The 276,428-nt window shown below is 44.2% G+C and overlaps 1 protein-coding gene across 1 annotated transcript; it reads left to right on the plus strand.

Annotated features, from left to right (window-relative positions):
* Nucleotides 1-39,576: 39,576 nt before the first annotated feature.
* VAT1L (vesicle amine transport 1 like) lies at nt 39,577-234,913 on the plus strand. Its single transcript, XM_055299635.2, has 9 exons — nt 39,577-39,960; nt 68,208-68,337; nt 76,554-76,769; nt 114,372-114,514; nt 128,010-128,113; nt 131,116-131,171; nt 136,581-136,775; nt 226,695-226,778; nt 232,407-234,913. The coding sequence occupies exons 1-9, from the start codon at nt 39,728-39,730 to the stop codon at nt 232,503-232,505; spliced, it is 1,260 nt and encodes a 419-aa protein (XP_055155610.1). The 5' UTR covers nt 39,577-39,727; the 3' UTR covers nt 232,506-234,913.
* Nucleotides 234,914-276,428: the final 41,515 nt, after the last annotated feature.

Genomic DNA, 276,428 nt, shown 5'->3' on the forward strand with positions numbered 1-276,428 from the left:
TCTGTATGGACTAACATCAGGCTAAATGATAAGCTGAAGATAGTGGAAACATTTTGCTAGAACTCTCAACCTGTTATAAACATATACTAACCCATCTTAGCCCCCTGTAGTGAAGTGAATAGGGGTCCCAAAAAGATATGTCCAAATCCTAACCCCAATGCCTGTGAATGTGACCTTATTTGGAAATAAAATCTTTGCAGAGGTAGTTAAGTTAAAGACATTGAAATGAGTTCATCCTAGATCTAGGGTAGTCCCTAAATCCAATGACTGGTGTCTTTATAAATAAAAAAAGAGGGAAATTTGAGACACACAGTTGCAAGAGACACAGGCAAGAAGCCATGTGAAGACAGAGGCAGAGATTAGAGTTATGTTGCCATGAGCCAAGGAACACCAGGAGCCACCGGAAGTTGGAAGAGGAAAGGCAAGGTCCTCCCCACAGTCTTTGGAGGGAGGGTGACCCTGCCAATGCCTTGATTTCAGATTTCTGGCCTTCAGAACTGTGAGATAACAAATTTCTGTTGTTTTAAGCCACCAAGTTTGTGGCAAATTGTTAGAACAGCCCTAGGAAACTACACAGCCCCCTTCTGAAACATCTCTCTTCATTATGAGAAACAGCTCTCCCCTCTGTCTTGGGATTACCATGGAAACAGGACATTGTTGACCTCCCAGCATAAACTCAGTTAATCAGATTTAGTCCTTCACTAATTGCCTTGCGATTAGTACCAAGCAACACCAGAGTCTATCTGCCTGCCCTCTGGAAGAGAGCGTATCTGAGTGTTTGTGTTCCACCATTTGCCCGGGGAAGCAGAAAAATCTTGTCTGCAACAAGAGAGGAGAACAAAGTCAATGACCAGAATGGAAGAGCAATGAAAGTCAGTCGTGTGTTGTGAAGGCATTAGAATCCCAGGGTGTTTGTTCTTGAGACCCGGATGTTTCCATGGTTTCCATGAAATGCTCCCACCCTTCGTAGTTAAATTCTCTAACATGCTTGAGCAAGCTTAGAAGGAGTTCTATAACTTTCACCAGAAAATGTCCTAACATCACAAACACACGTCTTTATATCCTTCTCTTTTCTCTTTTCTCACACCCTTTTACACTATGGGGACTTTTGGTTCTATTCTTTCTTAACTTAGAATGGACCTGTCCACATGCAGAGTCTTCTGGAAGTGCAATATGGTATGGTAGGCAAGACTGAAGACAGAAAACCCAGTCTGCTCCCATCACTAGCTATATGACCCATTGGACAGATTAAGCCCATATGCTAATTGCAAGAAAAATTAGGAAAATAGGCATCTGGCATTTTCTCCTCCACTGTGAGAGGCAGACCCAGCTAACAAGGAAGAGAAGGATGATGGGAAACTCATTGTCTGCCACATATGTTTATTATATTTTATTTTATAAATAGAAACAAGGTCCTGCTATGTTGCCAAGGCTGGTTCCAAACTCCTGGCTCCAAGCAATCCTCCCACCTGAGCCTTCCAAGGTGCTAGCATTACAAGCATAAGCCACCGTGCCTGGCCTGCCTGCCACATATAGAAGTGAAACTGCTCTGACAGTTAAGGGTGTGAGGGGGACAGGTTCCTGCTTGCTTGGCTCTTGTCACCTCTCTCCCACCACAGTTGCCCACGTGACTCCTCTATAGACTGCCTTTAGGTTCTATAAGGAAAAAACAGGGACAATGGAATGGAGACCCAAATCAACTCACTTATGTCTTTGATAACATATGTGTCCTTTGCGTCTCTACTTTGTTGGTTCAGTAAACAGAAGCTCAAGCAAATATATCAAAGTCTGAATCAACATTCCTGGAGCAGCCTTTGGGTCTGGGCTAGCCCATGAGATAACTGTGAAGCTGTCACAAGACACCTTGGGCTACAGAGCACCTGTAATGTGGCTAGTCCAAATTGAGACGCTGTAGGAGTCAAATACACACTGGATTTCAAAGACTTACTATTGGCTACATAGTGAAATGATAATGTTTTAGAGATGTTGTGTTAAATATAGGGTGAAAATTAATTTCTCTTGTTTCTTAGTACTTTTTTGAATGTGGCTACTAGAAAATTTAAATTTACGTACATGGCTTGCAGTATATTTCTACTAGACAGAGTGGCACTAGATGACTCATGTGTGGCCAGGACACTAGGACACTGGACAAGTAATGATCACCACATGTACAGATACAGTCTGTGTCCTACCCACATCCCTAGGACCCTACGATTGCAGTGAGCTCCAGATCAATTCGAACAGCCAACATTTGCATCTCTGTTCCTGCACCCTTCTTCCAAAGCCACAGCAGGCCAGCTGGAAGTGTCAGGGAATTAATGTCCCCCACATTAGCCCTCAACCAATGACTGATGGGATTTTCCATATCAGTAGCTCAGGTTCTTTGCCCCTTGGGTGGGATAATTCTGAGACAGGTGTTCTGTACTTGCTTCCAAACTGAACTAAGCTCTGGGTGCCCGCTGTGGTGGCAGGTTTCGCACCTCTTTTCGTTGGCTGCCTTCCCTTCTTTGTCTCATTTCTCCACTCCCATAACAATGTGCCCTGTAGATTCCAAATAAACAACTTCAATCTTTGTCTCTAGGTTTCTAGGTAAACCAAATTAAGACACAGTTATGTCTAATCTGTCGCCAAATCATACTGAATTTATCTTCTGAATATCTATCAAATCTAGTTCTTCTCATCTTTACCAACATCAACTTAAAGCTGTCATAAACGTCTGAAAACTTTTGCATCTATCTGGTAACTATTACCCTGCACCATCTCTCTTCTATAGCCAGAGTTATTTTTCAGTATAAATATCATCATATTTTCTTCAGGCACTCAAATGGCTTCCCATTGTTTTTTATGAAAAAGATGGATGGCTCTTACAAGGCCTGTGTCCCGGCTCCTGTCTACCTCTCTGGTTATGTGTAGTACAATGGGCCTCCTCCCTGCTCATCCACTCCTACAGCACTGGTCTGTAGAGGCTCAGTTTCAGTTCATGGGTGCCTCAGGACCCTTGCACAAGCTGATCCCTCAATCATTTCCCTTTGCCTGGTTACCTCATACCTATTGTTGAAGGATGCCTTCTCTGGCACCTTAGCTAGGTTAGTTCTCCTTGTTATAAGCTCTCTTGGTGCCATGTACCTCTCCTTCACAACTCCGTCATAGTTACAGTATGATGTCCCCTGGATTCTTTGATTGACGTCCCCTCATCCTCTGGACTTCAAGCTCCATAATGGCACAGTCATGTCTCAATTTTGGTCCATACACAAGTGTACTCTTAGCACTTGGCACAGCACTGGGCAAAGAGTAGATGCTCAATGGATATTTGTTAAATAAAAGAGTACAATTGAATGAGAAGTAGCTATTTCTATTCAAATAGCTAATTCAGTGGGCTAAGGAAAATACAGTCTCTTCCCAACAGACTACTTGACAAAGGTCAACCTAAGGTGGTCCAGCATTGTTGTAAATCACTCCCTCCTGCATTTACTGTATAAGGTATATAAAGTGCTCTACCAGAGTGGACATGAGTGAGTGGCTCCTATCTTTAACCATTTTTTGCCTTGTCTCTTAGTTATTTCCATACCTAGCTGTCTTGATGTACTATGAACTACCAGAGAAGCAAAATTAGCTCTTCTTTACCCTTCTAGCCTCAATGCTAGCCATATGTTTAGGTCCCATGCCCCTTCATATCTACAAAAACTTGCCTTAAATCCCCATTGTAATTCCAGTGCAAAGCTCGATATTCTCCCCAAGATTTATGCAAATCCTTCAGAGAGTACCTTTCTTCTAATCATCTTAGGTTCAATTTCCAGCTTCAGTGAATGTTAGTTCTGCATTCTGCATCTTGAGGTCTTTTTCCTTAGTGCTAACCCAAATCCAGGACAGAGCCTGCTTCTCCTTGTTCTTCCTAAAGTAACTTGTATGTATATCATTGAGTGGCTTTAGTTGGAGACATAGGGATATCAGCCCGGTAAACTTTGATTGCAACATAAGGGAGCCAAACTTAAATTTGAATATTATGTTTTTCTTGTATTCTTTAAAAGTCCTGTCCATTTCTACCAAGTTGGGTATCAGGCTGATGCTGTATTCCTCCATATGCTTGTTCTTCCCTTTTGCTTTTCTATTTGCTCCCACCGCCAAAGTGGCATTCATTTCCTTTTCAGAGGATGGTGTCTATTTGGCTCCATGCATCTCATGCCCACTAGGACCCACCTTCTACATTCAATAAGCTTAGCAGTGAATTTTCCTAAATAAGAAGAGTTTATTTGTGGTACATCGGTTTCAATTACACTTCTTTCTCACTCCACTGGATATTTTTTAATGAAATGACAAGGGTCAAATGAGGACAGCCTTCTAGCAAAAGCCATGGGCACTGAATTGAAAAAAACATGCTGTGCAAAACACATTTGGTGGGTGAATTCATTGATCCTGTAACGAGCTCAATGAGCCTGAGCCTGAATTGCAGTGAGGGGGGTGAATGATAAGATCAGGAGTGGGACTTGGAGGAATAAGTTGGATTTAGGAAATGAGCAGAAGAAAGGTAGAGCTAAGGCCATGAGGGCCAGAAGGGATGACTGGGGAGCAAAGGATGTAGGTGAGGGAGGAGGAAATGAAGAATTTATACTGAAGAACAGTAAGGATGACTTTTAGGAGGAGGGTGGTGAAAGGAAGAACCCTAAGACAAAGGAAGACATCATCAGCCAGGGGAGGTAGGCATTGCCCCTAGTACTGTCCATAAATATGCTCTGTAACCTTGCAGACAGAAATCACAATCTTGCTGAACCTCAGGTTCCTTATGTGTAAAGCGGATTGGAACTAGTTAATCTCTTAATTCCTTTTGCTTTTGAAATCTCCAATTCTGGGTTTTCTCCAGCCTCATTTAAGCACATCCAAGTATTGAAGCCATACTGCTTAATGTATTACAAAGGAAAAATCTGACTGAGGAAAAGAAAAGAATCACTTTTTGTCTACTGTTCGAAGTTAGAAGCATGCATAGAGTTTATTATGTGAAAATGCCATTTGGGGAGGTTAATTAAAAATTCTGACATTCAGATCAGGGATTTGGTGCAGGAATGTACAAGTCCAGGGCTCTGGGTAGAATTAGGCATCTAAATGTTGAACCTTATTAAGTATATAGTTAGGCCTTAGGAGGGGGACATTTGGAAGCTAATATTCCAAACCCAAGTACTAGGTGGCTTTGCGCATTTTGTTTGAATTATGACATATTTAACAGGATTTAGCTGCAGAGCCTGTGCTTAACAATCTGTTTCCTTGGCAATGCAATCCTCAAATGGGCAAAGGCCATATGGAAAACATGGGTTATTTGGTAATTTAATAAGTGAGAGAAATAGTATTTAATTCAACGTACATATTTTTATCCCCTCTACATACAATAAGAAAAAAAGAGATCAGCATTAAGTACATAGCAGGTATTTAAATGGAAAGTACAATTATTATTATCAGAAACAACTGTTATACTATGCTTTATAATAGGTGCCCAAACATATTATGCTATTTGTCCAAAAACACTCACCAGACAAAATAATTATTCTTCTTAGTAGCCCCAGAGGCGTTATGCTTCAGTTTGTTTTTCTCCCTCTTTGCTCCCTGCACTTCATCAGCAAGTTTGTTCATTCTGCTTCTGATTCACACCCTAAATGCATCCTGTCCCTCTTTCCACCTGTAGCACTTGGTCCCAGCCTCATCAACCCCCTCAACCCCTTACCTCCCCTGCACCTATTCTTGCTCCTTACATGCTCTTCTTCACCCAACATCCAGAGTGATCTTTTGAAGTCATGAATAAAGTCATGCCATTTCTTGGCCTAAAACCTTCTAGTGTCGTCCAACTGTGCCTAACTTTATTTTCTTTTCTTTATTTTTCATTTTTGATAGAGACAAGGTCTTGCTATGTTGCCCAGGCAGCCCTCAAATGATCCTCTTTCATCTGGCTCCCCAAGTGCTGGGATTTCAGGGGTGAGCTAGTGCACCCACCCACCTGTGCCTGTAATAAAGTCCAACCTTTGTCTTTGGCTGACAAAACTGGCACATTGTGGACTCTGCCTACTTCTGACCTTTCTTGATCTTGGCCACTGAACTTCCTTCAGCTTGTGCTTCTTTCTCCTGTTGGAAACGCTATGCTTGCCCCTACCATAGTGCTCTTGCACTAGATGCCCCCCTCCCAGCAATTGTCTTCACCCTGGTTTTTGCATGGATGGCACTTGTTTTATCATCAGTTCTCACCTGTCCTTTCCTGGAAGAGCCTAACCCTGATGTCATTCTCTCTCATGCACCCATATTTTACTCTGCTTCCATGGATCTGGTATTTTTTGTGTACATACTTGGTTTTTTTTCCTATCTCTCACACTAAAACACAAGCTCTGTGAGTGTGGGGACTTTTAATTATATTTTATTTTCCATTAGGAATTCAATAAATAAGTACTGAGTGGATGAATGAATTAATTTGGCTGAAAACTAAATGGTCAAGGTCATTTTATTGCCAAGAATTAGGTCAATACAAGAATGAAATCACAGTAATGATTAGGTAAAAATAAAATTCCCAAGCACTGCTACTTTAATTTATATTATTTTTTAATATGATAATTTGTTTCACCATGGGCTAATTTTAGTAGTATTCATGCATATTTAATTATGTTTTAGAATTATTCATTTTTTTCTGTTTTAAAGATTGTCTAATTTATTCTCAGCTAATTAGTCCAGCTTTATGTTTGTATACATTAGGAAAAATTGAATGCAACCTAGACACCAAACAAGTTGTGAACGGTTAAATACATTATGGTAAATTACAGAAAGATATATATGATTTCATTTTTGTCAGTTTTATCCACACTTCTCTATTTGTAAGGATATTCATGGAGGTGTTAAAAATTGTCTTCTCAGGGAGGAGGTTGGGATTATAATTATCACTTACATTCTTTGTTTTTTGGCAGTTTTTATTTTTGGAGGGCTTTTTTCCTAATTGTTCTACAATGTGTACACACTGCTTTAATAATCCATAAAAGTAATTTTAAAAACAAAGCTTTGAAAGGATATAAAATATAAGGACTTGGAATGTCTGAGTATGAGGAGTTTTTTTTTAAACTTAAAAACACAAAATCCCCTCAAAACAAAAAACCTAATCCCTAAATTAAAAAAGATAGAAAGCAAAAATTCAAATTCTGAAACTAGAATTTTCAGCGACTGAATTCAGCTAAGTTGATCAGAGGGAGACCATCCTTGGCACATCTTTGGCATACATCAGTTTAGCTGCCAAGGCAACACTTTAGTAGAATATTCATGGCTGCGAGACCATCTTCCTTCCCCTTTGTTCTCCCTCCAAGTCCATGCTAGTGTGCGCCATAACATCACCCCTCTAACCCCAGTTTATTATATTCACACCTGCAGTAAAAATTGGCCACATATTAAACACTCTGAGAAGTTTGAGAAAGTTTTCTAAATGTAAGGAAGATATGTGAGGCTGTGGCTGCTCCCTCTCTTGGGTATCTATTTTCATCAACCGATTCACATGGGGGCTGAGCCACGTCCCAGGAAGAACATTGCAACTTGCCAGCATTGGAGTCCAGCAATGTGCAGGCATGTTGGAGCTTGGTAGGGTATCCCACTATAAACAAGATGCCAGAAGCACAAGTCCTCTTGGATAAAATCAACCTGAAAGAAATAAAGCCTGGGATAACAAGCTGAGTCTGGGCAGAAGAACCTGAGACTGAAAGGGAAATCATGATGTAAGATAGACTGCAGTGGCTGGTATTTCTCGTACTGCTTTAGCAGTTCCTATGTGCAGCCTCAGGGGAAAAAACAGACATCTTCACACAGATAAACGTAGGAAGCCTCTGTAGGGCTCTGAGGTTCTTACCAGGCACTTGTATTAAACAATTTTGATGTATCTCCCCAGACAATCCCCTATGACTTGCTTACCAAGACAGGAAAAAATCATTCATCATTGTGCAAAATTTCAGGTCCACTAAACGATCACAAGCATCCTGACCTGAAGATATGGATTTAAATTACAGCCAAATATGAGAAATTATTTGGGAAAATATTATAACTAAGAAATAGTCTGACCCATCATATCCAGAAGACACATGTCTCTCATTTTGCAGATTTTCAGTACAACACTAAGAGTGGGTCATTTCACGAGACTTGTCAATTTTGAAAACCTTCACTCTCTGCCCACATTGAGTAGGTAACTCTTTCTCCATGGCTTCCTCTTCCACCCACTCCTACTAGAAACAGTTGGGTGTAAAAGGACCCAAAGAACAAATGAAATGGACAATTACGTATATTCATAGAGTTCTGTCACTTGGCTTCTTGTTTACTTGTCCTTATAATCCTGTGTGCCAGACTAGAATGCCAAGCTCTGTTGTACAGTGAAAGGAGATTTGGTGAATTTCAATATTTGCCCAAGAACACAAGGCTACTTAAGTGAGGATTGCTATTACAGAACCTATATTCCAGCCCCACCAATGTTACATTTCCCATGAAAGACCAAAAGAAGAGAAATCAGATGTGTTATTTTAGGGCTTGGTGGTAGCTGTGTTTTTCATCTATACAGCGTGTTTTCATGTTGCCTTTGGCTATTGATCATCAGTGAATTTCCCAGTTATGTGTGTGGATAACATGATTTGTTAAGCATGTCTGAATTGGATCTCTGTCTCTTGCAACCAAAGGAACCCGAATATCAAATACATTTACAGCAGTGGAGAAATATAACGCAATTTAGCCATTGTGCCCTGAGATTTCCAGGCCATATTAAGTTCAGAAGACCCTTATAAGTGACATTTATTTAAAAAACAAACAAACAAACAAAAAAAAAAAAAAACAGGCCAGGCGCGGTGGCTCACGCCTGTAATCCCAGCACTTTGGGAGGCCAAGGGGGGTGGATCATGAGGTCAGGAGATCCAGACCATTCTGGCTAACATGGTGAAACCCTGACTCTACTAAAAATACAAAAAATTAGCCGGGCATGGTGGCGGGTACCTGTAGTCCCAGCTACTCGGGAGACTGAGGCAGGAGAATGGCGTGAACCCAGGAGGCAGAGCTTGCAGTGAGCCAAGATTGCACCACTGCACTCCAGAGCCTGGACAACAGAGCAAGACTCCTCAAAAAAAAAAAAAAACTAAGCAGATGACAGAATAGAAATCGACTGCTGAAGAATTCTATCGTTCCCTATCACTACTTGAGGCAATCCGACAAAATTCATTAATTTCAGCTTCCAGTTAATAACATATCACGAGAGAAGCTCACTAATGAACTTTTTCATTTGGAACATGATGCCACCGATGTTTGTAGGGCATGTAGCACTGTTAAATTGGCACTTATGTTCAGCTAGAGGTGGGAAAATAAAGTTTTGTTTCTAGGACTAAACTCATCAGATAAATTCTCTTGGCTGTAAGTATTTAGATCTCAGGGTTAGCTAAAAGTAAACAGTCAGATTATCTTGAGCTACTCGCATTTTTCAGATAATTGTTCCAATGTAAAATTTCCCTCCTCCTCCTCTGCAGTTGATCTTGGATGAGCTAATGAGAAATGAACCTTGCAATATGTTATTAATTTCTTGGGTTATCCTCCATTACCCTAAAGTTGATCAATAAAAATTAAATCATTAAGGAGCCAATGTATTTTTAGAAACAATACCCAAAACACTTGGATTATAGAATTCTGTTCACAAGCTTAAAGTCCAAAGGAAAGAATCCATCCCATCCCTACCAGCACTTCCATAAAAACAATCCTCCAGCCTGGCATGGTGGCTCACGCCTGTAATCCCAGCTGAGGCGGGCGGATCACAAGGTCAGGAGATCGAGACCATCCTGGCTAACATGGTGAAACCCTGTCTCCACTAAAAATACAAAAAATTAGCCGGGCGTGGTGGCGGGCGCCTGTAGTCCCAGCTACCCGGGAGGCTGAGGCAGGAGAATGGCGTGAACCTGGGAGCTGGAGGTTGCAGCGAGCCAAGACCACACCACTGCACTCCAGCCTGGGCGACAGAGCAAGACTCTGTCTCAAAAAAAAAAAAAAAAAAAAAAGATTAAAACTTGCTATCCAAAGTTTACTTTTCCTTTCTCCTCCTAACCTCTGATGATCTTCAATAATTTTTAAAAAATGCAAAGATTTCTCTATATCTTCTATGCCATAAAACTATAACCCAAACAATACCAAGAAAAAGCTTGCTAATACAGGGCTTGTTCATTCAGAAGCTGCAGGAACTCTGCGGCAAACTCGTATGTCAGGTCACCTTGTTCCAGCTGGGACCTTAAGTGCACTAACTCATAAAGAACAATAGCAGACACTGCGGTTCTAAGAGAATTGGTCATTTTCATCACAGCTTAGAATGACAGGAGCTTTATGTAGATTCGTTCCATTCTTCACTGCCACTCAGCATCAGTGTAACCATTCCCAGGCAGCAGATGAAGAGACGTGCCAAGGCTGCAGAACTGGCGACGGATAAAGGATGTGGCTCCCTTTGTGGCTGATGTTTGGCTCTTGATACCATTGCTGTCCCTCTGTAGTTATAGATCTGTATCTAGTCTCTGGATCTAGATCTAGTCCTGGATTTGGATCTAGATCTAGTCCTGGATTTGGATCTAGTCTCTGGATCTGGATCTAGTCCCCATTCTGGATCCAGTCCTGGATTTGGATCTAGTCCTGGTGTTGGATCTAGTCCTGGATCTGGAACTAGTCTTAATTTCTCCTCCTATTTTTGCCTTTTCCTTGCTCCTTGGATTTGCTAACTGCCCTTAGCTTCTCTGTTCTGACCCCGTGGGGACTCTTACAGGGCTGATTTATCCTCATGCACCTTCCTCCACATCCTCTCTACCACCAACAGGGAGGCAAGGCCTTTTCCTTCTCCACCCTCTCAGCCCTCATGTCTGCGCAGGGCTCACTCTGCCTTCTGAGCATTTGGGCTGTCACTTTCCCTAAGAAGATGCCCTGATAAAAACTCTGGTTCCTTCTCAGCCTAGGTTTGGCAAGTCCAATTTCTGTCCCTGGTAATATGAGCATGTTTCATTGGAGGATGAAAATCTCCATTTAGCTGGGATCACTAATCTTTCTGCAAAGCCCCGTAGCACATGTATATTATCCATGATTTTGAAAAGGTAGTAAAGTTAAAAAAAAAAAAGTAACCCACGTATGTTGGAGTTACACAATTCTAGTCCCATGTGGGTGTGGCCAAAGCCATTAATCCTCTAGGCCTCCATGTCCTTATCTGTCAAACAAGCATTAGGATGCCTACTCTGCAGGGTTGCTAGGAGTAATGGACATAATAAAAATGAGAGGCCTCTGGACACCAGACCAGGAGGGGCACTGAGTCATCGGTGGTACGCACATAGGTCCATCCTGGGCACATAACTCATGCCCATCTGATTTGTGTCTTTAAAATTCTGCGCACACTGAAAATCAACAAGGAAAACAGTAGAGTTAAACTACACACTCCACCTAGTAGGCCTAACTGACATTTACAGAACATTGTACTCAACTGCGGCAGAATACACATTCTTTTCACCTGTACATGGAACATTCTCTAGAATAGACCATATCTTAGGCCACAAAACAAGCGTGTACAAATTAAAAAAAAAACAAACAGAAATTATATCAAGAATCACAGCTGCCTCTCCAAAACTCTTTGTTTTGATCTAGCTCATCTACCTTTGGCCATTGCTATATTATTGCTACTCAAAGTGATGTCCCTGGACAAGTAGCAACGTCCTCACCTGGGAGCTTGCACGGAAATGCGGAGCTTCAGATTCTTCCCTGGACCTAGTGACTCAGCATCTGACTTTCACCAGATCCCCAGTGATTCCTGTGCATACTGAAGTTCGAGAAGCACTGCTCGATTTCACACTTCCTCTATAATTACCATCTGTCTTTCCTGCCCTATTATATCTGTTATCTGATGTATTAGGTTCCTATTGCTGCTGTAACAGATTTCTGTAAACTTAGCAGCTTAAAACAATACAAATGTATTCTCTTGAACTTGTGGCAGCCAGAAATCTGAAATCGGTTTCTTGGAATGAACCCAAAGTGTTGGCAGGACCATGCTTCCTCCGGAGGCTCTGGGGGAGAATTTGTTCCTCTGCCTTCCAGCTTCTAGCGCTTCATTTCTTGGCTCATGCCTCCTTTCCCCATCTTTGAGCCAGCAGTATAGCATCTTGCTTCAGTATTCACACTGCCATGTGGTCCCTCCTCCTACCATCCATTAAAAGGACAGTTGGGATTACACTTAGGGCCCACCTGCATATTCCAGGATAATCTTCCTATCCGAAGATGCTTAACTTAATCACATCTGCAATGTTCCTTTTAAGGAAATATTCACAGGTTCTAGGGGTTAGAATGTGGGTGTTCTGGGGGCCTATTATACAGCCTCTTATACCTGGGTCTCTAATTTGGCACTTAGTAGGTCTTTAATAAAAGTTGAAATTTGTATTCATTTAGTGGCTGTCACAATTAGTATATGCTCACCTGGAGATGCCTTCATGGAGAAAGGCAAGTAAATAAATTGACTATAACCTATCGTATGAATGAATGTATCCCTTAGGTTTATGTTTCCAATGGCAGGAAGTAGTTAACCTTGAAGTCTTTACAAAAGTGGTGAGCTAAGTCCGGAAAAATGATTAGAAATGCAGCAGGTGACCAAGACAGGAAGAGACATTCTAAACGGCAGAAACAGCATTTGAAAGTGCATAAAAGAAGACATGAAACAGCAAAGCCCATCCAGGGAGCTGTAGCGATTAGGTAAACTAGAGTGTATGTATGAAGCCAGGGAGATCAGAAGATGAAGCAAAGAAGTCAGTAAGAATCACATTAGGAAATGCTTTGAATGACTCACCAAGGACACTAATGTTCATCTTGTAGATTGGAGGCTATCATTAAAGGGTTAAAATCAGGTCATTGACAAGGTCAGAGCTACACTGAAGAAGGGTCATTCTGGTAACAGTACGGAGGCTATTTCAAAAGCTCAGAGCAATTAAATTAACTTTTCAGTTTATGGTAGGTGTTTGAATAAATATCTGCTTAATATCTCCCATATGCACCATCACGCTTGAACTGCTGGAGAAAAAGGCACACAGAATAACAAAATGTTCTGTTCCAAGCAGATGCCTCTCCAATCTGAGCTGCGGGTACAGCTGTTTGGTGGTAATCTACATGCCAGTTGCTGTTTCAATCCTTTTTAACTAGAGAGGGGACACCAGGTATTAAGTGGCAAGAGCGCTCTTAGCGCAGCAGGCCTGGAAGGCACCTGGATTCCTTCAAGAGAAACTCAGCCTGCTGCCTGCTTGGTGTTTCTCACATTCAGGTTTGTGTTGGTCTTGGTTGCTTTCACCTCTTGGCCATGGTGAATAATGCTGCAATTAACGTGGGGATACTAATATCTCTTCGAGATCTTGATTCCAATTCTTTTGGGTAAATACCTCGAAGTAGAATTGCTGGATCATTTGGTAGTTCTATTTTTTATTTTTTTTTTTTTTGAGATGAAATATCACTTGTTACCCAGGCTGGAGTGCAATGGTGCTATCTTGCCTCGCTGCAACCTCCGCCTACCAGGTTCAAGCGATTCTCTTTCTTCAGCCTCCTGAGTAGCTGGGATGACAGGCATGTGCCACCCCACCCAGCTAATTTTTTCTATTTTTAGTAGAGACAGGGTTTCACTATGTTGGCCAGGCTGGTCTCAAACTCCCAACCTTGTGATCCGCCTGCCTGGGCCTCCCAAAATGCTGGGATTACAGGAGAGAGCTACCGCGCCCAGCCTGGTGGATCTATTTTTAAATTTACGAGTAACCTCCATATTCTTTTCCGCAGTGGCTTCACCATTTTGCATTTCGACCAGTAGTGTACGAGGGCTCCGATTTCTCCATATCCTTGTCAACACTTGTTGTCTTGTGTAGCTAACACTTTTTAAACGCTTATTACATTTGAAATGTGCTAAGTGGAAGTCTAATGTGCTACCAAATTTAAATGATGGAGAAACAGCACCTGAGAGATATCATCATGCAATGACACATATACTGAACCAAGCACTGGCAGTTTTGCATTTGCTGGACTCTTGTCCCTGATTTCTACAAAGTAATTCCAGCCTCAGTTTAGTCAACTGTCTGTACAGATCAATGACTCTTTGGACACTAACACCCGTTTTTCCTAATAGTTATATTAAGGATCAAAAGTGCTAAAGCCCTTTGCAAACTGGACAGATATCAGTTACTTACTTGTTTACAATTCTGGAAAGGCACACTTTGCAAAGAGGTTGGAAAAATACAAAGCTCTCAGCTTCGTTCTTCCATCAAAGAAGGTAAATATGAAAGTCATCATGTTCCTTGCTTCAGAAAAAAGGACCCCAGGCCGGGCGCGGTGGCTCACGCTTGTAATCCCAGCACTTTGGGAGGCCGAGGCGGGCGGATCACGAGGTCAGGAGATCGAGACCACGGTGAAACCCCGTCTCTACTAAAAAAAATACAAAAAATTAGCCGGGCGCTGTGGCGGGCGCCTGTAGTCCCAGCTACTCGGAGAGGCTGAGGCAGGAGAATGGCGTGAACCCGGGAGGCGGAGCTTGCAGTGAGCCGAGATTGCGCCACTGCACTCCAGCCTGGGCGACAGAGCGAGACTCCATCTCAAAAAAAAAAAAAAAAAAAAAAGAAAAAGAAAAAAGAAAAAAGGACCCCACACAACAAGGCTTTGTGCCAAAAAACAAACTAACTAACTTATTTCTTTCCAAAGAAGCCAACATATGTAGCTGTCTGGCCACCTAAGAGACATGCATCTTTAAGCAGAGGTTTGTCCCTTCCAGAGGCACTTGAGACATCAGTGCCAAGCCTGAGAAGCCCATTACTACGACCACCTACCCAGGAAAGATAGGAATGTTTGATAGAAAGTGCTCTTGGCTGAGAAAGTTTGAGTCTCTATTCATGCCAGTTCTGCCTGCTCTTAGCTTTCCTGGCAAATACTTGGCTCATGAAAACTTAAGGACAAAATGGCAGAAGATTCATGTGGTTGGTGCCTATGAGTGAGAAATCTGGAGTCCAATATCGGAAGGAAGACCTCTACAGAATGGATCCCAATGAACATGCATCAGAAACTTTGCCTACAGAGACAGCCAATATGGGCATGCACCAAAGACGCAGACAGTCTAGATAATTCTTCAGTCGTGTCCCCACATTGTCCTTACCTCCAAACTTTATTCACACTGTCCATTCCCAGTTAATATCCAGCCCATCTCATCAAATCCAGGCCATCCTTCAATGCTGACTTCTGTATAAACTCCTATGATGCCAACCTGCCATCTTTCTTTTTCTTTCCTCCTTCCCTCTCCCATCCCAATTTTGGTCCCACAGCACTTTTATGGTACTTCAACCCAATTCAATAGAAATGTGGATTCCAAGATTACAACACAATAAATCCCTTGAGATGTATAATTATATAGAGGAAAGTGCATGGGCTCAAATCCTGCTTTGCTTCTCACCAGCTGTGTGAGCAAATTCCTTAACCACATGCCACGCAGAATCTGACATGAAGAGGCTGGGGTTTGGGGCTGCAGTGCCAGGTTCTAATCCCGGCTCTAACACGTAGCATCTGTGTGATTTTGGACAAGTCACTAACCTCTCTAAGCCTCCACATTCATACCTGTAAGTTGAGGCAATAACAGTGTCTTCTGGCCAGGTGCAGTGGCTCACGCCTGTAATCCCAGTACTTTGGGAGGCCGGGGTGGGCGAATTACAAGGTCAGGAGATCGAGACCATCCTGGCTAACACGGTGAAACCCCATCTCTACTAAAAAAAAAAGAAAAAAAATACAAAAAAAATTAGCCGGGCGTGGTGGCGGGCACCTGTAGTCCCAGCTACTTGGGAGGCTGAGGCAGGAGAATGGCGTGAACCCGGGAGGCAGAGCTTGCAGTGAGCCGAGATAGCACCACTGCACTCCAGCCTGGGTGACAGAGCAAGACTCCGTCTCAAAAAAATAACAAATAAAATAATAATAACAACAGTGTCTTCTTTCAGGAGCAGCTGTAAGGATGAGTGAGTTAACAGGATGGGCACACTGGATGGTAACACCACTGGTATCCGAGGTGCAGTTTCCCCATCTCAGGACTGTCATGAGGACTGAGGGAAAGGCTATGTGTGAGGTTTCTAGGACTGTCCATGGCAGCATGAATGGCTCCATAAATGTGATTCCTCTCCTTGACTAGAGATCACATTTATGGATCCTCAATCCTTCTTGCTCATTCTTGCGCACCATCTCTGTGCTTTGCACATAGTAGATTCTTAGTTAGATCAGATCATAACACCACTTCAGAAGCAGGTTAACCAACATTCCAGAGAGCTGAGGGGCCCAGGCCAGACCTAATTTCCTGAAGTGGGTCCCAGAAGGGGAGCAGATGCCACACGAAGTCAACTTGCAGCTGATGGGGAGTATACAGGAGGCATGGGGATAGGGCACTGCAGCCAGGGTTTGGCAGGTTGAGATTCATCTCACACCTCCCTGAATTTATTTATTTATCCATGCATCCATTCACTCTTGAAGCAAGACCTCTTCTTTTCTTCTCTGAGCTTACTAAGCCCAATGAAAAATTTTTGTCTTCGACAACTCCCTCTGAAACACCAACTTGGCAAGACTCAAACGCCTTGACTCTAGCCTTCCAAAACACCAAGTCATGGGTACTGACCACTCTCTCCAGACAAGCTGCAGGGCAAGGAGCAGGGCCAGCAGACGCGGAAGTTCCCTGGCACACCAGCCAACGGGGCCTGTAGTCTTATGGAAAAACACTGGGCTCAGGGCCAAGTTCCCGCACTCCAGCCTCAGTCTTCAGATTTGCTGTGTGTCCTTGGGTGAAAAACTCTACTGTTTGGGGTGGGTGATGGCGCGCGCGCGCGTGTGTGTGTGTGTGTGTGTGTGTGTGCGTGTGGAGTATTTACTTAAACACAGCCCTGCTAGGATCCCAGTCCCAACACCCTGAGGGCCTTGCATTCAGGATCTCCTTCCATCTTTGCAATAGCCCTATGTAATGGAGCTGGGATTTGAACCAGTGTCAGTCTGCCTCCAGAGGTCATGGTTTTTGTCTCTGAGTATTTCTCAAAAGCAAGTCCACGTGTAAACCTTCTCCATGAATTTTGCCATAGTGATGTTCTATCTCTACTGTTATTTTCAAACTTTTTTTTTTTTAAGAGGGAGTCTTGCTCTGCCATCCAGGCTGAAGTGCAGTGTTACAATCTCTGCTTAGTGCAGCCTCTGCCTCCTGGCTCAAGCAAATCCCAGCTACTCAGTAGCTGGGATTACAGGCACACACCAGCATGCCTAGCTAATTTTTTTTTTTTTTTTTTTGTATTTTAATAGAGACATGGTTCCGCCATATTGACCAGCCTGCTCTCAAACTCCTGGCCTCAAGTGATCCACCCGCCTTGGCCTCCCAAAGTGCTGGGACTAAAGGCATGAGCCACCATGCCCAGCCAATTATTTTTAAAAGAAAATGTATTTCATTACCATGAAAGGAAAACAAATATCACTTGCCATAAAGAGAAGGTAAACTAAAAATGAGAAACAAAACAACGTTATAAAATTCTAGCCAGATACAGTATTGATGCCTACTAATAGAAGTGTGATGAGTCTAAGGCGCATCAGAAAATAGATGACATCATCAAATGGGGAATTGGAGGAGAGTTTAATGGAGAAACTATTAACAATGATGTGGGCAAAGTTAAGGAAAATAAAAAAAAAAGAGCTGGTAACATTAGAGGGCAATTATCCATGAGGCCAGGTTTGCCAGATTTAGTAAATAAAGACACAGGATGTACAGTGACATTCGAATTTCAGAAAACAATAAAGAATTTTTTTAGTATAATTATGTCCCTTGCAATATATGGTACCTATTTATACTAAAAGTGATTTGTCATTGATCTAAAATTCAAATTTTACCGGATGTTCTATATTTTTCTGGCAACACTACCCTAGGCATGAGAGTATAGGAATGAGGGTGGTTATTGGAACACACAGGGTCGGGGATATTTGGAAAGGAAGGGCGGCCTAGTGGGAGTTACAGCCTCCCTTATAGGAACAAAGCCAAATGGGACAGGGAATGAGCTGGACAAATAAGGATTCTGAGCTTGCTCTCCTCTTCCTGTCTTCCAATTGTCTGCTGGTATGTCTGATTATCAGGACAATCCAGAAACTAGAGGCTAGATCAGCCTGTTGACCCACTCCAATGGTTTCCATGGAGATAGGTCTCCCAGGGCATTGAGGAGGGCATGGAAAAAGGAAAAGCATGCATCTAGAGGGCAAACAGAAAGATACCTAGGATGCCTCCTGGGGATTTGAACCTGAAGTCCAATCTCTTACTGTTCAAAGAGTAGATTAGCAAATGTCAGAAAAGTGTCAGAATATTTGCTAGCAGTCAACTTGAGACTTTTTCACTTGGCGCGAAGGTGAAAAAGAATGGGGAAAGAAAAAGGAAAAATAACTTTCTCATGAAGTGCCCTGTGTTACATAACATCATGGCAAGGTAGCACCTAAATTATGTGTGCACTACTAATTGTATGTGTCCCAAACTTTGGGAAACCTGCTAAGATAAAAGGCTCAAGGGGCAAGAGTAGGGTCAAGAGAGTAGGGCATTCACCTCAGATGCAAAATTTCAGAGGGCATCAAAAACCTTAGTAATCAAGATAAGTAATGGTCTAAATGTGTTATTTCTAAAACATCAAAATTGATGCAAAAAATCCATGATGAATGAAATATCAATATTTTCAATCAAGACAGGCTCCATCCCTGCATTGCACAACCCAGCCTCACTTGTCTTCTGAATCTGGGTTCTGCTACTGTAGGTGTGTCTGGCGCTTGGTGGGTCTGTCGGTAACAAACTTGTCACATATGATAGGTACTCCTTAATTCCCAAGGTATTACTAGCAGCTATTTACCTTATTTGAAGTTCCCAACAACCCATGAGGGAGTCAGGAATAGGAAAGTAACTCCTGTCGTACAGTCCTAGTGTAATGGTTTTAAATCAGAGACAGCTGGTTTCAAACCCTGTATCTGCTTCTTAGAAGAGCACAACCTAATGTTTTGTTTTTGTATTTTTAGTAGAGACAGGGTTCTGCCATAATGACCAGCCTGGTCTGAAACTCCTGGCCTCAAGTGATCCACCTGCCTTGGCCTCCCTGAACTTCCAGGCCTCTATCTGCCCCATTGCCTCCTGAACTCCCCTCCACTGAAAAGCCAGCTCTGCACCGAATGAAAGGTCATTTAGAACTTGGAGGAGAAAGTCTCTTTTAGATTCTTCATTTTCTACTAAGCTCTTTTGCTCTCATTCACGATGGTTGACTTACTTCCTGTCTTGTCCATGAAAGAAGCCAAGAGGAGACATGCTGAAGGCCAAAACAATACTTTTCCAACATATGCACAGAGAAGCAAAGAAAAAAGGGAAGAGAAAAGCAAATTTTCAGAGACAAGCAAAGACAAAACACCGCATTGTCCCAGAGAAACTGAAAAAATTGCAGTCTGGGTTTCAGACGTCTTCCCTGTTCTGCTCTCCTGTCTGCCCTTGGCTTCCTTCCAAACACCACCTCACTTTTCCCTTAAGCTCATTGTGAAAGGTTTTCTTTTACTTTTAATCAAAGACAGTAACAAAAAAGAGGTTGGACACAGTGGCTCATGCCTATAATCCCAGCACTTTGGGAAGCCAAGGCACATAGATTACTTGAGGTCAGGAGTTCAAGACCAGCCTGGCCAACATGATAAAACCCATCTCTACTAAAAATATAAAAATACAACAATTAGCCAGGTGTGTTGGTGGGTGCCTGTAATCCCAGCTACTCAGGAGGCTGATGCAAGAGAATTGCTTGAACTCAGGAGGCAGAGGTTGTAGTGAGCTGAGATCCTGCCACTGCACTTCAGCCTGGGTGAGAGAGAAAGACTGTCTTAAAAAAAAAAAAAAAAAAAAAAAAAGAAAAGAGAAGAAAGAAAGAAAGAAGAAGGAAAGAAAAAGCTAATCTGATAGTCAATTGAATTGATTTACCTTATATCTCTTCTTGAAGTTCTCATTGCTGCTTCTCCTATTTAGAGTGAATTTCCCCCTCTACCAAGCAAAAAGTGAAACTGAATTGTGTCATTCACAAAACATGACAAACAAATATCCATGACTGCTTCATCCGATTGTTCAAAAATACTCCTGGACACTTGCAGATTTCCTTATACAGACTTTAAAGCACATAATACTTTGTACTTCTGTGTACTTCCTAAGTTTCCTGAGTTTGAATGGAAGGAACAAAACATGCCAGAGTATATTTTTTAACACTCTAAAGGAGTGTGATTTCTTTGACCATGAACTCATTATGGGTTCCATTACTTTGAGAAGCACTACTCTTTGGAAAAGATGAATTGGGGAGTTTGGAGTCGGACATAGGGTACAAACTCCAGTGCAGCCACTTATATGCTGTGTGGTCTTTGACAAGAAGCTTAGTCTCTGAGGATCTTAGAGTCAAAACTTATAAAGTTGGAATAATACATTCTCAGCAGTAGTTTTGTAAGAATCAAATAAGATAGCACATAGGAAGGAGGAATGAATCTAACATCAATACACAGGATATAAGAAATGTCACATTTATTTCCCTGAATAAAATTTAATCTGCTAACAGTCTTCTGCATCTCAGCTATAAACAAATACACAAATATATAAAGGAATAGTCTATGCTGATCTTCCCAATTCCATTCGGATGGCAGGAAATATAATAATGGATCTCCCTCCAATTTGTGAGGGCACTAGAGGTCTTCCCAAGAGCAAAACTTTTGTTTAGGGGGCTCCTGGTTCTTACTGATGTGCTCCTTGAAGGAGGATTTCTCTGTTGCTTCCATGCACAGCTTCAGTGCAGGTGCTTTGTGAGGCTGAGGGTCCTGGTACCTGGGGCTCTGCCTCCTTATGAGTATCCTCTGCACAGCCACTTTCCTCTGATATCTGTCTCCTCCCTGGTGCACTGTGAAAGAGTGAGAAGTGTGTCCCAACCATTCATGTACCTGTGATCCTTTCTCAGTCTTGGGAAATGTTCTCAACACCCACCAGGAACTGGTTGCTTCTACATCCCAATATCCCAACCCCAGAGCCCTCTCCTTCCCTTGGGGACATGTTCAACTCTATGCAAATGTGCAGGCTGGCGATGACAATCTCACAGGCCATCGATGTGTTTTATTCTATTTTTTAAAAAGAATTTTCAATAGTTGTCAAGAGTTAAAAACTGGGTAGAAATAAACGGGTACATACACACAATGGATTACTAGGCAGCTGTTAAAGAAATAAGGAAGATTTGGCCGGGTATGGTGGCTCACGTCTGTAGTCCCAGCATTTTGAGAGGCTGAGGCAGGTGGATCACCTGAGCTCAGGGGTTTGAGACCAGCCTGGCCAACATGTGAAACCTCATCTCTACTAAAAATACAAAAATTAGCTGGGTGTGGTGGCGGGTGCCTGTAATCCCAGCCATGCGGGAAGCCGAGGCAGGAGAATCACTTGAACCTAGGAGGTGGAGGTTGGAGTGAGCCGAAATCACACCACTGCACTCCAGCCTGGGTGACAAAAGCAAGACTCTGTCTAAAAAAAAAAAAAAAAAAAAAGAAAAAGGAAAAAAGAAAGAAATAAGGAAGATTTGTATAAAATGATTATAGAGTGATTTCTAGGAGATAGTGCCAGGTTAAAAATAAAGCAAAGTGCAAAAAGGAATATATAGAATGCTACCTTTCACATTAGAAGAGGAAAAAAAGACAAAATGTATATACATGCACTCATCTTTCCAAAAAGAAACACAAAGGAAAAGCCAGAAAACTATGAAGTTGGCTACCTTCAAGAGCTGGCTAGGAGGAACAAGATGGAGTGGGTACAGAAGGCAGGAATACTTCTCGGAGTATATCCTTTATATAGTTTTGACTTCTGGAAGCATGTTAATGCCCCACCTGTTCAGAAAATAAAATAAAATAAACCAGGATGAGAAGAGACGAGTGGTAAAATCTCTTGGTAACTTAGCATCAGTCAGTCACTTACAGACTGGGGATCAATGTGAAACAAGACTTGACAAGTGTCAAACAATCCTATACTTTGGGTTTGAGTTGTACATTCCAACTCAGATCAAGCCCAGAGCCAATGGCTCCCCTATTTCTTTAGTTTAGCATCAAGTCTCCCAGCAACTGAATACAGATAGGCCCTTTCATCTAAGTGTTTAACGTTATGCCTTAGCATTGCCTATTTTGCAGTTAGAAAGTTAAAAGCTATTTTCTCCCTTCGGACATTCTCTCTATTCCCTCCTCCACTGCCCTTGGTACCTTTAATCCTTTAGATTACCCCACTCTTGGAGGAAGGTTGACCCACTTCTCATTTATTTGTTAATTCATTGAATTTCTTCTGGGTGGGCCATTGGGAATGGGGATGCAGGTTCACCTTGGACTCTGCCAGTGAAGCATTTACAAGGCGGCCGGATTCTCCAGAGCCAAGTATAACGTTCCTTCTGTGCTGTCCCAGAAGAGCCTGCCTCTTTCTTCACCCTGTGTCCTATTACTAGATACTATTATCCTAGGCTCAGTACAGTCTCTGTCCCAGGAAGAGAAGCAAGGGCAGAAATAATCCTTCTCCAAGGGTTAATATGTGTTGGGTATTTAAAATCAGATAGACTATATACTCTTCTGAGTTTTTTTCCTCCTAAAAGGCAGCCTTGGCTTCTCAAACCCAATTAGAAGCAAGAACTCCGGGAAATCAAAAGCAGGGGTAAAGGGGGCTCTCTGGAAGATCATTTGGGAACTGGATGACAGCTGGTGTGGTGAAAATAATATGGGTTTTGGAATCAGCCCACCTGGGTTGAATTCAGCTTTTCTATTCTCAAGCAGTACATAATCCCTTTACCTCTCAGCTTCTTATAAATAAGGGTAAAATTAAGATAAAAGGATTTTATACTTCACAGGATATTGTATCCATTCATGAGACGTATATTAAACATCACAAACCACACAGCTATTCACTTATTAAAAATTATGTCTTGCTTCTCTCATTGATAAAGCTGGAAAGGAAGAACTATGCTGGATTTTTTTCCCCTTGAAACATGGTCATTAAAAAATGTCTAATTATAAAGGCAATGTATGTTAATTGTAGAAAAATTAGAAAACACAGAAATGCAAAAAAAAAATTTCAGGACACCTATAAAAACATCAACCAGAGATAATCACCATGAAGACGTTGATTTTCCAAATATTCATACTCGATACAAATGTATATGTACATACCTCAAAGGTAAGATATATTATTTTACTTATAGAATTTTTATCATATTATTTGGGATGCTTTTTAAACCTGATCAAAATAGTCTCCCATGAATAATATTTTCAAAGATCCCACAGTTTTCAATTATATGGATATAAAAAAATAAATCTGTTATCTTGACTCCCGCTATCAGAAGTTTAGATTTCCAGGTTTGGAGTATTTTAATTAATACTGCAATGGAAATACTTAGAGCTGAAATATTTGCACATATATTTAATCATTTACTAAGAATAGCTTTACTAAAAAGGGTCCAAAGTTTTATCTTGTTAAGGCTTTTGTCTCATACCCTAATCACTCTCTCACACGTTTGTACCACTTTACACTTCCAAAAATACTCCACGCAGGTCCTTTATCCCATAAATAGAACCAAACTGAATTGTAGCATTCAAAGACACACAAACAGACCCTCACACAATTTTGCAATCTGCTGGGCAACAGCAGAAAGGTCAGCACTTAAAGTTTCATTTATTGAAGCTTATTTTTTCAGACACTTCTTGCTCACCAGCTGGAACATTCTTAAATTGCTGCCCTGTCTTGGGCCTTTTCTAGGAATGATGATGGTCTTCTCAACTGAGCTGTGTCTATCTCAAAATGGCTTTCACTTCTGAGCATATGCTTTCCCGTGAAATCCCAAGTTAATACCCAGATGCCCAAAAATACAGATGGGAAAAAATTTCCAATAGATTATGGAGCCCACCTGTTCCTATATTCTTCTTACGGGAATAATTTTATTTTTTGTATAATTAGAGAAAAATTGGTAAGATGGATTTACCTGGGACCCCATAATTTTTTTTATTAAAAATAATAAAATCTTCATCTCCCCCCAAGAAGCTCTAGTGTGTTAACCAAGGTCAGAAGAGCAGCTGCTTAGGAGGTCGTGGTTAACTTCCTTTGAGTTTTATTTCCAGAGCAGGGGTCATAGAAAGCCAGATTGTCTTTGAATATTCCTTTAGTACCTTTTCTTCTGTAGACTCTTTGGTATTCTTTTAAATATCTTAGACTTTCTTAGTTTTATACCCATGTGTTCTTTCTTCATAGCAGAAGTTCCCAGGGCTTCAATACACCTTTCACTGATTTCCTTTCTCCTACCAAGTAGAATTATTTTCTGTTCTATTCCAAAAATTGCTTTCTCTTCTGGTTCCTGTTAACTCAATGCCCCCAATCTATTCATGTTTGGGAATTGAGACTCAATATAAACTCTTTCCTTCCCTTTCTTGCCAGCTCATTCCCCTTCTTTACACATACACATTCAATACCTATTCTTATCCATTAAGAAACGTGTAGGCATAGGCTGGGCAAGGTGCTCACACCTGTAATCCCAGCACTTTGAGAGGCCAAAGAGGGAGGATTGCTTGAGACCAGCCTGGACAACATAGTGAGACCCTGTCTCTACATTTTTTTTTTTTTTGAGAGGGAGTCTTGCTCTGTCGCCCAGGCTGGAGCGCAGTGACGCAATCTTGGCTCACTGCAAGCTCTGCCTCCCAGGTTCACGCCATTCTCCTACCTCAGCCTCCTAAGCAGCTGGGGCTACAGGTGCCCACCACCACGCCTGGCTATTTTTTTAATATATATATATATTTTTAATTATACTTTAAGTTCTAGGGTACATGTGCACAACCATGCACATGTATGTTTATTGCGGCAGTACTCACAATAGCAAAGACTTGGAACCAACCCAAATGTCCAACAATGATAGACTGGATTAAGAAAATGTGGCACACATACACCATGGAATACTATGCAGCCATAAAAAATGATGAGTTCGTGTCCTTTTTTTTTTTTTTTTTTGTATTTTTAGTAGAGACGGGGTTTCAACATATTAGCCAGGATGGTCTCGATCTCCTGACCTCGTGATCCACCCGCCTTGGCCTCCCAAAGTGCTGGGATTACAGACATGAGCCACTGCGCCTGGCCAATTTTTTTTTTTTTTTTAATTAGCCAGGTGTGGTGGTGTATGCCTATAGTCCCAGCTCCTCAGGAGGCTGAGGTGGGAGGATCGCTTGAGCCTTGGAGATCCAGGCTCCAGTGAGCTGAGATCACACCACTGCACTCCATCCTAGATGACAGAGCAAGACCCTGTCTCTAAAGAAAAAAAAAAAAATGTATAGACATAACTTCTGCCTTCTAGGACAAGACATGGTCACAGGCACACAGAGACAAGATTCTACTGTCCTTATGTACTTAGCACTTCTCATTTCCCTATATTTGAAATGTTAAAAATTTTTTATTTGAATATTTCAGTAATCTTTTAGGACCTGTCCACCAAGCTTTTCCTTTGCCTCTCTAATTGTGCACACTAACAAGAAAGACACTTTAGTAGACGTTAGTCACATTTTTTGGCTGCCTAGCAATGGAACCTCTTTACTATGTCTGAGGTATGCCATACCTTGAGTCCCAGAGGTAGGAAGGCCCACATCCCATTCTAATATAGATGACATGAGGCATTGGCTTTGCCAGCCTCTCCCAAGTTTGGATACAGGCTTATGTTTCAAGTTCTACTGCAGATTCACACCCAACCTCATGGTTGAGATTTTAGTAGCAACATGGCAATGAAGCAGCAATGGTACCCTATGTTTGGTGGTGGCGGTGGTTGCACAAACAGAAGTGTCTCCTGTTAGCAGAAATGGTGAAAGCAAAGTCCTTACCAGACAGACATGATTTCAGCTGGGGTCCTAGCTGTTTCTCAACCTCCATTGTTCCAGCAGGCATCCAAAGCAGACTTCCCAGTCATCTGTGAGCTACCCAACATTCTTTCAGTTGATCCCTTTCCTTAATATGTTAAATAAGTTTCAAGTAAGAACCTTCACTGATACAAAAAAAAAAATTAATACCAAAGGAAGCACTTATGTCAAGTGAAGACCAAATGAGCTCCAGGATTGAGTTTTTGTAGCAGCTGAAACAAAAGTGGGAGGGAGTGTAGTTATACAGAATATTACAGGCAGGGTAGAGTCAAAAGAACCTGCCCCCTAGTAGTCGGTACTGTATTTGTGTTGCAAACCTTGATTTTGTTTGACCAAACACCACCACGCCTCACATTGCGTTATTGTTATTTTCACCTGTATTGCTTTTTACTGCTTTACAAATGTAGTGTGTAAGCACGCCTTTCCTTTTAAGAGTTATTTATAAGAGCCAAAAGCATGACGATATCACAGCTGGCTTACATTCATACAAGTTGTATGATGATAATTACAATTTAAATCAACGTGTTACAAACAGCAGGTGCCATCACTTCTCCACCCATAGCCCCGACTCTCAACTCTCTACTGCTAAAGATGCTCACTGTGAATATCTGCTACTCTTGCCTGAGGGCTTTTGCTATGGGAGCCTGAAAGTAGAGAAAGCCAGAGGTTCTGAAAAGTCAATTCCCCTGAAAGCAGCCCTCAACCCATGATAGAAGGGGAATTATTGGTGCATAAATATCCCCTGAAATTCCCCTGAAAGCAGCCTTCAACCCATGATAGAAGGGGAATTATTGGTGCATAAATATCCCAGCTTCACCAGTGGCTATGTAAAATAACTCAAAAAACACATTTTCACACCATCTTCCAGAATTCCCCAGTGGGGATGAGCCCCAGATGCCTAGTTGCTTGAAAATGCACCCTTTTCCTGTTTCTTTTCATTCCCTGTCTAACTTTTTTACTCCACTACCAGGGGCTCCTGACATCCTCTTCTACTTGTCCTCAAATCCAAGTTGCAGGGTTCCTAAACTTGGTTTATCCTAAACTAAGACACCTGCACATCAGGCATCATTGCACCTTCACTGGTAAAGTGAATCTTTACATGTTGCATTGCAAGTGTGTTAGGGGATTGGCAGAATTGCCTGAATTTGCTCTTAGACCTACCATACAAGTGAATTGATTTCGCAGCCTAATAAACTGAGGGTATAAGAGCAATTGCTACCCAGAAAAGGGGCGGATATAGCATGGTTTGGTGCAGTTCCTCTGGGCCCCAAAGCCCCTAACAGGAGCATAGATGCAGATGGCCCTCTCCATATAGGGTTTCAGTTTTCTGCAGCTGTTATATCCTCAAGCTTGTATCACCATCCCAGAAGAACTTACCCTAACAATTGACATGCTGCTATTAAAGTAAATGTTGCAAACACCTTGTTTTGTGGTTGTTGAATGAAATGCAGCATCATTAAAGGCCATACCTCCTCTTGGAGAGGGCTAGGGGGATAGGGCCAGCACCCAAAAATCACTAAACAACACTTTTGTCTCTGCCTCTCCAGGATCACAGAAAGCAAGCCCTGTCGCCCTAGAAATGTACCTGCTTGAGAAGCTCTGCAGTGTGTTGAGGAAAGAAGCAATGATACCATGGGAGGGAAGTGCAATAGACTAAATGTTGTGTCCCGCTCTCGAAATTTATATGTTGAAATCTTCATTCCCAAGGTGATGGTATCCGGAGGTGGTGCCTTTGGGAGATGATTAGGTCAAGAGGGCAGAGCTCTCCTGAGTGGGATTAGTGCTCTTATAAAAGAGACCTGAAGGCCGGGCGTGGTGGCTCATGCCTGTAATCTCAGCACTCTGGGAGGCCGAGGCAGACGGATCATCTGAGGTCGGGAGTTCGAGACCACCCTGGCCAACATGGTGAAAACCCGTCTCTACTAAAAATACAAAAATTTGCTGGATGTGGTGGCATGCGCCTGTAATCCCAGCTACTCAGGAGGCTGAGGCAGGAGAATCGCCTGAATTCCGGAGGCGGAGGTTTCAGTGAGCCTAAATCGCACCACTGCACTCCAACCTGGGTGACAGAGTGATACACCGTCTCAAAAAAATAAACTAAAATAAATAAATAAGAGGCCTGAGGGAGACTCCCTCGCCCCCTCCACCATGTAAGGACACAGCTGGAAGGCACCATTCTATGAACCAGGTAACAGATCCTCACCAGACATCAAAACTACTGGTACCTGGATCTTGGACTTCAGCCTCCAGAACTGTGAGAAGTAAATCTCAGTTGTTTATAAGCCACTCTGCTCATGGTGTTTTGTGATAGCAGCCCACACGGAGTGAGCGAGCAGCCTGGGTGACTCACACTGCCTGGGGATGGGCACTAGCAGTAACGTCCTGGGTGTATGTTTTGGAGACTCCAGTCTTTAGTACCTGCATGTACAGGTACTCTGTGTCCCCCCCCATTATTGATTCTCCTGATCTAAGTATCACTCCGTCCCCCCATGCACCTCATCTTCCCGCCTGCTCATTTCTACTGTGGAAATGATTGAGTTAATCCCTTAAGATAAAAAATATACTTTGTTCACAATGACCAACTACATAAACAGGCACATGCAATGCCAAAACTCAAAATCAATATCTGGGAGACTGTCTCTATTTGGAAAAGGAGAGGTGTATTAAATTAAAGTGTTTCCTTTCATTTTTCCCTCAACAAAATACGGCAGTCTCTAAAACAAAATTGCCCAGAATGATTTAGTAGCCTTCTAACATCAGCTTCAAATGTATTCAAGTGTCTGCAATGAGACCTGCATGAAACAGACCTCTGAGCTCATCCAAAGGACAAACAGTGTTCCAGGTTGGGAACATTCCCCTGGTGTGTATTGTCACATCAATAGCTATCATTTCCGATCAATGTCGCTTCTGCAAAGAGAGCCCTTGTGTGCCAGGCCACTGCCAATAGAGAGAACTAATGTGACCTCAGCCTCTGGGCTGGAAAGTCCCTTGAGCATCAATTAGTCCAAGGACCTTCTTTTACCAGCCAAAACAAGGACATTTCCAAAGTCACACAGGCAGCAAGTCAAAACCACACGCTACCTTGCTCCCAGAAGCCAAGGATCCATGGCTTAGAACAGGGTGGTTCAGCCGGGGGCAGTGGCTCACGCCTGTAATCCCAGCTCTTTGGGAGGCTGAGGTGGGTGGATCATTTGAGGTCAGGAGTTTGCAACTAGCCTGGCCAGCATGGTGAAACCCCGTCTCTACTAAAAATACAAAAATTAGCCACGTGTGGTGGTGGACGCCTGTAATCCCAGCTACTTGGGAGAATGGGGCAGGAAAATTGCTTGAGCCCAGAAGGCGGAGGTTGCAATGAGCAGAGATCGCACCACTGCACTCCAGCCTGGGCAACAGAACAAGACTCCATCTCAAAAAAATAAATAAATAAAAATAAATAAATAAGTAAAAATAAAATAAATTTTTTAAAAAGGCCAGGCACGGTGGCTCACGCCTGTAATCCCAGCACTTTGGGAGGCTGAGGTGGGCAGATAACGAGGTCAGAAGTTTAAGACCAGCCTGGCCAATATAGTGTAACCCCGTCTCTAGTGCACCTTTAGTCCCAGCTACTCGGGAGGCTGAGGCAGGAGAATCGCTTGAACCTGGGAGGCAGAGGTTGCAGCAAGCCAAGATCATGCCACTGCACACCAGCCTGGGCGACAGTGCGAGATTCTGTCTCAAAAAGAAAAGAACAGGGTGGTTCAACTTTGGCACTATTAACATTTTAGGCTGGATCATTCTTTGTTGTAGGGCTGTCATGTGCCTTGCAGGATGTTTAGCAGCATCCCTGGCCTGTACCCGTCAGATGCCCGTAGCACTACTGGTAACAACCAAAAATGTCCTCAGACATTGCCAATGTCCCCCAAGGCGTAAAATCACCTCTGACTTAGAGAAAAGATTGCACATTGGAGCCATATAGGCTAAATTTGGCTCACAGACATGTTTTGTTTAGCCTATGTAATATTTGTCAAAATTTTATAAATTTGTTATATTTCACATAAAAATTCAGACTTTTGGCTTCTCAGAAACACGTGGAAGCCCCAGCAACCCTGAGCTCATATTTTCACATTACAATGATGGATCAAATTTTTTGAGACAAAGTCTTGCTCTGTCGCCCAGGCTGGAGTACGGTGGTGTGATCATGGTTCACCATAGCCTCAATGTCCCAGGTTCAAGCAATTCTCCTGCTGCAGCCTCCCCTCCTAAGTAGCTGGGACTACAGGCACGTGCCACCATGCCCAGCTAATGCTTGCATTTTTTTGTAGAGACAGGGTCTCACTATGTTGCCCAGGCTGGTCTCAAACACCTGAGCTCAGGTGATCCACCTGTCTTGGCCTCCCAAAGTGCTGGGATTACAGGCTTAAGCCACCATGCCCAGTCACTATCCCTTTTAGAATGCCCTCTGTACCCTGGTTTGTCACAGTCCCCACCACTCTCTATTATGTCCCACAACAGGCCCACTTCATTTGCCTCATAATATTCTCGGGCCTGGATTTAAAGTTTTCTTAAAACAATTTGTGGTATATTTTATCTTAAGTAAGCCCCTCAGTTCCTTGAGGTCAGAGTCATGTTATTTTTTCTTTTGTTCCTTCTACAGTGCCTAACCTTGAGCAGACACTTAGAAATAGTTATGCATTTATTTATCTATAACAGTTTTCCCCAAAAGATATCCTGCAGCATGCTAATCTTGTTAACTTCAAGGGCAAAGGGCTGGAAGTCAAATAAGTCTGGGTAAAGCTGTATTCTGCATCCCTATGTAGAGAGATTCAAGAGTTGTGCTAAGACTCTAAATCTACATTAAAGAAAGCTGCTTAACTGTATTTGACCCCGATTGTCTCAAGCTAATTTGACCACAGACCCTCCTTTTACCCTGGCATCCATCAACATTTAGGAAACCACTGTTCCGTCGAATAGACTTGGAAAACGCTGAACAAAACTCTAACCATTTCAAATTAGACACAGGTGTTTAATTTTAAACGATATGACAAAGGCAGTTACAAAGTACTAACATGTAAAGAGTTTTTTTCTAAGCATAGACATTTATTTCAATCGGCTCTTTTAAATTTCCCCACACATTTGTGAAGACAATGTGATCAATGTCTACACCTCATGGATTAGAAAATTAAGCAATAGGCCGGGCGCAGTGGCTCACATCCATAATCCTAACAGTTTGTGGCGCCGAGGAGGGTGGATCACAAGGTCAGGAGTTCGAGATCAGCCTGGCCAAGATGGTGAAACCCGGTCTCTACCAAAAATACAAAAATTAGCCAGGCGCAGTGGTGGGTGCCTGTAATCCCAGCTACTTGGGAGGCTGAGGCAGGAGAATCCACTGGACCTGGGAGGCAGAGGTTGCAGTGAGCCAGTATCTCACCATGGCACTCCAGCCTGGGCGACAGAGAAAGACTCCATCTCAGGCCAGGTGCGGTGGCTCACGCTTGTAATCCCAGCACTTTGGGAGGCCGAGGTGGGCGGATCACGAGGTCAGGATATCGAGACCACGGTGAAACCCCGTCTCTACTAAAAATACAAAAAATTAGCCGGGCGTGGTGGCGGGCGCCTGTAGTCCCAGCTACTCAGAGAGGCTGAGAAACGAGAATGGCGTGAACCCAGGAGGCGGAGCTTGCAGTGAGCCAAGATTGCGCCACTGCACTCCAGCCTGGGCGACAGAGCGAGACTCCGTCTCAAAAAAAAAAAAAAAAGACTCCATCTCAAAAAAAAAAAAAAATGAAGCAACAGAAAGATTAAGAAGCTTGTTCATAGTTACATAGCTAGGAAGAGGTCAAGCCAGGAACAAAGCCTGTCCCATCCCAAGGCATATGCACGTAGCCTCTATTTACATTGTCTTGCCTCCCTGAAACGTTGCACCATGTTCTCTATGTGTCTGCCTCCCCCTCAAGACAGGTGCCAGGCCTTATTCATGAAGGAAGCAGACAGGAAATTATTGTCCATTGATCAATTGTTAGGCATGGGAAATAATACTTGGAAGAGTTTGGCATGGCATCTCATGTAGAATTAGATATTCTAATACTCATTTATTGGGCAGTTCTCTTAACCTTTCAGAGCCTAAAATTCACATAGGTAGGAAATGGGAAAACTGGGTTCTGAACAAGTCCTGGAAACAAGGTATGTGTTCCTTCTACCTTCCTTAGTGCATATCAAGAATGTAGAATTGGGCCAGGCATGGTGGCTCACGCCTGTAATCCCAGCACTTTGGGAGGCCAAGGTGGGCAGATCACCTGAAGTTAGGAATTCGATACCAGCCTGACCAACATGATGAAACACTGTCTCTACTAAAAATACAAAAATCAGCTGGGCGTGGTGGCAGGCGCTGGTAATCCCAGCTACTCAAGAGGCTGAGGCAGGGGAATCACTTGAACCTGGGAGGCAGAGGTTGCAGTGAGCTAAGATCGTGCCACTGAACTCCAGCCTGGGTGACAGAGCAAGACTCTGTCTCAAAAAACAAACCAACAAACAAAAAAACAAAACAAAACAAAAACAAAAAAGAATGTAGAATTGGATGAATGAGTGGACAGATGGATGATTGGATGATTGGGTGATGGATGGACTTCTTCCCATTTGCTTTCCAGAAAGCACCCCATTAGGTTCTGTGAAGAGGAGGGGCATACTAAAAGGAATAGGACAGGATTTCTGAAGAACATTTCCCCATTTCCTGGGATTTAAGCATGCTACCCTCAGAACAGGAAAGTCAAATTGTGCCCTTTTCACAGTGTGCATTTTCAGTTACATTGAGGTCTTGCAGCTTCACAGTCTTTACTCCAAGGAAGCCCCAACCAACTGGATATAGGCCAATCCAACAATAAAAGCAACAAAACTTTCAGGGATGTCAGCTCTTAGCCTCAACCAGAGACATCAGGGAAACAAGAAAGTGAATTAGCTGGAGGGCTAGTTCATCCTGATTTGTAGTATGATGATCTCAGCTTGTAAGGTGCGAAAAACGGTACAGGGGAGGAATTCGCCCACTTTCTGGTTTCTGTTGGACCCTATTTGAGGAGTAAATGCTTTGTTTACTTCTGAACCTGAATTTTATGTCCCCATCCCATTACCATTACTCATCATGATCAATAGAAAAGTACTTCAGGGAAAACACAGCTCTCTGCAGTGCTTGGAAGAAGCAGGCAGTATTATTGTGTGGTGATTCATGCAAGAGAACATACAGGGGCCGGACACAGTGGCTCGCGCCTGTAATCCCAGCACTTTGGGAGGCCAAGGTGGGCGGATCACCTGAAGTCAGGAGTTCAAGACCAACCTGGCCAACATGGTGAAACAACATTTCCACTAACAATACAAAAATTAGCCAGGTGTGGTGGTGCACTCCTGTAGGCCCAGCTACTCAGGAGGCTGATTTAGGAGAATCACTTGAACCTGGGAAGTGGAGGCTGCAGTGACTTGAGATTCTGCCACTGCACTGCAGCCTGGGGTGACAGAGCCAGACTCCATCTCAAAAAGAAGAGGGAGAGGGTGAGGGAAAGGGAAAGGGACGAGGGAGGGGGAGGGGAAAGGGGAGGGGGAGAGGAAGAAGAAGAAGGAGGAGGAGAAGAAATGGAAGAGGAAGAGGAAGAAAAGAAGAAGAAGAGAAAAAAATCATACAGCCTCACACTAGAGGGAATACCCTAGATAATATTCAAGGGGAGGGGTACAAGAAATCACTCAGAAATTATCTTTCAGCGTGAGTGAGATTTCAAAAACAAACTACATGATTTAAATTCCTTAGTCCTATGTTGTATATTTTCCTCTTTACTTGACCAACCATGTTTACCAAATGATACTAAACAACTGATAAGATTATCTCCACATGGATAACAGCTGCTTATGGAGATGAGTAAGAGCAGGTGAAATGTTTCTAATTCTATTCATACAAGAGCAGATTAATAGAGAGCTAAAATGGTGTTCAACGTCTTGTGAGTAGCACTTTTGGTTAGGGTTTTCCTGTTAACGTCCATTATAAAATTGCAGCTGGATCCCTGTGGAGAGAAAACTCCAACAGGGTGAAAATGTATCTTACAGAGGAGTTGTGAGAGGGAAGCATTGAATCCCAGGGACTGGGATCCTTGCATAATGTTGTGTTGCAGGGAGGCCATGGGGACTTCTCAGTACTCCACACAGTCTACCATTCATTTATTTAAAGCCCTTCAGTGGCATCTGTGGAAGATACTGCTATACCTCCTAATATTATTGTCCCTTTCCTCATTAATTGTAGAACCTTAACTTTTACTTGGACATTGTTACTTAGCTGAGAAAAAACTAGCTTTCTCAGCATCTTTTGCAGTGGGATGTGGCCATGTGACTAGGCTCTGGCTAATACGAGGTAAGTACATGTATTATGGTGGAGTCCTGAAGTGCCCTTAAGATGAAAGCTGTGGGTCTTTCTTCCCCTCTCACGCATCTCTGTCCTGTCACCCAGCATATAAATGAGATGGCTATGTCTTAAACTATGAGAATGGAGGCCAGGGGTTCATGACCTGGAGTACAGAGCAGGAAGCAACATTGATCCTTGATGATAATGTATAGCCTCCATCCCATCCTAATGTATTGTATATTCTTTAAGCCAATTTTTATTTTATTATTATATTTTGTTGTCTGTAGCTGAACCTAATACATTACCATCGCTTTCGTAGAGAAGCTTTTACTGACCGTGCAGATAGCCCCTTGTATTTCTCCTTTACAGCACTTATTGAACTGGTAAATGACCAATTACTTACAAGATTTTTTTTTTTGGTTTAGTATATGTAGCAGAGATGGTGAGTGCCCAACCTACACCCTCTTGGAGCTCACCATTGCCATGCACAACGACCCGATGGCTTCCAAGTACAAACACCTGCAACTCTTTCAGGACAGCTTTGTCTGGCTGCCTATTCCCAAACAGCCCATTTGCATGGCAGGCTAGAAGTGGCAGATGGTTAGTGTCCCACAGAAACAGTCCTCAACTAAAGACTAATAGGAGCTGGTGGATTCTCCATTTTCTTTGCCTCTTGATGGGGATACATCTGAGGTGTGCTCTACACTGTCTCCTAGAGTTCCCCAGCAGGATTTAATCTGAGTTATAGCAGTGATAACCTGCTAAGTAATACACCTCATATTGGCTTCTTTTCCTACCCTGTCTCACTTTCACAGACCTCTTCCAGTGCTTCCTGGGATCACTTCTCAAGCCATTTGTATGCAAATCTTCAAATTAAGAAAGGTTTGCTTCTGGCCAACCCAATCTAAACCAATATATACCTCCTCAACAGGGCTGATAACTCCATTGACACTGAGAATATACTTGTCTTATTCACCATGTTATCTCCAGCATTTAGCAATAGCACAAGGTCACCACTGAAAAGGTGATAAGTATCAGTGCACTTTTTTCCCCTCAGACCCAACTGGAGTTTACCATGTAAGGCCAGTCCTACAAAGTGTAGACTGGAGGTGTATCCTGCCACCATCAGGATGGGCTGCACACTTCTCTAGCACTTCTCTGAAAAATAATTTTGTGCTCACGGGCAATTAAACACCAACTGTAAGAAATTATGGCACATATCCTCTCATATAACTCCCTGGATTTTGTTATGATATTTCAATGGCGAGAATCTTCTACCTGTCTCCATTATTGACCTCTTAAATTTGTCTCCTTTTTCTTGACCTATTTGATGGCATTTTTGTGAGTAAAAGATAGAGCTACAAATAAAACCATAAACATTGAAGTGTGGTGGTTAAGAACATGCATTTCAAAGTCAAATAGCTTCCATTTCAAATATCAACTCTGCAATTTGTTTAGTAGGCAATCTTGGGAAACTTACTCAGTTTATATTAAATGTTCTCCTCTGTAAAGTAGGGCTAATAGTGCTATAGCATAGGATTATTTTAAAGCTGAAATAATATAATGTATACAACAAATGATTCTAATTCTACTGAAGAGAATACAATGCAACAAATATTACTAAAGCATATAGTTGAAGACATTGACCATCTTCCTTAAATAACATTTCTCTGGGAAGTTACTGAACCATTCCAAATTATTTGGAAAACCATTTCTAAAATTGTACTAAGATTGTTTCCCATATTTCCTTACTCAAAGACTTTACCTCTATTAGGGGTTCCTATATCTGGCCTTCTACATCCCCTCCACCCCCCACACACACCCCCACGTGCACATACCCTGCTCCAGGCTATTTGCAAGTTAACAGAGCTGAGCTGTAATACTATGTTTTACCATCAGTGGCCACTGTTTGACATTGTTCTACAATAATGTAAGAAATTTCACAATGGAGGCTCTGAGTGAATGTCCAAGGAATCAATTTTACAAATTAAAAACTGATTTATTGTGTTTATTTGGAGATATGCCATGCACTGTGGCTCTTTCCACGTTCCACCAGGGAGGACCAGAGTTGGGAATACTTAACAATAGTGGTATATAGGACTCAGAGGAGGGTATCTCCCCCCGCCAAAAGCAGCACAGACTGTGGTGGGTTCTCTCTGGGTTGTTGTGATAATCAGCTGCCTACCAATTATAATCTGGGGTTTGTAAACAGCCAGAAGATTCCCTTGGAGGGAGTAATTATATTCCCTTTAACACGCTGTAAGACAAACACTTTCTCTTAAACATGCTGTGTGCTGACTACAAAGTAGATTTACATTACTAATGCCAAAGGAAAACAAACACTCAGAACCAAGGCAAGGGACCTTGGTGGTACAGAGATAGTAGGCGGTGAAAAAAAGAGCAGGGAACATTAAAAAATGCCATGGAGTATTGTCAATCAGGGGCAGAACGGGTTTGGCCTGTCCATATAAACATGCATGATGAGATGTTAAGAGAACAGATTTGGAGTTAGTCTTCTATCTCATTATAACCAGCATGTTCCTTTGAGCACAATAATTCATCACCTTAAGATTCATTTTCATTTTCCTCTCCCATAAAGTGGGAATAGGAATTCCTACTCATGAGATTATTTTCAGAATCAAATTAAGAAATACACCAACAGTGTCTAGAACAGTAGACACCTCCAAAACAATAACATATATTGCAGATATTATTGGTGCCAAAGCTATGTCTCCTTGGAATTCATCATTCCATGTATAAAATGATAGCTTCCTGCAAAGAGCATCCACAATTCTCTGTCTGGGGATTCTCTCAGCCCAAGTACATGGGACAGGATGGAAATGTCAAGGAGTTAACAATTCCAGGAACGGTTCTCAGCCAATCAAGCATAGACTTCAGTGAATAAATACCTATGTCCTCACTCCTTGGGTGAGACAACTCTGAGACTTGTTCTACACTGTCTCTCAAATGTCCCCTGCGGGTTTGAGCTCCAATTGTCCACTGCGGTAATCTGCTTATTAATACATCCCATATTGGGTACTATCAATTTTCTGTCTCACTTTCCTACTTCCCAGCCAGAGCTTCCTGGGATTACTTCCAAAATAAACCACGGGTGTTCAAATTCTTGTTTAAGGATAGAAGCCAGCCTAAACACTATATCTCACAATGTAAACAAGACAAATGATTTGGACAATTGGATTCACAATATAATGTTCAATTCACTAACCAAGCCGTATTCAGGCTTCTTTTAGCCCTCTTCCTTCCATCCCACAGCCATTGCCTCAGTTAGGACCATTCTCATTTATTTTGTTTCTTTTTGGGAATTTTTTTTTTTTGCCTGTGCTTAGTCTCTAACTGATCTCGATGCTTCCAGTAACTCTATCATCTAATCCATCACCCATTTACTGTCAAAGTTGTTATCCTAAAATGCAGCTCTGGTAATGCTCTTCCCATGTTTTTGTTTTTCAAGCCTTTATGTCACCAATTGCCTCTGTGATTATGTCTTAAATTTTATAACCTGGTATGTGAGAACTTTCAAAAGCTGGTCCCAATCAACCCTTCAGCCTCATCTCCAATGAATGCTAAATACAGCCAGTGTTCTGCCTACATAGAACAAACCAGCATCTCAAAAGCCCTTTTACCTGTTACCTTTCTATGTATTTGAACGAGCTTGTGACCTTTTCTGCCAGAAGAGCCTGCCTCATCCTTCAAGGTCTAGCTCAAATGTTCCCTCCTCCATGAGAACTTCTCCAACTCTCTGGACCAGTTTTTCAACAGGCTGTCTCTGTGCATATTCTACTATGTACCAAACATGTATTAAGCCCTGGGAAAACCATGCTGGATAAAAGTAGAAACAGCTCATGCTCACATGAAGTTCACAGTTGGATAAAGCAAACAGATATTATCAGGTAAACATATAAAAGTTAGCTACAAAGGGACATAAGTGTCTATAGTCAGGGAGGATACCAATCTGGAGGTTGCAGTGCCTCCCAAAAGGAGTGGGCCCTTGAGGTGAGAATGAAGTAGGAGTTAACACCAGATAAAGGAGATGGAACACATACCCCAGGCCAAGGGGACAGCAGGTGCAGAACCCTGTGGAAGGAGGGAAAATGGCAATCGTCTTTCTTTCTTTTTTCTTTTTTTTTTTTTTTAAGAAATAGAACACCAGGGCATTTAAAGCAGTGAGGCATAAGAAGAATGGGGGGAGAGAAGAGGTAGCACTTAGATCATTCATTGCACCACATTTGTTGACTGTGCCCTTCCTGCCTCATACTCTGAAATTGACCTTTTCCAATATAAGGACCATGTCTCACTGAAATCATATCCACCCCAGGACTTCACACAATACAGAAAAAAAAAATCAATGTACCCAATGTATAGATGAGGGTGTTGAGGCCCAGGAAGGTTGAATGAGTTGCCCAAGATCTCAAGTCTGGCAATGGCATAGCAACTATAATACAATATAGACCTACTTCCTCAACTGCATCTCTTTCTTTAAACTGCCCCTAGGAAAAGCACCTCCTCCTCCATTATTTTATTTCAGCAAATCCAAGTTTTTCTATGAGCTCTTTTTCTCAAAGAGCCTGATAACAAAACAAAACGGCAGTTACTACTCTGTGTATGTGCGTGCATGTTGGGGAGCGGGTACACATTGGTTTTCTGGGGATCAGAACACGAACAGGATCCTTTTTGGTACAAGATTCTTGTCTGAAGCCTCTTTAATAGCCCGAAATGGTGTGGGTGGTGAGAATTCGCCGTCGTAAGGAAGCCCCTGGTGATACCCAGCAAAGAGCATCCCAGCTGACCCTGCAGGTCTGGAGTGAAAAGACCCCGGACTGGACTCTTCAGGTCAGTGAGCGGGATCTCCAGTTCCCTGCTTCCCAAACCTCTCCGCCCTTCCACCCAGACCTGGCTGTTTGAGAAACGACCCAGTTTCCCGACTATCCCGCCCAGCCTCGCAGATGGGAGGGAGAGAGGGCAACCTTGTCGCGGGAAGGCATCCTCCAGGCCCAGACATTCGTCTCAGTCCATTTCAAGGCACCCGAGCCTGTGCCGTATATAACCAAGTACTGGGCCCACAGGGAGGGGTATGACAAGGTGGTCTCTCTAGGCTCGTTTTAGTCACAGATCTTCGGCAAATCTGCGTTTGGGGCCGCGATCCCGAGCCTAATTTGGGACTATTTCAGGAAATGGAGTTGAGGCTTCGTTGGGACAGGAAAGAAGGGTGGGGCGGGGGTGGAGCGCTTAGGGGCACGGCTCTTGTGAGGATTACGGCGGAGACTGTGGACCGCTGCGGCGCTCGCAGAGGCTGCAGCCATTGCACAGCCGAGCATCCCACATTCAACAGGAGGAACCCGCGGGAGAGGAGCCCCAATCCCCCAGCGCCGCAGCCACCGCAGCCCCGCGCGCCCCGCGCCCTCGAGCGCCATGGCCAAGGAAGGCGTGGAGAAGGCGGAGGAGACGGAGCAAATGATCGAGAAGGAGGCAGGCAAGGAGCCGGCGGAGGGCGGCAGCGGCGACGGCTCGCACCGCCTCGGGGACGCCCAGGAGATGCGCGCGGTGGTGCTGGCCGGCTTCGGGGGGCTCAACAAGCTGCGGCTCTCCAGGAAGGCCATGCCCGAGCCTCAGGACGGCGAGCTCAAGATCCGCGTCAAAGCCTGGTCCAGTATCCGCGCCTTTCTCGCTTTCTCTCTTTTTGCGCGCTGGGCGCTGGGGAGGGGGTGGGAAAGCTGCGGCTGGGATGCTGCCCGGGTAGAACCGCCGCGCGCACCCCCTCCGCGCCCTCACCCGGGTCTCAGAGCCTCCCCGGGCCAAAGCTGGGGAGGATGCAAAGGGGTGGCCTCCCCAAGCCAGATCTAGGGGTGACGGGAGGAGAATGTGAGCTCCTGGGCGCGGGGAGAATGCTGGCGTCCAAGCACCCCGGGTCTGGAAGATAGCGCTACGGGAGTTCTCCACCTGAAAGGACCACTCAGCTTCCGCACAGGGTGGTTGATGCTTAACAGAATTAAAAATATATGTATTAAGAACCGCAAGCCCACTGTGTGCCAGCCGCCGTTGGTAGTTTTACACTTGCGATCTTATTTAATACTTCCTGGGACATAATGAGTCTGGTGCCATCATGATCCCTTTACAGGTAAGAAAGCCGCGCTCAGAGAGAATGAGTGATTTGCCCAAGATTAGTCAGCTGCCACTAAGTGGCTTGGCCGGGAATTTGATACATGATCTTTTTTCCCCTCTATGCTGTTGTCCTGAAGGGCCCTGGGACAGGGTGCAGGGCTGGATCCCGCCTCCTGCACACTTTCTTCCCCGTAGCCTGATGGGGAAAGGAACTAGGAAGGAAGAGGGTCGGTACCTTGCACCCAAACTTGGTGAGGGTGGAGACCAGCGCTGCAGCGCAACCCCCTCCATGCCCCTCTCCATCCTCTGTTTCTCCGAGAGGGAAAAAAAACCCTGATCAATCTCCCCGGAATTCCTGCTCCCATCTCAGAAGGAGCTCAGCTCTCTAAGCTGCCCTCTATTCCCCATTCCCCCTGGGGGAACTTCTTCAGGCCCTCATGCTCAGCTGAGATTCACGGGGAGAGTTTAAGCCTCTCTGTGTGCGGCCACTGTAATTTCCCTGAAGTTATGGGAAGGGCTTACCCAGCAGAGGCGGACTGGACCCAACGCTAGGTTTGCATGTTAAACTTGTAAGGGGAACTTGCTATTATCACGGTGAGACGAGCCTATTCCTTCCCATCTGTTTTTTAGAGCACCCCAGTACATGCTGCTCTCCAAAGCAGCAGCCAGCTCACAAGCTCCTAGGTTAGATCAAAAACCCAATATCTGGACCTCATCTAGAGGCACGAGAAATGCAAAGGAGAGTCCCCTCCCGTTCACCACCTTGAGAACAGACGCAGGTTTCATCGGCCAGATTAGAAAGCAGCTAGTGGGAGAAGCAGCCGCTGATCCCTGCCTTGCTGCTCATATATGCAGCTGGTCAGGTTTGACTCTGAACACGACTCGTGGGTCTCTGTGGGGAATTCTGGGTAAGGGAAGAGGCTTTTGCAAACCAGGGGATCCTGTACAATGAACTCTTATTGAACCAAGTTGTTTGATCCCAGAAGGAGAGCTTATATCTGCCCTTTCGCAGCTAAATCCCCAAAGACCAGCCCACTCCCCCACCCCACACTGTTTGGCACACTGCACATGCTAAATAAGTTATCGCTGAATGAATGGATTGAGGAAAGAGCTCGGAGGAGGATTGTTGGGTCATTATTTTTCTTGCTGATGGAAGAGCTTTTGCTTAGTACAATTAAAACCATGCATTTAGAACTCTCCTTCCTTAACCACTTCATCAAAAAAAAATTACCTGTATACACACACCTATGCATATATGTGCATATTCTTATATACAATTATATATACAGTTGCATATGTATGTGTACGTTATTTATGACCCTTCATCCAAATTGAGGATGGGATTCTAGGATTCTGTGTCAGAGTACATATTCAGAGAGTGAAAATGATAAAATTACTTTTTAAAGGAAAGAGCATCATTTGCAGTACACATAGTTCTGTGTTTTCCAGTCTTATGCTAACTGCATAATTGCTGATAAGAACTGAAGCATTTTGAAATAATAAATGTCAAGATGAAGGCCAAGAGATTGATTTTCAAAGCCAGATGTGCAAGCCTGTTCTTCAGTGGAGCTTAACACACACACACACACACACACACACACACACACACACACACAGAAATCACTGCACTTCCCCCACCCTAGTTGTTTAGAAAGCCAACCAGGCTGCAGGTACATTTGGAATACAGTGTTGCAAACAGCCCAGATTGATTTTCCTTTCACCAAGCTGGAAGCAGAGTTAATGGTTTTACAAGGAAGGATTGTAACAGGCTTGTAAAGATGACCCACTGGGCAGCTCCTTCTCCTCTGGGCTGGGATTGGCTGGCCAGACATGACCATTGATTATAAGTTTTAGCCTTGGGATCCAGGATGTCTCATTCTGTATTTTTATGAATCAGCCGATGGCTTCCTGGATGATGGTCTCCCATTTATCTGCTCTCTATTTTTAATAGAAACCTTTTTGTCATAATAGGATATGCTTTTTGCTTGGATTAAAGCATAGTCCATTTGAACCAGTATTAGTTAGACCTGGAATGACGTTCCAAGTTGGCTATAAATTTTAAGAAAATGGAAGAGATGAGGCAGGAAGAAATATCTATTTTATATCATTGACTCTTTTTCATTAATGGACCAATGAGATGGGTATTTTTCCTACAGAACAGAAGAGCAAATTGAGGCTTGGAAACATTGAGTAATTTGCCAAAAACATCACACAATAGTAGAGTTAGGATTTGAATCTGCTTCTCCTTAAATTTTTGCTGTTTTCCTTTTATTCCATTTTGTCTCCCTTGGTGGAAAAGCATTAGCACATGTGATTCCCCTCTTAGCATGTAGTCTCACTTTCTTTCCTTTCTCCACCGAAGATGGTTCCTTTGCTCTTTTTGTGTCTGGCTTAGGAGAATATTCTCTAGCTATTCCCAAAGTAGTATGGCTTTCTCCAGAAAGTAGAGACATTTTGGTCAAATGCAGCTCAAAAAGAACTGTTGCTGGGGTCAAGGTTGGAGTGATAGCAGTCTTCTGTCTAAATTGTTTTTTAAAATGTCAGTTTTGATGGCAGATCGATTTCACAAATTATTCATGGAATATTTTATGCAACAAAAGGTTTAAGTGACCAGGTGGAAATAGCATGTGGTCCTTGAAAAAAGATGGACTTGGATATAAGCTTCAGCCTCATCTCTTCCTATCCATATGCCCTTGGGGGATGTGTCTCAATGTCTCCAAACTTCCCATACATTATCTGTAAAGTGGGGATAATAAAATGAACCTCATGGTATTGTTGAGAGGATCAGATGCAAGAAAGACACTGGTGTGCTGTCAGCATTCAATAAGTAGGATTCGTTTTGACTGTCGTTGCCATATCTAGACCAATGTGATATATGCTGCTTGGTGACCTGACAACTTGGAGGCCATAATTTTAATCATGTATACAATATAGGCAATATCATGTCACATCTGCTTGGTGATTAAGAGAGCCTCCTAGACATGAGTCCCAGCTCTGATACTTGCTAACTGGATGTCTTAGGTCTGGCTCCTTGGAGGCAGAGCCTGACACAGGGATCCTTTTTCAGGTGGTTTATTGAAAGCGTGCTTTTAGAACTATGGGAGCAAGAGAAGCAGGCTAGGGAAGAGGAAGGAGTTGAGCAAGCATGTGGTCTTAGCTGGATCCCACTGCAGAGTCAGTCCCACCTTGAAGCAAGGAACAGAGGGAGCCTTCTGTGTCATTGGCTGTGGGCTACTTCCTAAGTGGGGACATTGAGCCTCTCAAGCAGAAGTGGCTTCTATTTGACTGAGCAAAATTCTCTAGGGAAAGGGATGACTCTGAGGCTCAAGCATCCAACACGTCCAGCAGTTTGGGTATGGGCGTGCTGCCCATAGACGGGATCTGGGTGAGGTACAAACCACGCCTTCTGGTTGGCTTTGGCCATGTTGTTGTTAAAAACATGTTAACAAACTTCTGTTTCCTGGACTATGAAATGGACCGGATGGTCCATCCCTCTTCATAGTGTTGTAATGAAGCTTAAATGACATGCCATATACAAAGACCTTTATAAGAATGCCTGGTGCTTAGCAAGTAGTCAAAAAATGATAACCACTATTATCTAAACTTTTACTTTTGGTTGCCATAGATACTTTATACAGTTTATTATTCAAGCTGGAACTCTTGTATTTTGAGACAGGCATAGCAAGTAGTCAAAAAATGATAACCATTATTATCTAAACTTTTACTTTTGGTTGCCACAGATACTTATATAGTTTACTATTCAAACTGGAACTCTTATATTTTGAGACAGGGTCTTGCTCTGTCACCCAAGCTGAAGTGCAGTGGCGTGATCATGGTTCACTGCCACCTTGATCTCCCTGGCTCAAGTGATCCTCCTGCCTTGGCTTCCTGCGTAGCTGGGACCACAGGCATGTGCCACCGTGCCCAGCTAATTTTTGTAGAGACAGAGTCTCACTATGTTGCTCAGGCTGGTCTCAAACAAACAACCTCTTCTGAAAGCAAAAGGGGCACTATTTATAATTACTCCTATGTAGGAGAAGCTACAATCATAAACTGGAACTGTCTTAGGCAAACCAAGATGTATGGTTCGCCCCTAACTGATGCAAGTCAGAACTGTGCCTTTGCTGGTATCAGTCTTGTCACAGTTGAGTGTCTCTTAGACAGGGGCTGCTAGGATTTTAGGCTGGCAGAGGGTCTCCAGGTTGGGCTGCAGGAATGTATTTAAGTGGCCATTAACAAACCTTGTCTGGTTTGTGGTTGAAATTGGCTTGCAGTAGAAGGGCACTAATGGATTAGGGATATTTATTTTCCCAGAGTGATTTACAGCAAGAGGCTACATGAAACTGCTGGAAAGAGACCAACTGGATGAAAAATGGTTCCAGCCAGTCATGGTTCCATTGGCTGATCTGAAAATGGGCTGAGGGCAGGCCACATCAGAAGAAAGCTACCAGATTGGTAGAATTCTAATATGTCACGAGGGTATAGTAAATTAGAGATAGGGAAGGAACAAACATGTATTGACCGCTTGTTATGAGCCAGGAACTGAGTTGGCTGCAATACACTATTTGTTTCATTTCATCCTAATGACAACTCAACAAAATCAGTATTGCCATCTTCAGTTAAAGATGAGGAAAATGACATTCACAGACACATCAGGATCACAGACTGGTAAGTGGAAGAGCCATGTGAAAACCCAAGTGTGCCTAAAACCCAAATGGCTCTTTATATTTTGGAGAATCAGAGCGACACAGTGACAAAGACATAAAAGAGAGAGAGACACACACAAATCATGAGAGATCAAGAGACACAGAGAGGCAGATAGGCACAGAGACAGGAATACAGAGAAAGAGCCATGAATGTATTTGACTGATTTGAAATACAACTGCCAAGATTCAAAATTGCACAGTACTATCCTGCCTCCCACCCCAAAACGGCCATTACGTTTATGCACTACATCCATTTTGTCTACACTTGTGAGATACAGTATGTGGGATGCTTTGGGGGATCCATCTAGATGGAGTTACTATGACTGTTGACCCAGAACACCCATGCTGATTAAACACAGCCACAATCACCACTCCTTGAACCACTCAAGATATTGGAGCTCCTCCCTCTGCCTCCTTTACGTTGATCAGGCCATTGCTACATTGGCAAACTAAGTATAAGTTATCCCCAAACAACAGAGCATTAAACTGTCACTAGTAAGGTTGATGCAATGAACGGTGGCCAACATGATATTCCCTGTGTTTATTCAAATAAACAAGTGGTGTCCATGAGGTTAAATGACACAGATGTTTGTAAAACTAAGAAGTTGCTCAGAGGGTTTCTAATGCCAAGCCAGGAGCCACTCTGACATGGAGATTGGAATAATGTGTTCTGAATCACTGTATTGGATGGAAGCGTCAGGATTTGACAGGAAGGGGTGACTCCATGCTGGGTCATATTTAAGCCTCATCTGATGATGAGAACATGGAAGTGCTAGCTCAGGGGTCATTTTTATTTAATGAAATTTGCATTCTCTCATCAACTGAGTCCTTGCTGATGAGGACTGGCGATGGTGACAATATCCACTCTTTATCCAATAATGAAATAGGCTTCTTGCTTTTCTGGCAATTTGAAGAGGAAAGGAAACCTAGAATCAGTGATTCTTCTATCTCATGAGAACAAAGAAATATGTTTTGACCCCATCATTTGAACCCACTGTTTATACTTAGCCATCTTGCCCCCTGAGAATATTTTGATCTATCAATAGAGAAGCATTTGTCTTTTCTCTCCGTTTTGTGTCCCCTCTCCCTCAATCCGTATCTTCATATACTCCTGTCTTCCAATTTTTCCATTCTGCTGCTAAAAAAATAATAGCCATCAAAGAATAATCTCACTAATGGAAGCAATAATTGGTAGAATTTACAGTGGAGGGGGGAAAAGATTGAGAAGTTAAGATTTGTTATAATAATATTTTACATGAAATAGGATTCATCCAAGTAGAAATAATTTCAGGAAATAAAAGTGAAGTAAATGGCAAATAGCTTAACAGCTTATTAACAGCTTAATAACAAATAGCTAAAATGTGCCATTTAGAACATTTTAATTTGCTAAAAATCAACGCTTGTCATAATTCTGATGACTTGTTTGTAGTAGGTATTTCCTCAGGATTAAACCTTTTGTGGGGTCAAAAGTATGGAATTAAAAATAACCTGGGATCAAAAGGAAGAGCCTGAAGGAAGAGCAGGAATGAAGGTGGACGGGTCCATTCAGAAAAGATTCATTCACTCCACCTAGTTGGTTAATTAGCATTGGTAGGGAATCAGTGCAGATGGGGAAGAAGCTGCCTATCCTTTGGAAAATGCTGGGGCTCTGGTTTCAGGCAGACATTGGCTAAAATTTTGCTTTGCCCTTTATCAACCATTCGTGTTTGAGCAAGTCACTTAGCTCCCTTTTTTCCCTTTTTTTTTTTTTTTTAAATTTGAGACAGAGTTTTGCACTGTCACCCAGGCTGGAGTGCAGTGGCCCAATTTTGGCTCACTGCAACCTCCGCCTACCAAATTCAAGCGATTCTCCTTCCTCAGCCTCCCAAGTAGCTGGGATTACAGGTGCCTGCCACCACGCCCAGCTAATTTTTATATTTTTAGTAGAGACAGGGTTTCGCCATGTTGGCCAGGCTGGTCTCAAATTCCTGACCTCGGCCTCCCAAAGTGCTGGGATTTACAGGCATGAGACACCACGCCTGGCCAGTTGCTTAGCTCTCTAAGTCTTATTTGCTTTACTTACAAAATGGAGATACAACCTTATAGAACATCCGACGTATACTACGTTTCCATGAATAGCAGCCAGATCTCAACTATATAGGGACTAGTGAGAAACCAACGGCAGGTGGCTGATGATGGGCAAAGGGAATGGCAACTGATCATTGCACCCACCCTACCGTCCATCTGCAGCATCTTTGCAGTGACAAAGCCTACTATGTACCTCAGCTTTTCATCTGATCTTCACCACCCCATGGGGTAGGTGTCACTGAAATTATCATCCATGTTTTCTAGGAGAGAAAGCTGGGACTCGGGGATGGAGTGGAAATAGTGAGAAGCTACAATAGATTTGGGTTCAGATCCTAAGTCTACCTCACTGTGGCTGTGTGATCTTAAGCAAATATCACTTTCAACGTATCTACTTCCTCACTTTGTTAATGATACGCACTTTTACTTACTGTTACAAAGACTAGCTGAGTGTCTGTAGAAGTCTTGACGGTGCCTTGCAAAGGGTGGGTACTCAATAAAGGTTGTGTTTCTTCCTAAATGACTTGGGCTTTTACATACAGAACTGGGACATGAATTGCCATCTCTTGTTTTCTTGCCTAGCGGTTCTCACACTAAACTACATTGCCAACAGAGAGTAGGATGCTGGCTTTTCCACAAAATGGAATGAAATCATGTCTTTTGCAGCCACGTAGATGGAGATGAAGGCTGTTATACGAAGAGAAATAACTCAGAAACAGAAAGTCCAATCTGGCACGTTCTCACTCAGAAGTGGGTACCCATGGACATGGTACACACTGAGTAGAATAATAGACATTGGAGGCTCTAAAAGGTGTGAGGGTGGAGGAAGATGAGGGTTGAAAATTGCCTAATGGTACAGTGGTCACTTTTGGGGCAGTGGGTGCACTAAAAGCCTGGATTTCACCATTACACAGTATATCCACGCAACAAAACTGCACTTGTACCCTTACATTTATTTATTTTTTTTTTTTTTGAGATGGAGTCTCGCTCTGTCACCCAGGCTGGAGTGCAATGGCGGTATCTTGGCTCACTGCAACCTGCGCCTCCCAGGTTCAAGTGATTCTCCTGCCTCAGCCTCCTGAGTAGCTGGGATTACAGGCATGCACCACTGCACCCGGCTAATTTTTGTATTTTTAGCAGAGACAGATTTCACCATGTTGGTCAGGCTGGTCTCAAACTCCGGACCTCAGGTGATCCGCCTGCCTCAGCCTCCCAAAGTGCTTGGATTAACAGGCATGAGCCACCGCACCCAGCAATTTTTCTTTTTCCTTTTTTTAGGATGCTGGCTTTCAAAGCCACCCAACTTCCAGGGTTGGGAATGGATTTGGACTGATCTATTGCTGCCCTCCCACAAGCCCCCTGCATCCCCACCCATGGGTTGCTGCAGGGATTTCTTTGCTAGCTGGGTGTATATAGACAATCCAGCCTCTGGAGCTTGGTTCACTCTCATTCAAAGGAGTCAAATCCCACACTTTGGACACATCACTGACACTCAGCACTCACAGCAGAGCTCACCCAGGCATGAAGAAATAGTGCCCCAATGACCCCCAAGCTCCTGGGACTTCCTTTTCCTAAGAGAGAGCATTTTGGACATCTTGGCATTTGTCACAGAAGAAAAAGTGTAATTAGAAAGAAGAGACTCTTCACAGGAAAGGGCGGCGAGCATGTAATCTCAAATTAGTTTGATTCCTCTGTGTGTGATCTCATACAGAAAATCGGTTGGAGCCATGGTATGAAAATGAGTGAATTTTATGTCTGAAGGCCCAGGAGACAAAATAGATGTTCCAGTTAAAGAAGCTGTTTTATTTTTGAACGTGATATTTTCTCGATGAGAGCATGCAGTCAGCATCTGTCCTCAGTCTCCTGTCAATGATCCCTGAGGTCTCATCCCCAGAATTTTCCTGGAGCCAGGGACATGCTAAACAATGTTTCACCAAACAGAACCCGAAGCCAAAGCATTGGGTCCTCTCACTCCTAACTTCTCTAAATAACTGTGGTCCCCAGAACCTAATGCAGGATAATTATCTTCCGAGCAAGGGATGACAATGATTCCTTTCTTAACCTGGCACTAGCCATACACCCAAGCCAGATGAGAGGCAGTATGCTTCTTGGTTTTAAAATAGTTAATGTGTGAAGTAAAACAAGCTTGAATTCAAATCCAGGCTCTAACAATTTTAGCAACCTGTATAACCTTGGAAAAATAATTAAGTCTTTTGAAACCTCAGTTTGCTCATCTGTAATATGGATATAATAATAGCATGTATGGGGTAAAAGATTTTGTGTCGGGAAAGAAAAAGACAATGCAGCTAAAGTGCCTAGCAAGGATGTTGATACATTTCATATTTGTTGAATGAATGAATAAATGAAGTGTGTGTGTCATATAAGATGTGTTTGATAGATATTAATGGTGGGGAGGAGGTAGAAAGAAATAGGACATTAAAAAGTCCCTCCATACATCATAAAGTTTTCTGAATGGAGTCCCTCATTCAGACTTCACCTGTATCCTCCAAAGACCACAAAACCCGACATCAAAAGTAGCTCAAGCGGGATGTGCCACTGTGACAGCACATATACAAGAAGACCAAGATGAATTCCTGAAGGGACAGGCGAGGAAATGGAACCAAAATACACCATGCTCCTACTGTGTGCTAGAAACTGGACCAAGCTTAGAGATCTTCAGAGGGCAGGAAGGCCACCCCCTTACTCCCTCCCCTCTCTCGTTATGTCAGCCCTGCTGGCCATCATGATGAATTTGGCCGTGGGATTCTGGGCTTTCTCCTCTCCTTCCCCTTCCATCTTTTATCCTCTCTCCTCATAAGTTAGCTTCATGTGCTCCTGCTGCAATGAGCTTCCTTCCCGAGGCTGGAAAAGGTAGTGGTCATTAGCTGCAGCTGCCGTGTAAAAATGTAGCAAGCCCCAGTGCAAACAGAACTTTTTTTCTCCCAGTTTTCATGTATTGAGGAAGGAATTTGATTGGTCCTTTGCAAATCACGTACCAGCCCCTGGAGATCTCTTTCCCTCTCTTCCTCTCCTGGTCCTCCTCCTCCTCTCCTTGTCTCTCCCTCTGTCTCTCCCTCCCTCCCCCTCCCTCCTTCTCTCTCTCTCTCTGTCTCTGTCTCTCTCCCTCCCTTCTTTTCCCTCCATCTTTCCCCCTTTCTCCCTCCCACTTTCTCCATCTCTTTCCCTCTCCACTGCCTCCCTCTCTCTCTGGCTTAAGAAAATGAGGAGCTGTGATTGACCACACCTATGCCTCATGCTGTCTTACCTTGGTCTAAAAGAATGTGAGCATCATGTCTGACAGCCCCACTGGAATACATGGTGTGTGTGTGTGTGTGTGTGTGTGTGTGTGTGTGTGTGTGTGTGTGTATTGGGGGAAAAGGAGAGGGTAAATACCCCAAAAGGAATGGAGAGCAATTACCAGAAAGTGGGGGATAAGAAGCACATGGGACTAATTTAAATGGTAGCCATCATGAGTGGATGTAAGACTCTTCTTCATCCAGTAAAAAGTGAAGAATCCAAGGGGAACTGGAGAAGTCAGGTCCATTCCCTCTCCTGTGATTGTACCTTTCTCAGCACAGTTATTAAGTCACATTAAATAACATATATTTTCAACTATGAGGCCCATCGTCTTGTAAATCTTTTTGGTAATCTCGGAAATTCTAGGAATTTTCTCTGTGATCAGTTAACATGAATGCCAAACATGGTGCTTGGTTCACAGTAGGCACTCAATAAGTCTGGAGAACGAGTAAATATATTTCTGACTTTCTAGTAAACATGACCTTCCTAATACAAACAGTGGCCATTCCTGGTGAGTGGGACTCAAGCTTCCCTTCCTCATCTCAGCTTTCTCCTACAAGAACCTAAATCTCTCCTAAGGCCTCTCGCATGCAGATCTTCGAGTGAGAACCTGGGAGGACACCAAACTATGTTTTCACAGGACTATGTTTTCAGGAATTTTACTTCTCCTTAACACAGTCTATTCTCTTAGAAGCAGAAATGAGTAACTACTTTCCCTAGCCTGGGAAATGTGGGTCTCTGACTTCTCAAGATGCTCTGTAATTTTGTCCTCGTTGACATCTGGCTCCATCGAGTGCCACAGACCAAAGCTCTTAGACAGAACCTGCCATGTAGCCCCAAAGACTGTTATTCCATGAGCAAAACCATTCAAGCATCCCTGCAATACATGGGATTATCATGTATACCTGGGGACTCTAAGGCCGACCAACATGGATGTTAAAATCATAAACCCTATTTCCACGACTTTGTCCCTACCCTTAATAGGTATCAGGCCCCCCAAACTGCACCCTTCAATACCCACAGAGAGTTTCAAGGGTTGCCTAGGAGGTGTTGCACAGGTACTCAGAAACACAGTTCTCCTGGTTCCCCAAATGATCCTGTACCTTTCCTATTGCCTTGTTCTTTTCCCACTGCCATACACTAAGGCCAACCAGAATATGTCCCCATTTTCTCCCTGTTCCAGATAGAAAGTCAGCCTCCCTGCTTGCGCTGTGGCACACTTTCCGCCCAGTGCAGGTTACAAAGCAGCACATGCTACCTTGTATATTTAATGCTCCCACTGTTTGGAGTTAATAGGAAAGATACATTAATTATATTTCACTATTATCATAATAGCCTTTTGTTTTTGGTTTGTTTTTTTTTTTTGAGACAGAGTCTCAGTCTGTTGCCTAGGCTGGAGCGCAGTGGTGCGATCTCCGTTCACTGCAAACTCAGCCTCCTAGGTTCAAGCGATTCTACTGCCTCAGCCTCCCGAATAGCTGGGATTACAGGCATATGCCACCACACCTGGCTAATTTTGTATTTTTAGTAGAGATGGGGTTTTGCCACATTGGCCAGGCTGGTCTCAAACTCCTGACCTCAGCTGATCTGCCCACCCTGACCTACCAAATTGCCGGGGTTACAGGCGTGAACCACTGCCCCTGGCCCCATAATAGCCTTTATTGGGTACCGCAAGCGCTATACTGTTTTATAGTGATCTCTATGATACCAAGCATCTTACCTGTGAAGAAGCAGAACCAAGAAAACGAAAGAACTTGCTAAGCATCACACAAATAAGCTACAGAGACGGTGGTTTCAAACCAGGGTTTGTTTCATTTCTAAAGCTCATGCTTCTCACCGCTCTCTACACAAGAGGCCCTGAAACTGAAAAACTCCTTCAATGCTGAAAAATAAACCATACTCAGAAGGCAACCTTTCAGTGTTGCATGCTAATCTGCTTCATCCAGACCTATATAATCCAACTCACTTTCCCTTAGGATGAGGTTTGTTATTGTTCCCAGAATACATAGCTGCCCTTCATGCAAATGAACACATTGTGGGGCAGCCCCACTGGCCCAGATACCCTGAGCCATATGATTCAAAGGAGCTCTGATGAGACTTTCAAACTGCACTCTTCATACTCCTACCCCTCCTCCCAACACAGGCACACTTGTACCTTTGAGCAGACTATCCATCAAAGTACACTCTTTCATATAAAAAAAAAAGCATCCCTCATCTAGGATCAGAAAGAAATGCCTTTCCTTTATCTATGCTACACCTAGTTCAATCAGCTAATGGGGAGCTAGTAAACCTACCATACCTATGATTGGTCTGAATGATTTTCTAATTGGTTTCCCTTTATCCGCTCAGTTAAACTCACTAAAATTGTTCCGACTGGGGACCTCATAATAAACTCTGACTCAACGTTTTGCAGCTGGAATCGAGGATGCATGACGCAGCCATCGATGCGCCCACCTTCCTGAAACAGTCCTTTCAGATTTGAAGGCCTTCTCTGTCTGACCCCGGAGGAGAGACAGACAGTCCATGTCTCTGGGACTACTACTTCATAGGAAATGAATGGCAAAGGCAATTTTCACCCTCCCACCGCTTTGAGCCTCAGCATCTCTGTCCTCAGCCAGCAGCACATGTGGGAAACTCCACATCTTCCTTTTGCATTTTTAGCAGTTTTCTTTCCTTTTGTCATTTTTAGCAGTCATCTTTTTTCCTTTTGTATCCTTAAGATAGCCGGGCCTGTTTGCTCCTGAATGGACACCCAGCTTCCAAAATAATTGAAAAGCACTGTGAAAGTCTTGAGTCCCTTAGAAAACACTAAAGTTGCCCGGGCACAGTGGCCCATGCCTGTAATCCCAGCACTTTGGGAGGCCAAGGGGGGGTGCAGCACGAGGTCAGGAGTTCAAGACCAGCCTGGCCAAGATAGTAAAACCCAGTATCTACTAAAAATACAAAAATTAGCCAGGCATGGTGGTAGGCGCCTGTAATCCCAGCTACTCGGGAGGCTGAGGCAGGGAACTGCTTGAACCCAGGAGGCAGAGTTTGCAGTAAGCCGAGATCACGCCACTGCACTCCAGTCTGGGCAATAGACCGAGACCCCATCTGAAACACACACACACACACACACACACACGTGCGCACACACACACACTAAAGTTGCATCCATCATGGCACACACACACACACGCGCGCACACACACACACACACACACACACACTCCAAAGTTGCATCCATTCATGGCACGGACAAAACTTCTCAAACATTTTCTTTTCCTGTGTACATCCCATAAGTGCTGCTGCTCCCTCCAAACTCTCCCCTGCTCTGTTCAAACTATTCCAGACTTTGAAACCTTGCTCTTGCCATTTCTTGGCAATCTTTATTCACCCTTCATATCTAGTCTTTAATCTTCCAGGAGTAAATCCTTGCTTTTTTAAGAGGTGCATCAATCAAGCAGGCCTTTGATCTTCTCAGTTTTCTTCTCACCATCACAGCAGCGGACACAGCAGGGCCGGCAGCCAAGCAAAGATTTCTTTCGCGAGAAGAAAGAAGAGGGCTCAAATCATTCCTAGGTATTTTCCTACTTACACCTTTAGTGGAGAAATTATTGTTTGCCAGCCTTTAATGTGCCCTGTGCTAAGCACTGAACATTGAAAGGTGGATTTTCAGACAAGCCCTGTGCCCTAAAGTTGCTCATAGTCTACAGGGAAGATAATAGGGTATAGATGCTACTACTGTCTCCTTCTTAGCATCCATTAGACTTAAATATTACTTAACTAAAAGCTCAGTTCCTTAGTCACACTAGTTACATTTCAAGTGTTCAATACCACATTTGGCCAAGTGGCTACCATATTGGAGGGCAGCAGGGACAGAACATTTCCATCATTCCAGAAGGTTCTATTGGATGTGTCTGTTCAACTCTTCACCTCCTTTTTTGTTCCTATTGAAACAACCATTTTACTAGACATTCTTTTTTTTCTTTTTTCTTTTTTTTTTGACAGAGTCTTGCTGTGCTGCCCAGGCTGGAGTGCAGTGGTGCGATCTCGGCTCACTGCAAGCTGTGCCTCCTGGGTTCAGGCCATTCTCCTGCCTCAGTCTCCCGAGTAGCTGGGACTACAGGCGCCCGCTACCACGCCCGGCTAATTTTTTGTATTTTTAGTAGAGACGGGGTTTCACTGTGTTAGCCAGGATGGTCTCGATCTCCTGACCTCGCAATCCGCCTGCCTCGGCCTCCCAAAGAGCTGGGATTACAGGCGTGAGCCACCATGCCAGGCTACACATTCTTTTTATCAGCAGTAATGTCTTAGGAAATAGCTGTAATGTTGTAGGAAAAATGGACTATTTCTCTATGGGGACTCTGTTCGTCTTTGGCTCTGAGGAGAAATCAAACCGTCATTACTCTGTCTTCTCCCCTTTGTGAAGAGGTGAGATGGGGCTGGAGACGCTGAGAGAACAGGAGCAAGGGGCACACCCATTCAGTGATACTTTCTGTGAGAAGAACCTGATCCCAGTCACGTGATTTAAGAACTACCCTCTCTATGCTAGCTGTGACTCTTGTACAGCCTCCTCTTATGGAACTGTCATGCTATGTAGTCATTCCTTTGTTGATCTCTGAGTCCTGGAAGGCAGAGATGTCATTGTCACTGTTGTGACATTAGTGCCTAGCCAAGCCCCAAAACACAGATGGGTCTGTTGAATTTAAATTGGATGACATTAAATGTTCTATGCAACCAGTCACTGCCGAGCACCAGATTGAAGTGAATGCCTTGGTCAACATCAAACATGGAGCATAAAGATGTTAACCTTTACAGGAACCTTAGGAATAAATACCTCCTGCTGTGTCCCGAGGAGGGGCTGAGAGTAAATAACTCCAGGTCTCAAAGTCAAAAGAGTTAGTCTCAGCATCTAGGAGTGCTTGTTTTGGATGCTTTCGGACCTGGTTTTTCTGTTTCTGCTGAAAACTGGCTCTAGACATTTAGATTCTCAATATGTCTCCTTGGCCGTTTCGTTCTGTGTTGGAAATACTACTGAGGTGTGTTTTGAATACTAATTTGGACATGTGATCTGAAGGTATTTCTTTTCCCAGACATGGTAGAAACAAAGAACTCATACAACAGTATCCCAAACTATATTACCCTCATCATCACTGCCAAGTAGCATCCTCCCTCCTCTCTGTCCTTATTTCAGCCATGCTGGCCATCACGATGAGTTTGTCCCTGGGATTCTACGCTTTCCCCTCTCCTTCCCCTTCCATCTTTTTTCCTCTCTGTCCTCATGAGTTGGCATCTTGTGCTCCTGCTACAATGAGCTTCCTTCTTGAGGCTGGAAAAGCTGGTGGTCTTTAGCTCCAGCAGCCATGTACAAATTTAGCAAGTCCCAGTGCAAAGAGAACTTTTTTCTCCCAGTTTTCCCCCAGCATATGTTATGGAGAAAGGGATCTCAGTGGGGCTACGACAGCACTACTAATGTAAAATGGTAGATTATGAATAAAATCAGATGGGTCGGAAAACTCTGTATGTTTCCTGTGGCTGAAGTGGCTTGTTTATCTTAAAATAGTGGTTAGAGAGGGTGGACAGGATTATGTGGAACTGCTCACCAAGGGGACCGGTGTCAAGAGCCATGGGCCAGCAGTGTGGGAAGGGAGTCTGAGCATCCCAACATAACCTTTCCAGCCTCTGATTGAACACAGGTGGATTCTTCAGGTGAATCCTAAGACCTCTTCGAGACAATTCTGGCTGTTCTCAAACAAGAGCTGCCATCTGAAATTTGCATAAACAGTGTCCTTGCTTTGGTCGCTGTGAGCTTTTTCTTCCCTAGCAAATTTGTGTCAGTCTGTTCTCACAGTCTTGAGATAATAAAACTGGCACTTGAGCAAATCAAAAAAGAAAAAAGAAGATTTATGCCCAAGATTTTCTGAGATCAATGCCTATTTTCCTAAGCATTTTCAAGTTTTCAATTGAGATTAAGAAACAAAAACAAAAGCTTCAGTTCTGGGGCAATGAGAAAATTAATCAAACATCTGCTTCTTTGACCCCGCATGGATTGGGAGTTAAGTGCTTTGATGAACATATTATCAGCAAGATGAGAACAGAATAAACAAAGAGCGCACCTTCCCTTATTGCGTCTGCTTGGCACAAAGCCTCGCACAAGGTCTACTTGGCTCTGCCCAGAGCTGGCAAAGGCTGCCACGAATGCAGGGCTGGTTAAAGTTCCCAGGCAGAGGTCTGGTAAAGCTTCCTATTGAGAATTTGATGGTGTTTTCCCTGATGCCTGCCTCTCTGCCAGGGTTGTGATCTCCGACTTCCCACAGACACATAGAAAGCCCTGAAGTGTGATTTTTCATAGATTTTCCCCAAGCAGTTTACCAATCCTGCATGTATTTATCTGCTTGTTACTTTTTGTGTTATTTTTTCCTTAGTCTCTGCCTTTTTTTTTTTTTTTTTTTGAGATGGAGTCTTGCCCTGTGGCCAAGGCTGGAGTGCAATGGTGAGATCTCAGCTCACTGCAACCGCCACCTCCCGGGTTCAAGCAATTCTTCTGCCTCACCCTCCTGAGCAGCTGGGATTACAGGCACCTGCCACTACACCCAGCAAAATTTTGTATTTTTAGTAGAGTTGGGGTTTCACCATGTTGGTTAAGCTGGTCTTGAACTCCTGACCTCAGGTGATCTGCCTGCCTTGGCCTCCCAAAGTGCTGGGATTACAGGTGTGAGCCACCGCACCCAGCCTCTGCCCCCCTTTTAAATTCCTTGATCTCTTTATTTTTCTTTTTCTATTTATTATTTATATATTTTGAGATGGAGTCTCGCTCTGTCACCCAGGCTGGAATGCAGTGGCAAGATCTCGGCTCACTGCAAGCTCTGCCTCCTGGGTTGACGCCATTCTCCTCCTCAGCCTCCCAAGTAGCTGGAACTGCAGGCGCCCGCCACCACACCCAGCCAAGTTTTTTGTATTTTTAGTAGAGACGGGGTTTCACCATGTTAGCCAGCATGGTCTCGATTTCCTGACCTCCTGGTCTGCCCACCTCGGCCTCCCAAAGTGTTGGGATTACAGGCGTGAGCCACCACGCCCGGCTTGATCTCTTTATTTTTCTAATCTTCACTTCCCTTTTTTCTATGGAAACAACTGTTTTTACTAAACGTTACTTTTATCAGCAGCCATGTCTTAGGAAACAGCTGTCATATCGTAGCAAAAATGGACTGTTTCTCCGTGGGATGCTGGTCTTTGGTGGCTCCAGGGAGAAATCAAGACACGGCCACTCTGTGCTGTCTTCTCCCTTCCGTGGAAAGGTGGGGTGAGGCCAGAGAGGCTGAGAGAATGGGAGCAAGAGGCACGCCCATTCCTAAGGGATACTTTCTGTGACAAGCATCTGATTGCAGCAGGTTCTTTGCCCTTCCTCTCATTCTTTCAGGTTTTTATTTAAAGATCTCATTCTCTTTCCTGCCTTTGCACCATTTGTTATAAGAACCACTAGATCTTTCCTCCTCAGGGACTGCCGTGCAAAGGACCCTCATAAAAATTCACCATCAGTGACAGCTGCTCTGTGATCACAAGGGAATAAATCCTGAAAGGGGAGATCACACTACTCTTTTTGTAGTGGGTGCTAGTGTGCACCTCCCCAAAGCATCCTTTTAGAATCTCAGTGCTCACTCCCCCAGCTACCAGGAATGATGGCAGCTGACAGCTCACAGCTGGTTTCTCCTGAGGAATTGTTCTCAGCCAAAGAAAGTCTCCTTCCCCAAGCCTGCACCCCCTCCCTGGGGGCAGCCCTCATTCCTGACTGGTTGATGCAGGGGTGCAAAGGCCCAGTCCCCATGCCTTGATTCAGAATTACTCAAGGAACCATGCTATGTCTGGAACTTTGCAAGGATGGACTGAGACCTCTTTACTTGTATAGCAGAGTTCAACTTCTCCTCGTCCCCAGTCCAGCTTCCCTCCTGCCTATCCAGGAGTTGTCTTCCAGAACACTCCCTATCAGACCTCTTGCTGCAAATCTCAGTCTCGGAGCCTGTTTCCCAGGGAACCTGACCTATGGCATTTTCTTTGTGTCATAGTGATGACAGTGATGCGGATAGCAGCTTATATTTGTTGAGCATTTACTGTGTACGAGGTACTCTGTTTTACATATACTGTCACATGCAATCCACACAACACCCCATAAGATGGGTGTGTTACCATCCCGTTGTTGAGATGGAAAAACTAAGGCCCATGGTCAAGCAACCCACTTGAGGAAGGAGCCAGAAAGCTAAAGCTAAAGATCTAAAGTTAGCTTTGGTGATTGCAGAGGACTATTTGGAACAATTCTTTGGGGAGAACTTTCTGGAGGTTGATGTTTTGACTTCATGGTTGTATTGTACATTAGCATGTGCCATGGTGGCTATATGAGCACTTTGCCTACACTCCAGAACAGGGGTCCATGGGCCACAGACCAGTACTGGTCTGTGGCCTGTTAGGAAATGGGCTACCAAGTAGGAGGTAATTGGTGGGCAAGGAAGCGAAGCTTCATCTCTATTTAGAGCCACTCCCCGTCACTCGCATTATCCCCTGCACTCTGCCTCCTGTCAGATCAGCGGCACCATTAGGTTCTCACAGGAGCATGAACCCTATTGTGAGCTGCACGTGTGAGGGATCTAAGTTGTGTACTTCTTATGAAAATCTAATGCCTGATGATCTGTCCCTGTCTCTTGTCACCCCCAGATGGGACCATCGAGTTGTAGGAAAACAAGCTCAGGGCTCCCACTTGATTCTACTTTATGCTGACTTGTATAATTATTTCATTATATATCGCAATGTAATAATAATAGAAATACAATGCACAGTAAATGTCATGTGCTTGAATCATCCCAAAACCATCTTCCCACCCCTGCTCCATGGAAAAAAAAAGTCTTCCATTAAACTGGTCCCTGGTGCCAAAAAGGTTTGGGACTGTTGCTCTGGAAGACCACTTGTCATCGTATTGTGATCAGCTTTTTTTTTTTTTTTTTTTTTTAAATCAGAGTTTCATTCTTGTTGCCCACACTGGAGTGCAATGGCGCAATCTTGGCTCACTGTAACCTCCACCTACCAGGTTCAAGCGATTCTCCTGCCTCAGCCTCCCACGTAGCTAGGATTACAGGCATGTGCCACCACACCCGGCTAATTTTTTGTATTTTTAGTAGAGATGATGTTTTCTCATGTTGGTCAGGCTGGTCTTGAACTCCTCACCTCAGGTGATCCACCCGCCTCAGCTTCCCAAAGTGCTGAGGTTACATGCGTGAGCCACCGTGCACGGCCGTGATCAGTTTTTATGATTCTGTTTCCCCATGAGAATCTGGAGCCCCTTGTTAACTTTGGGCACCCGCTACCTAGTATACAGTGAGTGCTCAGTGTGCTAGTTGAGTGGGGAGGTCTTGTCTTTGTAACTGGGAAAACTGAGCCATGATCTTTCTCTAGGAGAGCAAAGTACATTAGTGAAGAGCACAGGCCCTGGATTTACGTCACTTGCTTTTGCAAGCAATGTAAGCCAGGTAAAACCAACATTTTGTAAACCTTAATGTGCCTTGGTTTTGTTCTTTGCAAAATGGGGGTAATATTGTTGATCTCTTAGCATTGTTTATGGTTGTTGTAAAACTGAAATGACACTCAACACCATGCCTGATACATAGCAAGCGCCCCATAAAAGTTACCTATTAACAATTACTAGCCACAGATCAATTCTTTTCCTTCCCATCCTCCATCATCAGAGAAATTAGAATGGCCAGATTTCTGTTAGCTTCTTAGGGATGCCTCCAACAGTCACAAAGCCCTATAGGAGAGCCCTCTCAGAAAGAGTCCATTCTTTTTTGATCATTTTTTTTTCCATGGGAACAGCTGACATTGGGCTACTCAAGTGGTCCTTTGCAACCCTAACAGCACATGAGAGTGTGTGCTTTCACTAAAGAGCCTCTCAGAGCTGGGGCCAGGATATGCACTTTCAGAAAAAAATAAATGTCGTGAAGATCCTGACTTGCATTAAAAAAAGTGATTGTACTCAAGGCTCACCCCGTCTTTTCAGCAATTGCTACTGTGGGTGGAGGGAGGGGATCTACTGCCATTGCCCACAAAGAGAGAGGGTTCATAGTCTTTATCGAGTTTACTACACATGACTTCAAGGTGTCTTGGAACTATTTCATAGAATCATGAGAGCTCCAGATTTGAAGAAAGGATGTCAGCTAGTCTTGTGTTTTAAATTTCCTCCATGACATCCTTCATGGTCTTCACAAACATCCTTAGTAACCAGAAACGGGGCAGCCTGTCTGATATTTTTATCAGCAACTTGGATGTAGAAGCTCGTGTCATGATAACCACATTTTCACAGGATACAAATCCAGGAGGGAGAATTAATTTTTTTTGATGAAAGAATTAGGATTCAAGAAAGAGAGAGACAAATGAGAATGATGAACTTAATCTAATAGCACCAAATCTAGCAAGGATAACTATAATCCTCTGGACTAAGATCAAAAATTCAACTGCCCTAGAGGACAATGAGAACTTTTCATTTACTTTCTATTTAACCATTTAATTTGTACTCTGTCTCATTTAGAAAAAGACTTGAATTAGCTTTAAAAAATAAAACAATATCAGTGATTCTCTAAATGTGGTTCCCAGATCAGCAGCAGCAGCATTACTTAGAAACTTAGAAATGAAAAACTTAAGACCTCACCCCAGACCTGCTTGAGTCCAGAACTCAGAGGTGGGGCCCAACAATCTGTGTTTTAACCAGCCCTCCTGGAAATTCTGATGAATAATAAAGTTTGAGAACCACTCACAATACTACTAATACTGGTAATGGAGTGTAAGGATTTACAAAATGGAATCTCTAAAGTACTCAGAGGTTAAGATGAAGTCGAGTACTAAGATGATATAGAGGCTGGGCATGGTGGCCCAGCACTTCCCACACTTCCCAGCACTTTGGGAAGCCAAAGTGGGAGGATCACCTGAGCCCACAAGGTCAAGACTGCAGTGAGCCATGTTCACGCCACTGCACTCCAGCCTGGGTGACAGAGCTAGACTCTATCTCAAAAACAACAACAAAGATGATATAGAGAATGAGTGTGACAAATTTGGCTCAGAGCTTCCTAACAGCCAATGCAAAGAAATAAACATAACCAATGTATATACTGTACTGAACCTATAAGATCCAGAAAGCCAATCCTTGTGCTGAGATTTGAGGAAAGAGTACTGTCTTCATAAAGTCTTGAATATATATTGTAGCAAATTATATACTTAACAAAATCCCTACAGTAAGTATTAAAAGTAATGGCACAAACCACAATTACTTTTGCACCAACCTAATAAAACAATGGGTTTCTGAAGATTCTTTGGCAGTCTGTCTCTTAATTGAACTAATGACAGAACAAGACGTGGGATTTCTATTGAGTATAATAGGAAAATATAGGATGGGGCTCTGTAATCTGCATCAGTAGAGAAGTAGGTTTCGGAAGAGGGAGATTTGTTTAATCATCTGACACTGTTTGGATTTTCATGATTGATGCGGAGGATACCGACAACCTGAGGAAAGAACAGGATAGCAAGAGGCCTAAGATCTTTTCATATGAGCAACCCCTGCCTCCTTTTCACCAGGAGAGTAGAAGACAAGAGAGCATCTCCATGCTACATGTATCTTCTTTGCTAAACTCCTTCTTTTGAGTTTAGCCTCAAATTGGAAAATTAATAAACTATAGCTGGGCTGATTCTTTTGTCATCCACTTAGTGATGTCTTTTAAGAAATCAAATGTGTCTTCATTTGATATTGTTAGCATATCCAAAAAAGTATTCCAAATGAAAAGCTTTGGGGACAAGAAGACATAGCAGCCTACCATCGTTTATAGATCACACAATGACAGCCTGGTGGTCAGAACTCAAGCTTGGCAGTCATATAAAAGGGCTCATATTCCCAGTTCTGGTACGAACTATATAACCTTGTACAAGGTGCTTTATTCTCTCTTGGTCTCACCTCCCTTTTGCACAAAATGGAGATTAAAACACTCCATCCCTTAATACCTAACATGTAGCAGTATCATCACGGGAGCAATGTTTGTTGACTTTGGTAGGACAAAAATAAAGGCAGCTAAACATCTCTCAGGAGACTTTACAGGGTGATATTCCTCACTTACTGGGTAACAGAAAAGGAAGTGTAGAGGCCAAGGCTAGTTTTTAACCCCTATATAAAGTGTAAGCATACAAGTCAATGTCTTTTTCTCAAGACCACCAAGCGTCTCTCCCTCTCTACCTAAGCTTTGATTTTGATAATGTTTGAAACAGAGCCCACAGGATAAAGGACCATCAAACAAACAGAGGATCAGAGCTGGGGAAGGCTTCAGAGACTCAGCCAAACTCCACCGCGAATTGATGGCAGCACCGGGACTAAAACCCAAGCACCTGCATCTGTTTCCTTTTACTGTTTCCTTTCAGTCTTCTTGACCCTGAATCTTTTTTTTTTTTTTTTTTTTTTTTTGACAGAGTCTCGCTTTGCCACCCAGGCTGGAGTGCAGTGAAGTGATCTTGGCTCACTGCCTTCCAAGTTTAAGCGATTCTCCTGCCTCAGCCTCCTGAGTAGCTGAGACTATAGGCGTGCACCACCACGCCTGGTTAATTTTTTGTATTTTTAGTAGAGATACGGTTTCACCATGTTGGCCAGGCTGGTCTCGAACTCCTGACCTCGGGTAATCCACCCGTCTCGGCCTCCAAAGTGCTGGGATTACAGATGTGAGCCACCATGCCCCGCCATTCCTGAATCTTAAAATTCTTGATTTCAGTAACATTTGATTTACTTGAGATTTTATGGTGTTATGGGATACACAATAAGCAAGGAGTTGGAAGACCTTTACTCAAGTCTCAGCTCTGTCACTGTCATGTACTGTCAGTGTTGTTGTGCTGCCTTTAACAAGTCAGTTTTCTTAACTGAGGCTCAATGTTCACATCTATTTAATGGGATTAATGGTATCTGCACTTCTTGCTTTTCTCAGCTTGCGACAAAGTTTCATGAGATACGCATGAAAGCACCTGGTAAACTTTGCTGTACCCTACAAATATAACAAAGTGTTCCTATCTTAAGGAACTGTCCCCCAATTTTCCTATATCTTCCCCCACATGTCTTCAGATCCCTCATTCTATGTTTTGAGCTTTTCAGGGTCTCTTTTTTCAAACCTCTATCTTCATTCCTTCAAGATGCCATGTCTCAATAATAACTCTTTAAACCTAGCCTCTGACTAATAATTTAGTATGGGAAGAAAACTGAGACAGTCTTATATTATTTATTAAAATTATACCAATCTTTGAGAAAAATAGGATTACCTGGCAGAACTTTATGTCAGGTACTTTCCAACACTATTTCATTTTTTGCAATGATCTCAAATGTTTCAGAGCTGTATAAAATTTTTACTCCATTTGTGGGCCTGAGTCATCAGGCATAGTCATTGCCACCCCCCAAAAACATTCTAACTAAGAATCATATTGCCTTAGAGAATACTGGAAACTGTAATTGTGCAAAACAGGGGCATTGACATGCCCCTGTTTTTTTGCTTTGTTTTGTTTTTTTCTGTTGTGGTAGAAAAAGAAAAGGATTAGACTCAAGTTTTTAAGTTCATGGATTTCACTATTTACTATCTGTATGGCCTTGGGTAAATAACTTATTATCTCTAAGCAAACGAATTTATTTTTGTCTGAAGGAAAAAAAGTAGAGTCAGCAATGTCTGTCCCAGTGGGTGATTGGGAGTGATTGATTATGGTATTCGTTTGAGTTTGTATCTTTTGGTTTCATGTGACAGGGACCACATAGGTAATCCAAGCAAAGAGCTTCTGCTGTAAACACATTTGTGAAGTAATGAAGGAACTCATGGAAATCAGAGAGCAGGGGGTGTGATGGAGCTGGACCTCCCCAAGCCCAGAGACTGGACCTCTGCTCATTCTAGGGAACTCAGCAGTGGAAGTCTACAAAGCCACATCCTGGTGCAGAGAGTTGGATTGCCTCTGTTGCTCTTCATGTTTTTTCTTTTAATTCTGCCATCTATTGTCTTTTCCACATATGCTTCCCCAAAGCTCAGGTCAACTAGCTCTCTCTCACTCACTTCTGTCTTTTGACATGCTTTCTGTTGCTAAGTCATTCTCTTGATGTGTGTTTCCCAATTCATAGTTTTACAGAGAACACCCAGTTCTTGGACCAGCTCATTTATTCAGTTTAAGGAATGGGTTCCTGTCTAGATTATGAATGGCCACTCCTCCAATATTGGGCCCACACTGGTGCAATCAGATCTCTGCCAGGGGGAAGATATAAAGAGCTATAAACATGGCCCCTGTATGTGCAAGGGCGGGGCATAGAGAAGTTCCCCATAAAGAGGTAGAGTGTGTTGCCTAAGGGCTCAGGTTAGGCTTTGCATGAATTCAAATCCTGACTTTGACACTTTCAAAAGATGTGATGGCAAGCAAGTTACTTAAGCTCTCTGGGTCTCAATTGTCTGATCTGAAAACTTGGTATGATAGTTCATACCTCATAGGAGGAGTATTGATGAGTCTTAACTAACAAAAGTCAAGCACTTAGCACAGTTCTTGACACAAACTAAACCCTCAGCAAAAGCTAGCTATATCCGTATCAGGAGAAACAGATCTGATCCAACACTCGGGAGCACTCTGCTAACAATTATTTACATCCCCTTTGTGTGGAGATAAACAATACTGACCTGTCCTAGTCTCCGTCTCCAAAATACACCCGCGTCCTAAAAATAGACGGCATTCTCCATGACCTGACAGAATCGCCTAATGCCTCACTGAGGAAACAGGGTGCTACAGACTTTTGAAAAGTCAGTTTTAGCCTCTTCTCACTGGAATTTAAGTAGCTGGCTCTCAGTTTACCATCACTGGGCCCAGTTCATGCTGGATGGCGAATGCAGGCAGCCCAGTTGAGCAGTGTAATAAGTGTCAAAGATGAGGCCTTCTCCAGGGGGCTGCCATGTTTGCAGAAATGACAACTAATTTCTTCTAGCATTTTTCCAACAGGGCCTTGGGAAATCATTGGTTTTCATGCAAAGAAAAACACAGTAAGCTAAAATATACATGAAATGAGATGGAGTGCTTGATTCAGTTTGTGGAAATTTCCTTTACTGTTATACAGTGATGCTTTATTTATTTGGTTGTGTCAGAAAATCGGCCATTTTATACAAGTGAAGTTCAGAGATAGCTGAAGCTTTTCCATGTCAGCTGTGAAACCGTTTTTAACCCTTTTTTTATGAGTGTCTTCCTAAAATATGTCACATACTTCTGCCTTCTTAACGGAAGATGCAAATTTCAAGGCTAACATGTACTGAATACTGACGACGTACCTGGCACCACATGTCAGTGCTTTATGTGCATTAATTTTCCATGACAGCCCTGTGAAGTAAGTACTATCATAACTCCCACTTTACAGATGTGGAAACTGAGGCATGGAGAAGTTAAGTAACTTTTCACAGGTTATAGAGATAGAAGTGGTAGAATTGGGATTTGTACCACAGTCTCCCCAAGCTCTTAAGGAAGTGGCCATGTTATTGGATAACATTTCAGTTAATAAATAACCTGGATAACCACTAACCATTAAAGTAGGACCTTTGGGAGTCTACACATATCATTGAGAAATGTATCCATTACTCCAAATTCTTTGACGGCTTTTGAAAAGGAATTAGCACTCAAACTGGCAGCACGTATTTTTGAATATCCATGACCATTCCTTTATTCAGCAGATGTTACTTGAGTCCCTGCTATATTACTTCGGGTCTGATGCGTGCCAGGCAAACTGGAAGCAGAGAAATATGAGGCATGCAGATGCCTTCAAGGAGGGCGCACTTCAGAGAAACACCAGCCAGGTTCAGTATGTGAAACTTCTCTAATTTGTGCTTGGAAAAGCTTGGAGAAGGTGGTCAGTTTTGAGCCCATACTTCAAGGAAGTCACCTTACTCACCTTTATTCAGTCCCTGTGTATCAGACTCATAAGTGAGACCAGTGGGCATAGGTGGGGTTAGATGCTTTCTTGGGTCCAAAGAGACCAGGGAAGAAATAGGCAAGATGTGCTTAAGAACTAGCTCAAGTTGGCTGGGCACAGTGGCTCACGCCTATAATCCCAGCAATTTGGGAGGCCGAGGTGGGCGGATCATCTGAGGTTAGGAGTTTGAGACCAGCCTGGCCAACATGGCAAAACCCCATCTCTACTAAAAATACAAAAATTAGCCAGGCGTGTTGGTGTGCACCTGTAATCCCAGCTACTTGGGAGGCTGAGGCAGGAGAATCGCTTGAACCTGGGAGGTGGAGGTTGCAGTGAGCTGAGATCACACCATTGTACTCCAGCTGGGCGACAAGGGTGAAGCAAAACTCCATCTCAAAAAACAAGAACTAGTTCAAGTCATCTGGCTTGGAAAAGAAGCCGTGGTTGGATACTAATGGATGTTGGGTCAGACTGAAGAGTGTACTTTCTGTAGTCTGAGTCTTTCTTATATGGTGGCTTCTAAAAACAGAAAGTACAGGCTGGGTACAGTAGCTCACACCTGTAATCCCAGCACTTTGGGAGGCCGAGGTGGGCGGATCACCTAAGGTCAGGAGTTCAAGACCAGCCCGGCCAACATGGTGAAACCCCGTCTCTATTAAAAATACAAAAAATAGCCAGGTTTGGTGGCAGGCGCCTGTAATCCTAGCTACTCAGGAGGCTGAGGTAGGAGAATTGCTTGAACCTGGGAGGTGGAGGTTGCAGGGAGACGAGATTGAGCCATTGCACTCCAGCCTGGGCAGCAAGAGCAAAACTCTGTCTCAAAAAAAAAAAAAAAATTCATTAGAACCACATCTCTTGGGAAAAATGCATGTTTAATGGGATATGTTTTCCCATGTGATTAGCAAATGAGTGTTAAATGGAATTCCCAAGAGTAGTTCTGATAAAATAAAAAGAGTCCAGGAGCATTGCTAATAGCGTCATTGGAATCAAGTGTATGGTTTTCCATTATGATAACTTTGATATATTTTAATAATTTTCTTATTCCAAAAGTAATGTGTTAATCAAAAATATCTAATAATATCTCTCATCTGGAAATAACTTAGATTTTTGAAACACTCCAGTATTCCCATATCTATTGGGGCATTCATTCGATCTCTCTTCGAGTCCCCTCTCCTCCAGTGGAACATAATGTAATCTCCCGATGGCTTATATTCACATTTATGGGAGCCGTTTATGCATAGTGCTGGTGTAAGTGTGTGTGATGACTGAGGAGAGGTGATTGGTTGTTTTGAGACCTTAGGTCTTCTTTCTCTTCCTCAGGCACTGGCTGGTGGCCATTGGGTCTGGCCGCTTTCCATGTGTCTGTTTATAACCACTTCCTGGTAAATTTTTTACCTTTGATTAAGTACTAGGAACTCTAATAGCCAGGCTAGTCAATATGTTTTTAGAGTAAGCGTAAATAGGCTCTGAGAGAAGACAAAGGGGCCATCTCTTGAATCAGTGTAAACTCTGCAACTACTGTTTTCATTGCCACAAATGTATTACTTATCTGCATAGAGATAATTGAATTTTGCATTATTGGTGACATCTAGCTAAGTGGCATTACTATTAGGGGTACTTTGCCAGAAAGAAAAAAAGAAGACAGAAAGGAGTGAAGAAGGGAGGGAGGAAAGGAGGAAAAGAAAAGGAAGAAAAGAAAACCAGGTTGGTGCTTTCTTTTGGATCTCATTTTGAATTTCTCTCCTTTCACATTTGCTCTTCACAGTGGATTAAACTTCATTGACTTGATGGTGCGACAAGGGAATATTGACAACCCTCCCAAGACCCCCCTGGTGCCAGGATTTGAGTGTTCTGGGATTGTTGAAGCTCTGGGGGACAGCGTGAAAGGATATGAGGTAATGTTTCACTCTCATTTGAAGAGTAATATTCATTTGGAATCCATTGAGACAACAAAAGATGATGCAGAAAGAAATGTTTGAAATAACCTACAGCGTGCATTATTATTATTGTCTTCTTATTTGGACTGTTGACAATGTTTATAGTCATTAAGGTCTCATGCCTTCTTTATGGACTCTCTTGGTTGCTCCTGGCAGCATTCTGGTGCAGGGGGCAGGACAAATCTTGTCTCCCCCTTTATTCATGTCATGCATCTATTAAACAAAAGTATTTGGCATTTGGATTAACTAACTGTGCATAGCCCCTTCCCATATCTGGAACTCTCATTTTCTGATCATCTTCAACTCAAAATGCAACTACAAAACACAGAAGTTTGGAGGAAATGGACTCTCTATTTTATAACTTGGCTCTTTCAAATAGTCACTTAACTGGTACATTTAAGTGATCATTTATAAATCCCTAACTATTTCAGGAATTGGGAAGGTAGCATTTTGGATGAAGAAGATGTTAAAGTCAAAGAGTGGAGGTACCTGATAAGTAGAACAGAATTGGCCATGGATTGATGGCTTTGGAAGTAGGGAAATGGGCAAAAAGGTTTATTATATTATGCTGACCACTTCTGTACGTGTTCAAAATTCTCCATAATAAAACCTTTTTTAATTTGTAAAAAGATGTATGACCCTTCCTACTATTATAATGCAAATCAAATAGAAACCAGTCTATAAAAACTGAAAAACTGTCCACAAGTCAATTGCACAAAATTGCAGTAGTTTGGAGGCAGAAAAACCAATGCAAATCAGGTACAAGGGCTCTTACTCATAACTAAGTGCTCCCCTAGGGAGGAATGAACGTTTGAGAACCCGCTATAATCAGAACCAAGCAGAAGTTATCTTTTTTAAGCCTCCACCATAGCCCTGCAAAGCAAAGATTGTTATCCCCTTGCAGATGAGGTTCAGGAGGGCTCAGTAATTTTCTGTGAGGTCAGAAGGGTAGTTAGTACCAGGAGAACCCGGATTCAAATCACCAGAGCTTGTTTATCCTTCCTACAGTCCCATGATCTTCACTCCCTACTCCCAGCCCCCAAATACTGCAATAATAAATGCAGGACAGGAGAACTAAAGAAGAATCCTATAAAATGCAGTGTCAAAATGCCCTTGAAATTGAATTTGAGCCGGCTTCTCAGTCTCAGTGTGTCTGAGACTCAGTATCCTCTGAAAATATCAATATGTTCCAAATTCATTATGAAAAATGTCTGGAAATCTCATCCCACTTATCAGTATTTTTGCCAATGGTTTTCAGATAAGACAGCAGATAAATGTTGAGAAAGAGGCAGTAAATGAGCCTTTTCTTTTCTTTCATACGAATTTACATTCTTTCGTCCCCAGGTAAGCAGTGTAACCAGAGGCACACTATCTCACCCTGAAAGTGCTGCACATGAGAAATATTATCTTCTCTTCAATCCTCCACACGGTCCCCAAAGAAAAGATCATGTAGCTCACTCTGTTAACCCCGAGCATTGAATATATAACCAATTATTTTAGAATATAACAGGAAACAGGAACATCGTTTGACTTGGTTTAGAGGGAGAACTTACTATACTTGATTATGTATATTTTTCCTTTCAATATGACTTATCTTTTGCTAATTTGCCCTGGCTTGTTTACTATCAAGCCCACCCTTCAAACTCTCTCCCTTCTAACGACTTGTGGCTGCACAAAAAAATAAGTCACCTACTCCTTTCCAGTTAGGGTGTGATATGGGAGAAAACTGACACTAATATTCCGTCTATAATTTTGACTTAAGATCTTCAGTCATATCGGAGATGGAATCCCTTGCAGAAGCACACTGAATAGCTCTCTTGGTTTGATAGATTGCAAGCGATGATGAAAAGCTGTCACCGGAGGCCGAGTAATAAAGGAATAACTTGGGTGCATTCTGGCCAGGACTGATTTTTTTTTCTTAGCAGAATCAAATAATGAGATGAAGTGGATATGTTTTAAATGTGCCTGCCTCTGGACTCTGAGGCTGGAGCTGAACCTATGGCTTGGGCATATTTGCTATTTTTGATAATGAAATGGAAGTGATGGAGAAAAGTCAAAGGAGAGATGTGGGAGCAGCCAGCCCTGCAGTGATGGCCATGAGCACCACTGTCAAGGTGGTTGAAATATTCTGTTCAATACCCTCTGTACTGACCCTGGAGGCCATCACCTACTCTGTGGGACTGACGCTGTGTCTTTGGGTTTTCGTGATTCTGTGAAGAACAGGATGCTAGTATTAGACCCTAGTCATCTTCTGATGCACTGAAGATGGTATTCTTTTCTTTTTTTTTTTCTTTTTAGATGGAGTCTCACTCTGTCACCTAGGCTAGAGTGCAGTGCCACAATCTCAGCTCACTGCAACCTCTGCCTCCCGGGTTCAAGTGCTTCTCCTACCTCAGCTTCCTGAGTAGCTGGGATTACAGGTGCCTGCCACCACACCTGGCTAATTTTTTGTATTTTTAGTAGAGACGGGGTTTCACCATGTTGGCCAGGCTGGTCTCGAACTCCTGACCTCAGTTGATCCACCCACCTCAACCTCCCAAAGTGCTGGGATTACAGGCATGAGCCACCACGCCCAGCCTGAAGATGATAATCTTCACATTCATTAATTGGTCTTCACCCCTTCCAGGGATTGGGACACTCACTGATAGTGGGACAGTCTCTCTTTCCCCTCAGTTTCCTCCTCAGACAGCTGTTCCTCCTGCTTTCTGAAATATAATGAGTCAGTATTTAACTGCCGATTGCTAAACTGTGAATTCCATCAGGTCAGGAACCAGTCTGTTCTTTTAAAGAGCAAACATGTATTGCTCTTTCCTCATTTTCCATGCACCATGTTAAGTGCATTGTGTGTGTATCATGCCATTTAGTTTTCATAAGGACCCTTTACTAATATTATACCCATTTCAGAGCTGAGGAAACTGAGCCCTGAAAAGTTCAACTAACATTTCCACACTTTATAGGTTCCTCTGTTATGCACCCTTACATAACTTTATGTTTCCTTTGGAGCATTTTTCTCAAGTGCAATGAATTAATGATTTGTATCTGGAATCAGACTATCTGAGGTCATTTCTTTCATGGTTTCAAGAGGATTCAGGTGGACTCCCACACCTGGTCAGATTGAACTTTTACTTAACACTAGGAGGAGATGACAACAGTCACGGTGACTCCCAGAGTTCCCGTGATTCTCCCTCTACAAATATATTCCCACTAAGAAAACTCACCGTGGCCTTGGCTGAGGCTACTTCCAGCTAGATGAACAAGTGCTGCTTTAGAATCCCCCTAAAATCAGCAAAAACACACATTTAGCTGAAGACCAAACCCCTTGCCAAGAAAAGGAAAGCTCATCGACGCTCACATCCTCAAGCTCAAGCTCTGTAGGGCTGTTTCCCATTGTTTCTGTATCTTTTCCTGCAGAATAAGAGAAGGACCCTCAAACCAGCATGAGCCGCCAGTCAGGATAGCCTCCTTTTAGTAACAGCTTGTCCTAGCAACACCAAGAAGATGGAAACTGGCTAGAACAAGGAAGAGCTCTACAGAGAGACAGATCTGAACTGGAAGCCTTCTGCTTCTGCTCTTCAAAGGCTCCTTCACCTTCTAGCCTCAATTTTCCAATCTATATAATGGGCACAGTAATAGTTCATTATTAGTCATGAACTTCAAGAACTACATGGAGTTCTTGTGGGAATTATATAAGGTCACGTAAATAAAGGCACTTAGCGCAGATTCAGGAACATATTAGTTTTTGTTTTGGTAAATGCCATTGATTATTATCAATAACAATAGCTCCTAGCAGCCCCTTCCCCAGCAGAGTTTCCCTGCCCCAGCAGTCCCTGCCCTAGCAGGGCATTCTAGTCAATTGCAGGCACTGGTTTTCTCCCTTTAGACCTAGAGATGTTTCCTATGAGACTACTGAAAACTTCTCCAGGATTGAATTTCTTCCCTTATTCTCTCCCACTTCCCACCCATGGAGAAGTTAGACAAGGTTCAGTTACTTGTAATTATCCATCAACCCATCACTCACTATGCACCAAGCATTGGGTCATGCATTGAGAATCCATAAATCAATAAGACCCAACCTCTGCCCTCTGAGATCTCCGCATTTAGAGAGGGAGCAAGTCATGTAAAAGGATAAGCCAATATAATGGGATCTGCATAGTTATGAAGGATTATATAAGGAATTAGGTGGACTTTTGTTGAAATCTTGTCCTTTTTTTTTTTTTTTTTTTGAGATGGGAGTCTCACTCTGTTGCCCAGGCTGAAGTGCACTGGCATGATCTCAGCTCACCACAACCTCCATCTCACAGGTTCAAGTGATCCTCCTGCCTCAGCCTCCCAAGTAGCTGAGACTACAGCCACATCTGGCTAATTTTTTTGTATTTTTGGTAGAGAAGGAGTTTCACCATGTTGGCCAGTCTCATCTCAAACCCCTGACCTCAAGTAATCTATGTTCCTCAGCCTCCTAAAGTGCTGGGATTACAGGCGTGAGCCACGGTGCCCAGCCTGAAATCTTGACTTTACCACTTACAACTGTGTGGTCTTGGGCAAGTTAATTAACTGCTCTGAGGTTTACGTCCCAGTCCATAACATGGGAACAATAATAAAAGCTACCATATGGAGTTGTCATAAGAGTTAAATGCAGTAATTTAATTTGCTGTCTACTCAGTGCCAGCACACAAGCAGCACTCAATAAACACAGATACTAACAGCAATAAGAAGAGATGTCAGTTCTGCTTTTGTAGGGGAAGGTTGGTCGTCAGGGAAAGTTTTGGAGAAAAGAACATTTGAGCTGAGCTTTAAAGGAAAATCAAATATTTTCCCGAAAGAAAGAGAGCACCAAGTGCAGAAATAGCAGATACAAAAGCGTAAGGGTGTGAGCATGAAGCTTCCCGTGTTTCCTGCTGCTTTTCCAGCATGGCCATAAGGGAGACACAGGCGTCAATACTGAATAGACACAGGGGTTGATCCTTCCCTTCTCCTTTGCTCACATTGTCTGAGCTCCCACCCACTGCTGCCACTTTTTATTGTTAGCTGATGTTTTATTTTTATTTATTTATTTATTATTTATTTATTTATTTTGAGACAGAGTTTCGCTTTTGTTGCCCAGGCTGGAGTGCAATGGCGAGATCCTGGCTCACTGCAACCTCTGCCTCCCAGGTTCAAGTGATTCTCCTGCCTCAGCCTCCCGAGTAGCTGGGATTACAGACATGCGCCACCACGCCTGGCTAATTTTGTATTTTTAGTAGAGACGGGGTTTCTCCATATTGGTCAGGCTGGTCTTGAACTCCCAAGACCTCAGCATCCCAAAGTGCTGGGATTACAGGCATGAGCCACTGTGCCTGGCCTGGCTAATGTTTTATTCTTGATTGTACCCTCTCTGGGACAGACTGCTGTCACCACCAGTGTGGAGAGCCACCCTCTTCCAGTATCCAAGAAATCTGGGGTCATTTAGGGGCTTGGGGGAGGGGAGAGAAGAAGGCACGTGGGGGCTGAGCCACACATAACATACAGATAAGTCTAGGCATGGACCTCTCCCTCTCCAGCAGTCCTGGGAGGATTCAGAGAGGGGAAGACCTGCTTAGGTTTATGCCAGGCTACCCAAGCATAAGGAAAGTAGATGCAAGGAGGCAGTGAGAATGTCCTCCTCGCCCAGCTGTCGGATCGTCACATTGATTAATTACTTGCCTCTTTTCTCAAAGCGAGCAGACTAGACTTTGCCTTGCTCTTGTTGCTGTCACAAGAGCCCCAGAAGACACACTGGGGCAGAGCAATTTGATTCTGTGGTTCAGGTGTCTTTCCTGAATTAGGTAACCCAAACCCCCACCCCCGACAGAGCTGCCCTGGCAGCTGGAGCAGAGGTGGCCAGGCTCACTTAGAACATTGTTGATGCTGTCCCCAACTGTCTCATTCACCTGAACTTCTCATTACCCAGGTCTGAATGGTGCCAAGATCAGTCTGTTGTCTTTATACTATATCATTCTGTAGCCAAACGGACGATCAAGTCCTCTGGATCCCGTTCCAGATGCACACTGAGGCTGAAGCAGCTCTATTCCAAAATACACAGAACTGGCCAACCTGGAAAATCCCCAGGGTTTTGGGAGCGCTCACCTCCAGGCTACTCTGACATTCCTTGACCCCACCCACCATTCCCACACCCAAAAAATGAACTCTGTTCTCTTTGGACCAATATCTGAAACGTCGCCATCATAGTTTCATGCTTTTGGCTTAAGACTGAATTCTTTGCTGAAATATCCCTTCCAAGTAGATTTGCCTCTAAGCCCTATCACTCATAGCACTTGCCATATGAAAATATCAAGGAATATGAATAATTTAAAAGCATGAGCTATACCTCATTTACAGTTATATCTCCAGTGCCTAGAACCTAAGATCAAGAAGGGGCTTCATATGCAAGCACGGCGGGTGCTTATTATGATGTTATGGAAAAATACTTGGAATTAGACAGGCTTCACTCTGTATGTCATTAGGCAAGATATTCAACCATTCTTAGTCTCAGTTTCTTCATAATTATAATAAAAATAATATCCTATTAAGCTTTCATGTAGATTAAATAACTGACAAAACGAAGATTACAGTCTAGTACATTATGATTGTTTAGCAAATCATAGATTTTATAGTGATCAAATGTACATACAGAAAAACCTCTCGGCCGGGCACAGTGGCTCACGCCTGTAATCCCAGCACTTTGGGAGGCCAAGGCGGGTGGATCACTGAGGTCAGGAGTTCGCAACCAGCCTAACATGGTGAAACCCCGTCTCTACTAAAAATACAAAGATAAATAAATAACCAGGCATGGTGATGCGTGCCTGTAATCCGAGCTACTTGGGAGGCTGAGACAGGACAATAGCTTGTACCTGGGAGGCAGAGGTTGCAGTGAGCTGAGATCGCACCATTGCACTCCAGCCTGGGAAACAAGAGCGAAACTCCATCTCAGAAAAAAAAAAAAGAAAAGAAAAAGAAAAGCCTCGCGTGAGGAGAAATCCATTCTCCAACCAGGCTATAAGTTCCTCATGCTTGGCTATGGGGACTACATTTTTGAGAAGCCCTAAAGGAAGGACAGAAGTTTGCCAGGTGAAAGGATGGTTTCAAAAGAATGAAGGAAGGCTCTGCATTGTTTTGCTACCTTCCTTAGATGCACTGACACTTCCCACGACTTTTGCTACCACCTAAATAATGTTCAGAGTTTCAAGGAATGGGTTCTCAACTAACCAACTTAGCTGGTTCTGGAGAGGAGAGGGTAGTGGCTGAAGATGGGTAGACAAGAAACATAGAGCTGTCAATCGTTCATTAAATCAGTTGTATTACTTGTGAAATGTATGTATTAGCTTTTTTCACTGCAAATGTATTTTTAAAGTTATTCGTTTCATCAAAGTATTAAAAAATGATTCTGGGCCGGGCACAGTGGCTCACGCCTGTAATCCCAGCACTGTGGGAGGCTGAGGCAGGTGGATCACGAGGTCAGGAGATCAAGACCATCCTGGCTAACACAGTGAAACCCCGTCTCTACTAAAAATACAAAAAATCAGCCGGGCGTGGTGGCAGGCGCCTATAGTCCCAGCTACTCTGGAGGCTGAGGCAGGAGAATGGCGTGAACTCGGGAGGCGGAGCTTGCAGTGAGCTGAGATTACGCCACTGCACTCCAGCCTGGGTGACACAGCGAGACTCCGTCTCAAAAAAAATAAATAAATAAAAAATGATTGTGATACTCAAAAATTTGGATAGAGTTCTCAAGTGTATGAGTCAGGAGAAACCGTGCGTTTGTACCATGGATAGCTCCCAATAAGGCTTTTTTTTTTTTTTGGAGATGGAGTCTTGCTTTGTTGCCCAGGCTGGAGTGCAATGGCGTGATCTCAGCTCACTGCAACCTCCACCTCCTGGGTTCAAGTAGTTCTCCTGCCTCAGCCTCCTGAATAGCTGGGACTACAGGCATGTGCCATCATGCCTGGTGAATTTTTGTATTTTTACTAGAGACGGGGTTTCACCATGTCAGCCAGGCTGGTCTTGAACTCCTGACCTCGAGTGATTCACCCGCCTCAACCTCCAAAAGTGCTGGGATTATAGGCATGAGCCACAGCGCCTGGCCAGCTCCCAGTAATTCTGTTCTCTCCTTGAGCCTCTATCATTAGGTAGCCTCCACTAACTCTGTGTTTCCCCATGCCCAGATTGGAGACCGTGTCATGGCATTTGTCAATTACAATGCCTGGGCAGAGGTGGTCTGCACACCAGTGGAGTTTGTCTACAAGATCCCGGATGACATGAGCTTCTCCGAGGCTGCTGCATTCCCCATGAACTTCGTCACAGCCTACGTGATGCTGTTTGAAGTTGCCAACCTCCGGGAAGGGATGTCTGTGCTCGTGCACTCAGCTGGTGGTGGCGTGGTAAGTCAGCTGTTTGTAACTTCTCTTCTTTAAGATCATGATGGTGGAAGTGGAGTGACACCACCCTGAGGTCTTATGTGAGCTATGTCCTTTAGTAGGAATCATCACTGTGGTTCTGGTAGAGTTCACATGGACAGCAGAGCCCATATAGATGATTGCACTGGGGATAGGATAAGCCTGAGAGATGGTTTCTCTGGAGTTTTGGAAGGTCGCCAAAATGGCCTGTGAGGACACAATGGCTTTCAGAGATGGTTCCTGTTGAGAAGCATTCTCAACAGTCTTGGTATCATGATGAAAAGTTGTGTCAATCATTGTAAGATGTCTCACAAGTCATCTACTACTGCTATTATTTGAAATCACAAAATGGTCATTTTGTCAGTGACTTAGTTTTTTCAGTAAATTGCAGTGGACTTGAGATGGTTCCCATATTAATGACATTCTTACTAATTTGTATTCTGCTATATTTTCTTGAGTGGGAGAAAGGTGGGCACAGATCGTACCAGCACACTAGAAATCATACATAAACCTAAGTACATTCATGAAAGTGGTTGCACATGTCAATGTCATCTGTCAGGTGTGTCTCTGCCAAGGGAGAGAATGGTGGAAATCAAAATTTCTGTTCTGGATTTCAGGGATGGCAGAAGCTTCTCCCATGGTTTGTCTGTGTCTCAGTGCCAGTCATTCAGTGTATATTGCATGCCCACTACATGGCAAGCACTATGTCTGTCATTGGTCTACTGGGGTCTGGGTGGAACGTTAGTGTTTCTGAGAGTGGAAGGTACTACCCACTAGTTCAAAACATATTAGTTAAACACATAGCATGTTCTAGATTCTGTGGATATAGAGATTAATCCCCTATCTTAGAGGCTTTGAGAGGTTCTCAGAGTCACTGATTCTGTAGTTTGACGAACTCAGAAATAAACTTTTAAGATTTGGTGTATCTCAGAGATATTTCACTGGAGGTTTTGCTAGCATACCATTGATTTTAAAAAAGGAAAACTTGGCTTTCTGTAACTATCGAAACTCTATATAGTGTAGAGTACATTTCTGTTGTTTTTATCTAAGAAAACAAGCTCACATCCAGAACCATGAAGGCAAACATAGGAAACTTTAGGAATGCCTTAAGAAAAATATCTTCAATGACTTTAGCAAATTTGCTGATACTTTTCGACCACGAATAAAGACATACTAAAAGCTAAGAATCCCGTAGAAAAGAAATGGCTTTCAGTTCCAGCGAATCTGTTAACAGCAACCAAGCTATTTAGAATGCTGGCATTTATGATCTTAGTGTGCTCAGCATGCAAAGCACTAGAGACTTGTTTTCATACTATCAGCATAAGCTTCAGTCTTTACAATGATGCTGGACTCAGTTCTGCTGAGAATTAGTGTTTATACATTGACACCTATGACATTTCATTTCATGTTTTTATTTTTATTGTTTTGTTCTTGGAGCAAAGAAGAATGTATCAGGGGCATATGTCTTACAAAAGAGAAAATAATCTCGGAAAATAAAAAAGTTTTTATCATGCTCTATTCTGGGCTTACAGATGCTACCAACAATACTGACTAAAGTATAAAACAGGTGAAGGAACTGGGGAAAGTGGACATTGAGGGTTGGAAAATAAGTCAATGCACATAGCACAGGCTATGTTGTCCTAAAACTTTGCTGAAGATGAACAATTTTGTCTCTTAGCTTTCTAATAGTGAGTGAAAATAGGGGGACATGGTCATCCACGTGAACTAGTGTTCATTTGATTGAAATAAAGCAGTTACTAGGGGTAACCATAACTAACACTGGTTTTGGGGACCAGAGGACTCTTTCTTTCTCTGTGGTTTCTCATAAGAAATGTATGCTGAAATGCAATAAACATCCTCAACAAAGCTGTTACAGTAAATGCAACTATTTCCATGAAGTTTTTTCTTATGGTGCACTCCTAATGTAATCTAAGAGCATCAGTGTAAAGCAAAATTTAGTGAGAGCATATATTCTGGGGCCAAAAGGATGTGGTCTGGTTTAATCTTCAGACAGAGTTGAAAAACGCAGTTGGACCTATCTCTCAGATGGACTGATCTCTTTCAGTAGTGTTCTCTCAAACGAGATTTGATAGGTGGTGAGTGGCAGTTCAAGGTTACCATTAGAGAAGAGATTTTTGGCCAAGTGCAGATCCACATATGTGAACACTCCGCGGAGCTGGGATGAGTTGGGCACTGTCTTACAAAATCTAAGGAGTCCTGCAGAGAGCCCCCACCATCACACTCCCCTGCAGGGAGAGACCAGTGAGTCCATGGTATCTGTATGTTACCTTACCTGGCAAAAGGAACTTTACAGTTATGACTAAAGTAAGGACGTTGAGATAGGGAGGTTATCCTGCATTATTCAGGATGACCCAGTGTCGTCACAAGAGTCCTTAAAGGTGGGAGTGGGGGCCAGGCACGGTGGCTCACACCTATAATCCCAGCACTTTGGGAGGCCGAGGCGGGCGGATCACCTGAGGTCGGGAATTCGAGACCAGCCTGGCCAACATGGAGAAACCCCCATCTCTATAAAAATACAAAATTAGTTGGGCATGGTGGGGCATGCCTGTAATCCCAGCTACTTAGGAGGCTGAGGCAGGAGAATCGCTTGAACCCGGGGAGGCAGAGGTTGCAGTGAGCTGAGATCGTGCCATTGCACTCCAGCCTGGACAACAAGAGCAAAAGTCCATCTCAAAAAATAAAAAAATAAAAAATAAAACAGGCGGGAGTGGGAAGTAGAAGAATCAGAGAGAGATTGAGAGAAGCTACACTGCTGGCTCTGATGGAGGAGGAGGCTGTGAACCAAGGAAGCAGGTGGCCTCTAGATGCTGGAAGAGGCAGGAAACGGATCCACCTCTGGAGCTTTCAGAAGGAACACAACCCTGCTAAGACCTTCATTTTAGCCCAGTGAAACCCATTTTGCCCTTCAGACCTCTGGCACTTTAATATCCTAAATCTGTGTTTTGAGCCACTAAGTTTGTGCTAATTTGTTACCACTTATGAGAAACTGATACTACCACTTTCCCAGGGCTGCCTCTCTCCCTCCCTTTTCATTATGGCCCGCCAGCAGAGGCCTGAAGAAAATCAAAGTAGCGAATTGCAGAACTAGGATTCCTACCTCAATTTGGCTGATTCCAAAACCTCTTCTCTTTCCATTCAGCAACCCAAAATGTTGGGAGAGCCAGCCCAGATTCTTCAGTCCTTCATTTAACAAATATTTGTTCAACCTCTACCCAGGGCTCAGCATAGATGTCTTCAAGATCCAAAAGACAGGCCCAGGTACATATTTCCTAATTTGATGTTGATGAGATGACAAAGAAGATTAAACCTAGTAATAGCTGGGGCAAAGTTTCCTAAATAGGGTTATGTAAAGTGGGTAGCCCTAATGGCACCAAGACTTCTGTCCGAGTTTCATCAAAGGCTGAGATGGGGAATTTGCAGACAGCATATGAGGAATACCAAACTTGGCTATGGTTTTAAGGAAAACTGAATACAGCACGGAAAAATAATTCAATCTGGAGCAGGATACACTCTCATTGGAATTGCCCACTGCCTCCATGCTCTGTCATATCTTTGAGGACATTGCTTTCCTCTGACAATAGCATGACAAGATGGCCCCAAATGGCAGTGCTCTTAGTAAGATCTTTAGAAACTGGTTGAAAATTGGGTCACAATCCTTTAAAGGAAAAGTAACAAAACAAGTAACAGAATGACACTCATGTTGGGACCTCAAGAGTTTTGTTGCCAGTTCTGTTTAATAAGCCTTGCTGATGAAGCTGCAATGACTCTGAGCTTCTTGATCCAGGTGTGCTCAGTTTCTGGAGAGTGGCATTACTGTTCCTGTGAGGTTATTTGCATTTGTGTCTGATATCTGATGCTTTGTAGTTTTCAGAGTCCTCTTACCTTTATCATCATATCATCTGAGCGGAGATTACTATAGGCAGTGAGCAAGCATCATTCCCATTTTACAGAAGTGGAAGCTAATGGTTAGAGAAGATGAAGTGAGCCTAGGTGCCAGCATGTGCCCCGGCTTCCTGACCCCATTTGATGCTGTCACTGCTGCACCACCACCAGCCAGCCCCTAGAGGGACATGAGATGTGCCTCCATTCTGTGCCTTTTCAGAAACTGTCTCAGGGAAGATAAGGCAAGATCAGCACTCTCCCCTCCAGCCACCCTGACCTTCTCATTCTACTCTGAACACTCTTTATCTTATGGTGTACTCCTAATGTAATCTAATGGCATCAAAGTATGCAAAATTTGAAGCTCTGAACCTCTGTGCCTTTTCATATGCTGTTTTTTTCTCTCCAAAATGGTATTCTCTCCCAATTCAGATGTCAGCTCCTCTGGGAAGCCATACTGTCCTCTCTTGTCTGGGTAGCCTTAACCCTTTAATAAAAGCTATAGGAGAATCCTTGCAGCCTTTTATTTGGTTATGGTTTGATATGGTTTGGCTGTGTCCCCACCCAAATCTCATCTTGAACTATGGCTCCCATAATTCCCACATGTTGTGGGAGGGACCCAGTGGGAGGAGTCTTTCCCGTGCTGTTCTTGTGATACTGAGTAAGTCTCACAAGATCTGATGGTTTTATAAAGGGGAGTTCCCCTGCACAAGCTCTCTTCCCTGCCACCATGTAAGACATGACTTTGCTCCTCCTTTGCCTTCCACCATGATTATGAGGCCTCCCCAGCCGTGTGGAACTGCGAGTCCATTAAACCTCTTATTCTTTTTTTGTTGTTGTTGAGATGGAGTCTCAGTGTGTCTCTCAGGCTGGAGTGCTGTGGCGCAATCTCAGCTCACTGCAGCCTCCGCCTCCCAGGTTCAAGGGATTCTCATGCCTCAGCCTCCTGAGTAGCTGGGATTACAGGCCCGAGCCACCACGCCCAGCTAAGTTTTGTATTTTTAGTAGAGACGGGGTTTCACCATGTTGGCGAGGCTGTTCTCGAACTCCTGATCTCGGGTGATCCGCCCGCCTCGGCCTCCCAAAGTGCTGGGATTACAGGCATGAGCCACCACATCCGGCCAAACCTCTTATTCTTTATAAGTTACCCAGTCTTGGGTATTTCTTTATTAGCAATGTGAGAACACAATAATACATGGTTTCATCCTCCCAGCAACATTTCACGGGCAGAGTTATCATCTACTGAAGGCTGGGTTGTTTGGTAAGAAGAAGACAGGCAAACCTGAATCCAATCTTCAGCTCTGTCATTTAATAGGTGGTGGGGGGACACTAGGCAAAAAACTTAGTTTCTATAAAATGAAAATGGTAACATTTACCTCACGTAAGGATTAAGGGAGAAACAAAGGGCTTAGCAGAATACTTGACATATAGTCTATAAATGGTAAGAAGAGAGAGGATGAGGCAGAGAAGAAAGACAGCAGAAGGGAGGGAGAGGTTTCTTTATATTCATAGTACTGGGCACCCATCAGTGGCTGAATAAATGTTTATTGAATTACTCCTGGCCAAATATTTGATGTGGAAAAGGTGCTGCTTCCATGTGTGTGTCATACTCCCTGAGATGATGAGAATGACATTTTACCTTTCTGATATTCTTTCCCCAAACCCATAACCCCAATTTAATCATGATAAAACATAGTACAAGCCCAAAATGAGGGAAAGTCTATAAAATACCTGACCAGTACTCCTCAAACCTGTTACGGTAATGAAAACCATAGGAAGAGACTGAGAAACTATCACAGATGAGAAGAGACAAAGGAGCTATGAGAAATACATGCAAAATGTGGTTTCCTGGACTGAAAGGGGCCATTAATGGAAAAACTGATGGAATCGGAATAAAGTCTGCAGTTTAGTTAGCTGTTTGGTATCTGTGGTTTCTTTTGTGTTTTTTGTTTATTTGTTTGTTTTTTGTTTCTCTTTTTTTTGGAGACGGAGTCTTTCTCTGTCACCCAGGCTGGAGTGCAGTGGCTTGATCTCGGCTCACTGCAACTTCTGCCTCCTGGGTTCAATTGATTCTCCTCGCTCAGCCTCCTGAGTAGCTGGGACTACAGGCACCTGCCACCACGCCTGGCTAATTTTTTTTTTTTTTTTTTTTTTTTTTTTTTTTTTTTTTTTTTTTTTGGATTTTAGTAGAGACGGGGATTCACCTTGTTGCCCAGGCTGGTCTCGAACTCCTGAGCTTGGGCAATCTACTCACCTCGGCTTCTCAAAGTGCTAGAATTATAGGTGTGAGCCACCGTGCCCAGCCCCAGTGTTGTTTCTTTAGTTTTGATGTGTACCATAGCAATGTCAGGTGTTGGCATTAAGGAAGTATGGGAAAAGGGTATCTTGGAAATCTCTGTATTGTCTTTTCAATCTCTCGGTAAAACTAAAGTTATTCCAAGATAAAGAGTTGGAGAGAAACACGGAGAGACAGACTATTTTACCCAAAGGACTCCACGAAGGCAAATGACTTTTCAAATTCTTTCACCTCCAGCTCTACCATGATGTGGTCTTAGCTTTCCCTAACATGAGGACAGTTTAGACACAAGCTAAAGACAGCTGTAACTTCCTGTAGTCTGGTCCCAATTGAAGGTCACAGGAAGGGCTGGAAGAAGCATCCCTGGATCTCTACTGGGCTCAGTTGAGGTTTTCGCGACAGGCATCCAGCTAAGACATTTGGGGAAAATACTAAGCAGGCTGAGAGAAGCTTCTCTGATCCCCACAGCCTTGGCTGAACCATAGACCTTGGAAAGGAAAGCAGAACTTAACTTTCAGATGGAGTTAAATTTGGTAACTCAATGATTAAATTCTATTCGTTATGTATGAGGCATTTCCCAGTGTCATTCAAACTATTTAAAAGGATGAACCACACAAGGGAGGGGAAGAATCTATAAAGGGGGCATTATGAGGCCTTTCCACACCATCTGTGTGCCTGAGTACTTGTGGTCCTCCCTGAACCAACACCATCTTATCATTAAACCACAAGAGCATGGAGCAAGTAAGGATCTTCAGTGGCTGAAGGATTTGTACATGCAGGATACAGTCATACAGTTTTAGCAGAAAAGACAAAACCATCTATAGCATCACCACAGGAGTATATTTTGATGAAAAGAAAACCATCATTGACCCTAAAAGCCACCAATATCTACCCAGTTACTCAAGTTAGCAACCCAAGAATCATGGTTTGCTCTTCTTCAGCATGCTACAAGTTTCCAAATCCTGTGATTCATTCATTTACTTATTCACTTATTCAACATATATGCAGTGAGGGCCTACTGTGTTCAAGACATTGAATTAGATGCTAGGAATTCAGTAGGGAATAAGACAGATTCTCTTCTTTCAATGAGAAGCCCTATACATTGATGGGCGTATAAATCAAATAGTCACATGGATAACTTTGCCAAGTGCTACACCAGGGAGATACAAGGTGATATGAGTATTGAGAACAGAGACCTGACCTGCACCAGAGGAGGTGAGGGGTGGAATCAGGGAAGGCATCCCCAGGGAAGTGGCATTTAACTCTAAACTGTGGATGATACGCAGATAAATTGAACAAGCATGGAGGACAAGGGTCTTCATGAAAAGTGGTAGTGGGCTGTGCGCGGTGGCTCACACCTGTAATCCCAACACTTTGGGAGGCTGAGGCGGGCAGAACACGAGGTCAGGAGTTCGACACCATCCTGGCCAACATGGTGAAACCCCGTCTCTACTACAAATATAAAAAATAGCTGGACGTGGTGGCATGTGCCTGTAATCCCAGCTACTAAGGAGGCTGAGGCAGGAGAATTGCTTGAACCAGGGAGTCAGAGGTTGCAGTGAGCCGAGATCACACCATTGCACTCCAGCCTGGCGACAGAGTGAGACTCTGTCTCAAAAAAAAAGAAAAAGAAAAAAAAAAGAAAAGTGAAAGTGGGAATGGGCATTCAGGAGAGGTGAGGGGGGCTTCATTAGAAGTGGAGGTGGGCTGGGCTTTCATGAGACTTGGAATGGGGGTAGGCTTTCATATAAAGAATTCCGGACAGTAGGGCGTTTCTTACATCACCTAACTCTCTCTCTTCCATCCACTGCTGTTTTACTTCTGGCCCCAGTATCTCTCCCCACGTGACTGCAGCAGCTATTCAACAGGCTTCCTTGTCAGTTTCCTCTCCTTAATCTTTTCACTCCTTACTTGCAGCCGGAATGGTTCTCCACGAGTACCAATCTGTTCTTGTCACTTCCTGTTGCTAATCCACAGTGGCTCCCATTGTTCTCAGGACAAGTTCAGGCCCCTTAGCTTCTGGACATGCACAGCTCTCATTATCTAGGCCCTTGCCTTCCTTTCTCTTTCTCTCTCTCTCCACTTTCCCTCTATTTCTCCTTAGTTCAGTAATTCCAAAGGACTTGCAGCCTCTGTAAGGTGTGTGGCCCTTGCCTATTCTATAAAAGCTTTGTAATCTGCTTTTATGGACAGAATTGCTGCTTGTAAGCAGCTGCCCAGCCAGAGACTACATTTTTAAACCATCCTCCCTGCCCCCTGCCCTAGTACCTAGCAGGGCCCATGCATCTAAGTTTGGACCAACGAAACATGGACAGAGGTATGCGATGCACATCACTTCCAGGCCTGCCCCGTCCTGTGAGATCCTCCATGATCTCTCCTTCTTTCTCTCCAGTTTTCTAGTAGGTGTTGAAGTCAACCTGGGAAGCCCATGTTAAAGATTACAGAGCCTTCTTCGGCCTGGGACCCCGAATAACTCCACTCTCTTCTCCTATCCCCCATCTCTACCCAGTCCCTGCATTTGAGCCTCATGTGACCAAGGGAGAAAAAAAAGAAGCTTCTGTTGTCTTAAACCACTAAGATTCCAGGCCCTTGACATCGCCTAGCATGTATTACGCTTTTCTGCATCCCAGACTGCATCCTCCTCATCCCTCCATTTTCCTAAGATTAATGGCCTGGGCCCTGGAGTCAGTCTATGTCCAAAGCTTACCACCGTGGGCAAAATACTTCTCAGTTTCCTCATTCACGTCATGGGAATAATAACAACGCATTTATTCCTCAGAGGGTCTCTATGTATGTTAACTGAGCTGATGCTTGGGAGACACTAAACATAGGACCAGGCATAAAGTAAGTGTTAGCTATCATTATTATTGTTATTGTTATTCCTATTAAGTGTTGATTTGCTTTTTTTTTTTAATTTCATTCCACCAAACCTATAAGCCCCTCCATCAAAGCAACTGATTCTTATTCTTTTTGTGTCTGGTTCCTGCCACGTAGTAAATGCAGTAAATACTTGTGAATCAAAAAGCTGTCACAAGCCATTTTTTTCTATATTCTAGAAGAGTTATTTGCTGAACTAAGGAGAGCCCTGCCAACTGAGTTAATCCCAGAGAGAGGAAAAATCATTCCCAGTGATCTTGTAAATTTAAATCTATTAAGCAGTCTTTGGGGTTCTTTCTCATACTATCCAACAGTCTGAATATCCTTTCCAGATTTTTTTGGCTGCCTCTGGTATGTAATATTCATTAAGTGAGGTCCCCTTTTCATGGCCCCTGTGGCTGTCCCAGCATCACTCCATCCATGATCCCATGGTCCAGCTGTGCTGAGTCCATTTCCTTCAAGGCCCCAACTAGCAGGCAGTGCATGGGATCTCAGAGCTGGAAGGGAATTAAGACATACACTCACTTTTGTCAGTCAAGTACTATGTACCAGGCTCTTCAAACATGCTGTTCATGGCAGGGGGTGGTGGCTTACACGTGTAATCCCAACACTTTGCGGGGCCAAGGCAGGCAGATCACTTGAGGTCAGGAGTTCGAAACCAGCCTGGCCAACATGGTGAAACCCTATCTCTACTAAAAATACAAAAATTAGCCGGGCATGGTGGTGGATGTCTGTAATCCCAGCTACTCGGGAGGCTGAGGCAGGAGAATCACTTGAACCCGGGAGGCAGAGGTCACAGTGAGTCAAGATTGTGCCATTGCACTCCAGCCTGGGCAAAAAGAGTAAAACTCTGTCTCAAGAAAAAAAAAAAAAAAAAAGTCTGGGCGCGGTGGCTCACGCTTGTAATCCCAGCACTGGGGGAGGCCGAGGCGGGCGGATCACGAGGTCAGGAGATCGAGACCACGGTGAAACCCCTTCTCTACTAAAAATACAAAAAAAATTAGCCGGGCGTGGTGGCGGGCGCCTGTAGTCCCAGCTACTCGGACAGGCTGAGGCAGGAGAATGGCGTGAACCCCGGGGGACGGAGCCTGCAGTGAGCCCAGATCACGCCACTGCACTCCAGCCTGGGTGAAAGAGCGAGACTCCTTCTCAAAAAAAAAAAAAAAAAAAAAATCCTAAAATCCTCCCTGTTGAACAGTATGTGACAGAGAAGAGAATGGAGTATGAGCTCTAAAGTCAGACTCCGTGGGTTTAGTCTCAGCTCCATCTTCCTAACCGCACTAAGACTGTTTCTTCATCTGTACATTGGGGATGATATTAGTGCCAGCCTTAGGTATTACTTACGAACTTGGGGCAGTGCTTGGCACATGAATAAACACCCACTGATTTCTGAGATGAAGAGTTTCAGTGTTATTTTCTAGGCTATAAAGTTAATTAATCAGAGGATCCAATTTGAACTCAAATATGGAGAGCTAGAGACTCCCGAGTCAGTGCTCTTGACACTACACCACACAGTGGCCTCAGAAACACCTGCACCTCCCTCATTTCTTCTGCCTGTCCCACCGTGAGCCCCAGGATAAGGGAGATTTCATTATGGCCAGATACCTGGTCCCCAGGGTCCTGCAATAATGGGAAACGGAACCCCTGAAAATTTAAAGAGAACTAAATGGTTTTATCATGTCTTTCATGAATAATCAAAGCGATGAGGATTAACTGCATCTGCACATCAGCAGGAAGGGCTATGGCTGGGGACTCACTAGAATGATTAAGACCCTCTTTCCCTAACTGCTGACCCTGGGAAACAGGCCTTTGCCTTCCAAAATGTCAGAGACATTTCTGAGACATGTTGTGGAATGATGGCCCCGCCTCCCTGCTCCCAGAAATCTCTGATGCCAACAGCACATGACTGGATTCCACATAGCAGAAAAATGCCTTAGGTTAAAAATATATAGATCTCAAAACACCTCTTCCAATCCATGTCTATTTCTGAAAAAGCATCACTCATTCTTTAATTGTTTTTATCTCCTTGACAGTAAATCGTGATTGGCTCAAATGAACTAACTTTATTATAAATATTGTATAGATGAATTTGGCCTCCATGACGGGATTTATTCATGCAATATTAGCTGAATAAATATATAAGCTCAGGAAGACAGAAGAGCTAAAGCAGATTGAGCTCAATAATTTTCATACATTGTCTGTAAGATACTATCACATCTCATTTTAACAGAGGAAACTGAGACACAGAGAGGTTAAGTAACTTATTCCAGGTCACACAGCTATAGAGAGGAAGAGCTGGCATGTGCACTCTCTATGAATACAGAGCCCATGTGTTTAAGTGCTAGGCTGGGCTGACAGGTAGGCAATGCTGAAAGAAGCCCTGCCTCTGCCTAGAGTGAGATGGAATGCATTTCACTCCACGGGTTTTGTTGGTGGACTTACCCTCCATGAGTTGAGGATCACCTGGGGTTTCCCAGGAGCTGAGGAAGAGGGGAGGATCTTTAGCTGACACAGCTAAAGGGGTCATTTCTCAAGGAGTCAGGCAGATTTGGTGCTTGGAGCTACCTTGATGTTAACTATCTGGCTGAAACTAAACCCCAGGCTCCCATGTTCATAAATTAAACCGCAGGCAGCTGTGTCCACAAATTAAACTTCAAGATGCTGCATCTATGAAATTAAACCTCAGGCTCCTGTGTCCATGAAATTAAATCTCAGGCTGCTGTGTCCATGAAATTAAACCTCAGGCTGCTGTGTCCATAAATTAAACCTCAGGCTGCTGCATCTATGAAATTAAACCTCAGGCTCCTGTGTCCATGAAATTAAACCTCAGGCTGTTGTGTTCATGAAGGCAGGGATGGTGTGAACCCTTCATCCCCTGTATCCCAACCACTGATCTCAGTACCCAGCTCATTGGTGCTGCTTCAGAAATATTTGTAGAAGAAATCAAAGAATCAAGGGAAAGAAGACAGAAAAGGGCCAAAACCAGCAGTATGTACATTATGAAAATGGTACGAAACTTAACGGTCCAGATTCTGGAGTCAGAGCTGGTTTTCATGCCAGCTTCTCTGGTTTCCAGGTGAGAGAGCTTGAGCAAGTACTCTAACTTCCTTGGACTTTGTTTCTTCATCTGTAAAGAACAGGTCTAATACGTATTGTATCCTTATTATATGGCATTTTAAAAAGGGGGTCTTGGCCAGACGCGGTGGCTCACACCTATAGTCCCAGCACTTTGGGAGGCTGAGGCGGGCGGATCACGAGGCCAGGAGATCAAGACCATCCTGGCTAACACAGTGAAACCCCGTCTCTACTAAAAATACAAAAAATTAGCTGGGCGTAGTGGCGGGCACCTGTAGTCCCAGCTACTCGGGAGGCTGAGGCAGGAGAATGGCGTGAACCCAGGAGGCGGAGCTTGCAGTGAGCCAAGATTGCGCCACTGCACTCCAGCCTGGGCAACAGAGCCAGACTCTGTCTCAAAAAAAAAAAAGACGGGCACGGTGGCTCACGCTTGTAATCCCAGCACTTTGGGAGGCCGAGGCGGGCGGATCACGAGCTCAGCAGATCGAGACCACGGTGAAACCCCGTCTCTACTAAAAATACAAACAAAAATTAGCCGGGCGTGGTGGCGGGCGCCTGTAGTCCAGCTACTCGGAGAGGCTGAGGCAGGAGAATGGCGGGAACCCGCGAGGCAGAGCTTGCAGTGAGCCGAGATCGCGCTACTGCACTCCAGCCTGGGAGACAGAGCAAGGAGCAAGACTCCGTCTCAAAAAAAAAAAAGGCGGGGGGGGGGAGGTCTTGTAATGGACTTAGATGCTCCCTGGCACATAGAAAATTCAAATGTTAGCTGCTATTATTCCTATTATGTCATTATTATCATTGTCTCATTAGACAATATTACCCAACGATACTTTGGCATTTACAGCCAGAAGCAAAGAGGTTAGGTTGACAGTTGAAACCTAGAGCGAGGGGCAAAGAAAGCCGATCTCATCTCCCTTGGTCTATCTTCCCTGACAGCCGCTGCTCCATGCTCTCATGAACTGGTGAGACTGTCTCAAGCCCCTTTCCAAACATCGCTTTCCTTGACCACATATGAAATAATTAGACTTTAGGGAAAATTTAGCTCTATAGTTCTGGCCCCTTGGATACATGCTGAGAACTCCAAACACAGGGACTACTCTTGGCCGGGTTTATGTGACTCTGGGGACCCATCCACTTTCCCAGTGACATACCCAAAAGGCCACAGTTGCTTTTCAGATTATTATTGCCTTTATTAAGAAGAAAAATCAGTTCATTTGGGAAAGGGAGGTGTGTAGCAAGAAGCAGCCTCGTTGCCTTTGTGGCGCGTGATCTCTGCTCTCACTGACACCCACCAGGCTGTTGGCCCTAGCCCCCCCATCACCCAGGCTGGCCACTGGTCTCTCTGACTGTGTTCATTTTCAGCTCATGTCATGGCAAGTTTGGCGGTTTCCCTTTTCCTTGCACTCACCCCCCTGCTCTCAACATGCCTGGGCGTCCGACTCCACGGCAGGATAGAGAGATGAAATTTGAGCACTCCCTGCCCCTCACTATGTCCCTCTCCCCACCCCACCCCAACAAACTGATTTATACTTCCTGTCTCCTTCTCTTTCCCTCCTCCCTTCCCTCCCTGCCTCTCTGTTCCTTTTTCTTTCTGTCCATTTCCATCTCTCTCTCCCTTTTTTTTCCACTGTTTTTCTGTCTCCCTTCCTCTCTTTTCCATTTCCTTCTCTCCTTCCTTCCTTTCTTCTTTTTCTCTCTCTTACTTCTTTCCTTCTTCTTTTCCTTCTTTCTCTCCTTCCTCCCTTCCTCCTTCTCTTTCTCCCCTTTATTCTTTCTCTCCACCCCCCACCTCCATCTCTTTCTTTCAGCATCTGTCAAGTACAAGCCCTGGGGGTAACTGTGTTGGTCTCTGGGTATTCCATAGTGAGCAAACTCAGGTCTTATCCCATATTCCTGAAGCCTGCAGTCCTGTGGATATGATATAGACTTACAAAGAGGCACATTAGTCATCGATGGCAGTGCTGATTGGTACTAGAGGGAGGAGTAAAATCTGCCGCAGAACATGAGGACGTAAGCGCCTGGTCTAGAGGACCCAAGATGACTGTGCTCAGGGACTAAACTGAGGACTGATGTCTGAAGGAGGGGGAGGGAATGAGAAGCGAAGGGAATGAAGGGGGAAAGGATACAGTCTTTTAAGAATGGGCAACAACACGGCAGGGCGCAGTGGCTCAGGCTTGTAATCCCAGCACTTTGGGAGGCCGAGGCAGGCGGATCACAAGGTCAGGAGATCGAGACCATACTGGCTGACACGGTGAAACCCCGTCTCTACTAAAAATACAAAAAAATTAGCGAGGCATGGTGGCGGGAGCCTGTAGTCCCAGCTACTCGGAAAGGCTGAGGCAGGAGAATGGCGTGAACCCCGGGGGGCGGAGCCTGCAGTGAGCCGAGATCGCGCCACTGCACTCCAGCCTGGGCGACAGCGCGACTCTGTCTCAAAAAAAAAAATCACTACCTCCTTTTCTCTCTCACAAGTGTCAGACTTTGTCCACGGTACAGGAATGTCCTCTATGTCAAAGAGCTGACAATTCCATCGCCCTGTCTCCTGGAAACTGCTTTTTGGAGTGGGCTTCATTGTTCTGACAAAGGGAGAAAGTTGGGGGCTTCCTACATGATTGAAAAAGCCTAGAAACTATTTCCGCTGGAGATGATCGTCCTGAACTCTACATGGGGTTGGAACATGGTGGCAAAATGCAAGTCTCAACTGGTGCAAGGAAAAACCTGGATTTCACTTTTTCTGAAAGACTTTGTGGCGTCTAAGCCTTTATCCATCGGGAGAAGCTACCAAGGGCTTTTTTTTTTTTTTTTTTTTTTTTTTTTTTTTTGAGACAGAGTCTGGCTCTGTTGCCCAGGCTGGAGTGCAGTGGCGCAGTCTCGACTCACTGCAAGCTCCGCCTCCCTGGTTCACGCCATTCTCCTGCCTCAGCCTCCCAAGTTGCTGGGACTACAGGCACCCGCCACCATGCCTGGCTAATTTTTTGTGTTTTTAGTAGAGACGGGGTTTCACCGTGTCAGCCAGGATGGTCTCGATCTCCTGACCTTGTGATCCGCCCGCCTCGGCCTCCCAAAGTGCTGGGATTACAGGGGTGAGCCCGCGCCCAGTCTACCAAGGGCTTTCAAAACCTTTCTGGTTGTTCTTTTCCAAGGAGAAAATCTAAAAACTCTTTCTGGGCCCCGATGAACCTGAGAGCCATTTGAAACACACCCCTGTAGATATATAGATGGGGGCCCACTCCGTGTCTGGCCCTGTACAAGCCCCTGCAGAGACGAAATGGGTAAGACACAGTGCTTGCATTGAGAGAGTTCCCAGTTCTCTGCAGGAGACCAATGAGCAACTAAATATGTGCATGGAGTGTGGAGTCTGCAATGACAGAACCAACGAAAGTAATTCACAGGAAAAAAATGATTAATTCCTGTGCGGAGTGGGGGAATGATAGGTTAGCAGGGTTCTTAAATAGGAGTTTTCCAGGTAGCCAAGGAACATGGCACAAAAGCCCAGGAGAACATGATACTTTGAGAGAGCTGCAAGTATCGGGTATGGCCAAAGCCAGGGGCAGGTGGTGATAAGCGAGATAGGCAGCCAGAAATAAATCACGGGGGCCCTGGTTCTTCCTGTAATGTCAGTTTCCTAAAACATCTCTACTCTCTCTACTCCCAGCCCCACTAATTGAGTTTTATTCATAACTCCTTGGATGGATAAACTGATGGATGAATGAATTCCAAGATAATACCAACTAGCAATTATTCAAATTTTATCATGTAAATTTGTATGCATAATATATATGTAAAATTAAGCAAGGAAACGTATTTTTCCACGTTCCATTTTTGACAAGCATGCCGCTCAGTGCCTTGTATTCGTTATTTTATTTCTGCTCACAACTCTGTGAGGTATAACGTATTCTCATCAACTCATTTTGAGATTTAAGAACTCAGAACTTACTGAAATAAAGCCAGTCACCCAAAGTCACATGACTGGCAAAGACAGAGGTACAATTCACACTCAAATAGGTCCTTCTCAAATCCTGTGTTTTAAGCCACAAAGATAGGTCAGGAAATGAGAAAGGAGACAGCAGGTACGGGTCTACCCATCTGCTCATTGCCTCTGCCCACTCAACTATTGTGGGAGCATCAAGGTGACCTTGCTAGGGGCTGTCTTTTTCAATGGTTTATAGGGTCATGTTGGCCTCTGAGAAGCCAGCTGGGCAGTGGGAGGGCAGGGGTGAAGCTCATGGGGCTGGCAGGGTGGGGAGGATGCACCAAGGAACCCTAGCTTAAAGAGGTGGGCACATTACTCCCAGATCTCCAGAGCCCCAACAGAAGGTTGACCCCCAGGAGAGATGCTGGATTTAGCAAACACAAATTTTACCTGGCAAACCTTACTTCCCAGGAACCCCTGAGTTCTCCTACAGAAAGTTCTAAACATTCCAGGGAATTAATTACACCAGTGAGGCTGAAAGCCAGGATTTCAGTTGATTAGGAGACACGTCCAGTCAGGAATGCATTAAGAACGGGAAATATTTTAAGCCTCAAGAGCAGCAGCTAAAAGGAGCCCTGTTCTCTAGAGCCCATCCCCACGATGAGAAAAAGGCTGTGTTCGGTGCAGACCCGGACCCCCCTTCACAGGGCCAAATAGAGGCCAGTCTACTCCCTGTCCCTGATATAAACTGGTCCCTGATAAAAACTGGTCTAATATTTGCATACAACCTGTGCTCACTCAGGATCCCTCCCCAGCCACGCGACCCCACAGCATGGGGAGACAATTAGACCCAGAGGTCTGGGCTTGTGGAGGAGGACCAGCAGAGAGACCAACCTGCCTCTGCCTTCCTCTGCCAGGGAGAGCAGGAGACAGGTGGTGGACCTTACTGGGTCACCCAGCAGATCTTTATTGAGCATGTACTATGTGCCAGGTGGCATGCTAGGTATCTGGAATGCGATAGCAAACAAAATAGTCTCTGTCCTCAAGGACCATCTGTAAGGGAGAAAGGCACATAGCTATACAGCAGACAAATACACACACACGCACATATACATATTATACACATAGCATGTGTGTGTAAATAAGATATAGCCAGCCCCTTATATCATGGGTTTCATATCTGTGGATCCAACTAACCACAGGTCAAAATTTGTTTTTGAAAATGGATAGTTGCATCTGTACTAAACAGGTACAGACTTTTTCCTTGTCATTATTCCCTAAACAATACAGTATAACAGCTTGTGTACATAGCATTTACATTGTGCCAAGTATTATAAGTAATCTAGAGATGATTCAAAGTATACAGGAAGATGTGCATAGGTTATATGTAAATATTACACCAGTTTATTTTTTTATTTTTTATTTTTTCTGAGATGGAGTCTTGCTCTGTCGCCCAGACTGGAGTGCAGTGGCGCTATCTCAGCTCCCTGCAACCTCCACCTCCCAGGTTGAAATGATTTTCCCACCTTAGCCTCCCGAGTAGCTGGGACTACAGGTGCCCACCACCACGCCTGGCTACTTTTTGTATTTTTATTAGAAACGAGATTTCACCATGTTGGCCAGGCTGGTCTCAAACTCCTGACCTCAGGTGATCCAGCCGTCTTAGCCTCTGAAAGTGCTGGGATTACAGGTGTGAGCCACCACATCTGCACTACCAGTTTATATCAGAGACGTGAACACCTGTAGATTTTGCTATCTACAGAGGGCTCCTGGAACCAGTCGCACGAGGATACTGGGGATGGCTATACATACACACAAACACACACATGTATACACGTGATAACTAAGTGTGTGTGTGTGTGTGTATATATATATAAAAGGATCAAGATGCTATCATAGAGAATATCAGGCCGAGAGACCTACTGCACATTAAATCATCAAAGATGTCTTCACTGAGTGGGTGACATTTAAGCAGAGACAAGAAGGCAGTTATGTGGAAAGCAGGAAGAAAGCACTTTGCAAAGCTTTGGGAAGCTGCAAACATCCAAGGCAGGACTTGCCATCAAGATTAAGTCATTGCAAGAGGATTTTCTTCCTAGTCACAGAGCTTGCTTGCTAAGATCTAGCCTGCTGGCCACTGTGTAGCAGACACAGCCATATCCCCATCCCTGAGGTCGGTGCTGACAGTCCCCATTCACACAGGCAGATGCCTGCAGCTCTGCCTGAGGTTGTTTCCTGGTTTGCAGTTTGGCCCACGCTCAGCCAGGTTGCAAGAGCCCTGAGTTAATGCCGCAGGAGCATCCCTCAGCAAGTGTGGGATAAGAGTGTGGCGGTACATTCCTGAGTGTGCTCCCCCTCCATGGGAGAGTTAGGAAGTGTGTTCTATGTCACCTCTCAGAGGGTCCCCACTAGAATAGAGCTTTGTTGTTCACAGGGGTAAGCCACTTTGTAGGCTTTCCTCCCTTCCCTGCCTCACCACCCTAACTCGTTCATCTTACTTCCTGAGACCCGTTCCAACTAAACTACATGCACCCACATTTTTACCCTAGGGTCCACTTTTGGGGAAATTCAAACCCTTTGAACAAGTCTTTGATGATCAGCCAAGATGAACACAAACATCTCTCCTCATCATCCCCTTCCCCAGTTGCTTTCTCTCCAGCCCGGCCTGTCCGCTCATCCTCTCTGTGTAATTCTGCACTGTCCAACCTTCCACCCTGAGAGCCATGCTAGCTCCCCTTGTTCCTCTGCCTGGCAAGTTTCTATTCACCATTTAAACGTCACTTCCTCTTGGAAGCCCCTCTCGCTCTTCTGCCTCTATGCCCTCTACATTATCTTTCTAATATTACCCTTATTAGATTCATCTATCTGTGCATCCATCCATCTGTCCATTCGTCCATCTGTCTGTCCATCCATCCAGCAGCTAAGCATTAACTGCCTCTATATCCCAGGCACTAATGTGTGCAATTATCCCGGGTCTTCCTGTGCTAGAGGGGTCTTCCTGAAATCAGAATGGGCCTTAGCATCTCTGTGCTTCCACCACGTACCACAGGGTCTGGGTTGGAGTAGGTGCTTGACAAGTGTTGGATCAAATTAAATGGATGAACTTTACCTATCCTATGTAATGATAATGAGGTTCTTAATTACACAGGGGGAGGATACATTAGTATGTAGAATTAATAAGTGAGTACATTATCATCAACATGTGAGCTACATGTAGACACAGTTTCATTACTGAAAGCAGTTTGTAAGCCATTATGCCAGTGACTGTGCTTGATTTCCCAATACCAAAGCAGAAACAGCCCCCAGCAGGTTCCACTTGATCCCTCCGTGAACCACAATGACAGAAATTCTTGCTTTGCTGCCCCAAATATTTTCTTTGGAATTCTACTGAACCCTTTGATCTCACGATTTCATACTGGTAGGGCTGCCATATACTAATAAAAGACAGGATGCAACCTTCACTACTGGCAATATCTTCTAAAGAGATAACCAGACAGTCAAACAGTCAGCCAGTCCCTATGCAAACATTGAGCATCAGCAGTTCTTCCAACAATGAGCTAGACACAAAGTGTACAGTCATAGGTAAGACGGACCTAGACTCTGGCTTCTGAAACTTAGAATCAAAGATACTCATACAAAAATGTTCACTGAAATACCATTTACAATAGTATAACACCATAATTTCTAGTAAGATAGTTGGTTAAAAGGAATTATGGTATTTCTATATAATAGAATATTCCATAGCCATTCAAAATTGGGTGTTAAATAATTTGTCATGACCCACAATAATGCTCACAATGTAAGCTTAGAAAGAAAAAGATAATCAGGGTACCTAGTGGTGTATTCAGTGATTCCAATTCTGTGGATAAAAAAAAAAGTTGATAATACATATTAGAAAACTACTGTAATAAAATAAGCCAAATTATTTAGATATGGCATTGTAGTTGACATTTTGATAGTTTTCTGTATTTTCCAGATTTCATGATTTACAGTGGCATAAACATGTTGCTTTCATAACAATACTTTAAAGAGCTTAGTAGAGGTCAGAGTAGGTCCTTCTGCAAAATGCAGCATTTCATTCTCTGATGTTTAAGTGTATCAGGAGAACTTACTAAAATGTTCAGAGTTTTTGCTGCTCTTGGAGAAGTAATTGCTTTCAGTCATGCCAAGAGCTTTTTGGAAATGAGAAAGCAGGAAAAACAAAACAAAACAAAAACTCTTAAACTGTGACTGATGTGCCTTTACTTCTTTTGTTGATTGTGACCTGTAACCACTAAATAGTGGCCAAAAGCAGTAGGTGTATGAGAGGAGGAAGGGAGACAGAAACCAAACCAGTCACCTCTCCCCCGGTCTTCCCGTGCTTCTGACGTACAAACCTGTGGTCCTGGACACGTGTTGCCCTCATCCTGTGCTAGCTGTGCACTTCAAAACTTCAGCAAAGTGCACAACCATATTTTAACCCATGGGTACCTTTCATTTTTGGTACAATTGAATATGCATGTCCTGCCTGTCCATCAAAGTGTGGACATGATAGAGCTCAAAGATGCAGTATGACGTGCAATACCACTTGCTGTGAGTACTAAATTGAGGCTGTTGCCTGAGGAAGATTACCGTTTTACTGGACCATGTAAGAAATTCATCTTGTGCACATGCATCAAAAGAGCCAGGTCAGACCACTAAGAAGTTCTAAAGTCAAGTGGCAAAACTAAGTGTCAGTGACAGTAAGTGTCATCGTAGAGACTGTGAGATGTTGTTATGCTGTGGTTGTGAATGGCAATGTAATCTCGCCTAAGTTTTTAGTGTCATTTGAATTTATCAGTCAAGCGTGCTACCCAAAATTGTATTATACAAAAGTAGGCTGTGAACAAAGAAATATCAAGAACTGCTGATGCTCAAGTAGAAGCAGATGTTTCTGCTGTGCTACATTTAAGAGGGTTATCACCTTCCATGCCACTGTCCCCTGGATGTAGTGCCATTTGCCAAAGAGAAGAGTTGAAGGGATTAAACATGCTCAGATTGGAAAAGAGAAGATCCACGATGCAGGAGCGTTGTGGAAATATCAACAGGGAGTAAGAAGGCATGTGAGACATACAAGCCTATAGTTGTGTGTGTCATGCTTCCTAAGAGCAAAATTTACAGGAAGGCTGTGGATAGCATATTATAAATAAGACCTACTAACAATTAGAGGTGCCTCAAAATAGAACGGGCTGACTACAGAGGCAATTAGTGCTCCATTTCCACCTCATTAGTTTTCATCCTGGAAATATTATAGGAGGAAGCTGAGTCAGGAAGCTCCTCCTGCACCAGGTAGGAGGTTGGAGTGGATGACTCAAGGACATTTTGGGTCCTAAGAGTCTCCAGAGCTGTGTTTTCAATGCTCTTCATGTTGCCTCTGCCTTGGCCCCCCATGTGGGATTGCCCCATGTGGGACTATGCCTGGTCCATGAACTTGCTGGGGAGACAGGTAAGGAGCTGAAGTCCTTACCATTAATATTAGCTGGTACCAGGCAGGGTGTTAAGCACTTACTGCGATCATCTCCTTTACTCCTTACACCCACCTTCAAGAGACACCATTACCATGCACATGGGCAAAAACAACAAAAACAAAAGTTCTGAATGCCTACGTGATGTTCCCAATGCCAGCTGTCTAGTAAGTGTAATCCGGGGCACTTCTGCAGGTGGTCTGCCTCTAGAACATGCCACCTTGTGCTCCCAGAACCTACCCAGTACAGGGCACTGTTCACAGTAGCAAAGACTTGGAACCCACCCAAATGCCCATCAGTGATAGGCTGAATAAATAAAATGTGGCACATATACGCCATGGAATACCATACAGCCATAAAAAAGGATGAGTTCATGTCCTTTGCAGGGACATGGATGAAGCTGGAAACCATCATTCTCAGCAAACTAACACAGGAACAGAAAACCAATCACCGCATGTTCTCACTCATAAGTGGGTGGTGAACAATGAGAACACATGGATACAGGGAGGGGAACACCAGGGCCTGTCAGGGTAGCAGACTAGGGGAGGGAAAGCATTAGGAGAAATACCTAAGGTAGATGACAGGTTGATGGGTGTGGCAAACCACCATGGCACGTGTATACCTATGTAACAAACCTGCACATTCTGCACATGTATCCCAGAACTTAAAGTATAATAATAAAAAAGTAGGTGCACAGGGCATGGCACTTAGGTACATGGCACATAAATGTCCACTGAATGAAACAAGAAACAAACGTGCAAAATTTGTGAGACAGAGAGCATACCATGAAAGGAACAGGGCGTTGCATTACTAAGATGTCAAAGGAGGGGAAAATGTGAAGAAATCATCATTCGTTCATCCATTCATTCATTCATCTCCATGTTTTTATGGACAAATTCTATGTGCCTGGCTGTGTACCAGGGCCTCCAGATAAGAGGTGACTGACGACAGCACTGGTCCTGGTGATGCCAGTCTTTGAGCAAGGGGGATGGCTTTGTAAACAATATTAAGAGTGAAATAATTTTACTCTTACTACATTCGCAAAGAAAGCCAGTTAACTTTGAAAGTTTGTCATTAATAGGAAACAGCAGGACATACAGCTTTGAAAAGGGTCCTGTCCTACAAAGAAGGCAGGTCTGAGAATGGAAACGTGGCAAAGGTGAAATGAATAGAACTAAACATCCCAGTAGGAATTTCTATCTGGAGACCTGGCCACTGCATTCCAGTTCCCTACAAGACTGACGGTTAAAACGTACTCTGATCCAGAAGCCTCCGATGTCACCTTCCAGCTGTGATGGGTCCTGTCCCGCCCGGAACAGAACCTCAGCCGCAGGATCTGAAGTCACAGAAAGAGTCCCGATGTCTGATCTCTGAGGACTGGCAGAAACGGAGCAATGATTTGAGCATTTGAGTCATTCATGTTCAGGGCAGGTACTTTGAAATGGAATTGTTGATCACATCAGAAGGTCCTGAAACCAAGGTCAGGCTCCTGTTCCTGTTGAGAGGCTTTGTTATTGAGGTGCCTTCAGCAAACATGGACACCCGTGCCAGGCAGGAAGGCAGGCTGCTGAGCTGTGCAAACGATCGTCCCAAGTAAATGCATTTGCTTTCTGCCAGGCACTGCTGCATGCTGGTGTACAAATTCCCGTGTGTAGGGTACAGGCATTGTAGGAGATGGGTAAAGAAAGGAGCAGGGGATATGAGCTTACATCTCCTAAGCCCCCACTTTGTGTTTGATTCCGTGCAAGGCTGTATGCACACTTGTCTGTTGTACACTCATGGTAACCTGGTGAGGTAGGTAATATCATCCCAACTTTATAGCTAAGGTTATCAGTTCAGAGTAACCAGGTCAAGTTCCCTCAAGTGCTTAGCAGTAGATCCAAGGATCAGAATCCAAGTCCCACTGATGCTGCCCCTCTGCCCTTCTCTCCTGGCCACCCTATTAATTATTTTCCTTGACTTAATATTAGGATGACTATATGACCCAATTTGCCTAAGACACAGTTTATGCCTGTTGATCAAGGGGAATTAATTAGCATCTCCTTTCATTCTCAAAAAGAGTCCCAAATTAGATAATAAATTATATGGTCACCCTACACCATAGCAGTTTGAGTCGTTTGGTTGTTTTTTGTTTGTTTGTTTGTTTTGTTTTTGTTTTGCTTTGGTTGAAAGAGATGCATTTATCAAAACCACAACTTCAAACTGTGGGTGCAAATTGTAATTTGGCTGGAAATGAGAATCCGGCATCGCACCATGCAAATACAATCATCCAGGAAATGTATCCAAATGCACTACATGGAAGGCAGCCAGCCTGGAAGTGACTCTAATATTCCTGCACTCCTTGATTTAGAGCCCTGTGAAGGGGACTTTGCCATCTGGTGGACTGGACTGCTCCACAGTTGCTGGAGTCCAACTCTCAAGCAGTGTGTCAGTCTGTGGGCTATGGGTTGTCCTGTGGCCATGCATGGTGCCCCTCACTTGGAGAGTATTGCTGATGACAGACACAAGCCTTGCTATGGTCTCTACAAGGGTTGATTAGCAGAGTTGCCATGTGCAGTTGGACAGGCTGTACACTGCACAGAAACATCAAGCCGTGGGGCAAGCAAGAGGTGGCCACACTCTAGTTGCTAGGGCTCACAGCTCTGCCTGGCAACAGATACTAGCCTGTCTTTCTTTTTTTTTTTTTTTTTGAGAAGGAGTCTCGCTCTTTCACCCAGGCTGGAGTGCAGTGGCGCGATCTCGGCTCACTGCAGGCTCCGCCCCCCGGGGTTCACGCCATTCTCCTGCCTCAGCCTCCCACTAGCCTGTCTTTCTAATTCACACAAAACTGTGGTAGGGTAGATCAGGGGTGGCTATGGTTACAGACTGAAACTTTCCAACCCTGCCCTGCCATTGACAATCAGAAATCCCAGAGGGCCTGAAAAAAGCTATTTAACCTGGAATTAGTAGACCGAAGACCATAACACGGAATGATACAGTGTTTAGAGTAAGAAGAGCAGAGCTGGCCAGGCATGGTGGCTCATGCCTATAATCCCAGTGCTTTGAAAAGCCAAGGTGAAAGCATTGCTTGAGGCCAGAAGCTGGAGACCAGCCTGGACAACATAGTGAGATCCTGTCTCTACAAATTAAAAAAAAATATTGTTTTAAATTACCCAGACATGGTGTCAAGTGCCTGTAGTCCCAGCTGTATGAGAGGCTGAGGTGGGAGGATTGCTTGAGACCAAGAGTTTGAGTTTACTGCGAGCTATGATCATGCCACTGTACATCAGCCTGGGCAACAGATTGAAAACCTATATTAAAAAAATAATAATAATAGAGAGAGAGAGAGCAGGGCCCTAAAATCTACCGAGCATCCACTATGCTTGACACGGTACTAAGTATGCTAACCAGTTTGCATGTGAGTTTGCTGAGGCTTAGAGAGATGAAGTAGCTTTCCAGAGTAACACAGCCTGTCAGTGCCATAGCTAGGCTGCAAACTTGGGTTTGTCTGACTCCAAAGTCCATGTTGTCCTCTTTCCCCAGTGCCGAGCTACCATCACATAGGACCCTCAGAGACTCTGTTCCCATCCTTCCAGTACATTTGAGGGGCGTAAGCTACAAAGCCCTGAAACAGCAAGAGCAGGATCAGAACTCAGGTTTTCTGCTCCTGCGTGTTCAAGGCTCCCTTCAGAGCTAGCTTGCTTTAGGTCTTGTTCTGAAAGCGGGGATCTCCCACAGTCTCTTCCTCCAGGGCCATACAAGTGCTCCTCTCCCACTCCCTATCTCAGGGCTGCCCATCCTTATTGCTCAAACAACAAAACTCTGTGCTGGCTTGACCCTCAAACATACCATGAAGTGAAAGTGGACTGACCTCTCTCTCTCGGCTAGAGCAGAGGAGGGGCTGTCACTGGTGTGTCATCCCATAGGCCCAGGCTCATGCAGCCACCTCCTAGGAGAAGCTTTGGGAAAGCAAAAGTCACCTCCCTCCAACCCTTGATCCTGAAGCTGCCTGCTGTGCTCCGTGAGGTCGGGGTATCAGGAAACCCAGCTGAGGGGGATCTGATCAGGCGTCTCGGGCACTGGCTGGCAGCTGAGTTTATCTGGGGAGAGGGCGTCATTGTTGCCAAATCCCTTCATGAACATGTCCTGTCCCCACAGGTGACCTGAATCTTGGAAGCAGACTTCCGCTTGCAGGTGGACATGGGGTGGGAGCAGCAAAGTGAGGCACAGGTCCAGGTTCACTCAGTCCAACTTAGGAAGCATCTGCAAACCACCCTAGGGAGAGCCAGTGCTACATTTCAGCTCTGGTGGCTCTTTGTGGAATGTATTTCTACATGCACATCTGTTTTATCTTAACATTCTTCCTATGTTTCTCCCTCCATTGTCACCCTCATCTTACCCTTCTCCCCACTCCATGTGCATGGTTGAAAAGAAAAACAACAAAATATTTGCCCTTGGCATGCACATAAATTTCCCCCACCACTGATGTAAAGTTGTAACCATGATACCAACAGGTTGTATCTCAGTGGACAGACCTCGTCCAACTCCAACCAAGGGATAAAGGGAGGGAGGTGACCATGAAGCCACTAAACCTTCCTTCCAAGCCTCCACTTTCCAAGAAAGGACACACATCCTCCACTCCAGCCCTCAGTTGCCCTCTGACCTACATTGTGGTTCCTTTTGATTGCTTTTGCCTTTGCTCAAACTTCTGACTCTTCTGTTGTTTCCTCCATTCTCCAGCACTTACTAAGACCTATGCAGTAGCCAAATGCTGTGGATATAAAGGCAGTAAAATGTGGTCCTTTCCTGAAGGACTAATGGTTTGGCTGTGTACACACTCAAATCTCATCTTGAATTGTAGCTCCCATAATCCCCACATGTTGTGGGAGGGACCCAGTGGGAAGTAATTGAATCATGGGGGTGGGTCTTTCCCACATTGTTCTCATGATAGTGAATAAATCTCACGAGAGGTGATGGTTTTATATAAGGGAGTTCCCCTGAACACACTGTCTTGCCTGCTGCCATGTAAGATGTGCCTTTGCTCCTCCTTTGCCTTCTGCCATGATTGTGAGACCTCCCCAGCCATGTAGAACTGTGAGTCAATTAAACCTCTTTCTTTTGTAAATTACCTGGTCTTGGGTATGTCTTTATTAGCAGCATGAGAACAGACTAATACAAGGAGTTTACAGCCTAATGGGAGATACAAAAGAAATTTTTAAAGAAGAGAGAGACAGAGAAGAGAAAGGAGGAGATGAAAGGGAGGAGAGTAGAGGGCAAAAAACTAGAGAAGAGAAGCAAGCAGGAGAAGAGAATTAGGGTACAGAACAAAGGATGGTTGGGTGCTGACATGAGTGAGTCTGGGGCAAAGCAGAAAGATATTAACTCTTCTGGGGAACTCTGGGAAGGCTTCCCAGAAGAGACAGTCTTGGAGGACAAAGGGGATGAAACTAGCTTATTGAGCAAACTGCTCTGGGCCATCCCTGGGTGAACACATCACATGTGTTACCCACATTGACCCAAACCTAGCCTTGTGGAGTAGCCAGTATCATCCTCGAACTAAAGAGGAGGAATCTACCTGGTTGATCTCAGGCTCATCTTGCCTGAGATCAACCAGGTAGTGAGAGCCCAGGACTAACTCAGGTATGAGAGCCAGGAGCTTTACCTCACTATGCAACCTCTGCATCGTCGCATTTTCTGTTTCATTGCCTTGGATGTCGGTAACAAAGCACAAAGAACTTGGGCTTAGCAATAAGGAGGCTTGCATTTAAACCTCACCACTTCCAGTTGCTAGTACTTAGACTTTCTGAGCATCAGTTTCCAGTGATCCTGGCAAGATTACTTTGAGTAAGTTCCTTTGCTCTTTCTGAGCCTTTCTTCCAGATGGCAATATGATGTTGGGTGGATAGAATAAGATGTGTGTAAAGTACCCAGCATAGTTCTTGACAAAGCATAACTTACCAGGAAGAGGTGGTTCACCTTCCTTCTCTCCTTTTGGCCTACAGACCCACAACTGTCCTGTAGCATAAGGCAGTGGTTAAATTGTGGAAGCTGGAGCCAGACTACTTGGATTCAGATCTTCTCCCTGGTATTGCTGTGTGACTTTAGGCTGTTACCTAACTTCTCTGTGCTTCAGTTCTCCTATCTGGGAAATGAGGATGAACTAATACCTACCCCATAAAGGTTGTGATGAGGAACGAATGAGCTATTATTTATAGGGTATGTTGAGCCGTGCCAGGTACACAGTAAGTTCTGTGCAGCTGGAGTTGAATGAATCAACCCATATGCTTCACCACTTTGCCTCACTTGCTTCTTAATCCAGGACCTTTGCAATGAGCTCAGAGGAATCTAAGTAGAATAAAAGGTTTAAATTGTCATCTTCCCAGTCACTTGCTGGAGCAGAGCTGTGACAGGCTAGGAAAACCCGGTGTACCATGGCCAAGCATCAAGAGCCTCAGATCCTGCTAATGGGGACGGGGCTTATTTTCTCTTCCTGCTTCTCTGATCACAGAAGACTGTGTTGGTCATGCCCTGATCTACAGGATCCCACACACTAAACCCATGGACTCTGATGTCAGCTTCAAGTAGGAAAAGAGGAAGTGGATTGTTACAATGCCATAACTGAGCAAATTAGAAGAAGGATGCCTTTACAGAGCAGTGGATCTCAGCACCGTCAGCACATTAGAATTCTCCAGGGAATGTATAATTATATACGAAGAGTCAGGCCACATCCAGGTTTTAAATAAAATATGATTATCAGATATTCTGAGCATCATGGGGCCTTTCTCCTCTAAATCACAGGGAATGTGCCAGTGATTTACCACGATGATTTACGTCAGTGGTTCTCAGCATCAGCTGCATCAGAATCCCCTAGAGGGCCTGTTCAAACTCAGGCTGCAGGGCCCCATCCTGGGAGTTTCTGATTCCGTAAGTCTCGGGTGGAGCCTGGGCATGTGCATCACAGCAAGTCCCTAGGTGATGTTGAGGCTGCTGGCTCTGGCACCACACACTGAGAAGTACGGATCCATACAATGAATAAAAGAGAAAAAAATAAGATACCGTCCACCAAGTCTTCTCAAAGAATATGTCTACATCTTTTGGGGATTAAAAAAAATTAGGCTGGGCACCATGACTCACACTTGTAATCCTAGCACTTCGGGAGGCCAACGAGGGCAGATCACAAGTTCAGGATTTCGAGACCAGCCTGGCCAGCATGGTGAAACCCCATCTTTACTAAAAATACAAAAATTAGCCAGGCATGGTGGCACGCACCTGTAGTCCCAGCTACTTGAGCGGCTGAGGCAGGAAAATCACTTGAACCCAGGAGGTGGAGGTTGCAGTGAGCCAAGATTGCACCACTGTACTCCAGCCTGGGCAACAGAGCAAGACTCTGTCTCAAAAACAAAAACAAAAACAAATTGTCCATACTTATATTTTGAGCAATTGAAAAATGCCTGTCCCACTCTTTTCAATTTTTCTTCCCTCTCTTCTATCTCAGCCATGCACCCCCGTAACTTCCTGCCATGGAAATTCTCAGCACCTGTGTGTCACAGCACATGTCACGTGTAGGTCAACAGCTTTGCAGTGACAAACAAAGAAAAAGAAAAACTGACTGATGCTTGAAGCATTGTAGGTGAGAACATAGAATATAGTCTTTGCTGCCTTTGGTGGCAGGTCACATGGATCCGCCCACACAGTGGGGTTTGAATTTCCTCTTCTTACAACAATTGAGTCACTGAATTGTTGAGCAGACAAATGACAGCGTGATCTGAAAAAAATGTTTCTGACTCTGTGTCTGTATCTCAATGTGAGAGGCTGTACTGTCGTAAGAAAAACGTAAGTATGGCTCATGCATCCAATGTACTTGATTTTGTACAAGTACAAAAATTTTCAGTTATTTTTGCTCATCTAAGTACCTCTATGCATCGATGAAGATGCAAAAATAAACTGACAATCTTTGAAAGAAGAAAATCTTACCTCACCATCTCCTCCAGGTCTCTTCTCCGAATATTCACAAGCTTGTTCTGCTAATTCATTTCCATTCTTTGACTACATTAATGATCTGTGGTTTTCATGAGCTGTTTAACACTGAAAACAACTTTTAGAAGAGATATACAAAATTCTCTTTGTAAGATGATCTTGAAAATGGTCAAGTTAGTAATAGAAAGTTCCATTTTCATCAAACTTGGGATAGGGACTCAACTTTCATACTTTATAGGAGATTCCTCCAAATAGACTATTTTTGGTCCAGCTAAATAACTAGTCAATGTGATCAAGAAATCTGAGAACTGAAGAGACCACAGAGATCATTAAGTCCAAGTTCCCATTTTAAAGATGTGAAACCGGCTCGGCGTGCTGTCTCACACCTGTAATCCCAGCACTTTGGGAGGCCAAAGCAGGCAGATCACGAGGTCAGGAGTTTGAGACCAGCCTGGCCAATATGGTGAAACTCCATCTCTACTAAAAGTACAAAAATTAGCTGGGCATGCTGCCATCTGCCTGTAGTCCCAGCTACTCAGGAGGCTGAAGCAGGAGAATTGCTTGAACCTGGGAAACAGAGGTTACAGTGAGCCGAGATCGTGCCACTGCACTCCAGCCTGGGCAACAAAGCGAGATTCCATCTCAGAAAAAAAAAAAAAAAAAAAAAAAAAAAAAAAAAAAAGTGAAATTAAGGCACAGAGACATGAGCTTGCCCCTAGTCACACAACCCATTTGAGAAACTTGACCACAGGTGGGTCCTTTCCTTGTCCTTATCTATCTCCTCCGACATGCCCACACACTCCATTTTAATGCATGCCCTTCATTGTCTGCATATGTCCAAAAACATAGTGCACCAATGCAGTCTTTTGCTAATGGTTCAGTGGAATTGGCACTCTCATTCTCATGGTTTAGGTTTATAATTGTACTTTTAATGGTTTATTTTATTAATATCTGTCATCTTCATTACAATGCAAGTTCCAAGACAGGGACCATATGTGTAAATAACTTGTTTATATTTCTGGCACCTCTGATAATGTTTGATCCAGTAGAGATGCTCATTAAATAGCACTGTAGTCACTCCTGTAATCCCAGCACTTTGGGAAGCCAAGGCAGGTGGATCATGAGGTCAAGAAATTGAGACCATCCTGGCCAACCTGGTGAAACCCCATCTCTACTAAAAATACAAAAATTAGCCGGGCATGGTAGCAGTCACCTGTGGTCCCAGGTGCTCAGGACGCTGAGGCAGGAGAATTGCTTGAACCCGGGAGGCGGAGGTTGCAGTGAGCTGATCGTGCCACTGCTCTCCAGCCTGGCAACAGAGGAAGACTCCGTCGAAAAAAAAAGCACTGTAGTGATGGAATGAATGACTCAATAAAGCAACAGAGAGGCTGAGATTCAAAGGATACGAGGAATAAACTGGGAGAAAAGACAGGAAAGAGGATTCCAAGCAGTGGGGATTGTATGTACAAAGATCCTACAGTGAAAGAGAGGGTGGCACTTAGGAAGAACTGACTGTTTTTCCTTGTGGTCAAGGTAGAGTTCTAGAATACAATGAGAAACAAGGCTGGAGGAGTAGACAGTATTTACATTATAGAGATTTTCCTAAGCCATCCATTCTCTGTCCTTACTTAGTTGAGTTTCTGATGCTAAATCCTGAATCTCAGTGCACTGGTAGGATCATCTAGCCTAAATTCCCACTTAATGGGTAAAAAGAATTTCAACTGGGCCCCATCCCAATCTCAAAACTGTTATAGCTAAAAACTGCTCCTTACTCAGTACTTAATATGTACCAGGCAGTGTAGTAAGCCTTTAAAGAGATGGATTCACTCCTCTAATCATTCGTTTACATGCTAGAATATGATCTTGCTTTAAACTGCCAGTCTGTCGATCAGGGTCATATATTTCAGGGACCTAAATCAGCTCCCTTGTTACCACAGTCCCTGGATTCCCTGCTGCCTGTGCTCTGATTAAGGAGACTCCAGCAGCTCTGCAATAAGGATTGAGTGGATTAACATCTGGTTGAAAATCTCTTCGCCCATATGAACCTGAGAGAAAGCCATCCAAAGAGTAACTGATGGCAAAGACCCACGGTTGTCTCTAAGATGGCAACTTGAGGGCTCAGCTGCACAGATAAGAAGATGAATAGCAGAGTGGCCTTGGAGTCAGAGATACCTAGATTTGACTTCCAGCTTTATCATTCACAAACCAGGTAACCTTGGCCAACTTTCTTCTCCGAATAAGCATGTTTTGGTATGAAAAGAAGACAAAAAATACACTAAAGGTGGTTTAAGGATTTAACGAAGCACTTTAGCACAGTATCTGCCTCATGGTGGGACAAAAGAAGCCGCAGCTGCTATTAATGCTGTATTGTTAGCCAAAGGGAAGAGAAGGGCAGATGTGTTGCAGAATCCTTACGTTCAAAAGAAGGAAGGAAAATCCATTAAAAACAAGCGCATGCAAATCGTCATTTACTGCACTGACTGGGAGAATGGATTGTCTTGTTCATTTTCTGTTCTGGTTCTGGAAGTAAACTGCAAGGTCCTTTTTATTGAAAGTTCATTCTGTCTTCCACAAATGTTTATTGAGTCCATGCTATTTGCTAGGCACGTAGGAGAAATGAGGATAAATGAGCTGCTGATCCTGCATTCACCTCGGGAGTTGGAGAAGGGAGAATACGGATTTTCTATAAATGTGTGGGAAGGCACTTTTCTGCTTAAATACAAAATGCTGAACATTATTTAAAATTTATTGAAGATCTTATCAGGGCCTCTCATTGCCTAAGACAGGTGATGGAGAACAGAAAGGCTGCAAGTAGATAGGTGATGAATTTGTGTTTTCCATCCATTAATCTTCATATAATAGTATAGATTATTATATATTATACATAATACTTATATATCATACTAATCTTAATTTTGTTATTAGTAATTCTATTTCTATATTACTTATTAAATAGATAGTATATATTATGTATATATAATTATACATATACACATCATGGCTATATATATTAATTGTACATTATTCTAGTTATGTCATATTATGTATTTATCTATTATCTAATACTCACATATTATATGTTATATAATAATATAAGTACCTAAGTGGTCTGGATTACCTATATTATCTCTCTCTTTTTTTTTTTTTTTTTTACCATGTGCATGTTTTTCTTTAAAATAGAAATAGTGAAGTTCTGCTTCAGTCAGAACCTGCATAGGTTAATTAAATCTACGCTTTATTCCAACTCTACAACACTAAAGGACATGAAGGCTCCAAAACGATTGGGAAGTGCTGCCCCCCATACACTCACCTCCTCCAGTTTCTCATGCATCCGTCCACCAAGTTTTACCAGACATTTACTATGTGCCAGGTTCTGCGCTGGGCACAGGAGCAGAGGGCCGGTGGAGACACAGTCCCTGCCCCCACAGAGCTCACACATGGGGCAGGCAGAAGCCACAGAGGCCATGGTGGCCACACTTTGGGAGAAAAGAACCACAAGTCAAAGGGGCACAAAAGGGGGCAACCAACTCTATCTGGGATGCCGGAAAGGATTTCTGGGGATGGAGATGCTTGAGTGGGAATAGCCCTGATTGGAAGAAAGAGGAAGGGAGGTCATAATGAGAAGGGGGAAAGCATGTGGGGAAACTGCCGTTGATGCTAAAATAGCATAGTCATTGCAGGATCTGATCGCAGGATACTGGATATGCTGCTACTGTGAATGTAATAAGACCAAGAAAAATACTAAGAGAGGACTTAGGAGTAGTGATAGCAAGCATGTATTGAGCATTGATTATTCTAGGCAGTTTGATGCATTATATCACATAATCTCACAGTAAACCTAGACTGTGTAGAGTATTGCTATCAAAATATTTTAGACAAGTGAACAGAGGTGCCAATACGTTTGCTCAGCTGGTATGTGTGGCAGCCAGGAGTGAAGCAGATCAAGCTGTTACTCTAGTGTTGGAGCAGACACCTAACCTCTGTAAACTTCAGCTTCTTCCTCAGTAAAAGAAGGTGAGGCTGGGAACAGTGGCTCATGCCTGTAATCCTAGTGCTTTGGGAAGCCAAGCTAGATGGATTACTTGAGGCCAGCAATTCCAGACCAGCCTGGGTAACATAGTGAGACCCCATATTTACAAAAAAAATTTTTAAAAAGGCTGGGCGCAGTGGCTCCCACCTGTAATCCCAGCACTTTGGGAGGCCGAGGCGGGCAGGTCACCTGAGGTCGGGAGTTCAAGACCAGCCTGACTAACATGGAGAAACCCCATCTCTACTAAAAATATAAAATTAGCCAGGCATGGTGGTGCATGCCTGTAATCCCAGCTACTCTGGAGGCTGAGGCAGGAGAATGGCTTGAACCCAGGAGGCAGAGGTTGCAGTGAGCCGAGATTGTGCCACTGCACTCCAGCCTGGGCAACAAGAGCAAAACTCCAACTAAAAAAAAAAACTATTTGGGTATGGTGGCATGTACCTGTAGTCCCAGCTACTGGGGAGTCTGACGCAGGAGGATCACTTGAGCCCAGGAGTTCAAGGTTGCACTGAGCCATGATTGAGCCACTACACTCCAACCTGGGTGACAGAGTGAGACCGTGTCTCTAATAACAAACAAAAGTAAGATGAAAGGTCATTCTGGGAATGCCAGGGTTGAGGGCTGCACAATGCCATGCTCATGGCAAATGCTAATCTTGGTGGCTAAAGTTCAGTGTGTGTTAGGGAGTAGAGATTGGAAAAGTGGACGAAATAAGTGAATGAGGGAGACTGGGTCAGATAATAGGAACCAGTCTTGTGTGATAAACTAGGTGGTGTGCATTTTATTCTGAAAGCCGTGATGGACATTGGGAAGTCCAAAATAAATAGTGACGTGTTCAGTGTTGTGTTTGAGAAATGTCACTCTCAACACAGAAGGACTTTTGGAAACAGCCAGGTCAGGTGGAGGAGTGTCGTCATAGTCCGGGGTAAGAAATGTGAAGACCCAGACTAAGAAGAGACAGTTACAAGAGCTGTCGAGGACAAAGAGATAACGCACTTGCTGAATATAGGGACGTGGGGGCGAGGGAGGAAGAGGAGGCCAGGATGCTGCCCAGATTCCTGGCTTTAGCACTGGGGAATGGTGCAGTCCATCCACTAAAGCAGGAAACACAGTAAGAGGAGTGTTACGGGTTAAATTGCATCCCACCCCCACCACTCCAAATTCATATGTTGAAGCCCTAACGCCCAGCACCTCAGAACGTCGCTTTATTTGGAGACAGGGTCTTTGCAAAGGCAATCCAGTTAAATTGAGGTCATTGGAATGGGCCCTCATCCAATATGGCTGGTGTCCTTATGAGAAGGGGAAATTCGGACACAAGAGCGTCATAGAGGGAAGATGGCGTGGAGAGATGCAGGGAGAATAGGCACATCTACAAGCCGAGGAGAAAGGCGTGGAATAGATCTTTCGCTCACATCCCTCAGAAGGAACGAACCCTGCCAATACCTTGATTTTAGACTTTAAGCCTCCAGAACTGTGACAAAAGGAATTTCTGATGTTTAAGCCACTGGGTCTGTAGAACTTTGTTACAGCAGGACTAGGAAACTGACTCAGGGAGTAACTCATTCAGAGATGGCCACTAGTTAGGTTTTGCATGAACTGAGTGTGATGTGTTGCTTTTGGGACAGCCAGGTGGAGTCAAATGCCAAAACGATAGAGATGCAAGTCCAGGACTCAGTGGGCAGCTTGGGACTGGAGATTAACGTATGCCAATCATTTTGGACACTCTGGAATCCATAGTACAGTGCAAGCTGTACAGAATAGAAATGTGAAAAATAGTTCAATGAATAAATGAATGTCCTATTTGCCTAAGGACAGAGGGCAGAAGGGAATACAGGGAGACTGGAACTAATTGTAATTTCCCATCCCAGTAGTAAGAAGGTTATCTCAAGCCCTGTCCATATGGAGCCATAACTATGACATATCTGAGGCCAGCAAATTTTAGAGAATTGCTGCATTGGTTGCTGATATTTACACTCCCTAGAAAAGATAGTCCTCTCTTTGTTTTATAAAATCTAGAAGGCAGGAGAATTAAACAAGTATCAATGCTATTCGTAGGACAGAAAACTATAGCCTGTCCAGAGTCTTAGGTTCATGCCCATATTCTGAAATGTTGACCTCCAAGGGAGTGTGCCAGCAACATGTCTACTTTAAGTAGGAACTTTAAAGCCTGCTTAGCTTAAAATGTCAAAATAAGTAGACAGCATAGCAATGGAAAGTGGTAATAACTGGAAACCAGGAGACCTTACTTTGAATCCCAGATTTGCCTCTGAAAAGTGGGTAACCTTAACCTTTGTGAATGTCTTTTCCTTTATCTATAGAGCAGTCATGGGGAGGGGGTAATTGGATGATCTTCCAACTCTGACATTCTGTGATTCTCTCAATGTTGCCTTTAATTGCAACGGGTGATAAGATAACATTTCCATAAATTGACCTGCCAACCTGATTTAGTCCGCCAGCGTGAAGACATGAAAATAAGATGATAGGCAGAAATTAACATCACAGATGACGCTGGTAGAATATTTTCCCTCCTTAAAATGGCAGATGGAACACCAGAAAGAGACAACACTTGGTATTAGAATGCACCTTAGTTACCAGAAAACTGGGTTTTACTGGAAAATGTCTGAATATACATGACCACAATATTTTGTCCAATGACTTCAATTCTGACCATACTGAAAAAGCGATATGGGAGAATAAACCTGCTCCTAACTGCATTTTGGATTTCCCCTGGACTGCTTAATATTTAAAACTTGTGTTGACCTTTTCTCTATATGCCTGGACATCTCGGCAATGGATATAATAAGCCCCTAAGGGGGAAAGGTAATTAGGATGTATTATCTAAGTGTCACATTTTGTGCCAGGTCTTTGACCTGTGTTGCATAATACCTTATTTAACACTTCCCTGTAGAAGATGCTGTCAGCCACATCCTATCTGTTCTGCACTTAACATGGCGAAGGTTGCTTAGGACTTCTGTCTACCGTGGGAGCCCACTTGACTGGAACAAGCCAGACAGGCGCAAGAATTACTATTGCAGAAGCAGCCCTCAACAACTATCAGATGGAAATATGCTGGATAAATACTCTGGCTTCCTTGCCCATGGTTGGGGTAACTCAGAGGCGTATTCTACACTTGCTGACAGGGTTCCCCAGAGGGATTGAGCTCCAGTTATACATGGTAGATATGGCCTTGATAACACATCTTTTATTGGCTGCCTTCTTTTACTGTCTTTAATACCCTGTTATTTCCTGAGATCATTGTCCAGGTAAAATACCTACATTCAAATCCTTATCTCAGGGTTGGCTTCTGCGGTACCCAAATTAAGACATCTGCAAGAGCCCTGTGAAGTAGGTGGTATTGTAAGATACCAGTTTTTAAGTCTTGGTGCTTGGATTCATCTGATTCCCAATGACTTTCCTCTACGCCAGTGATTCTTAACCACAGGAGATTTTGTCCTTCCACCCAGGCGACACTTTGCAATGTCTGGATACATTTGTGGTTGTCACAACTGGGAGGATGCTACTGGCATGTAGTAGGTAGAGGCCAGGAGGGCTAAACATCTGACAACACATAGTACAGTCTCCTACCACAAAGACTAATCCAACCTTTAAAATGTCCTCCGGGCACAGTGGCTCGCGCCTGTAATCCTAGCACTTTGGGAGGCTGAGGCAGGTGGATTGCCTGAGCTCAGGAGTTCGAGACCAGCCTGGGCAACACGGTGAAACCCCACCTCTACAAAAAATACAAAAAATTAGCCAGGCGTAGCAGCATGTACCTGTAGTCCCAGCTACTTGGGAGGCTGAGGCATGAGAATCGCTAGAACCCGGGAGGCAGAGGTTGCAGTGTGCCAAGATCTCACCACTGCACACTGCACTCCAGCCTGAGTGACAGAGTGAGACTCCATCTCTAAAAAAAAAAAAAAAAAAAAAAAAGAAGAAGAAAAAAAAAAGAAAAGAAAAGTCAATAGTGCCAATGGAGAAATCCTGCTCTACACCCAGCAACACTGGCTATGATCTGGTGGCTTCTATGTATGACATAGCTATTGTCTTTTCCTTGCAGGGTCAAGCTGTGGCTCAGCTGTGTTCCACTGTCCCCAGTGTGACTGTCTTTGGAACAGCCTCTACTTTCAAGCATGAAGCAATCAAAGACTCTGTGACCCACCTCTTTGACAGAAATGCAGACTACGTGCAAGAAGTTAAAAGGTAAGATGTTTGCTTTTGAAAAAGCACCAGGCTGGCCCTTGCTCTGCTCTCCAAGAGCAGTAGCACTTATTTAAAAGAGGGATAATAATAATAATAATAATATGCAGCAAACATATATTGGGGGCTTAGTATTATTAGCTCTGTGCCAAATACTTCACATGCATTAGTTCATTTAATCCTCTTAACCCCACTATTGTCACCAAGGAATGAATCGGTTAAGTAACTTGGAAAGCTAATGTATTAAAGTTATGCTAGCTCCTATTTGACCATCTTAACCCAGAAGTTTATTTCTCATTCATTCACATGATAGCTTAAGGTGGATATTTGGTGGATGATCTTCTGTAAGAACATTCAGAGACCCAGGCTCTTTTCATCTTATGGTTCCACTATTGTCTTGGGTCTAAAGGTCCTTCGCTTCTAGACGACAGATGGGCAGAGAGCACCAAAGGGTCATGAATAGGAGGTTTTATGGGCCAGTCTCAGAAAGAACACACACTCTTCTCACAGTCTAGCACTACTGCTCAGGTCGTTGGTTACGCCTTACTGAAGGCAAAATGAGAAACCTTGTCATTGTGTGCACCCAGAAAGGCCTGGAACTGGCAGTGAAAGGTGGAGCCTGGAGTCAAGCCAGGCATTTCAACTTTGGAGCCCGTGATTTTCCTGTACAGATAGCGCCTCTCTGAACAGTGAAGCATGAGCCACAATTATCTATAGGAAGAAAGGAGCAGGGAGGGGGCTGCGTTGGGAAAGGAAAGTCATGTGCATGCATACTGAGGAATGCAAGAGGCTCAGAGGCTGGGAGAACTACAAGAAGGCTTACTGGAGTGCAAGTCCAGGGATGTCTTGTTATCTTGTCTAATTATAGGTATTGGCAAAGAGACACCTGGGGGGAAAGGGAAGAAGGGGCATGAGGTGAGGCTGAGCGAGGAGGCAGGTATCAGATGCACATAGACTACGTACACCAATCCAGCAAATGTGGAGTCCAACCTGGGTGTGACCAAGAGCCAATGACAGACTAAAATGGGGCTATGATTTGATTTGGGTTTTGAAAAATCACTGGTGGTGCTGCAGAGGGTATGCATGGGAGGAGGGAGGCTGGGGCTGCAAGATCATTTGCTGGCTGTTGCAGTCACCTGGGGGAATGATGGTTTATAACCTGTGATTCTGAAGTTATTGATCATGGCCACATGTGTGCCAACACAGGGAAGCAGATGGAAACCCAGCTGCCATCATGGTTTCAGATGATTTTGTGTGTCTCACTCTGTCTATTGCTCCGGGCTCCAGGCTTCTTCTCAGGGTCCATGCCACTCACAGCTTCTGAGAGGATTCAGATTTGGGCCAGAGCCATTGTTTCGGCATTCTCGTTTTCCAACACAAAATTGTTACGTACAAAGATATTATGTTGTCCAGATAGAATCATAATAAAGAAACAAGGCTGGGCACAGTGGCTCATGCCTATAATCCCAGCACTGTGGGAGGCCGAGGAGGGCAGATCACTTAAGCCCAGGAGTTTGAGACCACCCTGGCCAACATAGTGAAGCTTCATCTCTACCTGCACCCCCCCAAAAATACAAAACTTAGCTGAGCGTGGTGACGCATGCCTGTAGTCTCAGCTACTCAGAAGGCTGAGTTGGGTGGATCGCTTGATCCTGGGAGGTAGAGGTTGCAGTGAGCTGAGATCATGCCAATGCACTCCAGCATGGGTGACAGACAGCAAGAACCTGTCTCAAAAGGGAAACAATTTTCTTCAAATCACAGATTAAGATGGGAAAACTGAAGGACAAGTGGATGGGAGAGCTGGTTATTTGAGGTGATAGTTTTAGAACAGATTTGGTGACACTTGGGAAGTTTCTTGAAAAGGAGGAGATTCTGATGGTCTGAATTTTCAGATTTATTTTTAAATTTGGAATGCAGACCATTGCATATAATTTAAGGTTGTCCCAATAGTTCCAGCAGGATGTGAAAGGAAAGCTTTAAGCTAGATGTTAGAAGGCGACCCTCTGTTTCTCAGATGTCTAGAGGCTGCAGGCTAATTTTGAGAACATCCGTTTGCCCAGTTCCATAGCTCTCAGGTAGTTCTTCCTATCCTTTTTTTTTTTTTTTTTTTTTTTTTTTTGAGACGGAGTCTCTCTCTGTCACCAAGGCTGGAGTGCAGTGGCGCGATCTCGGCTCACTGCAAGCTCCGCCTCCTGGGTTCACACCATTCTTCTGCCACAGCCTCCTGAGTAGCTGGGACTACAGGCACCCGCCACCACACCCAGCTAATTTTTTGTATTTTTAGTAGAGACGGGGTTTCACCGTGTTAGCCAGGATTGTCTTGATCTCCTGACCTCGTGATCCACCCATCTCGGCCTCCCAAAGTGCTGGGATTACAGGCATGAGCCACCGCGCCTGGTCAGTTCTTCCTATCTTTAACTTGAGTCTCTTAAGCTGTGGTCTGGAAAATGAGCTATCATTGTCCCTTCAGTCATTTTTTCTTTGACTTCCTTACGTGATATTTTGGCAAGCATTCTTTCATGTATGCATGAATATAATTGCTTAATACCTCTGTGCTTTGTGTCTGTGATGGCCTGGAGACTGTGCCACGGCCAGAGATCCAGCAATGCCATCTTGAGAGTCACTGTCCTTGTGGAATACAGAATCTTAACGGAGGGAGAGGGGACAAAAAATAAAACTATAAAGAGAAATGACTGATACACATTTTCGACATGTGCTCTGGTAGTGAAATGCAAGGTGCTAGCGAATACTTACTGATGGAGAAATCAGAAACACTCTCAATCACAGAGTGGGATTTTGGCTGAGAGTTGAGGGATGAGAAGTCGGCCAAAGGAAGAGCATTTCTGACTAACAGGGATGCAATGGGCTACAGTCCCACATCGGGAAAAGCTTGCTGAACTTATGAACCTGAAAGGAGGCCAGTGCAGATGGCAGGACGTGGGGAGTGGGAAGAGAAGGGAGACGGCATCTCTTCTGAAAAAGTAATAGCCCATAACCAGAGAACTCCTGCCTGCCCCATTTGCTCAGCATCCTTCCCATCCTCTCATCTTCCCGCTGCCCTAGATCTACTCTCTTAGCCCCCAAATCACTGGTGTCTGCTGATGTCAGAAGAACAGAAGGCATTTGAGACCCACCTCACCCTCACCTTCCTTCAATGGTGACTTCCCACAATTCGTTGTGTTTTTAAATAGAGACCTTGAGATGACACTCAGAATACCCAGGAAGTTACAAATACATTTACACGACCCTCCATCCCAGCAAACCTACCCTCAAGAAATAAGAAGAGCAAAGCTACAGGTACAAGGCTGCCTGTTGCAGAGCCAAACACTGCTTCTGCTTCATTGTAAGTGCTCAGCACATGTTGACAGAGTGAATTACAGCATTGTCTAAAACAGTGAAAATTCAGAACCAGCCCCTACCATCAACAGAAAGGAAACAGTTCAGTCGATTACGCTACACCCACATACTTGAGTATTGTGCACTCCCTTAAAAAATGATAATTATGAAGACAGCCACAAAATGAAAAAAATGCCCATGGTAGCACATTGAGTAAAAAAGAAGAATGCCAAATTCCATCGACTCTGTGATCACAGCTTTGTACAAATTCTTGGTGCATGTAGACACAAAATGAAAGGAAAGGGAAAATATCCAACTGCCAACATGCAATAGGAGTGGAATGCAGAGTGATTTCTCTTTATTTTTTGATCACGGATATTGTTACATTATTATGTGTACAATGAACCAGAAAAAAATGAAAAAAAAAAAAAGATAAAATTTCTTGAGATGAAAACTCTTTTATAAGCCAGTCAATCGGGAAGCCTCCTTTGAATACATTCTCAGCCTTGAGGCAGGTGTTGTAAAGGGAATAGAAAAAAAAAACATATTTATGACACAGACCTAACCTTTACATCAGTTACTTTCTCTCTCTTTAGGAGGAGAGAGATGATTATGAGTGAAACCAAGCCGAAGCGTTAGAAACCTTGAGTTGTGTGTACCTAACTGCAAGGGCTTTAGAAATAAGGAAAAGAGAAAGATCAGAGAGAGCATGACAAGATGGACAGCCCCTCAGATGCACTTGAAGGTTGCGATCGATTTCAGTAGGTGGAGGGAAGCGTGAGAGAATCCACACAAGGGAATCTTGGACAGAACAGGGCAGATAATAATAACCACGCTTTGTTGATCTCCTGCCATCCTGCTACGAGTTCAATTAGACCATTTTATGTGCACCTGAGACAATCCTGCAAGGTGAACATTCCTCATTTTGCAGATAAGGAAATTGAGAGGTAGGACCAGATTTGGCCTTGCGGGTGTGTGAGTCTATCAGCTTTTTTATTCTGCAGAACTCCTCTTGGTTTACAAGAGGACTTGAGGAAACTTTTGCGTGTGAAGGATACGTTCAGTACATGGACGGTGGTGAGAGTTTCACAGGTATGAACATATTTAATCTCTCACCAAATTGTACACTTTAAATATGTACAGTTTATTGTATGTCAATTATATCTCAATAAAGCTATTTTAAAAACCTGCCTTTAAAAAAATCAAACAACATTTGAAAACTTCTTTGGGTGGAAATGGGTACACAATATTATTTCAGACCTTTTGTTCATTCATTCATTCATTCATTCATTCATGTAGAGATGCTTCTCGACTTACAATGGAGTTACATCCCTGTAAACCCATCAGAAGCTTAAAATATCATGAGTCAAAAATATACTTAAGGCCGGGCTTTGGTGGCACATGCCTGTAAATCCAGGACTTTAGGGAGGCTGAGGCAGGGAGACCCTTGAGGTCAGGAGTTGAAGACCAGCCTGGCCAATATGGTGAAACCCTGTCTCTACTAAAAATACAGAACTTAGCCAGGTAAGGTGGTGGACACCTGTAATCCCAGCTACTACGGTGGCTGAGGCAGGAGAATTGCTTAAACCCAGGAGGTGGAGGCTGCAGTGAGCCGGATTATGCCACTGCACTCCAGCCTGGGCGACAGAGCGAGACTATCTTAAAAAAAAAAAAAAAGAAAGAAAGAAAAGAAAACCCACAAAACACAACATTTCCAAACTTCATTGGGTGGGAAATGGGTATGCAATATTATTTCAGACCTTTTTTCATTTATTCCTGTACAGATGCTTCTCAACTTACAGTGGAGTTGCATCCTTGTAAACTCATCATAAGTTTAAAATATCATGAGTCAAAAATGTATTTAATACACCTAACCTACTGAATATCATAGCTTAGCTTAGCTTAGCCTACCCTAAATTTACATTAGCCTACAGTTGGGCAAAATAATCTAACACAAGGCCTATTTTACAATAAAGTGTTGAAAACCTCGAGTTGTGTGCAGTCAGGTATACACAACTCAGGATTCTTAATGCGTACTAAATACTGTACTGAAAGTGAGAAACTGAACAGTCGTATGGGTACATCACAAAATTGAAAAATTAAATGAGACCACTGTAAATGGAGGACCATCTATATTAGTGATGCCTACAAACAGACTGTGAAGATATAATGGTGAGAAAAACAAGCAAATCCCCACGCAAGACAATGGGTTTGGCAGCTGATACAGAAGTAAAGAGCACTGGGGGGGCACAGGTGAGCAATGCCTAAATGGAAGCCTGAAGAACACGTGGGAGCTCTCTTTTGGGTCTCACACATTTTATGAAGTAAATACTGTGCTTATTTTTCAGAGGGAGGCAAGGCAAGCCTGGTTAAGTAAATGTCACACAAATAGATATGACGGGACTCAGTTCCAGGTGGCTGTAGTTCCAGAGCTTGTGATATTTCTAGCACCCACATTCACTCTCACAAAGGAAGTGAGGGCGGCTTGCTCCTCAGCCAGGGAGGAAGCCAGATTGCCTGTATTAAAGCATGTGGTTTTGTGAGGTGCTTGGATGGTAGGACGGGGTTAGATCAGAGCTTCCAACCTCAGCACTGTGGACATTTGGGGCAGGATCATTCTGCTATCTGGGGGCGCTGCCTTGTGCATTGTAGATGTTGAGCAGCATCCCTGGTCTCTACTCGTTAGATGTCAGTAGCATCCCCCTGCCCTTCAAGTCATGAAAATATGAAACGACTCCAGACCCTGGTGGAGAACTGGGCTAGATTGATGAGGCTCTTGAAAGCTCTTAAATGGAGTAAACATTGCATTATGTCAGAAATGTAGAATTCTTTGCAGATTTGAAGCAGTTAACCACTGTTTTGAAGGGGAATCTACAAAAAGACTGATCTGGCTGCCGTGTACAGGAATGGTGAGAGAAGAGATCTCCAAAATCAGGAGAATGAGTAGCAGAAGGGGCAAGGGAGAGGCCGCGCCTATAGAGATTTTGAAGGAGAACAAGACAGAATGACCTATGACTAGGGAAAATACTGCAAGATGAGACCAAGACTTCTTTTCCTTTTTGTTGTTATTAGACAATGAGCAATGGAAGCTGTAGTGACTTCCTTTAGACAGGATAAATACAGTGTGAGAGTGAGAACTCCAGGGGGCCTGCATAATAGGCCAGGGAAAGTGGGACTGGAGCTCCACTGAGTACAAAGCCACTCCCTTAGGCTGGATGTGGTAGTTCACACCTATAATCCCTGCACTTTAGGAGGCCAAGGCAGGAGGATAGCTTGAGGCCAGGAGTTTGAGACTAACCTGGGCAACATAATGAGACTCCCATCTCTAAAAAACAATTAGCTGGGCGTAGTGGTGTACACCTGTAGTCCCAGCTATTTGGGAAGCTGAGACAGGAGGATCTCTTGAGCCTAGGAGTTTGAGGCTGCAGTGAGCTGTGAGCATGCCACTGCACTGCAGCCTGGGCAACAGAACAAGACCCAGTCTCAATGATTAAAAAAAACCAACCACTTCGAACATTTTCCAAATGACCGACATGAGCTGGCTGTGGAAGTTAGGAAACTGAGATAAAGCACAATCTCTAGCCAAAGGAGCACAAAGCCCACAGAGGAAGGAATCAAACTCCCGATCGAGGGGGAGCAGCTAATTGTTCAAATGACTTGAATCTTGCAGATTCCAGTCATAGGTGAAGCCAAGGGGTATAAGCTCAGAAAAGGCAGAGATCAGACCGAACTCCTGCACTTCTAGCACAATGCCTGGCACATAATAGGAGCTTATTTTAAAACTAGTGGAAATTAATAAGAGTCTAATCACCTGGAAAGAATAGGGACAAAGGGATCTAGAAGGCATTCCTAGAGGTAGTATTGCTAAGTACATATAGGAACTACTAATAGTAAACACTTACCAAGAAGCCTACCACACATCAGCACTGGGCTTGGCCCCCTGTGAGAAACCTGTCACGTGCTGGGTGCTGTGCTTGGCACTCTGTAAGAAGCCTACGGTGGAGTAGGCATTGTGGCCAGTCCTCTATAAGAAGCCTATTGTGTACCAGGCACGGTGCTTGGCACCCTGTGCAAAGCCTGCTAAATGCCAGGCACTCGGAAATAGTCTCATCCTGTGATGGTTAAAGCTGTTGCACAGATGAGTTCTCAGAAAAAGGGATCCAGAAAGAGAAAACAGAGCGGAAAGCCAAAGACCCAGCTGGAGAGCAAAGTCACCATAAAGGGGAATTCTTTTCTTGGCAAAGTCAAAGGGTTTCTCTCTAAGTACTGGCTCTGTTGGAACCTACTGCCACTCAAGAGAAATTCTTCCCTGATCTGTGTGGGCAAGAAGGAAAGAGGCAGCATTCACCATCCAGGGGCCGGGGCTGGGGACACAGGAAGGACAGACATGAAGGTCTTGGATCAGCAACTCTGAAATATCTTACTGCTGAATTTGGCTCATATAATCCCCGAGCTGGGGCTATTTGTGTTTGCTTTTTAAATCCGAAGAGATTTATGGCAGCAGGAAAAAGCACACAGAGGAATTGCTGCATTTGGCCTTCTGCCACACCTTCTTTGCTTTCATGTAATAATCATACATATGCAGGCAGTGCTGAACACCCCCGGAAACTGGAGTCGGGGGCCACAGAAATGATGAGGATGGTCCTTGTTCCTCTGGTGAGCCTTCCAGCTCCACTTCTGATTTTCATGATTATTTCATTAAAAGGGCTACTGCAGCGCTTTTCAATGTGGGTGTAACTGAGACAGGGCCAGTCCCAAGGCTGTTTATGGGACCAGGAACATTCTAAATAGACCCAGCTGAGTCCAGTTCAGTACAATCCTTTTAGGGGGTCTGTCATGACTCAACAGAGATGGAGCACTTTTCAATTTTGAAATTCTTACCCGAAGGAACATTTCTACCCTTGAAAAGAGCAATAGCTGCTGGAATGGTTTGACAGAAAGAGCAAAAGCATCCTCACCCTCAGGTGCTGAGAATGATATCTGCCTCTGCCCAACTTCTCCCTCTCAGAATCCACCTCTCTACCTCCTCCCACCCTCCACCCGACCACTGACCTTCAAAAGGATGCAATGACGGCAGGAAGGAGAGGATTTGTGGTTCTGTTGACCCCCAGACATGCATGTGATTCAACTGTAGATATGCCGAGAGAGAGGCATGGATGGGGGCAGGTGGCCTGAATGTGAAGGAGACCTACAAGTGTCTCCTTCTAGTGTTAAGACCAAGGAAGCACACCCCAGCTTTTCTCAACCCTGCTGGGTACCTGCATGGCATAGAAGTGACAGTGGTGGTCGCCTCGGGGTTGGCCGCTACTTACCCTACGAAACCCTACTTCGCCTTTGATGCCCTTGCCTGGTTTCTAGATGTGATGGAACAAACTAAGGTCTTCCCACTCTATGCAGTGGGCCCTGGGGTGAGTCACCTGGCCCTCACTGAGCCTCATTTTCCTTGTCTATCAAATGGGGATAATGATGGCCCCAGAGTCAAAGGATTGGGATGAGGCATAAATGTAGCCTGGACAACAGAGCAAGACCCAGTCTCAATGATTAAACACGAAATTCTTAGCATTCTACTTGGGACATAGTAATCGCTCAAGAGTGTGGCACACTCTCTTTGGAAGGTCAATAGCATCAAGCCTCAGCTCCGGTAATTTCTGGGCTGGTGTCTCCACCCACCCTGAAGGTTGAGTTGGAGAGGTTTTGCATACTCTTTCTTTTCATGCCCTTTTCCCAATCAAAAGACTTAAAGTTGGGGCATTTTCAAAAATGGTAATCAATCAAAGCTACCATGGACCCAGAGTTTACCATGAACTGGGCTCTGTGTTCCATTTGCATCAATTCATTCAAGCTTCATAAAGAAAATGTAGGTGTTATCACCATCATCCCCTTCCACAGTTGGGGAAACTGAGGCACAGAGAGGCTAAGTAACTCAACTAAGGTCACACAGCATGTAAGTAGCAGAACTGAATGCTTAATACTGAAATAAAATGTATATTCCTAAGCCTAGTACTGTGTTGCCCTTGAGCCACCCCTCTCCCCTGCCTATCCACCTCCATGTTAGCTGTTGATTGTGATAGCCAGTCTTAGGGTCCTTCTAGAAGGAGTCAGTGGTCAGGCCTCCTGATTGCCATGGTTGGTGTCCCAAAGCCTTCTCACTGTCCTAGGTCAAGCTGTTATACTATTCTCTGAGAAGTGCCTTCCCTTTTTCACCTGGCCAATTTCTGCTCTGAAAACAGACCTGGGGAGAAGTGAAGGAGACAGAAACACAATTACCCAGCCCATAATGCAAGGTGAAGACCTGACCACCAACCTGAAGCCCACCAACCAAGAGTCCATGTGGTCCAACTCCCGCCTGCCTCTCCAGCCCAACCTCAAAGCAAGCGGCCCTTTGTTTTCATATTCCAGCCACACTGGCTGTTTCCCAGTCTTCCTCCCACCATAAGGCCTTTGCACATCCTGTTCCCTCTGGTTCCCTCTGCTGCCAACCCTCAACAGAAGGTCATCTTCCAATGCTCGTAACTTGCTCTATTGGAGCAGTGATCACTCTGTGTTTGGTTCATTTATAGATGTCTGCCCTTGTAGACCATGAGCTCCTGGATGATCAGGGCAGACTTCCGCCTTCTCTGTGTATTCCCAACTCAGCATGCACAGTGCCTAGCATGTAGTAAACACTCAGCAAATGGTTATCCAGTGGCTGGAAATTAAGGGTAAATTTGTGGGACTCTGAATTTGGGTCTCTCCTATAAACCCCGGGGGGAAAACCAGCTTGAAAACAGAAATCTTTCAGTCTAGATGTTTGATCTAGGCCAAACTTTGATCAAATGTAATCAGACTCTGAATGTATGTGTATTTATTTCAAGACAAAATTTAAGCCTGAATTCTTCAAAGACTAAATTAAATTGGCTGCTTCTCAGAGCTGCTTGCTAAAGTGATGCTTCCATACTTAACACTGGCTTGGATATTTATTAAGTCTTAAACTCAGACTGGTGCAAAGGCCATCATCTATGGAGTTAAACTCGACCTAGAATTGAATTCCAGCTGTGCTAGTTACGTAAGCTTGGGCAAGATTGCTGCATCTGTAAGCCTTGATTTCATTCTTTTAAAAGTGGAGTTAAAATGCCTGCCTCATAGGCTTTTTGTGAGGGTTAATTATGAAATAGCTGTTATATAGGAGAGCTCTGAAATATGAGTTTCCTTTCCGAGGAAGCACACATATAGAGACACAGAACAGCAGTCTTAAACTGTTTTCTTCATCATCTTTCATTCATTCAGTTACCCATTCATTGAAACACTTGTGCAGTCCTCTGGTCAATCACTATTTCTTGAGAAGCAACACTATATCCAGCAGGAAGAGAAGGGCCATAGATATTATAAGCAGCACAAACATGCTCCAAGGGGCTTAAATTTTGGTGGAAGAGAAAGTCAATAAATAGATAATTATAACCTATGATAGGTACTAAAAAGTATCTCCAGTGTAGACACTAAAGCATAAAAGAAACTAAAATGGAGATCGTTTTAGGTGGAGTGATTAGTTACAGCTCCTCTGGGAAGATCGTTATGTGAGTGAGGTCTGAAGGATGAGAAGGAGCCAGCTCTTAGGAGAGCAGGGGATAGGCTCTCCAGGCAGAGATGACAGCACATGCAAAGGCCCTGAGGTCAGAAAGTTCTAGGGACAATCAAAAGGCCAAATGCCCTGAGCTGTAGGTGGGAGGTGAAGATGGGGAAGTTTATAGGCCACTGTGTTTATAGGCACAGGAGTTTATAGGCCACTGTTGGCTATGGGCATGCCCTGCTTTTCTGCAGAACCAGAGTCCAGCAGACAGAGCAACAGGTCAAGGTGGGGCTAATACAAGGAGATAGGACTGGCACTTTGTGGGAGAGAATGTGGCCTGCCAAGATAATGCAGATGTCAGGGGCATCAGAGGATGAAAATTCAAGGCGGGGCAGACCCATCAGGGGTATAGCAGGAGGTATGCATGGCCTAGTATTGGTGAGGCTGCTTCTGAACACAGGTGGGCATCCTACAGGCAAGGGGAGAGGCCTTGGAGAAACGCAGTTCACTGAGATGACTTGATGGCTCAGGACGGCTGGCTGGTAAAAGCAGACCAAGACCCACTTCCACAAGAGTGAGCAAACGTAGCAGAAAACAGACCTGGGCAGAGGTGAGGGAGACAGGAGCACAATTACCCAGCCCATAATGCAAGGTGAAGACCTGACCACCAACCTGACGCCCACCAACCAAGAGTCCATGAGGTCCAACTCCCGCCTGCCTCTCCAGCCCAACCTCGAAGCAAGCACCCTTTAGTTTTCATACTCCAGCCACACTGGCTGCTTCCCAGTCTTCCTCGACCACAGGGCCTTTGCACATGCTGTTCCCTCTGCCTAGGACACTATTCCTTTCACTCTTTACCTACTTAACTCCTTCCCTTCCCCAAGGATGCCTCTCTGATAGCCCTGATTGGGAAAATTCTCCATTTACACAATTCTAGAGCCCCTTAGTGGCATGAGACCACATTTCAACTTAACATTTATTTGTGTAATTATCGGTGAGTATCTGCCTCTTACACGCTCCAAAAAGAGGAAAAAGCAATACACTACATCCTCCAGTGCCTAGTGCAGTGCCCAGTGCTGAATATTTAATGAACAAATTAATTTAAAAAAAATGCCACTTTGGCTCCTAAGTAACTGGCTTAGATCAGTAATTCTCAGAGCGTGGAGCTGGAATTAGCAGCGGCAGCAGCCCCTGGAAACGTTAGAAATGCAAATCCCCATCACAGACCTACAGAATCAAAAAAGGGAAGGATTGCAATCTTTGTTTTAATAAACCCTGCAGGTTATTACAGTGCACACTTAGGTTTGAGATCCACTGTCCTAATTACATTGTTTTGAACTTTCAGGTGAGACTTAAGAGGACACCCCTGTGCAGATAAGAGCTCTATTAGGCAGGAAGCTAAGCTGATCATTTTGGATGCGCCTTGGTAGTGGGCTGGATTTTGGACATGACATGAGGGCTTTTGAAGGGCATAGTCACATAAAGACTCAGCTGCATAGGGAAACTGAATTAGTCTCTGCACCCAAGAGATGTACACGCAGTTTCCTAGTTAGTGACACTATGGACACAGGACCCAGCTGTTGACATATGCTGCAATGCCTAAATTTTGCTAGGGTGAACTTGGGGGTAGAATAATTGAGGTATTTGCTAAGACAAGCTAATCCTGCAAACTTGCAAACACAAGGAATGCCATTCTTGTCTGAACAGAGCAGGGATCTGCCAGAATAGGGATCTCTGTGAGCATGAATATCCTCCCCACAATCTCCAGAGCCTTCCTGTTCTACAGCCCCCTCCTGAATATCTTCTAACAGTGGGAGCCCAGTAAAAGTTGCTTACATGCATTAATGAGTGAGTGAGTGAATCAATGAATGTATAAATAAGTGAATAGAAGAAGAGATCAACAAATGCTTTGTCTAATGCAGTACAAATGTGGCTTCTTTCTACTCCACAACCTCCCATTGCTGGAGGAAGTTCATCTCTATTTAACCCTCTTCCTCTTAGACATTGGAGGAAGATCTCGACATTGGAGGAAGAGAAGCTTACAAGTTAGATTAACGTGCTTTATGTTTTCACTGTAAAGGGAGGTTAGGAGGGAGGAAGGCCAGTCCCTGCTAGAGAAGCAGCCCCATGAAGACAGGGAGCATACTGGTTTGGTTCACTCTATCTCCAGCACCTTGAACAGAGCCAGGCAACTAACCCTTGCTCTACACATAGGAGTTGCCTGAGCCTCCCCTTTTGTCACCTCATTTCATTCTTACCACAAAGAAACATACTAGCTCCACTTTACAAAGGAGAAAGCTGAAGCTACAGAATTTGAGTAAAGGAGCTAGATACAAACTCAGACCCACTGACCCCAAGTTCATTCCTCCGACCCAGGCTGGGTCCCAGTGCCAGTTACCAGCCAGACTGTTAGCTGCCTCCAGTTTTGTGAAATTTTTATCACTGGATCCGGGAAGATAAATCCATCTCCTGGGCGTCTGCCCTATTTATTTCTACTCCTGGAGCTGTCAGGGTTCCTTATTCTGGAGTCAAACGATATGACACAGGAAAGGAAAGGGATTGACTGTCTGGCTCCTAACAGGTCACAGAATTTTGCTTTGCCTTCTCACCATTTAGAATCTCTGCTGAAGGTGTGGACATCGTTTTGGACTGCCTCTGTGGGGACAACACTGGAAAAGGTCTCAGTCTTCTCAAACCCTTGGGAACCTACATTCTATATGGTGAGTGCTAAACAAGAGCAGGGACGTGGTCTGCAATAGGTAGCTCTGCATATGTGCCTCCAAAGGCTCTGAAAAGTGAATTGTGCCGATATGTTGGGGTAGTGGGAAGGGGGTGTTTCATTTTTTAATGTCTCCTATAATGTTTCTACTACTGTGAGTTATTTTCAATTATAAAATAACATGTGCCTACTGTCCTATGTCCTATTATGTCAAATGGGATAAAGCAAGACCAAGCCAATGTGGTCACCGATATGAGTAGAACCATTAAGGGACATCACCCGTAGAAGGCAGCACAGGTGGAAAATATGAATGACTTCAAAGGAAGTTCAGAAATAAAGAAGGCATGAAGGACCAACAGTAGTATGGGGAAGAGTGGCTAGGATATGCAGGTTTTAAGGGAGGGTTTTCACTATTTGAGAAGAAGTCGTGAAGTACACACTCTTCTTCCCCTAAACTACTCCTGAGCATCCAAGTCAAGACAGAAGCCTTGGATAGATGGAACTCATGTCTGTTCTTCTTCCCCTAAACTCCTCCTGAGAGTCCCACGCTAAGACAGAGGCCCTGGATAGACGGAACTCATGTCTGTTTCCATCTCTTTCTACATTCACTTCTATGCTCTTAGAGTGGAAGAGAAATATGAAAAACAACTGGGAAAAGATTTTCTCCAGCAAAATGAGGCTCCACGGCCTCCTTTCTCTTCTTTTTCTTTTCTGTCATAGGCATGCAAACCAATTTAAACATTAGTCTCCACAGGCCGGGTGCGGTGGCTCACGCCTGTAATCCCAAAACTTTGGGAGGCTGAGGCGGATGGATCACGAGGTCAGGAGATCGAGATCATCCTGGCTAACACAGTGAAAACCTGTCTCTACTAAAAATACAAAAAATTAGCCGGGCGTGGTGGCGGGCGCCAGTAGTCCCAGCTACTCGGGAGGCTGCGGCAGGAGAATGGCGTGAACCCGGGAGGCAGAGCTTGCAGTGAGCCGAGATCACGCCACTGCACTCCAACCTGGGAGACAGAGTGAGACCCCGTCTCAAAAAAAAAAAAAAATCATTAGTCTCCACAAACTAAAATAGGAGTATTTGAAGCTAGATGGCATATTCTGAAGCAAAATAATATTGGGTTTATCCAGCGTTTAAGATTCTTGGTACCTTTGTCCCCTGTGGGTGCAATAGAAAACTGAGTTTTAGCCTGGGCGTGGTGGCTCACGCCTGTAATTCCAGCACTTTGGGAGGCCGAGGCGGGCGGATCACAAGGTCAGGAGATGGAGACCATCCTGGCTAACACGGTGAAACCCCGTCTCTACTAAAAATACAAAAAATTAGCCGGGCATGGTGGCGGGCACCTGTAGTCCCAGCTACTCGGGACGCTGAGGCAGGAGAACGGCGTGAACCCGGGAGGCGGAGCTCGCAGTGAGCCGAGATCGCGCCACTGCAGTCTGGCCTGGGTGAAAGAGTGAGACTCCGTCTCAAAAAAAAAAAAAAAAAAAAAAAAAGAAAAGAAAAGAAAACTGAGTTTTAATTTTGGCTAACTCAGAAAAAACCACTCATTTCCCTGCTATTTCCTGAAGAGCTTATAAAATAAATATTTGGGAGGTATAAATACGCAAGCATCTTTTTGTCATCTTCAGACCATTGTAATAGAAAGAAGGCTTAACTCACCAGAGGCAGGTAAACAGCCCATTGCTGGAGTGTTCCGGTAATTTCAATCATAGCCATGTATTTCCTTTGAAGTGGACGTGTAGTTTATTATTATCAATGAGAGCCCCTGCACATTGCAAGGATATCGGATATGACTAACATGTGAGTCAAATGCAGATGGACGATGTAGTCATCCTTACTTATCATTTACCAATAATTCTATTTTTGTCCCAGTTTCTTGATGTCATTTTGGTGAAATTCAACTCGATTATTCAATGTGAGTAGCTCACAATTATCTAATTCATTACATTGATCACTTGGTCACTAATTAATCAAAGTCTAGTACTGGGATGCCCAGTGGTACTCACCCCATAAAAACAGAAGCAATGGTTCACTATTATGCTGGTGCAAGGATAATTGCCATCTTTGGCATTAAAAGTAATGACAAAAACCACAATTACTTTTGCACCAACTTAATAACTGGCTACTAGTTTAGCCAGGCTAAATAGTTTAAAATACACATGACTATTTTATTAAATAACTCCTCTCTGAGAAGAACTTACTCCCAAATCTTTGGAGACAAGGCAGGAAAGTCGTTGAAAAAGTACCTGTATGGTATTTGAATGTTCCCCATACTGTTAAGAGCTCTCTCACTGCCCCCTCCTCTGCCCCCAAACCCTGTAAAGGGTTTTTTCTCTCCATATGAGAATCTTAGGGAATCTTTCCCAACTCCACCTCCCATATGCCCTCTAAATACTGCTTGTCCAATTGGCAAAACTCAGTTTCTCATACCACTTGTCTCAGACCTCTTTGGAGCTGACACATGGGTCACACCATTTCTTTGGTCCCTGGGCCTCTTTTCATTCTCACCTGTGAGCTTCTGTACCCATTTTTTCCAATCCATCTATATTCTAACTCTGCTCCACCTCTCCCACCAGTTAGGTACCCAGCCCAGGTCAGAGCCCCAAGCCCCTCACTTGCTGGGGAATCAAATTCAGAATCACAAAGTAGATTCACTAAGGAGTTCCCTTCTCAGTCTCAAAGAACAAACCTAAAAACACATTTCAGCAACTCATCATTTTATTCAAATGTTGGCCTACATCATATTTCTGCTACATGCCCAATTTTTCAAAGTAATGAGACGGTCACCATGAGAAATGTCACTTTCTCTTTGATCAGGGACACTCAGCTAAAATAGTCAACTTGATGCCTCATTCTCATTCCCCTCACTTTGCCAAGGCTTAATTAAATTTCTTTTCAAGATTTTTCCAGTTCCGGACCAAACAATTGCCATTTTTTTCATGCATAACAAGAGACGTCAATTTTCATTAGCAATTGCTTAATGTGGGAATCTTTCATTTCAGGCTCATCCAACATGGTAACTGGAGAGACCAAGAGCTTCTTCAGCTTTGCAAAATCAGTAAGTATCCAGGCACATCTGATGTACTGTGGTGGCATGTTGATTCGCATGTTGTGAGCTTTGTTTTTGTTTGTTTGTTTTGAGACGCAGTCTCGTTCTGTCGCCAGGCTGGAGTGCAATGGCATGATCTCGGCTCATGGCAACCTCTGACTCCCTGGTTCAAGCGGTTCTCCTGCCTCAGCCTCCCTAGTAGCTGGGATTACAAGCGTGCACCACCACACCCAGCTAATTTTTGTATTTGTAGTAGAGATGGGGTTTCACCATGTTGGCCAGGATGGTCCCAGTCTGACCTCGTGATCTGCCCACGTCAGCCTCCCAAAGTGCTGGGATTACAGGTGTTAGCCACCACACCCAGCTGTGAGCTCTTCTATCATAAGGCATTAACTTAATCTTGTCTTTCATTTTCATCATTCATTTCCAATAAAACCTGCGCTCCTACCCTGTTCCCTGCAAATGGACAGGACCAGAATTTAGACTACTTTTGTCGAAATGAAACAGAGAGGTGGGAGTGTCAGAGAAACTCAAGAAAGCTACAGCTTTATTTCAGTCAAAATTCCTTAAGTGTTGGTGTCTTTAATCATTGGTCAAAAATGAACTTAGCATTAGCGCATTTTCTTTGCTCCACAGAGTGGCCAGCCTTTCACTTTGCTACTTTCTGACCAGGTCTCTGAGGGTACTTGAGATTTCTCTGTGTCCCCATCCTCTTGGAGATAGAAATGAGGACCCTATGACCTTAACAAGATCCTGAGGTGACTTGTAGACTCGGGCAAGCTCATGAACCACTCTCTTGGGTGATCATGCTTTAAATATGGTGGTTAGTTTGTCAGCCATTACGAAGCAACATCCCTGGGCATTCACCTCACTACAAACTGACTCTGATCTATCTTCCTATCTCAAGCTATACTTGCTAGAATTATACTGATGTCGGCTTGAACTTTTTTGAGACAGCGTCTAGCTCTGTCACCCAGGTTGGAGCGCGGTGGCGTGATCTCGGCTCACTGCAACTTCCGCCTCCTGGGCTCTAGCAACCCTCCTGCTTCAGCCTCCCAAGTAGCTGGGATTACAGGTGTGCGCCACTATACCCGGCTAATTTGTGTATTCGTTTTGGTAGAGACAAGCTTTCACCCTGTTACTCAGGCTGGTTTCGAATTCCTGGGCTCAAGCAATCCGCTTGCCTCAGCCTCCCAAAGTGCTGGGATTATAGGCATGAGCCATCGCACCGGGCCAAACTTAGTTTTTTAAATATCATTTCAACACCCCTTCCCCAGCCCAAATTCCTTCTCTTCTTTGAAATGAACCACCAGTACCCCAGCACCAGCCTATATTGCTTTTTTTTTTCTTTGCACATTCCAGGGTCTTTTTTTTTTTTTTTTGTAACTTCAGCTTTTTAGATTCAGGCGGTACATGTGCAGGTTTTTTGCCCGGGTATATTGTATGATGCTGAAGTTGGAGGTACAAATGATCCTCTCATTCAGATAGTGAGCATAGTACCCAACAGTTAGTTTTTCAACCCCTGTCCCCCTCCCAGTCCCCTTCAGTGGTCTGCAGTGTTAACTGTTCCCATATTAAAGTCCATGAGTACCCAGCTCCCACTTATGAGAGAACATGCAGTATTTGTTTTTATGTTTCTGCATTAATTTGATTAGGAAAATGAGCTCCAGCTGCATCCATGTTGCTGCAAAGGACATGACTCCATTCTTTTTTATGACTGCATAGTATTCCATGGTGTATATGTCTCACATTTTATTTATTCAGTCCACCATTGATGGGCACCCCAGGTTGATTCCATGTGTTTTCTATTGTGAATAGACTAGCAATGAACATATGAGTGCATGTGTCCTTTTGATAGAACGATTTACTTTCTTTTGGATATATACCCAGTAATGAGACTGCTGGGTCAAATGGTAGGAACTTTTATGTTTACCCCTCCCCAACAGGGGATTGCTGCTTTTCACAAGGGTTTATTTTTGCCTCCTCTACTTTTGGACTTCTATGTACCAGTGCAGCATCAATTGATCCACTCACTTGACAAGCATTTTCTGAGCACCTGCTGTTTGTGGTATTGTGCCAAGCACCGGGCTATCACAGTAAATAAGACAGGTGTACTTTGGGCCTTTTTGGTTCTTATATGCTGACGAGGGAGACAAACCCAAAATAAGCAAGATGTATTAATAACATCATTATAAATGGCTATTAAACCTCTGAAAGGGATAAAAATCGAGTGCTAAAATAGAAAATAGCAGGGTGGGTGGAGGCAATTAAAACAAAGTGGTCAGGGAAAAGTATGGTAAGGAGTTTGGAATTCATTCTAAGTATGGCACTATGGGGTATTCATATGCCCTCAAAGTGCCAACATCAGCTGCCAGAAACTTCAGCCCCAAACGTTCTGGAATGGATAATACTCCTGCACTTGTGAGATTCGAATCAAAGGTCCTCTCTTTGCATTTGGGCTTTAAAATGTGGGTCAAGGATCATCCTGACTACAGAGCCTACAGGAGGAGCAAGAGTGGAGTGTAATGAAGGATGCTGTCTGGAGTGTGTCCCCTGAAGACAGGCTTTGTGCCAAGCACAGCTGCTGTGTTGCTGTGGCTGTAATTAACATGATGTTGACAGACTGCTGTGGGTAACCACACTGGTCCCAAATTACATACAATTGTAAGAAGTGTTTTCCCTTTCTCCCCTAAATGCACAATCCCAACACACAGTGTTAATGAAATAATTGCAGCGTGCCTATGCTCAATGAAGGCATTCATAAATGCACAGCCAGGATGGAGATGGAGCTTCCTCTGCCCAAAGCAGGGGTTCTTATTACCAGAATGCTTTGTACCTGGAGGTCAAGAATGAGGATGTTTTCTTTCGGAGGCCTGGTCAAACACTGAGGGTCATTTGGAAGAAAACTGAAGAGAGGGCCTACGAAGAGGTGGAACTTTGCTCTGAAAAGTTCTAGAAAAAAAATTATTTCAATGTATTCAAGAGAGGCTTAGAAATTAAAGGTCGACCGGAATTATACAGGAATTTCCCACTCAGTTATCTTAATGATGTTGCATCTTACAATCACTGCAGAGTTTGTGCCTCACTATTTGCCAAACATGCCATTTTCTTTCACACCATAACAATGATGATGCTAATAGAGGATGTTAACATTTACAGAGCAATCTGACTCTGAATTTGGAGCTCTTATTCACTAAACCAAAAACATCCTGTTCAAATTAAGATAACAAAAATGGTGTATGTTTATAGAGCACCTCGTACGTGGCAGACACTGTGCTAAGCACTTTATATGCGTTAACACATTTAGTCCTCATAACCACCCCATGAGGAACACTGAGGAAACTGAGCACAGAGAAGTTAAGAGACTTGCCTAAAGTCACACAGCTAGCAAGTGACAAAGCTGATATTCAAAACTAGGCATTCAGCTCTATAACCTTCTTAACCCCAACTGTGCAGCAATTGTACATTTGCAGCAAGCATTCATTTCACAAACATTCACTGAGGCATTGCAGATACACTGTGAATCAAGTTATTATTTTTCTCTATTTGCTGTATTTCCCAAGTTGGTTTGTTTTAAATGAGGGTCCTAAAAATCACTGTCCCATAGAATAGAATTTTGGATGTAAGGAATACTTTAAGTTATTTAGTGGTTTCCAAACCACATGCCTCACCACACCATCTGTGCCACAAACCCTTGCCAGGTAAGACCGTCAAAACTGGAAGCCAAGAAACCTAAGGTCAAATGCCTGGCTCTTCTTGGTCCCCCAGCCCTCTCTGAATGTGCTTTTGCAAATAATTTTGTATATGAACTTCATCATTGTTTTCAACCTGTCTTTCCCATGCTTATTCTCCTAGTGACAGGAGCTTCCCAATTTAAAAAAAAACAAAAAATTTCCACTTTAGTCAGTCTCCTTAATTATTTTTGGAAAGAGGATACAAATGAGCTCAGTGGTAACATAAATGCTATCAATGTTTCTAAATGCCCATCACATTCCTCTCTGCATCCTGTATTGAAATGATATTGAACATCTTATCTCCTAAAATACCCCAGAAACTGGACGTTTGGATTTCTAACCTATAACCAGCACCAAAGGAAAAGCAATTAAATGACAACAAAGCAGTTGGATCCCCATTTCTCTAGCTTTCTAGTGGATTATTTACTTATTTTGCTATGAAGGGAGGAGATGACAGACTGGAAAAGAGATGGCCACACTGAATAGTTTGTAGGTATTTCACCCAGAACTTTAGTTCAGGGCATCTCGGCTTTAGTGCTATGGATATTTGGGGCCGGGTAATTCTTTGTTTTGGATTATTCTTTGCTGTGAATACTCTTTGTCCTGAGCACTGTGGGATATTTAGCTGCATCCCTGGCTTCCGCCCACTAGATGCCAGTAGCACTGCCTCCCACTTCAGTCATCACAAACAAACAAAAATCCCCAAACACTATCAAATGCCCTCTGGGGGAAAAAACTACCCCCAGTTCAGAACCACTGATTCAGTCCCAACAATTTGGCTTCATCATTTCTTCATGCTGTCCCTTCTTCCTAAATCACCCCTCCTCCCTCTTCTTCATCCAGTGGATCCCTACCCACCTCCCCAGATTTAGCCTTATCATAACCACTCCCCCAGGAAAGCTGCTTCTGCAGTCAGAGTGGCCACCTCCATCATGTCCCCCACCACATTGTGTAAACTTCTCTGCCATCCTACTTCCTTTAACAACCCCATCATCAGCACCACCATTCACTGAGCCGAGTGCTTTACACTTAATAACAGAGAACGTTGTAGAGCCACAATTCAACTCCGGAGCTGATGATCCTGACCATGTACTTAATGTTTCAACTACATGAGGCCTTGTAGTTACTTTTGGGCTCTCTCTCCCACTTAAACCTGAGCGTCTCATAAGCATCACTATCTATTGCTTCCCATGCACTTGCAACAGTGCCTAGCAAAATAGATGCTTTTAAAAAAATACACCACTGCCCAAGGCAGATGGATCACGAGGTCAGGAGTTCAAAACCAGCCTGGCCAAGGTGGTGAAACCCCATCTCTACTAAAAATACAAAAATTAGCTGGGCATGGTGGTGGGTGCCTGTAATCCCAGCTACTTGGGAGGCTGAGGCAGAGAATTGCTTGAACCCGGGAGGCAGAGGTTGCAGTAAGCTGAGATCATGCCACTGCACTCCAGCCTGGGCTACAGAGCGAGACTCCATCTCGGGCTACAGAGCGAGACTCCATCTCAAAAAATAAAAATAAAAAATAAAAAAATACACCACCAAGAGCAACCCCTTGGCCAGCTGGAATCTGCTGAGCTGCAGCCCCATGCTCCCCCTGTAGTAGCTGATGACATCAGCGATGCTGCAAATGTAGCCTTAACCCAGGTATTGAGTTCCTATAACCCGACACCGCCTCTCTTTGCAGTGGTGGCAGGTGGAGAAGGTGAACCCCATCAAGCTGTATGAGGAGAACAAAGTCATCGCGGGGTTTTCCCTTTTAAATCTACTCTTCAAACAAGGCCGGGCGGGCCTCATTCGGGGAGTGGTGGAAAAACTCATAGGCCTCTACAACCAGAAGAAGATCAAGCCTGTGGTGGACTCCTTGTGGGCTCTGGAAGAGGTAAGAATGGTGCTTTTCCTCTGCAGATAAACTCCTCTTTTTAACTCAGGAAGGTTTGGGCAGCCAAATACAATCTTCTACTAAATGATTTTTTTCCCAGATGGGTTTGTGTTAAATGAGGGTCCTAAAAGTCACCTATACCATAGAATAGTACTTTGGATATAAGAAATACTTTAAGTTCTTTGATGATTTGCAAACCACGTGCCTCATCACACCATTTGTGCTGTGAACCCTTCCCAGGTAAGGCCACCAAATTTTGATCGATGTCTACAATTCGGTGTGGTTACAAGAGCGTGTGTATATTGTTGAGGCATCATATATACTGTCACCTTGTGAGTATATAAGAGATCAGTGTCTACTAAAAAATACAAAAAATTAGCCGGGTGCGGTGGCGGGCGCCTGTAGTCCCAGCTACTCGAGAGGCTGAGGCAGGAGAATGGCGTGAACCCGGGAGGCGGAGCTTGCAGTGAGCCGAGATTGCGCCACTGCACTCCAGCCCGGGCGACAGAGCGAGACTCTGTCTCAAAAAAAAAAAAAAAAAAAAAAAAAAAAGAGATCAGTGTCAGAGCAGACAGTGGCTCTGAGCTAAAATGATTTGTGTGCTCAGCTGGATGCCTTGAGCCCCAATGAGACATTAGCTATCATGATGGACTTTGGAATTACTGCTGAATTGTTGGGTCTAATGTTGGATTGAGTCTTTTTGTTACTTGATCTTCCAAAAGTTATAGTATTTGGAAGCATTCCTTGATCACAAGAACATTAAGAACCCCTAATGTGGCCTTGAAGGATACTGAAGCATGAACTGGTTGTATTGGTTCACATGGCCTTTGCTAGGAGAAGGCAGGGTCTAGAAAACCCTTCAAGTGGCCGGGCGCGGTGGCTCACGCTTGTAATCCCAGCACTTTGGGAGGCCGAGGCGGGCGGATCACGAGGTCAGGAGATCGAGACCACGGTGAAACCCCGTCTCTACTAAAAATACAAAAAAATTAGCCGGGCATGTTGGCGGGCGCCTGTAGTCCCAGCCACTCGGAGAGGCTGAGGCAGGAGAATGGCGTGAACCCGGGAGGCGGAGTTTGCAGTGAGCCGAGACTGCGCCACTGCACTCCAGTCTGGGTGACGGAGCGAGACTCTGTCTCAAAAAAAAAAAAAAAAAAAAAAAGAAAACCCTTCAAGTAAGGGGAAGGTTTGGGCATTTGGGAAGTCACTTAATGGCAGCTACTTGTAGAAGAAATGAGGAGATGTGGCCTGGATTTTAAGAGGCGTTTCACTAAGAAACCTAAGTCAAGATTTTTTAACCTTGGCTGCAGGGAGCCATGACGCCCCTGAAAAATATTTTAAAATATGTGGGAATTTTTTTTTTTTTATTGTTTTGCATTTTGCATGAGGGAAGTGCCTTATGGTACAAGTACTTTGTCATACTTTTGCAAGTCACAAATACTTTTTAAAAAAATAACAAGTACTAAAGTTCTAGTGCGTGTGCTTCTGGCAAGAAGGCTGTGTCTGTTTGCCTGAACGATTACAAAGGCCCAAATGCAATGGCTTCTCTAAGCACAGAAATACCACTAGAAAGGCTCTTTGGGGGTCACTGTATATTCAAATACAACTGGTCCTAGACCAATGGAACAGGAATGTGCCTATATTTCTCTCTAATACTGCAGTGTCATGGATGGGCTTAAAACCTTTAGCCACCAAAAACCTTGTTTCTTATGACAAAATAAATACTCACTACAGAAATTCATAAATTAACCAAAAACATAAGGAGAAAATAAACTGCAAGTCCACATTCCAGAGAAGGATAACATTGTTAACATTTCGGTTTGCTTCCTTCCAGTCTTTTTTCTATTGCAGATGCTCGCCGTGATTCAATTTAGTGCTAAATCATATCAGATAATTGTGCATGCCTTCTGCTGTGTAATTGCCAATACAGCTAGCCTATTGCTATAATTTTCTTTAAATGTTTTTAATTCAGTGAGTCAGACACCCATATGGTATTCACTATCACATCTCATTGGAACAGGGAAAGGTCTGAGCTACCTGGTTACTGGGTTCTCAGTGGTCAGGAAGGAGAGAGAACAGGGAATCATCAAGAAAAAAGCTAAGAGATAAATTTGTCCATGGGCCAGAGAAGGTGACTCACACTTGAACTCAGTGCCCAAAAGGACCCAACAAATCTAGTAGCATTTAAGTGAGAAATGAAATCCAAGAGGAGTCCACTTGGCCCAGTGGGTTCTTGTTCTAGTGTTTGAAATCACCCCTTGGTTACAATGGTAATTGAATCACCAAACATTTACTGAACAACTACTATATGCCCAGTACTGGGCAAATGCTGGAGATACAATGATGAACAAATAGCCAAGATCCCAAGACTTCATGGAGTTGTCATTCAGAGGAGTAGGAGGAGATAGAAAATACTGAAATAAACAATAATAAGCAAGGTAGTTGCCTGTCATGATAAGTTCTTGGATAGAGATAAATTTGGATATATGTTGGTGAGTGGAGGTGGGAGACTTAGTTTCCACAGAGCAATGTTGCTTAACTTGTTTTTCATTGTTGCTCCTCTAAAGAGACTTTTTAGATATTATTTTGCCCAATAAACTCATGAAGTTTTACTACCATATAGGTGTGTGTATGTACACATACGTGTGCGTTTACGTCCTGTATGTATATCCGTATTTTATATGTTAAAAGAGTAACTTTATTTTATCTTCCAAGAGCCAATGTTCATCCCACTGGGGTGATATCATGCTTATTGAGAATGCATGCTGTAGAGAAACTTTGAAGAGGGAAGGTTTCCCTGAATAGGTATCATCTGAGCTGGAACATGAAAGAGGCAAGAAACTAAAGGGAGAGAATTCAACACAAGGAGATCCCTAAAAACAAAGGGGTGAGGAACAGCAGATTTTGGTAAATCCCAAAGGGGGATTATTATGAGCCAAGGAGGGAATGGTACAAGGAGACTCTGAGAAGGTTAGCAAGGACTGGATGGAAATTTGGGTTTTACTCTAAGCAGCATGGCGGCTGCTATAGGTTCAGAGTCCGGAGGTGCCACATCCTGGTCCCAAGGGTGTTATCCATCAGGACAGAAGCTGAAATTGCCAGGCAGGATCCTGGGCAACTAGGCAACTACAGAAGTCTGATACGCAAGGAAGATCTCAATCTAGCTAAGGAATAGGAAAAGCATGCTAACTACAGACCAGGAAGCCTCCCAGTGGGGAAGCTCAGTTAGCAATAAGGAGGGTCTGACCAGGCACAGATGGTGCACGTGACGCAGCAAGACTCATCTCCAACCCTCAGTGCTGGGGGAAATGGTGCTCCATGCATGCTGGGGTTGTCAGCACTGGCTCAAAGACTGAGTCCACGAAGGATACAGAGCAAAGGTACTCAGGACCAGCACTAACGAGAGATGAGAAAGCCAAGGCTGGCAGCTTGCTTGACTGAGTCATGGATCATACGCAGGCAAGTCTGGGACTTTACCTTGAACATCCTTCTTCCATCTTTATTCTTAGCACTGTCGTCTAAGCTGGGTGGACTCAAGAAATAACTAAACCAGATCATGTCCAACTTTGCTTAAAATCCTTCCACAGCTGCCTGCTATACCTGAAATGCAGTCTAAATTCCTCGCTGAGGTCTGTAAGGCCCTGCACTGTCTGACTCCTGCCCATCCATTACCCTTACCCCCTCCTCCTTCAACCTCACCTCCTCCACCCGAGCTTCAGCAGCATTCATGTTTCTGGTCCTTGAGCCCACCCAGGCCTTCCCTGTCTTGAGCCTTTGAACGTGTTGCTCCTTCTATTTTGAACACTCCTTTTCCCAATTTTTGACAGTCTGCTTCCTTCAGGTCTCAGCCTCAGTATGACCTGTACAGAGAAGCCTTCCCCAGCTCCACTCTTGAAAGTAGCACCTTGCACAGCCACTGCAGGCCAGACCATTCTCTCTCTCTTTACCCCATTTGTACTCTCCATTGTATTTACTGCCATTTGAAATGATCCTGTTCTTTTATTTGTCAACTTGTTTACACTCTTGCCTCCCTTCCACTAGAATTTAAACCCTACATGAGGGAAAACCTGGACTATATTGTTCCAGACCCCAGTGCCTGGCATGGAATAGGTGTTCAATACATACTTACTGTGTGAATGGAACAATCCACCAATACAGAGAAAGAGGACTAGTTGGACATTTTCTATGTTTAACAATAAAGATGTGTTGATTGAGTAAATTAATGAATAGATGAATGAATGAATGAATGAACAAGCTATAATTTTAAAAGATTATGTTAAGACAAGGTTTCTCAAAATAAGTAAATACATAAATAAAAGACAGGGTTTCTCAGCCTGGGCGTGATTGAGATTTTGGGCAGAATAATTTTTTTGCTGGGTAGGGAGGGAATGCCCTGTGCACTGTAAAATGGTGAGCAGCATCTCTGGCCTCTACTGCCGTACCGCCAGTGGTGGCAATAGAAAATGTCCCCAGACATTGTCAAATGTCTCCTGGGTGGGACAAGGGTAGGGGCAAAACCACTCCTACTTGAGAACCACTGCTTTTAAAAGAAGCCATGATGGCAAAGACAGTCACCAGCAAGATATAGGAATTCTAGTTTCCTGTTGCAAGATAGTCCTCTATAGAAAGGAGAGAGACAGCTGTAGCCTGTTTGCCAACAACGGCACCCACAGCCACTCATCAAGAACACCCACCAGCTTTCTGCCGGCTTTCTGCAATATTTACAGATATCTGTTTGGAGCTGCAGTCAGACCAAACGTGGCTATTTATCAAGCCCACGCAGCTCTTCTGGGCTTGAGGAGAGTATAACATGCTTATTACTTGCAAACCTCTGAAGGACTGTAATGAGTTTTCCCCTCCCGTTTGGTAAATGATGGCACAAAACTGCTTCTCAAGCCAGCTCTATAACTTCATCTATGGAATATAAAGCCCATAGGGATTCAAAGAATATTTTCTTGGGCTCTCTGAGCCTCCAACTAGAAGATTTAATAATACCAGAGATGATTAACGTTTCCTCTTAGCCATCTGTCTTTGACTTTCTTGTAAATTTAATTCACAAAGCAGAGTGGGTCTACTGCAGCCTCGGATTTGCTTCCAGATACTAAATGTGCAGCTGTACATTAAGTTGAAAGAAAGTAAATCTCACCAAACAGTTTAGAGATGGAAAAGAAATAAAAAATACTAGCATTTTTCAACCAAGCAGCAGTAACAGTGTTCAGAGCCTACTGTGTGCTGTGTGCTAATCCTCTTTTAGGATATCGAGTCTACAGAAGTCATAGACGACGTGTTAATACTTGCATTTGTCAACCAAGCAGCAGTAACATTGCTGAGCACCTACTATATGCTATATGACAATCCTATTTTAGAACGTAAAATCTACAGAAGTCATAGACAATGTGTTTCCTGTCCTTGAGTTTATAATTTAATGTCTGAGACAAAAATAAAATCTATAAAACAATTAGACAATAACTTAGTATGCAATCACAGAGTATTAATTTCAACTGCAACTGGATTTGAAAACAAGAGAGAACAATGTTAAGAGTGAATGTTAGCCAGGCGCAGTGGCTTACACCTATAGTCGCAGCACTTTGGGAGGGTGAGGAAAGCGGTTCGCTTGAGATCAGGAATTTGAGACCAGCCTGGCCAACCAGGGTGAAACCACATCTCCACTAAAAATACAAAAAAAATTAGCCGGGCATGGTGGCAATGCCTGTAGTCCCAGCTACTTGGGAGGCTGAGGCAGGAGAATCATTTGAACCCAGGAGGTGGAAGTTGCAGTGTGCCAAGATCGTGCCACTGCACTCCAGCCTTGGCAAGAGAGCTAGACTCCATTTCACAAACAAAAAAAAAAAAAAAAAAAAAAAAAGAGACACAGAGAGAGACAATGTTGAGAGATGGATTTTACAGATGAGGTGGGGCTTGCTTGGTATGGGAAGGATAGGAAAGGATAGGAATGATTTGGATGATACTGGAGTTACCAAAAATAGATATTACAAGCAGGAGGGAAAATGTGAACAACATCACAGAAGTGGGAGTGAGTATGGAGTGGGTGGGGTAGAGAGAAAAGTGTGGGCTAAACAAAGCAGAGGTTGCTGGCTGCGGAGGAGAAGAAGTAAGATTTGTTTGGTCAATCGAGTCAAATCATGGTCCCCTTTGCTGCCAGGCAGAGGAGTCTGAGCTTACATCCTGGGTAGGGGGATTGCTGCTGGAGAGTATGGGGCCCAAGAAGCATGACACCATTTCATCTTCTCCTCCCCCTGAGGCCCACCCTGGCCCCAACTATGATCACTGTAAAGATTCGCACTTAGATACAGCTGTGGTCTCTCATTAAAATTGCCTTCCCCCATCTGCCACTTCATAGTACACAGAGCGCTGCACAGAGATCTCAACAATTCTTTAAATGTTCTACTGAAGACATGATCTGGCCCAGGCGTGGTGGCTCACACCTGTTATCCCAGCACTTTGGGAGGCCAAGGTGGGAAGATTGCTTGAGCCCAGGAGTTCCAGACCAGCCTGAGCAACATGGTGATACCCCATCTCTACTAAAACTACAAAATATTAGCCAGGCGTGGCGGCACACACCTGTGGTCCCAGGTACTCAGGAGGCTGAGGTGGGAGGATGACTTAAGTCTTGGGGGCAGAGGCTGCAGTGAGCTGAGATCGTACCACTGCACTCCAGCCGGGGTGACAGAGGAAGACCCTGTCAAAAAAAAAAAAAGATATTATCTTTACTACTTTACATGATTTATATAAAAGGCTATGGCTACACTCTCCAGTACGGTATGACTGGTCACATATGGCTATTTAAATTTAAGCTAATTTAAATTAGGTCAAATTAAAAATTCAGTTCCTCGGCCGGGCGCGGTGGCTCATGCCTGTAATCCCAGCAGTTTGGGAGGCCAAGGCGGGCGGATCATGAGGTCAGGAGATCGAGACTATCCTGGCTAACACGGTGAAACCCCATATCTACTAAAAATATAAAAAATTAGCCGGGCGTGATGGCAGGCACCTGTAGTCCCAGCTACTCGGGAGGCTGAGAGGCAGGAGAATGGCATGAAACCAGGAGGCGGAGCTTGCAGTGAGCCGAGATCATGCCACTGCACTCCAGTCTGGGCAACAGAGCAAGACTACTCCATCTAAAAAAAAAAAAAAAATTCAGTTCCTCATTCCACCTATGCACATTTCAAGTGCTCAGTGCAGCACAGCTATAGAAGAACTGTTCCATCATTGCAGAAAGTTCTATTGAAGCTGGGCTATGAGATGGTATTATCCTTTTTTGGGGAGGTAGGAAAAACTTTGTCTTCCTCACTTTGGCTGTAGTGAAGGTTGCTGCCCAAACGCAGTCATTTATTGGATGTAAGTGTCCTCAGTCTCGCTGAGTCTTCTGCATTTTTACCTCCATGTTAATGACTATGGTTTAATTAGATTTGTGTTTTCCATTCTAAGCTGTCACTAAACCTGTACAGAGATAGACTGGCCCAAAAGAATAAATGAAGAAAATGTGATGCCGAGCTTGATAGGGACGTTTATCTGTCCCAGGACAATAGGGTAACTTGTTAAAAAGATTAGGCTGGGCGCGGTGGCTCACGCCTATAATCCCAGCACTTTGGGAGGGCGAGGTGGGTGGATCACGAGATCAGGAGATCGAGACCACCCTGGCTAACCCAGTGAAACCCTATCTCTACTAAGAATACAAAAAATTAGCCTGGCATGGTGGCACGTACCTGTAGTCCCAGCTACTCGGGAGGCTGAGGCAGGAGAATCTCTTGAACCCAGGAGACAGAGGTGGCAGTGAGCCGAGAACATGCCATTGCACTCCAGCCTGGGCATCAGAGAGAGACTCTGTCTCAAAAATAAATAAATAAACAAACAAACTGTGAGATAATTAATATATGTTGTTTTGAGTCACTAAGTTTGTGGCAACTGGTTATGCAGCAACAGATACCTAATACAGTGATGTTCTAAGGTCTAGTGAGGCAAAAAAAAAAAACCCAGGAAAGTCTGATGCATAGAAGTTTTTGGAAAGGAATAATGAATAAACTCATTGAACAAAAGAATGGGCAAAATAATTCTACAAGGAAGTGCTTAGCATAGCATGTTTATATGTGCCAAGTACCTTGCATTTATTAACTCATTAAATCCTCATGATTACCCCAAGTGGTGATAATTGTTACTCGCATTATGATACAAATGAGGGAACGAAGGTGTACACAGAGATATAAGTTGCCCAAGTAACACGGCCAATGCATGGCAAAACCAGCTTTGAGACCTAGGCAGTTTGGCTCTCGAGTCCATGCTATGGACATTAGCGTCTCCACTATGGTGGGAAAGACCAGAACCCTACCACCCCCGCTTTATTCCTGCCTGTCTGTGAATCCTTCGTCCTTGAGGCATCCACAGAAAGGCAGCAGTAAAGGAACCACCACAGCCATCTGACAGGTCATTAGTGTCGGCTGCTGCTGACAAGCCAGGAAGTCCATAGAGAAGCAGCCTTTGGGTTTGGCCCAGGCTCATTGTTGACCTTTCAGAAAGCATTGTCAGTAGAAAGATGGGGGCAGAAGTCTAAATGCAGAGGTTCGCGAAGGGAAGGTGCAGGGAGGACAGGCCAACAGCCGGCATCAGCCTCCCATCTGGCGCTGAACAGGACAAATGCCCGGAACCCAGCCAGGAGGAACAGAGGTCACAGGAGGGCTATTTAGAAAGCCAACTCATGGTTGCCTAGGTCTGGGGGACTTGGAGAGAATGGAGAGGAACTGCTGATGGGCATGGCATTTCTTTTTGGAGAGATAAAAATGTTCTAAAATTAATGGTAGTGACAATTTCACAACTCTGAATATGTTAAAAAAAAGGGAATCATACATTTTAAGTGGGTGAATTGTATGGCATATGAATTATATATAAAGCCAATATAGAGATATCATATATATGCTAAGATAGATATGCTAGTACACATACATTACACATGAGAAAGGGAGAGATTGAAGGGTTGTTTAATGCTGGGATCAGGGGAACTTGGGAGATGGGAAGACGCACAGCCTTAGAATCTCTGGATCCCTGGCCTCAATCCTTATTAATATCCTAGCTGTCTGACCTCAGAAAACCATCCCACCTGGTCCATTCTCCCAGTTTTCAGATGAGCAAAATGGGGCTCCAGAAGCAATTGCTGTGTTTGCTGTAGGTCCCTACCCTTCATTTTTTCCTTCCTGCGTGACTTCTTTCCCTTAAGTGGAATTGTAAATTTTTCAGTTCAACATAATCACCCCAGCCACTTGCCCACACACACACATTTCCGATTTCCACGCACATTCTCCCAGCTGGCCGTAGTCTCATGTGTTTTCTGCAGCTCAAACTTACCAGCACCATCACGCCCCCAGGCCCTGCCACGCCCTTGCACCCAGCTCTGCTCCAAGCTGCCCAACAGACCAAAGAAATTAAGGCACAGCTCTGCCTCGGTGTATACATCTGTGACAGGCTGAATAATGGCCCCCTAAAGATGTCCACATCCTAATCCCTAGAATATTTGAATATGTTACCTTATATGGCAAAAGGGACCTTGCAGGTGTGACTAAATGAAAGATTATGAGACAAAGAGACTACCCTGGATCATGCAGATGGACCCAATACAATCACAAGGGCCTGTGTAAGAGAGAGGAAGGAGGGCTGGAGTCAGAGGAGCAGATGCGACGGCAGAAGCAGAGGATGAAGGGTGATGTGATACTGGGAATGGGAAGAGCCTGTAGCAGCCAGAAAAGGCACAAAAATTAAGGAGCCAGCCCTGCTGACACCTTGATGTTAGCCTTAAAGAGACAATTTCAGGCTTCTGATGTGCAGGACTGTAAGAGAATAACTTTTTGTAGTTTTACCTAAATTTGAGGTAATTTATTGTAGCAACAACTGGAAACTAATACATACCACTAATGCCACTCAACAAATGCTTACAGAGTGCCTGCCTGCTGCACACCAAGCACCGGGCCGGGCTTTGCAAACACAGTTGCAAGTGAGAAAGCCTGGGCCTATGCTCAGGGTTAGCCAGGATGGTGGAAGTGAACAGTCAGACAATTATATAAGCAGGAAACGAAGCCTGGAGGAAGAGAGCTGGGCAGGGGTGAGACCCAGGCCTGTGCCACAGCCTGGGCAAAGTTCTGGAAGTTGGAGAGAGAGATGGAGGTTGGCACATTCAAGGGCAGAAAAAAAGGTTCATCAGGCTGAGCACAGAGTGATGGGGAGGCTGACTTTGAATGGAGGGGAGAGGAAATGGGATAGGAGGAACTCGCACCAACCACCGGAATATACCCATCACTCTGGCCTTACTGGACCACTGTGGTTTTCAGAAACCTGAGTCTGCGCCTCCCTGCCTTTGTTCCAGTTGTTAACTTGGCCTGCATGCCCTTCCCTCAGCCTTGTCCTTCTGCAAAATTCCTGGTCACCTTTTAAGACTCAGCCCTGGTGTCGACTCTTCGGCAAAACCATTCCTCCCTCTTGCCATTACCCCAACCCTGAGTTAGGAGGTACCTCTTTTAGATCCCACGGGCTTGCCTCCATCATTGACATGTGCACGGGCAATTTCCTGTGAAAAATGGAGAGAATAATGCTACCTTCCTTCGGTTTCTATTTGGAGGGATTAAATGACCTAATGCACAAAAGGTAGTTAGCTTAATGACTGACAGGGAGTAAGTGCTCAACGTTAGCTGCCATTACAGGGCATTGCAAATGCATTTCCCCAGAGAGTTGAGATATTCGAGGTCAGGGACTCTTTGGCAAGGTGCCAAGGGAGGAGAACACAGGATATGCCCTTCAAAAGATTTCTGGGGCCTCAGGGCATGCATTTTGATCAGCCTGGTGCAGCATCTCCCATCAAGGTTCTAAGCAGACAACTTCATCTACACCAGGAGACCAGCGTGTTGCCGGATTAGGCTTATTCACAGCTCAGCACTCCTTGTTAGGAGTCTGGGAGCTCAGCTCTGAATACATTCCTGTTACAAAGAAAATGCTCGTCCTTGCCTTTACGCCTGTCATTCGGATGAAAATACTTCACAAAACTGGATTTCCTTGTGAGCCTGGGACAGAGTCAACTCACACTGCCCTTGGCTGTGTTTTAAAAGACACAGACCAGGATTCTGCTGTTTCCAAAGACTGGAAAGTTTCTATTTGCCTTTGAGGTTGATGGAGAAATTACTTTATATATCTTATTTGCAAAAAGGCAACAGAGGACCAATTTCAATATTTTTCCAAGATATCTGTACTGATATGTTAATCACAGATTCTTTATTTGCTAGACTAAATAGATAACTGCGCTGCAGACCAAGATTCATGAATCCTGGGACATACATTTAAATCAGATAATGCATGAGTAAAAGGTCATATCCTGGCAGATAAACGTGCTATGGATATTACCACTACTCCCACCTCTAGAATCCACACTCCGGTCTGAGCATCAGTTTCCTCCATTAGAAATGGGGATACTACCATGTTCCTTGTTATTGCATAGGATTTATGATTATTATGCAATCAATTAAGTCCATATGTGGTGAACTCTTGTACACTGTAAACCACTCTGCTGACACGAGGCATATTATAATGTGCAGAAGCAGCTCTGATTGGATGGGGCAAATACTTGGTCCAAAAAACTGGTTTTGTTTTTTGTTTTGTTTTGTTTTGTGTTCAAGACAGTTTCACTCTTGTCACCCAGGCTGGAGGGCAATGGTGCAATCTTGGCTCACTGCAACCTCTGCCTCCCAGGTTCAAGCAATGATCCTGCCTCAGCCTCCCGAGTAGCTGGGGTTATAGGTGACGCCAGCCACCATGCCCAGCTAATTTTTGTATTTTTAGCAGAGACGGGGTTTCACCATGTTGGCCAGGCTGGTCTCGAACTCGTGTGCTCAGGTGATCCACCGGCCTCGGCCTCCCGAGGTGTTGGGATTCCAAGTGTGAGCCACTGCGCCCAGCCCAAACTGGGTTTCTTAACCCTTCCACTTCCTAGCGGTTTGTCCTGTAGCACTTCATTTTTCTCTTCCTCCTTTTCCTCCCCTATAAAATAGGAACAGCTGACTTTATTTCCAAAACAGTTATGTATGAGTTTGCTAGGGCTGTTGTAACAAAGTACCACAAACCAAGAGGCTTACACAACAGAAATGTGTTGTCTCACCATTCTGGAGGCTGGAAGTGTAAAGATCAAAGTGTCTGCAGGGTCCGTTCCTTCTGAGGGTCACAAAGGAATCCGTTTCATGCATCTCTCTTAGGTCTGGCAATCTTTGGCGTTCTTTGGCTTATAGACACATCACCTCTATCTCTGCCTTCATCTTCACAAGGCATTCCCTCTGTGGGCATCTATCTCCAAAATTCCCCCACTTTATAAGAACACTAGTATTGGATTAGGGCCCACCCTACTTCAGTATAATCTCATCTTAACTAATTACATCTCCAAAATCTCCATTTCTAAATAAGGTTGCGGTGGAGTTGCTGGGAGTTAGGATTTCAACATATAAATATTTGGGAAAGAGGGGAGGGACACAGTTATATCCATAACAAATTGTGAGTCACATAAGATCAAAAACGGGAGATGCCTTGCAAATTTTAAAGGGCTAAAGAGATAAAATTTTGCATGAGGGTCAAAAGGGCAAACTCCAGATTAAGTTCAAGTCCACCCTCCTCCAGTTATAGCTGCGATTTCTTGAGAGAGTAGCTTCACTTCTTTCCTAAGCCTTGCTTTTGCTATCTGTGAAATGAGGATGATAGCAGGGCCTCCTCTGTGGGGATGCTGTGAAAACATCATGAGGCTGTGCGTGCAGGGCTTAAGGCATGCCCTGGCACCCAGTACGAGCCAGCCTGTTACCAGATCAGAAGGGGTGGGTTAGGTGGGGCCCTGCCTTTCCATCACCTTGCAGTCAAACCTCCCAGAGCTGGTTTCCTCCCTGATGTGCTACTGCTGTGGTGCAAACAGGCTTACCAGTGACCTTTCCTTGTGCTTGTACTCATTTCCAAAGGCAACTGTGGGAGCTGCTTTATGGAAGAGAAGCTCTGAACAGCACAAATGATAAACACATGCTGGTGTTTGCATTCCTCTAACCCTCCAACCATCTAGTCTCTGATTACTAAACTGTTAGCTTGTTTTGGGAGGTTCTGCCAGGAAAGTGCCACGCTCCAGTTAGTCATTTAATAAACTCTAAGTGAGCAGCTGCCTGCAGAGCCATGGACAAATGACAAAGTAGCAATCATGGCTAAAGTATGATATCTGCCCAGAGCCAAGCACTGTGCTGAGCACTTTACATGCATTAGCTCATCTAGACTCATGGCAATCCTGTAGGGAAAGAACTGTTATTGCCCCCGTTTTACAGATGACGGCACTGAGGCTTAGGGCATTAAGTGACCCGGTCAAGGTTACACAGACAAAAAGTGGTAGAGCCAAAACTCAACTCTCAGACTGGCTCTTAACTGAAGCTGTGCTTGTCACCAAGGCCTCAAACCCCTCCAGGAGCGGCGATGACTTTGTCCTGAGCTCTTCAACCTGGTTGCCCCATCTCCCTGATTAGAGGCATCCTGATTTGCAGTGGAGAGATTGGCTTGAACACCCTGGTTCATCAGTTCCTACCTTCTGTGATTAGACAGGTGACACTGCGTCTCAAACCTTTCTGCATCTGTAACTTTTGCTCTTCCTGACTGTTTCAAAGTCTATTGCAAGCAGTGTGCAAGCTGTAAACTGCGTGCTGTGTGTGGAAATAACACAGAGTGGGTGCTTGATACAACTTGAGCTTGCTTCTTCCTTTCCACTTCCCTTCCAAAATGTGTGTCATTTTCATAGCTTCCCTAGCACATTCACACGTGTTATCATTCAGTTAGTTTGCTCAACAGACACCAACTGAGTGAGGATGGGGACGTGGTGATTGAGCTCTGTTCCCAAGATCAGGAGCTGAAAACCACGTGATGCTCACCCAACCTTTCCAGGGTTGATAAGAAGACCGAGATGAGGACAGCAGATGTGTTCTCCAAGACACACAACTCTACTAAGTAGTAGCACAGATTCGCTTGACTTTAAGTCCGGTACTTGAGCCTCACCACCTCCCTTTCAGCCTCACCCAAATGGCTACAAATTACCAACTAGTTAGGCTCCAATTTCATTGCATTTTTATTGTTTGGCAGTTGGACATACTCAACACGAGCATGTTTACCTCCCAAGCTACACCATACGCAAGGCTGTGCTGGGAAGTACAGAGGTGACAATTCAAAGAGGCTATACCTGACTCTACACCTTCTATTTGCACAGCATTTACTTGCCTTTGTGGGGGTGAAGCCCCATAGTAAACCCACAGAGACAGGCAGGACAGATGTTATGTTCATTACACAGATATGTGTGTGTTATAAACATAGACTGAGTAAGGTAATTTGCACAAGGTACTAGAGCTGGGAATCCAAGCCACATTCCTTATTCCAGAGATCATATGAGTATGTGTGTGTTTGTGTATATCTGTGTATTTGTGTGCTTTGCTTATGTTATTTTGCCCTTTCTCCCAGCATAATTTTCTCTTGCAATTAAAATAAGATATAAATATAGGCCGGGCGCGGTGGCTCACGCTTGTAATCCCAGCACTTTGGGAGGCCGAGGCGGGCGGATCACGAGGTCAGGAGATCGAGACCACAGTGAAACCCCATCTCTACTAAAAAATACGAAAAATTAGCCGGGCGTGGTGGCAGGCGCCTGTAGTCCCAGCTACTCGGAGAGGCTGAGGCAGGAGAATGGCGTGAACCCGGGAGGCGGAGCTTGCAGTGAGCCGAGATTGCACCACTGCACTCCAGCCTGGGCGGCAGAGCGAGACTCCGCCTCAAAAAAAAAAAAAAAAAAAAAAGATATAAATATATAACTACAATATACAACATTTAGAAAATAGGAAAAAAGTGCCGAGTAAGGTGGTTCACGTCTATATTCCCAGCATTTTGGGAGGCCAAGGCGGGCGGATCAGTTGAGGTCAGCAGTTTGAGACCAGCCTGGCAACATGGTGAAACCCCATTTCTACTAAAAATACAAAAATTAGCCAGTCGTGGTGGGAGTTGCCTGTAGTCCCAGCTACTTGGGACGCTGAGGCACAAGAATCCCTTGAACCTGGGAGGCAGAGGTTGCAGTGAGCTGAAATCACGTCACTGCACTCCAGCCTCAGAAGCAGAGTGAGACTCTGTCTCAAAAAAAAAAAGAGAGAAAATAGAAAAAAAGGCAAAAATATTGCCCATAATTGTGCCACCCTAAACAAAACCATTGTTATTGTCAGACTGTACCCCATTGCTGGCTTTACTCCCATATATCTTTTCCGTCTCTGACCACCACTCCCCCCGCAACCAGTTGTCATTATAAATGCCCCAAGTCTGCTCATGAGCCTTTATGAGCAAATTAAGGGCATGTTATGATGCTTTTCTAAGCAGAGACACAGTCACAGCAAAATGCAAGAGGCATTTGCTTTGGGTCAACATTGTTGACAGAGCAAGGGCGAGGAAGTTCATGGCTGGCAAGCATCAAGTTCAAAGGGTGAATGAGGAGTGGAATGGGAGAAGACACGGCAGGTAATGGCCAGAGAGCTCAGAGGTGGGGCTGATGTTGAGATATACAAACAAGATGGTGGTAGGTGTGTGACCAGTAGTTTACTTTTTTTTGAGACAGAGTCTTGCTCTGTCGCCCAGGCTGGAGTGCAGTGGCATGATCTCAGCTCACTGCAAGCCCCGCCTTCTGGGTTCATGCCATTCTCCTGCCTCAGCCTCCCCAGTAGCTGGGACTACAGGCGCCTGCCACCACGTCCGGCTAATTTTTTGTATTTTTTATTAGAGATGGGGTTTCACCATGTTAGCCAGGATGGTCTTGATCTCCTGACCTTGTGATCTGCCCACCTTGGCCTCCCAAAGTGCTGGTTTTCCTCCATAGTCACAGAATCATTCAAAAGAATTGTTACCTGGGTCCTATCAAATGCCTCTTACTTATTCTCCTATCAGAGCAGGTGGAATATATTTCTTTTTAGACACAATATGGTTCTAACCCCCAGGTTTGCAGGCCATCAGCACTTCCTTCTCCACTCCATGGCAGACATCACTAATCAATCCCACTTGGCGTCAGATCTCTCTCAGCACAACATCCCACTCCCACTCAGAGACGTTAAATTAAATGAACCACTGTGGGTCATCCTCACCCCAACCTGAAATAACCTAACCAATGTTCAGCGCAACCAAAGCGGGCAGAGCAAGAAGAGATACCAATTTCAAGAACAGCTGTCAGTCGTGATCTTGTTCTTGCTGTTTCTCAGGATAATTTTCACAGCATTTATGGTTTGCCGAGGAAGTGGCTGTCTTAACAGGCATTTAGAGAAGCTATCAGCCACAGTTTTTCAGTCCAAAGTCATTCACCGTTTTCCTAACTCTGATTTGTTTGTGGAAGTGTTTTCACATGATATAAACACCAGTTATTTCAGGTCTCCCAATGTGCTGGTATTTTAAAAATCTAAACTTTTTGGGTTTATGTATAATTTACTAAAATTCTATTAGAAAACAAAAAAGCATACACAGCCCTAGACATTACTGGTTGATGAGCTCATCCTATTCCTTTCTTTATCCTTGGTTCTAATCAGCCAAAAAGGAGCAGAAGGCCATGGATGGAATAAGAAATGCATGGTAATATTCACTTCTGAGTAATTAACCTCACCTGTATATGTCAGGGGACAACAGTGAATGGGGTTTTTTATATAATTTATCACATTACCATAAAAACATTGAGTAGTTATCTGGGTAGATGCCAAGGCATTTGATGAAATTCAGCAGCTATTTTTTATTCAGTCACTAAGTTTTTTTCTTAACCCAATAAATGCTTTAAAATAGAATTAAAATCAAAACCAGTTTAACTACTTTAAAAGGGAATTTAAATGCCAAACAATATTATATTTGGTAAAACAATGTAAGACCCTCAACAAGCTGTACAAGACAAGGATGGCCCCTACCAGTAGAAGTGCTAAAAAGAAAATCGATCAATCAATCAGTCAATCAATGGAATAAAAAGGCTGAGCATGGTGGCTGATGCCTGTAATCCCAGCACTTTGGGAGGTCCATGGGGGCGGGCGGGGAGGGGCCGTGGATCACCTGAGGTCAGGAGTTCGAGACGAGCCTGGCCAACATGGTGAAACCCCATCTCTACTAAAAATACCACAAAAACCTAGCTGGGAATGGTTGTCCACTCCTGTAATCCCAGCTACTCGGGAGGCTAAGGCAGGAGAACCACTTGAACCCGGGAGGCTGAGATTTCAGTGAGCCGAGATGGAGCCACTGCACTCCAGCCTGGGCGACAGAGGGAGACTCTGTCTGAAAAAAAGAAAAGAAAAAAGAAAAAAAGAAAAAAAGGAATAAAAAGATTATAGCTTACACTCTCATAGTAGATAATGCTTTCAATGTGCAGCATTCCCTTTCTTAAAAATTTCCTTGAGAATAGTCCATCTTTGTTTTTAATAGACATCTCCTGGGTTTAGTCTCAGATCTCATTTAGTAAATGAGAATTTGCCAAGAAACTTAACCTCACTGAACTGGAGTTTTCTCACCTGTAAATTTGGGATGAATTACAATAGATACAGCATATGACAAGCACACAGAAAATATGATATCCCCCCTGCTATGTAAGCTCTACCTCTGACTTGCATTTGGTTGTTCTTTTTCATTTGGAGTCCAACGCTTAAAAATGCATTTGCTTCTTGAAATAATTTTGGAAATAGACTTTGCAATAGGTAGTTAGTACATATAATACAGTCTTCCTGATCCTTAGTTTCTGAGGGTGAAAATTAATATACGTAACACCTATAATAGATACTAAAAATAATAATAGCACTACTAGTTACTGAAGACTTATTCTAAGCCAAGCATTGGACTGGACCAGGGTACACAAAAATGGAAAAATCACAGGCCCAAATATCTTACAGAGAAATTGGGTACAACCACCCTATCTACACTTGGAAATTCTGATTTGGAGATCACCTTGGGTGTTTTCTATTTTTAGAAGTAATCATTCAATGCCACTTGATTTTAAAATTATTAGGTTGGTGCTAAAGTAATTGCGGTTTCTCTTATTCCTTTTTTTTTTTTTTTTTTTTTTTTGAGACAGAGTCTTACTCTGTCATCCACGCTGGAGTGCAGTGGCGTGATCTCGGCTCACTGCAAGCTCTGCCTCCCGAGTTCATGCCATTCTCCTGCCTCAGCCTCCCGAGTAGCTGGGACTACAGGCGCCCGCCACCACACCCAGCTAATTTTTTGTATTTTTAGTAAAGACGGGGTTTCACCGTGTTAGCAAGGATGGTCTCGATCCCATGACCTTGTGATCCGCTCACCTCGGCCTCCCAAAGTTCTGGGATTACAGGCGTGAGCCACTGCGCCCAGCCCTCTGTCATTACTTTTAACGGCAAAAACCACAATGACTTTGGCACCAGCCTAACAACCCAAAAGGAATAACCATATTCCCCCATCAAAAGAGAAACGATTCTGTATTATTTTACACCACTCTATCTTATTCCTGGTGTTATTGACTTGCTTTTTTTTTTTTCCATTAAAGGCACCATTGGTGTATCCATGTGGTTTGACTGTTCTAAGGTTTCATTTATATCCTGCTTTTTTTACAACGGCTTTTAATTTTAACAGGATTTTTTGTTTATTGCTTTATTTCCATCCTGTATTAGTCTTTCCAGGCTGCCATAACAAAATAGCATAGACTCAGTCGCTTGAACAATAGAAATTTGCTTCTTAGTTTTGGTTACTGGGGATTTCAAGATCAAGGTGTCAGCTAATTTGGTTCCTGGTAAGGGCTGTCTCTGGCTTGTGGACAGCCACCCTCTCACTGTGTCCTCACACGGTCCCCACTCTGTGGAGTCTCTTCTTATAAGGGCACTAATCCCATCATGGGGGACAGCCGTTATGACCTCATCTAACCCCTAAGTGCCTCCCAAAGCCTCCATCTCCAAATACTCTAACCATTGCATTGGGGTTCAGGGCTTAAACATATGAAATTAGGGAGAAAAACTGTTCAATCTATAATATTTCCTATATTCCCTAGGGAGAGATTTAGAGCATTCTTTCTTTTCTAACTCATATAAGAACTTTGGGCCAAGAAATGTGCTTTAAATATTGTTTGGGCAGCATATGGATTCCTTCCTTGACCCATATTTTTATGTAAGAAATTTTTTTTTTCAATTTACACATGGTTGCACTTCATTGTTTTCATTCATTTGTAAGCCTACTTGTCTTCACTGAACACCTACTACTTACCAAGCCTGGGACAAGGCCCTGAAGAGCTAGAAAATCAAAATACCTCAAAGAAAAAAACAACTGGTGGTAAAGGAGAAATGTAAACCAATGATTAAAATACAGTGTTCCAAGCTCAATAAGGAGAGAGATTCATAGGAAATACTGATGTCAAGTAAGAGGAATTCAAATCTGCCTAATGTGGTTATGCAAGACCCTTATAAAATATCCCCTACCCATCAATATATTGGGCATTATTTGTATGCCTCTTGTTGGCAACCTGTAAAGAAAATTGAATGTTTTAGATGAACTAAATCTTACAATAATTCTCCTACGGCTAAAAGAAAAATGAGAACATTACGTTTGTTGGCATGGCTTGATTTTCTTCAAAGAAGAAAAGAATTTGAAGCATATTAAATTTGTTGGCATAACTTGATTGTCTTCAAAGAAAAAAAGAATTTGAAGCAAAATCAAGAAAGAAAAAGCAATAGCTGAGAGGAGATGCCTGAAGTTATTCTCGCTGACCTTTTCTGTTTGCCAAGATTCCAACCTTACTTTTTACACGTAAAAATTTGACAAGGAGGTTTTTTCAGAAGTTCCCTGAAGGTAGCTTCTGAGTGCAAACATAGAGTAGCCTTGCCACCCTGCTGAGATCACTTTTCTGTTCAGATCCATTTTTATGTGATTGTTTTCCTGCTTCTGGTTCCCACCTAGCTGCTGTTTTTAAGTGTCCTCTGTTGTACCATTATTCACAGGTTGATGTTCCTTGTTTTATTTTCTAGGTTGGCAGCCTTCCCTGCATCATTATGCTGTTTACATCATTAGCTGCAATGTAGGTTTGTTGTGTTACAGCATCACACGGTATTTGCTTTGCAAATATGACTCACTGTCTCTAACTTTCATCACCTATGTTTGTGCGTCCTCTGAAGTGTTTATAAGCTTATCATAGGCCCGCAGCATTGAGAAACATGGTTCTAAAAAATAGTCATTAAAAAGAGTCAATAGCTACTGCATCTCTCCCTGACATTCCAAGCGTTCTGTGAGATCTAGGAGTTTTAGGCTTATATTTACTGCAGACTTAATTTTTTACTTTTCCTTGACTAATTTTTTTAGGTTTCTTTACCCAAACCTTCTTTGACATTTGAGCTTCCCTTCACCATCACTCATGAATTTTGGAAGGCCTTGGCTCACATCAAGAATTCATTTCACCACTGTCCCCCCGTAATGGGTGTTAAATTAATGGTTCTTCCCAGATGTGCTTAAAAGTTCTTTAAAGTACCTTCTTTATTCACTCATCAAAAAGTTTGTCACCTACTCTGTGCTAGGGGATATTGTAAGGTGAGGACAGCAAAGCCCCTTTGTCTTAATGTTGAGAGCCTGGAGGGAGAGAGATTTGATGTTTAAACTCATTTGATAATTACAGTGCAATGTGGAGTGCTTTCAGAGCTCCTTTGGAAGCAAAACATCACCAGGTCTGGGAAAAAAACAGGCAAGGCTTCAAAGACGATGTTGTGCTTGACCTGGTTCTCCATCACCAGCATACTTACCATTTTACACTGTGACTTGTGCAATAGGACAGTCATATGATTGATGGACAGATGTCAACACTTAGCTTGGGATCACCTCAAATCAGAGCCTGGGCTACAGACAGGCTCTTATTTGCAGGAACTTATTTGAGAAATGATCTCAGAGACAAAAAGTGAGGGAGAAGAAGAGCATTTGGAAAATGAAGGAAGGATGGGTTATCAAAGGCAGCTACTGCTGTGAGTGACTGGTGTTTGATCCCAATCCCTGGGAAAACTAAGGAAATGCAACTCAAAACTCTCTTCCTGAAAAACTAAGGGTGGACGCATATGTCATTGACGGTCACTCCCCATTAGTCAAGGGTGGCCCCAAAGCACCAGCTCCCAGTATTTTAGGGTTGTGCATGCATGTGAGCGGGCTGCCCTCTCTCACATCAGAGATACCTCTGGGTGAAGCAGAGCTTAAGGTAGGGCCCAAGGAACTGCCATCTTCCATATGCATGAAGTTGATCAAAGTCTGTGTGGAATTGGCCCTGGCAATAGCAGCTAGGGTATAAAAGGGCCCAGAAGATTTAAAGTGATGTAGAAGAGGTGTTCAATACAGTGGATTCAATTTCTTCCATGGGATAAGATATAGGGAACTATGAAGTTGGTTACATCTTGCAGGAGGCAGCAGAGAAAACTCCCAATTGGAGGTCTACACAGGGAAATGCTGGTAAATATTTTAACAACCAGCCCTAGGGGGGGAAAAAAAACCAGCCCTGCTGTGTAGCATTTGCCAGTTTCCACGCTGTAAATACTCCCATCATGACCAATAACAAGTTATCAACATGACGACACTGAATACAGAATTGGGAAGAGATGTGTACAATCACCTCTCGGAGTGAGTGCCCCATACTTATTCCCTGGACTCCAGTTGCACAGAGTTGGCTGACAATACGATGGCCTGAAGGGCAGATTCCACCAGGCATAGAGCTCACTTTTGCTGGTCTCCTGTGTGCAGAAACCCTGGCTATGTCTGTGTTTGACAACCTGGTACAAGACAACTGGGGAAAATCTCAAAACATTCAGAATTTTTTGCTGTGAGGCTATATAAAGAAATCAATATCCAGGCAGAACCTCTCTCAGCAGCCCTAGGCACCACAGGCCTGCCTTATGTCCATTGCTGCATAATCCTTTAGGTCTCTCTGTTTTGCTCTCACTTCTTGGATACCCCATGCCCAGCTCAAGTCCCTCCTATGTACTCCCAGCACTCTATTACTTCCAATACAAAGATATAATTTTTTTTATTGTCCATATTTTCCATAAAGCTATAACCTTCCTAAAAGCAGGTGTAGACATCATGTTCAGTTTAATATCCCCAACAGTTAATTTATGAGCTCAGTACCCAAAACTTCATAGTTCTCCTCCTCCCCTATAGCTTCAGGGAGGAGTGGTGCCAAGTGCTAGGTTTGCCCCTGAGCTAGGCAGTTGTGGTCTATCAAAAGCAAAAGCCCTTAGCTGTATTTCTCACCATCCATCATTTTAGTGCCTGTTTAGAGAGAATCATAATAAAAGCAGAGAGTAGCAGTGAAAGATTGAAATATCCACTTCAGGCAATGATAGAAAAGCCATCACAAGGGCCGGACATGGGAGCTCACGTCTGTAATCCCAGCACTTTGGGAGGCCGAGGTGGGTGCATCACCAGGTCAGGAGATTGAGACCATCCTGGCTAACATGGTGAAACCCCATCTTTACTAAAAATACAAAAATCAGCCGAGCGTGGTGGCGGGCACCTGTAGTCCCAGCTACTCGGGAGGGTGAGGTAGGACAATGGCGTGAACCCGGGAGTTGGAGCTTGCAGTGAGCCAAGATGGCGCCACTGCACTCCAGCCTGGGTGACAGAGGGAGACTCCGTCTCAAAAAAAAAAAAAAAAAAAAAAAGTTCAAGACCAGCCTGACTGACATGGTGAAACTCTGTCTCTACGAGAATTACAAAAAAATTAGCCACACGTGGTGGTGAGTGCCTGTAATCCCTGCTCCTCCGGAGGCCGAGGCAGGAGAATCTTTCTTGAACTCAGGAGGCAGAGATTGCAGTGAGTCGAGATAACGCCACTGCCCTCCAGCCTGGGGGACAAGAGCGAGGTTCTGTCTCAAAAAAAAGCCATCACAAGACTCTTTATGATTACAGATAATAGGCCCTGTTGGAGGCCAGGCGCGGTGGCTCACACTTGTAATCCCATCACTTTGGGAGGCCAAGGGGGGCGGATCACGAGGTCAGGAGATCAAGACTACGGTGAAACCCCGTCTCTACTAAAAATACAAAAAATTAGCCGGGGGTGGTGGCAGGCGCCTGTAGTCCCAGCTACTAGGAGAGGCTGAGGCAGGAGAATGGTGTGAACCCGGGAGGCGGAGCTTGCAGTGAGCCGAGACTGCGCCACTGCACTCCAGCCTGGGTGACAGAGCAAGACTCCGTCTCAAAAAAAAAAAAAAAAAAATAGGCCCTGTTGGAGTTTAGAAAAAGCCAAGAACACTTCCTGAACCTGCAGAAGAAGAGGTGCTCATTGTCTGATCGCCATGACCTCTCAGTGGCTCAAGACAGGAAAAGGAGACCAGGCATGGTGGTTCACGCCTGCAATCTCAGCTCTTTGGGAGGCCAAGATGGGCGCATCATGAGGTTAGGAGATTGAGACCATCCTCGCTAACACAGTGAAACCCATCTCTACTAAAAATACAAAAAATTAGCCAGGCATGGTGGCGGGCACCTGTAGTCCCAGCTACTCGGGAGGCTGTGGCAGGTGAATGGCATGAACCCGGCAGGTGGAGCTTACAGTGAGCCCAGATGGCGCCACTGCACTCCAGCCTGGGTGACTGCACAAGACCCCGTCTCAAAAACAAAAAAAAAGACAGGAAAAGGAGAATGGAATTGAGTAGGAGGAAAGAGAAGTAGCGGGATGTGGATAAAGGATGATAATAATATGACAATAACATACAGCAATGATGATAATAATCAACACACATTGAACATTGACCATCTACTGGACACTGTCTTAAACATTTTGTAAGGACTATATTTCATTTAATCCTCACAATAACCATAAGAAGTAGAGGTTATTATTTATCCTATGGATTACAGAAGAAAATGAGTCACAGAGGAGTAAAGTCGCTTGCCTGAAGTCACACAGTAAGACATGAAAGACAAAAACTTATATTTAAACAGTTTTTGAAAATTAGGTGATGATATTCTGTCATAAGCTGTATACTGCTTCTAAATCTTACCTCCTCTGCACTTCTTTTCCTTGCCTCTCTGCAGTAAGGATTGTAAAGATTTCTTGGCAGGTGCAGTGGCTCGTGCCTGTAATCCCAGCATGTTGGGAGGCCTAGGCAGGCAGATACCTTGAGGTCAGTAGTTCGAGACCAGCCTGGCCAACATGGTGAAACCCTGCTTCTACTAAAAATACAAAAAGTAGCCAGGCATGGTGGTGTGTGCCTCTAATCCCAGCTACTTGGGAAGCTGAGGCAGGAGAATCACTTGAATCCAGGAGGCAGAGGTCGCAGTGAGCTGAGATTACAACACTGCACTCCAGCCTGGGCAACAGAGGGAGACTGTGTCTCAAAAAAAAAAAAAAGACTTCTCTTGAGCTACTGAGTGCTGAGCAGTCTGCTTGTATCTTCTCGTGCAGTCCACCCACAACCAATCAAACTTTGGTAGGTAAGGGGGCAAGGGTTCAGAGAGATTCAGGAGCTTGTCCAAGATCACATGTCTGCTCAGTGGAGGACCTGGGATTTGAACCGACAGCACTGGGGCTCTGAATTTTTCCATGCCTGCATACATTCCTGCCCTTCAACCCAGTCCAGCCTGCTCGCCCTCCCTTCTTGCCTCCTAAGAACGGCTCCTGTGGGAACACCACAGGCCTGTAGAAGAATTCAGTTTGAAACCACTTTTCAAGAATGTGATAACAGCCAAATTGCTAGAGAGGGCAGTTTTAGGAAACTTCTCATTTCGTTTTAGAAAACAAGAATGCCCTTTAATGTGAAATTCAATTAGAGTTGGAATATTATTTGCAAACTTATGAATTATTCTCATAAGGGAAAAAGGCATCCCTGAAGTCCTACTTGATTCCCTAAGACTCTGACTAGGGTCCCAGAACCTGATGTGTATGTATGGATAGCATGCCTGCTTTGAGAAAAGAGAAAATGAAAACTTGGGAAATGGCAGCTGCTCTTTTTCTCGTGAAGGGACATTTCACAGATGACCAGTTAAAGCTAAAAAACGAGCCTCTCGGGGTATGTTTCACAAACATGAATCCTAGTAGTTCGGAAATTCATTATACAGAATCACTTTCTAAGAATACACTAGGCGGCCGGGTGTGGTGGTTCACGCCTGTAATCCCAGCACTTTGGGAGGCCGAGGCGGGCAAATCACAAGGTCAGGAGATCAAGACCATCCTGGCTAACACAGTGAAACTCCGTCTCTCCTAAAAATACAAAAAATATTAGCAGGGCATGGCGGCGGCCGCCTGTAGTCCTAGCTACTTGGGAGGCTGAGGCAGGAGAACTGCATGAACCCGGGAGGGGACTGACCGTCAATGACATATGCGTCCACGCTTAGTTTGTCAGGAAGACAGTTTTGAGTTGCATTTCCTTAGTTTTCCCAGGGATTGGGATCAAACACCAGTCACTCACAGCAGTAGCTGCCTTTGATAACCCATCCTTCCTTCATTTTCCAAATGCTCTTCTTCTCCCTCACTTTTTGTCTCTGGGATCATTTCTCAAATAAGTTCCTGTACATAAGAAAAGAATACACTGGGCATCAAAACATTTAAAAGATTCTGAGAAGCCCTGCATTAAAAAAATCTCATTCACATTAGTCAAGCTACTACTTCTCAAAATTGTCAGTGCATCATCATTATCATGACATTTGTTCAATATGTGCTATATGCCAGGCATTGTGCTAAGAGCATTATGATATTACCTCTTTAAACAACCCTGTAAGATGCAATTGCTATCCCCATTTTAATAGATGAAGCAAAAGAATAGAGAAATAACTTTCCCAGAGTCACATTGCTAATAAGTGGCACAGCAGGGATCTGAACCCACGCAGCCTTGCTTGCAACCACTATATTCAAACATTTACTATCATCCCACAGGCAGGGACCCGGAATTGGTTTGCAGTAACCTGCCAGTGTACACCAACTGTACCACCCAGTAAGACCAGTGTTCAAACCAGAATCCTAGCTGATTCACAATGAAAAACATAACCTCCATCTCAAAAGTGCAATATCATTGGTTATCCCAGTGTCCCAGTTGGGAAGAAAAAGGAAAATACACATTGTAAACAGCCAAGGTCCTTGGTTATGATAAGGGAGCAGCAAAACAATGAGGTGATTGGTGGCTTTAATTACTTGATCATTTCCCCTACTATCAGCCCAGGGGAGACCAGACCTTCTCATCCTGTGGCATAGTGCCCTGTATGGTACTGAGGATTCAGTACTTCCCTTAAATTCATAAAAACAGGCCCCTGCCCAAGGCCCTGGGCTTCATAGGACCCTATATGGACCCTCCCTCGACCTCACCCTTGCTATTCTACAAGACCAAGAGGATATAGGCCTATGCAAGACTTCAGCATCCCCTGACCAAATGGCCCTGAGCCCTCTTGCGGTGTCTTCACAAGCTTCTTTTCTAGCCCATCCTCCTGTGGGTCAAATGTGCCACCAGACTGCATTTCCCAAAGCCTGAGGAGTGGCTGTTTGTGGGAGGTGGAGAAGGAGCTTGCACGTGCAGGCTGGGGGTCCACATGAGTGTACACAAGGCACCCCAAGGGGATGGACGGTGCTGAGATAGGAAGAAAGGGACTCCCCAGGGGGTGGGGTCAGCTGTCCTCACTCCCCACCTCTGGCACAGAACTCGGGAGGATGAGAATTCTAAATGGGAACCAGGTCCTCCTGGGCTTGATGATGGTGTATCTGTCAAGGGAGCAGGTTAGAAATACTTCACTTAAAACAAACTAATGGTATGTTAGGTTGATTTATGTCCACTAAATATTTAGACATATGACACATGGGCCCACATTTGTACTCTTCGTAGTCTCATCTTGGACCCCACAATATAAGGGGTGGGCCCACCATATCTCTTCAATTCCTCTAAGGCAGTGTGACATAGTAGAAAGACATTCAGTATGCATTTACGGAATGCCTACATTTTACCATGAGCTTCCTAGAAAGAGTCAAGCCTGAGTTAAAGTCTTGACTCTACCAGTTCCCAGCATAAGTAAGTTCTCTTTAGTTGTTTTCAACATCAGTTTCCTTATCAGTAAAGTGGGGTTGATCACCCTCTGCAAGATACCAGCAAGGTAGGGGTGAAGTTAACATAAGTAAAGTGCCTAGGATTGAGTCTTTCATCTAATACGTGTTCAACAAACAAAATAACATGATGGAAAACACAACAAAAATTGCAAAATGTTAATAGCTGTTGAGGCTGAGTGAATGGGGATGAGGTGGTTCATTGTACAAGTCTACCTTGTTTTTTTTCTGCATCCAGGCTGGAGTGCAGTGGGATGATCACGGCTCACTGCAGCCTCAACCTCCCAGGCTCAAGCGGTCCTCCCTCCTTGGCCTCCCAAAGTCTACTTTTTAATTTATTTTTAACAATAAAATGAAATTTTAAAAATTAAACACAGCATCCAATTTCAGCTGGATTATTCTCACTGGCAAGGCAAACATGTTGCTATTTCTCCTACTGTAAAGTATCTCTTGACCTCACCCCACCTGATAGCTATTGTCTTAGTCTGCTCAGGATGCTAGAAGGAAAAAACATAGACTGTGTGCTTAAACAACAGATGTTTCTTTCCCACAGTTCTGGAGGCTCCGAAGTTCAAGATCAAGGTACTAGCAGATTTTGTGCTTGGTGAGGGCTCTCTTCTTGGCTTGTAGACGGCTGCCTTCTCACTGCATCCTCATAGGGCAGAGACAGAAAGTTACGGTTTTTCTTCTTCTTCTTCTTCTAAGGGCATCAATCCCATCTCGAAGGCTTCATCCTCATTACTTTATCTAAACTTAACGCCCTCCCAAAGGCCTCACCCCCTAATACCATCACATCAGGTGTTACGGGTTCAACATATGCATTTGCGGGGGTGGGATCATAGGCATTCAGTCTATAGCAGCTTTTGCTATTTCTCTGATCCCCTTTGCTACAAAAAGGTTTAAAAAGAGTTGTCTTTGCTTTATTTGTATTAAATGATTTAATTTTAATTTCATTTGACAGTAATATTTTTATTGTGGCAAAAACACATTAACGTACTCTCTTAAATTTTTAAGTGTATAGCACAGTGTTAACTATATACACAATGTTGTATAACACATCTCTGTAATGTTTTTGTCTTGCAACTCTAAAACTCTATACCCATTGGAGTTGTCTCTGCTTTTTGTCTCTAATTCTTTCCTTCTATTCTCATTTAAATTAGTCCAAGCAAACTCCTGCCCCCGTATTCTATCAAACCCACTCATGTCAAAGTCAACAGAGACCCCCCTCCCCCGACACATTAAATCCAATGATCAGCTCTCGATCCTCATCATCTTGATACAGAGACCCCCTCCCTCTACCACGATGCTTCCTTCAGGTGGCTTCTAGGACACCCTTCCTTGCTTGTTAGTCTCCATTGTTGGATCTTCGCCTTGACCGCTTTATCTTGCAGTGTCCCAGGGCTCCGCCCTTGGGACTCAACTCTGGGACATGTTGGCACCTGGACTGGGCCAGGTTATTCTTTGACATGGTTAGAGAGAGACAGTCTATTCATAAATGTGTATTGTAACAAAGGCCAGGAGTTGCCTAAGACAATACTGGACATCAGATATAAACAGTAAGTTTAAGATCCTAGTCAGACATAGAATTAGGACATAAAAATACAATAAATTTGGGGATGTAAGTTAGGGGAGGTGAAAGAGCCAGGACCAACTCTACAAACCTCATGAGGATATGGAGGGCTCCCTCTTGGTAGAGAGGCTCTTATTCAGCAACAACATTGACTGAAAAAATGCCTGAAGGCTGCCTTATTTTCTCAAGCTCTTTGGTCATCTGTTCTTTTGAAAACCAAAGCCACTCACTCACACAGCGAGTATTGAGAGAGCTTTTACTGCAGCACCGAATCACATTAGACAATCTGAATTACAAAGTAGATGCAGCATATGCTGGAGCTGGCTCATACCAGCTCACAAGAGCCAATTGTTAAACATTCAGGAATTTTGTGAGCCAGTCATTCAACAAAACTATTATAGTTATTAAAGTATATAAACTAATGATTTAAAATATGTATTAAAAATAAACGGAATAATCATTTATAACTGACAACTTTTTAGTTATTTTTCGTTTGGCTATCTATGCTTTTGAGTTTGTATGCATTCATTGTACCTGTATGGTGGAGTACTATAAAATAGTATTACCATGCATTGTGTCCCAACCCCACTTTCAGTTATGTCATTTTGGTAACTTGAAAATCAGCCATGGTGGGGGTATTCACACCAAAAAAATCAGCAAACACTACAGTCAGGGCTTGATTTATCACTTGGTTTATTGTGTAGATGAAAGAAAGTAATGGAAAAAAATATAAATAATGCAAATTAAACTTGAAAATGTATCACGTGTATTACTGAAGCTGAAAGAGGTTATAGTTTATTGAATGAAATTTATATGATGTAAGAAAGAGTGTTACCATAGATCAGTTATCAATCACGTATCAGATTTAATAACACCAGATTGATTGGGTAAAGAGTTGTTGGGCCGGTTAGTGAAGCTGAAACAGATTACAGTTCATTGAATGAAATTTGTATGATGGTAAGAAATAGTTTTATCATAGATCAGATATCAGTCACATATCAGATTTAATAACACCAAATTGATTGGGTAAAGAGTTGATGGGCCGGACACGGTGGCTCACGCCTGTAATCTCAGCACTTTGGGAGACTAAGGTGGGCGGATCACCTGAGGTCGGGAGTTCGAGACCAGCCTGACCAACATGGAGAAACCCTATCTCTACTAAAAATACAAAATTAGCCGGGCGTGGTGGCACATGCCTGTAATCCCAGCTACTCACGAGACTGAGGGAGGAGAATCGCTTGAACCTAGGAGGCGGAGGTTGCAGTGAGCCGAGATGGTGCCATTGCACTCCAGCCTGGGTGACAAGAGCGAAATTCCATCTCAAAAAAAAAAAAAGAGTTGTTGGATTGGAATGCAACTTAAGTTGTCAAATTAAGATTGAATCATAACCGTAGATTGGCAAAACTCAACAAAAGCATTCTCTGGAAACAAACACACTACATAGACTTTACAGTAAAGAGTACTGTGGGCCGGGCGCGGTGGCTCACGCTTGTAATCCCAGCACTTTGGGAGGCCAAGGCGGGCGGATCACGAGGTCAGGAGATCGAGACCACAGTGAAACCCCGTCTCTACTAAAAATACAAAAAATTAGCCGGGCATGGTGGCGGGCGCCTGTAGTCCCAGCTACTCGGAGAGGCTGAGGCAGGAGAATGGCGTGAACCCGGGAGGCGGAGCTTTCAGTGAGCCGAGATTGCGCCACTGCACTCCAGCCTGGGTGACAGAGCGAGACTTGCGGCACTATTCACAATAGCAAAGAGTTGGAACCAACCCAAATGTCCAACAACGATAGACTGGATTAAGAAAATGTGGCACATATACACCATGGAATACTATGCAGCCATAAAAAATGATGAGTTCGTGTCCTTTGTAGGGACATGGATGAAACTGGAAAACATCATTCTCAGTAAACTATCGCAAGGACAAAAAAATCAAACACCGCATGTTCTCACTCATAGGTGGGAATTGAACAATGAGAACTCGTGGACACAGGAAGGGGAACATCACACTCCGGGGACTGTTGTGGGGTGGGGGGAGGGGGGAGGGACAGCATTAGGAGATACACCTAATGCTAAATGACGAGTTAATGGGTGCAGGAAATCAACATGGCACATGGATACATATGTAACAAAACTGCACATTGTGCACATGTACCCTAAAACCCTAAAGTATAATAAAAAAAAAAGAAAAAAAAAAAAAAAAAAAAAAACAAGTACTGTGTATTTTTATTACCATTTGTAAATTGTGTACTACACATCCTGTATGTCAGTAAAAAATTACCATAAATGTATGTATGTGCATATACGGATTTTTTCGGAGAGTCAGTTATTAAACATTTATCAGCACACCACCGGCTGTGAGCATGATCTTGATTACACAGATGTTTAAAGTCCATTTGGGGGGAAACAAATGGTATGGATAAAATAAGAATTAGAGAACAAGGCAGTATATGACATTGTTTAGTGCAGGGAAATGTCGCAAAAGGCCTGTGAGTTGGTCTACCTATGTGTGAGTCACTGAGAAGGCTTCCCCAGAGGAGTGGGACTTGAGCAAAACCTTGAAGGAAGTGCATGGGTTAAAACCACATAAGGAAAGGCCTAGAGGCAGAAGGCCCTGTTGTTGGCGTTCCGTCACTACATCAGTTGCAAGACCAAGCCTATGGGAATGAATGAACCAATGCAGAACTAATGGCAAGTGAGGTTGGCTAGAAGATGGAGCCAGATAGAGGGTCTCACAAAGCAGCAGCTGACCCTGAGACAAAGAATCATGTACAGGATGTGTATTTGGGACCCCAGAACACACTGATGGAAGAGGTGGGAAAGTGAGACAAGGAAGGGAAGGCAACTTCTGCGAGGTGCATTGTCAAGCCAGCTACTCCTGAGGGTAAATGGAGGCTAATCCTACTGGGGCACTATGAGAAGCAGTGCACAACACCCAGCTCGGATGAGGAGCTGGCATACTTAAGCATCAACTCCCAATAGTCATTCATTGAGAGCTGTTCTGGGAATGCGGAACATTAATTCCCTGGCACTTCTGGCCTGCTCTGCAGGCAGCATCAGCAAGAGAAAGCCTTCAGACAAAGAAATGGGGTTAGTAGCACGGTAGGGTCTGCACAAAAGGGGGCCAAGGGCAGGGAAATCACAACCTCTGCTGTAATTCCTGGAAGTCAGTTTGGGTTTCGTGCACTCAGAAGTGGGGACTCACTGTGTGTTCTTGAGCAAAGAAGTGTCCTTGGAAATGCTGCCTCCTCTAGAACTTTCCCTGCGACAGCGTCCTTTCAACATGGTATGGCGCAAGGGGCTCAGGTTCAGAAGATCAGAAATCAGGCCCTACCTGAGCCACTAAGTAGCTGTATCGTTGTGAACCTCTTGTCTTCTCCACTTTTGTAAAACAGGAATATTACTACTCTCTCTCCAGTGGGTTTTTTGTTTTTAATTTTTGTTTATTTGTTGTTTTAGAGATGGAGTCTTGACAGGTTGACCAGGCTGGTCTCAAACTCTTGGCCCCAAGCAATTCTCCCCAGTTGCTGGGACTACAGGCTTGCAACACTGTGCTTTGCTCCCATTAAGTTGTTCTGAGCATTAAAAATATACACGAGAGTGTTTTGTAAATTGTTATTTTGTTATTTTTATCACCTATAGAATGTCAAAGAAAGAATGAGGTTCTCAAAAGAATCTATGCCGGAATCGTCTTTTGTTGTTGCTTTTTAAATCTACTCCTACAGGGAGCCTTCTTATGCTACACTGAGCTTTGCTCTTTTTTTTTTTTTTTTCCTAAGACACATCTTCACAGCAACCTCTGTCATTCTCCCACTCTGTTGTTGGCAAACACTGCCCTCTGATCAGTAGCGATTGCACTCATGGTAATATTAGTCATTTTCACAGCAACAGCCATGACAGTTGGCAGTTCTAACAAATATTGTTTCGATTTTTAAAAAATCGTCTTTGTGTATTACTTCAGTGATCAAAGTTTATTATTCATCCACCAGCACTTGAAGGATTTAGATGAGAGATATTGTTGAGTAACTTGTCCCTTGGCGTAATGGAGCCTCTGAAATATAAGCTAGATTCTCAGTCACCATGAAAGCCTCACTTCATTAATTGACGACCAATTTACAGAGATGGTAAGAGGGGAGAAAAGACAAGGTCAGAAGAAATCTAAGCTCATCTTCCCAGTTAGCAGTAAGATGAGAGACAGGAGGTAGGACCAGAAGGGGAGAAAAATTCCAAGCAATGAAAAAGGAAGGGGCAAGCCATCCTGAGCTCTAAGATGTAGCCATTATGTGGAAAGGCATAGCTGTGTGCCATAATTTCCTGGAAATTACCTTTTATTAAAGTACTGCCCTTAACCACATTACCTTTAATACTGAAAAATAAAAATTGCTAAAGGAACTCAGGTTTCAGTGCAAATATAACAGAGATAATTAAATTCATCCTAATTCAGTCCCAATGATCCCTGTTCGACTTCAAATCACTGCAATTAAGAGAGCACTTTTTCATTCAGCTCAGAGAATAAACCATAGTTCCTTTATGTTTTGATTTGTTTGTAGCTGCCATTAATAGCCAGTTTACAGGGCTACAGATAAGAAGACGGAGACTCGAAAGAACTGGTAGAGGATGGAGTAGAGACTAAGATTCTATCTGAATAATCTAAGGTTCCCTCCACTCTGCTGCCTTGCCGTTCTGGTTCCAGTAAATTCTGGAGAATGTAGGAGAGATTATTACCAAAGTACACCAAAGAGGAATAAGGAGAGTATATGATTTCTTCTGCCTTTGAGGGGAAGATACATGATTTGGAAGGATTCTGAATCCCCAAACCTCCCTGGTCTTTCCTTAGGGGAGTCCCAGAGATGGAAATCAGTTGAAGCGAGACAGTGAAGTTTTGTATATCCAAGAATCTGTAGGTCTGGGCTGCCCCTTCCCTTCACCCTAGGAAACAATCCATTATTCGTCACCCAACTAGGCAGGGAAACAGGGAAAGAAAGAGCAGAGACGCAGCCTGAATCTTTTCTATCAAAAAGAAACAGTTTGAAGAATTTCATATCCAATAAATGTGTGAATGGGGAGGTGTAGGGATGCAAATTAAAGGCATTAAGGAACTTGCTAACTGGCTCAAGAAACTGGAAGTTTCTCTCACTGACACTCACCAGCTGGCCCAGCAAGCTGTTTATTCTGTGGTGTCTCAGAAGCCAGGAAAAGGTGATACAATGAGCCCAATAAGTTAAGTACTGATTCAAAGATTTAGAAACATTTTTCTTGTTACATCCCAATTAATGGTGCTACCATCCATGCCGGAAACCAAGGTGGAAAGTTCTCCTCCTCAGCAGGCACATATTCAAACACAAATATCTTTCCTTCTTCCCCCCAAATGTCTCTTGAATCTAGGCCTTTCTCTCCATTCCACAGGGCCTGCTGTAATTCCACCCACCATCATCCTGCCGTTAGACTCCCTCACTGGCCACCTGTCTCCCTCCCTCCTTGTCCCTTTCCTCAATCCTTGCTCTCCTCATGTCACTGTGACCAACACTAGAATGTCAGGCCCCAGTGTCTGCTGGGAGTGTGCGACCCATGATGCATTTAGCTGATCTGTGCTGTAAGGAGGATGGAAAAATATCATCTTCCAATTGCTTCTCAATATCCAGCTCCATCCCGGAAACTGTAGGTTTAATATGGGAAGGCAATGAATGCATCAGCCCTCCCAAGCTGATCATTCCTAAATCTTACTTTGCCCATCTTTCTCCTCCTTCCAACTCTGAGCTCCCTGGAGGAAGGAGCCTTCCCTTATTCATCTCAAGGTTCAGAATGCATAGCAGAATACCCCGCCCAAGATAGGCTCCCAGTAAATGTTTGTTCAGTGGAATAAGTTCTGTCTCTCGTGAGCTTACCATGGCTATTAGTTAAAATTAAGTTGCTCAGGAAGCAGGCACCATCCATCATTCCTTCCCTTCTAGCTTCTTGTTTGTACAAGAGAGCCGTGGCTATGTCAACAGTGCTGAGGCATTCTGCAGTAGAGGCTGTGCCAATCGGGGAGAAGAAGGGCATTGAATCCAACTAGCCACTAATGAAAGGCTGAAAGTCCTTCTGGAGTTTTGAGGGTGTGTGTGTGTGCATGCATGTGTGTGCACACATATGTGTGTGTGCATGTGTGTGTGTGTTTCAGGAGCTTTCTCTGCAACTTAGGTGTCCAGGGGAAAACAGAGCCCCTTGTGCTTCCTGATTTGCAAACCAGACCGGTGCCTTTCATTGACAGGTGCTGTGCCTAGACCAGGATGCTGTTTTGATTGGAAAGGATGCTGGACTGATTAGTTGAAACAAAACATTCTCCAATTAACAGAAATAGAAGCTGGAGCTGGAATGTGAAGTGTTCAGCAACACTGTTGCCAGGCAGCCAATTTAAAATTAATTAGAGGTGGAGATAGATGGAACTGAAAACCACCACCCCCTTCCCAGCTTAAGAGAGCTGGGATAGGATGAATATGATGTGGGAATTTGCAAGCCTTCTGAGCGAGTCTGAACTGTCTTCTCAGATCCCATTTTTTCAATTGGTGGCTCTCATGCAGACGAGTGAGTCAATGTGTGAAACAGAGGAGAGATGACTGGGATAGAGGAAGACAAAGAAATTACAAAATATCCCTCGCTTTCTAAATGCCCTTAGCTCCTGAGTTTGCAGAGCAAGAATTCAGAAAGTGAGAATTCAGAGACCAAGAGATACCTATTACTATTAACAAAGGTTCAGTGTATCTCATTTATCTAAAAAACAAACCTTGGCCGGGCGTGGTAGCTCACACCTCCAATCCCAGCACTTTGGGAAGCTGAGGCTGGCAGATCATTTGCGGTCAGGAGTTTGAGACCAGCGTGGTTAACATGGTGAAACCCCATCTCTACTAAATAAATAAATAGCCGGGTATGGTGGCAGGTGCCTGTAATCCCAGCTTCTTGAGAGGCTGACGTACGAGAATTGCTTGAACCTGGGAGGCAGAGATTGCAGTGAGCCAAGATGGTGCCACTGCACTCCAGCCTGGGCTACAAAGACTGTGTCCAAAATAATAATAATAATCATCATCATCATCATCATCATCAAGCCGTATCCAGATACAAACAAAATTCCACAAGGAAAAGCAAAGTGATTGCTGTAAGGATTGCACAGAGCTGCCAAGCATTCGTCCATTAAGCAGGACCTAGTCAGTCCCTGAGAACTGTTGCTTTTCATGCAAGTCTGGCCATTGCAAATCTTGGCTGTGTCTAATCTGATCTGGTGTGAGTTTTGAATGTTCAAAAGGTGGAGGAAACTGATGGAGGCAGGTCCATTTAAAACTGCCAGAAGTGATAGCCTGTATCCCAGCAATGCAGGAGAAGGAAGCAGATTAGACCTCTAAAATGCCCTCTCAAGGACTCACCAAAACATAGCTGCCATTTTTAGTAGGAACAAAACAACTCCATACACCTCATCAGCATTTGAAAACACCCCCTGAATTATACTCAGAAGACTGAATATGGAAATATATATGTGTGTTCATATGTCAATATATGTATATGAATGTATATAATATATAAATGTGTGCGTATGTAGTCATGCTCTGTATAATGACATTTCAGTCAACAGACGTTTGCTTAAGGCAGTGATCCCATAAAATTCTAATACCATATTTTTACTGTGCCTTTTGTATGTTGATGTGTTTATATACACACTTACCATTGGGTTACAATTGCTTACAGTATTCAGTAACATGCTGTACAGATTTGTAGTCTAGGAGCAATAAACTGTACCATACAGCCTAGGTGTACGGTAGGCTATACCGTCAAAGTTTGTGTAAGTACACTCCATGATGTTCACACAAGAACTCAACCCCCTAACCATGCATTTCTCAGAATGTATCCTCATCATTAGGTGACATGATTCTGTGTGTGTGTGTGTAGTGTGTGTGTGTGGTGCGTCTATGCATATATACACACACACACATACATACCTACATGTAGAGAATTCATCAGAGGTTAACACAAATATCCATTTCACTAGATCAGCAGCGGCAAATCAGCTTTATCTCATTTGCTAGTTTCAATGGCTCGACAGGGGCTATCTGGAAATCTGTTTGCACAAGGACTGTGATGCCAAATCTTATCATAACGGTAAGAAGGGCCATTACTGATAGGAACAACATCATGGGGCTGAGCAAGGATGCAAGCCAGTCTTTCTTTACAGCTGGAGTAAGTCATAGCCCAAGAACACTTTAAATCAGGACTATTCCTCCGACTCCTCATGGAATTGCTTTTACTGAACAATATGTTGACATTTCCCTATCTTTGCATTGAGACGTGTTGCAACAAGAAAAATCTCTATTGTATATATCTCATAGGGGTGCTTGATAACTTTATCCACGGAAGTGATTCTCCTTTATGAGAACCCCCGGAAGAAATACATCCAGTGAGAGAGAAAACTGTTTCTCTTGAGAAATGTGTTTGCTCTGATCTTCTGGGGATCACAGATCCTTTAATAAGTTACATTCCTCTTTTTGCATCGGCTGTGGAAGCCAGATATGCACTCTCCTGTAAACCTATGCAGGACCTTTCATATCTATTTTATCTGTTCCTCTTACCTGTGACTTAATTTTATGTCTCTATTAATATTTTCCCTTTGTCCTAATTTGGTCACTTTATTTGTGACTTTCAGGCACTTGTACTTTCTAAGTCACCTCAAATCCTACTTGAATAAGTAACAGTCAAGGAAACGTGTACACTTTTTTCTTTTTGAGGCAGGATCTCGCTCTGCTGGCCAGGCTGGAGTGCAGGGGCACAATGAGAGCTCACTGCAACCTCTACCTCCCAGGCTCAAGCAATCCTCCCACCTCAGCCTCCCGAGTAGCTGGGACTACAGGTGCATACCACCACACCTGGGTAATTTTTATAATTTTCTTTTGTGGTGACAGGGTCTCACTATGTTGCCCAGGCTGGTCTTGAAGCCCTGGCCTCAAGCAGTTCTCTTGCCTCAGCCTCCCAAATTGTTGGAATTACAGGCATGAGCCACTGCATTCTAGCCACATATACTTTAGAAAAACCGTTTTTTCAGGTTAGCACCTACTAAGACAAGTTGTTAATATCTGGAAAATTTAAGCATGTGGAATATTTTATTTCATAAATGAAGAATCTCTCCCTGTGTGGGTTTGGGATGGTGGTTGGGGGTGGAGGGGCAGTGTCTGTATGTGTCTCTGTGTATCTGTGTCTATGTCTGCGTGTACAAATAAATGTATAACAACCATGTGGTTCCTATTAGGTCTTGCAACGAAAAGGTACTCTGTTCAAGCTGAGCTTCTCAGAGCCACAGAATTATAGTAATTACCAAGGCCAGTTCCATCAAGGCAGCAGAGTCACACACGTTTCAATTGAACAGACAAAGGGAGTCTAAGCCAGTGTTAGAAATGTGCTTCTTATTAATGGCTGCAAAGAAACATTCTTTTCCTGCCTTGGCCTCAGGATGCAAGGAGATTAATTCTTAACAATGAAAAGACAGGCAGCTGCCAGCGGCTTGTCACAGCTGGGCATGTGATGAAGAGAGAGGTGCTGTGACATGTGCCAGCAAGGACAGGACTTATGCAGTGGAGAAGTAGGGAAACAGTCTCGAAAATAGGGCAAAGGGAGAGGATGGTAATAAAGTGAATGCCACTCTATGTGCCTGGCACTCTTTTAGGCACTTTTTAGAAACTCCCTTTAAGCTTGCATGCTCCCAAATGCTTCCCATTTGATAGATTAAAACGGTGAGGAACAGAGGGCTGAAACCACTTCCCCAGGGAGCCAGGATTTAAACCTAAGTTTGCCTGACTTTCCAACCCATGCCACTCTCACTGTGCCAGTGGCCCTAAAAGTGTGCACTGCGAACCACCTGAGTTGGAATTCCTGGGAAGCTTTATAATGCAGATTCCGGGACCTCAACCCAGACCTGTTTGTTCAATCTTGGTTGGCGTCTACAAGCACTAAATCTTGAGAGCCACCACTGTACCCTGCAGTCTGTTAAAAGTCAGCAGTTCCTTGCCACAGTGGTGGGCTTTGCAGAGAGTTCCCCCAGCTCTCAATTCCTCCTTCAGCAGAAGACCCTGCAACCTGTGTGACCCCCCAAACCTCAGCTTCTGGAGGACAATTCTGAACATTCGCTAAAAGGAATAACCTTGGCTGGGCACGGTGGCTCACGCCTGTAACTGCAGCATGTTGAGAGGCCAAGGTGGGCGGATCATGAGGTCAGGAGATCGAGACCATCCTGGCTAACATGGTGAAACCCCATGTCTACCAAAAATACAAAAAATTAGCTGGGCATGGTGCCGCGCACCTGTAGTCCCAGCTACTCAAGAGGCTGAGGCAGGAGAATAGCTTGAACCCTGGAGGCAGAGGTTGCAGTGAGCCAAGATCATGCCACTGCACCCTAGCCTGGGAGATAGAGCAAGACTCTGTCATGAATGAATGAATGAATGAATGAATGGAATAACCTCAGGGGCCCAGAATCAAGTCTTAAAATCTTGGTCCCTGGAAAGACTGATGTTAACAAAATTAAGCCATCATCCTCACCTATCAGGTTTTTTCTACTGTCAGACTTCTGTAGAATTTCTTTGGCATTTTTCAGAAGCCAGCCTCTTGCCTAGTCACATAGCTTTCTCCTCTGGGCCTCAGTTTCCCAATCTGTAAAGTGAGGGAGATGGACAAAGGCTTCTCCCAAGCCTGCTTCTTTCTCAAAGTTTGTACCCAGGGTGGTTTCACACAGTTTTTGAAAACAAAGTGCCTTCACTTCACTGGGGAGAGAGGAAAGGACAAAACAAAACAAAACAAAAGCTGCTGTGAAAACCATCCCAGGACATCTCATATGAGTTTAGCAGCCCACACACTGGTGTGTACAGGACCCATTTGTCAAGCTGACTGTCTCTCTACAACCCTGGGTTTCTCCCTCATGGTTTGGGGTCTGCCTTCCCACCCTCCCTTCCCCCAGTAAAGACAAGGAAATCTATTTATGCAGCTCTGAAACTAGACACACCAGAAGTTGCATCCGCACTGTTTCTTACCAGCTGTGAGACACTGAGCAACTGATTCAACATCTCTGAACCTCCTTGTCTCCATGTGTACATGATACAGATGTCAGCTGGCATCCCCCTTTCTCCCGGAGAAGCTATATTGACTCAGACACCCCCTAGTCAATGTTGTGGTCTTCGAAAGTCTGAAACTCTTCCTTCAATATTTGCTATTTTCTAGGGCTTATGATCTGGAGGTTTTCCTCGTGACTGCAGGCAGGATCTCTTTTTCACGCAGGACCACCCCAGCATCAAGCTCAGCCCCTTCACTGGGTCCCATAAGATGCCCCTCCCTAGCACACGTATCAAGCATTTTAAACTTTAGTGTATGAGAGCCGGGAACGAGCACATCAAAACGCACGAGCTCCCAGGCTTCTCCAAGCTTCCACCCACTTCTTATTTTTTTTTTCCTTCCCCCCCATCTTTTTTTTTTTTTTCCTGAGACAGAGGCTTGCTCTGTCATCCAAGCTGGAGTGCAGTGACACAATCTCGGCTCACTGCAACCTCCGCCTCCCAGATTCAAGCGACTCTCCTGCCTCAGCCTCCCAAGTAGCTGGGATTACATACGTATGCCACCACACCCACCTAATTTTTTGTATTTTTAGTAGAGACGGGGTTTCACCATGTTGGCCCGGCTGGTCTTGAACTCCTGGCAAATGATCTGCCTGCCTTGGCCTCCCAAAGTGCTGGGATTACAGGCGTGAGCCACCACACCTGGCCCACTTACCCTTATTTTCATATGCCCTCAACCTAGACTCCAAGACCTTCCATTTTTCCCCTCTCTGTCTAGCAGGTAACGTCTTCCTTTCTCTTAAGACCCTTAAGAATATCAGCAAACAATTTACCTAAGCCCTGGGTAGAGAGATAGCCAGCTCAGTTGCTGTACCTTTTCATTTTACTAAAGGATTTCTTTCCAAATACATGGCCCTTTCCATAAGAATTAAGATATGTAAAACTATCTCTGTCTAATAGTGTATGCATTAAAGGTAAGAATACTCACCCACAAGGCTTTTGAGAACATGAGTGGTCCGTTATGTAAAGCTTCTCATGGAATGTTCAGCTTATAGGTAGTCCTCAAAATTAGTAGCTTTTGCCCTCCCTATCACCAAGCAATGGTTACTGCCAGGGCAGACTAGGGTAAGGCAAGCAAGGTACCTAGTGTACACAATTTAAGGAAGCACTCACTCTCAGGTTCACGTGCAGCCTGAAGAGTGAGGGCCTCCTTAAATTTTACACCCCCCAGTCTTTCTCTTGCCTAGTCCTGGCCCTGGTTGCAGAATTGACCAAACCATCTACCCCTTCTGGTTATCTGAATCTGACAAATGTGAATTTCATCCCAGTTTTACCAAATAGTCACTATTTGACCTTGATCAAGTGGCTTGAGTTTCAGCCTATTATTTACAAAATCAAGCTAATAATACCCCTTAGTGGAAAGGGTTGTTTCAGGGGATTAAAGATGTCCATATATGCAATAGCGCTTCAGTCAATATTGCTTTTCTCTGCCCAGAGTCAATATAAGAACAAAAGATTATTTGAGCTTTCCAGGTTCTAGCATTTTCACTGCTTCATTTAATAAAATGAACTCAGCAGGAGATGAGACTAGCCCAGAACTGTTTTTCACAGTTTCCCTTCCTAAAATCAATTTTGCTTTTCCCTGGTTCTGCAGATGACGTAAAATCTAGAGAGACTACAGGAAATTGAAAGAATAAAATAGATGGTGATCCTGCAGAGTTGTTGCTGGGTTACAGAACAGTGCCTTCTGAGAAATCTATCAAACAACATAAAAAGCCAGAAGCATCATCTTCCTTTAATTCCCCCACACCCCCACCCCCGCTTCTGTCTTTAAAAGTCCTTGACCATGAAGCTGCCTAGATGCTTTATTGGGTCCTTGAGTGATCAATGGCATATATGCATTCAATCCTTTACTGCTGATAATCTGTCATTAAAAAATAGGAGTTGGGGCCAGGCGCGGTGGCTCACGCCTGTAATCCCAGCACTTTGGGAGGCTGAGGTGGGCGGATGACGAGGTCAGGAGATCGAGACCGTCCTGGCCAAGGTGGTAAAACCCCATCTCTACTAAAAATACAAAAAATTAGCCAGGCATGGTGGCGGGCGACTGTAGTCCCAGCTACTCGGGAGGCTGAGGCAGGAGAATGGTGTGAACCCGGGAGGCGGAGCTTGCAGTGAGCCGAGTTCGTGTCACTGCACTCCGGCCTGGGCGACAGAGTGACACTCCGTCTCAAAAAAAAAAAAAAAAAAATAGGAGTTGGGTCAGGCACGGTGGTGCACACCTGTAATCCCAGCACTTTGGGAGGCCGAGGCAGGCAGATCGCTTGAGGTCAGGAGTTTGAAACCAGCCTGGCCAACATGGTGAAACCCCATCTTTACTAAAAATACAAAAGTTAGTTGGGCATGGTGGCAGGCATCTGTAATCCCAGCTACTCAAGAGGCTGACACAGGAGAATCACTTGAACCCGGGAGGCAGAGGTTGCAATGAGCCGAGACTGCACCATGTACTCCAGCCTGGGTGACAAAGCAAGACTCTATTTCAGGGAAAAAAAAAAAAAAAAAGAAGTAGGGGTAAGAGCTAAAAGATATGGTGGTTGATTAAGGACATAGAAGTGTGGCCAGGTTTTCTAAAGAGTATTTCAGGATAAAAACTAAGGTTGACTTCACAGTCCTCACCAACCTCTATGCCCCATTAATGACTCTTCTGAGCATATCACTGCCCCCTCTAGAACTCTGGCTGAGCCTTCGTTTCCAGCACTGAGACACAGACATGTCCCATTCCGCTTGCAGTGTCCCTTGGTGGGGACACCCTCCCTCCTTCCACATGTGAACTAGAAAGAGACTCTGGCTTCTTGGGCCACTCTATTATGGCTACCCCTGAAGTCAGAAATCAACCCATCACTTCCTCCAGATTGTCAAGGACCATTACACATTTGCATATGCTACCTCTCTGGTTAGGAATATATAAGAAAACATAACAGTCATAAGCCATTTCCTGAGGAATTAGTACACATCAACACTGTTATGGCTGGGTGCGGTGGCTCACGCCTGTAATCCCAGCACTTTGGGAGGCCGAGGCGGGAGGATCACGAGGTCAGGAGATCAAGACCATCCTGACTAACACAGTGAAACCCCATCTCTACTAAAAATACAAAAAATTAGCCAGGCATGGTGGCGGGCACCTGTAGTCCCAGCTACTCGGGAGGCTGAGGCAGGAGAATGGCGTGAACCCGGGAGGCGGAGCTTGCAGTGAGCCGAGATCGTGCCACTGCACTCCAGCCTGGGTGACAGAGCGAGACTCCGTCTCAAAAAAAAAAAACACTGTTAGGAGGGCTTTGCATATAGTGAGTACTACTGTTGTCCATACTTTACAGATGAAGAAACTGAGGCTCAGCAACTAGTAAGAAGTACAAACAGGATCAAAACCAATTGATCCATCTCCAGAATCTGCACTCTTTAGTCACTAGCTTTTGCAGTCATCCTATGGCCACCCTAGGTACACCCATTCATTTGCATCAGGCCACCTGTCCTGATTTGCACCTCAAAAAACTAGAAAACCTTTGGCCAGGCGCAGTAGCTTACGCCTGTAATCCCAGCACTTTGGGAGGCTGAGGTGGGCGCATCACCCCCTCTCTACTAAAAAATTAGCCGGGCATGGTGGCACATGCCTGTAGTCCCAGCTACTCGGGAGGCTGAGGCAGGAGAATCACTTGAACCCAGGAGGGGGAGGTTGCAGTGAACCAAGATCACGCTACCATACTCCAGCCTGGGCGACAGAGACTCCTTCTCAAAATAAATAAATATAAATAAATAAATAAACTTTTCAATTTCCTTTGAAAATTCTTACCACTAGTATCCCTGATCTACAGTTCTGACTGTCTTCATGGAAATCAAAAGTCATTTGAGCTCTAATTCAATCCTTCCCATTAGGATGGGATGCCTCTTCCATACAATATCAGAATAATAAAACAACGCAGTATCTTCAGTGTCTACTGGGTTCAAGTGGGCCATTTTCACAGCAGGCCTTATTGACAAAGTCATTTTAATATTGTTTAGTTAATCAAAGACCCCAGAGCTGGCCTCCTTTTGTAAAGATGTGAGGACAGCAAGACCTGGCTCTGGTTCATTTGTGACCTAAGATGTCCCAGGGAAGCCGACATCTCTCTGGTCACCAGGCTTCCCTCTAGCAAATGTGTGTGTGGAGAACGCTAAATGAGAAAAATTACATAATTGCTTAACACACTTGTAAAAACTCAGCTGTTTGCTAATCCTGCAATTGTGACTATTATTATTTCTCTCTTATGATTATTCCATCATGGTTGGGGGAGAATTCAGGGATGGAGGGAGATGGTCACTCATCTTTTAAAAGATAAAGTATTGAGATTTTTCGTAACACCATCACGTGAGAGACAAAAGTCATAGCTGAATGTTCCGTAACTGTCATCTCAGAAACCTCTATCTTGCATGTGATGTGACAACCAACGTTTCCTCTTAAATAAGGCATTTGTACCCCTCCCCTGACCATAGTGATATTTAAAGAAATTTCTATAATCAAGGAAATAAGATTTGAAAGCAAGCCCCTCCTAAAGGATGTGTTTCATATTACTTACCAAAATCAGTAATAAAAACAATTACACAAAATGTCTTAAATTGATGGGGGTGTCAGGAAAGTAAGAATTATTTTTTTTTAAATGACTGTTGAAGTCTTCTAGGTCACTGTGCCAGTATGCTCTGTTTTCATTTGTTTGTTTTTGAGACGGAGTCTCACTCTGTCACCAGGCTGGAGTGCAGTGGTGCAATCTCAGCTCACTGCAACCTCCCCTTTCTGGGTTCAAGCAATCCTGCCTCAGCCTCCCGAGCAGCTGGGACTACAGGTGCGCACTACCACGCCCTGCTAAAAGTTTTTGTATTTTTAGTAGAGATGGGGTTTCACCATGTTGGCCAGGATGGTCTCGATCTCTTGACCTCGTGATCCACCCCCTTGGCCTCCCAAAGTGCTAGGATTACAGGCGTGAGCCACCGCGCCTGGCCGCTCTGTTATTTTTATGCTGTGTGATACTGATGTACTTTGAATGCTCTCTATTTGAGCTCTGCATACTCTAGATTGATGGAATGCGACATTTTTCTTTGTCTCCAGAAATTCGCCCTCTCCTTCAATAATGAGTCTCTAGACTTAATACTGCCTGAACAATGGGATACTCTCTTCCAGGCAGGGATCATTAGTCAGAGAAAGATTGGCAACATTTCCTCAACACTGGTAGAAAGAGGAGTTATATGAGCCCTCTGTGCATGTGTTTTTAAGTACGTGTATTTACATTAGGCCCTAAGGAGTTTCAAGACAAGCTGAATTTCCTTCAGGGTTTAATACTTCATAAAAAAAGCCTTAATAGCAATTCTCAGCTTGAGCAAACCATAGATGTATTCCAGAGAACATTTAAAATATAAATGTAATTTCAAGTGGAAGAAAAGAGCCCCATTTTTCCAAATAGTCAACATATCTCAAGACACTAACATTTTCAGGATGGAGAGGGTGACAGATAGGGAGTCAGATGGGAATGCTTTGGTGAGATAGAGAGCCCTCACAGAAGGAAACAAAGGCCACTCTCCCCTCACTACATGCTTAAATACTCACGAGGTGACATGAGGTAGGTGTTGGAATTGTCCCTATTTTATATTAGATGAAACATTTACAGGTTAAGCAAACTATCCAAGGAGACCTAGATAATAAGTGGAAGAACTGGTATTTGAAGTTAGCACAGTAACTCGAAAACTGCCCTCTGGCTGGGTGTGTAATCCCAGCACTTTTGGAGGCCTCAGCAGGATTACTTGAGTGGAGGAGTTTGAGACTAGCCTAGGCAACACAGCGAGTTCTCCAAGCCACTGTCCTCTTCAACATGATACATTTTTCTTCCTGCATGCCTTTCCAGAAAAGACATCTTATTTCCAAATGAACCTCCAACCAATACCCATAGTCCATACTCCTTATCCCTTTTAGAAAGACCTATCTTCCAGCCCAAACTTCTTATCCTTCTTGAAACAAACCACCCACACCCCTCTTTCCAGCCCATATTCCATGTCTTCCTTGGAATGAACCACCAGCACTCACCCCCAACACATATTCCTTATTGTTCTTGAGATGAACCACTGAATTCCACCCCTAGCCTATATTGTCTGTCTTTCCTGGTCATGCATGGCCTCAGTGAAAGCCACTAGGTCTCTCCCACGGTCATCATTGCTGATGTTCTTTGGGGGACATGACTCAGCTGTTTCCAAACAATGGCCAATTCCACCTACCCCATCCATTGATCCTATCTCTCACCTCGGGGAGGAGGGCCCACAGGAGTTTAGTCTGGCTCTGTCCTTTGAATGGCTCTCTGCAGTGGCAGGTGAGACTGGTACGGAAGGAGGTGTCGTGTAGATAACCCCTCGCTGAATCAAACTCGAAGAGACTCTCAATCCTGACTCAACGTTATTGACAGGTTCCAGGGCCCTTGCCTCGCTTATATCTCAAGGTAAGTTCTGTAGCACTCAATAAAACCCTCTGCAAGACATGGATCATCATTTGGTGTTTGGATAATCCTAATCTCAGAGTGTTGAAAGCTCCCACTGTTAAGAAAACCTTCAGTCTTGTTCCCAGGAAATGGATATCTCCTCTTGGCCTGCTCCAACATGCAGAGTTGTCCAAGGGGGCATGCAGAGAACGCTGTTCTCTCTCCTATCCAGTGTGTTTGTCATTCTGGAAAGAGCAGGTGGAGAAAAGTAGGCTGTTCTCTTGACACTGCATTCTTTCTGGCTTTACACTAATTTAATCTAAGACACAACATTCAACATAATTCACTGAGTAGCTAGGATGTTCCAGGCACTGTACTAAGAATCTTAAATTCTATCTCATTTAAATCTCAAAACTCTAGAGGTGGATAATGGTACCCTCCTCATTTTATACATTTAGCTAAAAAGTAATCACTTGTTCAAGAGTACACAGCCAGTTAGTGGTGGACTTGCAATTCACACCCAGGTTATTCTACTCCAGAGCCAATGTCTTAATGCTCTTATTAGATTGCCTCCTAGATCCGAATTATGACTCTTAAAAGAAGTTTTAATAACCTTTCTTTCATTGAAGGATGTGGGTGGGCATTAGGCAGCCTAGCTTTATATAAAACGATGTCAGCACCCTCAGAATGATAGAATGTTGGAAATGAAAGGCTCTAGGCTTTAACTGTATTAGTACCTCCTTTTAAATAAGGTAACTGAGACCCATGAAGAAATAACTCAGCCAAGATCACAAATTTTACCTCTGGGAAACAAAAGCAGCCTACATAGAAATAACTTTTACATCAGATATTCCAAAATGTGTTTCATGGAGGAGTAAGGTCTGTGAGGTATTAAAAATAGCTCAGGGAAGAGGGAAGGAAGGGTTCTAGGGTAAAATACTGTATTTTCTCATGTGTAAAATTCACCAGTTATATGAGACATCACCCAATTTTATAAAGAAATTCTATGCAAGAATTACTTTTCATCGTACTTTTTAAAAAGTGATTTTATAATGGAAAATTATTTATGTAAATGTGGACTGTTGTACAGTGGAATCCTAGTAGGAAATAATTAAGTCTGAATATGTAGTGATATCTTATAAGCCCCTAGGTGGGGGGGGGGGGGCGCGGGGAATACGAAAATCACACACCTGGAAAAAATATATTGATCTTACTAAATGCTAGCACATGCTAGAGTTAGTAGGGTTAGTAGTAATTATATTTAAGTTCAAAGTGTTAGGGGAAAATCACCTAAGAAACTATGTGAACTCTGACTTGCTATTTTTTTATAGGAAAACTTTGATGTACTGTGAAAACATTGTATCTTTACTGCTATGTTTTGGGATTGCCTGTTTTACCACTAAGGGAGTAGACATGTATTATTTTGCCTTGGGTTTTCATTCATCCATCCACGCCTGAGCATTTAGTTCATGGGAATGTTTGGGTTCTTATTCTTTCATTGCAAGGAAGGAAATGCATTATATAAGCTTGAAATACAGTAATTTTTTTTTTTTTTTTTTTTTGAGATGGAGTCTCACTCTGTCACCCAGGCTAGAGTACAGTGGTGAGATCTCGGATCATTGCAAGCTCCGCCTCAGGCCATTCTCCTTCCTCAGCCTCCCAAGTAGCTGGGACTACAGGCGCCCACCACCACACCTGGCTAATTTTTTGTATTTTTTGGTAGAGACAGGGTTTCACCATGTTAGCCAGGATGGTCTCCATCTCCTCACCTCATGATCCTCCCACCTTGGCCTCCAAAAGTGCTGGGATTACGGGCTTGAGCCACCACTCCCAACCAAAATACACTAAACTTTTAAAATGCCAGATTAAACTAAGTTAGATAGGTTTCTTTCCTGCAGGACTTCTTGTTGACAGAGTATACAGCATTTTCCTACTTATTTGACTGTAGCAACTCTTTTCTTTATATCGCACTGAATACAGTTTCACAAGATTTTGGTGTCCCATCCTATATCCCATCAGATTATGAAATCGTAGCAATGCAATATCGTACACTTGAGAGAAAAGCAGGACAGTCCTTTATGATTTGGTACCTGCAGTAGAAACAGAGTGTCTGGTGAAATGAATGCCACCTCCTACCAATTCAGCAATCCCTGAGATCCACTCATTTGTGCTGGCCACAGTAGCCTCCAAGCTTCTCTTCCTCTCTGTTCTGCCCACAAACCTGCATTCTTGCGTGCCTCCTGGATTCACAGAAATCCAAAGGGAAAAAACAAAGGAGGTCTTTCTTTACCAAGAGTGCTGAGATAGCTCACAGGAGAATGAATGGTAGGATTCAAGCATGTTAGAACTCTACAGAAACAGAGGGACATTGGTGTGATTCCAAGCACTTGGGGACAATTCTCCCCCACACATTTCATTGGCTAGCAACTATTCTCCTCCACACATTTCACTGGCTAGCACTGATCACATGGCCCCACCTGACTCCAAGGAGGCTGGGAAGTGAAGTCTTCCTGAGTGTTTAGGAAAAGGAGAACCAGACATGGAAAAGTACAAATCTTTCCACCTCAAGACCCTAAGTTGGGTCTTGTGATGGAATACTTCAACTATCACTCCTTGAAGTTTCATCACTCTCTCTCATTTGGACTTATAGTAAACCCCTATCTTAGTTCCCATTGTTGCCTAAGAAAACAATAGTTCAGCATGGTAGAGTAACTTGTCCAAGGTTCCTTTAGCTACTAAGTGACAAAGGCAGACTCAAACCCATATGTTCCTGACTCCAAAAACTGTATTTACCTTACACAGCTGTTGTGAGGATTGATTAAATCAGAAATCCATTCATTCATTTGAATATTCATTAAACAGCTACATGAACCATTTACTAGTCAGTATGTAGAAAATTTGACAGACACTGCTCTCCTAGAATTTAAAACTGTATGAAGATAAAATAACAAACAAGAAAAGAAGTCAAATAATTTCAACAATGGAAAAATTCCGGGAAGAAAAATAAAATAAGCTAAAGGAATGGAGTAAAAGGGACGGGGAAGGCAGGTATTTTGGATAGGGGAGTCAGGCAAAGCCTGAAGAGGTGACTTGAGGAGAAGAGGCTGAAGCAAAGGAAGAGAGGTCTTAAGCAGGGCTGGAGGGAGGGGGATTAACAAGTGCAAAGGCCCTGAGGTGACAGTGGGCTGGGTACATTTAAAAAACAACAACAATAAGGCATATACAGCTGGAGCAAGGAAGTGAAGGAGACAACAGTAAATGAGGTCAGAGAAGCAGTCAGACGGCACATAGCCTAGGTAAGAGAAGTAAGTAGATGGTGCATAATCTGCAAGAGGGAGGCACAATCAGGAATCTGGAAATTTTCTAGCCATGATGGGAAGAAACCCGTTGGAGTGCTTTGGGCGATGGAATGACGTGGCCTGTGTTCTTTTTCTTAAGGTTCCTTTTCTATTATTATTTCTGTGGAATAGACTGTTCTGGTAGAGGGAGGAGTAAGAATAGAAGTAAGAAGAATAATTAGGGAGCTACTGAAGTCATTCAAGCAAAAATTGATGGTAGCCTGGGTAAGACTGGTCAAAAGAGGAGGTGAAAAGTCATTAGATTCAGGATATATTCTGGATGTTGAGCCAACCAGATTTATTGGCAGACTGGATGTAAAGATTGAGGGGAAGAAGAGAATCGTGAAAAACCCCTAGGTTTTTGGTCTGAAGAGCTGTGGTTTTGTGGTTGTGGTAGACAGAATGATGCTCTCCACACCCCACAAGATGACCCTGTTCTCATCCCTTGGACCTGTCAATATATTACTTTACATGACCAAAAGGATTTTACAGGTGTGATTAAGTTAAGAGCCTTGAGCTGGGGAGATTTGAGCCAAGGAATGCAAGCAGAATCCAAAAAGCAAACAAACAAAAAATGGATTCTTCCCTAGAGCCTCCAGAAGGAACATGGCCCAGCTGACACCTTGATTTTAGGCCAGTGAAAACCATTTTGGATTTCTGACCTCTAGAACTATAACATAATAAACCCCTGTTGGTTTAAGCCACTAATTCTGTAGTAATTTGTTATAGGAACTGTAGGGAACTAATTTAGTGGGATGTGAACAGTGCTTTGAATCCTGTTAAGACACTGAAGGGTGATCACCACAGGAAATTAGGAGTTAGAGCAGAGAACAGAGGGAGACAGGGTAGCTTTATTGTTCAACCTTAAAATGGAAAAGTACTTAATTATGTGATATATTGAGTTTCACTAACAAGCAGGAAGTACCAATTTGTGCCAGGTCTTATATCAGAAAATGGAGACATGAGGGTAAGATGCAGGGCTCGGTCTGGTGGATGAATTTGCAGCATGGGGAACAATTTTACAGCAGCTTAATGGACCTGCCTGTCATTTTACCTTGAAAAGGGACCCTAGTCTAGTTTTCATCTTCGAGTAGAGGGGAAAAAAAAAGGCCTCTTGGTACTCGATTTCCTCTAGTACCACGGAATGTTTCTTCGGGCAGGTCTCTTCTGTCTTTTACATCTGACCCATAAAATACAGTTTATTCCACTTGGTCTGGACTCTCTATTGAAACCAGCAAAATGATTTACAGAATGTGTGGCATCTCTGAAAAAAAATAGTAAAAGATTCATTGGAAGAGTGAAATTTCTTTTAGGTTGTAGGAGATGTCTCTTCACTCATCTGATATGATACAATTTTAAAGTGATAATTGAGACTTTTTTATGGAGTGCAGTTAAGAAATGTCATTACTGTTTATTACAGATAATGAAATAAATTGGTAGTGTGGGTAACAGAACTCATATTCTACAGAATTACAACTCTTTGGGAAATACAAGGTGAGCACCTTCTTTGGGCACCAGAATTTTTTTTCAAATACCTTCCAATTAGCACAAGCCTTCTGCTCAGTACTTCCTCCACTCCCCATTCAATGATGGTTTCTTAAAAACAAACAAACAAACAAACAAAACTACACTTATTCCAAATTTAAGAGGCAGAGAGCGATGGGGGGGGTGGCAGGGAAGCAAGAAAAGGAGAGGAAAGGAGTGAGGGGGACAGAGAGGGAGACGGATGAATGGGGGAAGAGAGAGAGATGAGAGAGAAAGAGAGAGAGAGAAGGGGAAAATGTGGGAAAGAGGTTCAGACTGGTTGGATCGTGTCTGTAGTGATTGCTGACCACAGGGTTGCAGAGTAGACCAGCACTGGCTGTACAACGTTAAGCTGGCCAGAATTTAAAGCTCATCTCTGGCATAAACTACCTGTGTGACCATGGACAAAATATCTAAACCCTAGGAGCTTCAGTTTTTTTCACTCATTAAATTGGAGAAATAATACCTATTTGCAGGGCTGTTGGGAATTCTGGTGTGATCATGTATCTAAAGTACCCAGCATTGTCTAAAACATGGTAGATGCCTAATAAATACTCATTTCATTCTCCAGAGCATCCTGCCTCTCTCTTTCTCTTTCTGACACTCCTTAATCTTCCTCTTTTCAGAATGAGTGATACATACCTGGGGAGAAAAAAAAGGTGGGAAGAAATGGGGAGGCATTATAAGGCTGTAGGGAAACTATCACACCACTGACTTTTCTTATAACTTCCCAGGACTGGCTGGGAAAGACCTGGCAGGTACAGGGGGAGCCATGGCCTGGAATAGCAAGCTGGACATTCCTGGTTATCTTACTATACTGGGACTTAAGGCTGCAAAACACTTGTCCATCTTCAGCTATATTTCCTCCTCACTTAAACCCTCTGGGACAATTTTCCACTCTAGAGCTAAAGAAACTGAGGCTGGGAGTGGCTTTCTGACGTGCCGAGGATTACTACAGTGAGTAAGAGAAGCCTCAATCTCCTCAAGTCACCACGCAGGCAGCTCTTTCTGCCTCACTGCACCTGGCGCCCATCTTTATGTAAAAGCCAACATCAAAGAAAAGGACCCAAGTGTTGGGGGACTTCTCCTAAGTCAACTAAAGATGAGGTCCTTGTCACATGGCCACAAAAATGTAGGCTTACAGACGATTTGAAGAGTGAGAAAAATGTGATTTATTGGGCAAAAAGGAAAAAAAAGGGGAAACAGAGACTCTTAGTGAAGCGAGAGAACGCGCTTCCTGCCTGTGTGCTTCCTGCCTCACAGTTTGAATCCCATGTTCCACACAGGAAGAGGAGGGGCCAGGCTCCTCCCCACTGCAAACAGCATTAATTTCTGTGGCTCCATCCTGTAAGGATTAAAGAAAGAGGAGAGGAAGAAGAGGGAGGAAGAGGCAGCAAGGGTTAGGGAGCAAGATCCCACTTGCAAGTGGTCAGGGGTGGATTCCTAAGACCTGAGGGTTTGTTTGGTTTGTTTGTTTGTTTGTTTGTTTGTTTTTGAGACAGAGGCTCACTCTGCCATGAGGCTGGAGTGCAGTGGCACATTCTTGGCCCACTGCATCCTCCACCTACCAGGTTCAAGTGATTCTCCTGCCTCAGCCTCCCAGTAGCTGGGACTACAGGTGCGTGCCACCCTGCCCGGCTAACTTTTTATTTTTAGTAGAGATGGGGTTTCACCATGTTGGTCACGATGGTCTCGTGATCTGCCCACCTTGGCCTCCCAAAGTGCTGGGATTACAGGCGTGAGCCACCGCGCCCTGCCCAACCTGAGGGTTTTGAGAGCCCACCTGGGAGTAGCCCTAGCCTGAGCCTCACAGTTTCCTTCAGGTTCATTGTCCACCTCACGCAAATCGCTTGAAAATGAAGTGAAAGAAAAGATGGGCAGGTGGCCAGAGACCTTCAGGATCCAGGGGTTAACTCACGGTGAGCTGCCGTTGCCCACTGCTTCCTGAGTTGTAAGAGAGCCTGTGCTCCCAACACGTGTTCCAGGTTTTGGCACCAAATGTAAGAATTAAAGAAAGAGGAGAGAAACATGAAGGGCGGCTTGACAGTTACCCAAGAGACTTTCCCCCCCACCCCACCTCCCTTTGTGGCGGAGCTGTTTTATTTGTGTTTTACTCTTTGCTCTTTCTGGCTGCTTATAGTTAGAAGAGAAGTGATTTCCTTGTAATGCTTGAGGCTAGAAAGGGAGCTGGAACTTAAAGTGGTGGTGTTTGTCGGAGATGATGGTGCTCCTGCTCTGTCACATCCCAGTATGCACTCCTCCCAGTGAACAGGTCAGTTGGAGTTTTGCCAGGGGGCCCTTCCCACCTGGCTGTCTCACAAATTCTCAGACCGGGAGAAGGACCTCCTTGAAAAGGCGAGTTGGATCCCCAGAATTACACAAGTGGGGGAGACAACCTGAGCCTTAAACTCACAGTGAAGCCCACTAGTTGGGAATTCAGAAGAGACTTAAAGAGTTGAAAATTACTGAAGGAAACTTTGCCCAAATACTTAAGATAGAATCACAGTGCTCTGAAAGAATATGCTAAGTCACTGAGTTTTTAAGAATTGGGAAAATGTGTTTCCTGCTACTATTTGGAAAGAATGACTCTAAGAGCGTAAAGGGCAAAAACCTTCTTTTTCTGAGCACTGGTTACTGTTGCTCATACCTCCTGACTGCACAGACTGCATCTAAGTGTGGACCACTTGGGACCAGTTCCTGAGCTCCACTTTGGACCTAATAAATCAGAAGTTATTAGAGACGGGCCCCAGAGTTTTGTTTTAATATGCTACCATAGGGGCCCTAATGCACAGATGAATTGGAAACCACTCTTCTAAGTTTCTCTTATGTCTCCCTTGCCTGCTGGATCCTGATTCAACAGATATTTATTGAATTCCAACTATTTAGCTGGCTGTGTTTTATGCACTTGGGATATACCTATAAACAAAACTGAATGCTCTGTCAAAAAAAATCTGTTTTCTAGAGCTTATATTCTACTGTGTGGGTGACATTGTTTAAATATGTGTCCTCATCAAATCCGATGTTGAACTGTAATCCCCAGTGTTGGAGGAGGGGCTGGGTGGGAGGTGATTGGATCATGGGGATGAAGTTTTCATGAATGGTTTAGCACCATCCCCCCTTGGTACTATACAGCGAGTCCTCATGAGATCTGGTTGTTTAAAAGTGTGTGGCACCTCCCCCCTTATTCTCTCTGTTGCTTCTGCTCCGGCCATGTAAAGACATGCCTGCTTCCCCTTCACTTTCCGCCATGATTTTAAGTTTCTTGAGGCCTCCCTGGAAGCCAAGCAGATGCCAGCCTCATGCTTCCTGTACAGGCTGCAGAACCATGAGCTAATTAAACCTCTTTTCTTTATAAATTACCCAGTCTCAGGTATTTGTTTATAGCAGTGTGAGAACAGAGTAATATGGCAAAAATAGGTGAGTGAGGAAGGAAAATAATAAGCAATAAATATAACAAATCATTTTTTACTTTATATTAAAAGATCATCGTTGCTTTTTTTAAAGAAGAGGCAGACAAAAGGAGAAACAGGAGAGTGGGGATGGGAGAGAAGAGTGGGTTGGCTGGTGTGACCCTGGATCTTCTGTCTACTCCAGGAATGAGGCTTTAAACCTTTCCTGCCTGCATCAACCTGCACTGCTCAAATCTGGGCTTCCCACTTCTACCTGCCTCCTGCTCTGAGTGCTCTGTTGCCCTGCTAGTTCCTAGGTGCGCCACCCACAGTGCACAGGAGTAACCTTCCTCTGCTAGCTGAATAGAATTCGTGACCACCTCTCCAGGCTAACTCTGGAAAAATGCTTGTTTATACCTCCCTGTAGGACTAAACGCTTACCAATTCTTTGAAACACCAGAAAGACTGGAGATACATCTGAGCAACACTCTGTGGGGTGCTGGAGCCAGTAAGCACGAGCTCCTGAGAGCCAGTTGTGTGCATGTTTTTTCCAGCTAGGCACCAGTGGTGTTATATCATAGCTCAAACCAGTGGGGGCCGGAGGCGGGGAGGGTGGGGACGGTGGGAGTAGTTACACTGAGGACTGTGATAACTCAGCAAGTGCTGCCAATCAGGGCTCCCTCTAGAGATCTGTTGTTACATACTGACCATCACATCAGTGGCAACAGTTATGTGCTAGAAATAGCCCCAGAAGAACATAGCTCCAAAGCTTCCTCCCTAAATCCAGTAACCTGGGTTTGGCTCTTCTCTTGCTTCCTGGGTACAAGAAAATCTCAAAGCCTCCTGCTACTGAAGGGTTTGAGATTCTAGACCAAAAAGATACACAGAGAGGCTTGGAATAAAATAGACAGTAGTGACTTGAAGGAATACAAAGGGTGAAAAATTCCTGCACTCAATTTATTGTCATATCTTGAGGTTTATTTTTCCTAATAATCACTACACCCTCAGAAACTGATGAGTTTCCAGGGCATTATAAATTTAAAACATTTAGCAGCGCTAGCACTAAAATAGCTCATTAAAGAGTGTGGGTTGGAAAGAAGGCTTGTTAGTCTACTTTATATACAATGATCAATTACAGCAAGTTTCTCAGCAGTAGTTTCTATCACTCTTCTTTAAAATGCAGTAATAGAAATGAGATCATCAGACTTAAGGAAGTTATTCAGTGTGTCAAGGTTTTCCACAGAAATTTTCCAAGGCAGGAGAAAGAGAATGGACATTCCAGATGCCTAAGACTATGGTTTAAAGAGTCTCAACAAGTTCAAAATGTCAAGAAAGCTTTGGCCAGTGATACGCTAGTGAATGTTTTAACAAGCAAATCTTAGGGGTGGGAAACTCTGATTTACAGCATTTGCCAATTCCATCGCATCTAGATTTCCACCATGGCCAATTTCAAGCTACAAATATGCCGTCAACTGACTTACTGTATTCCTGACAATTTAGCTATTGATTCTCATGAACTACTACAAGCCAGGTCTAACACACCACTTGGTTTTTTTTTTTTTTTTTTTTGAGACAGAGTCTTGCTCTGTCTCCCAGGCTGAATTGCAGTGGCACAATCTTGGCTCACTGCAACCTCCACCTCCCGGGTTCAAGCAGTTCTCCTGCCTCAGCCTCCTGAGTAGCCGGGATTACAGGCACATGCTACCATGCCTGGGTAATTTTTGTACTTTTTGGTAGAGATGGGGTTTCACCATGTCGGACATGCTGGTCTTCAACTCCTGACCTTGTGATCCATCCGCCTCAGCCTCCCAAAGTGCTGGGATTACAGGTGTGAGCTGCTGCGCCCAGCCCCACACCACTGTCTTTAGCTCAAAAGTTAATATGAATTTTGCTCAATGATACATCCACACTTAATTTAAAAATAGTAGTGGTTTTCTGTCTGTCTTCAAGTTTTCCAGCATCACCTAATGTATGTTTCCCAAAGACAGCTCTACTCTTATGTGAGATGACTTGGTGGGGGGCTGGGATATGGAATAGCCTTACACTGTTTCCTTTGCATTTCTCCCTCTCAATCTTCCCAGTTATATTAAGATTAAAGTCTCAGTGGGGTACTAATCTGCTTTAACACCTCTTGAACACTTATCCCTCTCCCTTTTCAACAAAGAGGGCGCAGGCTTCAAGTTCAGAGTCTTCAGGTTGGCAACAGTATCAAGCTAGAATGTATTAGAATTGTTTCTTTTCATTTTGCTTATTATGTTCAGCTGTCTATGGCACATAATACTGATTTTTTTTCCATTTATGGATGTAAAGTGGGGTTTTCCTTTAAATATGTTATTAGTATGTCAGTTAATATGTTTCTTGTACTAAGGTGGTACCTGGAATAAGCAAAAGTCACTTGCTTCTCAGAAGATAAGGCCCAGCTTCTTGTGGGACGTGCTAATGGGTCCTTTTGGAGGCAGAAATACCCAGTGGCAGCTTGTTGCATTAGCAGTGACTCTCTACCTTTAGAATCTCCTGCTGCCATTCATCCTACTCACCCAAACAGATTTAGATTGAAGTTATGATGTGCTGTCATATGCTGATTTGTATCAGCAGTTGCTCACTTGTCTCCATTGCCAGTTTCTGTGGTGTAAATCTTCCCACCATGGTTGATTTCAAGCTATCAACCAGACAATGAACATATGCATGCATGTGTCTTTATGACACAATGATTTATATTCATTTGGATATATACACAGTAATGGGACTGCTGGGTCAAATTGTAGTTCTGTTTTTAGCTCTTTGAGAAATTGCCACACTGCCTTTTTTTTTTTTTTTTTGAGAGTCTTGCTCTTGTCACCCAGGCTGGAGTGCAATGGAGTGATCGCAGCTCAATGCAACCTCCAGCTCCTGGGTTCAAGCTATTCTCCTGCCTCAGCCTCATGAGTAGCTGGGATTACTGGCACCATGCCACCACACCTGGCTAACTTTTTTGTATTTTTGGTAGAGACGGGGTTTTGCCATGTTGACCAGGCTGGTCTCGAACTCCTGACCTCCGGTGATCCACCTGCCTCGGCCTCCCAGAGTGCCCAGATTACAGGCGTGAGCCACCACACCCAGCCTGCCACACTGCTTTGCACAATGGGTGAACTAATTTACACTGCCCCCAACAGTGTATAAGTGTTCCTTTTTCTCTGCAACCTTGCCAGCATGTTATTTTTTTACTTTTTAATAACAGACATTCTGACTGGTTTGAGATGATATCTCATTGTGGTTTTGATGTGCATTTCTCTAATGATCGGGGTATTAGTCCATTTTCATGCTGCTGATAAATACATACCTGAGACTGGGTAATTTATAAAGAAAAAAGAAGTTTAATGGACTCACAGTTCCACGTGGCTGGGGAGGTCTCACAATCATGGTGGAAGATGAAAGGCATGTCTTACATGGTGGCAGGCAAGAGATAACTTGTGCAAGGAAACTCCCCTTTATAAAACCATCAGATCTCTTCAGACGTATTCACTATCACGTGAACAGCACATGAAAGACCCTCCCCCATGATTTAGTTACCTCCCCCCGTTTCCTCCCACAATATGGAAATTGTGGGAACTGCAATTCAACATGAGATTTGAGTGGGGACGGAGCCACACCATATCAATCAGTGATGTTGAGGGTTTTTTTTCATATGCTCATACAACTGTAACGAGAGGAGAATTCTTTGGATATATACACAGTAATGGGGCTGCTGGCTCAAATGGTAGCTCTGTTTTTAGCTCTTTGAGAAATTGCCACATTGCCTTTGGAGAAACAGAAATCTTGTATCCATAGTTGCCTCATTTCCCTTTTTCCATTACTGACTCTCCCATCATAGAAGGATCAAATTGAGGGAGGCTACAGCATCACTTATATGTGCAGACAGAGCAGTGGTTCGAATTCAGTAGCCACCCTTTTTGTTTGTTTGTTTGTTTTGTTTTGTTTTGTTTTGAGACAGATTCTCACTCTGTCACCCAGGCTGGAGTGCAGTGGTGCAATCTCAGCTCACTGCAACATCCGCCTCCCGGGTTCAAGCAATTATCTCACCTCAGCCTCCCAAGTAGCTGGGATTACAGGCACCCACAACCACACCAGGCTGATTTTTGTACTTTTAGTAGAGACAGGATTTCATCATGTTGGTCAGGCTGGTTTCAAACTCCTGACCTCAGGTGATCCGCCTGCCTCAGCCTCCCGAAGTGCTGGGATTACAGGTCGGAGCCACTGTGCCCAGCCGATTCTGTATTCTCTTTTTTTTTTTTTTTTTTTTTTTTTTTGAGATGGAGTCTGCCTCTGTCGCCCAGGCTGGAGTGCAGTGGCTCAATCTCTGCTCACTGCAACCTCCGCCTCCCGGGTTCAAGCGATTCTCCTGCCTCAGCCTCCTGAGTAGCTGGGATTACAGGCACGCACAACCACGCCCAGCTAATTTTTGTATTTTTAGTAGAGAGGGGGTTTCACCATGTTGGTTAAGCTGGTCTCAAGCTCCTGACCTCAGGTGATCCACCCGCCTCAGCCTCCCAAAGTGCTGGGATTACAAGGCGTGAACTACCGCACTTGGCCTATTTTTTTTTGAGACAGAGTTTCGCTCTGTCTCCCAGGCTGGACTGCAGTCTCCCAGGCTGGAGTGCAGTGGCGCTGTCTCGGCGTACTGCAAGCTCCGCCTCCTGGGTTCATGCCATTCTTCCTCCTAAGCCTCCTGAGTAGCTGGGACTACAGGCCCCTGCCACCACGCCTGGCTAATTTCTTTTTGTATTTTTAGTAGAGACGGGGATTCACCGTGTTAGCCAGGATGGTCTCAATCTCTCGACCTCGTGATCCGCCTGTCTCGGCCTCCCAAAGTGCTGGGATTACAGGCATGAGCCACTGTGCCTGGCCCACCCTGTATTCTTAAAGTAGCCCTAGCATTCACTAGCTGTGTGGTCTCAGGCAAGTCACTTAGCCTCTAAGCAATGAAATTTCTAGGAGCACAAGAGCATAGGGCTCTCACATAGCATATGGCAGTTATTAGGATGCAATTAGCATCACCATTTTGTTCCTCCACACCCACAGGTGTAGAACCAGGGCACGTGAGCATTGTTTAAAGGAGAGTTTCAAAAATGATGTATCTTTAGAGTTTGATGCCACCTGCCTTTGCCTACCTGTTGCTTGGCTACAGACCTGGCTCCCCTCCAACCTCCCATTTCTAATGCTACATCAAAGGCTGTGCTTCTCAGCTGGGAGCAGTTTTGTCCTGTGAGGGGCAGTTGGCAACGTCTGGAGACATTTTTGATTCTCACAACTGGAAAAGTATGACTGCGATCTAGAGAATGGAGGCCAGGGATGGTGCTAAACATCTCATGATACACAGGATAGCCCCCTGCAATGAAGAATGATCCAGCCCCAAATGTCACCATGCCAAGAATAAAAAACCCTGCTCTAAGGATTAAGTGAGCTTGCTCCCTCTAAAAGATGTGTTTACTCTACTGGAATACTAGAGAAATTCCTTAGGTTACCATCCTAAGAAGGAGGAGCATAGCCCCTAAAGATTGTAACTAAACTTTACACTCCCCAGGCAGAGGTACAAAGATGTCTCGGACTTGTTAAAGCAATAAATGACTGAAGGGTAATGGGCATGACAGAATAGATTTTTAACAGTCTGATTCCCATCATTAAATCCTAGCTCTTCCACTTTTTTTAGCTCTGTGACCAGGAGCATAGTAAGGGCTAGGATCCTCAATTTCTTCAACTGTAATAACAGAAATAATGCACCTGTCTTGTATAAAATTGTTGTGAAGATTAAAGTAGATAATGCCTGTAAGCCAGTTAGGCAGTTACTGCAGGTATATTCTTATGTTCTCAACAAACATAATCATTATCATCATTACTCTTGCTATTATACTGCCCACAGTAGTCAGAGCTCAAATAGCTATTTTCGTCATTATTGTTATTTTAGGTCTATCTTAGTTCCTTAAACAGTTGTGGGTGGCTGAGAGGCACATGTACCTGTCTCTTCTCTGTGCCAAGACTCTGCAGAGTGGTGAACAGCAAGAAAGGAAAAGAGTCCAAACAGATGGAACCTTCATAGGGCCGGTTTCTCCTAGTCCACCCCCCACCACACACACACAGAAACTAAACACTCTTCCAAGCTGTCTTCATCCATGGGATAATTTCTTTAAAGCCTGCATGGAATCGCAGGTAATGAAGAATGATGAGGCTAATTATAGACTCACCATGGTACAAAAGCCTGTCAGTTGTATGTTCATACAGATTATCCAGCTTGAGTCACAGGCCATTCAGAGTGTTCAATTTCAGAACCATCCAGAAGCTATCAGACCTAGTCTGTCAAATCTGTGGGGGCAAAGATGCTATATCATTTGGTTTTATAGTTTGTACAAACCCAAGAACTGTTCTGGCACATAGAAGAGCACAAAAAACACAGCTTGTGGTATCTGTGCTTAGTGAGACCACTGACTCACTTGGAACGGCCAATTCTAGACTGTAGAACTTTTTTTTGTTTTGAGAGAGAGAGAGTGTGTATCTCACTCTGTCATTTATGCTGGAGTACAGTGATGCAGTCATAGCTCACCACAGCCTCAAACTCCTAGGCTCAAGCGATCTTACTACCTCAGCCTCCTGAGTAACTGAGATTACAGGCACTCACCGTTATGCCCATGTAATTTTTATATATATAGTTTTTGAGACAGGCTCTTGCTATGTTACCAAAGCTGGTCTCGAATTCCTGGCCTCAAGCGATTGTCCTGCCTCAGCCTCCTAAAGCACTAGGATTACAGGTGTTAGCCACCACACCTGGCCAGAACTTTTTTCAATTGTTATTTTTTCCTGACAAGAAAAGTAGCACATATTCAACAGAGACATTTAAAACCACGTCCCTTCAAAGCAAGAAAAATCATGCTCCCATTACCAACAATAACCCTTGTGTATGAGTTGTCTTTTCTTTCAGCGTTTCCTTTTTGGACAGATGGGGATTTGTTTTGTTTTCTTTAGTGGCTTGACTTTTTTTTTTTTTTTTTCTTTTTTTGAGACAAAGTCTCGCTCTGTCGCCCAGGCTGGAGTGCAGTGGCACGATCTCTGCTCACTGCCCCCTCTGCTTCCCGGTTCAAGTGATTCTCCCGCCTCAACCTCTGGAGTAGCTGGGATTACAGGCATGCACCACCACGCCCGCCTAATTTTTGTATTTTTAGTAGAGACGGGGTTTCACCATGTTGGTCAGGCTGGTCTCGAACTCCTGACCTCATGATCTGCCTGTCTCGGCCTCCCAAAGTGTTAGGATTACAGGCGTGAGCCATCGCGCCCGGCCAGGGCTTGCCATTTTTTAGACATTATCACATTGTACAAAAAAATGTGTGGACTGCCTTTTTTTCCCTCTAGTACACGCATAAGCATTTTAAACTATAATGGCTACATAATATTCTAACAAACAGCTGTAACAGAGTTTACTCAACCACTCCCCTGTTCTGGACATCTAGGTTACTTTTTTTTTTTTTTTTTGAGACAGAGTCTCGCTGTGTTGCCCAGGCTGGAGTGCAGTGGTGAGATCTCGGCTCACTGCAAGTTCCGCCTCCCAGGTTCACACCATTCTCCTGCCTTAGCCTCCCGAGTAGCTGGGACTACAGGCACCCACCACCACGGCCAGCTAATTTTTGTATTTTAAGTAGAGACAGCGTTTCACCATGTTAGCCAGGATGATCTCGATCTCCTGACTTCGTGATCTGCCCGCCTTAGCTTCCCAAAGTGCTGGGATTGCAGGTGTGAGCCACAGCGCCCCGCCCGAGAATGTATCTTAAAGAAATAAACCTCTAACTGGAATTTTATTTAAGAAGTATTTATCTCTGAAATGTTTGTTGTAGCTATACCACCAAAAATGAACACATCACTTTGGGAAGATGTGACTTCAATTTATTCTTAGAATTGCCACCTACCTCCCCAACTTACCAAACTCTTGGTTATGGAGACTTCTTAGATTCACCCTTCCTTGTGACTCTAGAGGACCTGACTACTGTTCATAGCCACCCCTCTGGCATCAGTCCCATTTGAGATCCCAGTGAAGCCCAGGCTGAAACAAGAATGGCTGAAGTCTGGCTATCCATCCCTAGTTGGCCTCTGAGCAGGAATGGAAAGTTGCTGGAAGGCAACACCTCCCTCAACCCCTTTCTTTAATTCCCTGTCTATTGAGCCTGTTTTTGTCTCGTTACCATGGCAACACAGCCTCAAGGCTGATAGATATTCCTTGCCACTTAGAGGAAAACTCTCAGCTAATAGGCAAGTGGGAAGGACACAGGAAAGAAAGGGTGAGCCCTTTTCTGTTTCCCTTCTGTGCCTCTGCAAATGGGCAGAGATAATTAAAAATTAGACTTTAAAGTCACACTGACACTGACGGAGGGAACATAAGGAGGATTCCAGGGCTCACAAGACCATCTGCTTCTAGTGCTAATTAAAGTGGATGAAGATAAATCAAATTACCCCAGATCTCATCTCTCCTTGATGAAGAATCTTTGAAAGCATAGGTCATTTTAGGGACTCTTTTCACCCTTTGGGGAATTACCTGGCTTCTAAAAAACCTGAAACAATCGTAAAGTTCAAGTGGGTTTTAACAGCATGCCTCAGCATCCTACCTCAAATCTTGTTGGTCTCACCTCGCCAGCCTCCATAATTCCCAGTTATAATTCCCATTGGTCTCCCAGTTTCTCCCCATCCAGGGCCCACTGGCCAACAGTACTCTCGAGGTTATCTTCCTGAAACACACTTCTGGTTGTGTCCAAGTGAAGACTATGCCCAGCTCCCTCCTGCTTACATAAGAGGGGCCAGCTGACCTTGCCCAGCATACGACATTCCCAGGACACCCAAAGCCACTGTCACTCACTCTCAGTCCCCTGAATGAGCAATGCATTCAGTCCTTTCAGGACTCTGTTCTCTTGCCTGAGTGTATGCAGTTTCTCTTCCTGAAAAATGCCTACCTCCCTCTGTTTTTGAGGTGGAGTTTCGCTCTTGTTGCCCAGGCTGGAGTGCAATGGCACGATCTTGGCTCACCACAACCTCTGCCTCCCAGGTTCTAGCAATTCTCCTGCCTCAGCCTCCCAAGTAGCTAGGATTACAGGCATGTGCCACCACGCCCGGCTAATTTTGTATTTTTAGTAGAGATGGGGTTTTCCCCATGTTGGTCACGCTGGTCTCAAACTCCCGACCTCAGGTGATCCAACCGCTGGGCCTCCAAAAGTGCTGGGATTACAGGTGTGAACCACCGTGCCCGGCCCTATCTCCCTCTTAAAACCCAATGGAAAAGTCATTTTTCTCTAAACTGAGTCATTTCCTCCACTGGACTCACGTGCCTCTTCATTCATAGCTAGGACATGGGTCTTCCCACACTCTGTTGGAATTAACTGTCTCCATGGCCACCTTCCCCCTTCTCCTGGCTTCAAGGACAGAGGCTGCACGTGCTCATCTTTGCATGCTGCCTGGCACATAGTAGGTGGAGGTTATTACCCCACAAACACAGTCCATTTGACTGAAAGGGTATACTTGTCTACCTGGGAAGTGAGCATAACACATTGAACTTCTCCAACACCTAACTCCTAGGAAATCCAAACCCCTCATTTGCAACACCATCATCAAACATATGCTGGGTCCTTAGCAATATGGTGCCACAGTTGAGCATGAGTGCTGGAACTGTCGTTATAGTTGTCATTTGGGGAAGAAAGCTCAAAGTTCACATTTTGTAAACTTTTTGGAAAATTTCAAACATTTAAAAGCAGCAGTTATAGGATACTGACACCCCCTGCCCCTATACTCCTTCCCTGTCACCCAGTTTCCACAATGATTAGTATTTGGTTGACTTTTTTCCTTCATTGCCTTCCCTATTTTTCTGGAGTGTTTTAAAGTAAATCCCAGACATAATATTATTTCATTTGTAAATATTTCATAAACATTCTAAGTTAAAACCCTAGCTCTTTGACATACTATGTCTATGACCTTAGGCAGGTTAATTAACGTCCCTAATGTTCGTCTTCTACATATGTAAAATGAGGATAATTATGGTACATTCTTCATAGAGTTATAATGAGGAGTGAAGGGACTATTCCATGGAAAGCATTTGACACTTAGCATGCACTCAGCTCATGCACTAAGGGGTCAGTGTTAGCCATCAAAATCACTGTCACTTATCATTACCGAATTTACTGCACAGCATCAAGCCCTTGGGACATGAAAGACATAAGATCTTTAATAATCTGTATCTATCAGTAATCATGACTGTGGCAGCAGGATGCTGGCAGATTGGAGCATGAAGAAGCTGGGACCTTCAGAGAACAAATAGGAGGCTAGAAAAAAAATACTGTAGGGAGATGATGAGACCTTGAATGACGCAGTGACAGAGTGGAGACAATACACGCGGGGAGATTAGAGCCAAGATCTCTGATCGACTGACTGCAGCAGGGAGATGTCCTTCTGCAATTAAAGGTCAAGTCTAGATTCTGGTGGCCTGGCGCAAGTAAGTCAAGGGAGGTGGAGGCAATGGCAGACAACGAGTTTCTTCTTCCTAGGATCATGGTCTCTAGGGTACTGACAGGGCATCCTATGATGGGGCATCCTAGAAAAAAGGGTAGGCAATGTGCTAAGAGTTTGGATGTTTGTTCCCCAAACCTGATGTGGAAATTTGATCCCAGTGTTGGAGGTGGGGACTAATGAGAGGTGTTTCAGTCATAGGAGTGGATTCCACATGAATAGATTAATGCCCTCCCTGCAGGAATGGAGAGTGAATTCTCATTCTAGTAGTTCGTGCCAGAGCTGGTTGCTAAAAAGAGCCTAGTGCCTCACCTCTCTGTCTTGCTTCCTCTCTCACTGTGTGATCTGTGCACGTGCCAGCTCCCCTGCATCTTCCTCCATGAGCAGAAACAGCCTGGGGCTTCCACCAGATGCTCAATCTTCCAGCCTCCACAATCATGGACCAAATAACTCTTTTTTCTTTAAAAATTACCCAGCTTCAGGTATTCTTTTATAGCAACACAAAGGGACTCATATAGCAGGTGAGGCTGCCGATTGTGACACGGCAATGCTTGTCCTGCCCTTTGTGAAGCACGTGGCTCTTCCTAGACAGTTGGTTGTCAGTTTTATTTTGGTGTTACTTACACAGCTTCTAATGAAAGATTCCGGATGACTCTACCCTTAAGCTTTCCCTCAGCCATGGCTCTGTAGCCTCGTTTCGCTGCTGTGGTGATCAAGTGAGCTGGTGGTTGCCTCATAACCACTTTTAATAACTTATTATCCAATGAACATGTGCTCATTGTGTTCATTTTTTAAAACACAAAAACATTGGCCAGGTGCAGTGGCTCACGCCTGTAATCCCAGCATTTTGGGAGGCCAAGGCGGGTGGATCACTTGAGGTCAGGAGTTCAAAACCAGCCTGGCCAACGTGGAGAAACCCTGTCTCTACTAAAAATACAAAAATTAGCCAGGTGTGGTGGTGGGTGCCTGTAATCCCAGCTACTCAAGAGGCTGACACAGAAGAATCGCTTGAACCCGCGAGGCAGAGGTTGCAGTGAGCCGAGATCACACCACTGCACTCCAGCCTGGGCGACAGAGCAAGATTCCATCTGAACACACACACACACACACACACACACACACAATTATAATGGAGAAAATGAAAACCAGCCCTAATCCTATTACTCAGATATAGCCAAGGTTGTAAGGTTGATAACAACCTATAATTTGCATTAATATATATTTTACATAAATAAGCAGAATAAGAAATTGTATGTTCAGCATGATCTTATCATGTTAATGAGAAATAGGAAGCAGTGATCTTCAGGGATGTTCTGTGATGCCCTTAACCATCCTAAGCCTGATGGACATTTTGCTCCAGTTTTTTGCTTTTAAATATTGAATAACATACAGTAACTGTTAAATTAGTGAATGTTATACAGCTTTATTCCATTTCTTTAATTTTTCTCCTTTTAAAAGGCTGTTTCTACTGGCAAACATTAGGAGAGAATCCATTATTTATCCTGCCTTTCCTACATAAACTGTTTATCACTGGTAATCAAATAATGGATGAAGGGAAATGTCTCCTTATAAAATTATGGCGGCTAATAAATGAACACGACTGTATTTATCCTCCAGTAAATTACTGGATCTAGGCATTAAGCTAATATCCTGGAAAGACAGCCAGCCAGCCATTGTATAGGTTCTGGAGAAAAGACACAGCAGCGCCCACGGTCTTGGCAAAGAAAATATATTAACCTGATCAAAGCTTCCATCCACCTGAAGGAAATATGGAGAATGGAGAGATACGTTGGCTGCACTGGCTGTTCAAAATCTATAAAGTCCAGACGGTATGCAACTCCACAAAGCTCAACAATCGGAGCTCATCAGTACAACCTGCAGGGAACAGCAGCAAAGTGGAAGGGTAACTTGTAGTTTTAAAATGACTTAAGGGCCGGGAGTGGTGGCTCACGCCTATAATCCCAACACTTTGGGAGGCCGAGGCTGGCAGATCACTTGAGGTCAGGAGCTTGAGACCAGCCTGGGGGCAATATGGTGAAACCTCGTCTTTGCTAAAAATACAAAAAGTAGCCAGGTGTGGTGGCGGGTGCCTGGTAATCCCAGCTACTCGGGAGGCTGAAGCAGGAGAATCACTTGAACCCAGGAAGTGGGGGTTGCAGTGAGCCAAGATTGCGCCACCACACTCCAGCGGGGGCAAGGGAGTGAGACTCCGTCTCAAAAATAAATAAATAAATAAGGACTTAAAAGTATGAGTGTGTTTATATTTTTTTAATGAGCAAAACAAAACTATGATGCCTGGGATGCAGAATTGGGTAAAATTAAGGAAATTTAAGGAAGTGATTACTCTAAAAGTCAGGATTGAGCCAGTGACATTTGAGGGAGGGGAAGGAGGTGAGATTAGCACAAGGGACACAGAAAGGACCTGGGGGTGGCTGACAATGTTCTACATTGATGTACTGGTTTTGTGTAGTTTTCTGTATCTATGTTTTACAATTTTCAAAAGTTTAAAATTAAAAAAAAACACAAGAAAACAAACTTTGAAAGCTATTACTAGGCAAGATTATTTCAACAGGGCAGAGAGATTGAACTCAATTCCTTTGAAACAAAAGGTAGAGAATTTTTGAGCACTAGGGGGAGATAGTGGCAAAGTCCTAGAGGACGTTTCAGGAAGAAGGCAGGTGAGCTGAAGCCATCAGGCCATCTGTGTTTGCTAATTGGTGCTTACGGGAAGTTAGGCGCTTATCCTTGCCAGAGACTGGAAGATAGGGATGCTATCTTTCTTGATTACATTTTGAAGGGATGGTTCTCAAGTCCTTGAGAAAGATATTCTGGGGTTGCAGAAGATTTACATCTTAAAGGAGCAAAAATAATTTACAATATCAAGTTTTCTAAAGTAAATGTTCTAAGGGAGGATAAGGGACCTACAGTCAGGAAGAAACCTGTTGATACAGTATAGATCTGTGTCCCAACCCAAATTCATGGTGAAATGTAATCCCCAATGTTGGAGATGGGGCCTGGTGGGAGGTGTTCGCATCAGGGGAGCAGATCCCTCATGAATGGCTCTTGCTGAGAGTTCACACCAGACCTGGTAGTTTAAAATTGTGAGGCCCCTCCTCCCTGTGACCCCTACCACTACCCCTCGCCTGCATCAGCTTTTGCCATGTGACATGCCTGCTCCCCCTTCGAGACCTCCCTAGAAGCTGAGCATATGCCAGCACTATGCTTCCCATAAAGCCTGCAGAACCATGAGCCCCTGGCGACTCACACCTGTAATCCCAGCACTTTGGGAGGCCGAGGTGGGCAGATTCTGAGGTCAGAAGTTTGAGACCAGCCTGGCCAACATGGCAAAACCCTGTAACTACCAAAAAATACAAAAATGAGCCAGGCATGGTGGTGCATGCCTGTAGTCCCAGCTACTCAGGAGGCTGAGGCAGGAGAATCATTTGACCTGGGAGGCAGAGGTTGCAGTAAGCCAAGATGGTACCACTGCATTCTAGCCTGGGCGACAGAGATGCCATCTCAAAAAAAAAAAAAAACCATAAGCCAATTAAACTGCATTTCTTTATTTGAAAAAAAAAAAAAAAAAGCTGTTACTAACTATATTGTGTTGGAGAGTGTCCTCCTAAATCCATGTTTCTCCCTGAACCTCAGAATGTGACTTATTTGGAAACAGGGTTGTTGCAGATGTATTCCAACAACACTGCAGATATTTAAAATGAGGTCATATCAGATTAGGGTGGACCCTTAATCCAACATGCTGTACTTGTAAGAAGGAAAAAAGAGAGAGAGAATGCCATATGATGATGGAGGCAGAGACAGGAGTGATGTGTCTCCAAGCCAAGAGCAACCAAAGATGCCAGCAACCACCAGAAGCTAGGAGAAAATAATGGAAAAGATTCTTTCTCAGAACGTCCAGTAGGAACCAATCCGGCTGACATTTTGATTTCAGACTGAGCCTCAGAACTGTGAGAAAATAAATTTCTGTTGTTTTAAACCACCTGGTTTGTGGTACTTAGACAGCAACCCTAGGAAACTCATATACTACCCAAACATTACCATGTGTTCCTAATTTTAATGAAAAGAATCATTAGTTTAGCTGAAGACTGGGTATGATTTGTTCAAGCATTATTTCCAGTCCTTGTCTGCATGCAAACAATTGTTTACTTGGTTGAAGTTATAGCCCAGTACAGTTTTATTTCTGGACTTTTTTTCATTTGACAGAACACCTATTTACATTTCTTTTTGTTTGGTTTTATTTTGTTTTTTGTTTTTTTGATAAAAGGGTCTCACTCTGTCACCCAGGCTGGAGCGCAGTGGTGCAATCACGGCTCACTGCAGCCTCGAACTCCTGGGGGCTCAGACTCCCAAGTAGCTAGGATTGCAGGTGCGTGCCACCACATCCAACTGTCTTTTCATTGCCCAAGCTGGTCTGGAACTCCTGGACTCAAGCAGTCCTCCCACCTCGGCCTCCCAAAGTGTTGAGATTACAGGCGTGAGCCATCGTGCCCAGCCTGATTTGCATTTCTTAATTCGAGCACGTGTATCTCTAGTAGGCATTGATTCATACTAGATCCTGGTGTTTCCTTCCTTGGAAAGAAACAAGCCCACCTACTGCATTTCCAGCATGCAACTTTGCTTCTGAGTTTTCTGTTCATGTTGCACTAAGATCTGACTCATTAGACCATAAACTGTGGGTTGCTCTCGTAACCTGCTGATTCTAACTTCTCACACACATCCTGTGACCCCACCACTACTGAGATTCGTCCCTCAAACCATCAGCAGATGAAACTCAGCTGCTGGGTCTTTTGAGGGGCCACATGGAGACAATGGATAGGTATAATTAACAGAAAAACAACATCCTGAAGGATCTTCATGCACTGAGTAGAAATCAAGTTGTTTGATACTTGTGCAGAACCAAAGCTGAGATCCGATTTCTTCTCTGTTGCCCTGGAGTGAAAAGGGTTGTAGTCACTGCTTTCCAACATGCCAGGATATTTAAGTCATGTGTTAAACTAGGCTCTATCCAGATATTAAAAAGTGGAATGTCAGGCTGGGCGCGGTGGCTCACTCCTGTAATCCCAGCACTTTGGAAAGCCCAGGCTGGTGGATCACAAGGTCAGGAGTTCAAGACCAGCCTTACCAACATGGTGAAACCCGGTCTCTACTAAAAATATAAAAATTAGCCGGGCGTGGTAGCGCATGCCTGTAATCCCAGCTACTCAAGAGGCTGAGGCAGGAGAATCGCTTGAACCCGGGAGGCAGAGGTTGCAGCGAGCCGAGATTGTGCCACTGCACTCCAGCCTGGGCGACAGAGCGAGTCTGTCTCAAAAAAATAAATAAATAAATAAATGGAACGTCATCTCCCCCTCTCAGGGGCACCTTAGCCAAGCAGGGGACCCATCTTTCTTCTTCTTTGCATGAGTCACCCAAGCATGATGCCTTCTCACAGTAGGCAGTCAATATTTGTTAAATAAACCACTTTTGAATTAAAAAGTTCTAAAACATGAGAGTTCCAGAATCTCCAGGAGTAGACTACCTGTCTAGTCTCAAAAAAAGAGGCCTAGGGTGAGGCCAATACATCACTTTTTAAAAGCAATATATGCGATTTTTTACTTTTTTAAAAGATCAACTCCAAAGATAGGAAACACATGTGATTTTAATGCAGGCAGTCTTTAATTTCTATTCTTAAGAAAAGCTAATCAGAGACCATACTGTGTTCTGTTCATGAGCGCCTATTGAGCTGTGAACCACACACTCTTCCTCGTTCTTGGGAAAGAGCAGAACAAAATACCCTGCGTGCAAAGTGTTATGTGGATATTGAGATGGGGCAGGTGCATGCTCTTCAAGAGCCCATGGACCGGTGGGAGGGTAGAGATATAGAAAAAGGTTTTATTACACTGTGATTCTCAACTGGAGGTGCTTTTGCCTCCCTAAGGGACATTTGGCAAGGCCTGGAAGCATTTTTGTTTGTCACAACGGGGTAGCGCTACTGACATCTAGTGAGCAGAAGCCAAGGATGCTGATGAACATCCTGCAGTGCCCAGGACAGCCCCCACAACAAAGACTTATCTGGGCCAAAATGCCAATAGCTACTAGATTGAGGAACTCTTCAATAGACAATGGGGCCGGGCATGGTGGCTCACACCTGTAATCCCAGCACTTTGGGAAGCTGAGGTGGGAAGATCACTTGAGGTCAGGTGTTCGAGACCACCCTGGCCAATGTGATGAAGCCCTGTCTCCACTAAAAATACAAAAATTAGCCAGGGGTGACGGCACTCGTCTGTAACCCCAGCTACTCGGGAGGCTGAAGTGGGAGAATCACTTGAACCTGGGAAGCGGAGGTTGCAGTGAGCTGAGACGACACCACTACACTCCAGCCTAGGTGACAGAGTCTCCATCTCCCAAAAAAAAAAAAAAAAAAAGAGAATGGAATCAGTGAAATGACCCAGTGACAAGCAAGATGCATATAGAAGTACAAAGGAAATAAACCATTCCTGGTCCTGCAATATGATACCCAGCGTCCTACATCCTTCCTTCCTCTCTCTCCCTTCTTCGTTCTCCATTGCTTCCAACCCACTGTCTCATACCTGGCAACAGTGCATCAAGCCTGTGGTTGTATGGAGCGGGGTCTAAAGCCTGGTTTCTCCGTATTCCACTGTTTAACCTTAGGCAGAAACAATGAGTAAGACCTAATTGATAGCACAATGGGGTGACTATAGTCAACAGTAATTTAATTGTATATTTAAAAATAACTAAAAGAGTATAATTGGATTGTTTGCAACACAAAGAGATAATGCCAGAGGGGATGGATACCCCATTCTCCATGATGCGGTTACTATCTATTGCATGCCTGTATCAAAACATCTCATGCACCCCATAAATACATATACCTACCATGTACCCACAAAGATTAAAAATTTTTTAAATTTTTAATTAAAAAGAAAAAATAACCTTGGACAGGCCATTAACCTTCCTGAACCTTATTCTCATCTCGACTCTCCTCCTTGAACAACAGAGACTCAGGAAGAAAAGGGGGCCTATTTTTATGTACCCTTGATTGACAGCCTGACAAACTCCCACTTACCTCACTGGGTTGATGCAATGAAATGAGGTCATGCATATGAGGTACTTTGCTCAGTGACAGCACCTGGTAAGCACTTGTCACATGCCAGCCGCCGCAATGATCACGAGCAACGGCCTACACCACCCCATAGATTTACCACCTCTGCCTTGTCCTTTACATTTACCCAATTTGGGGTTCATCTCTTTCCTTGAGACGTATCTTCTCCCATTACAACCTATGGGCATCTGGTGACTGTCATATTATTACGTTCTTAGGTCCAGACCCTATAGTTTGCTCCTCCTATCCTTCCTAGTGGGACGATCCAATATATACCCCCTTTAGGCAAAGTGGGGGAGAACTGGCTTTCGACAAGAACACTTTGGTTGGCAATGCTTACGCAAATAGAGTCGCTCTTTTATTACCACTCTATACTTCAGTCTGTTCCCCAGACTCTTTATCCCAGGCTTGCACTCTGTCTCTGTTGGCTGACTCTAATTTTGCAGCCTAGGAACCCTAGCATTTGTCTAGACAACAGTTATATATGGATTATAGAGTCAACGTATCTCAGTTTTCTTAAGTACTAAAAATACCACCTATTCCTGCAAACCAGCCCTTTTTCTCCAAGCCTAGGAAATTATCACCTCTGACTTCTATTAAAGTAATTGTGGATTTTGCCATTGAAAATATGGGCAAAAATTACAATTACTTTGCACCAACTTAATAAATGGTACTTTCCCAAATGCTATTAGGTCTGGCTGTCATCCCTTTCAAAGAGACCTCCCCACTTGAGAACTTTCAAGGCTTTGAAGGGTCTTTGGACTCCTTATATTTTTAGCCCTTTTTCATGAATTCTCATGTTTGACAATACCGGGTGAAAACCTTCAGACATTATGGAATGACATAGCTACCAATCTGTGAGTAAATAAAACCAATGTTACCTGGAAGCAAGGCAATTACATCATTAGTAAAGAATTAGAGTCCTCCGGCCGGGCGCGGTGGCTCACGCTTATAATCCCTGCACTTTGGGAGGCCGAGGCGGGCGGATCACGAGGTCAGGAGATCGAGACCACGGTGAAACCCCGTCTCTGCTAAAAATACAAAAAAAAAATTAGCCGGGCGTGGTGGCGGGCACCTGTAGTCCCAGCTACTCGGAGAGGCTGAGGCAGGAGAATGGCGTGAATCCGGGAGGTGGAGCTTGCGGTGAGCCGAGATTGCGCCACTGCACTCCAGCCTGGGCGACAGAGCAAGGCTCCGTCTCAAAAAAAAAAAAAAAAGAAAGAATTAGAGTCCTCCATGCAGAAATATAGTATCTTTCTCCCCGAGTTGAGGGTTTTGCTGAAAGATTCAAAGCCAAAAAAAGTTTAAAATATACTTTTTAGCCAGGCGCAGTGGCTCACGCCTATAATCCCAGCACTTTGGGCGGCCAAGGCAGGTGGATCACAAGGTCAAGAGATTGGGACCATCCAGGCCAACATGGTGAAACCCCATCTCTACTAAAAATACAAAACTTAGCTGGGTGTGGTGGCACGTGCCTGTAATCCCAAGCTACTCGGGAGGCTGAGGCAGGAGAATCACTTGAACTCAGGAGGCGGAGGTTGCAGTGAGCTGAGATCAGGCCACTGGAGTCCAGCCTGGCAACAGAGCGAGACTCTGTCTCAAAAAATAAATAAATAAAATAATTACAAATATAATTATAATTATATTATATTAATATAAAATTTATAATTATAATTACATTAATATAAAATGTATAATTATAATAATTATAATTATAAAATCATTATAGTTCTACCATTCTCAAGTGGAATTGCAGGAGTGGTGGAAGCTCGGGTTGTTACTTTAACCCCTCATTCTCTTAGTAGAGCAGTATTTCCTTGGGTTATTAATGCATTTATTTTTGAGACAGGGGCTTGCTCTGTCACCCAGCCTGGAGGACAAGCATGCTGTCAGCTCAGTGCAATCTCTGCCCACCAGGCTCAAGTGATTCTCCTTCCTCTGCCTTCCAAGTAGCTGGGACTACAGGCTTGTGCTACCAGGCCTGGCTAATTTTTTTATTTTTTGTAGAGATGAGCGTTTGCCATGTTGGCCAGGCTGGCCTCAAACTCCCGGGCTGAAGTCATCAACCTGCCCGGCCTCCCAAAGTGCTGGGATTACAGGCATGAGCCACCATGCCTGGCCTTCTTGGGTTACTTATATGGCCCTCCGTTTGGCTGAGTGACCAACTTCTACTCAAGTTACTTCCTCTCAACAGCTTCCTCTGGTTTTCATCCTTCTCCCATGCCAAATAAATTGTTTTCTCTTCTGTGCCCATCACACCTTAAGCACCTCTCTTACACACTGCATAACAGATATTTTTCTGCAGGTCTTTCTGAGAGACTGAGCATCTCCAGAACAGAAAGTACCTCACATGTCTTTTATCCTCTTCCCCAGGTCTCACGCCCATGTTGGAATCAGCATCCGCTGAGTGTCCACTTCAATTCTATTCAACCACCCAAATACAGCACTGTGGAGCTTTGTTAATTAACACAAACACTGGAGGGAATTCACCAGATTTTTCTTTTCCTCTGCTTTAGTTCAAAATACAATAAGACAAGAATATATAGTTTGGTTTCGTTATGAGTTCGATTTCTGCAGAACACTCTGGCTCTTGGTTCAATGTTTAATTCATATGAACCCCTTATGACCATGATGTACATTGGATCAAGAGAATAAGTACCATCCAAGGACTCAGGACAAAAGGAACAGTTGCTCCATCCAGATTACACTGCCTTGCTTTTTGCTTTCTCTTCTTCTCCTTCGAAGAACATTCTGTCTCTTGTAAGCCAGTGTTCCTACTAATAGCCCCTTTAAAAATCCTCTTGAAGAATCTCATTAGGCCGGGCGCGGTGGCTCACGCCTGTAATCCCAGCACTTTGGGAGGCCGAGGTGGGCGGATCACGAGTTTAGGAGATGGAGATCTTCCTGGCTAACACCGTGAAACCCCGTCTCTACTAAAAATACAAAAAGAAATTAGCTGGGCGTGGTGGTGGGCGCCTGTAGTCCCAGCTACTGGGGAGGCTGAGGCAGGAGAATGGCGTGAACCCAGGAGGCGGAGCTTGCAGTGAGCCGAGATCGCGCCACTGCACTCCAGACTGGGCAAGAGAGCAAGACTCTGTCTCGGCCGGGCGCGGTGGCTCACGCTTGTAATCCCAGCACTTTGGGAGGCCGAGGCAGGCGGATCACGAGGTCAGGAGATCAAGACCACGGTGAAACCCCGTCTCTACTAAAAATACAAAAAAAAATTAGCCGGGCGTGGTGGCGGGCGCCTGTAGTCCCAGCTACTCGGAGAGGCTGAGGCAGGAGAATGGCGTGAACCCGGGAGGCGGAGCTTGCAGTGAGCCGAGATTGCGCCACTGCACACCAGCCTGGGCGACAGAGCGAGACTCCGTCTCAAAAAAAAAAAAAAAAAAAAAAAAGACTCTGTCTCAAAACACAAACAAAAACAAACAACAAAAAAGAGAATCTCATTAGTTATCCTGTTGCCAAGTAGGTACTTCCTTTGTAATAGCTGGTTGAATATTTCTCCCATTCCTTTAAAAATAGTAACCATTCTTGCAGGACCAAGACTATAGTTAGTCAAGAGAGACAGCCAGGGTACAAAATGTACGGCAGCGCTCACTTTCAGGTGCTGATCTTGCACTTGTGTGACTCAGAGAATGGCCACCTTTTTTTTTTTTTTTTTTTTTTTTGAGACGGAGTCTTACTCTGTCACCCAGGCTAAAGTGCAGTAGCGCGATCTCGGCTCACTGCAAGCTCTGCCTCCTGGGTTCACGCCATTCTCCTGCCTCAGCCTCTCCGAGTAGCTGGGACTACAAGAGCCCGCCACCACGCCCGGCTAATTTTTTTTTTTTTTGTATTTTTAATAGAGACCGGGTTTCACCGTGGTCTCCATCGATCTCCTGACCTCGTGATCCGCCCACCTCGGCCTCCCAAAGTGCTGGGATTACAAGCTTGAGCCACCGCGCCCACCCATCACCTTCTTAAATTTTGCACCGCAGTCACCTCCTTTGCCCCAGGCTCATCTATTCCCCACATTATTGCAAAGACCCAATATGCAGCTGCTCTAAAAAGGAGATGAATGTTTGAATCCTTTCTCTACCCTTCCAGTGGACTAATTCATGGTTCCTGATATTCTACTTTTTCAGTCACTCTTCCATCTGGGTTAGAATCTTGGGGCTCATGCACTTTAGACTCCAGAAGCTACTTGGCAAAAGCCAGAAATTCCAGATTTCAAGCCTACTTGCAATGAATATGTTACATTTAAATACCCACTTTGTGTTTTAGATAATCATCAATCCCTCCCAAAGATGGATATTGTTAATATGAGGAACATCTCACAGATGACTTTGGTAGATGTGTTTCTTAATTATAGTATTACTCATTTCTTCTTTTTCAAAGCTTTTAATTTATCATGTAACAGACGTAGTGATCCCTGGAATTACCCCCCTCTTGATTTTTTCCCCCTTTTTACATGGCTATGCTTATTACCATTCATAGCACAAGCCAAGAGCTATGGTTATTAAGTGGTGTCATTTGTACCCTAATGACTTTGTGCCTTTCACACCATTGAAAAGGAAGTTGGCTATTACGAAGCACTAAATGAAGCCCCAAACAAAGATTGAGGATTATTAACCCTCATGGCCCCGACTGTGAAGGAACTAACCACTCAGGTAGGGGAGGGGAGATAGGAGGTTCTAGATTTGCAACTACAGTTGTGGAAACTCTTTGGAATGTAGTAACCAAAGTCCTCAACTACTTACCAGAGTTTTGCCCCACCTTGACTTTTGCTCTTTTGTTCCCAAGGCCATTGTCTTTCTTCAGTCTCTCCTGTCACATTCTACTTCCTCTGCTTAGAATGGTCTTCTCTCTCTCCTCTTGCCATAGCTAAATCCCATCCATCCTTTAAATCATAGCTCAATTATCACTTCTTCAGAGAAGCACTCCCTGATCTTCCCAACCAGGTCAAATCCCCATCCACATCCTCATAACACCATCTTAGCAAGTGGTAATGTTACATTTGTTTTAGTCATTCTTGGATGAAGCCCATGGCTCCATGAGACTGTAAAAGCCTCACCAGCTCAGGGGGTCTTGTAGGGGGTTGGCTTGCTTGCCACTGTCTTCCCAGGGCTTAACAGTACACACTCAGTGTATTTGTTGAATAAAAAATCTTGGAGCCAAATATATCAGTCAGTACCCTGGCAGAAAGCAAGCACCACACTTAGCTGGGGTTCTAAAGGTATCAGAGTTAAGGAAACCAACTCAACAGGGATGCTGAGATGCCCAGAAACTAGCCACAGTAGGAAGATATTACCCACCCTGGGCCTGAAGGGGCATGAGGAAGGAAAGGCATTATCAGATTGCCGACAGAAAGCTAGGACCTTGCAGGAGCTGTAGTTGTGAAGAGGCATAGCTATTTCCAGAGACCCATCACAAGGCAGAAATGAAGGGGGAGATATCTTCATTCTCCTTCCTCCTATTTTCTGACCTACCAGGATCTCTCATTGGCCAAAGCCAACTGGAAGCCATGGGACAAGGAGTCCAGTAGATACAGTCCATAGGGGAATGAACAGAGGCCAGAGAACGGATGAATGGAGGAACCCCCTAATGATAACCAAGACCCCAAGGTTGCAGCCCAGGAGCCCTCCTCAGCCCTAATTGAGGCTTCCAGCCACCCCACCTCTCCTAATTTCATTGCAGACAGAAATGACTATAACTACTGCCGAGAAATGACTGTGACTACTGCTCCTCTGCTTGCATGGGGTGAGCCAATTAAATTTTCCCCATGGGTCACACGCTGAGTATTGAACACCAGCCGACTTCACTGAGAGCATGAAACGATGGCATGAGTTCAGCTCCAGTGGGTTGCAATCCACTGGGGTTAAATAAACAAATCAGGAATTCTGCATTAATAAGTCTAGCTACACAGAGTGAAATTGTTTTTTTTTTTTTTTTGGACGGAGTCTCACTCCATCACCCAGGCTGGAGTGCCGTGGTGCGATCTCTGCTCACTGCAAGCTCCGCCTCCCAAGTTCCTGCCATTCTCCTGCCTCAGCCTCCCGAGTAGCTGGGACTACAGGTGCCCCCCCAGCACGCCCGGCTAATTTTTTGTATTTTTTTTTTTTTTTTTTGAGACGGAGTCTCACTCTGTCGCCCAGGCTGGAGTGCAGTGGCGCGATCTCGGCTCACTGCAAGCTCCGCCTCCCGGGTTCACGCCATTCTCCTGCCTCAGCCTCTCCGAGTAGCTGGGACTACAGGCGCCCGCCACCACGCCCGGCTAATTTTTTGTATTTTTAGTAGAGACAGGGTTTCACCGTGGTCTCGATCTCCTGACCTCGTGATCCGCCCGCCTCGGCCTCCCAAAGTGCAGGGATTACAAGCGTGAGCCACCGCGCCCAGCCAATTTTTTGTATTTTTTTAGTAGAGACGGGGTTTCACCGTTTTAGCCAGGATGGTCTCAATCTCCTGACCTCGTGATTTGCCTGCCTTGGCCTCCCAAAGTGCTGGGATTACAGGCATGAGCCACCGGCCCGGCAAGAGTGAAATATTTTTAAATAAATTTTTCTGAGAGCATCTATCAGGATGCTGCAGTTTCTGTGCTGCTGGCTGTCTTTAACCTTGAGGGAAGCAGCTGGAGCAGTTTTCAAAAAGGATGGGTTTGAGGAACAAGAGTCGTTGTTGGCTACGTGTCTATTCACAGAGAAGCAAAAAAGCTGGAGACAGGAGTTCCAGCCTGTCACCAAGGGGGGTTCTCCTCCGTGCACTGTGGTCTAGCTCCTGCCCACTCTGCTTTGCTGAGTCAGCCCTCTCTGAATCACCATGACCCGGGTTCAAGGGCCTCCTGCCAGTCTTTCTCCTTCCTCCCTTGGATCTGTTCACCTTCTTGTTCCCTCACCTTGCCCTACTCCTGGCTCTCAGATTCCTGGGCCTGTTCCAGTCTCTGATTTACATTTTAAAGGTAGGGGTGGGAGAAGAAACCAGTGTTCTCCAAGGTTTCCATGGCCCTCTTCTCATTGGGGACTGGATTAGTCCATGACTTACAACATCCAGGTGGCAGCACGCATATTTTTTTGACTTAGGATGATCCCATATTGGCCTCCTCAACCTCATTCTCTCTGCTAAGCCCTGTACGCAGGCATTTCCTGCCATTTTCCCCGGATGCCCAGCTAGGATCTCAAACACAGCACTAGTTGTGAATGCAGCCTCTTCTCCTTGGAGGGGAAACCAGGTCTAATGGGAAAGCCTGGGCTTGGCCCCCTGTCTTCTGACCTTACTGTCAGCAAATCCACTATCAGCTGTGTGACCTTAGGCGAAACACTTCGCATCTCGAACCTAAAGTTTATTCTTCCAAAATGAAGCTCAGCAAAGATGATGGGAATGCTATACAGATATGAATATTGTTGTCATCATTTTTGTCATTATCATCATTGCATTGTGACAAATCCCTCACTGGGTGCCCCATTCTGACTAGTGTGTCTAGAGCATCATAGTCCTCCTGGTCAGCTGTGAGTCAGCTCTAATTCTTTCTCTCCTCAGTCTCTATGTCATACCCACATCCTCTTTTCCAGAACCTGCCAGTCATGCCATGTAATCACTGTGTCCTGTAGCCAAACCCACCCCTCACATCTGCAGGGCCCTGGGCAAGAGTGCAAATGGAGGATCCCAGCCCGTGGTCAGCCCCCTCTGTCTCCATCCCAGAGTCCCACCCACACCACCAGGAGGGGTCCTGCCCACATAGTGGGAAAAAGTCCCCATGTTGTCTTGGGGCCATTTGAGAATAGAATTCTGGAAGGCCAGGAACCCAAAGCATGGTCTAGAATTGTATATGTCGGGGGAGATGGTTTGCTTTGCATGGCTGTCCCTTTGGCTCCAACCGAAGGGAGCCATAGGTAGGGGTGCAGGCATAGGTAGGGGTGCAGGCATAGGTAGGGGTGCAGGCAGAGGAAGGCCAGGGTATGCCCCTCTAAGTGGGGCCCAGGTCACAGAGTAGAATCTCTCCTCTGGACTTGGGAGTCAAACAGAACCCAGCTGGATACTACTTTTTATTAGGTGGCGTTGAGTATATTGTAGGTGGCACCATCCTGTAAAGAAAGAAATAGGCGAGGAGTAGTGGCTCATGCCTGTAATCCCAGCACATCAGGAGGCCAAGGCAGGAGGACGCCTTCAATCCAGGAGTTCAAGACCAGCCTGGCCAACGTAGCAAGACCTTGTCCCTACTTAAAAAAAAAAAAAAAAAAAGAGAAAGAAATAGAAAAAAAAGCTAGGCATGGTGGCTCGTGCCTCTCAGCTACTTGGGAGGCTGAGGAAGGAGGATTGCTCAAGCCTAGGAGGTGGAGGCTGCAGTGGGTTGTGATCATGCCACCGCACTCCAGTCTGGACAACACATAGTGATCCTGCCTTAAAAACAAAACAAGAAAGAAACGATCTTAGGGTCCTGGGTGAGGAAGACATAGATGACTTTCAGAAATCCAGTAGAGGGCGTTAGATCCTCAAGTTTTCTCCTAAAGAAGCTTCTAGTGGAGCCAGTAACTGTCAGATGCTTAACAGACATCGGGTCTCAACATTCACGGCAGTTCTATTAGGTGGGTGAGAACCTGGGCCGAGCAGAATAATACCACGCAAACATGCCCACATCCTCATCCCCAGAACCTGTGAATCTGGTAACTCATATGGAAAAATGGACTTTGCAGGTGAGATTAAGTTAGCGATTTGGGGATGGGGAGATCCTCCTGGGTCTTTCAAAGAGGGAGGCAGGAGGAGGGTGAGAGTCAGAGAGATGTGAAGGTCTACCCTGCTGGCTTTGAAGACGGTGGGAGGGAAATGCAAGCAAAGAAATGCAAGGGCTTCTGCTAAAGATGGAAAAGTCAAGGAAATGAATTATTCCCTGGAAGCAAATGTAGGAAGGAATGGAGCCCTGCCTTAACCTTGATCTTAACCCTGTAAAACCCATTTCAAACTTTTGACCTCCAGAACAGTAAGATAATGAATTTGTGCTTTAAGTCACTGTTGGTGGTCATCTGTTAACACTAATAATAGGAAACTGATACAAAATCTTACCTCTACTTTGTAGAAAATAAAGGAGGAGAGAACCCACAGTGTCACAGAGGCTGGGGGAACTGCCTGAAGTCACACAGTCAGAGAAGGCAGGTGCCTGGATCCCTCCTGAGACTCCCATGGCTCACAGTACAGGCTGGAATCCTCACAGGAGAGGCATGTGCATTTGGTAAACAGAGGAATATTGGGGAAGCCATGGGAAAGTGATGTTCACTTCTCTGTGATACTTCCCAGCACAGAAATGATTTGAAGCTATCAGAGACGAGCTGTCTCACTAGCAAAGAGGAAGTCTTCACAATACGTGAAGACCTTCAGAACAAAACCGAAAGTCTTACAAAAGGGCCTTCCGTGGCACAAATAGTGGCTGGTTAGGGACTTCAAGATCTGCCACACTTGCCGGTTCCAGACCCCAGGATCCGGCCGCTGCCTTCCTCTCCACCTGCCCTTGTATTTTTCTCCACCACTCTGGCCTCCTCTTAGAGAATTCCACGTGGGATTCAGATCCACCTGGAGCCAAAGCATATGCTCCTCCTCTCCCTGAATCCCTATTGCTCAGCTCTTTCCAAGGCTCACTCCTTCCTGCTCTTCAGGTCTCACCCATCACCTCCATAAACCCACACCTATATTAATGTCCTGTAAGCTGCTGTTCAAATGACTTTGCTGTCCTGTACTTTGCTGTTCAACGTAGTGGCTTAAATAACATAAAAGTATTACCTTACAATTCTGAAAGCCCAAGAACCAAGGTGTCAGTAGGGCTGCATTCCTCATGGAGGCTCTAGGGGAGAATTTATTTCCTTCCCTTCTTTTTTTTTTTTTTTTTTTTTTTTTTTTTTTTTTTTGAGACGGAGTCTCGCTCTGTCGCCCAGGCTGGAGTGCAGTGGCGCAATCTCGGCTCACTGCAAGCTCCGCCTCCCGGGTTCACGCCATTCTCCTGCCTCAGCCTCTCCGAGTAGCTGGGACTACAGGCGCCCGCCACCACGCCCGGCTAATTTTTTGTATTTTTAGTAGAGATGGGGTTTCACCGTGGTCTCGATCTCCTGACCTCGTGATCCGCCCGCCTCGGCCTCCCAAAGTGCTGGGATTACAAGCGTGAGCCACCGCGCCCGGCCTCCTTCCCTTCTGTAGCTTCTAGAGGCCACGTGCATTTTTCTTGCTTCACGGTCCCTCCAGCAAGGGCATCACTCCAAACTCTGCTTCCCTTGTCCCATCACCTGCTCTCTGATCCAAACCCTCCTGCCTCCCTCTTGCAAGAATCATTGTGGTTCCATGGGAGCCCCCAGATAATCCAGGATAATCCCCCACCTCAGATTTTTAGCTTACTCACTTCTACAAAGTCCCTTTGCCATGTCAGGTAACAAACACATCCTCGGGTTCTGGAGATTAGGGAATGGATGGCTTGGGAGTGTGAGGTCATTCTGTCTGCTTTCCCCAGGGATCTTGTTTAACTGGGTCACTCTCCCCCAACCCCTCACCACCTAGTCTCCATCGTGGAACACTGCTCACTCCCTTTGTAGCACTTTTTTTTTTTTTTTTTTTTTTTTTGAGATGGAGTTTTGCCCTTGTTGCCCAGGCTGGAGTTCAATGGCATAATCTCAGCTCACCGCAACCTCCGCCTCCCCGGTTCAAGCAATTCTCCTGCCTCAGCCTTCCGAGTAGCTGGGATTACAGGCATGCACCACCATGCCCGGCTAATTTTGTATTTTTAGTAGAGACAGGGTTTCTCCATGTTGGTCAGGCTGGCCTTGAACTCCCAACCCTCAGGTGATCCGCCTGCCTGGGCCTCCCAAAGTGCTGGGATTACAGGCCACCCCGCCCGGCTGTAGCACTTTTTTTTATGATTATGATGAGCCTATTTAATAAGGGAAACTGTGATTCCCCCTAGGACAGACAGAGAACATCTGTTTAACCCATCTCGTGGCCCAGGGCTTTGGTTCTGTTGAGTGACTGAACAAATGAATGAATGAGTGAATGAATGTGTAGTATAGCTGTTATCATTCACATAAGATGAGATACAGAGAGAGGAAGCCAGTTGTTGGAATGATATTACCAACTCAAAGCAGAGCCAGGATTCAGCCCTGGAATATTCCCACTGCCTCCTGCCACCATCCACTTGGGATGCTGTCAAATTGGCCTCCCAGACACCAGGAATGTCAGAGAAAGTCCAGATGTCCTTTGAGCTTAGAATGTTGGCATCTTGAGGTGCTTCAATGACATGACTCAGATTTCCTCCCTCCACTCTCTGGATGGGAAACCAGCTCTGTTGGAGATGGCCTGAGTAAGTCCAGAATCCCAGCCCTGGAAAATCCAGCTGCCGAGACCAGATATGGCCAGCCACGCAGCTGGCAGTGGCGTCCCAGACTGGGTGTGGGACCATGGTCCTGATTATGAACAGACTCTGCTGGGCCACCCAGGCTGCACTGAGCAGACCACCAAGAGATAGCTGCCCAGGCCAGGGGCTCTAGGATGTGGGGAATGCAGGACAAACACCTCTAGGTGAGGCTCAGCCACGTGACATCTCACTTTCCCCACATATCCACTTTTTCATTCATTCATTCATCCTGGAAGCCATTGTGTAACAGATGTCCTTTTGCACTCTGGACTCTGAGGTAGATACCATTGTCCTGCCCATATAGAGCTGCAATCCCCAATATGGTAGCTATGAGCTATGGCAGGCCAATGAGGACTTCAAGTGTGGCTCATCTGAATTGAGATTTACTCTCAGTGTAAAATACACCCTAGAGTCCAAACAGTCCCCACCAACAAAGTGTAAATTATTACTTCATTATATTGAGTATATATTGAAATAACATGTTGGATATATTTGGTTAAAGAAAATACCTTAAAATTAATTTCACCAGTTTCTTTTTACATTTGTTGACATGGTTAATTAGAAAAACTTTAGCTACATTTGTGGTTCGCTTTTTATTTCTTTTAGATGGCACTGTTCTGCTGATTTGCAAAGGAGAGGAGAGGCTGATGTGTAACTTACAAGGCTGGGACAGGGTTGACATCACTAACCAACTGAGGTGTGAAGGGAGAAGTGCTTGGGCGAGACTGTGAGGTTGGGGGTGAAGGGCAAATACTTAGAAGAGCTCACATCCAAGTCAACAACAACAAGACAAATCCAAGGTAGCTCAGGACCAGGGCACCCCAGGAAGGGACCCAGGACGAACAGAGACACAGCGCAGAGAGCCCAGTGAACTTCAGATACATCGCAAGTGGTGGACATGAGGGTGTGATAAGAGGTGAAGGAAAGCAACAAAGCCAGAAAAGGCCACAGTTACCAGCTCCAGAAACATGTATTCCAGTGCTGCTCAGCAGAATTACGTGAGCCACATGCAGGGTTTTAAATTTTCTAGTTTCTAGCCATATTTTCAAAATTACTGAAAGCTAATTTTAATAATTGTTGTTTCAACACGTAATAAATGTCAACAATTCTTGCTGAAATAGTTTAGATTCTTTTTTATGATGATTAAGTCTGTGACGTCTGGTGTGAATTTTACACTGACAGCACATGGCAATTTTTACTAGCCAAATTTCAAATGCTCACTTGCCATACTGACTAGTGGCTATAGTATTAGGCAATGCAGGTCTACTAGACAGTTCTCTTGAATACAATGGGGAAAGGTTTTAAGCAGAAGACTATTTAAAAAAAAAAAAAGTACCTCTGCTGGTCCCAACGGAGAAGACAAGTCTCCCACATGCTACTGAGCTTTCTGGAGCCCATCACCACCATCTTCTGGGCACTGTCACCCCCGATGGGGTGCTTCCACTTATAAACGGTAATTTGGGAGCAATGTCTCTTTTGTCAGACTTTGCTTTGCCAAGGTGTTAGTTGAGAGCAGTTTGGGATGTTGACAACAGAGGAAGGGGAAGCTGCCCTCTCAGATCCCCCACGGTTCTCACCACCTTTCAGATGGGCACCAAAGGCAAGAACCTTGGATGTTTTAATCATTGGATTTTGCATCTGTGAAACCGTGGTGCTTAACTCAGCTAATCAATATGATGCATAACTCGGCTTATCATCGGGTTTCTCCTCTGTGAAACGGATGCAGACACTTCTAAGAGGTTTGGTGTGTGTGGATAAAAGGAAGCAACTTATGCAAAGGACCTCATACGGTGGCCTAAGAAAGAATTAATCAAGAACGGTATCATTTTTTTCCTTCAACATTGTCATGAGAAAGGCTCCAAGAGCAGCCTAACAAGAGGATAGAAATGCACACAGCGTGACTAGGAGGTCAGGCTACTTAAATGGCCTCTTGGAAATACTGCTAATCCTTTATCCGTCCTTTCCATAAGGGACTTCAAGGAGTCAGTTCATTTCAGAAAGAAATATCCAAAAAGCATGCAGATTAGAGGCAGCCCTGCAAGGAGCTTTTTCTCCTAGCATCACAATAAGCTTTAACTGGTGAGAAAACAGCTTTTCAGTTTCTCTGGGCTCTGTCTTTCTGGAGAGGGAGCTTAAAAGTTGTTCCTAGTCTCCAAGGAGTTTTCAGATGCTAATAACTTGCCAGGGTGATAAATAACTGAATGCTGGAGAACCATGACGTGAGACACTACCTACCTCATTCCTCTGCCTTTGAGAGTCAAACAAAGCAGTACGGACTAGGCAGAACTGGGAAAGAGCTTTGGTTTTGAAGTCTGACAGCCCTGAGTGCCAACCACAATTCTGTCATAATTAACTACGTAATCTTTGGGTAAATTGCTTCTATTTTTGAGCATCAGGGTACATTATCTGTAAAATGGGGATATATTTTGCAAGGTAATAATAATGTATGTGAGATAAGAATATATTATCTATTATTGCATTTAACTCCCCCACCCCCAGCAAACTTAGAGGCACTTACGATCTCCCAGTTTCTGTGAGTGGGGAATCTCGGCACAGCTTAGTTGGTCCTTTGATTCTCACAAGGCTGCAGTCGGGGTGTTACAGGAAAGGAGTCCTAATCCAGACCCCAAGACAGGGCTCTTAGGTCTCACACAGGTGAGAATTCAGGGCCAGTCCACAGTGCAAAGCAAAAACAAGTTTAAGAAACTCAAGTGGTGAAACAATAGCTACGCCATAGACAGAGTAGGGCGTTCCTGAAAGTAAGAGGAGGAACACATTCACCCTGGGTACAATGGGCTGGGCGCCGTGGGTCAAGCCTGTAATCCCAGCACTTTGGCAGGCCAAGGCAGGCGGATTACAAGGTCAGGAGATCAAGACCATCCTAGCTAACACGGTGAAACCCCGTCTCTACTAAAAATACAAAAAATTAGCTAGGCATGGTGGCAGGCTCCTGTAGTCCCAGCTACTCGGGAAGTTGAGGCTGGAGAATGGCGTGAACCTGGGAGGTGGAGCTGGCAGTGAGCCAAGATCATGCCACTGCACTCCAGCCTGGACAACACAGTGAGACTCCATCTCAAAAATAAAAAAAAAAGCACAGGGACATGTGCTCTGCTACAAGGGTTTGTGATGAAGGATTAATTTTCTTAATTACTGTATTTTGCAAGAATCAATATTATTATTATTATGATTATTAGACATTCTCGCTCTGTCGCCCAGGCTGGAGCACAGTGGCACAATTTCAGCTCACTGCAACCTCCACCTCCTGGGTTCAAGCAATTCTCCTGCCTCAGCTTCCCAAGTAGCTGGGATTACAGGCACTCACCACCACCAACTAATTTTTGTATTTTTAGTAGAGATGAGGTTTCCCCATGTTGGCCAGGCTGGTCTCGAACTCCTGACCTCAAGTGATCTGCCTGCCCTGGCCTCCCAAAGTGCTGGGATTAGAAGCGTGAGCCACTGTGCCCGGCCTGATATTATTATCTTTAAAGCAAAATTAGGAATGCCTCTGTTCTCAAGGTATGGAGATATCGTTATCAGGACACTCCCAAGTCTGGGTCTGTTTAGTAAACATTATCAATCTGTTCCCTTAAGGGTGAGCATCTAGAGGCTAGGAATACCTCACTCTCTGGGGATGTAGCACAGCAAGTCCCAGCCTCATTTTCCTAGCCCTCACTCAGGACAGAGTTACTCTGGTTCAAATGCCTCTGACAAAGGTGTCAGCTGGGGATGTGGTCTCAACTGGGGAAGGGTCTGCTTCCAAGCTCTCTGTGGTTGTTGGCAGGATTCAGTTCCTCACCGGCATTTGGACTGAGGGTATCTGCCCCTCACTGACTGTTGGCTGGGGTCTGCCCTCAGTTTCTTGCCACGTGGAGCTCTCCATAGGGCAGCTCACAACATGGCAGTTTGAGTCATCAGAACAAAGAAGCATCAAGAGTTAGAGAAAGAGAGACTGCAAGATGGAAGTCACGGTCCTTTATTACCTAATTTTGGAAGTGATATATCATCACTTTTGCTCTGTTCTGTTGCTTAGAAGCAAGTCAGTAGGTCTAGCCTACGTTCACAGGGAGGGGATGAGTACCAGGCAATGGGGATGACTGACAACAATTTTAGAAGGTGTCTGCTACAATATATGAACATTCCCAGTGGGTTGTAGCTATTATGAACAAATGTGAAAACCCTTTGAAAAGCAGAGCTCACTACAGAAATAAAAGGGATGTACTGGATTATGTATTAGGGTCAAGAAATTTAACAATCATATGACACTATTAGTCAGAGATCACAGGGCCGGGCGCAGTGGCTTATGCTTGTAATCCCAGCACTTTGGGAGGCCGAGGCGGGCGGATCACGAGGTCAGGAGATCGAGACCGTGGTGAAACCCCGTCTCTACTAAAAATACCAAAAAATATTAGCCAGGCATGGTGGCGGGCGCCTGTAGTCCCAGCTACTCGGAGAGGCTGAGGCAGGAGAATGGCGTGAACCCAGCAGGCGGAGCTTGCAGTGAGCCGAGATCGTACCATTGCACTCCAGCCTGGGTGACAGAGTGAGACTCTGTCTCAAAAAAAAAAAAAAAAAAAAAACATAAAAAAAATAAATAAATAAAATAAAAATAGAGATCAGGGCCGGGCACAGTGGCTCATGCCTGTCATCTCAGCACGTAGGGGAGGCCAACAGGGGAGGATCACTTGAGGCCAAGAGTTCATGAGCAGCCTGGGCAACATGGCAAAACCACATCTCTACTAAAAAAAAAAAAAAAAAAAAGCAAAAAATTAGCTGAGCACGTGGTGACGCTTGCCTGTAATCCTAGCTACTTGGGAGGCTGAGGTGGGAGGACTGCTTGAGACCAGGAGGTCAAACCTGCAGTGATCTGTGATTGTACCGCTTTACTGCAGCCAAGGCAACAGAGCAAGACCTTGTCCCCCCAAAAATGGGTTGATTCTGATCACTACCAGGTTGTCCAAAGACTGCATTTAAAAGTGCATTTATATTAAATACTGATTTGATAATATGTTACCAGACAGACACTAAAGTTAAAAGGCATCCATTTCTTCTACATGATGTTTTATTATATATCCATAGCCCTTTCTAGTTACTTTAGTATATGTGTGTTTTTATGGAGCTAGAGATTAAAACATTTTAAATATGCATGTCAGTTCTCATTTAGCAATATTACAACATTTAATTCTGCTGCGTAGTCTTTATAATTAGCTGTATATATCTTTACCTTCTTTAACAGCCACATATCATTTCCTTTCAGTAGATACATGTGAGAGTCATTGTTTACTTGGCCATCCCCTTAACTCGGGGACATATAAGTTGCTTCGATGTTTTGCCATAAAAAGCAATATACTGTAATTGAGTATCTTTTGTGTCATAAGTTTTTTTCCCCATAATTTAAATTATGTCTTTAGGATAAAGTTCCAGAAAAGCAATTAGAATACAAACATTTTAATAGCTGTGTCAAGTTGTTATCCAAATATGTAGAAGGCTTCGGTTTTCATACAAGCAAACACTGCTCTATCAATCAGCCACAGGGTGAGTTCCTCAAAGGCAGATACTGTAACTTACTTTTTAATTTTGTTTAACCATAGCATCTAGGCTAGAAGCAACACTTAATGAATATTTTTGGACTGAATGAACACAAATTTTAAATATTTGAGACTTCAGGAAAAATATTTAGGCTAGATCTATTAAAACTTTTTTTTCTTAATCAAGAGATGTTGCATTTCCACACAGATTTCACTGAGATGTGGAGCATGGGCCTGTACCAAGCACAAGCTCCATGTTGCCCTTTCTGGATTTCATTTAACTCTCATGCCTCCCTCCCCAACCCCACCTCAACAGTTGTAATTCCACGTGGAAACAGAATGAGATGCTCAAAATGCAAACTGGATTCTGCTGCAAACTTGCTGGTTCACAGGGTCCCAGGAGACACCTGTTGGCCTGGCAAGCCTCCAACATTTGCAAAGAAACAGGATGCCCTCTCTCCTGGGGAGAATACTATAGTGTTGAGGGGAAACTCCACTTAGACAGAGACATTTCCTCCCAATAACCAGAATTGTGAGAATTTTCCTGTGTTCAGTTCGGCCTTGAGTAACGGGGTCAACTTAGCCCAACTGTGAGTCAGAGTTAAATAACACTGAAGTAAGCAGGGCACAAATGACCTTCAGAAAATACCTTTATTGGTCAAAATGTAATCTGACTAATGCACCCTGCCACCCTGCAACATGTAATTCTGAGAACTCCAGAGAACCTTCCCCCACCCTTTTAAGAAATGTTCATCTACTTATTTCAAGAGCTGTCACCCTCACTTTTTCGACCCAGAAGATGTTTGCACAAGATCACTGTGTGTGAATGGCACAACCAGAATGTAGTTGCCCCCCAACGTCCAACATCAACCCGTTAGCCACTAAGCTTGAGCCGCAGCGCCCTCTGGTGGTCACTTGACAGTTTGAGTTTTCCAGGCCCCCTTTTTAACTGGGCAACACCTCGCCTAACCAGCACCTCTGTTTCTCACCTTTTCTCGCAGGTGAAGGAGGCCATGCAGCGGATTCACGACCGAGGGAACATTGGCAAGTTAATTCTGGATGTAGAAAAGACCCCAACTCCACTGGTGAGTGAAAAGCAGAGGAGTCTGTTCAGTTCCATGAGAGCGAGCACCACGGGTCAATCAGATGCAGACACCGATGGGGTAGAAGGAAGTACAGGTAGCCTGTGGGCTAGTGGAGGAGACCAGGGGTAATCAAATGATTTCACACATGAGGGATTCATGACAAACTGAGATGAATGCTGAAAAGGAAAGGCCAGTGCTTCAGTGAGAGCATATCGAAAGCAATCTGAAGGCATAGGCAGGAAAGCATAGCAACAACAGACCTGTCTATTACGGCTGCTAGCTCTTGGGAGAAATTCCTGGAAAATTTCAATAATTTCACATTCATGTTCCTAACAGAATGATGCCAGCTGCTTCCGAGATGCTTCCTGATGGTTCCACCGATTTTTTTTTTTTTTTTCTTTCAGAGAGAGTGAGTCTCACTCTGTCACCCAGGCTGGAGTGCAGTAGCACTATCTCAACTCACTGCAGCCCCCGCCTCCTGGACTCAAGTGATCCTCCCACCTCAGCCTCTTGAGCAGCTGAGACTACAGGAGAGCACCACCACGCCCAGCTAATTATAATTATTATTGGCCGGGCGCGGTGGCTCACGCCTGTAATCCCAGCACTTGGGGAGGCTGAGGCGGGTGGATCATCTGAGGTCAGGAGTTTGAGACCAGCCTGGCCAAGATGGTGAAACCCCGTCTGTACTAAAAATAACAAAAATCAGCCAGCTGTGGTGGCAGGTGCCTGTAATCCCAGCTACTGGGGAGGCTGAGGCAAGAGAATCGCTTGAACCTGGGAGGCAGAGATTGCAGTGAGCCATGATTGCGCCATTGCACTCCAGCCTGGGGGACTAGAATAAGACTTCGTCTCAAAAAAAAAATAATAATATAAAATAAAATAATAAAAATGATATAATTAAAATATAAATAATACAAAATATAATTAAAAATATTATTATTTTTAGAGAAAGGATCTCACCATGTTGCCTAGACTGGTCTCGAGCCCCTGAGCTCAAGCAATCTGCCTACCTCGGCCTCCCGAAGTGCTGGGATTATAGGCATGAGCTACCACACCCAGCTGTGATGTTTTTTTTTCTTTTACCGAAACAAAACCCTTATATCCCAGCGATACCAACAAGAGTACAGCATGTCAAACTCACATCCCACCTGTACTCCCCAGGGCCTCTCGAGGAGGGAGTATGTAATGGTGTGGTCAGTGCACAGACCATCCGACTACATGGATTCAAAACCCTGAGCCCCTGTTTATGACCTGGGCAAGTTACTTGACTACTCGGCTTTGATCCCCTATCTGTAAAGTGGAGATTGATAAGTTCTCAGAATAGCATTCATAAAGCATTGTCTGATATGTACTAAGTTCCAGGTCATCTTTTTTTGAGACGGAGTTTCACTCTGTCACCGAGGCTGGACTGCAATGGCACAATCTCGGCTCACTGCAAACTCCGCCTCCCGGATTCAAATGATTCTCCTGCGGCAGCGTCCCGAGTAGCTGGGATTATAGGGGCCTGCCACCACACTCAGTTAATTTTTTTATGTTTAGTAGACACGGGGTTTTACCATGTAGGTCAGGCTGGTCTCGAACTCCTGACATTATGATCCACCCGCCTCAGCCTCCCAAAGTGTTGGGATTACAGGTGTGAGCCACCACGCCCGGCCCCCAGGTCATCTTTAATAGAGAAAATACTTCTTGGGAAGGGTTTCTTGTTTCTTTGTTTACATACATGTTGATTCTTGAAGCTGCATCAGTTCTTTAAAAAAAAAAAAAAAAAAAAGAACTAAGATTTCTCGCATACTCTCATGTAAAGTTTTTTGTTTTTTTTTGAGACGGGGTCTCGCTCTGTCGCCCAGGCTGGAGTGCAGTGGCGCGATCTCTGCTCACTGCAAGGTCCACCTCCCAGGTTCACGCCATTCTACCACCCCAGCCTCCCAAGTAGCTGGGACTACAGGCGCCTGCCACCACGCCCGGCTAATTTTTTTGTATTTTTAGTAGAGACGGGGTTTCACCATGTTAGCCAGGATGGTCTCAATCTCCTGACCTCGCGATCTGCCCACCTCGGACTCCCAAAGTGCTGGGATTACAGGCGTGAGCCACCGCACCCAGCCAGGAGTGTGTATTTTTAAAAATATTTCCTTGACTTGTAACCATAATGTAATTTGGGTATGACAGTCATTTCATTCAATGAAGGGCATCTTCAACATGTAAAACGCCCTCTTGTTAAGTGACTGATACAACATGAATATAGCTTATTAAATACTAAGCTCCAGGGCTGTTCACAGCAGATGAGAGGGCAAGGTTAGGGAGGGGAGGGAGTGACTTGGATCCTGAGTCTCATGTACACCTCTTTGTAGTCTTCAAACATATGACCAAGTCTATTTCAGTCTCATTTGGAGAAGGCAGACAGGCTCTAGGCCCATCCTGGAAGCTTATGGCTTTCAAGCAAAATAGTTGGCACCAATTTCCCACCCCGGGATGCTCCTGTGTCCATCACACATGAGTTGCGGCCAAGTCATCCGGCTGATAGGAAGGCCTGTCTTACCAAGCGAGGATTCTTACCGGAGCAGATGCTGAAAAATCCACCTTTCAGGGTAAAAGCACAGCATCTGCCCGTGCCACACACAATGTCATTGTCCTTGTTTCTGAACCTCCTGAAGGCTTCTTTTTTGAAATGCAGTCTCACTCTGTCACCCAGGCTTGAGGGCAATGGCACGATCTCGGCTTACTGCAACCTCTGCCTCCTGGGTTCAAGCGATCCTCCCACCTCAGTCTCCTGAGTAGCTGGAATTAGAGGCACATGCCACCACACCCAGCTAATTTTTTGTTATTATTTTTAGTAGAGACAGGGTTTCACCATGTTGGCCAGGCTGGTTTTGAACTCCTGACCCCAAGTGATCCACCTGCCTTGGCCTCCCAAAGAGCTGGGATTATAGACATGAGACACTGTACCCAGCCCTCCTGAAGGCTTTTATCCCTGGGACCTAAAGAAACAAAAAGACAGTAGAGAGTGGGTATTCGGAGCAAACACGTGGTGGAGAAGAGGCTATGGCCTATCTAGATGGAAAAGCAGACTTGAAGGAAAGGGAGCATGTCGTGAGGTTAAACAGAAGACATGGAGACGCAGGAGGAATCCAGTGAGGTCATTTTAGGGTTAGCACCTGACTGAAGAAGAAAGAACTCAAGCTCCAGGCTCCACAGGATGTGTCACTCTCCACTCAGCAGGTGCTTTCTCCTACTAGAATGACCATCTTTTTTTTTTTTTTTTTTTAAGACAGAGTCTCATTCTGTCACCCAGGCTGGAGTGCAGTGGTGTGATCTCAGCTCACTGCAACCTTCACCTTCCGGGTTCAAGTAATTCTCATGCCACAGCCTCTAGAGTAGCCGGGATTAGAGGTGCTCACCACACCACGCCCGGCTAATTTTTGTATTTTTAGTAGAGATGGGGTTTCACCATGTTGGCCAGGTTGGTCTTGAAATCCTGACCGCAGGTGATCTGCCCGCCTTGGCCTCCCAAAGTGCTGGGGTTACAGGCGTGAGCCACCACGCCCAGCCATGACCACTCTCAGCCCTCACTCAGCCCCAAATCTGCCCAGCCGGCATGCTGCAGGACACATACTGCTCCTCTAGAATAGTCTGTGCTCTAAGGCGTGTGAGCAGCACCCAGGCAGGGGAAGTCGACTGCTATTGGCAGCACCAGAAGTGAATTTCCTGGGAAGCACTAAGAGTGGAGTCTGTCCTGCTGAGAGCCTCCTCTTGATGAGGCTGGACCAAAGCAAACTCGAAACTCACCCTATGATGTGTCACGAGGTCAGAGCAGAGGCAGAACTGCTGCCTCCAGACCCCACAGTCCCAGCGGGCAGCCCTGCCCCACTCCTGGACATGTGACCAGTGCCCCAGAGAACAGAGGTGGCCTTTCCTGAAGGCTACTGACCTCTGCTGCCCTTACGGCTTCTGTGGTCCCATCACCTCAGGGTCTCCGTTTCCACTGCTATAGAACAGAACTCACAACAGTAATTACTACTATTGTGACTATTTCATAGAGTTGTAGAGAAGATTAAAAGAACCAGTGTCTGTGAGCCAATTGGCATATCGGTGACTATGTATTATAATATACATTACTAAGGGACAGCTTAGTTGGTTAGTTCTTCATTATCCTAAAGCACTTGTTGCATACGTACCTAGTTGTAGGGAAGAAAACTGCAGAGACCTGGTCCTCTCCCGTGGTGTGTACGGTTCGGCAGGGGCAGATGGACATTCGCCAATGAGCCATTCGTTTAAATGGGACATTGCAACTCTTAATCAGTGTGACAAAGAAGAGGTATTTGGGCCATGAAAGCTCGTAATAGGGAGATTGTTCCAGTTAGGGAATTCTGCAAAGGCTTCCTTGAGGAAGCAGGATGAGCCCTAAAGGAAACATAGGGATGAACTGGATGAACCGGGCAGAGAGGGTAGAGGAATGACATTACAGGGAGAAGGCACTGCACATGGTGTGGCCGAGGGGGAAAACCCAGCTTCAGGTGAGACAGCATGGGGTGAGCTGAGATTCAGGAGCCAAATTCCTGTTTGTCAGAATAAGCCGTGACGCAGCCAGGGACTCAAGTTTGGGAGATCTGGGGCCCAATCTAGATCAGGGGATAAGAAAAGAAAAGAAATCTGAGGCACAGATCATGTAGGGGGATGTTAATGGACAAAACTAATTTGTTCTGAGCCTCTGTCATATGCTCAGCCCTTTGCTAGACTCTTTAGATACATTACTCCATTTTCTTTCACCTGCTTCTTAAAACAAATTTATAAGGTAGGTGGATTTATCGCCACTGTAATAATGGAGGAAATGAAAGCCCAGAGCGGTAATCATAACTATGCCAGGTACCAGTGATTAACAGAAGAAAAAGAGTCAGGCAAAATCCCTGTGTTCTCAGAAACTATATTGCAGTGGGGGAATAGAGACCAAAAAGCAAAATACACCTTTGTTCTGGTTGTTGTATCTGCTCTTCGTAAGTGACAGCATCAAGACTTCAACCCTGGGGGCTCTGTGCAGCCAGTGCTCTCAATACCCCTCCCATCTCCCCTTGGCACTTGGGTCCCCTGTACTCCAGGGGCACCTCTTGTGGGCACCTGCCCCTCTCTGCCTGAGAGCTAACTCTCGTCACCAGAGCATGATTGAGTTTTGCACAGAACTTGCGTGAGGTGCAGGGAGATAACTCACCTCCTCTGAGAGCACCCCTTAGCCATAACGTGGCTTCCTCCTCCCTCAGAAGGGACAGCTCTAAGATGTGCCCCCCAGGGTCTCTCAGAGGTCCCCAGCAGGACTAAGTCCCACTGCCCACACAGGAACCAATTTACTAACATTCCCTGCATTGGATTCTTCCCCCTTTTGCTCTCATTTCTTCACTCTCCTGCTGGTGTGTCCTGGGATCATCTCCCAAATTCCAGATACTGGCATTCAAATCCTTATCTTAGCACCGTCTCTCGGGGTGCCCAACATATGACAGCTAATCCTGCACTACCTTCCAGGGAAACAAGCAACCCTAGCTCCTAGCCCCCAAGAAGTCCTCCCATGGGACTCTGTCAGATGCTCAGAGATGATGGGGCTGGGTTGCACAGCCCTCAACAACATCCTCTTTTGAATTACAGATGGCCAATGACAGCACAGAGACCAGTGAAGCAGGGGAAGAGGAGGAGGACCACGAGGGAGACGGCGAGAACAAGGAGCGGATGCCCTTTATCCAGTAACCCAGGACCCAGGTGGGAGAATGTGAAGGATGGTTTGGAAGACGAGGACCCGGCTGAGAAAACTCTTCTGTGCCCCAGTGAACAAATGCTGTAGTCCAGTGCGTGTCGTGTTTGTCTGCAGTCAGCTGAGCTAAAAAGCTGTTGATCACTGTTGTTTTTTGAAGTGCCAATCCCATGCCATGCAGTATTATGTCCCTCTCCTATCTGTGTATTACACATTCCCCTCTCCCCTGTATCAAAACCATCCATCTGTGGGTTCTTCTTGACAGTTCTAGAACAGCCTTGCAAATTAATACAAGCCCCAGGCCCGATGCCTAAGAGACCAGACGTGGGCAAAGACAAGTTTGAATCGAAAGGTGTTATCACAGAGCCCTGTCCAACTCCTAGAATTCTTCAGGCCAGTGACACTTTTTTGCTGCTGGCCAACCATGCCTCTGATGAGAACACTTGCCAATTTGGCCGGCAGAAAGAGAGTAGGCCAGATGTTTTCATGAGCCCACAAATTTAGAAACTCTCCTAGTAGTACTTTTCCCCTCTCCATTTAAGAGACAACTACAGTCAAAAGTTTGAGCCATTCTCTTCTACCCCTTCAGTGTCTGACCCTTTCACTGGCTCTTATCCATAAACACAGGGAGGCAGTTATGGAGTTTTCACAGTAGACAATGGGTCAACAGCATGAGTTTGAGGACCTGCTGTGAAGATTTCTCCTCCAAAACACATCACATGAGCAGGATTCTTCCTGCTCCATATCTGATTTAATTTTAAGAAAACACCACATACGAGATGCATTCAGAAGTCATTCCTCAGCATTGCTGGTGTTTGCACACTTGCCACCTGCATTACCAACTCTGTAAATTTCAATTCCTGGTGGAAAGTGACCACCTTAACCATGGATTTCCCAAAGAAGAGTTCCCTTGCAGACCATAGGTGGAAAAGTCAAGGAGCATCTCCTTCCTTGCAAAGCATGTCCCAACATGTAACATACTCTAGGGATACAAAAGGTTTATATTCACCATCTGATGCCAGATGTACAGTTCCTCCCCTCCCATATGTAAACCCCGGTGTAGAATCTGCAGCGCCCTGCTCCTCGGAAACCAAGGAGCAAGCCACCTGCTCACACAACTTGTTCAATCTTTCAGCTCCTAAGGAACCCTACCCCCATGCAATTTGACTGCGCTTGAGATGTGAATACAGTTACCTTCGAGAAAGAGAGGGAGCTCCTCACGCCGTCCTTCCAGTCCTTTTGGCTAAAATGCTTAACTATCACTCACAAACCAATCTGGAGATACCAGGACTCATGGGATTAGTACCCCAACTTTGTGTTCTGAAAAACATCAGAGGGATTTTACAGTGCCCAGTTTTTCCACCAAAAAGCCTTAGGGTGGACCCAACCCTTTCCGCAAGTGGTAGGAATGAATGCATCTTAGCAATTACCTGATTTCCAAAGTCCTTTTGTAGCAAATGTCACCTCATTCGTGTTCTTTTTTCCTATCCTAAGCTTAGGATGATGAGTTATGTATGCCAAATATTTATCTGAAGAGTTTCTCCTCATTGTGAATGTGTATGTAAAATATGAAGGCAAGAAAGGGTGCTTTCATCTGAGGAACAAAGGGATGAGAGTATCCCAAAGGAGGATACCAACATGATTTTTACTTCCTACTCCAGGACTCACAGTATTCCAGTTCTGGGCCATTTACAGAGATGATGGGGCATTTATCCCCCTATTACCTTTGCTAAGTGCTATATTATTGACTGTTTCTCCTGTAACCATGATGAAAAGGGGGTCTTAGGGAGAACTGTCATCCAAGTGGCATTCCTAGTAAGTTGGGCAGAAATGACATTTTCCAGAGCTGAAGGAGTGAAGAGCCCTTGGCCATATTAGGGCTCTCCTTCCTCAGGGGAGTGGGAACTCAGCCACATTCAGAATTCATATCGCCTTTGTTATGTCCAGAGGAGAGGCATAAAAAGGCACTCTCCCCCACCACCCCTACCAAATTTGAGTTTGCTAGTTAAACAAAACCAAACCAAAGTTAATCCAGTAATCACAAATTACGCCAGACGGTTAAAGAAAACCCTTGCACAATACAGAACGAGAAAACGAGAGTTTGACCAATAAGACCAATTTCTGCCATGAAGAACGGGGGACGCAAGTTCATTGTTTAACGTACTCTCATTTTAAGCACCTTCTTTCCTGTCTCTTGATTGTTTTTTCTGAAGGAAGTGTAAAGAATGTCTCAGTCTGCCTTAAAGGAACTGTGAAGGCTTCTCTGTAATTTAAGCTTGACTGAAGTGAACTGAAACATTGTCTAATGTCTTCGTGGCTTTAGAGCTTTTGTTATATTGTGCCTACAAAGTAAATTATGTTTACATAAAAATATAAATAAAGCATTCAGCATAGCAAAACCTCACCTGGCATCTGCTATTCCACATAAATCATTGCTGGAAAAGCAGTCGCACTATTAAATACGCAATGAACGGGGAACTGGAACAAGAAAAGTTAAAAACCTAATGGGAGCATCTCCAGATGAGAAACTAAAGACCACATGGAGAAAATAGGGGTTAAGAGGAGAAAAGCCTTTCAAACCACTTTCAGGTTCCCTCAAACTACACAGTAAAACCATTAGGTTAAAAATATATATATATAAAACATCCTATGGGCCAGGCACGGTGGCTCATACCTGTAATCCCAGCACTTTGGGAAGCCGACCCTGTGGATCACTTGAGTTCAGGAGTTTGAGAAAACCTGGCCAACGTGGTGAAACCTCATCTCTACTAAAAATACAAGAAGTAGCTAGGTATGGTGGTATACGCCTGTAATCCCAGCTATTCAGAGGCTGAGGCAGGAGAATCATCGAATCCGAAAGGCAGAGGCTGCAGTGAGTTGAGATCACACCACTGCACTTCAGCCTGGGTGACAGAACGAGACTCTGTCTCAGAAACAAAACAAAACCAAAAAAAACTATCATGTGATCATGATGACAGTGATGATACAGATAACGATAATAGAATAACAATAGGCTGGGCGCGGTGGCTCACACCTGTAATCCCAGCACTTTGGAAGGCCGAGGCGGGCGGATCACGAGGTCGGGAGATTGAGACCATCCTGGCTAACACGGTGAAAACCTGTCTCTATTAAAAATACAAAAAATTAGCTGGGTGTGGTGGCGGGTGCCTGTAGTCCCAGCTACTAGGGAGGCTGAGGCAGGAGAATGGTGTGAACCCGGGAGGTAGAGCTTGCAGTGAGCCGAAATCACGCCACTGCACTCCAGCCTGGGCAGCAGAGCAAGACTCCATCTCAAAAAAAAAAAAAAAAAAAAAATAGAATAGCAATAATGCCAAACATTTATAAGGCAACCTACTATATGTTGCTAAATACTGTCCACATATTAATTCACATGCCTTCCCCACAGCCCTAAGAGGTAAGGTCTATCATTACGTCCACATACAGGTGACAAGATTGAAATATAGGGAGCCTGTGCCCTTTCCTAAGATCACACGCTACTAAGTGAAAGCTACAACTTACCAATTCCCAGCCATACTTTTGCCGCCAGAATTCATGCTCTTAACCACCTGATCATGCTACCTTGAACCTTAAATAAGGGTAAAATATAACGCATTTCAAATTAGCGATCCCTTGTTCACTTGAAACCCATTAGGGATTCGGTTTTCTCTGATTTCAAGGATATGCTTATAAATTTGTCTTGCTTGGTAGCAAATAATATGCATGTCCAGAAGCATATTTAGTTTTCTTACCTTCCATACAAGTGTTTGTTGACATACTGATTTTGAAACTCACATGTCTCATCAACAGCTTTCATTTTCATGATCTTAAATCTTCAAGGTTACCAAAGAGATACAAAAAAGTAAATATCCACCTAAGGTTCCACAAAAGAGGAATTCATGGCTGGGGAGGGTGTATTGTGCTTTACCATCTTTCTCAGCAGGAATCCAACAAAACAGTCAGGCCTATATCAGTAAAACATCGCATATATAAACCAGAATTGACAAAGCAGAAAGTCATGCTGCTGGTGAAATTCTTAGGAAGTCACACACTACTAAGTTTCCTGGTTTTATTTGTGGGTTTTTGTTTGTTTTGTTTGTCTGTTTGTTTTTGAGACTGGGTCTTGCTCCATTGCCCAAGCTGGAGTGCAGTGGCACAATCACACCTCACTGCAGCCTCAACCTCCTGGGTTCAGGCAATCCACCCACCTCAGCCTTCCAAGTAGCTGAGACCACAGGTACATGCCACCACGCCCAGCTAGCTTTTTTATTTTTTGTAAAGACAAGGGTCTCCCTATGTTGCCCAGGCTGGTCTCATATTCCTGGGCTCAAGCGATCCTCCTGCCTTGGTTTCCCAAAGGCATGAGCTGCTGCATTCGATCTTTGTTCTATACTTTTTTTTTTTTTTTTTTGAGACTGAATCTCACTGTCACCCAGGCTGGAGTGCAGTGGCGTGATCTTAGCTCACTGCAACCTCTGCCTCCTAGGTTCAAATGATTCTCCTGACTCAGCCTCCCAAGTAGCTGGGATTACAAGCACGCACCACCATGCCCAGCTAATTTTTATATTTTTAGTAGAGATGGGGTTTCACCATGTTGGCCAGGCTGGTGTCGAACCCCTGACCTCAGTTGATCCACCTGCCTCAGCCTCCCAAAGTGCTGTATGATCTTATTTAATGCTCATATTCTCTGTATGAATCTCATGGCTACATCCAGCCAGTGTTGGTGCACCGTCACACTTAAAAATGGCTCACCTACAAAAACTAAAACTAAATCCACATGTTCACTTATAAATGGAAATGGGAAAGAGGTCTAACATGAGTTGGAAATTTTTTTTTTTTTTTTTGAGACAAGGTCTCGCTCTGTCACCCAGGGAGAGTATAGTGGCATGATCTCCACTCATTGCAGCCTCCACCTCCCAGGCTCGAGCAATCCTCCCACCTCAGCTTCTCCAGTAGCTAGGATTACAGGTGTGTGCCAACACACCCAGCTAACTTTAATTTTTTGTAGAAGCAGGGTCTCACTCTATTGTCCAGGCTGCTCTGGAACTCCTGGGCTCAAGCGATCTTCCCACCTTAGCCTCCCAAAGTGCTGGGATTAAAGACGTGAGCCACTCTGCCCAGCTCAAATTAATTTTTAAAGGTTTGAAGGAGGTTAGGGTATTAACATTTCAAAATCCATTTGGGGCACAGGAAACATTTGTGTATGAGCAAGGAGTAAAGAAATTTGAGCAGCAGATAATAGAACAGTGTAGCTGAAATACAAGATTGTCGGGAGGGAGTGGAGCATGAGACAGGCACTATGGGAAGTCAGCACCAGGTCTGGGGACCGTTGAATGCCAAGCTGGGAATCTTAAATGTTAAAGAAAAAGGTCATGCAATGAATGACGTGATGTAAAAGCTTGGGAGGCGATTTCTGAGGGTAGGTGCTGGGTTTAATGGGAGGAGAAATAAGAATAGCCCATAGGTGGCCAGGAGCCAGATGTCAAATGCCTTGACTCCTCTTGCTTTAGTTTGGGTCTTCCAGAATCAGACACTGAAACAAGCATTTGAATGTAGGTCGTGTTAGGGAGGTGACCCCAAGAAGCACAGAGGGCAGGAGGTAGGAGAAGTAGGACAGAAGAGGAAAGAAGCCCATTCAGGCTCTGTTGGTGAGCAGATACCACTACAAGAGACTGTCGGCATGATCAGAATGGTGCCATTGAAGGGTAAGGAGGCAGTCATGATTACGCATAAATTCCCATGCATTGTTGGTTGGGGACTACTCTTAACAAGGGTGTTAATTCCCTTCCCATCTTGCCCCCTGTATGAACCAAGCACTTGGCTGTGACCAGACACTGGTCTTGGAAAGCCACAAGAAGCCCTTCGTCTGTATGGGAACTGCTAGGAGATATGGAAGCAGTGCCCACAGCTCCTATTGTAACTTGTCTCAAGAACTTACTTTATATTCTGAAGTTAATGGGGGAAGCTTTTGAGGCTTTCCGTAAACTCTATTTCAGTCTTAGTAACCACTGTAGCTATATCTCATTACCTCACACCACCCCTTCTTTTTTTACATTTGGTCCTGTCAACTGCTCTCTTCACTTGGAGAATAGAGTTTCTGCTCAGAGGAGATAGCCAAAATGCCTTGCCATCTCATCAGGATGTGTTACTTCATTAGGGTCTTCCTGTCAAATTACAGGTCTCTTCTTCATTGGGACCAGAAGAATCTGGGCTCTCTGTTACATAATTCCATGTGTTTCTTCAACACATTTTAAATGTGCATTTACTAAATGCAAGACCTTGTTCCAGGTCATAGAAATAGAAAGCAAATAAGACAGATTGTGCCTCAAATTCAGTCTAGAGCTGTGCTATCCAACAAATATAATGTGAGCCATAAAGTTAAATTTTCTAGTAGTCACATTAGATGAGTAAGGAGAAACAAGTGATTTTAATATAATTTAGCCCAATGTTTATAGAATGTTATTTCAACAGGTAATCAACAGAAAGATTGAGATAGTTTATGTTCATTTTTCATACTAACAGTCCAAAATCTGGTGTGTATTTCATTTATTTTAAAGACAGGGTCTCATTCTGTTGCCCAGGCTGGAATGCAGTGGCACGATCATAACTCATTGTAGCCTCAAACTCCTGGACTCAAGTGATGCCTTATGCTCCCAAAGTGCTGAGATTACAGGGATAAGCCACCACACCTGGCCCCGGTATGTATTTTATACTTACAGCACATCTCAACTTTGACTAGACACACTTTAAATGTTCAGTAGCACCTGTGACCAATGGCTACCATTTTGGAAAGGCAGGTGTAAAGGAAGGGCAGGAATGGACTGTAAGATATAAACGTAGCTTTAAAGATGCAGTGGGAGAGGGCATAATGAAGAGGCAAAGTAGGGAGGGAATGGCAAGGAAAGCAGACACAGAGGGGGCGATGCTTGAGTGAAGTAATGAAAGATAAGCACATGTCATCTGTGAGAATAAGGTACTTAAAGCACACACGATAGGGCCTGGCACACAGCAAGCCCTCGGTAAACATCAGTTCTCTTTCCTACCTCCACTTGTCAATGCTGGGAAGAACAGGATGCTTGGGAAAAACTCAGTAGCTTTTTTTTCTTTCTTTTTTTTTTTTTTTTTGACATAGTGAGATAGCGTCTCACTATGTCATTCAGGCTGGAGTGCAGTGGCGTGATCTCCGCTCACTGCAACCTCCACCTCCTGGGTTCAAGCGATTCTCCTGCCTCAGCCTTCCGAATAGCTGGGATTACAGGTGTGTGCCACCACAGCCAGCTAGTTTTTTTGTATTTTTAGTAGAGACGGGGTTTCACCATGTTGGCCAGGCTGGTCTCGAACTGCTGACCTCAAGTGATCCGCCCGCCTCAGCCTCCCAAAGTGCGGGGATTACAAGCATGAGCCACTGTGCCTGGCCTAGCTTCTTTTTTCTACTTTTTTTTTTTTAAAACAACAGAGACTATACAGATCTCAATATTTTGCTTCCAGATTTGTTTGTGGGAGAAAATAAATGTTTTGGTATCCTCTGCCATGAGTAGAGCTTCTATTGCCAGCCAAGCAAAAATGCTGGGAAGTATGTTATTCAAATTGGCACCTAAACACCCATACAAAGAAGAAACTCAGCCAGGAGCAACTGAAACATCAACACAGCACAGGAGTGCACACTCACAAACAACTGTGCAAGAGCCTAAGCCTTAGAATCTTTCAAACCAGGGGTCGAACTTGGGGAATTTGCTTGGGGTCTGACCTTTCTCCTATTAAAATGGAGAAGATCATGTTGTATATATTCTAGAAGATCAAATGTAACAGTGTAGGTGTAACCCAGCTGAAATCATGACCCAGAATTCCAGTCCAAAAGCCAGATAACAAATGCCTCCAAAACCAGGTTTCTCCACTCATTAAAACACTGATCAGCTGGGCGCAGTGGCTCACGCCTGTAATCCCAGCACTTTGGGAGGCCGAGGCAGGCGGATCACGAGGTCAGGAGATCAAGACCATCCTGGTTAACATGGTGAACCCCGTCTCTACTAAAAATACAAAAAATTAGCCGGGCGCAGTGGCAGGCGCCTGTTGTCCCAGCTACTCGGGAGGCTGAGACAGGAGAATGGCGTGAACCCGGGAGGCGGAGCTTGCAGTGAGCAGACATTGCACCACTGCACTCCAGCCTGGGTGACAGTGTGAGACTCCGTCTCAAAAAAAAAAAAAAAAAAAAAAACACTGATCAAATGCCTAGTACATTCCCGACATATTATTTTTAGCATCTTAGCTGGAAAAATAAGTGCATAGCCCTTGCCATTCAGGAACTCAGTTTAATGATGTAGTAATAAGTAAGTTATTTATTGTGCAAATGGCAATTTGTTTGTAGAGCCTGCCTTGGTACTGGACATTTATGTGGGTCGAGTGGCAAAGCGGCTGTAATTGATGAGAAATATCTATCATCTATCAGGAGCAGGCAAAGACATCCATCTAGGAGAAGTAACTATCATTAGGTACACGAGTGGGGAAGCTCAGGATAGGTTCATGGAATGGTCCACTTAACCACTGCACTCATCAAGAGGAAAGATAGAAAATCAATAGGACTGGATTACGGAAATCCATGGATTTCACTTCAAAGGTTCTGGATTTTGTACTAAAAGCAGAATAATTCATTGAGGGATGAATCAAGGGATTGCTAGAGAGTGTCTCAAGTAAGAGAAGACCATGGGAAGTCTTCCCAGAATGAGCTTTACTATTTCACTTGGTTCAGCTGTGGGAGGTGGAACAGATGAAAGTGCCATATTGGAATAACAGTTCTTTGGCCAGTCTCCCAGCATCCACCCATTGTCTATTTAGTCATGAGATAAGGTGCCCATGGAATTGGCATGAATGGGAACAAAAGAACTCTTCCCCATTTCAGGAGCTGTGAGACAAGGAGGGGCTTGGTGGTTCAGTGTTTTTCTGGGGATATGGGGCATCTTCTCCATGGAAGTAGAAGCTCCCAGAAAGTAAATCACCATTCATGGGAGTCAAAACTAGTGCAAGTGACCCATGTGGCATATTCACAGACACTCAAAGATTGGAATCGTTTTCAAAAATGTGCCCCAGCTCAGGGTTGACAGATGTCCACAGAGAGGAATTGAATCAAGACCAACCATGGAAATGAAACTAACATTTGCTGAGGACTTGCTACTTGCCAGGCAGGTGACACATACCCTCACCGAATCGCGGCAGTGCCTGGAAAAGCAAGCATCATCCTCACTCACAGATAAGGACCCTGGATTTCAGGGAGGTTAGGTGGCCTGCCCATGTACACACAGTCGGAAAGCTGAGGTGTCCAGTCTAGAACCTAGGGCTCCATAAGACAGAAAGGCTTCTCTCAATAGCTGGGGAAGATGGAGGCCAGCAGTTCCAATAACCTCCTGGCAAAGAAAAAGAACTTTCTCTTCACTAGCTCTATAGTGTGAACCAAGGTGGTCTCAGGAAGGCTCCAATTAACCCACTCTGGGTCACATGCCAGCCTGTAAAACAGTCACTGAAGCAGAGGGATGGCTATTGATTGCCCAGCCTGGGTCACATGTCCACACCTGTGACTAGCCCTGGTAGGTTCCAGCAACCTGATTGACAAGCCAATCACGACCATGTCAAGCTGCAGAAGGATCCCCACAGGAAGTGACGCTGGATGGTTAAACCTATGTCCACTACAGCTACAGTATATGGAATACGCATTGTTTGCCAGACACTGAAGCCCCTGTAGCAATCACCACTGACAACCCACCACATATTGTCTTGGTGCACCAGAGTTCACCGGCAGTCACAGATAGTTTCTGGCATGGATACAGCTTTCCACATCAAGCCCCTGCGCTGGTCTTTCTTCTGTGCCTGCAGGCTTCCTCCAACACCACAGGGCACAAATGCAGGGGGGTAACCCAGAATTACTGTTGTGGGGGGGGCAGGGGGCAGCTTCAACTAGCGAAAGATGGCAGCCGGTGGATAAATGCCAAGATTTTCCACCTTCTAGTCTCAGGATTTGAAGGTGTGTTCCACACAGTAGCTCAAAGGGCCCTTTGGCAGGATGAAATGCAAATTTCCCACAATGGCAACTCAGTCAACAGCATGCCCCTTACTGGATTTTCTTCCTTCCTTGTCTCATTCTCCCACTCCTGCTCCTGCTTTCTGAGACCATATTCCCAATAAACCATTTCCACCCAAGTCCTTGTCTTGAGGGATATTATTGTGGAACCCAAGTAAAAAAAGCATTTTACATGTCTTAACTTGCCAACTACCCCTAAAAACCTATAAAGTAAGTGATGCTATTTCCATTTAACTGATGACAAAATGAAGCACAGAAAAGTAAAATAAAGTGCCCAAAACTACACAGCTAGCAAGTGAGTTTCCAGAATTGGGGCCTAGAAACCAAGCCAAGTTCTCTCTAATGTCCAAGTCGCTGAAAACATGCATTACGGCTTAAGCTGGAAAAAATTATTCAAAAGCTAAGCTAGTGTCATAATTAAATTGACTTCTGGGACCAGCCCTTCTCAGTCTTTCAAAAGCCTGCCCAGGGAGTGAGAAGGAATTATTGCTGTTTTCCTGATCCTGGAGAACTCTATCCAAGGCCAACGGGAGAGGACCCAGCAGCAGTGATGAGTTAATGGGCTATGCTGGGAAAAGGGAATCAGACCAACCCCAAGAATCACAATACATTTGGTCTCTTCACCCTTTGCTAAAACAAACAAAATATCAGTTTACTGAGCCCAGGCTGCTGCTCAGGCTGACCGCGGATGTTAAGAGCTATTCTGCCTGTCTTTGTTTGGAGGCAGAAGTTTGATTATCTCAATGGTCCTTTGAGATTAATCAACTAGCAATGAAGGAAGTCAGTCTATCATTAAATTGCACTTAGATAATTTAATTATTAACTAGATAAATTCAGAGTGTATTTTTAAAACTCCCATTCTTACTCAGGACCTCTCTCTCATTCTCTCTCTCACTCTCCCTCCTAATGTTAATATTATGAAAGAGACTCGATTCAGTTCTACAAATATTACTAAGCCTTGGCTATGTGCACAGCCCTGTTTTGCATGTTGTGAAGAAGTTAAACACAGCCTGGCCACTGCTGGCAAAAAGCCCATGGTTGGGCCCGGCATGGCAGCTCACGCCTATAATCCCAGCACTTTACCAGGCCAAGGAGGGCAGATCACAAGGTCAGAAGATTGAGATCATCCTGGCTAATGCGGTGAAACCCCGTCTCTACTAAAAATAAAACAAATTAGCTGAGTGTGGTGGCGGGAGCCTGTTGTCCCAGCTACTCAGGAGGCTGAGGCAGGAGAATGGCATGAACCCGAGAGGCGGAGCTTACAGTGAGCTGAGATTGCGCCACTGCACTCCAGCCTGGGCAACAGAGCGAGACTCTGTCTCAAAAAAAAAAAAAAAAAAAAAAGTCCATGGTTGGGAAGATGGCATGAGACAGGGACATCAATCACAGGAAAAAGCTAGAAGCATAAAGAGAAGAGATGCATGGGGTTCAGGGGTACAACAGTGGAAGAGGTGGTGTTTGGAAAGAGGATAAAGAAGCTCTGTGGAATGGAGGTGGGATGGACACTCTTGGTTTTGCCTGCCAAATTTGGCTTATAGTTCCGTGGTCAAAAGCAGAGACTCTGAAGACAGATGGTCTGGGTTTGAATCCTGACCAGCTGTGTAGTTACCAGCTGGATGACCTTGACCAAGTTATTTGATGTCTGGACCTTTGTTGGCTCCTCTGTAGAAGGGTACGACAATAAAATGTTATCAGGTTATGGTGTATATTAAATGAGTCAATAGGTATAAGATGCTTATGTGAGTGCCTGGTACATAAGCAATTGTAATTGCGATATGTTTTGTCCATTGCACCTGATTTTCCTTTGGGGAAAGACCCACCCTTTATATATTGGGTTGGGGTTTCTGTAAATCAAGGTGCCTAGCCCTTCTTTACTCAAGAGAGGCTCACGACCCAGGGAAGGTCAAATGAATGTTCTAGTAATTTGAAGTTTAATAAGGGAGATGCAAACACAGACAAATGGATAGAGCTCATTCATTCTAAAGACAGTGCCCTTGGCCAGGCACGGTGGCTCACACCTGTAATCCCAACACTTTGGGAGGCCGAGGTGGACGGATTACCTGAGGTCAGGAGTTCGGGACCAGCATGGCCAACATGGTAAAACCCCACCTCTACTAAAAATACAAAAATTAGCCGAGAGTGGTGGCAGGCGCCTGTAATCCCAGCTACTCGGGAGGCTGAGGCAGGAGAATCACTTGAACCCAGGAGGTGGGGGTTGCAGTGAGCCGAGATCCTACCATTGCACTCCAGCCTGGGGGACAAGAGCAAGACTTTGTCTCAAAAAAAAAAAAAAAAAAAAAAAGACAGTGCCCTAAAGATACTCTCCATGAATTCCTGATACCCAGATCCCCAGAGCTGCTTGAGTTTCTATTTTTTTCTAAGACCAGATGTTTTAGAATTGGATTCCATGAGCTTAAGTTAGCCAGACCTGATTTCTGTTATATGCAACCAAAGAACCCTATGTGATAAAAAGAGAGCCTTTGAACGGGGTCTTGAATCATGTGCTAGGGTTATAACTCAGATGGTTCCACTTCCTTGTTATATCGATATAAAAAGCACATTTATTTTAAAAAGATCAGGACACATAGCTGGCAAAGGATTTTTATTGTACATCAGTGACAAGAGCAGCATAAGAGAGTATGAATGCCAAACTATAGTCATTCCTGAAACAGTCCAGATTTTTCATTAAGACATAATGGTCAAATATTTGAAGTACAAGAAAATACAGCCAACATATTCATGGGTCAACAGCAGTACTTGCCAAATTCCAATTTTTTGTGTACCACTTTGTGATTTTTGCCATACCTAGGTCCCACGTATCACTAATAGTTTTTAATATTATATATGTAGATATACATACACACATATACATATACACACCTCCCCCTCAACACATACCCCATTACATCATTAATGTTTCTCTTTAAATCCACCTACTTTTAAAGTCATAGAAATGTATTTTGAAATTATATTACTACCATAAATGGAAAATAAATACCACTGTCCATGAATAGAAAGCAATTATAAGCATTAATACCATGAAGCAAGGTTAGGGAGTCCCACTGGTCAAATATGGAGCAATTTCAGCATAAAATAAATAATAGTAGATCATAACCCATGAATAAAATAAAAACCCATGAGCCCAGCAATAACTAATACGTAATTAGAGTCAAATGCCAAAAAACAAATAAAAAAAAATGGAGTTAGAAAATCAAGCACTTGGTGAAAGTTTAATGAGTAGTAGGTTTTCCTTGCCTCAAATGCTTCCTCACAAATTACTGATTAATTACAAAGTGAAAACTGATAACTTGATTGTTAAGAAGCCCAGCAGACAACATCTTAACCAAGGGATCAAAGGCAACACCACCAATGTGGACCAGCCGACAATACTTGCTTCCTAATAGGATGCACTGAGAGGGACACAACATCACTTCCTTAATATCCATGCCAAAATATGCACAACTAAATTTATTCAGGAAAAAATATCAGGCAAACCCAATCTGAAGAACATTCTAACAAAATAATCCCCCAAAATGGCCTGCACTCTTCAAACATGGCAAAATCAAAAGGGCCAAAAAAAGGCTAAAGAACTGCTATAAATTTAAAGAGTCCAAATAGTAGACAAGACAGCTAAATGCAATGTGTGATCCTGGACTGAATTCTGGAATGAGGCAGTAGTGGTGGGGAGAAACTATACAGAACATTATCAGGACAATTGATGAAATTTCAAAATGTACTAGATTACAGTGTAGCGTTGCATCAATATCATGTCTCCTAATTTTGATGATTGCATTGTGTCTATATGAGAGAACTTCTTAGGAAGTACACACTTGAGTACTTCGGTGTAAAGGAGACTGATGTTGAATGTTGAAGACAACATTCATTTTCTCAGGGTTCCAAAATAAATACGCATCAAGAGACAGAATGAAGATTATAAAACAAATGGGGCAAAATGTAGTCAAGTGAATCTGGATATAGGATAAAAAAATTCCTTATATAATTTTTGCAACTTTTCAATAAGCTAGAAATCATAATAAAAAGTTACCAAAAATCACTAACAAAATTAATATAAAAAAACATGTTATTAGACTTGTCAATGAAAAAAATCAAGCTTTTGTCAGATACAGTGAGTTCTGCTTCAAAGGTTTAGTTTTTGACCTCCTTGTTCTTTGTTCTCAATATCAACTTTTCCTTTTCCCTTCTCCTAAGCTACCTGCTCTGTAAACATCTCTTGCCAGTCCCAATCTGTAACTCACATCTCTTCCTTGTTTGGAAAGAGTCCTCTTTGCTCCTGGCTACTGATTCTGTAAACTGCCCCTCCTGCCTAAACAGCTCTTCCCGCCTTTGCCATGCCCTGACATGCCCAAACATGCCTTGTACCGTAATGGACAGCCTCTCCCTTCCCACCTAATTAGCCATATTCAATTTTAAACTGTAGCCAATCAGGTCAGTTTAGATTGTGTGGTCCAACTCCAACCAATGGGGACAGGACAAAGAAGGAGGGACTAATCACATTAGGGATAAAAACCCCTTCCCTACTTTGTTCAATATGCTCTCCCAGCAGCCAGAAGTGTAAGCGGCACCCTTCTGCAGAAGCAAATTTGGCTTGCTGAGAAATCCTTTGACTGCTGGTTTCCTTCCAACTCCAAGCTCTTGTTTCTAATGCTTTGTAAAATATTTGAAGAGATTTATTCTGAGCCAAATATGAGTGACCATGGCCCAAGACACAACTGTCAGGAGGTCCATATGTCCAAGGTGGTTGGGGTGCAGCTTGGTTTTATGTATTTTAAGAAGGCACGAGACATCAATCAGATATATTTGAGGAATACATTTGTTTGGTCCAAGAAAGGCTGTACAAAGTGAGGGGGCTTCCAGGCTGTAACTAAATTTAAATATTTTCTGGGTGACAATTGGTCAAGTTTGTCTAAAGACCTGGAATCAATAGAAAGGAAAAGTTCAGGTTAAGAGTGTGGAGACCAAGGTTCTTTTGAAGTCTCATAGTGGCTGCCCTTAGAGACAATAGATGATAAGTGTTTCCTACTCAAGACGTTTAAAAGGTGCTAGACTCTCAGTTAATCTCTTTGGGATTGGGAGAGCTTGAAAGAAAAAGACGTAGCTACGTTAAGAGATTCTTTACAGATGTACATTTTCCCACACAAAGGACAGTGTTGCAGGGCCATTTCAAGAGATGGCAAAGAAAGACGTTTTGGATTAAAATATTTTGATTTTCTTCTTTGTCACATAGTTATGCCAGAGTCAGAATGGAACATAAGTCATGATATATAGGGTTAAATAAAACCCATCTCATGAGAATTTATGGTTTGCAGGGCAGGACTTCCCAGACCCCTTAGATATTTGGGCAAGATAAGAAAAAAAAAAAAAAATCAGAGCTAATCCCCAGTGGCAAGTTAAAAACTATTGCCCATCAAAGTCTCTAATGCTGGCTATCAGTTTCTTAATAAAAAAGAAATAGGCACATTTTAGAAAGATTTTAAAAGGCATACCAACATCAAGATAAAAACTACCTTCTTGATACTATAATCAAGGTTTGGAGAGCATTGGAAAAGAAAAAAACATTTCCCCCAATGTGATCCAAAGCTCTTTAATGTATGTGTGCCAGCGGTAAGAGCACTCAACCTGGGGAAACCTTCTCTCAGGCAAATGAGGCTTGCAGAAACTCTGATCCATTGAGCAGCTAAAACCAGGGAAGGCAGTAGGCCAGAGCAGCCTGACTTTTTTGCACGGCTCTTGGCTGAGAAGATGTGCCAGTATGTTAAATTTAATACACTGGTTTTGCCTGCTGGAAATCCACTTTGCTCACAACGGTTTTGAAACAGATCTCACTTTTGGGTGGTGACAATATTGTCTGCAGCCAGGCGTTTCTATTTAAATGCTGGCTAAACCCAGCTTCAACAATGAGTCATCAGGAGAGAAGTTCTGTTTTCCCCACATCAGGAGACCCAGATGGAAAGAGGAACCATCTGCCCACCACTCCTGTAGTCTATTTCCAGCTGCCAAGCATCTGCAGTCCCACAATTGAGATAGAACTCCCTGAGATGGCCCCCAAAACTGGTCCCTGTACTTTAAAAGGGCTAAGCTTCAGTGCCACCAACTACCAAAGCAACCCCCATTGAATTTTCAACGTGGTACTGACAGAGTACTGGGAATGCCCAGTCATATTTATTTTTCTGTTACCACCAGGAAGAATCCCTCCTAAGCAATCTTGATGGATTATTTCATTTAATCTTCTCACTATCAGAGGAGTTTGAACCAGAGCAACTCCGTCCTTAGTGAGGGCTAGGAAAATGAGGCTGAGACTTGGTGGGCTGCATTCCCAGAGAGTGAGGTATTCCCAGTCTCTAGATGTTTATGGTTAGGGGAGCCGATTAATAGTGTTTACTAAACAGACCCAGACATGGGAGTGTCCCGATATCCCCATATCTTGAGAAGAGAAGCATTCCTAATTTTGCTTGAAAGATAATATTGATTCTTGCAAAATATAGTAATTAAGAAAATTAATCCTTTATCACAAACCATTGTAGCAGAGCACATCTCCCCATGATCTTTTCTTATCTCATGTGTATATACACATACGCACACACACATAAGTATTGTACCTAGGTGGATGAGTTCCTCCTTAGTTTAGGGAATGCCCTACTCTGTCTATGGAGTAGCTGTACTTTCACCACTTTACTTTTTTAATAAACTTGCTTTTGCTTTGTACTGTGGACTCACCCTGAATTCTTTCTTGCATGAGGTCCAAGAACCCTCTCTTGGGGTCTTGATCAGGACCCCTTTCTGGTAACATCACTGCATGAGACTGTGCTTTTGTTTCATAGATGAAGAAACTGGGGCTAGGAAAAGTTAACCCACTCACCCTGGTTCTGCAGCCAGCTACACAGTACCAGGATTCAGATCCAAGCTGTATGCCTCCAGAAACTATGTTCTTGCCCACTGTCAACCACTAAGCTGGGTTGCCCCAAGGAAAGAAAAAGAGGCATCTGGCTGGTGGGTTGACAACTGAAAAACGGAATATGCAGTTATAGTGGAATTTCATACAAACAATGGGGGAATAATTTTTTAGTATAATTATGTTCCAGATATAACATGATATATACTTATACTACAAAAGTTATTGTTTATCTGAAATTTCAATGTAACTGGGCATCCATCCAACCCGTATTTTTAAATCTGGAAACCTTATAGCAGGTAGGACCAAACCTATGCAACCCCTAGCTCAGAAGACATGTGGCTTAACTATTAGGCCACAAGACGCAACTACAGCTTCGGAATCCAGGTCTTCTGTAACCCTTCCCAAATGTCTACGTGCCTAATAACCTTCAGGCCATTTTTAAATTTTGGAGGCATTGTTGGGATGGTGGTACGTGAGTTCTAGCAAGATGCCAGAGAATCCCACAAGCAATTATTATAAAGAAGAAACAGGGATATCTGTGAGAAAAACCTACTGAAGCAGCATCGTTGTCTGGGGTAAAAACCAGGGTTTGTCATCTCACTCCAAGGAAATTAAGGACACAGATGCATGTGGATAGGTTAAGGAGTGGAAAGTTTAACAGGCAAAAGAAAGGAGAGATGACAGCAGTTCCTTGTGAGAGAGATGTTAGGGAAAAAAACAGTAGGGGAAAGGTGTGAACCACAGATTTTATAGGCAGGCTTGAGGAGGCAGTGTCTGATTTACATAGGGCTCACAGATCGGTTTGACCACATGGGATGTTTACATAGTGGGGGAAAAAGGCTGGTCACCCCAACCTAATCTTATTATGCAGATGGACTTTCCACTTGGCCTGGGCCATCTTGTCTGCTCCTTACTTCTACACATGGCTGGCAAAAAAAGAAGATGGAGCTGCCATTTTGAACATGCCTGTTCCCAGATAGTATATTCCCACGGGCACAACTGCGGGCATCCACCCATGCAAGCTTCCAGCTTGCTTGTCTGCAGCTTGATTTTATAGGATGTTCTTTGTTAGAAAGGAAAATGATTTACGGGCTGCTTTACATTAAAAGGAAAACCTTACCAAGGACTTTGCCAGTGATGATGAATTCCTCTTCAAAGTGTTAATTGTGTAATGTCCTTGTCCTTGGTTCGGAGGCCTCATCTCCTTGTACTTTGTTTCTAGTCTAGGAACAGCCCTTCTGCTCTTGTTGTGCTCTGACTTGCCCAGACACATCTGAACATGCTTTGTGCTGTAGTAGAGGGACCACTCCTACCCCCTCCCTCATGAATCACGCATTTACCCTACTTGGAAAAGTTTAAGTCTTAGTCAACCGGGATCAGCTTAGATTGTGCAGTCTAACCCTAGCCAATAGGGGAAGGACACAGGAATAGGGACTGTGCTAGGGATAAAAACTTCTCTCTTTTGTTCAGTGTGCTCTTGCAGCTGCCAGAAGTGTGAGAAGCACCCTTCTGCAGAAGTAAATTTGCCTTGCTGAGAAATCCTTTGAGCGCTCATTTTTCTTTCAACTCTGAGCTCATTTCTAAAGGACTTCCATACCCTCACTATCTAAGTAATTTCTTCTTAGCTCCTAAATCACTACAGTACTGGGTCCAAAGAGTGAGACAGAAGGCTGAGCCTCACATCTCAATCCCAGGACAATCCCTGACAGAGTGTTGTCAGCTGTGTGACCTCCATGACACCACTTTTACTCTTTGAGCCTCAACCTCCTCCTATGCAAAAGGAAAGCAATGAACTAGGCTGGAGGATCTCAGAGTTGGTCCCTGGTCTGCCTGCAACAGAGTCACCCAGAGAACTTGTCAAACAGGTAGATTCTGTCTTTTGTTTTTTTGTTTTTTTGAGATGGAGTTCCTCTTGGTTGCCCAGGCTGGAGTGCAGTGGCACCATCTTGGCTCACTGCAACCTCTGCCTCCCAGGTTCAAGCAATTTTCCTGCCTCAGCCTCCTAAGTAGCTGGGACTACAGGTGTATGCCACTATACCAAGCTAATTTTTGTATTTTTAGTAGAGACAGGGTTTCACCATCTTGGCCAGGCTGGTCTCGAACTCCTGACCTCAAGTGATCCTCCCACTTTGGCCTCCCAAAGTGCTAGGAGTACAGGTGTGAGCCACAGCACCCAGCCCAAACAGGTAGATTCTTGATTCCCACCCCAGACAAACCAAACCAACAATTTTAGAGGAGCCAGAAAAACTGCACTTTAATAAGATTCCCAAGAGGTTCTGATGCATCCTGAAGTTTAAAACCATCTGGACCAATGAATCTCGAAAAGTAGATGCTAATTGAAAGATGCCAAAGACAGAAGTTCACATATTCTATAATTCCATTAATATGAAGTATCCAGATTAGATCAGTCTATATAAACAATGGATAGATTGGGGATACAGGGAGGAGGAATGAGGAGTGACTGATACATATGAGTTTCCTTCTAAGGAAATGAAAACTTCCTGGAATTTGATAGTAGTGACTGTTGCACAACTCATGAATATAGTAAAAAAAAAAAAAAAAAAAAATACTGACTTGTACACTTTGAAATGGTTAATTTTATGATAGTTGAATTACATCTTAATTTTTATTTACTTATTTATTTTTGAGATGGAGTCTCACTCTGTCACTTAGGCTGGAGTGCAGTGGCACAATCTTGGCTCACTGCAACCTCTGCCTTCCGGGTTCAAGCAACTGTCATGCCTCATCCTCCCGAGTAGCTGGGATTATAGGTGTGGGCCACCATGCCTGGTTAATTTTTGTATTTTTAGTAGAGATGAGGTTTTGCCATGTTGTCCAGGCTCGGTCTCAAACTCCAGACCTGAAGTGATCCACCTGCCTCAGTCTCCCTTTTTTTTTTTTTTTTTTTTTTGAGACAGAGTCTCACTCTGTCGCCTAGGCTGGAGTGCAGTGGCGCGTTCTCAGCTCGCTGCCGGGGTTCATGCCATTCTCCTGCCTCAGCCTCCTGCGTAGCTGGGACTCCAGGCGCCTGCCACCTCGCCCAGCTAATTTTTTGTATTTTTAGTAGAGACGAGGTTTCACCGTGTTAGCCAGGATGGTCTCGATCTCCTGACCTCGCTATCCACCCGCCTCGGCCTCCTAAAGTGCTGGGATTACAGGAGTGAGCCACTGCGCCCGGCCAGCCTCCCTTAATTTTTAACTATAATAATGAGCTTAAAAGGGTAATGGGAAAAAAAATCACTCAACTAGACGATCCTAGATCAGGGGTCTCCAGAATGTGTTCCCCAGAATTCTCTGCCAAAATCCTCTGTAAGAACTGAGTATTAGAGTTCATCCCATGGCCAGGCATGGTGGCTCACGCCTGTAATCCCAGCACTTTGGGAGGCTGAGGTGGGCAAATCACCTAAGGTCAGGAGTTTGAGACCAGCATAGCCAACATGGTGAAACCCCATCTCTACTAAAAGTACAAAAATTAGCTGGGTGTGGTGGTGCACACCTGTAAACCCAGCTACTCAGGAGGGTGAGGCAACAGAATCACTTGAACCTGGGAGGTAGAGTTTGCAGCAAGCCGAGATTGCGCCATTACCCTCCAGCCTGGGTAACAAGAGCAAGACTCCATCCACCCACCACCCCCACTCCCCCGCCAAATAATAATAATAATAGAGTTCATTCCAGAAGGTCACAGGGCAGCTACTGGAGAGGAAGAGCTCTGGGAAGGTCTATTGATAAAAGAAAGAAAATCTTTGGCCCAGATATTCCTACACTTACTTTCACCCTAAAGAACACCTGACTAAGTATCTATGAAACAGCCATTTAGAGGTGGATGTCCATGTGAGATGCCGTTTCCTGAAATTCACGGTCAATCTCTGCAATTGGCATATGGATTAGAGGGCCCCTTGCATCACAGCCTTCAGCTGGGGAAGTGGTCTGCACAGACACTGACCCACCTAAATATATCTGCCTCCTGTAGTCATGACCACTTCATGGTCATTTAACTCTTCTTTTTTCAAACAAAACTTATCTACTTCATGGCAAGAGTTACACCTTGTTCCTCTGTTTTCCTAAGTCAGGCAGAGAATTTAGCCACACTTAGTAAATATTTGCAGATGTATTGATGAACTGAAGATTAAGTTCAAAGATAAGGTGTGCTTGCTTCACAGACACACAGCTCCAGCATAGATCATGACCCAGGATGTTAGAGTAGAGGAGGAAAATATGATGAGATGCAAAGAGACAGACCTGGGTACAAACCCTGCCTTCATTTGTTCAACACGTTTTGATTGTGCTCCAGGGCTGTGACAGGCGCTAGACTAATGAAATGGGAGGAGTTTTCCCTTATTCCTCCTGCAGGGCGTGCAACAGGGGTGTGACTCCCTTCTGTGGTGCCCTGCTGCTCAAACACCTAGGGGGAGCATACAGACAGGCAGGTTATAAGGAGTGTTTTTGGGCTCCGACCCCACAGCAGTGTCTGGGGTTGAATGTTTACAGCTCCCGAAGCCCCAGTGGCCGTGCATTAAAGTGCATTCTTGAAGTCAGCAAGACCACGAACCCATCAGAAGGAATCAACTCCGGACACAATGCCATCCACATAAGACATGACTTGCTCCTCCTTGTTTTCCACCATGATGGTGAGGCTTCCCAGCCATGTGAAACTGCAACTCCAATAAATCCTCTTTCTTAAGACTTGGGTACATCTTTATCAGCAGTGTGAAAAATAATTCAGGTGTAGATACCAGGAGGTGGGAGTGCAGGGTAATCAACTTCAAGTTCTGCCTATCATACTCTGTAAGTATCAGTTCCTTTAATGGTACTTTGATATTGTTCATGTTAATAGTACTGTTAATGATACCAAATATTTTCTTTTAATGACAGAGCTTCTTAGAGCCTTTCCTCGCTAGTAGCTGCCCTGTGACCTTCTGAGGTGAGTTCTAATACTCAGTTCCCACGGAGGCTTTTATCAGAATTCTGGAGAACACACTCTGGGGAACCCTGATCCAGGATCATCTAGTCCAGTGGAGGTTTTTCTCATTTTCTTTGCATTTTGTAAAACAGCAAAATGGGAGGAGCTTAACCCACCTTGCAATATTGTCAAGAGAATAAAATAAGAAATCCTACAGCATGAGCAAAGCTGCCAATTCTCCCTTAGGAAGAATAGCAAATATTTACCATGATTCTTCATGGCCAAGTCACGGAAAAAGTTGAATGGCCAGTATATTATAGCGATTAAGGACATGGCTCTATAGTCAAACTTCAAGGATTTCATAAATCCTGGCCTTACTGCTGATTTACGATCTGTGGGTCCTTGGGCAGGCTTGTCATAACCTCACATAACCACACCACTTTCCTTATACATAGAGTGAGGATAATAGCCATCAGTCTGTTGGGCTATCAAGAGAATTAAGATCATATACATAAAGCATTTAGCTTAGTGTTTGGCTCATAGAGCTCACATACCATCAACTCATTAGCATAGCTGGACAATTTTAACCTCCGTAAGAAAAGGAAGTCTCAAAAGATTACAGTGACAACTACATATTTCAAAAACTTTAAACTTCACTATAAAGTAAAAACAAAAGTTGTAAGAAATCCTTGAACTTGGACCCTGGACTGTGTCCCAGTAACACATGGTAATGTGATAGCTCAGTCACTGAGCCTGCATTGCAAATCCTGTTGCACCTCCTTCAAAATCCTGAAACAAGTACAGGAGCCCTGCCCTTCACCTTCAGGAGTAGAGAATCTGACACCATAGTACTACAGGTCCACATTGACATTTGATTTCTCAGGAGGGGGAAAAAAGTGTTTGGTCATGAAGAAGCCATGAGATATTTGTTAAATGAGGGTGGGCACCCTATTTTGCTTTTAGGAAGCTTTCCTGGGAGAAAAAAATCTGCTACATTTTTTTTCTTTTTTTTGAGAAGGAGTCTCGCTCTGTCACCCAGGCTGGAGTGCAGTGGCACCATCTCTGCTCACTGCAAGCTCCGCCTCCCGTATTCACGCCATTCTCCTGCCTCAGCCTCTCCGAGTAGCTGGGACTACAGGCGCCCGCCACCACGCCCGGCTAATTTTTTTTGTCTTTTTAGTAGAGACGGGGTTTCACCGTGGTCTTGATCTCCTGACCTCGTGATCCGCCCGCCTCGGCCTCCCAAAGTGCTGGGATTACAAGCGTGAGCCACCGCGCCCGGCCAAATCTGCTACATTTTTAGTACCTAAATGGGGGATGCATCAGGATTGGAGGCAGTAAAAATAGCAATTACCAGCAGCAGCTCTCTCCGGTCTACAATATCATAGAGGATTTCTATTTCCTACATTATTTGCTTTTATAATCTATGGATTTGTAAAATGTACATGCATCATTGTGCACGTAATCCAGAAGACAAAAAACATGTGTATGTGTATGTACATATGCACGTGTGTGCACGTGTGTATGTGTGTGTGTGAGAAGCTGGAGGTAGCTGGAGCATCTCTGGACCTCCAAGAGGGCTGATGAGAGCCCGAGAAATCCTCCCGAGAAAGCCTAAGGGAGTGTTTCTCAAACTTCACTTGTACCTCAGAATCCTAGGAGACTTGTGAAAAGCCAACACAACTGCAGACTAAAGCCCTCCCAGAGGTTCTGATCTACGGACACTGCCAATGCCTAGGAACCTGCATTTTTATGTACAGCAGCCCCAGGCGATTCTGCTGCATTTTGAAAAGTGCTGGTTAGGAGCCGGGCCTCTCCTGTGAGGAAAATGATCTGAGGCTGCACAGCCCAGGGTCATCTCACCATGACAGGGGGGGCCCTGTTCTATACCTGGGTTTGTAGGTCAGGAGTGTGGGATGGCTCATGGGAAGGGGAGGAAGAGCTTGCAACTAAGATTTTCCAATACATTTTTAAAAATTAGATGCTAAATTTATAAAAATATACCGATCTACAGGTGCATGAAAAGCTTTTTCTCAATCCTATCTGTGAATTTCTTTTTTTGTTTTTTTTTTTTGAGACGGAGTCTCGCTCTGTCGCCCAGGCTGGAGTGCGGTTGCGCAATCTCGGCTCACTGCAAGCTCCGCCTCCCGGGTTCACGCCATTCTCCTGCCTCGGCCTCTCCAAGTAGCTGGGACTACAGGCGCCCGACACCACGCCCAGCTAATTTTTTTTTGTATTTTTAGTAGAGACAGGGTTTCACCGTGGTCTCGATCTCCTGACCTCGTGATCCGCCCACCTCGGCCTCCCAAAGTGCTGGGATTACAAGCGTGAGCCACCGCGCCCGGCCCTATCTGTGAATTTCTATGACAATGAAAATAAATTCATTTGAGGATAAATGGGAAAGTCTAAGTGTCAGACCTTTTGTGAAAGAGACCTCCTCACCTTCTGACTCCCTCCCTTCCCCCACTTCCGCCGCCATGACAAGTCCCAGCCTAGAACATTCAAGGCTCCTCCCTGAAGGCTCCCAGCCAGCCAGCAACCGGGGACCAAGCTTGGACTTGGCGTCAGCCTCTTGCCACCTAGTGGTCAGTCCGGGACACACAGCTAATTTATCTTAATCTCCACTCCTCTCTCATTGGTTGATCCAGCGGACATTGGTCTAGCACCTGTAATGTTGCCAGGCAATTGGCTGGGCTCTGGAGTTAACAACGACTTCGTCTTACAGCGCTGAAAGGAATGTGCTAACATTAGTTAAGTCATTCCCAATGGGGATACTGAGGCCTGGAGGCAGGGAGTGTGGCTTACGCAGGGTTCTGCATCAAGTCTGATAACTCGCTTAAGATATCCTTTTCTCAGCCAGGCGCAGTGGCTCACTCCTGTCATCCCAGCCCTTTGGGAGCCCAAAGCAGGAGGACTGCTTGAGGCCAGGAGTTCGAGACTAGCCTGGCCAACATGGTGAAACCCCGTCTCTGCTAAAAATGCAAAAATTAGCCAGGCGTGGTGGTGCATGCCTGTCATCTCAGCTACTCGGGAGGCTGAGGCACGCAAATCACTTAACCTTGGGAGGCAGAGTTTCCAGTGAGCTGAGATCACGCCACTGCACTCCAACCTGGATGACTGAGCGAAACTGAGCATCCCTGCTCAGCCTAGACTCTTGACCTGTAGAAACTCATAATAAACATGATCATATCATAAACAAGCCTCAGAGTTTGTGGTCATTTGTTACACAAATAAGAAACTAAAACAATATTCAATAAATACTGAAAATGAGAGAGATGAGAGAGGAAAAGTAGAAAGTGAGGGAAATGGCAGAGGAAAAACAGTAAGTAGGTGGGTCCATTCTGTAAGGTATTTGACTTGAGCACCAATGAATTCAGGAGATCCAAAGATGTAACACTGTTTCACCCTCTCTGTGGGGGTGAGCTAGGATGTTAACCTTCAGCACCAGTGACTGTCTCTTTAGCAAGCTCAGCAGGGGGGAAATAAAGGCCTATTGATAGTTCTCATACTTAAGCCCCAGAGAAGCCTCTGGCCCAGAGATAAGAAAGCTTCTCTGGGTGTTCATATGTGGTTCACTTGTCTGCCTGTGGAACACTGCAACAGGAGCTGTTCATCTCCACCCAAACCACTAAGAATGCATTTCTCACAACTGAGGTTTTATATCTAGGTGGAAAAAATAAAATGCTGGGCAGAAAAAAAGCTCTATGATCTTCCTTGGGTGAAAATAAATTTTATCTCAGATACTAGTGGGCATTAATTAAAAATTCATGGAATAGCTCTCAAGAGAGCAGATGTCAGTAAACACTAGAATATAAGCTCTATGAGGGCAGGGATATTTGTCAGTCAGGTTGACTCTTGCATCCTTACATCTAGGAAGCTTTCTGGCACATAGTGGGGCCAACCGATATTTAACAGATAAATCTAAAAGAGGGTGGCTAGAGAGGCTGCTGCAGTCTAGTCAAAACTGATCAGGGTCCTCTCTACTCATTGCCTAGCAGACCAGGTCTGATCAAGTGTATTCCTGTCACATCTACCTACCTACCCTCAACCTGACAAGCCTTGAGGGAAATGGTGTTATTCCAGAGGAAGCAGGAAGCAGGAAGCAGTATGAGTCCTAAATTGTGACTGTGAGCCACAATTGTATCACCACACTCAGGCCCCATCTCCAGGACTGTCTGATGAATATTTAACCAAGCATTGTCAGGTCTGTACAGTAAAGGAGAAACCCAATTCTCATCTTTGGACTTCCATTCAGAGTGGAACATTTCATTTGCTAAACAGCCAATACCTTGCTTTATTAGACAGTTGTGCTCAGCAAATACATTCAACATCCCTAGGATGCATTTACAAATACACCGAGCACAGTGGCTCACACCTGTAATATCAGCACTTTTGGAGGCCGAGACAGAAGGGTCATTTGAAGCCAGAAGTTTGAGATGAGCCTGGGCAAAAAACTGAGACCTCATGTCCACACACAAAAACTTTTTTTTAGATTAGCCAGGCATGGTGTCACATCCCTGTAGTCCCAGCTACTCAGTAGGCTGAGGTGGGAGGATTGCTTGAGCCTAGAGGTTGAGGCTACAGGGAGTTATGATCGCACCACTGCACTCCAACCTGGATTGGAGCAAGACCCTGTTCCAAAAAAATATTAGTGGAAAACCAACATTTGACTTTCTCACAATGGTTCCTATTGACTAGAAATAACAAAAAACAGTGAGAGAGAGAGAGAGGAGCAGGAGAATGAACTTGGAGTCACGTGTGCCAGATGCCATATCCTCAGCCATGAATCAGACCCACTCTGATGTGATCAGATCCCATTCCTGAAAGGTGTGGTCTAGCCAAAAATACATGCACTGTTAAATTGCAATTTACACAAAGTACAGGGCTTAGCGTTCCAAAGAGAAAGTATCCAGTACTCCACGTCCTCCTAAAGAAAGTTCTGACAGTCAGCAGAGTCCTTCCTGAAAAGGTTGAAATCTAATGGATTTTGTCTGGTAAAGACTCTATGGCAAACGTTACTGACTACCTATCTAAAAGCTGCCCCTGTCGATTCTCTTGTTAACAGAAAACTTGCTGTTTTTGTTTGTTTTTTTGAGATGGAGTTTCACTCTTGTAGCCCAGGCTGGAGTGCAGCAGTGTGATCCTGGCTCACTGCCACCTCCACTTCCGGGGTCCAAGCAATTCTCTTGCCTCAGCCTCCTGAGTAGCTAGGATTACAGGCACCCGCCCCCATGCCTGGCTAATTTTTTTGTGTGTTTTCAGTAGAGACGGTGTTTTGTCATGTTGACTGGGCTGGTCTTGAACTCCTGACCTCAGGTGATCTGTCTGCCTCAGTTTCCCAAAGTGCTGGGATTACAGGCATGACATGAACCATGGGCACCAGGCCCAGAACATCTGTTTTGTTCAAGTATCTGGTACTTTTTTGAGCTCATAAAATGTTCTTCTGGCCCCAGTCTAGGAATGACCCTGTGGCCCAGTTTTGACCAATGAAACGTTAAGAGGAAATCCGCTAGGCGGCACCTGAGAGCAAGTTCCCTCTCTAATAAGAGGGAGGTACGTGAGCACCATCTTTCCATCCCGTAATACTCTCTGCTCCCTCCTTTCAAAGTGATGCTGTGAAGACGCGATGCTTGGAGGTGCTGCAGCCATCTTGTGACTGAGGGGGAAGCAATAGGAACTGCAAAGATACTAATTCAATACCCAAATGTAAAGCCACTGGGCCCACGCTAGAATGAACTACCCTCTCTCTCTAAATATCTTACATGAGAAAAATATACCCCCATTTGTTCAACATGGTGTTAACTGAATTTTTTTTTTTTTTTTTTTTTGAGATGCAGTCTCTCTCTGTCACGCAGGCTGGAGTGCAGTGGCGCAATCTTGGCTCACTGCAACCTCCACCTCCTGGGTTTAAGCAATTCTTGTGCCTCAGCCGCCTGAGTGGCTGGGATTACAGGTACCCGCCACCATCCTTGGCCAATTTTTGTGTTTTTAGTAGAGACAGGGTTTTACCATGTTGGCCAGGCTGGTCTTGAACTCCTGACCTCAAGTGATCCACCCACCTTAGCTTGTCAAAGTGCTGGGATTACAGGTATGAGCCACTGCCCTAGCCTGGATTTTCTGTTATTTACAGCAGAACATACATGTAACCAATTCAGATTTGTCACATGACTGTCAGGATTTTAGAAATGAGTTTTATATCTATTGTTAGATAACAAACCAGCCTAAAACTTAGAGCCAAAAGTACAATCATTTGTTCACAATTTTGGGATCTAATGCTGTGTAACAATTACCCCTAGGCCAAGTGCAGTGTCTCATACCTGTAATCCCAGTGCTTTGGAAGGCTGAGGGGGAAGGATTGCTTGAGGCCAGGAGATCAAGAGCAGCCCGGATAACATAGGGAGACCACGTTTCTAACAAAAATCTTAAAAAAAAATTAGCCAGGCTTGATGCTGCACACTTGTAGTCCTAGCTACTTTGGAGGCTGCAGGAGGAGGACTGTGTGAGCCCAGCAGCTAAAGGTTGCAGTGACCTATGATTGCACCACTACACTTCGGCCTGGAAAATAGAATGAGACCATGTCTCTAAAAAAACAAAAAAAAAAAACAAAAAAATTATTCCAAATTTTGGCAACTCAAAATAATGATCAACATTTAGTGTCTTCTAAGGGTCAGGAATTTGGGAGTGGTTTAGGTGGGTGGTTCTGGCTGCATGTCCGCTGGCTTCCCCCAGGGCAAGCAATCCAAGAGAGGTAAGTGGAAGTTGCAATACTTTTTATGGCCTTATCTTGCAGGTCACATACTCCCATTTCCACAATATCCTATCCATTACACAGGTCATCCCTGTTCAGTGTAAGAGGAGACTATGTAAGTATGAATGAGTATCAAGAAGTAAGGACCAGTCATTGGGAACCATCTGGAGGTGGGTCTCCACCACCCACCCTCTAATGCTGTGTCACACAGGACTCAGGGAAACAAAGCCCGTCAGGAGATACACATGTGTGTATGTACACACACACACACAAACACACACATACACTTTATTTTCTAAACTCCATTTTATTTTTTGAGACAGAGTCCCACTCTGTTGCCCAGACTGGAGTACACTGGCATGAGCTCGGTCAGCTACCTGCAACCTCCACCTCCCCAGTTCAAGTGATTCTCCTGCCTCAGCCTCCAGAGTAGCTGACATTACAGGCACACACCACCATGCCTAATTTTTTTACGTTTTTAGTAGAGAAAGGGTTTCGCCATGTTTCCCAGGCTGGTTTCCAACTCCTCAGCTCAGGCAATCCACCCGCCTTGACCTCTGAAAGTGCTGGAATTGCAGGCGTGTGCTGGGCACCCACACACACACTTTAAAGGGTTTATTACAGGGATTTGACCTTGTGCAACTGTGCATACTGGTTAAGCAGTCTACAAGCTGCTATCTATGAAGCTCTAATGCTGGCACTTGGGGTCCACAGGGCCAGCCATGGAGATGGGCACCTCTCACAGTGTCCTACTTTGATGCTGTCTGTATCTTGCAAGGAAAGCTAGTGGCTCACCTTAACTAGACACACACACAGGGAAGTGTGGGACACAGTTGAGCCTCACCAAGTGACACCGTCCAAAGCCACTGAAGATGTTTACCCCTTCGTAGAGTCGTGGCTGGGACAGGCACAAAGTCGGGAGTGCTACCAGTGTCCGGCTTGCTTTATAGCTACGTCTAGAGGCACATTCCTATTTATTTTATGAAAAATCAGAAAGTGATATGCTTCTAATTTGGGAATGTTTCTATCTCAATAAAACGTCTGTTTAAAACATTCATATGTTTTATGCAGAAGACTTAGAAAAACAAAGAGAAGGCCGGGCGTGGTGGCTCACATCTGTAATCCCAGCACTTTGGGAGGCCGAGGCGGGTGGATCAAGAGGTCAGGAGATCGAGACCATCCTGGCTAACACAGTGAGACCTCGTCTCTACTAAAAAATTACAAAAAAAAATTAGCCGGGCGTGGCGGAGGGTGCCTGTAGTCCCAGCTAATCAGGAGGCTGAGGCAGGAGAACGGCAAGAACCCAGGAGGCAGAGCTTGCAGTGAGCCAAGATTGCACGACCGCACTCCACCCTTGGTGACAGAGCGAGACTCCATCCCACACACACACACAGACACATACAAACACACACACAAAAAAAAAAAAAAAAGAAAGAAAGAAAAACAAAGAGAAAAAGAAAAACTACAATCTCAGCCTCTCAAAGGAACCACTATTATTTTGACCTATCCCTAACATACAGATACTCATCTGCACACGTCCCTCACCCATGGCTCTCTATCGCCTGCATTTTTTTTCTTGAGACAGAGTCTTGCTCTGTGGCCCAGGCTGGAGTGCAATCATGCTATCTCAGCTCACTGCAACCTCTGCCCTCCCGGATTCAAGCAATTCTCCTGTCTCAGTCTCCAGAGTAGCTGGGACTAACAAGTACATGCCACCACACCCAACTAATTATTTTGTGTTTTTAGTAGAGACGGGGTTTCACCATATTGGTCAGGCTGGTCTCGAAGAACTCCTGCCCTCAGCTGATCCACCCACCTTGGCCTCCCAAAGGGCTGTGATTACAGGCGTGAGCCACCACGCCCAGCCCCTGCATTCTTTTATATGAACTGCTTTTCCCCTTTGGAAATATTCCATGGGCATTTTCTGTGTTAATCAATGTTCTTTTATAGCAGAATTTTAATGATGGCTTAAAAGTCCAATATATTAATCCCCTTTGAGTAATACCCTTTTAATTTTTGGTTAGAAATAATTCTTTTTCTGAGCTGGGCACGGTGGCTCATGCCTGTAATCCCAGCACTTTGGGAGACCGAGGCAGATGGATCACCAGATCAGGAGTTCAACACCAGCCTGGCCAAGATGGTGAAACCCTGTCTCTACTAAAAATACATAAAAATTAGCCGGGTGTGGTGGCGGGCACCTGTAATCCCAGCTACTTGGGACGCTGAGACAGAGAATTGCTTGAACCCAGGAGGCAGAGGTTGCAGTGAGCTGAGACCATGCCACCGCACTCTAGCCTGGGCAACAAGAGCGAGACTCCATCTCAAAAAAAAGAAATAATTCTTTTTCCGGCTCCTGCTAAACTACCATGAATAAAGCTAGTCCAGAGGCTGTGTTTGCTGCTTTATTTTCAGTAAAGGACACTCAAGGCAAGTACTAGGTTTTTCAACAACAATCCAAGCTATCTGGTATATATTTTGGAGGGTGGCCTAGTCTCCTTGGGCAGAAATAAATCATAGAAAGAAGCCAGGCATGGTGAATGTGGGTCTTTCAGGGACATCAGCCTGTCTCCTGGACTTGCTGTCTCCACACCTAACTGGCCCGGCTCTGCGAGTGTTTCCTGTCTGGTTTCCATTTGAAGAAACCCTTTAGCGAAAAACAGCATCCAGTGCGAATTGGACAGACCCTCTGCTGATCAGGGAAAAGTGAAAGCCGAAAAAAACTCCTGAGATGAAAACGAGACACTAATAAAACACTGACTCCTTAGCTGTTTACCAGACATTCAAAATGGATGTGCTGGTGGTTTCCTGAAAGGAAAGAAAAGTTGTCTCATATTCTGAACCGCCACAAGCTCTCACCTCTGAGAAAAAGCAATGTTTTCCAGATACCAGTAACTCTCCATTAAGCCTGCCATCTTCCTCCCTAGCCTGCAAGGACCTCTCAACACATCTGAGAGGAAATATAAAATTAAAATCTACCTCTTACACTTTTTTTTCCTGGTGGGAAAATTGGCATTTCCCTTTTTAAAATACAGTTACGTATGATGGTGACATTTTGGGCATTATTCCATCATATCAGGGAGCACAGGCCGGGAACTGTGGCTCACGCCTATAATTCCAGCATTTTGGGAAGCTGAGATGGACAGATCACTTGAGGTCAGGAGTTTGAGAACAGCCTGCCCAACAAGGCGAAACCCCGTCTCTACTAAAAATTAAAAAAAAAAAAAAAAAAAATTAGCTGGGTGTGGTGGCACATCCGTGTAATCCCAGCTACTCGGGAGGCTGAGGCAGGAGAATTGCTAGAACGCTGGAGGCAGAGGTTGCAGTGAGCCAAGATTGCGCCACTGCACTCCAGCCTGGGCGACAGAGTGAGACTCCATCTCAAAAATAAATACATAAATAAATAATAATAATAATAAAATGTATCAGGGAACACAAAAATCCCTAAATCCTGCCTTGGCCCATCTAACCCTCTTCCTCCATGCACAGGGACAATGGTGAATGGACACACAGACCAGCTATGCTAGCACAGAGCTTGTGCCCCAAACCCCACTGCAGAGAACTCTGCACTGTGTGCTGGGCTGGAACAGAGTATCTCCCCAAATTCAGGAGCCTCTGCATATTTCTAAGTCTAAACCTATATTTCAGGACCTTATCACCATCCATTCAGTTGCATGTCACAGAGAAACAGAGAGATCAGAAGGAATGCCCAAAGAGGAAGAGCTGGCTGTTCCCAGCAGAGCCCTTTTAAGAGCCAGTGACTCCCCCTGCTGATCCATGTGGCCCAATCACTATCCTAAAAATTGACCTAATCTAATCAGTATCCCTTCCTCTTGGGAAGGAGACAGGCTAAGACCTCCTCTTTCCCATCAAACATAAAATTGGTAATATTCACTTCTGTTGGCCCAGTAATTATTACTTACTCATGCTTAATATGGGCCAGACCTTGTTCTAAGTAGGTACTTTATAAGCATCATCATATTTAAGCCCCCAATAGCCCTATACTTTAAATCCTACTATTGCCTCTATTTGATAGATGGGAAAAATTGATACAAGAGCCAATGGGGAGCCTAGATTTGATCCCAGATGATCCAGCTCCAGTCTGAGTTAATTACTAGACTACGCTGCCTTTCAATTAATCCACTTCATGTATCATGTGTCCTAAGGAAATTACCTAGAGTATGGAAAAAATATTGACACACAACGATGTTCATCTCATCATTTACAATAGAACAAAAATTAGGAATTAAACAATGGAGAAGGTTAAGTAAAGTAAGGTATGTGAAATATACATCAATTAAAATGATGTGCAATTACCTGCATTGTCAGCAGACTACCAGTTGTAAACCTGTGGCTACTGCTCATCAACTGAAAGCTTATGTATAATACAGAGAGTAGGGTTTCTGCCAGCCTTCAGCCAGCTTCCTACCACCCCAATAACATTAGGAAAGAATCAGGAGGCAGGGTTTCCAGCAGAGCCTCTAGGAGAACTCACTAAATAGACAGTTATCCCTACTCTTGACAAAAACTTCAAACCAGAATGAAAACCATTCAACACTACCAACTATTTAACGCACATTGTTAGCACTTTCTATGGGGCAGGCATTGTTCCAAGAAATTTTGTGTGTATTCATGAATTTAATCTCTATCTGGGAGGTAGTTACAGTTATTATCCTCTTTTCCTATGAGATAGGAGGCATGGCAACAGCACACAGCTGAGAGGCGGGAGAGCCAGGATTCAAACCAAGGTCATCTGGTTCCAGGATCTGCAACTTAACCACCACCCCATGCAGCCATGCCAGCACAGCCTGTGCAGACAGCCACCTTCTGCCCGCCTGCCTGTGGGCATGGATATGTGTCGCTCTGTGGCCAGCACATTTCTGGCTTGGAGAGTGAGGTACATGCAAGATTGTGAGTCCGGAGCTGGGATTATATAGCGAATAGGTTAGTGGTGGGAAATGGGGCTGGAGATTGCAAAAGCACTAATTCTACCCAGCACACACCCTTCCCACCTGCTCCCAAAATACAAGCAGACCTCCCTGAACAGAGACATCCACAGAAAGAACCAAGTATTGTGTGTGCCTTACATGGATGATACTAGACACTATTTTGTTCTCTGATATTATTTTTACTCTATAGTGTGTCTTACGGTCTGTGCATGCTGGAACATCTATTTATTTTTATATTTTGAGAAATGAGCTCTCATTCTGTCATTCAGGCTGAAGTACAGTGGCACTATTACAACTCACTGCAGCCTCCAACTATTAGACTCAAGTGATCCTCCAACCTCAGCCTCCTGGGTCTGTAGTTAGGGCTACAGACACTCATCACATTGCTCAGCTAATCACAAAATTTTTTTGGAGATGGGGTCTTGCTATGTTGCCCAGGCTGGTCTTGAATTCCTGGCTTCAAGTGACCCTCCTGCCTCAGCCTCCTAGGTTGCTAGGATTATAGGTGCTCGCCACTCCACCTAGGTCATGTTGGAACATCTAGATCTTCCCACTTCTTTGTAATGGCTTCAGAGTTTTCCACAGTAGGAAAATACCAATGGATATTGAGCCATTCCCTACTGATGGATATGTAAGTTGTTTCCAGCTTCTTCATATTTTAATTCGTGTTGCAATAACCACCCTTATACATGCCTTTTTGTATGTGTGCATGTCCAAATGTTTCTCTACCAGAGACACCTAGATAGACATAGTAGAGGATAAGCACACACATTTTTTGGTTTTATTGTTAGACTTCAAAGTAGCCACACTAATTTACATGTGCCCCAACATGGATGAAAATGATTGTCCTATGTCCTCAGTACTCAATATAATCAAACTCACCACAATCATCACCACCGTAAGATTGAGAAAAAATTATGGAGCTACTGTTTTAACACACATTTTCTGCTTGTTATCAAGATCTTACCGTAGTTTTTTTTAAAACCGATTTTGATACTGTCTTTTGTGTATTGCCTGTTTATATTCTTGCCCATTTAAAAAAAAAAAAAATCCTGTCCCTGCCGGGCACGGTGGCTGACGCCTGTAATCCCAGCACTTTGGAAGTCCGAGGTGGGCAGACCACGAGGTCAGGAGATTGAGACCATCCTGGCTAACATGGTGAAGCCCTGTCTCTACTAAAAATACAAAAACGTAGCCAGGTGCAGTGACAGGCGCCTGTAGTCCCAGCTACTTGGGAGGCTGAGGCAGGAGAGTGGCGTGAACCCAGGAGGTGGAGGTTGCAGTGAGCCAAGATCGTGCCACTGCACTATAGCCTGGGTGACATAGCGAGACTCTGTCTCCAAAAAAAAAAGAGTTCCTTATATAGTCTGAATAATAATTCCTTTTATGTTACATTGCTAATATTTTCTCCTATAGGTTTTCTTTTTTTGGTTTTGTTTATAAAAACTTCTGTCCTGTCAAGCATCTCAATTTTGATATGGTGAAATTTCTCAGTTTTTCTTTTATGGGTTTTCCTCTTCATAGGTTGTTTCACAAAGTCTTCTCTACTCCTAGGTCATAAAGATATTTTCCTGTATCATAGCTGTATCATTTTAAAGTCAACTCTTTAACATCTACTTGCTATTTTCCTCAGTGCAATCTGGCTTTCACATCTAATGCACTAGAGAAGTTATTGGAAGTCATTTTCTAAGTCCCAAAACCAAGGTTTATTTTTTTTTCTATTTTATTTCTTTGATAGATTTGCCAGTTCCATCTCCTCCATCCACCCTAAAAACTTTCATCTTATGTTCAAAAAAACTGTTTCTTGAATAATAGAGGGAAATGCAGTTTTTCTCTGGCTTTCTTGACCACTAAATCTTTTCTGGCTGCCTTTACTCACCTCTCAAATACCTGAATCCCCAGAGATTTGTCTCTGAGCCTACTTTATCTCTGCACATATGTCCTGGCTTCATATCCATGATCAAGGTTTCCACTATTAGTATGTTAATCCTCTATTAACAAATACTTGATTCCCCAATGCAACTCTTTCTACCTCATTCACATACCCTTTTCCAATCATCAACTAAACAAATCCAGCTGCATGTCCCATGAAATCCTTAAGACCAACTTGTGCAATACCAAATTTTTTCCACTCTTCCATCCTTCTTCCCATCTGTTGCCTTCCCTTTTCTTTTGGAAACAGTCTTGCTCTGTCACCCAGGCTGGAGTACAGTGGCACAACCTTGGCTCACTGCAACCTCTACCTCCCGGGTGCAAGCAATTCGCTTCTCAGCCTCCTCAGGAGCTGGGATTACAGGTGCACACCACCATGGCTAGCTAATTTTTGTATTTTTAATAGAGATGGGGTTTTGCTATGTTGGCCATGGCTGGTCTTGAACTCCTGGCCTCAAGGGGGCCTCCCACTGTGCTGGGATTACAGACATGAGCCACCGTGACTGGTCTTTTTCTCTTCTTTGTCTTTATTAACCTCAGAACCAAAAGAAGTGTACACAATGCCTGGTACCAACAATGCATCTAATTACCTGGTTCCTTTTCCTATTCTTTGTGAAAAACAGGGATCTTGGACACAATTTCCTTGGTTTACCCTTTAAGAACAATTTCTTCAATTTTTCCATGCACGTTTTCAGGTTCAGTAAGCACTTCCTGGAAAGGTGACTAAAAATCAATCCCTTTTTATGTCATTTAAATAGAAAGGAATAGCTTTACTGTTTATTAGGCAGCTCAAGGAGAGCACCAGATGACCTTGGTTCCGTCACTCAATTTCCACCAGCATCAGGGTTGGGAAATCAGTTCATCCCCAAAAACGTAAACTTTCCCTATGGTTCACTCTGCAACCTGCAGTCATCTTGCTTCAAGCACTGTTAGAGTCACCAAGCCTCTGAATTCTGAGGAAGAACAAGAACCCTGTTGTTGTCACCTGAAGGCCAAAAGCTGTTTCTACCAAGTCTAAACTTGGGAGGGCCACAGAGATGAATTAGGAAGATTTTTCCACTGTGGGCTGCCCTTGCTCTTGGTGAAAGAGAGAGGAATACTGGCTTTTTTTGTATTCTTGGAGTATCTGGCAGCAGGATCAGGCAAAATTCACAATAAATTTTGTATGTCAGTACACCTAGGAAAAACAGATCAACCAAATGCTTGCCTTCCTTTAAAAATGGACTGTTCACTGCAGTGAGTGCTGGAGGACAGGGTAGAGGCGACAACCAGGTGGGGACAGGCTGGATGCCTAGAGAGGAATGGACTTCAGGGTGAAGTTGGTAAGAACTAAGATATTATTTTAACTATGATAATGATTAGTAGTAATTCCACATATTAAATATCTCTAAGGGATATCAGCCATTATCCCAACTGTTCTCAGGGTATCTGTCTAATCTCCCCAACGTTGCTGGTAAATAGTCTTTATGATCCCCAATATAGAGGAATGTGAGGCTCAGAGAGGTTAGTGAGCTTGCCCAAATCACAGAGCTGGCAAACGAGAGCACCGCAGTTCAACTCCAGGTCTGTGAGATGTCATTTGTGCATTTTTCCACGACTACATGTTGCTTTGGGAAGTATAAAAGTGAGGTGTCTGGCTGTGTGGGGCCAAGGATACAGTGGCCTCAGCATCATGTCTGATGGGAAGGAGCCAGGAAAACAATGAGTCCTAGAAGAGGGAAGGGAGCTGGTTTAAGATGAAATCACACATTAGACACCAGCTCAGAGAGGTGACAACCATGTGCACAGAGTAGAACCAGAGGGAAGCAGGCAGAGGCAGCTGTAACCTAAGCAGCGAAAACCCAAAGAGCTTACAGTAATGGTGGAAGTGGTGGAAACAGAGCAAGTCAAGCACAGCAATGTCAGGGGAACTTCGTGAATTAAATTGGGGGCTGTATCTTTCCTTACAGGTTTTCAAGACAGAGGGCTGGTCATAATAAGACAGTAAAGGAGGCAGAAGAGAAGGAGGAATGCCTTCTGGGTAAGACACAATGTTCTAGCAGTAAAACTAGCAGCCTTGCCGCTGGGTAGTCAATTTTCCATCATGGGCAATATTCAGAGACTTGCCAGGTGTTGTTGCATCAGGGATGCAAGTATCAACGCAAACTTGATGACTGCAAGTCTTTCCTTAACTTGAGATTCTGCTGTTCTAATCTTGCTGCCCTGACTTTAACAGAAATTTCACAATGACCTCCTAGGTAAGCCCAAGAAGCCCCATATCCCTTCACCACCAGGTGGGCCGCACCCCCAGCCAAGCCCCAATATGGGAGACTCAAGTCCAACTAACTCTTAGAAGTTGAGAAGTCTAAGAAAGTTCACTAAGCCTGGGTCTCATCTTCTATAAGACAAGGATATTAACAGCTTCCGTACCAGATTTACATTTAAAATCCAGCACAGTGCCTAGGATAAGACGAATTGAAGGTAAGTCACCTATCTATTGACTGTAAAACCTCTTGGTTGAACTATTTTATATAATACCCATCTACAAAATGTCCCCCTAAGCATTAGTCCATTTGCTAGACACTAGAACTATGCTATCGAGAATGGCAGCCGCTGGCCATATGTGGTCATCCAGTAATTCTATTGTACAGCACTGGTCTAGAAAATCAGAAGAGAATAAGACAATGTGCATGTCTAAGGCCAGATATTTGGCTAAGGGTGGGGGGTAATATAAAATAAGTGCATGTTTTAGAAGTTCTCTAGTAGAACTGTGTTTACCATGAGTACACATGGAACCAAATCTGTGAGATTGGGGCCAGGGCAGTGGCAAGTCTGAGAACCTTACGCAAGTGTGATGGGTTGTGTACCTGTATGATGGTAGTGAAGGAAACCCAGACACCCTTTGATTGTTCACCTACTGTAACGAGATACGGCTCTCTTGTAGACACAGGCTCTGGCTTCCTCAACTGTCTGCAAAAAATCGATCGGAACATCAAGGTTCAGAGACATGAGGAAGTCCAACCCCTGAGGCAAAAGCGATAAACAACAGATCTGAGACTTTAATCCCAAACTATCAGAGTTCTTGTTCTTGGCCTATATGCGACACTGCTCTAATTTAGCAGTCTCTTAATCCTCTTCCCTAAAACCTGTCACCATCCCTTTCTGTAAATTCTTTAACACTTTTGGCAGCCACAGCTACAAGTAATAGCCAGAGTAGAAACGGAAGTAGAAAGCCAAAGGAAGCTTTGCACATATACAGAAACCAATCTTTCCTATAAGCATTTCAGCCTTCCTTGTGCTATATCCAAGTTCAGTCCTATCACTTCCTTTACATGCCACCCTGGAACCTTTGAACACAGCCTTTATACACGCTTGGCCTTGAGTATTCATGGAGAAATAACCATGAGGCCGGATAGATTTGTTTATTAGAATTCAAGACTCTGGAAAACAGCTTAGAGCAATTTTAAAATAGCAACCGGTGGAATAAACACACCAATGGCACAGGGTGGTCAGTGAATGTGTTGCAAACAGCCATTTATTAAAGAAAATGAAACCCTGGTGACAGTTTTAAAATTGTCATCAAAACACTTTTTGTCTAAAAGCAATATTTTTATAGTGTCTATCCCTGGCTATAAATGTGGTGTTTCTTCTTAAATAGTCCTTTCAGAAGCCCAGATCCAGCCCAGGAGACAAGCTGGTGACATCATACTGCTCTACAAAAAATGAATTGTTCAGCCTCCAATAACACAGTGAGACCTGCCTTCCCCAAGGACAAGGTGGGGCAGGGGTCACCCCGCCCTGTTATCTTTGATGTGTGTGATTTCTTTTTTTTTTTATGTGATTTTTTTTCAGGTCACTGCCATCCCGTGTGTATTTCCTGATAAGATATGAGGGGAAGAGGCTCACCTAAATGAGAAGGCCATGTCTGATGTCCGTCAGCATTTGTGACAGGGAAAAAAACCTTCACTTGAGAATGTTCTGAGGTCCATTGCTATCCACAGACCCTCATCCCACTTCCTCTTCTCCTAGCCAATCCTGTCAGCCATTTAGTTTACTTCTTTTTCTCTGCATTTTCCCTGAAGAGGGATAAGCTGGAGTTGGAATTCCTACAGGAGGAAGACAAGTTAAAGGACAGCTTCCGTCCCTGTCTGGCCTCAGGGCCAAAAATCCACAAGACAAGCAGAGCTTCCCCAGCGCTGAGTGTGATGATTTCTTAGTGTGACTCCAAGTGTTGGTACAACAGATGGGTCTCAGTCCCTTTACTCTTCCATGGGTTGCATTGCTGTTTTCCTTGGTTGGCCAAATGCCTTTTTGCCTCAGAGAGGCGGTGGGAAGGGAAGGAAGCAAAAGCAAAGCTGTTCAGCCACACATTCATAAATAATTATTGAGCAAATACTATGTGCCATGTGTCATATCACATGCATGGTTGAACTAACCTGACATAGCCCCTGCCCTGCAGGAGTTTACAGACCAGCATCCAGCAAGTAAATCAATTAAGTAGATAAGTCTTTAAATGAGAACCAAATTGTGATGAAGGCTATCAAGGAACCAGGGTACTTTGATAGAGAACCACAGAGCAGGACCTTTCTAGATTATGCACATTGAGAAGGCATCTCTGTGGAGGTAGCATGTCAGTTCAGACCTGAAGGACAAGGTGGAGTTGGCCATATACAAAACATCGCACACCGAGATATCAAGTTTGGGAAGGCATGGAGTGGACTGACAGAAAAGCCATGAGAGAAAGCACAGTGGGGGAGTGGAAAGAGACTTAGGATTTAGAAATGGCAAAAGGTCTTCGCAACTGGAGCAAGTCACCAGGAAGAACCAGGTAAAAGGGCCTCAGCAATCATGATAAGCAATGTGGGTTTCATTTTAAATGCAATGGAAAATTTGGGAGGGTTTCAAGTAGGTGAGTGACAATTTCATTAGTGACGCATGGTGCATCCATTTGAATTGGAAAGGGGCTGATTTGGGATGGGTTAGGACAAGAGCTCTTCACTTGGAATGGGATGATGATGGCAGGAGTGAAGAACAAAGGTCATGAATCAACATGTATGTGGGGGCACTTGCTGCTGACAAGGTCGTGGGGAAGGGTGTTGAGTGCAAGGACAGGGGCCTCATAAATGCCTCCCATGTTTCTGAATTGGCCCATTGAGTGGGTAGAGACATTAACTATGACAAGGAAGACTCTGGAGGAATGAGACTTAAGTTCATAGGTCATTAGTGGGAGAAGCAGCTAGAATTCAATATTTGACTATTATGGGTTTGAAATGTCTGAGACGTTGAACTCTAAGTGTCACATGGACAATTGGAAATATGAGACTGAAGGGAGGAGCTCCAAGTTGGGGAGGCTGACGCGGGAGCCAGAGACAGCATTCTGAAGCCATGAGAAGAATTAAGGTTTTCTAGGGAGAGTATAAGGGAATTAGAGCAGCCAGAGGAGAGTTCTGAGGAGCACCAGGCACTGGAAGTGAGGAAGAGGTGAATTCTCAAATATTTAATTAGAACAAAAAGCATAGGTTAAATATCCCAGTGAATACTTAATAGCTAATAGTTTCAGTGAAACTATTCTGTATGACGCTATACATTTGTCCAAACCTACAGGACGAATACCACCAAAATGAACACTAATGAAACCTGTGGACCTCAGTTAATACTAACATCAGTATTCATTCAGCAGTTGTGACAAATACACAACATTAATTCAAGATATTTTGTTGTTTTGAGACAAAGTCTTGATTTGTTGCCCAAGCTGGAGTGTAGCTATGCAAACATGGGCCACCACGGTTGAGGCTACGGTAGCCTCAACTTCCTGGCCTCAGGTCATCCTCCTACTTCAGCCTCCTAAGCAAGCTGGGACCACGAGCACGTGCCACCACACCCAGCTAATTTTTTTTGTTTTTTGTAGAGACAGGATCTCATCATATTGTCCAGGCTGGTCTCAAAGTCCTGGGCTCAAGCAGTCCTCCTGCCTCGGTCTCCCAAAGTGCTAAGATTATAGGCACGAGCCACCACACCTGGCCCGTAACTTGAAATTTTTTTTTAAGGATTTAGGAAGATGGCACAGAAAATTTTTGATGAATTGTAAGATCAGTTGTAAATCATTGATCTTTTCCCCTGTTCAAACCAAAGCACATTTTCACAGCCCAGGTCTTCTGGAGTTAATAAAAACTAGATTGTAATTTCTACTCAGTTCCTTGAGATCTTAGTGAAGTTAGACAAAAACCACTTAACTTTTGAGGCTCAATCACCTTTAAAATGGAGATAATATTGGCCGGGCACGGTGGCTTACGCCTGTAATCCCAGCACTTTGGGAGGCTGAGGCAGGCGGATCACAAGGTCAGGAGATCGAGACCATCCTGGCTAACATGGTGAAACCCCATCTCTACTAAAAATACCAAAAAAACTAGCTGGGCGTCGTGGTGGGTGCCTGTAGTCCCAGCTACTTGGGAGGCTGAGGCAGGAGAATGGCATGAACCCAGGAGATGGAGCTTGCAGTGAGCCGAGATTGGGCCACCGCACTCCAGCCCGGGCAACAGAGCGAGACTCTGCCTCAAAAAAAAAAAAAAAAAAAAATGGACATAATATTATTACTTATCCCACAGGCTTGCTGTGAAGACTAAAAACATGGCATTCCATAAACTGTATGTACCATTGTAATTAATGGTAAGGATCTTATTATTAAATACTGGACATTGCGCTAAGTGCTTCACAGCCATTATCTCATTTAATCTTTCCAACAGCCGTGTAAAATAAGCATTCCTAGCCCTCATTGTTAAGATGAGAGAAGCCTTATATAGGTTTACTGACTTGCCTGAGATCACATAGCTAAGTGGCAGGATATGAACCGAGCTCACCCTGTCTTCACGATGTTCTCAAATGGCCATGCATTAACTGCCCATGTTAGTACAAACAATCAACACCGGAGGTCAAATCTTTAATTGTACAGTTACTTTGCTGAATCATGTCGGACTTTCCTACATCAGTGGTCTTACCATGGTGTTACTATATTGGTAGGTTACAGAATGGCTTTAACTTGGAGGAAATGAAGATGAAACAGACAGTGGTTTTTCTCACAAGATTCAGAAGGAAGCACTCATTCCTTGATTCTTTCTGTATTGTCTCAAAGAAAAAACGAAGACAAAATGAGCTTGGTCCTTCAGACCTTCCAAATCTGCAACCACTGCCCTCCATCTGCACCTGGTCAGCCAAATAACCATGTGGAATACAGGGAGGCCTTTCCCTGGGTCTAAATTCCTTCCTCTTGGCTATTCCTGCAATGCAAGTCCATTGCTTTTGATGCAAAAGCCTATCAGCTCCCCACAACTTGCCCTTAAAGCCTATGGTTAAAGGTAGGAATAATTGAGTTTCTCATTACAGTAATTTTATCTTATTTTTATTTTTTATATGAGAAGGAGTTTGGCTCTGTCGCCCAGGCTGGAGTGTTGTGACAAAATCCCGGATCACTGTAACTTCTGCCTTCTGAGTTCAAGTGATTCTCCTGCCTCAGTCTCCAGAGCAGCTGGGACTACAGACTCCTGCCACCATGCCCAACTAATTTTTTTGCGTTTTTTAGTAGAGACGGGGTTTCACCATGTTGGCCAGGCTGGTCTCAAACTGTTGACCTCAAGTGATCCACCCACCTCAGCGACCCAAAGTGCTTGGATTACAGGCATGAGCCACCACGCCCGGCAAGTCTCTCACTAGGTTTCTCTGTTATTGCATCATGTACTTGAAAGTGTTGTTTAATGTGTTCAAGGAAAAATGATTGGTGAGGACCTGAAAAAATAGCTACTGATCTATTACATTAATTCTTATTCTAATGGAAATAGCTCACTTTTTAAAATTTTCTTTTCACTCTAGAAGTTCTCTAGTATGGTGGTAGTGAAGGAAATCCAAGAAAGCAATTTGCCTAGGCTGGAGTGCAGTGATCTCCAACTCCTGGGCTCCGGTGATTCTTACACCTCAACCTCCCCGGTAGCTGGCACTACAAGTGTGTGCCACCATGCCTGACGAATTTGTTTTATTTTTTGTAGAGACAGTGTTTTGCCATGTTGTCCAGGCTGGTCTCGAACTCCTGACCTCAAAGGATCCACCCACTTCAGCCTCCCACTGGGACTACAGGCATGAGCCACCACACCCGGCCCCAAGAAAGTAATTATTGATGAGTCCACAAAATCCTAATGGAGGAAAGCTGTATATTTTATCACCGAGTATCTATTTCCGCAATCTCCATAAATCCCACTGAGAAAACTACTTCCAAGCTACACTTGAGCTGTGCGGATACGTGAGTGTGAGTAGACACGCTGGCTTAAATGAATGGTGCTGTGGTATCACACACACAAACACACACAGTAACTTTCCTTTTTCTGCAATTTTTTTTTTTTTTTTGCCCTGAAAACTAAATTGAATCAATTTTCCAGAACATTTAGTGA

This window comes from Symphalangus syndactylus, chromosome 11, assembly GCF_028878055.3.
Source record: "Symphalangus syndactylus isolate Jambi chromosome 11, NHGRI_mSymSyn1-v2.1_pri, whole genome shotgun sequence".
In the NCBI taxonomy this organism is placed as follows: Eukaryota; Metazoa; Chordata; class Mammalia; order Primates; family Hylobatidae; genus Symphalangus; species Symphalangus syndactylus.

Bases quoted from the DNA above. Each gene is read 5' to 3' on its own strand.
- VAT1L (XM_055299635.2), top strand. From the start codon at position 39,728: ATGGCCAAGGAAGGCGTGGAGAAGGCGGAGGAGACGGAGCAAATGATC. The intron at 39,961-68,207 runs GTCCAGTATCCG...TGCTCTTCACAG, and splicing joins AAGATCCGCGTCAAAGCCTG to TGGATTAAACTTCATTGACT. The intron at 68,338-76,553 runs GTAATGTTTCAC...CCCCATGCCCAG, and splicing joins ACAGCGTGAAAGGATATGAG to ATTGGAGACCGTGTCATGGC.